This window comes from Anser cygnoides, chromosome 2, assembly GCF_040182565.1.
Source record: "Anser cygnoides isolate HZ-2024a breed goose chromosome 2, Taihu_goose_T2T_genome, whole genome shotgun sequence".
Classification (NCBI taxonomy): Eukaryota; Metazoa; Chordata; class Aves; order Anseriformes; family Anatidae; genus Anser; species Anser cygnoides.
The window spans coordinates 132,587,296-132,875,653 of NC_089874.1; the positions used below are offsets into that span (position 1 = coordinate 132,587,296).

The window sequence follows — 288,358 nt, forward strand, 5'->3', positions numbered from 1 at the left end:
GGCAGACTGAAAGTCAAGCTTTTGCCAAAGTCAAACTGTTACGAAACACCAGGCAGCTAAGAGAGCAGCTTAGATATTTATTCCGTATCCTGCATACCTATTATTTCAGAAATCCTACAAACGGCAATTGATCAAAACACGGGTCCATGAACCAGTCTAAATACTAGCTGTTGCTAACTAATATATTCACTGAGCTATCTTCAAACAGCGTGTGTAAAGGCAGACCAGATGGGCTTGCTGTTGCTTTTTTAGGCTGGCATTGCACTTCTTTTATCAAAGCTGGCGTTTCACTTAAAAACAAAAAAACTGTTTGAGTCAGAAAATTTTTCTTTTCTCTGTAGAGGATGAAGCAGGAAATACCGTTTTCCAGCATAACACGTACGTGCCACTCCTGAGAACTCGGTGGAAGACATAGGACCGCAGGAACAGGGGTGATTTCTTAACCGACTGTGCCACCATGAGGCCAAAGTACACAAATACACTAAAAATACATTATCTTTGATATCGAATGTTTTTAAAATAAAGAGCCTTCATAAGCACATATCTAACATTCTTGGTTTAGAAATTTCTAAAAAGTATGTATACAGAAAGCCAACAGCAGAGAAGCACTATTTTAATTCCAAAGTCATTACAAATACTTCAAAAAAAAAAGAATAATAATATATACCAACTTTGCATTTACCACAGTATATATGAGTTTTAAGAAATTACAAAGTAAGGGTTGAGAATAAAGACATAAGGATTATATGAGTTAAGGAGGGCTGCATTAATGTGAACTTATTGCAAATTAAACTAGGGTAGCTTCATCACCTATTACATTTATCAGTGCTGTTTGTAACCCAGAAACTAGATGTCACTATATGAGAATCCCAAAGAATCCAAACAAAAAGAAGTTCACAGATCACATTTATTTTATACTGATAGCATTAAGATGAGCACCAAGCATAGCTGCACCCATGGCTCCTTGGCACAGGGAACAGGAATGAATTCAGAGCTCTCAACTTTCATAACATAACCTCACAGTTAATGAATTCTCATGCAAATAAGAAGGGTCCCCAGCCCTTTTCAGCTATGAAGAGATCCAGACCCACTGTCCAGGAGCACACATGTCCCACCATGTAGAGGCACATCCCAGTGAGGTTGGGATATGGACTTGCAGAAAGGAATGAAAGAGGAATGGCAGAGAAGAAAGAAGGAGAATGTCTATTCAAACAAAATAAATAGCAAGTGGAGAGCAGAGAGCAGAACTCAGGTCTTCCCCCTCCAGTTGGCTGCTCTCATCACCATGATATGGAGCCATACCCTCCACATTCAACAGGAGAAGAGTGGCTCTTTCAGCACCAGCTAAAAGGATTCCCTGTTGTGCAGGGCAATCTCTTGGAGAACATCAATTTGAGCCCTTTCAACTCAAAAAAAAAAAAAAAAAAAGGACATAAAACTTGACAGTGAAGGCTGCCTCCCTAGGATGAAGCCAAAGACAGTACACAGACTCAGGGACTTGCAGCATGGCTTGTAGCGTTATCACCCCACTGCAGCCCTAGCTGTGCTGACCTGCCATCCTTAGAGACAGCCCAGGCACTGTGGCTGCTGTCAGCCCCATCTCCTAAGCCTCTAAAGAGGCCACAAGGAGTGAGGTGAGAAAATATATAGCAAGATTTACTGCACTCCTACTTCAAATCCCATACTCATTTTTGTTATCTTGGGGGGTGTATATATATGTATATATATAAGGAATATGTTTCAGACACCTCACAAGAAAAGGCATAGACACTTAATTTTAGGTAACTCAACATCATTGTCCATAAGCTAAGTATCTACTCTGAGGACAGTCACTTTGCAGGTTCCATCAATGACACGGACAAAAAGGCTCAATTCAGAGGCCTGAACACAGGCTTGCAGTTACTTTTGAGACATCACAAGGTTTCTGAAACACCTCCATGATTCTGACAAATGTAACACAAATCCACAGGGAACCTTCTGTAGAAAAAGGAAGTCTGTGTGGGATTTCTGGTAACGTCTACATTTGAGTAACAGAAGTTTGCCCTAAATCTTAACTAGCTATATTGAGAATTTAGATACTAAGGACTCATACAGACAAATAACTTCATACAATTATATTTCAGTCCAGAACTAAATCCCATATTTTAGTTTTGAGCTGAAATATGAGAAGACCTTACAACCTGGAAGATCATTTAGACGGCCATCCAGAGGCATTTAGTGCCTGTTGAGGTGCCCTCAGATACCTCACCTGGAACTTAGATACCTCTCCAGAAGAGCTGGAGCTTCCTGGAAATCCTGTGTCATCCTTGCCTGTCCATGCAGATATCTTGAATAAAGTACACTGCCTCACATGTCAGCAAATACCTTTGTATAGGCAATAAACAAAGCCTCCAATAAACTTAATTCCTCCCAGCTGAGATGAATGCCTGCTCATTGAAGCAGCAGCAGTAAACTTGCCAGACCAAATACTGGATTCAAATGCAGTCTTCATGTAAGACATAGACATAGATTAAACATCCTCATTTTTAAGCAAGGGCTTTAATTCCTATCAGTGGTTTTCAACCTGAACGGCCCGAAGCTTCTTAAAGAGTCCAAAAAAGATGGCTAGGAATAATAAGCTCATATATAGAAACAACATAGAACTCTATTTACAAGAGATTTATCTTAAGATGTAGGTCTCAAACCTCTAATGAAAATTATTTAGGTGTCCACAAACCAGGAGAAAGTGAACTCAATTTTGATGTCATAAAGAAAGTGAGAGCTGCAGCTGATATTCCCTCCTGAATAAGAAAGCTGGAGCAGAGTATAAAGCAAATGCCTGAATCCCAACCTAGCTGATACCAGGTATCAGCTTCTCTGCAAAATGCCTGCTGACTGGATTAGCTGACCCTTTGCTCAGGGCACTGGTAGGTATGAACCCAGCCACTGGTGTCTAATGCTTCCAATGCATTTTATGGGTAGCTGGGATCTAAGATGAAGAGCAAAAAGTTTGAGTGATGATTCTTAGTAGAAGCTTATTATTTGTCTGTTTACGTTTCCCAAACTGCCACAAGACTGGCACGTGAGAAAGCTTCAAAACTAAATAATTAACTTTAAGTTTTCTAAATTTTAATATTCTCTGTACATAAAGAAACAAAGAGGAGAATCTTTAATTTAACTGGGCTATAATGTACTCACTAACTGTAATAAGTTAAAGTACACATTAATTTGAGGGTTTATTTTTACAAACCTGAAAGTTTTTATTATGGCGAAGGGTAGTATTTTAAGAGGTGTTCAAATTTTATTCTTTTTTTTTTCCATAACTAACACTCAGCATACTCACACACATGCACACACACACAAAGCCTCAGTTTGAAAGCTCTGCTTTGAACAGAGTCACTGTCTTCCAAGTGCTCATCTCCTGCTGACAAGGACCACTAAGATGAGTTCCTCGCTTGCCATCCTCTTCTGCCTCATGTTTTTGCAGCCCATCTCAGGTTCCCTCTTCCTCTGCAAGACTTTTACACAGAAACTCCAAAGTTCAAACCCAAGTACCGAAAAGGCATAAGAAGCCAGGAGAGTGGCATGGCACAATGCACAATCCTGGCAACAACTGTGCAGTAGCTGTGGCACAGGAACACGTTCACTGGTGTTGCACGCCATTGATGTAGGGAGGATTGAGGAGGTTGCATGTTGCTGTCGGAGAAGGAATAAAAACTAAAGCAGCCCCAAGGTTTTTCTTTCCTGCAAAGATCCTTAAGCAAAGATCTTTATTCTTGTTATTATGTATAACTAAAGACAGTAGTCAAAACTAGGGTTTTTTTGTTTTTTTAGGTGAAAAAAAAAAGCTAAAAAAAAAGTCTAAATCTGATCCATTTAACTTTTAATTCTGAACCCTGTGGTTTAACAGCAATAGTAAACCTCAGAACACTATGAGAAGCAATAGCTAGGTATTGTAACAGAAGGAAAGTAAAGGTAAATCTTGTCCTCAGGACTACAGATAAAATCAAAATGATGTTTTAGAAAAAAAAAAAAAAGTTATAGGGAATTCAGGTGTATTCTTCCACTCCTGTGGAAGTCTATTGGAGCTCTTGCTATCTATTTTTTTTCATCTTTACTTGAATATTCATTCAGTTCTTCAGACTATTTCAGAAAAGTACTGTTATTTGAGATTACTGCATCATTTTAACATACATTATTTGCATTACTGAATAATGCACAGAACTATGTGTAGCTGTAGTTTACTTTGTAGTAAGATACTTTTTGTAATATATTAATCTTGCCAGCTTTTCTGAGTTTAAGAAAGTGAGTTTGTCCGAATATGGTCATCAAGACTCAGTAAAGGGTTCTCTTTTTTTCATGCAGCAGACAGAAATGGGTGCAGCAGACTGATGCTAGCATTGTGGTGTATATAGAGGTCCTTTCCCACTTGGGTACATTAGAAGCTTATTAACATGTTATAGTCTTTCTTTCCAAGGATATATCATAAAATAGGCTGTAATTAATTCAGCATGAACATTCAGAAATTAAGTTAAAAGTCCAAAGTCAGGAAATGCAGGTAAAAAAAAAGAAAGGCTAAAAAGCTTTTTTGTTTTCATTTTGATGCCAGTAGGAACATATATTGGGCTACAGATTGTTCAGTTTATTTTTGCACTTAGTTTCATTGAATGTAATTGAAATTCTCCTGAGAGAAAGGCAAATGGATTTGGCCCAGTGTGTTTCTGAACAGGCTTTTGTAAGAAAATGATACAGACACTTAAATGCATCTCCAACTTCTTTATAAAGATATTTTCCATATATATCAAATTTCACGCATACTGATTGTCTCTAGACAATTTAGAGAACGCCGTTTAGATTAGTACACTCTATTTTGACTTTCTGTTCCTTTTTAAGATTTGACTTAATACAAGAGAGGCTCTTTGGGAATTGTTACTTCTATGTCTGGATCATCCTAACTTTTACAGCCTGTGTGGTCAAGTCAAACCACAGCCTACGCTTTACCATTACAACATCATATTTTATATAATGATACACAGACAAATGTACAAGCACTTAAAAAAAATGAAGCAATAATTATCATTATGAAAAATTGCCTGCATCATTGGTATTGAATTGCCCCAGTACAAGCATGCAAACCAGTCAATTTCTGCCAAGGCTACTTCAATTATTCTAAGATTCTGAAGACTCCCCAAATAATTTTTTATTTTTTTTCCCTTCAACTCAAATTGGTGGAAAAAATGTTTGTTCTGCCTCATTCCCACACATGGAATTTCTGTCCCAAAACTATGCTCGTCATCATCTGGAATGGAGAGCAATTATCTCTGACTTTACAAGAAGTCATAAATCAGGCAATTTAGGCCTTGCTAGAGATAGAAATGAGGATTACAGGATTTTTTAATTATTTTATTTTTCAGTTTCCAGGCAGAAAACAAAGGTTTACAGTCCAAATCAACACACAGCTATTAATTATTAATGTTATTAATATTAATATTACTCATTACGAAGGGCTGCTTGACTGATTTTTAGATGTCTCCAAAAATAATTAATTTCACTTTTTGTCCTTCATGCCTCTTTATAACTAGCCCAGTAGCATCTTAGTAGAGTTATCTAGGAAGCAGAAGATAATATCTTCAGAAGTTAAAACTAACTGTAGATCAATTTGCCTGTACACAGTGGTGTAAAGTATCTTAAATCAATTTTCTATCCATTTACACTTCACATTTTCCAGCTCCTATCTAATTTTATGTGAACCTGGCATCATCTTTCAGGGACTGAAATTCCAAGTATTGCCTTTGATTCACTAACTTGGAAGATACTGGAGGCACCTTGCCTTATATCAGCTACTATTTGTTTTCTGACTTTGTGTAGTCCTCTCCCTTTATCAGTTTAATTTTCTAGGCTGCTAATCAGTTTTAAAAGCTCAGACTGCCTGTAGACATGGGTCTACATGGGTCAAGATATTACAGGCAAACAGGGGCACCCTTCACTTCCCCATGGGGTGTCCCCTTCTGTCACCTCAAGTGAAACAACTTCAGGTAGTTTAGGCCTCTAGGTAGGGTGAAGTGCTCTACACTTCAGAAGAAGTGGCTGTAGCTCTGGTGGAGAAAGTAAGACAGTCAAAGTAATTTCAGTAGCTGAACAGTATTTGCGTGCTTGGGTTATAGAGTTATAAGTGAAAACTCTAGTTTAGAAAATATTATTTGCACTTCTAGCTTGACATTTGAATAGGAGGAAGAGCAAAATATAAGTCATGTACCATATATCTAGTCAAAATATTGCTGAGATGTTCTCATTAGAAGAAGTTCTCTAACGGTACGGTTAAAGCAGATCTCACTTCGCCTATATGCTCCTAATATGACCTCAGTTCCAGAATTTCTTTAAATGAGGAATATTCAGTCCTCAGCCTAAGCAAGAAGTGATGATAGAAATCTTGCTGCTTTCCCTCCCAGCATCACTCCCCACCCCACACAGACAACACATTTGATTCCTAATGACAAAAAGAAAGGCAATTAAAAGTTAAGTTCCCCAACAATATGAATTATTTATATCTCCACTCACAAGATGCACTGCATCATTACCACAATTACCATACTCCACAGACCAATCATCACCAGTCTAAACTCCAGACTTCCAATATTTTTTGCCTTAATTTTCTATTCTCTTTGCTATTAACTCTGGATCATAGTTTAACTACAGATCACAGAAGCTCCAACATGATAGGATGGTAAAACTGCACAGGGATATGTTTAATAAGTTTCTCAGAGGCTTTTTGTTTGCATGCTTTTCAGTGGTTTGAATATACCTGAATGAAGTCTCTGGTTCTGAAAACAGGGCCTAAAGTGTAGCTACAGTGAGAAAATTTTTTCTTCCACAGCACAAAGCCTTTGCTATTGTAGGAGATCTGACAGAAATAAGAAAAAGATTTTAACTGTTGGCTACCTGCTCTGAATTTCCAGTGATACCAAACAGTACACAGAATCCAAAGCCACAAACTTACATCAGTCATAGATGAATTTTACAATTCTTAATCTTTTAATTAATCATAAATTTTAAAATGCCTTGATAAACTGTATAAAAGGAAACAAAATAGCACAGAAAAACTATAACAAGAAAACTAACGCTGCCTAATGAGAAACATCAACTTTTACAGGGAAACCACCCAATCAAAAATACATGCCTAGCCACGTATTTTCAAAAGGGATGCTTAGCTATCAGTCCCTGAGTAATATTGCAATTTAAATCCTTGAATCTTTTCTACTAACAATAATTTATTTTAAAACAGATACAGGCATTTAGATGCATAGAAATATCAGAAGTGGTATTACTCTCATTTTGCCACTTGAGGGCAGTCATTTAGTGTCCTCTACTAAAACGCTGCTCTTCAGGAGCAATTTCTCACGTTTGCAGTTAAGCTGTTCTGAGATGTGTCGTTAATACGCACACACAATTAATCAATCAATCAAACAAACAAGCAAAAAAAAGTTCTTTTCTGAACAGCCAATCTGATCTAAAATTCATTTCAGTCAACCTTTGGGAGAAAAAGCTAACAATCAATGTTGCCTATAAGAATAAAAATCAGTGATAAAAGTATAAGTTCTCAATCAAGAATTCAAAAAGAAAAGAACACTAAAAATAATAATAATAATAGATGGTTCCAGTCAGGCAGGCCTGGCAGATTTGCCATGACATATGTAAGGTACTTATAAATAGAAAATGGGTGATGTTCCTTAAAAAAAAAAAAAAAAAAAAAAAAAAAAGTGAAGGAGACAACTGAAAAATACGGGAGCTCTTGAAAGCAGGGCAGAGTTCATAGGAGAAGTCAAAACATTATGGATTAACCAGCTCACTGCAGAACTGTAAAATATTGAAATAATAAAGCAGTTTGTAGACTCTTGAAAGGCACAGAGCAAATGAGCAAGTGTCAAGCTGGGCTGCCAAGATAAAAACGTTGTCACACCAACTTAATTTTCATCTGTGATAGAACGTGTGGCCTTGTGCATGGTCTTGGAGGAGCAGTGAATGTCATATATCTTGTCTTCTGTTGCAGCTTGGCAGTATCTCCGATGGCTTTACTAAAAGCAAGTTATGAAATCATGGTTTAGCTAAAACCATAGTTTAGACAAAACATGTTTGAAAACGTGTACATAAATAATACTTATCATAGAACTTACAATTTGAACGCTAGAACTGAGGGAGCCCTTATGAAATCTGCAGATGGTAGGAGGCTTAGGGTGAGGTGAAGGGTTTGTGTATCAGTCAGAAGTTCATTCAAAACACATTATAGATCTTTTCTTCTTTAATTAACTTATGTGGAATTTCCCATTGATTCTGCCACTCCATTCAACCAACACTCCTGCTCTGCTCTCATTCGAAAGTCCCCTCCAGCCACTGCCTTACATAGTTAATTCAATCACATGGTCTCCTGGAATTGCTTTGCAAGGCCCACACTCCACTTCTAACTTCTTTTTCAAAACCCATTTCTGCTGTGCTGTGTTTTTCAGTACATAGTTAGCCTGGCCATAGTTTAGTCTATACCCTTTAGATTCTGTGGGTTTCATCCACAGTAATGTTGCAGCTAACTACTGTTGCAAGAAAATTGTTTTTGAAGGTGATTATATAGTACTGAGAATAATACAGTCTATATTGCATTATAAATAAGCACTCACTAACAGATTCTTTAAGACTGTTACCCTTTTCAAAAGTTAAACACATATCATCCCAAAATACATTTCTCCTGCATTATAACGTACAAATCTGATTCTCCAGTACTTGCTCAAATAAAAATAGTAGTGAAATCTTTTCTGAGCAGAACTATGGTTTACTGTAACAGGCTGAAACATTCTTTCAAGATTTATTTCCTCTATTGAGTGACTAAACTTAATTCTACTTAGCTTGTGAAATATGAAATTAGAAACTTCCCAAAGCATTATATCTCTTTATTGTTATACTTGAAAAAAAATCAAAGGAAGAGTTGGAAAAGGTGTTCAAAATTTGGGAGCTAATGAGGTTTTCACAACCCTAATAACAAGTTATTTTGTCACCTGCAAAATTTTTAGTTGAGATTTAATTTTTAGGTACTTTTGATACAAAGTATGACGCCTTTTGACTTTTTAAAGTAATGTCATCAAATACTTAATCACAAGTTATTTCTGTATTCCAGGTTATTGATAGCATGTAAATTTTTGTTTACCTGTTCAGGAGAAATAGAGTAACTATGCCATGTGATAGAAATAGATCACTGTTTTTAGCAAAACTGATACATTAGCATTCATAGTTTTAAAGCATTCTTCCCTCTCCAGGATATTTCAAGAAATATTGTGTGAATGTTTTAGACTGTTAGCTAATGTAAGCCTACACTATCTTAAGATGGAATTCAATAATTCTGAATTGGAGGCATGCATTGTCTAACATTAAGCAAACCTGGGCAAATTATGCATTGCTTAAAGAGAAGCAGTTTACACTATCTAAAGAAGACCACATGCTTCTTTTGGAAAGTCAATGAAAACAGAAATTTCAGAAAGAAAAATAATATTTGCATTACTAATAAGTCTAATAATTCAATAATTAAGAACTTCATACAAAATATGAACAAAAGAAGAAATAAATGATTGCATTCATTATGCTGAAGTGGGAGGAAAATTATAGGCCATTATATATTGCAAGAGACATCAATTCTTAGGATTAAAATGCACTTCAGTGAAGAGCTCATGTTTTTTGGATAAAAGCAGAACTCTGAACAAATGCAAAAACCATTAGTCTCAAAGTTAAAAACACATTCTCTTTTACTTTCGAATATACCAATACTCATTATATTTAAAAAGCTGTTTGCCCTGCACAGTGGAATTTACACTATTCAGAACACATCACCTTGCTGTGGTATGTCATCCATTTATTTAATCCAGATTAAGGGAAGCAGTGACAGAGGCGGTCGGGGGAACCGCTGTACTATGGCAAGTGTAATCAGCAGTGACGGAAAACAGAGTTTTGAAAGAGTGATCAAGAGCTGGATTTTCTATATGTAAAAGTTAAACTTGCAAGTCTACCAGTACCTCAGGCTTCATATTACTTATTTTTGTTTTACCTTAACTAACAGAAAACTTTGAACAAAATCCATATAAATTACTTTGGCCCTTGTGAATAATGAGGCTGGATATAGCCAGATGTTATAGCCTTCAATTTTGCCTCCAAAGAAGGACACCTCTTGTGAACTTGCCCCAACTCTAAATACAAAAGGATGGTCTTAGTTATGAAAACTACCTTGTTCTCTCTATATACCCAAGACCTTCACTGGTGCTAAATAACAATCACCAGATATTGCTATACAATGAACACTGCAACATCTTTGAGCTCTGAGTCCTGCTGCCAACTGCTCACAAGATGAGCTCTGAGCAGGAACATTTCTTTGATACTTCAGATGCACAGTGGTACAATGAGTTCCACAGCACTTTCTTCAGTCAGTCTTTGCCTGCCCTGATGATTCAGACTGGTAAAGTCTCTGGGCAAGAAAGTAGCTCATTCAATAGCGAGTTGGCTATTGAACACTCATCATGACCAAGCCATAGCTTTGGTGCTGTTCTGCAACTGCATACAATGCCTGGCAGCTAGCAGGCATGCTGAAATGAATTTGGCTGGGAAAAAAAAGCTAGTCTTTTCCCAGACAGTGCCCACACTTTGTTCAGGGACAGTACAAGTTCAGCTGGCAGAGTGGCTGGCACTACCCTGCTTGAGCAAGAAGTGGAGGAAGAATTCAGCCATACAGAGCAGTGTGCAGTGAACAAGCCCCAACTCGATTCTGTTTCTACTGCAGGTATAACCAACCAGATTATTTCAGTGTTGCTGTATTTCTTTCTCTCACTTTTTCCAACTCGTTAGGAAAGAAAAATGATGAAAATTATAAACCAACCTGCAGCTGGTACATAACAGCTTTTATGTGTCTCAGTACAAAAGACTTTGATTGAAAATCTTATCATCTTAATTTTATTTATTCCACAAACATATATACAGTGCTGTTCACATGCTAATGATATTTGCCTTATTTCAGTGTTATATTACTACAGAACAGATTTAGTGCAATTTTGACTTAGCCATATCTTACCAATTGATGCTTGTGCAAGGTGTTCTATTGGTATGAGAAAAATACAAATGAACCGAATTCCAAAGCTTTATTTTTTGTTGATAAAAGTGAGAAGTCCATGAAGCTAACATTTGCCTAACATATTTCTGTGCTGTTCACCCATCAGCAAACAAGCAAAACCCACAAAATAGTTTATGCCAATTTCAAATACAAGTGTATTTAATGATGAATAATGATGATTGACTGATAAGAGGAATATGAAGCAAAAAGAAATATAAAAAAATAGTTTATTAAATGGACTTCACTCTGTTGAAGCATTACTTTCTGATTCTATTTAGATGCTCTTATTTTGCTAGATCCTGCAACATCATTATTTATTCCCATGTTTCTACCTAATTTGTGCTGCTCAGCAGTCATTATAAGCCAGAGCCTGAGAGCTGTTTCACTTATCCACATCCTAAATGATGAGCTTTACTTAACATAAGCTTTAACAAAGCAGAACACCTACTTTTAATTGGCTTATGACACAGATACTTAAATTACGGTTCCACCCCGTTTTCCTTACCTGCTTATTTAAATTCATGTAACTAATAAAAATAAATAATAAATGTTTACATATTTATTACTAGTTGAACTAAAGTGCTCTGTACTACAACATGGCCTAGAAAGTGCCACAACCTGTTGTTCATTATTTGAAATACTCATCTGTATTTCAAGAGATCACCCATATCTCCTTTGTCGGTAGCATGAGGAGAAGACTGAAACAATTACAGTTTTGTAGGGTAGCAGATGCTGTATAGATAGTATATAGTGTGTGTATATATATATATACACACACATATACACATACATATATATACATACATATATATATATACATATAGTGTATAGATACTATAATAGAGTAAATCAGCGTAAAGAAACCTAGTCCCTTAATAAAAATCAACCACACAGCTTTAATAATGTCCTCTTTTTTGCTGTCTTAAATCTGTACCTAAAAAAAAAAATCCTTGATGTGGCTTCCTGTTTTGAGACTCTGCATGTTAGAACTTGATTTTGCTCTAAGGATCTGTTTTTATGTTGTAACTGTGAGAAACTGTCATATAAAAAGAAAATCTGGAAAGATTAATTAATCATTGTATAGACAGACAATACAAGCAATCGTACATTTTACTACAAATGTTTAGTGAGTATCACATACAGGTTAAAGCTTTAAAAAGCCTGTAGGCTTAAAAGATGATGAGAGCCTCCTGGAACAGCCTCCACTGTCTTGTACTAAACTACTGAAAAATCAAAGGACTTCAAAACCAGGCACTGGAACTACATAAGAGATGGTCTCGCTTTGGGCTCACAACAAAGAGTAGGTGTGTGTGCCAAGAGATTTTCTGAAGACAGTCTGAGGGGGAAGACTACTTCCCTCCCACTCTCCACTGTCACAACTGGGCAAGACCTGGAAAATCCAGTTAGTGAAGCAAAGAACTGGGGATGAATGATGCTGAGGCAGAGGTTTCTCTGAGATACTCCATCTAGGCTACCTTAGCCAGTGACTACTTCGTTATCTAGACAAATATGTTGCTTAATATCAAGTGCAATCTGCTTGATATTGAGTAATATTGCATGTGCATACACCTCTAAAAGACAGGGAACCTTACATTTCTTTAGGAACTTTCTACCAAAATAATTAAAACAATCATTGGAAAAGGTTACTTTGCAAATATGTTTCCAGAATTGCTACACAGCTGTAGCTGGGATAGCCCAATACATTCAGCCAGTTTGTGAGTAAATATCTCATTTTTTTATGTTTATTGTAGGCTAAATACAATCTATTATAGACTATAGTGCCTTGGGACTTACACATAATATCCATCAACTATAGAAACTGGCATGGACATAATAATTTAAGGTAGAGCCAGGTATTATTTATTTTAATCTAGTTAAACTACATCCTCCCATGGATCATGACTATGATGTTGGTAAAATGTAATTTAGTCATGTACTAAATAGAAGCTATACCTTAAAGACAATGTTTTCCTCTTTTGTTAATGACAGACATTTTGTGTGGTACATACAGTCGACTTTTTACAAAAATTATGTAGCAGTTTCTCTATTGCTCACAGGGAACTGTCTGACGTATGCAGGCAATGCAAATCCTTCAAATAGTTCTAGAATAGCATCTAGGAACAAAGCTGTTGGTTTTCTGTTTTGTTGGTTATTGCAAACAAATGTGAAAATGCAGAAGCTCACAGGGTAGCTGCTGCAAAAGCAACTAAGTATACCATTATATCATTTAGAGTTATTCATATGAATCATTTGATTGTGATTTCTAAGAGCACTGATGTCTAAAATGTTACCTCTTAGTAAAATAGGGCTTTGCTTATTGCCAGTTTTTTTTTGTTGTTTTTTTTTTTTACTAAGTAAATCATTAAAAACAGTTAGGAAAAAATATTTTCTTCCATGGCTATTGATATAATTTCTGACAGTTCTGCTTTAGTAAAGCTTAAAGAAAACAAAAAAATCCACTGTCAGATGGATTACTTTTTTTTAAAAAAAAAAAAAAAAAAAAAAAAAAAAACACCTGTAGCTGGAATTTTGGAAAAATAAAAAGCACACTACATTCAGCTGGTCTGCACTTTGACAGAGAATTATCATCTCTGGATTACAGTGTTAATGTGAATTCTTTGAGATATCATTCTGTCTGCAAATTAATGGATAATGAAAATGAATATTCACTTCCATCTAATTATTAGAATCATTAGAATTAGAATTATTAGAATAGTTCAGTTGGAAGAGACCTACAAAGATCATTGAGTCCAATTACCCAACCACTTCAGGGCTAACCAAAAGGCAAAGCATATTAATGAGGGCATTACCAAAATTCTTCTTGAACACGGAGAGGAATGGGGCATCAACCACTTCTCTAGGAAGCCTGTTGTGTTGTTTGTTCACCCTCACAGTGAAGAATTTTTTCCTAATGTCCAGTCTGAACCTCTCTGGCACAGCTTTGTGCCATTTCTGCACATCCTGTCCTGTTACCAGAGGACAGAGGCCGGCACCTCTCTCTGCTTCCCCTCCTCGGGAAGCTGCAGAGAGCAGTTGCAGAGGTCGCCTCTCGGCCTCCTTTCCTCCAGACCAGACAACCCAAGTGTCCTCAGCCTCCCCTCACAGGACATGCCTTCCAGACCTTTTACCAGCTTTGCTGTCCTCCCTTGGACACCTTCAAGGACCTTAACGTCCCTTCTATACTGTGGAGCCCAGAACTGCATGTGATGTTCAAGGTGAGGCCACACCAATGCTAAATATACCAGGAGAATCACCTCTTGTGACCTTTGGCTGGCCATGCTGTGCTTAATACACCCCAAAATGCCATTTGCCCTCTTGGCTGCCAGGGCATACTGCTGGCTCAGTGTTGAGCCTGCTGCAAACCAGCACCCCCAAGCCCCTTTCTGCTGAGCTGCTCTCCAGCCACCCATCTCCCAGTGCGTACCTGTGTCCAGCACTGCTCCGTCCCAGGTGCAGAACCCGGCATTTTCCTTTGCTAAACTTCTTGCCATTGATGATTGCCCAGTGCTCCAATCTACCTACATCCCTCTGCAAGGCCTCTTGTCCCTCAAGAGAGTCCACTTCCTGCAAAGCAAGATAGACTCTGACTTATAAATTCATCCTGTCAAAGATGTAAAAATACATTTCAAAATTTCAAGATAATGGGAGCTGCATCATTTTGTTACTCTTGGATACCTAGAAATGTTGTGCAGGCCTCTTTATAGCTGAAAGGAAATTTAAATGCTTTGATTTTATTTAAGTATTTAAATGTATTAAAACTGGGAACAATTTTAAATAGCATTTTGTATATATAGGACTTTTATATATAGGAAGGAGAAAAAAAATAGATGATGGTTTTCCCATAATGACCTTTTAAATAAAATCTGTTCTTCGGTTTTTCTTATAGCTCCTTGTTTTTTTCCATCTGCCTGGAAGACTCTGAGACCTCTGCAAGATCCTCGTGGCTCAGACAGCAATTTCTAACCATGCAGAAATTGATTTTCAGTGTTCTGTGAATTAATTAAGTATCAGTCGATGCCACTTTATTACTGCTGTATTGTAACTTTGCAAAGTTAATTATAGATCAGGAATCTGATTTTAAAATGCCTTTTTTTTTTTTCCTTGTTAATACCAGCGTCCACTAGCTCAATAGATCATAGAGACAGAAATGAGGAAAAAATATTTTATCATCAAGGACAAGTTCATTGGTGCTTTCAGCACGTATAAACCAAACAATGAGTCCAACTTTTCCTAAGCTGCCATCAGTATCATCTCTTGACTTTGCCACAGATTTTGGCATGTGCATAGGCCTTTAAGAGCTGCTTCAGTACCACTTTTCATTTGGTATCACAACAAAAAGACTGCATGTTATACTTCAATCTTCAAGAAAATTACACAAATATATCATCATATGTTTTCCTGTAACTGTGTTGGGAACTCCGGACTTCCACTTTTCAACAAAGTTGCCAATTATATAAAGAGCTTAAAATGTCGCTATAGGCACAGGAGCACACTGAGTGCTGAGTTTATGCAGAGAGCTTTGTTTTGTTGCTGACATTACCTAGGGAGTGTACTCATTTTTTACTCTTTCTCTGAATACCAAAGGAGTCAGACTATCACATCTATCCATTAATTTCTGCATTACAAATAGGAAACCTTCTTGAGAGCATGAGTTCTGGAATGGATGTTTTTTGCCAGCTATACTCTGTACGAACAGCATCTTCACAGTCAGCCAACTATATTGTGGTTTTTTTCTGTTTGTTTTTTCAAAAAATATAATCAAATAATAACTACAATTTGAGATTCTAGCTAAATGTTTGTTACTTCCTGTTACAGACATGCAAGTATACGGATTATGAATGTAGTAGTGAAGTTAGTATGTAAGAATGTATTTTACAATAATATAATTCATACTTTTCTTGTTAATGAATAAAAACAATTTATATTGGCAACAAACACTAAGAATATTTCAGCATCAGTTGTCAAATCAATGAACTCTTGCTTTATTTTCTGAATTTTTTACAAGGTATATGATTGAAAATACCACACATTGAAAAAGAAGTGATAAAGTTTATCAACAGATTTAGGATTATTAAACATGGTGCAAGATACATAATTAGTGACTTTAGTTTACAAATGCCTCTATGAATCATTTAAGAATAAATCAGTATTTTAAGGGCTTAGTCAGACAAGAAGGTGCTTGTAAACGAGGCACTTCAGGATATGCCTAACTCACCACAGAGACATCTTATGATAGAAAAACTGCTAAAGCTTTTACTTGTAAGAAAGTTTAATCTAGTACGATAACAAAGTAGGCAGTATTTTACTTTTCTTTTTTAAAATGTGCTAGCATTTACTACTTTCTATAATAACTCAGTAAATTTTCTAAGGTGGTAAGTGTCATTAAGCAGCAGCTAGCCTGTCCCTATGCTATCTTTATTTAGCCTTCTAAACAGTGTGTCTTTTTAATGAGACCAGAATTCTAAAAGTTGCGATTCTCTACTTCTCCCCCCCCACAAATCTTTTTCATCACAATTTTTCCTTCCATTTTGGATATTACATTTATCTACATATTTCATTTATATATTCCAATAATTGGTGTAACTTCATCACATTAAGCTAAAATGGTGTCTGCTTTTATCACCTTTTACTACACACTTTCTGAGGTAAATGGGCTTTTCCTAGCAACGTGGACCCATTAATTAATCATTATTTAAGTTAGTTTTCTAAATTTCTTTTGCTGCACTGGTGCTATTCCTCCCAAGATCTCTTCTGAGCTGGAAGATGCTTTTTTGTCTATGGTATATACATTCTGCTGACTCTTGCAGAGTCTCTGACTCCTTTTTAGTTATGCTGTCAATTGACAGACATAAACATTTTCTGATATTATGCTAATTGGTGTGGTTTGGACAACGTGATTTTCGTAGGTTCCAGATTTGATCCTTGTTACCCCTTTTGTTTTGAATTCTCTTTTCTATTTTTTTTTATATTCTCTCATGTTCGTGCTAGCCAAGAACTTAACCTTCCTCAGTAAGTTTTCATGTGGGTTGACAAATTTTCTTTGCTTGGCAAATTTTAATTACTTCAACAGAAGCCATTTCTTTGTATTTGGAATCTGGGACAAGTCACAATATTTTATAAACCTCATATTTTATAAATCCCCCAGCATTCTTGCATCATTAGGTCAGTTCTATCCTCTTTTTCTATCTTGCTTTTTTACAGACTTAAAAAAGCTTCACTTTTATGTATAGTGTTCTAGTTTTTCAATTTACTTTAAAAAAAAATAAAAATAAATAAGGTTCATACAAACTCTTTTGCCATATTCATATATGGCATTCTTACAGGAGTCAACAACTCAAAGTAGAGCACCTTCAAGGTGGAAAAATGTCCAAATATGACTACTATACCTCCTAAATTTTCTCTGTTACTCTCTTTTATACTGTATGCTAGACATAATGTTAGTGCAAACTGCTAATTTAGCTTTTCTTACTCTACTAGATCTCCCAAGGAAAAAAAAAATCTTTAGCCAAAATACAGATTGATAGCATGTTGCTACCAGACAACAGGATGTGTTTTTCATGACTATTTTGCTCCTTTTCATTCAATTTATATATAAAGGCTAGCAATAAAACAGAGATTCTGATGCAAGTAAAACCTTCAGAATGGTAAAGCACTGGACCTACAGCATTCAAGACAAAGACAATGCACGCACTGTAAAAATATTCATGCAAAGTGCTCAGACAATACATATATTGTAAATCAAACAAGGGAGGAAAGAAATAGAGCTGCCCAGTCCATTTTAAGAGGAAAAAAAAACGCTATTGTTTTTCCATGGCATTGTTAGAGACAAAGAATGCTGAATAAGTGATAAACTTAGCTTTTGTGTGATTAAGTGCACCAGCTGTATTTCCAAATTTTAACAGTCAGCTGGATGATTTTCAGCAGCCTTTCTGATTAAATGTCTGCGTTAATTCTTCCATGATGGTCTTTCACATAATGTAGATTTGAATAGCCACATACAGCAGCTACCTATCCTAGAACAAGTGAGAGGTTTTTAATATCTTGCTGCTTCAAATCAACATCATTTGAGATACTAGGAGTCATTGAAGTCACTTATGTGACATGGCACACCATAAATTAATGCAAAACAGACTAAAATACCAGTGTTCTGAGTCTTTTTGTTATTTGCTACATGTATCATTAAAATAGGCTAGGACTTTCCTATGAAGTCAGGTGAAACAGCCCTTCCCAAAGGGTTATTTCTCTGAATGGTAAATAAAGAGAGAAATGGAAGAAGACAGACCTGGATATACATGATAAATAGCACGGTCAGGGAGTGATCCCTCCACAAATGTAGATTACAATTTATTCACAAAAACAGGTACACAAATATTGCATAATACAAATTCTATCAGGACTTTTTTTTTTTTTACTTCCTCAGTTTTAGTTTTCTAAGTTGAAGGTATTCTCTGTCAGAGGAGAGAGCTTGCAGGTTTCCCTTTTGGATAAATATGTCTTCTTCGAGGGGAAGAATGGTCATATTTAATTACTTTAAGGCATTTTGGTTCCAAGGCCCTTTTTTCATACACAGGATCAATAGAGAAATTCTTCCACCGTAACCCTCTTATATAAATGTTTCCTTCCCCAAGGCTGTATTGAATTTAGAACTGGAATAGTGAAGAGTCAATAAAGACATGACAGAGACAAGCAGACATGGATAAACTTTTGGCCTAATGTTATTTTTGGTGGACCTTTGAGGAAACTTCAGCAAAGCTTTAAATTCACACCTAATCATCATATCTTCGTATCTACCTAGGTCGGCAGGCTGAAGAAAACTGGAGAAAAAACTAAAAAAGAAAAACAAAAAAACAACAACACACAAAAACAAAACAAAACAAACAAGAAACAGAAACAATGTGAATGCCAATTACCTTTTACAAAAATCAGGATTGATTCTGGCTTGACTCCACTTTCTGTGACAGCCTAAATATCTATGCTAATGTTGAAGTGGTGCATTTGTTGGTGAAAAATCTTTGAATTATGGAAGAAGCTTCATGAGGAAAAACAACCATATGGAGGGGCAAAGTGAAGACCTTCCTTCTGATTTGCTGTGCCTTGAAACAACACAATCATACCATGTTTTATTACAAGTTCATTACACTGAATAAAATCAAACAGTTATATAGTTCTTGCTATTTGCTAACTAAAATTAAAACTCTTCATACATAATGGGATAACATAAGTAAAATGAAAGAACATATTATATAGTCAGGTTTGGTTGCATTTTCCTTAAAATGGAGTTGAAATAAATCTATACTGCTACTTAGTCATATACTACTTAATCATATACTACAACTTGTTCAAAGCAAGAGTCTCACCAATTGAGATACATGATGTGTGTTGAAAGAAGTGATTATAGGAGCCAGAAATTTAGGTTTTCAGTAGAAGATAATACTGTTTATAATTCTACCTTCTTTTTGTAAATTCTGTTAGAAATTTCAGATGAGTGGTGCAATACATTATAAACTTACTCTATAAAAACCACCTCCCAAAGCTATCACCTCTCTCTCAGAATGCTGTTTGAACAGCTTTACATGTCATAAGGAACAAGCATTCAATAATATTTTTTTTAATAAATGCTCTCCATCTGGAAATTAAGACCAGCTCCACAATATTGACTTTCATTGCTGCAAAAACAACAGCTGTTAAAAAACTCAAATTTAAACAGTAATGCAAATAAAATTTAGGGTGAAAGAAAAAAACGTAATCTTCTGATAAGAATTTGAGTGTTAAAAAAAAAAAACACACTTCATGGAAAGTAGAATGGTTAAGGCACTCAAGATTGTCAGTTCAATTCCCAGCTTTGTCACAGATTTCTTGTTTGAGCTTGCTTATTTGCTTTCAGTGTGCTCCCAGTCTCCATTTGTAATGCAGAAATGAAAGATTTCTTCTTCCTTTCTTCTGTCCTTTGCACTGAAGATTCAGACTATAAGATATCAGATAGATAAACAACTATATATACAGCAGATACACACTCATCACTTTGTATAGCTGCATGAGGTGACTATCATGACATGTTTGTTAACTACACCAGTGCTGTCAGCATCAGTTAGCTGTTCTCCAAGCTGTAGGACAGAGTTACTCAAGAACTTCAGCAATCAGAAAAACTCTAGACTGAATAGGGCTCAGGCAAAAGCCAAGCATCTCTGTTCCCAGTGATCACTGTTTCTGAGTATTCCCAGAGCCTAATTTTAAGCGTACAAGGAATTCTAAGGATAGTCAAGGAGGATAAATTGGCTCTGGAAATTTATCCATGTCAGACTTGAGGAAAATTTTAGAGACTGATGGTCATAGTAAGGCAAAATCTAGGTGACTCAGATCTTGGCTTTAATGCCACGGGTATGTATATCACTAGGGGAGGTTTAGGTTGGATATTAGGAAGAACTTCTTTACTGAAAGGGTTGTTACGCATTGCAATGGGCTGCCCAGGGAAGTGGTTGAGTCACCATTCCTGGAGGTCTTTTAAAGTCGTTTAGATTTAGTGATATGGTTTAGTTATATGGACTTGTTAGTGTTAGGTCAGAGGGTGGACTCGGTGATCTTGGAGGTCTCTTCCAACCTAGATGATTCTGTAATTCTGTGATATCAAGGCCATTGTGGGGTCCAGACTGCTTTTGAGAACTCCTCAATCCACAAGAAATTAATCACTGTCACTATCAAAGATTACCAGTATGGTGCATATTTTACCTTACGTCATATGTGTGTTTTGTATTGCACACCAGTATATGAACATATAGTTTTGGTTCTATAGATTCATTAAATACATTGTTTATTCCAAGTTTTTAGATAATATCTAAAAGTCGTCCCAACAGAGTTTTCTCTCAGCAAAAACTAAAACAATAATCACAACTCACAACTCTCTCTCGGTGTGTCAGATTTTATTTTATTTTTTAAGAATTAAAAGCAGAACTAACCAGCTACCATAATAAAGATTGTTGCAGCTGCAAAATTAGTGAAAGGACGTGATTTGTAAAAAACATTTACAGGTAACCAGCACTCAACACTTAAGAAGGTATAGAAATATTGCTGTTGCTGTTTGTAAAGGATTGTCTTTAATCTCTCTTTTTTTTTTTTTGATAAATTTCATTATTTGATCACAAAATATTGTAAAAAGCCCGTATTGCAAAGATACATTCCATTTTGGGTGTACTTTCAATTCAGAAAATGTTTTATACAACAATTAAATCGTGGTTTGTAACCTAAAGTCTCTTAGAGACATTTGAAGTAAGCGTAAAAATTGAGAGTCTGTTCCCCCAAAAGGACAACTTTCAGCTGAAAAGCCATGCTATATGGCTATATGGCAATATATATATATATATGGGTGATATTGGTGGTTGGGGGATGGTTGGACCATATGATCTTGGAGGTCTTTTCCAACCTTAATGATACTTTGATTCTATAATATCTGCTAAGCCCTCAAATCTGAGAATCTAAGGCTAGCTAAAAATTGAAAGATAATATTGCTGTTCATAGTAACTGCTTTAAGAAGACACAGGAAGAACATTTTTAGGAGAAAAAAAAATGGAAAGACTAAGTTTCTATTCTGTCCTCCCACCATTCTACCAAAATCTCAGAACCAGTACTTCCTACTCCTCACTGACTTTTAACCTACTGACTGTGCAATCTTGTCCTTTCTTCATTTTTTGAAGCAGTGTTCTTGGTCTCGTTCCACTTCCTTTATCGTGATCTATAAAGTATCTTTCCTAACTGCTGTCTTCAGGTTCCTAGAGTCTGTCCTTACTCTCCTTCTGTTGTCCTTCTGTATCTTATTTCAAGTGGGTCTCCATGTTCTCTCTTCACAACACTTCAAAAATGTTTGTTGTTTGTTTGTTTGTTTCTATTTAGCCATGCAATTGAAAATTTCATTTAAATTCTTATGGATTACTATGGATTACTACAATGTCCTTATTGGTTTTTGCCCTGCTTGTACAAGGTCTGACCACTGTTACTATAATGAACTTTCTATCTTGTCACGCTGTCACACTGATTGCAGAATTAATTTCTGTGCACTCATAGAACTCTTTCTTTCTTTACATCAAGCTGCTTTACCCACTTCTAGAATGATCTTCATCAAATACTGTTTCTTAGTCAACACAATGACTCCTGCTTGGTCCATTTTGCAGGCCATTTTTTACAGTTTCAGTGCAAACATATTTGTGTTTTCACATGCAAAGCTTCTAGGCCTGAGATCTGAGATGGGACATATCATGTCCCACAGGGATATCTCATAGCCAACTCCTACTCCCTTTATGTGTTTTTTTGTTTGTTTGTTTGTTTTGTTTTTAACCGAGTGTTCAGGCTGCTCCTGTTTTATGATTCCTGTCTGTTGAAGAAGATCAGGAATGATTTACCCAGCTGTATTCTGCTATCCAGCATCTTGATCATTTGAACATAAACTACACTTGGAAATGTCTCGTTTTGTGCCTGTTTTTGTATTGTGCCTAATCTAATCAGATCTTCATCTAGGATCAAAGCTTTCTTATGCTATGGTAACTCAAATGACACTGGTAAAATTCCAGTCTCAAAAAAGAGGTAGTTTAGATTAATTTTGGATTATATTCTGTTCAGACTGGTGAAAAGTATAGCTGCTTACGAGGCTAAAATGAATGAAACTGTAGTGCTTGGAATCAGCTGCAGAGGTCTGAGTTATAAAAGTAGAGGTCAGACACATTTGTCCTACAAATTGCAAGTTACAAGTCTGTGCTATACAGCTACTTATCCACTTAAGTAATCTTTTATTGCCTTGAGATAGTTAGCATACGCTGTCCAAAGGCTCTTTGGAAATGGTGCATGCTATACAGCTCCAGCATCATGTAATCTAATACTACTCTGGAAGACATTGCCTGTGTGGATATTCAGGACTCATTTTATAAAATTTTATTTGTCTAAGTGTTCCTATCTATACAAGTACAATGAAACTCCACACATTATAAAATGTTAGTGTACAACCTATTCTACAGTTTTATTCCCCCATTTGTAACATCTGAGCTCATACAAACAGCAACTAAATGCCTTACAAATTCTTCTCTGTTAATCCTCCTTTTTTTGACTGCAAAAAGTGTTTGCAGGAGGCTTTTGTGAAATTGTACCTTCCACTTCGCTCTTGCTGGAATTTGAACTATTTTTCCAGTCTCCTCTTTCTTCCCATCCTACGCAACAAATGGCCTTTTACCCTATTGTCGAGAGTTATCTGAAAAGGTTATTGTTTCTTCTGTTTCAAGACTGACACAGTTTGCTCTAGGATCATAAATAGACTCAAAGAAATCCTCAACCACAACAGAAGATCGACTTGAAAATGGAATTACTATAGATGCCTTGAGTTTCTGAATGGATAGACACAAGGAACAGCTGCATTTTTTTCCAATATACACTCAGAAATGAAAGAGTAAAATTAAAACAAAACAATTACAAGCTAATTACTTTTTATAAAATTAAGTGTTTTGGAGGAAAAGATTCACCGCTATTGATACAGAATCACTGAGGTACCTTATCTGAGAAGCAACTATTTTAAAGCAGAAAGCCCCAACACCCCCAACGTCATTAAACAAAACCACTGACCAGCTTTGGGCACAACACTTACCAGTAATGAAAGTGCATCTTTTTTCTATTGAAAAAAACATATCATGAAATATACATATCTGTACAAAATTAAAAGGTCCCTCAGGAAACAGGCAAATGTCTTAACCAATGAAAAAAAAAAAAAAATCCTAAGGATGACCACCAACCAACCCAAATGCAGGGACCAAGAATAAGTTTTGATAGCTGGTACCCAAAGGAAAAACGAAGAATTGCATGTGCCTTGGAAATCAGAACTGTGTATGTTTAACTGCCACCTACTCACCAACAATTAAAAAATGACAATAAACCCACAGGCTTCTGTTATTTAGAAAATTAAGATTAGACACTATCCAAAACAGAACAGAATGCTGAACTGAAAAGAATACTGACATGAAGGAATACAGAAAGGGAAACAGAAAGCAAAGCTAACGGACAATGAAAATGGGCCTTCTTCAGTTTTAGAAATAGCTTTAGACAAAGTTTTAGAAGTGCAGGCATGTTGTTGAGAAGTCTGTCTAATACCTTGGCCATGGGATGTGCTGGATTTGGAGTTAGGAAAAGTTATATTTTCTTTGGTCAGGCTGATAGGGTTTTCTTGTTTCCTGGCTGTTTTCAACTATTTTGGAAGTGAATAATCTAAAATACATAGGACAACTCTGGCACATTTCTGCTGACAAATTCTCTGTATCTGCAAAGGCATCAGGTTTTGGCCACTCCAACGGTTTTTGTTTCTCTCCTCCTTGTTATGCACTGCAGACGTAGTAATTTATTTATTTATTTATTTAATTAATTAATTAATTTAAATTGATTATATACATTGCAGGATGATCTCTGCTGCATTGCAAACTGAAAAGCTGAGATGACAATCTTTTGGATAAATCTCTTTTTAAAGGACTGTACAGTGATAAACTTCTGGACTCACTGACTCCAGTCTTAATAGGGTTCCTCAGATCACTAAAACAGGTATAAAAAAAAGAATCTGGAAGAAAATCAAGATTAAGATTTTACATAATTTTAAATCTGTACCAGTCAATGAAATACAGGCTGTATATTACATGCTAAATATCACTGCAGGCTGAACTCCAGGGAGTATTAGTAAGACAGAAAGACACCAAACTAAAAATGAAATGGTGGCCACTGCACACAGGTATATACTGAGAAGAACCTGCTTGTTACAAGAGTTACACACTGCTTTAGACTAGACTCTTTTTGCTGTAAATTTATTGATTTTAATCATTTGATCTACAAATTTCAGTATTGTGCCAGCTTCGAAATGTACTTTAATGTCAGTAAGAAAAATAGTTTTATCCAAAAACTGTAAGGGTAAATCCAACTTGGGTAAAAAGAAATTTGAGGAGTGCTCATTTGTCCATGTGCTTTGGATGAGGAACTTAGCCACCAAAACTCAAACATATTCAAATCCTTAAAAGTCTGAAAACTACACATGCTCTGAGAGAACTGGGGAGTTTAGCGAAAACCACTCCTAAGATGCCTTTCTCACAAAGCACACCCCACAGCAGAGTCAGTAGGGCTTTTCATTAACTCCTTACCTGGGTACCACTTCTGGAAATTTAAAGCTTTCACTTTTTGTGTTCTCTGTTTGTTACTCCATCTGGCTTCAGATGCATGGAAAAGGAAGTTGCGGAGTTCAAAATGCAGAGGGGACATGAGCTAGGAGAGGGTTCTGGTAAGAAGAGGAGTATACTGGCTCAGGCTTTTCAGAAAGGGATGGAGGGGTATGGTGATGAGCCAAAATGACATTTGGCAGTTGGGAAGAGATGAAGTGAAACTTAACTACAGAGCCTCTAATATATTTGCTCCACTATGAATTCTTAGGAAGTGGAAAATCCCACAGCCTGGAGAGGAGCTCTGTTGAATACCAGCAGAAGGAATGAAGAACAAGTTACGTTATGAAAGAGACAAAGGGGAAGGAAAGCAAAATGGAATTCAAGAAAAAAATAAATAGAAGCAGCAGGATGTAGAAGAGAAAGAGAAACCTGAACAAAAAGTAAAATGGGACATAATATAACAGAGGGTCTGGCAATGGGTGGAAAAATCTGAGAGAAGACAATAAATACTAGGTTAGCAGATTAAGATGAAGATTCTTAGTGACTAACATCTCTGGGGACTGGTATGAAAAACCTGAAGGTGGGACTTAGTTTGAATGTTGAGGAGGATGCAAAGATGGCGTTAGAAGAGGGCATTAACAATGTATGTCAAGATCCTCCAATTTTTGCACTTCCACTGTTGACAAAGAGTTGTGGAATACAGAGACAAAGCACTACATCTCACTTTAATATCCATTCACATAAGTAAGCATACCAAAAACCTATGTTGGTATCCAAGTTGTCACTGACAGACTTTTTTTTTTCCTTAAAATAATAGTTTCCATGTACTATATCTGAAAATGTGAAAAAGCTACAGTTGACAAGTCAAGCGCTGAGAAAAAAATTATGGCTAATGCCAGAATTGAGAATGACAGTTCAATCTTAATTTCTCTTTTTTATAGCATATACACTGTAACAGCATTATATTATTATGAGCTGTTCTTCCCATTTGGAAGGATGCTTTATATTAAAATGTTAGTAATGCATTTTTAAGCACAGAAAATGCTACAATGAGCCTATTATTCCTATAAAGTTTAGAAAATGTATAATCAAGCAATGAAGTTGATGGTGGAAAATGAGAAAAAACAAGCATCATTGCTATTAAAGCGTTAAGAAAATCAGACTCCTTTGTACTAAGACAATGCTTGAAGCCCCAAGGGGGAAAAAAGGAGAACACATCTGTTCCCACTGACGTCAGGAGGCTAAGGGCCAGGCTCTACCCCTGTACATGCACAACTTCCATTACCTTCAGCTGAAACAACTTGTAACTTAGGGCAGAACTGGTCTTATGCATAAAAGTCAAACCATCATATTAAAGAGACAAGTGACATAAATTACTGTAAGTGCATTCTGGAAGAGACTAACACTGTACAAAATGAAACACTGACATTGCTGCCTTGAAAATCTGACTATCCTAGTCTAAGAAAATATGCAGCCAGCATTAAAAGAAGGATACCTAGAGACATTGGCACAGGCTGTCTGCAACCAGAGTTTGGTTGTTCTAATCTGTTCAGAGGCAGATCATTTTACTTTAAAATTCCTCTTGCTGAAGATTAGAAACTAATGTACTGGCTCCAGCATGACTTGTTTTCATTTTAATTCATATGATTTTGATAGAGTTATCAAGCAATCGGGCAGAATTTACTTAACACCCCCCAAGTCATTCCCCCCCCCCCAAATGGTTTGGAAATAATTGCAGATATACATCACTATTTTAAATATATTTTATTGACGATGGTTTTATTTATAAGAAAGTCTATTTGGGTATTGCTGACACTGCAGTTTGTCTTGCAATGTTCTTTTTCATTGTCACATTACATCTGTGTCCCTTTTAAAAAATTCTGTAATACACATTACATCCCATAAACACAAACAATTGTACAAAATATGTTCTTTTACCTAAAGGCATAACTATACATAATAAGCAATAATGGTAATGAAAGAATAAAGAAAGAGTGAACGAAAGAATTAAAAAGAATTGAAATTGTGAACTTGGAGAGAGAGCTTAGTCCATTTGCTTTTAAAAAATATCTGCTGAAACAGAATAAAATAATCATAGAACCACAGAATCATTAAGATTGGAAAAGATCTCTAAGATCATCTGGTCCAACCATCCCCCTACCACCAATGTCACCCACTAAACCATGTCCCCAAGCACCACATCCAACCTTTCCTTAAACACCCCCAGGGGCGGTGACTCCACCACCTCCCTGGGCAACCCGTCCCAATGCCTGACTGCTCTTTCTGAGAAGAAATGTCTCCTCATTTCCAACCTGAACCTCCCCTGGCACAACTTGAGGCCATTCCCTCTAGTCCTATCACTAGTTACCTGTGAGAAGAGGCCGACCCCCAGCTCCCCACACCTTCTTTTCAGGGAGCTGTAGAGAGCAATGAGGTCCCCCCTGAGCCCCCTCTTCCCCAGACTAAACAACCCCAGTGCCCTCAGCCGCTCCTCACAGGACTTGTGCTCCAGGCCCTTCACCAGCTTCGTAGCCCTTCTCTGGACACATTTCAGAGCCTCGATGTCCTTCTTGTAAGCACAAAAGAAAAATTGCATTTTCTTAGCACTAAGGTCACAGCAATTTTTCTTTTGTGCATAATTTTATTTCAGGGACCTGAAATCATTTCATCTAGTAGGTGCCAGAGGGGTCAGAAGGACAGTAACTTACTGGGCACAGTTAAGGAGTTCATACAATGCATTTTTACATCATTCTTCAACAACATCAGTAAGACTGGCTTGCTACACAATATGGACGGCACTTAACAATGTTCTCCAGAGGAATTGTAAAAACTTGTTCGATATCTTATATTACATTGCTGGTGACAATTGGCAATTGTTTTTTCTGGCATTTTCTGAACGTTACGTAACATTTGTGCCCAGAGCTGTTATAAAAACTGGTGAAATTTCCTAAGAACTGTTTATTCATTGTCTTGCTATCTTTTAAACATACTCTGAAGAAATCCAGGAAAAAAAAGAAAGTAACTGTTATTAAAGTGTACAGTATTTAGTTTAGTATGAAATATAGTTTAGTTTAATAAATATAGTACAAGTTTAATAATAACAACAAAGCTTATGGCAAAGTATGATAAACTGGTTATAACAGAATAATGTATTTTCCTGAGAGAAATAGTGTACTGGCTTGCACTGCAGAGACTCCAAAATCTTTAGAGTTTTGGCCCACACAAACCAAACCTACCCTGGGTAACTGCCACATAAGCAGGCTGGTAGGAGGTAGGCTATTTAGATCGAAAAAGTAGACAGTGGATCAAGACAGGTGATCGGAGTTCTTGTTTATACTCAGTAAAATCAGTTTTCCTAATCTGAGGAATATAAGCTTTGAAGACGCTTATGTGCAGTGGTACTTGTATCTTCATATGTTCTCCATATAATATAAACCTTCGTTAGCAAGATACCTTGTAAAGCAGATCCACTTTTACCAACCCTTGTGGTCTGAACTACTTTTACCACTGGTATCAAGCAAAAGCTAAGTCCAGGAGACTTCATTAATAACTTCCTGAACATCCTAATGCTTGTGAAAAGTCTTACATGCATAGGTGGGCATATACTTAAATAAAAAGTATATGTGAGCAAAAGCATAATGAAGTATTTCCTTACAGAGGAGCTTAAATAGCTCCCATAAACTATTAAATGCTGCTATACAATCTAGTGCATAGATTTTTGATGCATTACATGCCTAGGTAACACTGAAATGAAAGGTCTGTGGGAGCTAATCTACTCTGAAGATGGACCAAGAGCTCAGGAAACACAACCCAGTCGGCAAACTTCCTTATCTATACTAGCCTCAGTTGGTATCTGGTAAAAATACATTTTATTTTCTCAAATCTTACAACACCCCTAGCTCAGAGTCATCCAGTGAACATCTAGTACTTCTGATTTTTTCTTTCTTTTCCCTTGTAATTTTCAGCCAATGATTCTCTAGTGCATAGTTAAAATGTTTTGTGTTTTTGCTATTAAAACTTCATCACAGTTCTGTGATTTCACTACTCATACAACTAGTAGGTTATTCCAAACCCACTCTGTACTGATAAGGCTTCTTTTAATTCATTTGTACTTACTTGCCAAGACCACTACTGAAAATACTAAATAAAAATCAAGATCACTCTTTTTGAAATGCTACCACTAGCTTTTCTCCAGAATGTCATCTTGTCCTAACAAGACAACTTTTTGCCAGCCTTCACATTCCTGGTCTATTACACATATACTTTACCTACCTTTAACCACTCCTTATTTTCTGCAGTTTATCAAAATGGCTTCCATAGTCACAGCATTCCCAGATTTCAGTGTTGCATGCTGCCAACAACTAGCTAAGGTAACTGAAGTTCCCTAGGTCTTTTTTCTTCTCATATCTTAAGTACTGGTACTGTCTGACAGTCTCCAAGGAGTAGGGGAGCACCCTGACTTATAAACATTTTTTGTGATTTTGTACCCTAGTTTTTCATTACATTTAGACAGCGATTTACTCCTCTGATTTGAAGACACTCTTTTGATTTTAATTTCACTGTGAAAACAGTAACATTAATTTCTAAACATCCATTCCATTTGCTCCACCCTTTGTTCCAGCCAGCAATTACCAGAAAAGGAAACTACTCAGTTTGAGGGACAAAGCGTAGATTTTTCACCCCATCCTCAATGAAAGAGAGCTCAACTTCTTCATTTGAGGTTTTCTTTATATTTTTACACAATACACATTTTACTATTTATTTCAGTATTTATTTTAACAATCTAATTCGAGCGTTGGCAAACCTCACATCACCCTGGCTATTTCTAACCTTTAAGCCACAAATATCTTTTCACTTGTGAGTTGACAGCTTAATTCTAATACCTTGTTTGAAGTCATTCTCTTTTCAGTTGTCTGGAGTTATTCCTTACGCATTGTTCTTTTCACATCTAAGAAAAATTCCCAAGGTTTCCCCACACTGAGTTTTTCAACTGATTTCACTAACTAGTTTCTTCTTTTATTTCCCTGCAGACTACCCTTTTAAAGCTAAAATGTTTAGTTTTCAATCAATTGTATTTATATTTCCATTTATTTGAAACTAAGTCCATGATTAGTAAATCCAATATTATATTCCCTTAGTATGGGATCTCTGAATGTTGCTAGATGATGCACACCTCTATGTTTTTCCACTAAAATAAAATTCTGTAGGTGTTTGCCCTGCGCCCTTCCTCTTTTCTTGTAATGATGTGGAACAGTAGTAATTAATATTCTTGGGCCAGGAGCATTTACTTCTCTTGACTCTGCAATTTAGTGCTACTAGAGAAATAGTAATAATCCTTACTTTTGCACAGATCAAGTATTTTATAGGACACTAATCATTTAGTGAATTAGTTGCCGAACCAGATAGCAAGCAAGGCTGCCATGGCTGCATGTTCCAAGGTCCAACCTCTCCTCCAGCAAGTCTGAGCATGCATTCCTGATAGGCAAAAACACACTATATATGTATACAGTAAAGATATGAATATGCACTTGGCCAGTCACACAGTTCAACACAGACACAAACACCAATGCAAACAGAGATGGCGTGAGAAGTGTAACGCTGTCCTCTCTGGCATGGGTCCCTGTGACCTGAGGTCTGACTCCCATTGCTGGCACTTACACACCATACACACACACAGACCAGGAAGCCCTCTCAGTTAGCAAAATAGAGTTTAATGAACAGACAGGACAGACTGCAGTGATCAGGTGCAGGGCACAGGCAGACAAGCATACCAACCAGCCGTCTGTTTACACAGGACTAACCCTGCTGATCCCCTCATCCCACCATTTTCCAACACTTGCTCATCTCCAAATCACCTTGGTATCTATCTCCCTTTCACTCTTCTCCTAAACACCCCATAATAATCCTTTGTACACTCCCCAAACGCTCTACCTATTATACACCCCATAACCTGTCCCGCCTCAGCAGTCAGTGGGGTGACCCGGAGATCCTTTCAGTTGCCTGCTGGTGCTGGGTCCCTATAGCCCCATGGGGCTGAGGCTGCCTGGGCCAGCCCCACCTGCCTCTGCGCTCCTCTGTGTGTGCGGAGATGAGCCCTTAATCACATAACAAACTGTAAACAGAGATTAAGCATCAGTGTTGAAATGCTGCCAGTTCTGCACATTCAGATCCGCAATGCCAATCAATATAATAGTCTCAAGGCAGGGAGTAAACAGGAGCTGCCCCAAATTAGTGCAACTGTGGAACTGCGCAGGCACTGGGAATCAAACCAAAGATCCCAGCGCAGTTAAAAGCCTTTTTATAACCACTAGAAAAATAAATACAAGGAATTTCCAAACAGGAACACGGGCTCTTAGTTCTTCCATTTCATCTGAGAGACCGAGATTAAGATCCTTACCTTAATGAGACTCTTCTCCCCTCATCTGCTTTCCTCTGCCACTACAGACAACCTTCCTAGCTATTCCTGGGGCTGTTGAAGCAACTCCTCTTGAGAGCTTTGCTCCTGTCTCAGGCTTTACCACCATGGCTAACGGCAGTGTTTCCAACTCGTGCCTACTCCAGAACTTCACTGGGACACTGGCTACCCGGTCAATAGGACCAAGCGCCTTGGGAACACCTGCGCTCAGAGCATCTGTGTTTCCCTAAGAGCTCTTCCATCACGATTTCTCCTGGTTTGCTTGGCTTGGGCAATGCCAAGAGCTCTCGGGCCAAGTGGCTTGGCCACACGCCTGTCTGTCTATCTGCACCGGACCGCCTGGTGCTGTTTGTGCGGCGACACGGCCGTGCTGGTCCTGCACCCAGGGCTGGTTCGTGGGGTTGTAAACTGTGGCTGCAATCCAGCCTTCTTTCTGTACGAGCCTGCCAGCTCCCCAGCGCACGCACGGCGCTCTATAAATAACAAAAATAGATGTGCTGCCTACTGGTGGATCTTAAAAATATCAGGACACCCTCGTAAAAGGGAGAAGCGTGTCCTGGTGACCTTGAACCAGGACGGTGGACGGCTAGGCCCTTCCTCTGCCCTCCACCCCCCGGCACGGATCAGGACCCCCCGGGCCAAGCAGCTCCCCTCGTCCCCCCAGGGAAAGGCGTTTTTGGGGGGCAAGGCGTTTTTTTGGGGGCGCAGGCTGCGAAGCGCTTGCGCGCCCTGAGGCCGGCGGGAGGAGGAGGAGGGGGGAGCCGGGCGCCCACACGAGGGATTACAGCGGATTTTCCTTGGAAAACAAGACACACGCACACCCCGGGGGGAAGGCTTCCCCCGCGGCTCCGGCCTCGCAGCGCCGCGGGACCCTGCCCTGCCCTGGTACGGTGCCGCGGGGCCGGGCGCTGAGGGAGAAGGAGCGGGAGCTGGGGGGGGGGGGGTGCGGCGGGGCGGCCTCAACCCCCCCCGTCCTCGGCGGGAGCGGAGTGCGGCGGCCCGGGGAGGGGGCGGAGAGGATGACTTCATGCCGCCGGAGCGCCGTGAATTTAGGAGCAGCTGCCGCCGGCACCGCCGGCACCGGGATGTGGGGGTGAAGAGGCAGCGGGAGCCGAGGGAGGGGCAGCGCGGGCCGCCCCGATCCGCCGCCGCCGCCACCACATCCAGCAGCGGGAGGCGGGGAGGGGGGGAAGATGCGCTGAGCCGGTCGCTGCAAAGGTGAGCGGGGGGCTGCGGGGGGCTGAGGGCCGCGGCCGCCTCCTCCGTCTCCCTCGTGCTGTGTTTTCTGCCCCGCTCCCTGCTCGGCGGCGGGGATCGGTGTGTGGGGGTCGGCAGGGCTGCGGCAGGTGCGGGGCCGAGCTCCGGGCCGCCGCCTGCTGCTGCTCCCGCCGGCGGCAGGGAGACATCTTAGGGACGGGGGGCTGAGGGGAGCGGAGCCGCCTCGTACACCGCCCCCGGCCGGAGCTCGCTGCGCAGGGAACTAAAGGGAGAGTGGAAGAAGTTGGAGAACCGGCCCTCGTACCGAAATGGGTGCTGCGGGCTCCTCACGGGCTTCTGCCCGTGCTCCTTTCGTTTTTCCATTGGTGCCGGCCGGAGGGAGGTTTGGGATGAAAAATGCCGGCGAAATCCCAGTGCCCTCGTTGGCTAAATGGAAGAATTAATGAGTTGTGTCGCCATCATATCAACATCTAAGTGGGAAAACAGGAGTACAAGCAGCAGTGTAGCTTGGCCATTTGACATTGCGCCTTCCTTGTGGTATGTACGCGGGTCCTGGTGGTACACGAGTTGTTGCTCGGAGTTGAGCGGAAAGGGGAAAAATCTGCCTGGCCTGTGCCCCTTTCTGGTATGTTTGGTGGGTTTTGGTTTTGTTTTTCCTTTGTTCTGCTCTCAGGAAGGATGCTGAAGAGATGGCATGTCAGTACAGGAGGCCAGGGTTGGCATGCATAGGCAGATAATTAGCATGAGCTCTGTTTGCATGTGGTAATGGTTAATGGCTTTATATGGTTTGGTTGGGAAGCGAGAAGAATGATTGTGCCTCCGGTGAGAGGAAGGATAAGGTATTAATGAGAAAAGGAAGTGGGATACTGGAACCTGAAAGTTATTTAGTTCAATGTCTATTTACTTACATGTTCATCGTAAAGGATCCTGTTATGCTGTGTGCTCATTGAGCAGCTCACGTAGTTGTGGGTTCCTCAGTTGTGGCCAAAGCCCCAGGCCATGGTGCTGGAATGATAAAAATAATACCTATGGAGGTAACAGGCAGATAGATGCTTGGTCTCTTGTCATTATTTCTGGGAAGATGTTTAAATACATGTATTTGCCTCAGTATTGTTGCTGGGTAAGCAGAAGGCGGATGATGACTACGGAGGCAGGAAATGCATATAAAAGACAATTGAGGCTTCACAAGGCTGAAACAAAGAGTGACTGGTGAATTGCACTGTCAGTTCAACAGACAGATCTGTACTGTGAAGAGCAGTCATTAAGTATGACCCCGTATAAGCTATTATAGTCATTAACTATGGCCCCATATAAACCCCGTTAAGCACTCCATGGCACATCCATTGTATGCATTTCAAGCCAGAAAAAGTAATAACCCATTCCATCAAATCTGTAGTTTTCATCTACCAAACATATACCTTGTTCCTGTAAAACACCTGGGAGCCTGAATTATGATCTCTCTACTTTTTGTGTGTGTTTTGGTTTTCTTTTTGATCAGAAAAGAACATGGTTGTCTGTCTCAGCAGTTGCAATGTTGCAGTCATCTGTTGATTTCTGCTGTAATGGCCTCTGGCTGGAAAAAGAAACCATGCAGCTGAGTTCACATACTTTTCATATTAGTCCACCCATTCTATATTGAGTCCATTGCTTTGCTGAAGAGAGCATCAAGTAAGGGTTTCACATTCTGTTGTTGTAAATGTGGGGTAGTATGAGTACTTGCTAATGTTGACAAAACATTACCACAGTAAATATAGCTGTTTATGCTTCCTGGCAAATGTAAAGAGGGTTTCAAAAGGATGTCAGTAATTTTTAAAACAATGTGGTGCCAGGGAAGAAGGACTAGTTGGCCAAGAGTCATTGTTATACATGTGAATGTACATCTGCTTGGTTTGACACAGAAAACTTGCTGTTGTTTTTATTTTATGTGTACTCCAAAGACAGACAGTGAAAAAGTGTATATGTAACTACCAGTGTGGATTTAGTTAAATGGTGTAACCAATGTAAATCAACTTGTTTCTTAACTCCTCTTCCTCCTTTTGTTACAGTACCTACCAGGCAAAGAAAAGGATCTTTGCTGTGGTTGATCTGGGGCAAGAGCCCCGCTGCCTGGAAGAACGGCACAGTTGCCCAGCTGGTTGATGCCAGACAGACTGGGTGGCAGCTGAGACTTAGCTGTCTTTTCCTCAGAGGGTCTGCTATTTTGGATTTCTTCATCTGGGTTAGTTCTGCAAATTTGTAAGACCTTAATTATCTCTGAGATTTCTAGGCCACAGCCAGCCTTTGAACCAGCAGGTTCATTTAACCAAATTTATGAGCAGGGGCCATATGGGTATGTTTGCATAAAGCTTGTTTCTTTAGGAGAACAAACTGGAAAACCCAGTAACCTTGAATGCTCTTGAAGCTACAGAGGCTTGATTTACTTGTGCTCCTTTCCAAGGCTGAAATGAAACAGTTCAGTTAATGCGTTTTTCTTACTATGAGAATGTTCAAAGATGATATTTCTAAGTGCTGTTTGAACCAACTGAAGTAAGCACCTTGCAGATCAAGCAGGTAACAGTCCAGTTATGTTCTTACTAGACTTTGAGTCGGATTATTTTCTCCATCTACAAATTCCTTAGAGTCCAAGAAATAAAGGAAGATGAGCGGAGTGTGAGTGAGCAGACATTAAATTGTATGTAATACACGTAAGTGCATGCTCTAAATGAGCAAGAGAGTATTTTAACAGTAGTGATACTATCTTTTCTTCGTAAGAACAAATGTATTAACGCTTGAAATGCATGCCCTGTATGTGCAGTAACTAGCATTTCTAGATGAGAAAAAACTTCTGTCAGAATTAAATGCCAGGTATTGACTTAAATTTCATCAGTTTTATCTAAATTTCATCCAAACCCACTTGCATAGTAAAATCTTTTACTGGAATCTTTAATTATTGTCAGTAGAAAATTGGCATGCAATTGGTCAGTCAAATACAAAGGTAACAATTGTTAAGGAGAACTAAGAGTTTTATTCATTGATATCAAGCAGTGGGAACAAGACAGGCATTAAGTACCTTTGTACAGAGACCTAATTGAATACATCAGAACTTCACAACCCAGGTACTGAGACCATGAATTTAATATCTGAAGTGTAGAAGAACATTGTTCATATATGCTTCTTGCAGGAGCAATCAGATTTGCAGTCCTCTTTAAGAGAGAGGTTTATGTGAACGCAACACAAGCATGAATCCATTTATTTGCATTAATTTCATGATGCATTGATAGACTAGTTTCTTGAAAGTCGTCGGGTTTATACTCTTAAAAAGTGACTCTAAAATAATAAAATAAATGATCTTATAGTGTAATAACTGTATGATTCCAGTATGTATCCATGTCTTTAAACATAAACACATCGGGAGAAAGTAACATAAAATGGAATCTCTTATAGGAGTGTTGATGCAAATGTCCTAGCCAAATGCCAGATTAAGCAATCTCATTTTTCATCCCTTAAAGCTTGCAGTAGAACCAATGAGTTACGCTGGTGTTCTTTGTGCTCCCTAGCGTACTGCCAATATACTGCATTTCTGAGCTGCCTGACTTTCTGTGGCAGTAAAATGATTCCAGGGTACCTCTGTCTTTCTACCCTGGGTGAACCAAGTATAAAGTTGTTGTTTTTTTTTCCCCAAACCTTTTGGAGAACTTCAGCAGACAAATTCTGATGTCATCCCTGGTGTAGTTGTCTCCAGTAGAATGTATTTTGTTTTCTAACCAGTATTAAAATCGGTTTTAAAATAGGCGGTATTGCTGTTCTTTGGCTTTATGGGATTCATGGGCAGTTTAACCTGTCCCATTTCAGAAGTACTTCAAAGCAATGGGCTGGTCTCTGCACACTTATGCATCCCTTTCTGCACTAATGTCCCAGTGATTTATCAGAAGTGATAGGCAAATAGGTCTAACTCCAACATACGGTCTTTGTTTCTCTGACTGCTTTTTTGTCACATCTTTTTTCTAGAAACTATTCCGAAAGACTCAAAGATACATCGAAGTTATCCTGGCAGCTGTTAGCTAGCCTGTAAAATGTGCTGCAGCTTTAATGATATCATATATATCTTAATATATCTATATAATTATATATATATTATATAATATATAATATATGTATTTGCTAACTATTCACTCATTTGCCTTCTACCTCCTACAGAATTTCCATTTACACATATGGTGAGCACATAACTCTGGTGAAACGATCTCACCACCTGTTGTTTTAAAATAGCACAGATGCTTATTAATGGTCCTTCCATGATACTGTTTATAGTACATGTTAAACCTCCCTTAAAATACTGTGGATCATATTGGTAAAGGATATTATTACTTCAGTAGCAGCCTTAAATTGGCTCCTGTTCAGCATCTCTACTTAACCTGTTGATTGCTCACAGGTAGGACAGAGACAAACTTCGTGGGAGAGTCAAAGCTGTGATCCCCAGTGAGAAACATGTCAGTGAGTCCCATACAAGGTGTTATGTGAAAATGACTGCTGCTATTTGGATTCCAGAGTAACACAAAGAACTGCAAAAAGTATGAGTACACCACTCTTCAGGCCAAAGCTCAAGTACAGAGTCTTCATACTTCAAAGCAAGGGAAAGTGAATAAACTGAAATGTTGACACTTGATCAAGAGCATCTCCTGATTGTATTTTATATATATATCCTTTTCCTTTCATGGAAAAGTCATTTCTAACCTGACTAGACTAAATTATGTATCTAAATGTTCCATCAATTCTGTGTTTTCTTACAAGTGACTTGGAATCTGGAAACTCTTTGGAAGCAAAGTTTGGAGTTCTGCCTAATTCTTCTGCTCTGTAACAGTCCAGACTTGTGGTTGAATGCTGCTGCTTGCTGCTGCTTTTCTTTTTTTTTTTGTCCAACCTGATCAAAGTAGAAATTAAAAATGCATTAGATGCATTTCTACTTCAAAATCAATCATCTATCCACAAGGGGGCCAAGAAAAACTATTGATGTTAAGTGGTATTTTATTATCATTCTCACTTCACTGAGATGTAAATTTAAAAGGGTGATTGGAATAAGCAGACTGTGCTGCTTTCAAACTTCCTGAAGTGCTTGCTTAAGGTGCAGTAAGTTCTTCATGTTTGTATGTTGTTTATGAATTCCAAGAGAACACTGTTACATACTGCAAAAAAATACATAGCAAGAAACAGAATGAAGGACGCATCTTATTTAATTTGAGCAAAACCTCTTACTATTAGTGAGTGTCTTTTTTATTTTATGAATATTTTAAATGAAATATGCATGGAGACTTTTTTCCCATGGTGCTTGACAGATGGCACTGACTGGTTGGGTTTAGAATGGCTAGTAAATAAACAAAAATAGTTGTTCACACCAGAATATTGACTGTCAGATGTCTGCTCAAACTGTCTAGGATGGACATAAACCTCTTATCATTCAGAAAAGTTGTGCATCGTATCAGTGTATACCTAACCTGTAATAATAGAAACGTTTTATTGGAATAAAACTGCTGGCAAACTTTCACTAAAGGATGCTTGGAGAAGTAATACATAATGGAGAAATAATACATAAATTCAGTAACGATCTTCTGATGGAGTCTTCCAGCACTTGGTGCTCAGCATTGATTAAGAGGTTTGTGAGCTTAAAGTAATACTTGCACTACTGTATTTAATTGCAGGAGTTATAGTGCCATCACTGGATGAGTTCAGTTGCTCTGATTTATGTTCTCAGCCTCCATAGTGTGGCAGGCATATGATGCAGTGCTTGTGTAAGTCTCCATTTTGCCTTAAATTTGTTGACTGATAGTTTAATTGGTGCCCTGTAAATTGTCATGCTGTGAGAAATGTTAAGCAATCATTTCCTTTTCAGTTTCTCACCTGTCATGATTCATTTTATCTATCACATTGTCTTTTTCCTCAAAAACAGTCTTCTTGGTTTATTTACTCTTCCTGCATCTGTAGACTCTGTTTCATATCTGATTCTTCATCACTTTATTTATATGCTTCATACAACTTTATTTCTGTTAGGCACTGATAACAACGTAGGAACTCTGCTTAGCGGTGTGGTGACTTCTATTTCTGTTCTATTCCTTTTTTCTTTTTTTTTTTCCCACCGTTATTAATTCTGCATTTCATTTGAACTGATCTCTGGCATTCGCGTGAAGTTCACTGTAGGATCACTGCAATGATATGTCTGCAGTGAGTCTGGAAGAATTAATTGGGTGCCATTAGCAGGAGGCATGGATGTTGGTAGCTGGATCTCAAAATGTGCCTCTTACAAGTGCATAAAAATATCCAGAAAGTGTGTCTTAAAAATGTAAGAAAGAAAAAATGTAGTGTGTAGCCTTACAGAGCAAGAGAAATTCAGCCCTTTCTTTGTTTCATATTTCGTATGTTTCAAAACAGTGGCAGGTTGCGGAGTTGCGCTGATGTTTGTGAATTTAGACATGGCGAGCTGGAAATGAGTGAATAGGATCCATTAACGCATATGAGAATTGGAGCATGTGGAAAAAAAAACGTACTCTGAAAGGCAGACATAACGTGAAACACTTTATTAATGAAAAATAAATAAATAAACCTAAGAATAGACTGCTGCATTTTAAGTAACTGTTATTTGTAAGGTCTCAGGGAGTCAAAGCGTGATAAGAAATGTGAATGGAGTACGCATGAATATAGAAGCTGCGTGACTTGAGAAAGACATGGCTTATCAATTTTGATTACAGCATGCCTTAAAAGCCTAAGGATACCAGAGCTTTTTGTCAGTGAGGTAAAAGTATTTTATCATATATTTGCTTCTATACAGGCTACTAATGTTTACATTTATTTCTTAGGCAAACACCAGAACATTTTCCAAGCAGAATATTGTGAATATGAAGTGCCCTGAGTTATCTGAATAGCTAGAGGACTTCTTGAATGTTTCTTTGGTGTGTAAATTTGCCTGTGAGGAGTACAGGTGTTGATCTGTTGAACGGCAGCTGCAATATTATAAGGCAGAAAATAGAATTCTATAGTGCCAGTGTCATTCACTCTGAGTGACAACATACAAAAAGAGCATTGCCAACCCTGCATGTCCTTTCTAGAGTGTAATTGTTGTAGCTATACCATGTGTGGTACTACAGGGGCCTGTCTGGGGCAATGGCAATGTTCTACTGAATTTTTACAGAGGCAGAAACACTGATAAATGGTGAATGAGGTGCACAGCCTCCAGAGAAAGTATTATACCCACCCCCATGACACACACAGCACGAGGGTATTTATAGAAGACAAACATGATACCCATGCATCCAGAGGAACACAGATACTGTGTGTAAAAAAAAAATAAAAAATTATAAGCATGTGACATCACTTCCTCACTAATACTTTTGCATTCGTTGCATATGGATATAGCAATAAGCTTTTAATATATCAAAAACTGATAATGCTGATTAGTGCATAAGGAAGGAGTTGCACAAAGATATTTTGCATGGTATGATACACAAGCTAATTGTCACTCCAGAAGTGGATACTTCTCAATTTTACATTCTTTGCATGTTTAAACAATTACTGTACAAACCAAAGAGCAAGAAGAAGAATTCGTGTTATTTTCCTTTTCTTGGATATTGGGGAAATGTATTATATACTTTTAATCATGGAAGACCTCAAAACACTTCACAGTACTTCCATTTTCATTGACAAGCAGGGAATGAAAGGTGTAGTTTAAACACTGTTTTCCCCCAGTCGTATAGCTGATAGAACTGCAGGGAGTTATTTATGCTAATCTCCAGAAAAAGGTACTGATTTCTGATGACTGCTGCAGCACACTGAACCGTACTATTTCCTCCCAAGCAGAAAATTCTTTCCTGTCACTTTTATGCCTCATATAAGCAATTTTGAAGGCTGTTCATCCGTTACTGACTGCAGCTCTGCTTCTTAAGCAGTGTTTCCAGTGGGACAACACACTATGCAAATGTATTTTGTGTAGGTTTATTTGATTCTCCAAGTCCACCCTTCGTTATAATTTCTGTTCTTCCTCCTCATCCCCTCTTCTTGGTCTGGGTAAGCCAGGCACTGGTACTCATTTTCCAAGTCTATTCTTTACTGAGTTTGTCAATACGACTTTTGAGTTTATAGTTGGGACTGTCTTGGCAGCACACTATTTTATAAATATTTGTTCTTAACTACTATCTCATAAATTTTTTGGAGACTAGCAGGTGGCATACTTCAAACATCTGATTGCTTAAGCAAACTGCAAGGCACAATATTAAGAGGAAGAACTTTTTTGAAGCACTGCTCTGGGATCGGCACCCAAATGACCGCACATCTTCCTGTGGTGGTATGTTGTGTTCATTTCCCACTGGAGTGAGAGGAAAAAGAGAAGGTGCCACGAATCCGAACAGTTTGTCCCCGCTTACCGGGCTTGTGTGATCTGAGCTGATCACTGAATGCTGTGCCTTCTTTGAGCATTAGGCACTGAGCAAATTTCAAGAGAACTTATGCTTTAGCACCTTGATTTTATCAGTTCCCACTATGTGTTAGTAGTTTACAAAAGTTACTGCCATTTCTGGTAACAGTGGCCAAAATACTAGGCTTTCATGTTCACCAAGGGTTGTTTCTCTTAAGAGATTCTAATATGAGTCAGGGTATGCATGTGGACAGGTTGGAAAAGACAAAATAAATAGAGGAGTTAACTGTCACCAGAAGAATGCAAGAGTGGATCTACTCAGAGTCTTTCTGGATAAGTCAAATACTGGACTAAAAAAGTATAAACGTTAGTGTTTATGTTGATTATTGTCCAATGGGTGAGGTTTCTTCCTCCTACCCTCCTATAGGCAGTGCCTTCTCTGTGGAACTGATGAGTGCGAGACAGTGTGAGGAGAGAGGTGTTGCTGGGTCACTCTATTAAATTTTGAGTAATCCAAAGTAAGCATGGCTGTGATCTCTGCTCTATACGTGTCCTTCCCTTTTTCATTTCTGCTTTTGTATGTATTTGGGTCAGGTATGTGAGTCAGGTGCTTCTGTCTTAGAGTTTTGGCTTAAAGCTTTCTTATAGACTTTTTTTCTTTTAGGTTCCTACTGCTTTCTACAACTAGCCAGCTCATTTAAAGTTTAAATTTTACACTTGGTGGGGAGGCTGTTTATAGTCAACCCACCTGATGTATCACTAAATGAAAAAGTATTCAAGGAAGCTTGGAAAGATGAAGTGGGATTAAATAACAAAGTATAAGGGTTTATTCCATGCAGGAGAAGCATTTGAAAGCTAGAAGCAAGCAAAAGAAAGAAGCATTAATTGAGGGAAGTTAAAATATAAAACAGAAATCGTAAGAGAAGGTTCTTCAAATTCTTCCATCTATTAAAAGCATTAAATTGGAGGTCTTTAGTTTACAAGTTTACATGTGATCAAATATAAAGAGAAATAGTGAAGATGCCTATTAAAGATAGGAAAAAGAAAAAATGTTGAATGAAGCAACTGTTATGCATCTCCCCAGGGTCAGCTGTCTATGAAAAGGGTATCTTCCCTCCTACCCTGTGTGTGGTTTTAGACATTTGATCAGAATTGTTGGTTATTTAAGGTGGCATGGATGACATCTGAGTGCGAGACATAGATGAAGTCAGTTATCTGTATGCTTCTATAAATAAAATTGCATGTAAGGCCTTGCTGACTGCTAGCTTGTCCATTAACTGGAAGGACTAACTATCCACAAGTTCTATCCAGGTCTTCTTCCTTCATGCATTGCTTATTGTTCAAAACCTAACCAAAGCTGAACATAGGCTGTTTTCTTTGTCTCTCCTTCCCTATTTACTGAGTGTCTCAAGATCCCCACATAGAACTTGATGAAAACACCCCGGCTTTTGTAGTCACTTGTTTGGTTTCACCTAGGAAAGGTGAGCACAGCAATATTGCAGACAGCAATGCTATAATGAATTGCTCCTAAAGGATCCTTTGTTACCCTCTGAAAATCCTTGTATCTCTGAAAACAAGAGGAATATGAGACTGAAAAAAGGTCTAAAATGCCCATCTCAGTGCCTCACTGTCTGCACTTGGATCATCCACAACACACCTACTTCAAGTGGATGTCTGTTTTTCCATGGAAACTGGGATGGTGATGGAGAGAATGGGAGTGTCTCGGTTTCATCCTGACATTTAATTATGACAAATCTGCAAAGTAGTTGTGGAGCATGCAACTGTAACATAACTGAGATCTCTTTTTTTTTTAGTCTCACTGACCGGCATGTTTTCCTACTTTCTCTGCAGGCAAGTTTTTTTTTGTTTTTGTCTTTTATGAGTTTCTTCTCATCTCAGAATGACAGAAGTCACTCTACTACTTCACTGAGCAATACTCTAGCCCCTTTGTTTGCTGGATCAGCTGCAGCAGGACCTTTCAGATGGTGTGGCTGTGGCTTACTCCTAGCCTTCTGATGGAAAATATCCGATTTGGCAAGTAATTTTTATTTCTGCAATTGTTTGGAGGAGGATATGCTTTCTCATCTACTCTGAGCCAAAGGAAAAGTGCACACTTACACATGTGAGGCTTATCTCAACATCCAAACATTCTGCCAGGTGCTGTGAGGGAGCTAAAATGGCTTTGCCAAGTTGTCATTTATAGTCTTGACTATTTGAAGTGCCTTTATGACAAGATACTTCATATCATCCACTGAAATAATTCTGATTCCTTTCCAAAATTTCTGGGCAGAAAAATCAGGCAAGAAAGAAATTTTTATCTCCAAGGGCGTATTTCTTACAAGCTCTTGAAGTCCATTCATTTCTGTGGAATTCCTACCGCATCCTTCTCATCTTCTAATGGAAGGGCCATCTGTGACCCATTAGCTAGTCTGTTTCTGTAGCTATGTTTATACAAGCTACCAAAAAGAGTGGAATTTGTTTGTCACATATTGTTGGGTACAGCTTGCTCAAAAAAAAGCAGTGTCACCCAAATTTAAATGGAACTGCCCACCATTCCTTCCTTCATGCTCTTCTACTCTTCCCTCAGATATTTTGGAACAGTAGAAATAACAGTTACAAAGAAAAAGAAAGCTAATGTTACATCTTTATTCAAAATGGATAAATATAATGACTTAAAATTGCCAAGGTCTATCAGTCTGATATTACTACCAGGCAAAATAGTAGGAACAGTAAGATTCCTTTTACTTAAATCTTTGAAGGATAGTACTATAGGTAATGCCAATCACTGATGATTAATGGAAAAAAATAAAGAACCTTGTGAAAGAGTGGTGTCCGTCAGGGGATCTGTCCTGGGACCGGTACTATTTAATATCTTTATCAATGACATGGACGGTGGGATCGAGTGCACTCTCAGCAAGTTTGCAGATGACACTAAGCTGAGTGTCAACAGAAGGAAGGGATGGCATCCAAAAGGGACCTGGACAAGCTGGAGAAGTGGGCCCATGTGAATCTAATGAGGTTCAACAAGTCCACGTGCAAGGTGCTGCACCTGGGTCAGGGCAGTCCCAGGCATGAGTACAGACCGGGTGAAGAACTCACTGAGAGCAGCCCTGCAGAGAAGGACTTGGGGGTTCTAGTGAGTGAAAAGCTCGACATGAGCCAGCAGCTCACACTTGCAGCCCAGAAGGCCAACTGCATCCTGGGCTGCATCAACAGAGGTGTGACCAGCGGGTGGAGGGAGGGGATTGTCCCCCTCTGCTCTGCCTTTGTGACGCCCCACTTGGAGTGCTGCACCCAGGTCTGGGGCCCCCAGCACAAGAAGGATGTGGATCAGTTGGAGTGGGTCCAGAGGAGAGCTGTGAAGTTGGTCAGAGGGCTGGAGCACCTCTCCTATGAAGAAAGGGTGAGAGAGCTGGGGATGTTCAGCCTACAGAAGAGAAGGCTCCGGGGTGACCTTATTGCAGCTTTTCAATACTTAAAGGGGACCTGTGAAAAAGATGGAGAAAAACTTTTTGCTCGGGCAGACTATGACAGGAACTGGGGAATGGCTTAAACTAAAAGAAGGGAGATTTAGATGAGACGTTAAGAGGAAATTCTTCACTCAGAGGGTGGTGAGGCACTGGTACAGGTTGCCCAGAGAGGCTGTGGATGCCCCATCCCTGGAGGTGTTCAAGGCCAGGTTGAACAAGGCCCTGGGCAACCTGATCTAGTGGGAGGTGTCCCTGCCCATGGCAGGGGGTTGGAACTAGAGGATATTTAACGACCCTTCCAACCCAATCCGTTCTAGGATTGAAAGAGATTGTGACATGCTGGCTTTATGTGGTTTTGGAGGTTGCAAGTTTGGCTAAAGGAAATAGACTTTGTAGTGTATTTCATTCAGTGAAATCTGCAGTTAATACCACTTTGTGTCTGCCAACTCAAACACCTCTAGTATGTTATCTGCCAGGTTTGCTAGTTTGCTCCAGATGCCAGGCAGATAGTTAGAGCAAAAGATATGATGTGTTACATTCACACCTATGTCTTACCCACTGTAACTTCTTTGTGCCTGTCTTAGAGGTGTGATGCATGTCTTCCCAGCAAGTCCGTGGCTGCATTTAGATCAGCACTAACCCAGATGAAGCAGCTGTTTCTAGGTTCACTGTAAAAAGATTTCTAAAAAATGATGTAGTTACAAGATTCTTTACCTGCGTAGAAAATACCAAAGCATACCTACCTGATGAATATCTACTGAGTAATAAATGGTATTCCCTTTCTTGCTCAGTCTCTGCAATGGTCTGCAATATTGTTGGGTGTTTCCTTACTTACCTTTCTTCTCCCTGACTTCCCCCTTCATGCTGAGAAAGAAAAGCAGAGGGAGGTTTTTCCTGCAGTAGAAGGTAGAAATAGAATTCAGTTGTACTCTGAGTTGAGCTCTGAATATTTGGAGAGCTGCATGATTTTGTACAGCTTCTGTATTTATTTCACAATGGAAAAATTGTTTTCTTATTGATAATTTACCTTGGCACACAGACATTCCATTTTTCTCTTAAAATAAAACTATGAAGCCAAAGAAATGTGAATTAGTTGTTCAAAAGCTTTGATATTCAGGATGTTGTTTAAATATAGCAAATATATCAACAGTATCCTAACAGATGTCTTTATAGGGCTCACTAAGTATGTTTAATTGTTAGATGAATTCAAGGACAGCACAAACAGAATTAAGCATTCTCCAAGGCCATCTTAATGGCTTCTATGACGTTGCTTTTTTTTTTTTTTTTTTTTTTTTGTCTTTTTATGTTTAATGTAGACCAAGAAAAGACCACTTTTTCCAAGTGTGTTTGATGGCTACATTGCAAAGCTGGTAAAAAATCTGTTCCTCCTCCTACCAGTAATTTTACAGGAGCCTTAGTTCAATAAAAAGCTAGGAAGGAGGACTGTGATTTAGTGGCCTGAAAGCTTCTGAAAAATCCATTTTAAGCCTTTTTTTTTTTCCATAATGTTCAAGACTGATTTTTTTTTAGCTGTTGTTGTTCTAACCAACAGAATAAGCAGAATTCTAAGGTTGCTTGTAAAAATGTTGAAATTTGGCCTTTATGAATCTGTTTACAACCATCTGGCTTCATGTTCATCATAAATTCATGTAATAAGTCCACCAAAATGATCCTCTCTGGCTAGAAACCTTTGAAACTGTGGAAACGCTGAAACCGGGTACTTATGTTTCTTTCCATATGAGACATTACTTTGCTTGCCCCTTTTAAATGTTTTATACCTAATTAATCCCTTGTAATTACGTTGCGTGTCTTGGTTCTTTCTACTCTGTATTGGAAAATAGGAACTTTGTTTCAATTATCTTTTTGCATTTTGAACTTTGGTACAGACTGTTCCCCATTGAAGCTACTTGTTCCATCTACAACAGAGTGAGATTCTTCCAGACATCATCAGTATGTTGCCTGAAGATGAAGAGGGGAGTTTAGTGTCACATTATCTTCCCTACTTCTCTTGCAGTAGATGAAATGAAAACCTGACTGCTGTGAAAACAGAAGACTGCCAGCTGTGGCATACCTAGTAGCATGAAGAGAACCTCTTGTATAAGTTGCAGTTAGAGGATTCTGGCTGGGTCTTTAAAATTAATTATTGAAAATGGCATGAGAAACACAAGATGAAGAAATGAGGAAAAAAGTCAGCAATTAAAATGAGTAGGATCTTTCAAAGAGTGTCTGGGAAGCAGCTTTTAAAAGCATAAAACAGCAACAAACAAATTTATAAACTATTTGTTTTTTACTGCTGTGGCCAGAGCTCTGTATGAGAGGTGCTTTTGTGGAATCCTTTGTCTTCAGCCTCTAGCTGTCCCCTCCCCTTTCTTTTTGTTTTCTCACAAAGGACAGAGATGAAGGTCAGCTCTGTTCTCTGGACCATATGTCTGAGTGATTGCTTCATACTATATATCTTCTGCTTTGTCCGTTCGTTTTTAAAAAAATACAAAACTCAAAGGTTTAAAAGTTCATAATAGCAATATACTAATGAGAGAACCCCACTGCAAAGAAGCATTTTTTATGTACCTTCTTCCAGATGCTAACAGATGGATTTTCTTATTGCTTTTTTATTTTACTACTTCAAGAATTGATTTTAAAACAGAATCTTATTTCAATGCCTGCTTGCTCTGTGTGTTCCTAAAACCATTCTCATGTTCCAGTTCATAATGGAGATCATCATTCTTCCTCCTGTAGTATGTTACCCAGTTTGTAGATAAAATGCATATGTAAGACTTTATTCTATAGACTATATATGTGTTAGTAGTAAAATACATAGCAGTATGTCTCTTCCACTTACCACCAAGCTCAAGGCCAAAGTTTGTGTGTTCTTGCAAATTTAGGAGTTAAATATGCAAATCTTCATCTTCTCTTGAGAAATTAAATATTTTTGACTGCGTGGGTAGAATCTGATGAGAATTCAACCAGCAAAACTTCTCCAGTAAAGTTAATTAAAGCTGGTATCCTGAGAACACTTTGCATTAATTTTGTATCAGATTATACTTTTACTTTCTGCAGCCTTAATTAATCAAAACTTAATGGTTACTCAATCTGTAGCAATGTTTTGGGCTTAAAAATATCAAGGGGCATGTTCCTAATTGAATATTGGTATCTGGGGAGGGGAGCAGTAGACACTGGTCCCGTTTTCCAAAAGAGAAATAGACTTTGAGGTATGAGCAGGGGGAAAAGAAAGAGGTAAATGTCGGCTTGTCCTTGAGGACAAGAAACAGCAGCAGAATGAAGACAGCAAAGTAATTAACAGGTCTTTCTACAAGAGAGAAGGTGGCCTCTACTATGCCTGGTTACACATACTGTAATTAAAAACAAATTGTCTTGATCTCACAGCTGGATCTTCCAGTGACTGATTCCTGCAGGCAGTCTGAATATGTAAGATGTAGGCCCGTGAGCAGAGACTGAGGTAGTCATTGCCCAAGGGCACAAGCTGAGAGGACAGACTGCTTTGTGATGAGCTAGAACTCTCACCCGTGGTGGCTTGGGGCTGTAGATTAATCCTTTGTAGATCAACGGTTTTGGCCCATAATGTTAACATTTTGAATTGCACCAGGATGCAAAGGAGAGTCAACTGCAGTCTGAACTTGGCTGTTACCCTCCAGCAACAGAGCTAAAAGCTGGTTTTGTAAACCTCTGCAGAGGTGATTAAAAAGTAAATACCTGGTTACTTGAAGTATGCATCAGGATCAAGCAACTCTAGAGCAGGCCAAACTAATGCCAGGGAATCATCGTGCCAAGACTCAGATCCGTGTGTAAGTAGAGGGCTATATTCATCTATGTCATGATGCTGATGATAGTGACAACTTTTTAAATGTAATAAGCGTGGATTAAATAATGTTTCTGTCAACTAATATCCTTTGCTTTTCTGCATTGCTTTTAATGAAACTGGGCTCTCAAACCAGGAAAAAAGCTGGACTTCATCAGTAAAAAGACTGAAGCTAGCAGATCAAGAGAAGTGACACTATATGTATGTATAGATTTTTTTATTTTAAACACATGGATACAGATGCCACCCTTTTGAGGTGGCATCTAAAGTAATGTCACCCGTTTTGGACCCCTGAGGATCGAAACAGGGTGTTGACATGCCAAGTCAAGTGTACTGGAGGCTACCAAGACCAATTAGGAGTCTGGAGCACATGATGTACAAGAAGGGGCTGAGGGTGCTGGTTTTCTATGGTCTGGGGAAGACGGTACAAGGAGAGGAAATTGTCATATGTAAGGAGCAGTTATGGAGAAGACTTAGACTTTTCTTGGAGGTGCTCAACAAAAGAGTAAGTGGCAATAGTCACAAGTTGCAATGAGAGAAATTCTAACTGCATGAAATGGAGCTGGGGCTTGTTGGACTAGATGACCACCAGATGTCACTTCCAGTCAAAATTTTGCTATGATTCAAAGAGATTTTGTTGATCTACTACGTGTGCCTGTAGAGACCTAGCAGTCCTAACTCAAGGTCTAGACTTAAGTTTAAGGTAATACCTTCTCCATGGGGAAAGGGAATAAGAGAATGGCATTGCTTGTCTTCAATACAATGGCCCCATGTAAAGGAAGCAGGAGACCTGTACTCCAGCCTGTCCTCAAGCTCAAGGGACCTGAACCTCTGTCCCAGCAGAGGACAGAACCATCAGCATGCTGGTTCTTCGTCAGCAGTTGAAACTGGTTTACTGTGTACAGGCACAATTGTTTTCCTGCTGGTTCTGTGCCTTTTTGCAGATTAGAGGATGCCTGACTGTCATATGATTGCTGCAAAACAGGAAGCCTCCACTTTAGGATTTTGCTCCCAGATTATTTTTGTTGTTTTTAATTGCCTCTAGAGTAAAATAGATGAACAGCTCTGGAAGTCCTGCTAGCTTTAGGTGCCATGTGCAAAACAAGCTGTTCTGTCACTCAGTGCATGTTTTACAGGAATATCTAGATCATGCAAGATACAGAGGTTCAGTTAGACCCGCCCCACAGAAAGCCTCTAATCCAGTGTAACGATATGCAAGTGCCAGGGCAATGTGGTTCGCATGCTTCTACAGCAAGCTGGTGTTCTGGACCTGTAATACATCGTTGTGAAGAGATTGCTTTTGCTTTACTTAGGCTGCCATGTCAAGTGAAATTGATACTAAGACAATGGGAAGCAAACCAAGTAAGCAATTTGAAATCTGTATTAATGAGCTTGTCATTGTTTAATGTACTTTACGCTGGTGCAGAAAAATACAGATAATGTGACAACAGGCATTGCAAACTAAACTTATTCTTCTGTCAAGTCCACCCACACAGATACTCAAGAAAAGCTCCATCACATGCTGAAATCTGAAAATCTAAAGCAATCTTCAGAAGTAAATTAAATTAATTAGAGTACACTTAATACCTGTGTATCATTCAGTTTTCAGACAATACTGGTGTAGGACAAGAAACAACATAACAACATTACAACATTTTCTTTTTTTTTTTTTGTGAATGTTGCCAGCATTGTTCTAGAAGACCTTGTAGCTTCCTCTCCTGAAGGGTATTCACCTTCAACGAATACTGAAGGTGAACAACTTTCTACACAGGCTTGTTAAGGAAAGCTACTGAAAAATACTTGTTCTGGATAAAGAACCAGAAAAGAAGGTATATTTGCTGGTATGGTCCATAGTGTCATAACATGAAATAATTGATTTATATAGAGCACTGATTTGTAGTCTAGTCGTAAGGAACTCTTTAGTTTATACATTGTCTTTGTTTATAATTCTTGATTCCTTGGAATAAAATTAGTATAGGATTGTAACTACTAGATTTTATGCTGATCTAATTGATTTTAACTGTAATCAAGACAGTATTTTTGAGGATTTGTCACAGCAAATAGAAATACCCTTGCGTGTTTTTTTTTCTGTGTGTGTGTGTCTTGAAAAAGATATTCACTCTTATATTAGTGTAAGGAGAGTAGTTTTCTTAAAGAAAGACATCAGCTGACTGAAAGCTACTTATTCTTATAGATGTATCTTGTCAGCCCCTAGTTTCTAAGAACCTTCTCAATCTAGCATCATGTGTGTTTCTGTCTACAGAGATCCTGTCCTATTATTGTTATTTCAGAGTACCCAGGATTAACAGGAAGAAATGCATAAGAAATAAATCTAAAGCTGAGCAGCGCAAAAAATTGTCTCGAATTGGTAAGGTTTAGTTCTGCGATACTTGATTACTTCTGTAGTTACATCTAAAAGGTATAATGCTATGCAGCTTCACAGAAAGTTTATGCATTAATAGAGATCACTGGAGTATTTGGTTACATGCTTAATAATCAGGCTAAAACAGTTTGTCTTTGTTAGCAACCTGATCACCATCTGTATTTCATCAAATCAGAGGTGGAGGGTTGTTTGGTTTAGTTTATATAGTTTATATGCTTTTTGTATGGTATTTTTTCATTGTTTGTTTTTGTTGTTTTTATTCAAGTTATCAGTTAACTGGAAAGTCAACTGAAGATGTCTCAAATAGGCTTCATGGGGTAAGAAGTATTTGTGTTTGGGGTTATGCTCCTGATAAGCAGGAGCATTGTGGTTTCATTGTGGCTTTTTTTTTTTTCCCTACTTGTTTGTTTTCCTTGGAAGTGTGGTTTAGGGTTTTTTTGGTGGTGGTGGATTTTTTTGATTGTTGTTTGGGTTTGGGGTTCATTTTGTTTGTTTTTTGTTTTTAACATAAACCTCCATCTTTCTGCTTATATTCCTAAGGTGTGTAAGGATGGCTGTCTTTGTCTACGCTATTCAGGAATGGCATAGCTCTTTGCTTTAATTTTTTTGTCTTCTAGTAATGTCTTCAATTGTCAGACTCAGAGACTCCGAGCATTTTTACGCTTACTCTCTGCAAACTATTTGTATACTTTTAAAGAAGAAAGAATTCTTCTGTGTTTACTATTTGGTGGGGAAGATAAAGTTTGCTTTCACTTTCAGTTGAACCCATTGGCTTTGGTAGTCCGTTAACCAGTATACTGAGGTATACCAAGCAGGAGGTGAATAATAATTCACCTAGTAGTAGCTTTAACATGCCTAAGAAATCATCATATCACATAACATGAAGTTTCAAGTAAACAGCCAGATTCCCTTTGACTTTACAGCTAAGTTTGCTTCATTTGGTATGTGTCTCAAATGACTAAACGATTTGTTGTGATTCCCAAAAAGTTTCTTGGCACATGTAGATCACAGCTGTCTAGATACAAGATCATTATTCCAGTAATGACATCATGTTAAATAGCTCTGTGGAAAGGAGACACATGTTGAAACATGGATTCAGCAGTGTTTCACATAAAAGGGAAGTGTTCAGTGTATGTGTCTCCATCCAAAGGTCAGTTAAGGGGAAAGAAAGGTTTCTGTTTCACTTAGCCTATGGATTCTTCAATATTTTTTTGCTTTCTGTGTTTCAGGTGTTTGGACTTTTTTAAAAATATAATGGTAGTTATAACTGAGTAGAATTAGAAGGTTTTAAATTTTCATTGTTTTTAATATTTTAGTAGTATTTCAATAATCCCTGTAGGATACTGAGCAAGAAGAGAGGCAAAATATAAAAGGGGGAAAATATTGCCTGATTCTGAAAGTCAAACTTAAAGATATTCCTGACAAAGCATGAATGAACAAATTGCTTAGGGGGAAGAGGAGCATTTTGGAAAGAAAGATTTAAAGCAGAAGGACACTGAGGCTGAGCAGTCTATATCCAAGAACTGTCATCTGAAGGTTATTTCAATAACACTGTACTGAAAAAATTTCTAAAATGAAGATACTTCATGTTTTTTCCATATTTAGTTCAGCTCCGATTTCATTGCAGTCTATGATGAAAGCATAAATATGGATTATTTGTTTTACAAACATCAGAATTATTTGTATGAAAATACTGGTGCTGTTTCTCTTGGATCATGAGAAGGCCATAGGTAGCAGGGCTGAGCTATGAGGCAATGGAAAGATTTGTTCAAGGTAAGGGCAGAAAAGATAATTTTTGGTGTTAGTTTAGGATGGCAAATTTCAAAGACATTGAGTTTAAAATCTACTTACCTAAAGGTTGCTGATGAAGCATATATTCACCAAAGTTTTTAATCCAATATAGTCATGTTACAAAAAGTAGGCATTAAATGCCTACTAGTAGTAGGGAGAAAAATGTCTTTGTCTCCCCTCCGTCCTTGTTCCCTTAATGTTTTTACAGTAAGGGTAATTCTAACTCAACTGAAATTGTACTGTGTTTTCATCAGTGTGAACAGGTCTTGGAGTTAGCACTGTATCTTCACATTTAATGGGTGATGTTCTACACACTGTTCATTCACCTGAACTTGTGAATGATTAGAGTTAACCTACAAGCAAGCATGTCACCTCATGTAACATGCTTGAATACTTGGTACTTCATGCTCTTCTGACAGGCATTAATTCAACTGAATAAGGTGCTGTGATGTAAAAAAATATTAATTTTGTTACTATAGTGAATGCTTTCTTGTAAGCAACATATAGGTTTGAAAAGCTAGTATATACTTCTCTTCCACCTTTTTTCTTCTGGTACAGAAACCTAAAAATGTCAAGGCTAATATCATGTTTAAGTTATTTTAAATAACAGAGAAAAGATTCCTCATCCTCTCCCATGTAAAACAACAGCTTCAGTCTTGGGAAAAACAAGTTGCTTTTGTTGTTTATAGAAATCATGGCTATAAGATAAGCATCATGGTGATTGAGAATTCCTTGGTATATGGTGATAAAGTCTGGTGTGTAGATAATTCCTTAGTTGTTGCTCATGGCTTTAACATACCTAATGCACAGCCTTCTCTTGGAATGAGATTGTCGCACATCAGCTGTGTGGTGTTAGGGATGTGTAACAAATGAGTTTACCATGTGCCTGTGATTTCCCAGTCTGAAGAGGAAAGAAAGTGACTGAAGAGCAGTCTCAGCAAGTTAGGGAAGTTTAAGGAAGACACTGGAAAGCCTACTAAGTGCTTGTCATGGCCATTTATATCTGCAAAGAGTCTTGTGATAAATACAAATTCTGTCTGTGGGTATACTGGGTGTAGGTGTCAGGGTATTGGCAATGGGGTGGCTGCATGGGTGACCTCTGTGATGAAGAGGCTGGGGCCTGCCCTGTGCTGGACGTAGATGGTTACAGCCAGCTCCACAACAGCCCTGCTGCTGGGTACAGATGGGCCCATCCACCGAGCTGATGCTGCCAGCAGGAAACCTGGGCATCTCTGGTGCCTGGAGAACTTCCTCCTCTTCCTTCTTCTCTGACCTTAGGGTTCCTTCTGCTGTTTCTCACTCTTCTTATTCCTTCCTCCTCTGCCTTCTTTTTTAAGAAGGGACAAAAAATGTCACACAGGCAATTATTGCCAATTAATAACGGACTAGAGCAGTGAGAACTAAAAGTAGACTAAAAGCAGCTTCTCCCCATCCACTCTCTTCCACCTGCACCCTGGCACAGGGAAACGGGGAATGGGGGCTGTGGTCAGTCCCTGACACTTTATCTCCGCCTCTCCTTCTCGGTCCCTCCCTGCCCCTGCTCCCCGTGGGGTCCCTCCCACGGGATGCCGTCCTTCCCGAACTGAGCCTGCGGGGGCTGCCCACAGGCAGCAGCTCTTCAAGAACTGCTCCCACACGGCTCCGTACCATGGGTACCTTCTGTCAGGAGCAAACTGCTCCAGCACGGGTCCCCCACGGGCGGCAGCTCCCCCCAGACCCCCTGCTCCTGCGTGGGCTCCTCTCCACGGGCTGCAGCTCCGGCCCGGGGCCTGCTCCTGCGGGGGCTCTCCATGGGCCGCAGCCTCCTCCAGGCCACATCCACCTGCTCCACCGGGGGCTCCTCCACGGGCTGCAGCGTGGAGATCTGCTCCGTGTGGGACCCATGGGCTGCAGGGGGACAGCCTGCTCCACCAGGGGCCTCTCCACAGGCCGCAGGGGAACTGCTGCTGCGTGCCTGGAGCACCTCCTGCCCTCCTGCTGCACTGACCTTGGGGGCTGCAGGGCTGGTTCTCTCACATTTTCTCACTCCTCTCTCCCAGCTGCTGTTGTCCAGCAGGTTTTTCCCCCCTTTCTTAAATCTGCTCTCTCAGAGTTCCAACCAGCATCGCTCATGGCTCAACCCTGCCCAGCAGTGGGTTCCTTTTGGAGCCGGCTGGAGCTGGCTCTGAGCTGACATGGGGCAGCTGCTGGGCTCTGCCAGGCAGAAAGCTGAATGCAGGCTGTTAACATATGGATCAAGGAGAATAGACCAGTATGTGACAAAATACAGTTCTTTGTCTCTTAACAGAAGGTGAAAGGCTCCCTGTAATCACAATTCCCTTCAGTTTTTCATTCTTTTGCTGTAGTGCTGCATGGTAGTAGGGAGAGCTAGGTGGAGTTAAGGCGACTTTCTCTGTTCCACTTATATGAGTGGAAACGTTCACTTGGGGTTGTCAGCATTACAGTTCCTACAGTTTGCCTGCAGTCTAGTCGACTCTTTTGAAGGGCTGTCATGACTTTTGGCTGTGTTACCAGCAAAAAGGGAAACATACCTGATGTGAAATAAAGTTTTAATAGTTAAAGTACAAGACACAGTTAATTTACAAAACTATTAATACTTGTCTGTATTGATAGAGAAAAGCCTTGATAGTACAGTTCAAATTTTTGTCTACGAATATTTACTGGTGTATACTGCTTTCCTCTGGTGATATGATCCTTCCCGTGTTCATCTAGCTCTAAAGATGGACAGTTTTAGTTAGGATGAGGGAGAGGCTTACAGCTGGCTGTCAGCATCCCAAGGTCTTTGCAAGGAGGAACAATAGTTATAAAAGGTGGTTCTTTCTCTTTGCCAGGAGGCACTTGATCTTGATTGTTTCTTCCTGCTCAGTCTTAAAGTCCACCTAGGTTTATTTTTATATACTTGCCACTGTCTGCTTGTTTGTCCTTTTTCTTCACTGGTTATCAGTTACTCCTTTTTTTTTGTTATTGTTGTTTGTTTTTTGTTGGTTTTTTTTTGTTCTCTTTATTCCTAAAGCTTACTTTTTACTTAACAATGCGAGACTGTGCTTCTGTGACTTTAACAACTGTGTATTTTCCTATTGCTTTAGATTTGGAGTAACATAAACCCATTTATACAGTTACCCTCTGTCTCTGAGGTTATACAGGCAACTGGACTTCTATGGAAAAAAAATGGTATCCAAGAACTCACCTCTGTGGGTGATTCTTATTCTTGAGAGGTTTTCTTCCCTTTGACAAGATTTCAGAATTGGAAGTCTTAGGAAATATTCTGCCCACGTATATATTGTTATTGTGAGCAGACAGCTGGTACTTCTTTCAATATCCACAGTACACCAACAGGTAGATGAAAGGAAGGAGGACTTCTGTGTTTGCATGGTCTCAGGTCAAGTATGAATATATTCATGTGCTCTGACAACATGAATTCCTTCCTTGGGAACTTAGTGCAGCAGTAAGTTCTTCAGTCTCTGCTTATACCTATTTATTTATGCCCTGGCTCATATCCAGAAAACATGCCTCACACTCCATTATATTTATTGTTTTTATGCACATGGGTAAGAATTGCATGTTCAGATTCTTCTTAGGCTATTTTAGCATTTCTAAGTACTAAGCAACTGCTGTGAAATTGTTGTGAGCTAGAATTTGGAGCTTGGGCTGCAGAAAATTTATTAGTTTAGTTGGATAACTTTTATTGGCATGAGTATAAAACATCTACTGTGTGACACTGCTTTTTTAATAGCCCATATATTAATGTGCTTGAGCACTTTGTTATGGTTGGCTGAAATCACTGAGCTCTGCAAGAGTCGAGGAAGTTCTACTTTGTTTATATGCTTCCACCATCCCCTCTTGTACGCCCCTCTTCCTCCATTTGGGCCTTTCTTCTCTTAGATGAAGGACTGGGTCACCAGAGAAACAAGACTCAAGTATTTGAGCTTTAGTTTGACTTGAAACTGGGGACAAAAGCAATATTGGCCACTCATATTCAAAGCTGTAACTAGCACAGTTTTTATGTAGCTGTGGTTTGCAGGGCCTCTGTTTTCTCCAGTTGCTGTGGGGTATCACATTAGTCTGGGTACCTGGGTTGGCATATACAAATGCATCTTAAATCTGAGTGCCATGGACAGATTCTGTAATGCAGCACATTTGCTAATGAAATATTAGTATAGGCAAGCTTTTTTTTTTTAGTTTCCATCTGGTACCAGTACACAGAAACTTGTCATCATTGTTAAGAGGATCTTGCTCTATAAAATGCAGATTTTTTTCAGTCACAACTGTTCAAAATGTTCCTGGATCTGAAGGGTTCTTCAGGAAGAGGGGATGTTGTTTGTTTTGCTTTTTCTCTGTCTTTGCTTAATTAGATTCTTTTTTTTTGCACTGGGACTTGTAAAAGTTATCTTTAAGGTTCCTGTCTTCAAACTTACCACGGCAAACATGAGGACTTTCCATTGTCTTTTTATGTTAGAAATTCTTTATAACCTGTCTTGTAACAGAAATGCCTATAAATACTACAAAATATAAAATGCAAATTGAATATGCTAAAGGACTTCCGTGCTAATGCCCTTCTTTCCTCCAGCTGCTCATGCATCATTTTCAGGTTTCAGACTGCTTATGATAAAGGACATCCTTCTAAATGTTGTTCTTCAGGTCTCACCATCTTGGCTTTCAAAATAGTATCGATCCTGATTTGAGTCTCAGATGTGCTTTTTAATATCAGTTGTTTTAAAGAGTAAACACTTGAAATACATCACTCGGGGGAGTCATGCTTGCTAAATCTTGCACAATCGTGTTCTTGAATAGCTTGGCTTCGCTGCGTGTCTGTGGCTACGCATACGCATATGGAAAATTACTGCTGTATACCACTTCATGTGTTTGTTGTTGAGAAGTCCATTCCTGTGCCTACCATGGAACTTTTTTAAAAGAAAAAGTCATCTTTATGACTTGAAGGCATTGTAAACAGCAGGAAATTGCTGCTCTCTTTCCCACTTTCCCTTTCAAAGACTGCAGGCAGGCTTGCTTCTGCAGGGACCTTAATTCATACCTTGCATCAGTTTTCTCTCGGGCTGGGAAACATCTTTCCTCTTTCTACCTCAGTGCTGGGCTGACACGTAGCTCTCTATAGACATAACTGCTGCTGAGCATGCTAAAATGGACAAGGGGGAAAAAAGAGTATGACGTAATTACGAATTTCCTTTCATTAAAAACGCTTTTGTACTTTTAGACCTTCCTTTGTCTGCTTAGTCTGGTGCATAATAAGACATTTGGCCCTCTTGGGTTGACTGACTGATGCTTTAACAAGAGCCCTGTGTTTATATTGCTCTACATATTGTTACAGAAATAAATTAACTTAAGCTTCCCAAATGAGCCAGCAATGAGAAAACAAAACACGTTGGTTTACCCTTGCAGCAGCAACATAATGAGAAAAATGCCGTCCGAGGCTGGAAAAACTGAGTATTTCACAGGACAGTTTCTCAAGGGCAGCACAATGTTACCTCAAACAGCAAATGCAGCCCCACTGCATGGCATCCATCACGTGATATTAAAAACGTGGAGTCTTGCCCTAGGGATTTCTGAAATCAGCTTATGTTGTAATGAATGACAACTTGGAGTATTCGCATACAGGTTTTTCCTCTTGATCTGATTAAATTTATAATGGACTTCATATACAAGTACTGTGGTTTTTTTTTGTGTGTGTGTGTGTGTGTGTGTTTTTCCTGTCTGGTGACTTATTCTACAGTAGGTAGAGATTATTATTTTTTTTCCTTTGAATGAAACAGAGTAGGAAAAAGAAAGCAATTAAGATTTCTCCCCAGTAAAGAAATATATGGCTCTCATACACCTGGAGAACATCTGGCAAGAATATAGCAATACTTGAGATTTACACCTTCGTGTGCCAATGCAGGAGGTACGTCATCAATTTTGTAAGCAATATCGTTCTTTCTGTCCTCTAAGGTAGCTAGCAAAACTTTCCAGGTGACCGTTGTCTAATCTTATGGCAATAGTATCAGTGGTCCATTATAATGAAAGAGTAAAGTATTCCTGTTGGAAACAAGTCTAAAAAAAGCGCATGTGAGACGATTATTTCAGGAAGCCTTAAGTAGGCTATGCTGTTGCATAGCAACAGAAGCAGGCAGTCCTTAGACTCCAAAGCAGTCAGCAGACACATGGGAGCAGAATGCAGAAATGATGGAAACCTTGAAAAATGTAAGGCTGAGAGTAAGGGAAACTGAAGTGAAGTGATGTGCAATATAGAATGCGAATGTATCGTGGGAGAAATAATAAATTGAACTGCTTTTAAGTCAAACTGAAATGCTGTCAGCTAAACTGGGCTTTTTTTCTTTTTTTTTTTTTTGTAGCTTCTAGATAGTCATTAAAAAAACGGCAGAATGTCTGCTGGCTGGGAAAGCTAATTCAAATGTAAAGTAGATGTTAAATGCCTACCACAAGAAAAAAAAATGCATGGAGATGTTGGATTTTTTTATTGACAAGCCAAAAGTTGATGAAATACACTTTGAATGAAATATTGATTAAGGTATTGTGGCACAAATTGGTTATTATTAAAAAGCTATTTGTCTCACGTTCACAGGTCTCCAAGTTGGCCTATGGTATTTATCTAAGCAGATACTGAGAAATAGTGTCATTGGGTGTATTCTTGGCAAACTCCAAGCCTGCATGTGAAATGTGAGATCTCAGCAGAAGCACATTGTAGTTTAGCAACTTTGCAAGAGGTAATTTGTTTTTTATTAAAAACAAATAAAGGAGCCAGTATTTAATATTTGGTAGCACACAGTTGTGGATGATCATGCCAACAGAAAGACAAATTTCCTTCCTTTCAGTGCTGTTTTTATCACTGCCCTAGAAGATACAGTAATAAGCTGAAGCTCTTCTGTTCTGGATGCTGCAACACATACTTTGATGGTGAGTCATGACTGCATGATTTTAAAAGGTAGTCACATGCAGTTGAGCTATTGCACCAGAACCTGCTGAAAAGATTATTGATATAACAAATCTCTCCAGTAGATTAATGTATTAAAGATTTGAGGAAAGTGTCTTGGAAGGGGACTGTTTTTTAAAATGCTAAGAAAGAGTTTAAGGATTTATGAACTGGAGCATTTATGTATCTTGAATACTGTTAACTAGACTATACATTGCACTGAAACATTAAAGAATCAGAGTAAATAGGTCTGGAAGAAACCTCTTAAAAGTGTCGATGCATCCTCCATTCCACACAGGATCAATATATAATCCTTTATAGATGTTGTCATGATACTGGTATTTAGACACTTTCTTTTTGTTGTTCTAACTGAATGCTTTCTTCTTCTTCTTATGTTATCTACAAGCTGATACTGTAAGATGCTGTAAACATATCAATCAAATTGTCAGAATGCAGAACATCACAAAATGCAAACTTTGATTCACTTGGGAACAGGAGCAATGTAACAAGAAGGATGACTATTAAGTGAAATCTCTTGCAGTGAGATTAAAAGGCAGAAGGCTTTCTAAAATTATATTGAACGAGATTGTCTTAGAGGAAAACGGCATTGGAATGATAGAGTATTGCCTGGAAATACAGTATATGCTGTAAGTATGTTAGATTGTTGTCCAGTGCTGAGAAGTGGAATTAGTCTATTCCAGGGAAGGATAATAAAAGTATTTTTAAGACAGAGTCATACAGGAGCAGGAAAGCAGTATCTGTTTTCATAACAAATAGGCTTCATGATATTAAAAACAGTCTTTTTCTTGAGTAGCAATAGAAGGGTGCCATAAAAAGAATTATTTTTAAATATTGTAGGCACCGGACCACATTATCCTCCTATTGTAAGATGTCTGAAGTCTCTTCCTCTGCTTCCCTTCTCCTAAAATACATACAGTCTCTTCATTCAACTCAGCAGCCCTGTGTGAAGTCCTTGACTCAGATTAGCCCAAGGTTCCTCTTGGTAGAGTAGCTGGAGGGATCTACCACGGTGGAAGCTATCTTCCTGATTGTTCAGGTTTGACTAGTTTCTTTAACCAAACTCACAGTTCTCAAAGGCAATTGCTGCTTCCCCTCACCTGTTTTTTGTTTTCCTGGTATTGTCCCCGAGACAGAGTACTCTTTTGGATGATACCTCCACACCTGAAGTCTAATTCTTCACACCCATATCGTGGGTTTTGTAATTCCACTGTATTTCTCCAACCCAGAAGATACATAGATAACTGTTGGCAGTGCTGGCTAATATATTTTTGCTAATCATTACCTTTACTGACATTTTAAAACAATGAAGAGCAAGGTTCACATTAGTTCTTACCCTTGCATAGCAAAGCTAGGTATTTGGTCAGTTTGAGTATATGTTAGTATGGCAGAGGCAATCTGTTATTTGGCTTGTAGCTAGCTAAAGGTCATAAATCTTTGTGCTAGTTTCATTGTTCACTTTTAGGATTTGCAGCAACTATAGTGGATGGGTATTATTTTGGAATCTTCAGCCATTCAGATCTATAATTCAGCTGCATGTTTCAGCCATCAGAAGTGAATTTAAGTTTTCTTGCACCATGGAACTATTTCTTAAAAAACACAGCCAGGTTCCATTTAACTGGAAAAGTACACAGCCGTGTGCTGCATGTTGTCTGTGTGCCACTTCTTGTTTGATTTTATATTTTACCATGAGAATCAAGTAGTCTTTTTTTTTTTTTTAATCTCTCTCACTTGAACCTCAAAAGCATACTAATAAAGTAATAACTAGCAAGGTATATATCTGCAGAGGAAAATCATATCAAGGGGGATAGGTCATTTGTGGATAAGCATTTAAATGTGCAGAATTTAAAAACTTAGACCAGAAGAATTCTTTTAGATCATCTAGAGTAGGTTGAATGTAATTTAACCTGTATATATAGTAAAGATCTCAGCTTACCCGTTGGACTTTTTTTCTACTCAGTAGGAAGAGATAAGCACATTGAAGATGCTAAGTTGCATTCATTCTAAAACAAATGCTTAATACAGATTGAATGAATCACCTCATATAAGTACCTACCTACATATGTATGCACAGGCATTTAAAATTAGTCAGTAAGTCTCATTTTGTCCCTTCCAAAGTACTACGCTTCTGTCAAAAATTGGAAGTTTGACTTTGATAGCAAATCATTTCTCTGAGTGTCTTCCACATTATCACCAGTAAACTGGTTGTTTAAAAAGTTCATAATAGTCTGCAGGTAATTCACAGTGCTATTTTGCTATTACACTTTCAGTTAAAAATCGGCTAAATCTTAAAAAAAAAAAAAAGTTGAGAGTTGCCTATAAGGATTACAGTGGTTCACAGCAGTCTAGTCCAAAAAATCTGCAGACTACCAATCAAGACAGTTCAGGTTTTTTGTTCTTTTTTCCCCCCATAAAGCCATATAGATACTGTTGTATGTAGCAGTGAATAGAGAAGATGTGGCTGTTTCAGAAACGCTCATTACAGTGCTTATAACAAGTTCTTGAAAAGAATAGGTATCAGAGACTCAGCTACGTTTTCTAATGAGAATTGTGTTGGTCAATACCTTTAATGTACTGTCCGTGCAGGTTAGCACTTGTGTGTTCAAGAGAAAGAACTTGCTTGCAGCATTAAAGGCAAGGTTAGGAAGATACAGAGATGCTTCATGAGCAAAGCCCACGTGACTTCCTTCCCTTCAGTAAAAGTCCTGCTGCATCTACTCTTGTTTCTGCAGAAAGGAAGATCGAACTGAAATTAAGTGGTAGATGAGAGACCAAATCCTTATGGTCATGGGAATCGTGGATTTTGCTCAAGCGTAGACAGAGTATTAAAATATCTGGCCTGTAGTTCTGTAGATCTCTTTAGGCAGGCTATACTAAAACATCACTTTCCCAGAAGGGAAACATTGATTGTCTTTTTGAATGATCTCTTCACGTTTGTTATGGGCTTAAGGATATCCAACTTCATAATGCTTTTTTAATGCAGATTTAAAGCAGTTTCTGAATTTGTTCTGGTTGAAAAAGTCTAGGATAGTAATGTTTGCTCTGTTTTTATTGTCTTACCGGTTGAGTTTCCTTGTAATTTCCATTAAGGTATTTCCAGGACTAGGAGTACTATATATATTGTGTTCACAGTAAAAATATGTAACTGTCAAAAAGGTAAGTGACCTATTGTACATCTCTCTTATAGAGGCAGTCACTTCAGAAGCATCAGACAAAATACATAGTCAATTTTCAAGCTGAAGATTAAAATGCTGTGCAGCTCATAAGGTGGCATGGAAATTCATATTCCCTTTAAGTGATAGCCCTCTCACTAAAAGCTTGTTTGGCTTTCAGGAGTTAACACTGATTGCTCAACTGTGTGTCTGTGCAAAAACAGTGCTCTTCTATAGCAAGATAAATCATCTCTCATGAAAAAAGTGTACTTCTATTTAGTTGTTGCTCTGTTTCATTTGTTTTCAACAAAACAGACCATGAATTAGATGGAAATCTTAAAAGTGTGCAGGGTGCTGTGGAATAGAGCTATCTCCTCACTGGAAAGAGCCCTGTCTCTAAGCTAAGGCTAGATTTGGAACCAAAATTTATTTTAAAAGCATAATTATACACCTTCTCTAAAACAGACATGCTATTAAATGACAAGTTCTCTTGGCTTTTTTTGTTCTCTTATGAAAGCTGAATATAGATAATTATATTTAAATAATGTGCTGATCGTGATACAACATTTAGCAGCCAAAGCCTGAGAGAGTTTTATTTGAAAATCCCTTATTCAACCCCATCATTAAGCATGTATGGAGAAAGAGGAGGAGTAAACGTTGAAGGATTGTACCTCCTAGTCTTACACTGCAGCTTCACCAAGAAAATGGCAGCTCCCCGGTGCTAGCGGGCAACATATGACAAGTCCTCTAGACAAGCCACGTGTCAAGTGCTCATTCTTACTGTCATCTTTTTTAAAATAAAACATCCTTGCTAATTGATATATTTTTTTAATTAAATGCTTTTGTAGTTCTTCTAGGTAGATAGTCCCTTAAAAATATTAAATTCAGCAACTCTAGGTACTTATAGCCCCAAAACTACAGAGGCTCAATTTATGTTGGTATCTCACATAATTTCTGTTCTTTCACTTCCAAACTCTTGATAACAATGTCACCATGTAAAACCTTGTTTCATTGAGTTATTATGGGATCTAGTCAAACTGGGATTTCATTTATGAAAGCCATCACTAAGTTTTAGATTTTTTTAATTGTTCTTTCAACAGAGCTGAAGTACATAGAAGAAGGAAAACAGCTGCAGAAATTTGACAGTTACCTTAAGAAACTTGGTGGATGTGTTATATATAGCATGGAAATGGAAAACTTAACAGAGGAGTTGGATTGTGGAGTGTTCAGGGAGCCTTCTGAAAACATAAATACCGATTCATTCTGTGTGTATTAAATTACACTGTTCTTGTCATCCTTCTTTACTCCTCCTGAGTTCTCCGGTTAGTAATTCTACTCTTCATGATGCTTACCAGTAAAAACTATACATTCATAGGATATAGAAGTAGGTCCTTTGCAGGTTTACTTGTTATTTTAAAAATAACAAAGATGTGTTATTACACGGGCTAAAATCCAAGACAGCAAGTCTCCTGTGATCATGCTATGCCTGTTTATTTTCTTCCTCTTCCTCATGCTCTATAATTGTTTAAGAGCCTACAAGAAATTTTCAACACAACTTCCTTTGGGAGTAAGGAGTTGGGAGGTGAAAGAGGCAGAAGTCAAGATACCCATATTTCTAAAGTTTTATGAAACTAGGAAGCTGAGGAAAAGAAGGATGCTATATGAAAATCTCCAGTGCTGCAGTTCAAATTCTAAACTTGTCATGCAGAACGCTGTGGGAAAGGGAAAGCGCAGCTGTGGCAGACTTCAGATGGTATCTTACCACTCACCACGTTTTCCAGCCCTGTGGCAGCAGGTTTCATTACGTTCTTACGCTCACACAACTGCATTCTTGTTCTTGTTTCTGCTTTCTTTAGCTTGCTGGTTCAGTTGGCAGAAGCGGTAAGGTTTGCAGCCTTCTTGTTTCAGTTCAATACCATGCAGTAAAATACTGTTTTTACAACTTCAAATAAATAAACACTAGAAATAACGGGACCGGGACCACAATCTTTTATGCAGGAGTATCTGTCAATGCAATTAGGAAATTCAAATTACATTTCACAGAATTATTAGCAAACTCTATTCCTTCCACAGAGAATAAACAAAAAAGGTTTTTTGGAGTGAATGGTAATTCCTTAATGACTGGTTCAGTGAATGTATTAGAGACTGCTGGGCATTGCGCCATTCACTGGAAGGGGAGCTCTCGGCTGATGTCAGTGGAGTTCCATATTTATGCAGTAATGTCTCAAGATAATGCCAATACACAACAGAATGGTGTTTGACATTTAAGAGAAGATGCAGACAGGAAAACTTGGAAGTGTTAATAAATGTATGTTTGGTAACATTATTTTTTTGATCTGAATGTTGTTAGTAATGCCATATTGAGCCTATAGAAAACAAGCCTTTAAAATAAAGGTTCTTCGCAAGCAGATTTTTGTATGGCTTTATAGCTTGTTTCATAGCTAAAATTAAATTAGCAAGCCTGAGAATTCCCCAGGTGCTCACCTTGTTTTATGGAGTGTTTCATGAAGAATATAATCTCTCCGAAGAGTATTCTGTGCAGTGCAAACTTTGTACAGTCTGGGGAATTGCTCACGGAGTACAGCATTCCTTGTCTTGCTGCCCTTAGAGCTGTATAGCCTGTTTCATCTCAGCCATAGACTTCTCTGCTCATTCTGTGCCTGATGCACTGATACGCAGCTGCCAAAGTTATGAAAGAATATTCTTCTGTGGTGTTTTTTTTGGTTAGTTTGGTTTGGTTTTTGTTTTATTTCTTTCTTTCTATTTTTTTGTTTTGTTTTTCACCCTCACTAAATGAAATCAGTAACTTGGCAGGAGTGGTAGCAGTGATGACTTTGGACACATGCTGTACTACGGACAAAATCCAAGCTGCACGCTGCTGACTTACAGGTCTTGTACCTCCTTTTCTGCAAGCCCACTGCAATAACAGGAATGAATAAACATAACTCCAGTAAGTTTCACTTCAGACCTTTTGCATTCTGATCTAGCTGCATGATATTTTTCAGGGAACAGGTCCTCACTGTTTCTCTTCACTTTTGGATGTTACGTGCTTCATTACCCCATCATTGATATATTTGGTGCCTGCTGCGCCTCGGGGGAAGAACAAATGGTAGATGTCTCATTTCCTTCAGTATTCTTGCAGTGTTTCAAAAAGGGAGCAAGGAAGAAATGTGCATACTCTCATGCTCATGAAGGCATTTGTTAATTGAGAGGCGCCACACCATTTTATGTTTGTCAGGCAGGCTTTCAGTCAGTGCTGACCTCTTTCACTTCCATGGATGCTTGTTGTTAGGTTTTAGCTTTTTATTTTTTTTAAAGTAGTTTCCTGTTTCATAGTGATTGTTCATAGGAGAAAAATTATCCTGTCGGCCATCGAGTGTTTGACATGGGACACCAAAGCTTGATAGCCCTGAACTTCTTTTTAAATACGTCACTCTTGCAATGATACTTGATATAGTTATATTTAGTCTAAATAAAATACGGTTTAGAACCCTTTTTTGACTTCTCAGACAACTCCTATGTACACCCTCAGACAGCTGACTGAAGTTTGGGAGGTAAGGAATAGCATGAGGATGAAGAATGGTCAGAATTTGTGAAGATTGTTCAGAACTAAGTGTGGGAATGAGTTGGCTGTTGTGTATCTATTTAAACGAGAGTTTATACAAAAAAAAATGTTTTATTTTTATTTAAAGAGAGAAAGTCAAATCTTTTGCTGCTGCTAGTGTTTGATGACTTTAGGGGCTTCTTCAGTGGCCAGCGAGTGCATATAGTAGGATCTGGATAAAAACATTTGTACACTCTATGCAAATGTGAATATTAAGCTTCTCTGGAAATAACAGCTAAGCCTTCTCACTGCATGCAGTTGCGTGCAGTGTTTCCTTTATGGCCATTTTCTCTCTCTGCAGTATACAAAACCAGAGAAGTACTGCTTAGAAATGAAGGCTGTGGGGGTGCTGCTTCTGTTCCATGGTTCCCTAGTGCTGCTTTTCTTCAGAATGCTGCTCTGCCAGAAAGCTTCCCTGATCTCCCTCCTACATCCAAACATAAAATGTGAGGGATGTTGCATTTGAAGCATGGTAATCTAGTTTTTTGCAGAAAGCCTTAGACGAATGCAAATGGAACTACAGTAAAAGTGGGATCAGCAAAAGAAAGTGTTCTCCCTGCAAGGTTTATAGTTACATTTCTATAATTTGGGGAAAATAAAAATAAAAATCAATCCAGTAGGTTTGAGCTATAGCAGATATTCCAGCAGGGGTGCATATCTTTCTCTTCCTGAGTGTGAAATACAAGCTTCCTTGTATCTTCGGCAGATCTCACATCAAGGTGTATCATCACATTATTCCATAATGACATGAGAAATATTTATTTTCCAATGGAAAAACAGTTCTGAGCTATATCTAGGTTACAGAGCCTAGCTTTTTAATCCTGCATTAGTTTAGCTCTTCTTGTAGTTGGTTAGCCTGTCTGCACTCATCTCAGTGACTCTATGGTAACACATTGACCTTGGTGCAGCTACCACACAAAATTAAATTCATTGAGTCTGAAGAGGTGTATATACAATGCTGAAATTAACTGTACTACAGGAAAGGAAAATGCAGTAAACATCTCTGTGCCTGTGCACAAGCATGCAGGTCTACGTGCAAAGTGATTTGTGGTTTCTTAATCCTTATGCTCTGCTTTTGTGTAGAGAAGAACTTTGTTCCACCCCCTACCTACCTCCTAGTTCCTAGCTAATATCAAAAGCAGAGATGGCTCTATAGAGAAGTTATGTTGCTGAGGTCATTGCTTTTATAAAGTACTCACTAGTGTTTTATGAAGTATATTATAAATGAAGTTGTTTAAAATACTGCTGAATACAGATTGCATAAAATCCACGCACATTTTTTTCTTTCCATTCCGTTTCAGCTCTAGTTTCTCCAAATGTTTAGATTGAGGCATCTCCTTTTGTTGATTACTGCATATACCCAGTCTACTCCACAATGAGAGCCCTCTAGTTCTTCTATTCTCCTTTCATAACATCATCTGTTTTTCTGGTGTTCTGAGTGTTGGTATTTTCTTTTCTCTCATCCAGGTACTGCTATGTGGATATTTGTTAGCAATGACTGATGTGGAATCTACATATGCAGACTTTATTGCTTCAGGAAGAACAGGTAGAAGAAATGCACTACATGACATACTTGTGTCCTCTCCGGGTGGGAACTCTAGTGAACTAGCCTTAAAGTTATCAGAGCTTGATATAAACAAAGCAGGTGAGTACATTTTGCTTTTCTAGTGTATTTATTTAAGACTTAAGATGAAAAACATAGTACACAAAAAATGGCTTATGTGCATACGTTATTCCCTTGTCCCTCAACAACAATTTTTTTTTCTGAAACTAATATGAGCAGGGGTTGCCTGCAATAAGAAGCCCAGTTTTCATAAAAGAGACGGGTTCTTATTTGCAAACACAACATACTACTAAAACAAGAAAATGCTTTCTGCAGTGAGTGGCTAGCGCATGTCCACGTTAGGATAAATTTTATAAAAAAATAAGTATAACAAAGAAAATAAGGAAGTCTTAATTAATACCCAACTTTTCATAGTATCCTTTAAAGGAAGCTCCTTGGTTCGAAGCCTGTAGGAGAGGCCGTGTGTCTGCTTAAATGTTTGCAGAGGTTAGTTTTGTTTTCCTCTGCCAGAGGGACAGATCAATAGCAATTCATTGATGTTTCTTTCATTTGTATCTTTGTTTCCAGATTATGTTGATGCTTTGTCCTTCTTTTAAGGCAATTAAATCTTATACAGTCCTAAATCTTACTCCACCTCTAATGTTAACAAAATTTTTAGCTGGTTATGCACCTTCAGCTGAGAGAAAGGAGGGACAGTGTATGGTGAAAGGCTTTAGATTAAATAAAAACAGTAATATGGCTGTGTATTTATTTTAATGTTATTTGGGTAGACGTTAATGAATGGATCTCTCAAATACTTGAAAGGCCTTTTCAGATCTTGGGAAAGGAGTCTTAAGCTTATTTTAATAACAGTAGAAGAATATAGACACAGCAAAAAAACTGTTGATAAGCAGTCGTCCTCTTTTGTGCACATATTTTTCTGAGAGAAAAAGGCAAGAGTTCTGAGAGGCAGTCTCATCACTGGACAATCAGATGTGGCAGTAAGATGTTCAGATGGTTGTGGTGCTCTTTGGGGGGTGGTTCCTTTTTGGCTTTACCAGACTAACATATATCCTAGGTCATTCCTTCTGCTGTTGCCCTTGGGCCTATATTCTAGATGCACGTGCTTCTAGTTCTGCAGGGCATTTATTTTTCTTTCTGTTTAAAACGAAAAGTGTTATTAATACATGAGCATGCATGTAGGTGTGACTATTTGTTCTAATGTGTGGATATGTCTAAAATGTTGGACAAATACACAAAGTAGGTGGTATTTGACTTGCATAGTGCCAACCTTCCTCCCTGCTTTATTTCTTCAGTCTCAAATTTACACTTATCAAAATTATTTTCTAAACGGACAAGATGAAACATACACACAATTCCTACTTTTCAGTTAGCTGTTAGGATTGATTATTAGCCAGAACTGTGTTCTTTTGTGAGCTATAAAAAGAATGTGAGTTTGTACTTGTAATATATGTCAGTATGCATTTTGCACATGCAGTTAGCTCTGTAGCATTGAGAATGGTTTAAATAACTGTTATCCTAAACGTTAATACATTATTCAGGAGTCTTTTTTTTTTTTCTTGCAGACCTTTTTTGCAGCTTGGGTAACTGTTAATCATTGCAGAAAAGTATACAGAGTTGCTCATAAAATTACATTAGGTGGTAGATACACAAAAATGCCAGCATACTTCTTTGGGAGTGCAGTTTTAATTAGACACAATGAAAATATACTTAACGTTTGTATTGTTAGTACACCTTGGTGCCAGACAAAAGCCTCCAAACCACAAATATTGGAAAATGCATTGCATTATCATTCCTATGAGTATTACTGTATTATCCTGTCATGTCCTTCCAAACTGAAGAGAGGATGAAAAATATTTTGCATCCCCAATTCCAGTTCAGATTACATTAGGGCTTGCGGGATGTAGATTTGCATCACACCTGATGGGGTTAAGAGAAAAACAAATGTTTAGGGGTTACATCTTATTTCTTTCAAGGTATATGTCAATGAAACACCTTATGCTAAGTGGTACCTAATTATACAAATACGTACACCAAGTTTTGATTCTTTTTTTCTTTTTATCTTATTTTTATTACAGCTATATACATATTCTTGCAAAAATGCAAGCACAATTGCACAGTTTTCAACTGCACAGACTAATGACAGAGTAGGATAATGGAGATGAAGAAAAACAAAGGTATTATAAAATATATGTAAATTAAGCTACCCAAGCATATTTAGTATATCCACTTTGAAAAGCATGCAGATACATTTCCTGTTAAGACCAGAAACAGCTTTGAACAACAATAGGCAGTGAGGCCTTGTTCGAAGGCAATGAATTTTCTGTCACGCACTATTTGATACCTGAAGTGAGTGGTGGTTGTCCCCTCAGTGATAAGCCAACTACAGCTAAACCAAAGTTGGCTGCATATAATGGCTGTATAATATTCTCTCTTCAGTACAATTACAGTATTCTTTGTCCATAATAAGTTAACGACCTTCTAATATTCATATTCATGGAGTAAACATATCTACCAAAGAGTGTACTTCGAAATACAGGTTTCAGATTCTCTTTGGCAATGCATTTTATATGAACTTAGTAGAAGCCCAGTGTACATCTGATGAGTAGAAAAATGCAATAAAAATCATGGGACATCTTTATCCTTAGTCTTGACTGAAGGGAAGAGAAAGATTTTGGTAGGGAAGTCATCAGGTACTCCAGATACCTGCTTAACTTTCTCTCTGAGTATACACTGCAACTCCAAGAAACTTTATGTTCAGACGATCTTAGAGGTGATCATAGCTAAATAATGTAGTAAGGTGAAAATATAATGAAGAATGAAGACCAATCTCTGCAAGTTTAATCTCTAAAACAAGCTGCTAGTTTTCCAGGGGTCTGGAGATATGCCAGAGAATTCAGTGCAGAACTGGGAAGGAGGCTTCCTTGTAAGAGCTGTGGTGGTCCAGCCATCTACAAAAAATGGGGATAGTGGAGGTGTTACAGTACCGCACTGGAATGAAGGACAGATTGTAGAAGTTTGTCATTAAAAGTGATTTTAGATCACAGTAGAAATGTTTAAGGTGTAACCTGGAGAGAAAAAAAAAAAAAAAGGCTGGACATTAACAGAACTAATAACTGTTGCTAGCTAACCAACTCTCACAACTGTACTATGGCTTAAAGTATTTTATTATTTGGCAAGGTTTTGTTTTGTTTTAATACTAACTGTTGGAATCAAAATGCTGCATAAAAATCACAATTCTTTCTTCTAAGAGATTATAGCAATCATGTTTTGAAGGAAGAATAGTTCCAGAATGTGTTTAGTGAATTTTTGGATTCTCCAAGCCTATTTTAAGTTTTTTAGTAAGGGAACTCTGTCAGCAGAAGACAACTTTGTAGTACCAAGAAAGTGTATTGTAGATTAAATAGATGTAGACTTGTGAGTTTTTCAGTGAGTTTATGAGAGCTTACTTGTGAGGGTTGACTTTGAAGAACTGGCAGATTAAAATTCTAGCGCTCTTTCTTTAAATTCTTGTGCACTACATTTAATGTTTAGGTAGTGAAATATCTAGACTTTGTGTCAAGGATGATTCTTCTTTTAAACACAAATACATGCAAGTATTTTTCTCTTTGAGTTGTTGTTTGTATTTTTGTTTTGCTTTTAAATAAAAATCCTTTCAGGAAAGCTTGAGTTGCTTGGATAGTATGAGGGGTATTAAAAACTCCTTAGTTGTCAGTATCAATAGAGGATGGAGCAGGTAAAAAGGAATCAAAAATGAAATTCCACTCATCTGTTCTTTTATCGTATCAGAACAAATGTAGGAGGCTTTGTAGAAAGTGCTTGGACAACTTGGGCAAAAGGGATTTCTGTCCAATAGGAAATCATAGTGTGTAGATCAATCACTGGAAACCTTTGAGATGTGGGAGACAAGAAGGAGAAATAAGGAGAGTTTTCTTAGAAAGTGGATTGCAAAGCAAATTGTTATTTATAACTTAACCCTCAGTAAACAGAACAAACATCACTGTTTTAGTGGGTTAATCAACCTTCCATACAACTTCTCATCAGACTGAATTTGGTAATTACCAATAACTTCAGAGGCAGTTTGCAGCATAAGTATTTAGTCCATTCACAAAACAGAGTTATCAAGTCCGAATGTTTTGCAATGTTCTTTTTTCCATTACCAATATGCTATTTCTTCTGTGTAGAAAAGAGAAGGTATTTACAGAGTTTGTTTCTATACGCAGAAATAAGGCTGTTGAGGCACAGTTTACTTTAAAATGAGGAAATGATAAATATCTGTGCTGAGAATCCTACCCTTATGCTAAAGACCTGGGTTCAAATAGTACAGTAACCTATGAAAAAAGGTATAGACTTAAAAATTAAGATTAACTACTGCCTCCTTTGACCTCTTGCAACTTTGTCCTTGGAATTGTCTTCCCTTAACTTTTGTGTTAAGCCAGATCAATGCAAATGATTCAGAATTCCTCCAAGATACAGGGTACATCTAAATCTTTAAATTATTTCTTTACTGTTACGTACCGATACCTAATTATTGTAGCGTTCAGAGATCTGTGGCATATTAGCACATAGCTTTCAGCCATCTGGACCTGCTAGGTCTTTAATCATTAGGCAGAAGGTAGGGTACAATACAGTACTTTGCATATAGGTACTTATAGACCATTGTCAAGGCACCGATTAGCTTTCTGTAGACAGGCTTTGAGTTGTCTGCTCACTATGTCATTGTGAGATGTTTTCTATTTCTCAGATCGTTCTGTGGTTTGCAGTGAGACAGCTGGGCTGAAAGCCTTGGGGCATGGCACTGAAAATGAAGGCAAAGGATGAACAGAGCTTTAACAAACTACTGCACATATTGAAGCTCCACCTCTTTTTAGTAAATTCTGTTCTAACTTGGTGTGATGAGGCTTTTCTCTTCTGTTGTCATAGTACTACAGTAAATAAATTGTCAAAAATATACAGATATTTTAACTTCTTTCATTTATAACCACTTTAGGTGTGTTCTTGAAATGATAGTGGCTGATGGAGCTAGGGATTTGTTTTTGAAGTCACAGTATGAGCATTGTAGCAGTAAAAGGTTTTATATTCAATGAAAGATTTGTTTTGTTTCAGTTGATTTACTTTGTTTTGAGACTGGTGGAAGAACAGTTGGGGTTCTGGAAGCAAGATTTCTCTGTTCTAGGGTGGATCACTCATCCTTTTGTTGTATCTTATAGAAGGAGAAGGAGATGCACAACGAAATCCAAGTGAGCAAACGGGGGAGGCCCAAGGGGAGGCAGCAAAGCAAGAAAGCTGACATCCGACTTTGACCGACTGGAGCAACTGCTGGATGTTTTCAGGCTACAAGAGCATGCTGGAACAAATTTGTTTCCATGAGCAAGCTGGTGGAAAAGCAAGTGCATGTGTCTTCACTGCTGGAACCCAGTCAACACAATGCTAAAAATGGGGGTACAAGCTGTGGCAGAAGACAGAATTTTCTCTACCTCTGTCATTAGCAATGGTTGAACATGTATTGATTTTTGGGATAGTGTCATCAGATGGATCCCTTCATAATGACTACTTGATGGGAACACTTTTAGAAAGTAGAACAAACAGGTAAATCTTGTAGCAAATGGCCTTTGAAACATCAGAGGATCTAATAGTGTATCTTAAGCAAAGGCTTGTGTGATCCTCAGAGTTTAAAATTCTCTGGCCAAAGTGTTCACCCATTAAAAGAACTGTAAAGAAAGCACTGTTTTTAGAACTTTGCGTCTGTTTTACAGCTCTGTTATTTACAATGGTTTTTGTATTGTACGACTTAGATGCTCCACACTGCCCCTTCTCAACTGCTTATGAAGAATATTTCTGTTACTGTGAATTTTTCTACCACGCGTTTTGAAAGGGCTGGTTTTTTTGCATAATGTGGTGATGTGCACATGATAGATTTAAAACGTCAACCGCTAAATTGATTATGCCTAAACCTAAATGACTCAGCAACACTCTAATTTGTTATTAGATGAGCCTTCAAAACGATTCATTAATGTGAATACTTCGGTGTGTTTTGTGTCCTTGGTACATTTTTGCCACTTGCCTGTAGTTAGTTGCATATCAGAGACTCAAATCGAATCTTTGATGTTATTCTTCCCCATTTTCTAATTTTACTCCCAATTTCTTAATCTTTCTCCAAGCTATTTTTTTAAAATGTTAGTCCTAGTATTTTATTGTAATGGTAGTTTTAAGAATACATTTATAACCTTATATGGGTTAAAATTCAAACAAATTCCATGGTGCTAGAGATTTTTCTGGTTCACATTGTTAAAGATGGTCCTTGTATACAGATGGGAAAATAAGTGGCATAGGTTATGGCCAATTATCTATTCTGGAATGAGTTTTAGATTGCAGGATAGTCCAAGTAGTGGATCATCAACCAGATCCAGCCAGGGGAACTACCTTTTTCTACTCCTTGGCTTTGCCTCAGTTGAGCAGGCTGTTGAGTTTGCACATCCAGTAGCCTGTTTACTGATGTACCAGGAACAGCCAAGTGCTAGAAGCTGCCCCAGCAGCCTTTTGGTCAGGTTGTGGAAAAGGACGTTGAAAGAGTTAGAAGCTAGCACCCAAAATACTAGATTTTTCCTATTTCAGCAATTCCAAAATGGCAGTCTGAACTGGACGTTTACTAAAATACCAGGTTAGCTTGTCCATCCACGGGACTACTTAAAATACCTATAAATTAATAACCTATTCTGCCATAGCTATGCTGATTGATTTCCTTCCCACCCCTGCCCCAGCAGACAAGGCCATACATGAGGCTGAACTCTGCAAAATGGGGCAGTTATACTTGTGTGTGACTGAGGTGAGAAAAGAGAGTGACTGACTAGTAAACCATGGCAATCACATAAGTACCAATCGCAAAGTCAGAAGATTTTTTTTTCTTTTTATTAACGGGAGGTGATGTCACTTTCTTTATATATAATTATATATATATTATATATATTTTTGTGTTGTTGTTGGTTTCAAATGTTATGCACTTTTTAATGTTTGTAAACTTTTACTAATGAATAGTGTGATTGCTTCCTGAATATATTAATCATCAGTTAACAAAACATATTTGTGGCCACAGTTATTTGTTTCTACCATATGTATCATAGTATTTGTCACATGAAATTCTTTTGTGAGATGTGTGGAGAAAAAAAAAACACTTCTGATCAGTATTATGAGCTCATTTATTAATGTTAATAAAAAAACAAGCCAGCAGTATGCTTGTGGTTCATTAGTGTAATATTAATTTTCACCTCTTATTGTTTGGAAGCTGAATGCCTCGCTGTCTTATTAGCTGTCAATTGCCCTATATTCTTGGTAACAGAAGTTGTCCCTTTGCTTTGAAAATATTATTACCTGTGAACTATTTATTCGTTTCTCCTGGTGTTCCTTTCAAAGTTAACACATTATTATTGATTCCCCCCACCTCTACCTTGATCTTGTATCAGGTCTTCAATAAAGAAAACAACTGGTTGTCCTTCTGTCCTGGATGACTAGTTAGCATCAATCTAACAGTAACATCAGAAGGAAATAAGATGATGGGGCTTTGTATACATGAAACACCATCAATAAATTTTCATGGAAAAAGTTAATAATGGAATAAGTAATACAGTACATTAAACTGTTGCTTTTTTCCTTATTTTCCTAACATGCTTTTCTTTCAGTACATTTTTTCTTCTTCTTAAGTCTTTTCTGTTGTGAAATAAAATACATTTCCAGTTTTCCTCTCTGCTTTCTACCTGTTTATTCCTTCTGTTTCTCTTCTTCTTTTCCTTTGTGTTTAAAGCAAATATGGAGGCCTTCACTATTTTTTGATGGATCTCTTTATGATGGAAAATAGCATTGTTAATTTTGGTAGAGTAAAAGGCTGCTTATGTTCCTCATTCCCTGAGAAGTATATGAGTGCTTCCTTTATCAGTTGAATTCTGTTCATTCTTTTTGTTTTTCTGCAGCATCTAAAAGTACGCTAACTTCATGTGAACCAGTTCAAATGTAGAGCTCTATAAAGGTTTTCAGGAATGTTCTTAGCCACTGGAATTTGATTGTTTATGCCCCTAGCTCTCTAGCATGTATTTGACCCATGCCAGCTAAAATTTAAGGGCTTGCAACCGTTCATAGACTGTAGAAGATTCTCAATATGCAGTTAGCATGCGACCTTTCTGCTTTGGAGGTCCCCTTTGTTAATGTAGGTAAAGATCATTCTTTGGTGTCTATTCTCAGTGCTGGAAAACAAATCCTAGGAACGTTTATTTTACCAGTACGGTAATATCCATCACAGCCCCCTGAATGTTTATATATGGGGTTTGTCCATTCTAAATCATGCTACTGGATCTTCAGTACTGTTACTACTCAAGCAATTACAAAAGCACTGGTTCGAGTATAGTCACACCTCTATTGCAGTGTAATTGCACCATATAACAGGGATGTTGATGGTAGAATCACACTTTGATTGTGTTATTTTCCCTTTGTTAGTTATTTTTTCAGTAAACCTTCCAATCTGACTTCTGTTTTTGTATCTTCTGCATATTTTCCTGCTCTCATGATAGGTAAAATGTTCAAATGCTTGTTTAATCCGGAATTATGTTAGAAAAATCTCTCCAAAAGCTAAATAAACTCAGCAAAGTTAGGTCTGGACTATCAGCTTAACAGAATATATCTTACAGCTTTTTGTTGTTAGTTTGGTTTGTTTGTGGTTGGTTATTTTATTTTATTTTATTTTATTTTATTTTTTATTTCTTTCACTGTCTCTGTAGGTGTATATTTCCCCCTGTAGGTGTGTTTCCTTCCCCCTGACAGAATCATTGCCCCCCAAAATTGTCCTCATGTTTCTGTTGCTCATGGTAAAGTTTATGACTATGCTTGCCACCATACTTGGAGGTTTTACCTTCTCCATCTACTTTAAACACAGTGAACGTAAAACTAGAATTGAGCAAAGATACTGTCCTTTTTTTTTTTTCCTATTTACTGCCTTTAATGCTGTTCATACGCTTTAAACTTTTATTAAAAGATACCAGGATTACGTCAAACTATCATTTTAAGCCAAAAGTTCATCATAATCTTCTATACAACAATTATTGAATAAGTATCAGACAGTATATCTGCTACTTGTCCCTGGTATTTCCCTTGCCACTTTTTTTTTTTTCATAGTTTTAAAGTTTCAAGTGGAAAAAATGTACCCTGGTATGAGTGGCAGTTTCTGAGACGTTAGATTTCATGCAAATGGGTGATGAAATTATCAGAAGGAGGGAATGAGTACCAAAGTGGTACTGAGACTCCATGGCATATATGTCTTCCTCCTAAACACAGTGAAGAATTCCAGGTGTGCTTAATGTTTATAGCTAATGTTTCAGAAACATCAATGATTTTTTTTTCTCAGAAGAAAGACTGAGAATTGCTGTTGAATCTAAGCACAGGAATGTAAGCTGAACTTCGACAGTTTGCTTTTACCTCAGCAGCAGTCTCCTGTTAAAACTGCTGTATTTTTGCCCTGACTTGTTTCTTTGTTTTGCTCTGCTTCTCATTGTGCCCTGTTTATTTTCTGTTCTTTGCTTCCCTTAAGTAAAATAATACCTGAGAAATAGATGGATATGGAGTACTGTATTGGATTTTCTTTATATTTAACTTACTAAAGTCTTGTAGTGGAAAGGGTGTTCCTCTTCATTCTTTTGATCAACGCACAAAGTTCTTAACACAAGAGAAGCAAAAGAGCCAGGAAGGAAGCATGAAGTCAGGAAGACAGGCCAGCAATATTAGGAGGATATCTTCTCGTCATAGTAAGGCAGGTGGAGACCAATGCAGAAAAGAGCTTCCTTTATCACATGGTGGAAAGTCGCGATGTGCTGGTCTCTAGCTCAAACAGGGAAAGCGCTCAACTTAAGGTGGTATTTTGACATCAGAACCAACTCCAGATTTTCAGCCGTACACTAGAACAGAAGCTGACATAATTCTGTGGATCTTAACATTGAGACAAATGAGTACCATCAGGTTCTAATGAAAGAGAATGAGAGATCTCTGGATAATTTAGAATGCAGGGTAGTCTGAAAAGGCAGAAACTTTTAACAACTAGGAAGATGATAGAAATTAAGATAGTAGTGGGAACCTTCTCACTGTTCTCTGCAGGCTCACAGGCTGACTTTCCTTCTTTTCTGCCTTTTTTTATCATGATAAAGGATACTATGCTGAATGCGAAGGACAGAGATGGCCAATATGGATGTTTAGTACCTATCATTATGTTATGTACTGCCAACATCTTGATGAGAGTAGATAATGGTCAAACACAATGGTCTGGTCAAAGAGGATAGCAGGGTACTGAATCACTTCCTTCTTAAGTATGTGACTAATTCTAATTCTGAGTTAACAAAATGTGAACGAATCTTAAAAGCAGAGAGTAAAGCTTCATGACTGCACAGGTCAAGAAGCATCCTGGTCTTCTGAAAGTAGCAGAACTTCATGCTCTGCCCTGTTACATCGATGTTTGCATTATGGATTGGAGTTGCTGAGTTTTTAGGATGGAGGCAGGAAAGGCTTGTCGACTCATTATGTGTGCATGTACAAATGATCTCTTGGTATTTTCAGGCATTATGCTTCAGTATCATATAAAAGGACCGATGCTGGTGATGTCTAGTTTAGAGGTTCTTAAGTAAGTTTTTTTTTTTGCAAATTAGCATCAGTATATGTATTAAATCCTATTTGCCATTAAGAAATTCTCTAGTATTAGTCCATGAGTATAGTGTAACAGCTATAACAGCTGATATCCCAATACAGACATGACCAAGGCAGATCATCTTGAGTGCTTCCAGAATGTCTGAGACAAAAATGTTTGCAAAAATCCTTCTCTCACTAGCAGGCAGATAGTAAGTGTTTTGTATCTGTTAAATAATAAATCTACTGTATAGGTCGTTAACCAGTTAATACTTAAATCTCCTTTCATTTATATATATATATATATATGTATATATATATCCTGACAAATCAATCACTATTTTTAAGACAAAAAAAAGGGGGGGGATGAGAGGGGAAATAAAAGTCAATTAATTTATAGTATATAGTGACATTATCATCTGAGAGATGGAAGTGAGATATTTGTAGGGACATTTGATTTTTAGCAGCTCTGCAAACCAGTATCAGGGGAGTAAAGGTAGGTGTCATTCAGTCAGTACTAGTGTGGCCTGAATATTGTGTTTGCACGTGAGTTGATCTATTCTACATCTGTGGTGTTGCAGTAGAATGTAAATTAACTCTCACTGTGTTCGTTAAACATGGATGTTGCAAACATATACAGAACTAATTTTTAAGTATGAACAGATAGTGGCTTCCAAGGCAGCAAAGGAGAAAGCAATCATCATGTAGCATGCTGACAGGTCTGTTTCATTACTAGTATGCTACCATTAGTGTCACTTTTTTTTTAAAGAGAACACAATTGGGTGAAGAAATTCAGTATCACACTGTGTGCATCAGCAGAACCATACATTTGTCATAACAGTGTTCCGCTATCACTTGGGACCACAAATGGTATCTCACCAATGTATTGACCATATCTTGTGTTGGGAAGTCTGCTTTATCATTCATTTCCATTAGTTTCACCACATTTTCTACTAGTTCAGTCAACTCATTTGCCTGTAAAATGATTTCTGCTGTCTGCATTCTTCTCAGTTCAGCTATTTAGCTGGCTATTGATGTAGGAACACACATTGTGAAAGCTAACAACTCGTACAATAATATCCATCTGCTGCTTTAATATTTCTCTTTATCGAACAGAGCATCTATGACTCGTTGGGGTCAGGACCTACTCAGAAACTTTCTGGGTCTGCCTTTTCTGGTGGGCATCCAATAACCACTTCTGTATGCGCCATGAAAGGTTTTTGGTGGAAGGGTGTTAGAGTTAAAGACAAATAGAAAGGACCAAGAATACAGATAAATTCAGGAAGGGAGGGTTTTATGGGGTGGAGAAGTTGCAGGTTTATTCAGGTACCCTGAAAGCCATATCTTCAGTGAAATGTTAACTTTTTCACTAAATTAAATTTGACAAATAATTTGATAAATCAAGATGTTTGGCCACGGCCTGTACAACAAATTATTGTATTTGGAAACCGTTCTTAGACTACTGATTTCTCAGCAAAGATGGCATGCACTTTATCAAAACAAGTTGATTGCAAGATGCATTAGAAAGCAGAAATAGTCAATCTGACTCCATTTAAAAAGTGTCAGTCCTGCATGCCCCCGTCACGCACAACAGCTGCAGGTAGTGCTTGCAACTGTAGTAACACACTGAAAGTTAACTTCTGGCTCGAACAGGGACACTATCAACTACATCTGAACCTATGGCAACATTATATGGAGGGCTGATCATATTTTATCAACCAACTATTTTTTCCTATCTGATGTTCAAATGAAATCAGATTTACTCCAAGGTATGCTTGTAAATGTTCATGTGGTAATAAATATTGGCACTATTTTAGGTAGGTGTAATTATTATTGTCCTATATGTTACTCTACATCTCTCTACATATTTTATGCCCATTTTTACACCAAAAATACATTAGATATTTTCCAGTTAAATATCACAGAACAAACGGGGATATGCAACATAACAATGCTGTGATATTTAGCTTTATATTGTACACATTTATCTCTTTTTACTAACCTTGGAAGTTACACACAAATGCAGATATGACACATGTTTCCTTGAGAGATCTTCATTTCCACAGCATCATCTTTGATCCTGCAATGCAGTCAAAATGTAGACTGTGTAACATCTCATTATAGTCATCATTTCCCTAGCAACAGAATGATATCCTCAATACATTATACAGTATATTTCAGAGAACAGTGCATGCTGTAAGGAAGAAAAAGGAAAAAAAAAAAAAAAAAAAGGATGACTTAATAGGTATTTTTCATCTATATTTTTTCTCTGCTAGGGGAAGAACTAAGCACTCTCTCCAAACACAAATATGATGTCCTTATTTGTTTGGAAGTACAAACACCAATGCTATATAATAATAAAGATTCTACAGAAGCTTCCACCACTGTGGTGTTGTTATGGAGCCCCCTTCAACAAAGAAACTTAAAAAATGCAAGCACCCTGGAAAGTAACCGATAAATAGCACACGGACACCTCCTGGTGGCACTGGATAGTATTTTAAATAGAAGGATTAGAAATTAAACCGACGTATAGAATCAGAGATCTGAACAGCCGTGGTGGAGCTGGGAAGACGAAGGCATCGAGGTGAGAGGGAAAAAAAAAAAAAAAGAAAGAAATGGGGGCTTGACTTTTGTCCTTAGCCTCTTAAAACACATATTATTCTTCAGAGCTTTCCCAGGAAACCATCCATACCCCTCAAAACTAATCTCCATAACTGCTGGAAATAAACCTCAGGTTGTAATGCAGGCCTTGCAGCTGATTCCAGCTGATGAACGGAAATCAGAAGTGCAGTATCCTCTTGTCTTCATGCAGCCTCGAATTGCTAGAAGGACAGCCCACAGAATCCCAGCCTGGGCTCACCAATCTGACAGCACAGTCAAAATTGTACGTTCCTGGTGACCTGTACTATCAAAAAATTATGAATCTGAGTATATCAAATAGGTTTTAAATTAAGTGAAGTCATTACAGCAGAGAATGCTCTTCTGACATTTGTGGGAAGTTTGTGCCTACTGGAATTCCTGAAAAACAAATTAATAATAATATAGAAACATCATCAAGTCAAATTCAGAACAAAAAGGGAGATTCCAAAGCACGACGGGGTACTTTTGATAGACCTTTCTTTCCTTGTACTAATCCCATGAGCAGGGCCAAGAAACTAGATGTTAAAGAGGCCAATAATGAAGGGATTTGGTAGCTATTACCATAAGTAGCCCAGGATGCTTCAAGGAGAAAAGGAACACAAGAGCTTTTTATTGGAGAAAAATAGAAAAAATCATATGCAAAGATGGATAAGAAGCCACTTCATTTTAGTAATCTTTAAACAAGCCTGCCATTTCCTCACAAAGAGGCTTAGTGTTGGAAGATAGGAAAGGACACAATGTGCTAGTAAATTATATCACTAATTCCAGGCATGACACCAGAAAAGACTGCTAATACACACTTGCTTGTTACTCTGATACACATGTACAGAAGTCTCAGAAAGCCTGAAAGCTTATTTTCTCCAGATTAACAATATAATGCAGCAATTAAGAGTCCTACCACCTTTTCTACCTCACCTGCCAAATTGTGTCCTGCTGTTGACACAGTCTCACATCTGAATTTTATTTTTCTCTTTCTTCAAAGGGGGAATAGAACTTTTCAAAATGCTTTTACAAAGGACTTGAACTGTCCCAAGATGGCCTGTCAAACTCAAATGCCTAAAATGAAGCAAACAGTTAAAAAATTTCAGAGAAGCTTCTTCACCCCACCAACACTGCTGCACAGTTATACACACACAGCTAAGAAGAAAGCTTCCTACTGCCTCCAGTCCAAAGTAACTCTCTAGCAGATCACCCTTAGACCATGGTATTCTCTTACTGCTTCTAGCTTCATTTCAGTGTTAATGCTACCACATTTCAAGGTTTGTCAGGTGTTAGAAGCTCTGGAGAAGCCTAAAATCTAAAATACTTCCTAAAGGCAATACTTGCCAAACTAAAAATTGTCAGTGACAGGATTGTCCATTCATCTCAACCACAAAACATTTGCTTCTGATAACATTCCATCAGTATTGCCACAACTCTGGTGAGTAAACCTAGCTGCTACCTTTTCTCCTGATGTCTGAAAAATGACCTGGTGCTACAGCGGACCCCATGTTAGGCAACATTTTAACTGGAAATTCCATTTTGTATTAACAAATTTCTCATTACCCTGATTATAACACGTTCCCTCTTCAAAATCAAGTTTTTAGGCCAATAATTTTTAGGATTATGAAACAGTTCTGAATGAGACAAAAGCACACAGAAAAATTACATTCTCTCCAAAATAGCCTATGTATTCTTTCACTAATTCAGGATGCTCAGAACATCATAATATTATGATTTATGCCAGTAATTGTATTTTCTTACACAACAGTACTCACAAACATAGCAAAATGTTATATTTCTATCACCTGAAGAATAGAAATTGCTGTTTAACTGTTCCAAACACAGTTCTGCCACATGCACAGCCTTCTACAATGGAGTTACTGGCATACCTAAATGTATGTAACCACCTGTTACCTTATCAATTGTGGATCCTGATTCTTTTGTTTGGGAGCACATGCTTCTCTAAAACTTTCTTTCTTTCTTTCTTCTTTTTTTTTTCAAAGTTGAAAATCATAAATCTCCCAGCTGAAAGCTATGTACAATCCTGATGTATATATAAAAATATCAAGGAGTGGAAAAAATAGACACATATCTTTTTTCAATGTGTTTTGTACTGGTTACTGGCCTATAAAGGTCAAAGCAAAGCAAGTTCCCATTTTTAATATTACAGCAGAATCCACACCCTTTACTAAACAGTATTCTTTTACCAAATTTTGGGTATAAAATATCTGATGTAATTGCCAGTTGCTTTTATTACCTGTAAATGTATTTCTCTGAAGACCTTGTCATTGCTGAATTTATTCTTTAATAGTGGTCTAAGTATCATTTATGTTGATGCAAAGCTTGGACACAGATGCAACCCAACATAATATTTCTCTAAGCGTTTGACTGGCAGGAGACCTGCTTTCATGTCAGCTACCCACGAGGCCAGTTAACGTCTTCCTAAGAGCTCACAGGCTCTTGTTTGTCCTTCCCTGCTGTCTTCCACGAAATATTCAGGCTCTGTTCTCTGAAGCATTATTCTGTTTCTTTGAAATACTTCAGTGATTTTTACTCATGTGTTGTGAAGACATTTAAAACATGACTTCTATGTCCCATATTAAAACTGGATGTTGTTTTTTCTCCATTTCTTTTATTTCTTTAGGGCAACTGAGACTATCCAGTAGATATTCCAGTTTGCTAAACATTTTCACAGGAATGCTGAATGTGAGTGAATGAGAAGAACTGAGCAGCTAAATTCAAGCTAGAAAAGAAGCAAATAACTACTTTGAGATTTACACCACACCACAAATACAAAAATAATAGGTAGATTGTGCTCAGTACATTCTGCAAAAATAACACCTTTTTTTTTTAAAAGGGGGGATCTGGTTTGTACAGATTATAAAGCAATCTTTAAAAACAAACAAACTCCTTCCAGCAAAGCCAATAGACTTACACCACTATAAAGCTCATGTGGAGGAATTCTGACTACCAGCAGCAAATTCAGCCGGTCCATCTTTGGTGAGGGTTTCAATCACAAGGAAAATTAATGAAGTATATTTTGACCTGAGCTTTCACTAAATAAACTGCCCCAATTTAAAACCAATTAATACCTACCTCCCATATAACCAGAATGGGTACATAGTCAACAGAGAAACAGAGGTTTCTCCAGGGCATAATTAAAAAAACAAAACCTAGATTAGTTTCTCTGAATTGTCTTCCGCAAAAAGACTCTGCGTAGACTACCTGGCTTAGTTACCCAACCAGTTACCTTCAGTTTCTGGCATGAATATCTCCTTACACTTACGTGGTGGAGAATCAGAACTCACAAACTTGTCTTTTCATCTTAATTTTTTATTAATTTTATCCTTTTGCATGAAGCAAGATAGCAAGGGCTCATACCAAATGTGGATCAGCTACTTCAAAAATACACACCAGTTTCACTATAGCCACATGGTGAATATAGCACTTGAACTTGCAAAATATTTAAAGGGGAGCTACTGCATTTTCTCCCTGGGTGAATGAGGCTTTGCAGAGATAGAAAGAAGATGATTTACAATGCAGTTGCAGTTGATAAGCACACAGAAACTACTACTCAACACATAGGAATCTACTGAGCTGAAAAAAAAATAAAAAACCTTGGAAGATGTAATCGGAGCAGTACCCCAAAAAGATGCTCATCTGAGCAGGCATGCAAGGTGTCAAAAAAAGCATATTAATATCTCTGGTAAGAGGCATCTGGAGTCTGCTCACTTTAGCATCCATATTGCACGTAGAAGTATGCAACTGAGCTGCCAGTTAAGTGCTTTCAGTGGCAGCAGACAAGCCTCTACTTTTAAACTTTCAATGATATTGGACATGAACTTGAAAATTGTTCTTATATGAAAACTGGAAAATCATTTTCATGTATGATAAAACTGTTGACTGGGTTGTGCCACTTATTTGATTTATAGGGTCATGATGAGAATATTGTATTTCATATTACATTTCTCTGCACTTCCATGGTAGAAGGAGAAGGGAGATGTATGTCATACTGAAACATATTTCCTTTCCATTTACCATCATGTTCCTTACTATTTTAAGAACTGAATAGTGCTGCAAAGTGAATATAACATAACAACTATCATAACTAAATAGATCACTGGCAATGTCTGGAATTGAATACGGTATTTAGCATGGGGGTTCAATATAATTGCATATAATCTATTACTTTTTTACCAATCCATTTTTTTATAGATGAGTAAAGTGATCTTTTTCTCTGGCTATTTACCAGATATGGACATTTCTCTCTGCTGTTTCCAAGACCTTCATATAGACGCTTTCCTCTCTTCTTGGTATGGTTTACAGAACCCTGTAACAACACGAGACATCAGAATGGTTTGTTGTGCTGTAAATTGACTTGTATTGTCAATAACTTATTTTGTCATTGCTTCTATTTTTGTTATTGTGCCACCTATATATCTGTCCCTGATATGATCCCCACAAAAATGACTAAATATTTTTTTCCTCAACAGCATTAATTTTCTGTGCTTTGTTCTGCTCTTCTTTTCTCTACCAAATCATGCATTAGCGAATTGAACACCAACAGCCCCACTTCAGACAGCAATTGCTTTATTTTTAACATATTGTGTTCAATACTCACCATGTGAGTTTGCAGTTGTTCTAGTGGATAACTTGGCCACAACCATTTCTATGGGCAGAGAAAACTGAAAGAGGACTTCTAACAAGAATGATTTTACCACAAGCTAGGATTCAGTCTTTAGTTTGTTCTATTCTGCATTCTTAGTTTCAAGACTCCTTGAAATTTCTGCTTATATGGTATACTTTGTCTGGTAGATTGTGATGTTCCTGTTGATATTCCCAGAGCAATCTGGCATGTTGTAATAAAGTATTTTGCTTTTTTTTTTTAAACAGTGCACCTCTCTTTGGACATTTCATATATGAACACACTTTATCTTTACCGGAAAACTGCAGATCTTTTGCCAGCATCTTCTTTGATGAAGTATTACAAAAGAAACTCTGATTTCTTTATAAATCCATTAATTTTTCCTTAAATCCTAGAAGTCGATGAACTATTGAAAGACTTCTATTTTCTATTCTCTCATCTTTTATTACAATTGATATTGCGTTGGAATTCATCCATATGTTTCATTTTAACATATACTAAAAAATACAAAAATATATATTTCATTTAAAAGATTTCTGCTAGTCTCAAAGATCTACTGTACTGCTCACTTGAGACTCTAAATGAGAGGAGCACAATCTGTAGTTTCCTTTCTTGAATACATTGTAGGGAAATTTCAGCCTTTTTACTTTGTTTTCCACTTTCTGAAGACTTTGAATACATTGACTTTGAGTCTGAGACATCTACTTTTAATACTGTAAAGATTAACCCATTAGAGCCTCTTTTAGTTAAAAAAAAAAAAAAGGAAAAAAAAAGGCTTTTTTGAACTTTATCTTCACACAAGGAACACACTCTTTCAGAGAAGTGTCTGCACCGTATCTAACAGCTTCGAGGTGAAAATTCAGATTTTGTTATTCTTCTGTTTTGTCTACAGCACAGAGAACACATAGGAAGGGTTTCAGAAAGATCTCAGTGAGTTTTTTTATGTTATATGGAGGCTTTCCAACTAAGAACATCAATCTATTCTACTACTCAGCCCGGAGGAATAGGTTTTGCCAACTTAGGTGCTGAATGAGTTCAGAAGACTGAAAGGCTCCCTCTATTACTTGTTTCTTGAACCTTGTGGTCCATCAATAAAACATCTGTAGCTATCTATATCTAATCTATTATCAATATGATTATAGATATTAGATGCAAGAAAGATTATTAGATATAGCTAGAGATACACTAACTACATTTATATACATCTTTGTCATAAATATATATAACCGTATATAGAGAGAGATTATGGATATACATTACGTATTGCATATCTCTATCATCTTTAATGAGTAGAACAGCAAAACTTCTCCAACTGGAAAAATCACTTGACTCACCAGCTAAAATCACATGGCAATTCAGTCATTATTTTTTCAATTTCAGCAAAAGGAAAAGCAGAACACATTTTTTCATGAACATTACAATACTTAACTAGTCCAGGCAGGCTGAGATTTCTTTTGTCTTTGTTTAAAAAGATAAACTATTTAATTCAAAGGTGTATGTTTGATCACATGTGTATTATGGAGATGTAATGTCATGTTAGCATGTATATTGCAGTAAAGATAGTACGCCTTTTTCAGATACATCACAGGAAAGTAAGCAATTTTGTCTTAAAAGCTTTCATGCTGTAGTTTGACAGCTTAGACTTTGAAATCTGTGATTTCTATGAACTAGTCTGTCAGGCTGTACCATTAGGAAGTACAAAAGTGCTATACATGAACTGAAGGTGTAGTATATACCCTTGAAGCTTCACACATTAAAAAAAAAAAAGTTAACCCTTTCTTTCGGTTGTTATCTTTTAGCCATAAGCTGACATAATCACTTTTCCTTACCAGAAAGCTGAAATAGATGTTGGGGGGTGGGAAGGGAGGGAAGAGTTCTCCCCAGAGATTGCTTTTGACTAAGCTCTAAATGCGTGTTCTGAGTATGAGCCTACTGAGATAAGAACTGCCTCTTAAAATCTTCGTTCTTCCAGAAAGTTGGGTTCTTCTCCTTTAGACAACTATTCATAATAAAATCATTTTTCCCAGCTGACCTTTTAAGGCCAAAACTCAAAACCTTAAATAAGGCATCTGAATAAAGCTGCAGGTCTGGATACTGTGCTTCTTTGTGGTTGAAGGTGAGAACCCTTCCCCTTTCCTGCCAAAAGCCACAGAAGCCTTGCAGCATTTTACTTTTTGAAGAAAGTATGTCAAGCATACTTGAAACAAAATAAGGACCAGATGATCATGAAAGTACACCATGTGTTACTCTAACATTCAGTAATACTGGTCTTCCTAGGAAACCATTTTATCAAAGGTTATAACAATAATGCCTCCTTCCCCAGTCCTTTTTCCCAACAGTTTGAAGATTAAAGTTTTGACCCCCATGACATCAAAGGTTCAGAACAAATCCTATCCTTTGCCTGAGGCTTTGAATCTCCACCATCTACCTTCTAGGCAAGAGACTAATCTAGTGCAGAGACTTCCGAGCCCTCACTTTAAAGGTTTCCCCATTACATAAAAAGAAATGAAAGGCTTCACCTTCTCCCAGGTGAGTACCCTAATCACTAGACTACCTGACAATTGCTCCAAAACTACACCGGTTGTTTTCTTAAAGGAAAAAAGAGTAAAAAGAGCAGGATCGATAAGCTGATCTTCAAAGGAAAGTTCTGAAAGAGATTTACATGCTTAATATGAGCAGTCAAGCCAAAGAAGAGAAAGGCACCCCGAAGCCCAGAGGGAGAGATTTACAACCCTGACAAGCAGGTCTGAAGCACCCCCGTGTATTTTCTTCACAAGCTCATGTAGCTCAGTTGTCAGCACATGACTTCTGCAGACCCCGCTGTAATGGGTTCATGTGGCAAGGTTTTGGTAGCGGGGGGGCCATAGGGGTGGCTTCTGCGAGAAGAATCTAGAAGCTGCCCCATGTTAGGTAAGGGGCCCACTGCTGGCCAGACCCAAGCCAATAAGCAATGTTATTTGCACCTCTGTGAGAGCAGATTTAAGAAAAGGAAAACAAAAACAAACAAAAAAAACCTGCTGGGGAACAGCAGCTGGGAGAGTGAGGAGTGAGAACCAGCCCTGCAGACCCCAAGGTCAGTGCAGCAGGAGGGCAGGAGGTGCTCCAGGCACGCAGCAGCAGTTCCCCTGCGGCCTGTGAAGAGGCCCCTGGTGGAGCAGGCTGTCCCCCTGCAGCCCATGGGTCCCACACGGAGCAGATCTCCACGCTGCAGCCCGTGGAGGAGCCCCCGGTGGAGCAGGTGGATGTGGCCTGGAGGAGGCTGCGGCCCGTGGAGAGCCCCCGCAGGAGCAGGCCCCGGGCCGGAGCTGCAGCCCGTGGAGAGGAGCCCACGCAGGAGCAGGGGGTCTGGGGGGAGCTGCCGCCCGTGGGGGACCCGTGCTGGAGCAGTTTGCTCCAATGACAGATGGACCCCATTGTATGGACCCATTTGGGAGCAGTTCTGGAAGAGCTGCTGCCTGTGGGCAGCCCCCGCAGGATCAGCTCAGGAAGGACAGCATCCCGTGGGAGGCACCCCACATGGAGCAGGGGCAGGGAGTGACCGTGAAGAATCACAGAATCACAGAATCATCTAGGTTGGAAGAGACCTCCAAGATCACCGAGTCCATCCTCTGACCTAGTCAGGGACTGACTGCAGCCCCCATTCCCCGTTCTCCCCTGCCACTCAGGGGGAGAAGGCAGAAGAGAGTGGATGAGGGGAAAGGAAAGTGTTCTTAATTTGATTTTAGTTTCTCACTGCTCTAGTCTGCTAGTGATACGCAATAAATGACATTAATCTCCCTACGCTGAGACTGTTTTGCCTGTGACGGTAGGTGGTGAGTGATCTCCCTGCCTTTATCTCAAACCTTGAGCCCTTTCCATTTTATTTTCTCTCCCTCTTCCTTTTTAGGAGGGGGAATGAGAGAGTGGCTATAGTGGAGTTCAGCTGTCCAGCAGGGTAAAACCACCACATATGCAAAATGTCTTTATCCTAAAAAATTATCCTCAGCGGAACCCTGCAAAGATATTTCAGAGCTCAGTTCTTTCCCTGAGCATATGAATACAGTATCATTATTGCTTATAGTGTCACAGACAGATAGCAGCATCTGAGAATAGCATATTGTTCTTAGAGTTCAGAAGACCAAGCAATAAATTGGAAACAAAAACAAGCTGACAAAAAATCTCCAGACAAAACTTTGATTATTTTATTCCCTTCATATTTATTTGCCATTAATCTTTGAGACGCTATTTGAGGAGTCACGAGGAGGGATTATAATTATTATTATGGCATTGTTATACCTCAGTGTATTAGATGATAATTATTAATGATTGTTAATGCTAACAATAATTAACATTTAATATACTGAGGTAATACAGTATAATAATGAGGTATAATAATACAATACTGAGTTCCTTTTTTCATCATATCTTGAGTCTGCTAGACTTCCTCACAAAATATTTACCTAAATAGAAACATTGTGTCATCTCCATAAGAGAAAAAATAAAATCACTGTATGCATGTGTTTATTACGTGGCATGTAATTAGTTTTATATAATGGTATTTATCAGTAACAGACATCTTCTACATGCCTCCAAGTTTTACCCTTAGGACATATTCACGTGGTGACTGACAAACCCATGAAACTGGGTGATGCTACCTCTCTCCTTCACCCTCATCTTTTCTTTACTGCGGAACACCTGATATTCTTATCACCCAGAACAGAGGCCTTTTAGGCCAAAAAATGCAGTTTCCTTCTAATGGAAGACATCTGCAAAGTGCAGCAAGGTGAGAGGGAACACTGGGCTGGTAAAGACAAAATTTTTGCCTCTATGTGGGGCTGAGGGGCACAAGGACATAAGTCTGGGTCCTCCAACTTAGCCATTCAGTGCTGTATTCTAGGTGAGTTCATCGCATGCTTGCTAGACCCTTAAAGATCAGATCCTTTCTTAGATATAATATCTGGTACACTGTGGGACATTTTCTTCTTAACTCAGTATGTAAAGTGGAAGGTAACTTTGTCAACACTTCCCAATTGAACACAGTCATAGTATTTAGTTGAGATCTCTTGGAGAACACTTTATGATTTGAATGCTTTCAGGGAGATGACAGAGGATGCTTGGAAATTTACAAGGTCAGAGAACACAGTTAGAAAGCGTGCGCAGAGATTTGGAAAACCTGACACACAACATGTTTCTGGTTTGACTTCTGCCTTACAGTATTATTAAAAATAGTTTAAATTAAAATTAAAAACAGTAGAACAATTAGATTTATTATTATTTTTTTTTAGCATTTATGTGAATACCTTACCTCAGACTTCCCAGCCTGGTTCTTTTTGAAGTGTCTCTTGTTAGCAATTCCAGCTCTAGAAGTGCTGAATTTTATCTCTGACCCTGCTGGGTGCAGAATATGTCACCTCTCCACTTCAGCTGCGACTGGACCTCACCAGCAGCACACAGGCCTTTGGCTTTCTGTTGCAGCACTTTGGTAGGTGTGGAGCAGACAGACATCCCTGACTGAAGCACCTGCCAAGAATTGTACAGTTAAGCTGGAATTTTGTTTTCCTGAATAACCATAAATGAGTTTTCCACCATGTACATTGCACCTTGTCCCATCTCATGTTTTACGTCCAGCAAGACTGAGTTACAGAGCAAGGTACTGTAAGAGTTTTAAAAAGCCATTTGTAGTCACCTTTTATGTAGTCACATAGCAGATAGTAGCATGCTATGTAGCTATATGCATAGCAATGTTGCATAGTGTGCTTTATTGTTACTTAGCAGATGGATAACTAATAAGGCAATCACGGCTCATGGCACTGACTCTTCTTTTTCTTCTAATATAAACACTTGTTTTCAAGGCATCTAGATCTAGATCTGATCCTTGAAGTTATTGAAGCGCACCTGGGGGACAATGCAGTCATTGGTCCCAGCCAACATGGGTTCATGAGGGGTAGGTCCTGCCTAACAAATTTGATTTCCTTTTATGATAAGATCACCCATCTAGTCGATCAAGGGAAACCAGCTGATGTGATTTTTTTGGACTTCAGCAAAGCTTTTGACACGGTTTCCCATAGGATCCTACTGGACAAAATGTCCAGCATACAACTTAACAAAAACATCATACGATGGGTGAGCAATTGGCTGATGGGCAGGGCTCAAAGGGTTGTGGTAAATGGGGCCACATCTGGCTGGTGGATGGTCACTAGTGGGGTCCCTCAAGGCTCCATTTTAGGGCCAGTCCTCTTCAGTGTTTTTATAAATGATTTGGATGTAGGACTAGAAGGTGTTTTGAGAAAATTTGCCGACGACACCAAACTTGGAGGAGTTGTGGACTCGGATGAGGGTGGAAAGGCCTTGCAGAGAGATCTGGACAGATTGGAGAGCTGGGCGAACACCAACCACATGAAGTTTAACAAAAGCAAGTGCTGGGTCCTGCACCTGGGACAGGGCAACCCTGGCTATACGTACAGACTGAGTGACAAGACGCTGGAGAGCAGCCCTGCAGAGAGGGATCTGGGGGTTGTGGTTGACAGCAGGCTGAATATGAGCCAGCAGTGTGCCCTGGCAGCCAGGAGGGCCAGCCGTATCCTGGGATGCATCAAGCATGGCATTGCTAGCTTGTCGAGGGAAGTGATTGTCCCACTCTGCGCAGTGTGGCCTCACCTCGAGTACTGTGTGCAGTTCTGGGCACCACAGTACAAAAAGGACATTAAACTGTTGGAGAGTGTCCAGAGGAGGGCGACAAAGATGGTGAAGGGCCTAGAGGGGAAGACATATGAGGAGCGGCTGAGGGCACTGGGCCTGTTCAGCCTGGAGAAGAGGAGGCTGAGGGGAGACCTCATCGCAGTCTACAACTTCCTCGCGAGGGGGCGTGGAGAGGCAGGTGACCTATTCACTGTAAACACCAGTGACAGGACCTGTGGGAACAGTGTGAAGCTGAGGCAGGGGAAGTTTAGGCTGGACATCAGGAAGAGGTTCTTCACCAAGAGGGTGGTCGCACACTGGAACAGGCTCCCCAGGGACGTAGTCACTGCACCAAGCCTGTCTGAATTTAAGAAGCAATTGGACTGTGCACTTAGTCACATGGTCTAAGCTTTTGGGCAGACCTGTGCGGTGCCAGGAGTTGGACTAGATGATCCTTATGGGTCCCTTCCAACTCGGGATATTCTATGATTCTATGATTCTAATACATAGCATTTTGCTTGACTGTATTGCATCAAGGAGAGAATACTTACAAAGCTGCTCCAGTATGCCAGTGCTCTCTACCTTCTTTGAAAATGCCCAAAACAACAGCAACTTCAGCTTCTAGGGACCAGAGTAGAAAGGAGAGGTAGCACTGCCAGACAGGAAGGATGTTCTTGCAAGGTGTAGGCTTGCAGACACCAGACTTCACAGCCCCTCTGGTGGCACAGGCTTTACCATTGACACTTTTGTAAGTAGTAACTTGTAAAAAGCTGCTCTATGTATTACCTTCACATTTCCAACTTACAGGCTAATGAATTTGGAAGGACTGACTAATTTATATATATATATATATATATAACAATTGTAATAATTGTACTTGGTGATATATGCTTCTCAGGATTTTTTAGTGAGATTTTCAAACAGAATAATTAACTTCACTAAGTAATTATGTCTTACTGGTTAAATAAACAGTGTAGAAACAGGACAGGACTATGTAGCAATCCCTTCCTGCACTTCTAAAAAGCTCTGGGAGAGAATGTCTTTGTTGTTTAAAATAATATTATAATAGCTTGCATAATAGGTAAAAGGAATAGTGTATCAAGACCAGCTGAGAATTTTGGAAGGGTTGTTAGGTAAACAGCAGTACTGCTTTTGAACTGGCATTTTCCACATCATTATGTTACACTCTCAACTCCTACTTACGAGTTTCCTAACTGAACCGAACCTTCAATTTAGCCTTTAGGAATTCATCTTTGATTAAAGGATATGGGCATTTATGCCCAATTCCTTCAGGCAATATCTTTGAAATGAAGGTGGGGTTTGCATTCCAGCTGGAAGAAGAAAGAATAGTGTAAGAAACTGTAAGAATGTGAGGTCAGATCTTTGAGGGTTTTGGAAGCATGTCCTGAACACAGAAAAGGATAAAAGAGATTGTTAGCATCTACCAATAACAAAGGGTCACATTTTTCTATACCAATTACATGGGTGTAACCTTCCTTAGCCAGAAAGTCAAGCACTGAGGTCAACACCTTTTAAACACAACATTTGTTCAATTATTAAGCAAGAGAAAAAACAAAACAAAACAAAAAAAGCCTTCTTACAGAATTAAAGGCAGAGCCAAATAATAGATTAATATTCTAGCATTTTAGGAAAAAAATTCTTCAGTGAAAGGGTTGTGAAGTATTGGAACAAGCTGCCCAGGGAAGTGGTTGGGTCACCAGCCCTGAAGTTCTCAAAAAACGTGTAGATGTAGAGCTCCGTGACAGGTTTTAATGGTGGACTTGGCAGTGCTAAGGTAAAGGTTGGACTAGATGATCTCAGAGGTATTTCCCAACCTAAGTGATTCTGTGATTCTACGATTTTTTCTCTTATTCACTCTTCAGGAAGTAAAATAAAATAAAATTCTAACAAATATATTAACCAAATGCCATAGCATTTCTGTATTTTTTGACTGTATGTATATATATATTTATATATGTATGTATTCAATTGTTTTACACAGAGGTAACATACTGTTGTTTAAAAAAAAAAAAAAGAGAGAGAACTTTATGGGGAAAAAAAAGAAAAAAAAAAAGGCAAACCAAATCTCTCAGTCTCTGTTGTTCTGCCTTGTGGCAAATAAATGAATAGCCAGAAACAGGGAGATCAAGACTTATAAAACCGGTACTTCTCACCTACTCTGAAGCATGGACTAACATCTTAGTATTAATATTACTGGAATTAGGGAGCTGCTGTGAGAAAATAGAAGACTAAACTTGTTTTATTGTGCTGGTAACAGTGCATGCCCATATTGAGTCACCTGGTGTTGCTTCATGGTTGGACAGTACTTTACAGGCTTTATTATTTAGCATCCAGCTCGACCACAAAGTTAATTATACCTTAAAACTTGTGCTTCCATTCACAAAAAGACTCTTCTGTTTCTGCTGTTTGTTTAAAAGAAAAGGAAGTACCTGTCTTTCTGAAAATGAAGCCAAAATAATTTCCTTGCCAAATCCTACAATCAGATCGTGGTTTCCAACACCTGTAGAAAGCCTTGTTTCTGTCAGTTTCACTCCCCAAAGAACTACTGATACCAGGATTAGGACATTAGTCATCTGTACCACATCAGCATACAAATTCAGCCCCTCTGCTGTTTTCATAGTGCTTTAATGATTCGTAGGAGTAATGTGTATGTTTCATAACTAAACAGCATTTTCTATTAACATGGTGTTTTCTCAGACTGGGAGTAGCTGGAGTTCAAAAACTGCAAACACAAGGCTTGTGATGGGACCTGGAAAGACATATATTCTTTTAAGCAAACAAAAAAGGAGAGTTTGCATTGAAGGGTGTGCATATGCCATTTCAATAGTTACATGCAGGTGCCCAAATTCACAGTGCAAGTAAGAAAAACGCAGAGCTCCTGCAAATTAATATATCAAGTAATATAGCAATTTGTATTACTGTAACGATATGGTGTACATGCCAATCCATGTCCAGTATCCATATCCCCATAGATGCCCGTATCCATATAGGATCCATATAGATATGTGACAGGGAATTCAACCCTTCTACTAGGGCTGAGAATTTTGTTATATACAAAAATATCTACATAGTAATTGTACATCAAATGGTGACAACAACAACAACAACAACCAATTACCTCAAAGAGTGTTAGTGGCAGCACTTGGTCCTAATTTTTGTTTCTATTTACAGCAAAAAAATAATCATTTTGTTAGCAATTACCAGATGTTTATGCAGCAGGCATATTAACTGAACTGGCATACACCCAACTATAGAATACACCAAAAAAAATGACTGATTAAGATAATGGATGATTAAACACAGCTGATGGAAATGTCATTTGAGGTTTTTATAGAAACACATAATTGGGAAGAGCTAAAAGTGGTTGTTCAAATCCAAGGTCCAAGTTATCCGAAGGTGTTTGTCTGGACTATAACTACAATACATTTGGGGTCTGAATGTAGAGAAACTGGATGACCTAAGAGAAATCTATCCACCCAAAATTCACTGTAGCTCTAGCATGGAAATGCTAATGTAAGGGGATGTCCAGACTCTACCAGACTCTTTATTGGACTTGTTTGTTTGGAATGAGGCATGAAGCCTTGATGTGCCTTGATATTGTAGGACTGGTCAGTAGGTAGGATGTATCTACATTTAAGTATAGGCTAAAGGCTAAATTCAGCAAGTGTGCAGACTGCTGACTTGTAAGAACACCAATGGAACTTGCTTGACAGTGACTCAGCCAAAGCAAAACTCAACATATATCTGCATTTACTGCATGCATTTTAAAACCTATTTAGTCACATATTTATCTGAAGTGCAAATAGCCCTAGCTCCCAAAGCCTAGTTGAAGAGACTCCATGTATCACAACTGCACATGGTGCTTTTATATTTGACACTGGACTGATGTGAGAAGTTGGGGTACTTTGAGGTGCCCCAGAATCTCCTTTCACAAGGTCAAGTAACATTTGTATGCAGTTTTAGCTTCAGTTAGTTAGCAGGAAATAAAGTTGATACAAGTAGTCAAGTCTTTGCTGACTCTGCTCTCCCAAAATTTCCCAAATCTCTCACAATGTGTGCTTGCAGCCCAGAAACCCCACTGTATCCTGAACTGCATCAATAAAAGCATGGCCAGCAGGTCAAGGGAGGTGATTCTCCCTCTCTGCTCTGCTCAGGTGAGACCCCACCCGGAGTGCTGTGTTCAGCTCTGGGGCCCCCAGTGCCACAAGGACATGGATCTATTAGAACGAGTCCAGAGGAGGGCCGCAAGGATCATCACGGGGCTGGAGCACCTCTCCTGTGAAGACAGGCTGAGGGAGTTGGGGTTGTTCAGCCTGGAGAAGAGAAGGCTCCAGGGAGATCTTACAGCGGCCTTCCAGTGCCTAGAGGGGGCCTGCAGGAAAGCTGGGGAGGAACTCTTTGTCAGGGACTGCAATGATAGGGCAAGGGGGAATGGCTTTAAACTGAAAGAGGGTGAAATCAGTGCGGGGAGTAATAAACAGAGGGAAGTGATAACTAGGAAGAGAAAGCAATATGGTAGTAGAAAGTCTTCATATGTGCAAAGCTTTGTGAGGAAAAGCTGGAAAAATTGGACAGAGGACACAGGAAACAGCACAATCTGAAAGATTTGGAGAAAGTCAAATCAGGAAAGAAACACGAGGAATATTTTCAAGCTTTTCAAAAGAGTAATAGAATTCAGTGGGGTTTCTACCTGAACTGTTGGTTGAGAAGCATTGTTAAACAATGTGTTTCTGTTCTATCAGTAATGAGTTTAGGTAATGAATTAAGATAATGAATAAAGCAAGAATTTCAGCCCAGCAGAAAACAGATGAATTGGTCCCAAGAACAAAAGGAAGGCAGCTGGAGCTGCAGGAAAGAGAATACTGTATTGTGATTTTTTCAAGAGCTCTAACAAGTCAGTATCCTAGAGCTGTAAATGATCTGTGCTGTCTTAGCAGCAGTTACACGCACACAAAAATCATATCAAAAAATGCAAATTTGGGATTTGTAATTATTAAAAGCATTACATCAATGCGTAGGGTTGTCTTCTCAAAATCTCCTTTGGTACTTAGTATTAAATGAATGCCAAACTCACATAGTTCACTTTTTATTTTACAACAAAGATTCAGCTTTCTTTATGCAAAAAGCAAGATGATTGTGATGCCAGGACACAGAGTGGGAGTCAGGGAATATAATTTTGACTCTTAGCACTGCATATGTTTTTTTTGTGTGTGTGTGATTTCACTTTCCTTTTCCAGGTCTTACACTGCCAGCTTCAGTAGTATTTTGAGATCAAAAAATCTCCTTAACTGCTGGCCATTATTTTTGTAAGTAATAGCTTCTATATCCAAATACTTATTTTTTAGACTAAGTGTTTTAGACCAAAGATCGGTTCAATTCAGGCTCTGAGTTCAAAGCATGTCTTACAGTACAGAATAAAAATTGAAATCCTCAGTTGATTTCAGTTTCAAGACCAATATATGTAAATCTTTTAAATCAATATGAAATTTCACAGTTAACTGGACAGACTGAGACATTAAGCTACATCTAATCAAATACTCTCCAGTGAATCAAATAATCAAAGATTTTTGTACTTCTAAATCCTAAAATTTGATCAAATGACACAAAATATCTATGAATACATTCTGAAAATTATTTTGCACTAACATGAGTCCGTTCTGTTACTGATTTCTATGATGAAAAATGAATGCAAATTGTTGAATTAGTCCAGTATGATGCCATCTGTATGGTGGACCCATTTCCCAAAATGAAAGCATTGACTAATATTTCTGTGTTTCTTCTTGTAGCCCATGTATATTTGGTGACTTCTTATAAAGATGTGGAAAACAAAACTCCACGCCATATGGTAAATCTAAATTTAAAAATAAAGTGCAACATTGTATGTGTTCTTTATATTAGAATGTGTAGTAATTACTAAAGTCACTCATGAGCAACTATTCATCTTCATGAATAGTGTTTTAAAATCTAGTCTGTGCCAAATGGGTCAAGACTTTTCAGTAAATATTCATATAAATCTGGAAGTATCAGTAGTATTGTATCGTATAGTGAAATGATTTATTTTTTCTTATCCAAGTGTCTTACTACATGGCAAAGCTGACTTGTACAGAGAATGCAGTCTCAACCTAGCTCAGACCAAAAGTCACCACATTTACATTCAGTTTCTTGATAGCTTTCAGTTTATTCATCTACACCTAAAAGGCAGTTTATCGCAATGCCTTGAATTGCTGTTAGGAAGGCTGAAGAACCAGTTTTCACCCTGCACCATAAGTAGATGTATTCACTGGTACTTCTTAGTACTGAAAAACATGGTGAATGCGGATATCTGGAATTTGGATAAACAAAACAAACCACAAATCATGATAAAACGGAAGGAATTTTCATCATGGCCATGTATCAAATGTTTATTAAAAGAGGAGACAGAAGGACAGAGCACAGAAAGACACATACGTAGTGAGGTTGTGGCCTTGAAAGGAAAAATACTATGAGAGACAATTACCAGGAGGTCAGCTACACCTAGAGAGGGCCTGGAGAATCCATGGGTTTGGCTCTTTCTGTTTAATATAAGGAAAGCACATCCAATGTAATGACAAAACTATATGTGCTATTAGACTATTGCTTTATTTTTTCCCTTCTTTGCCAAACCACTATGTAAAAATGCTTTGTTTTAAGAGGGAATTTTACCACCAAATCCGTGACTACATTCCTAAAGAGAAGAACTGTGAACGTGTAAATTTAGTCACATAGCACAAGGTGATGAGGGATGATATGCACAGTACAATTTCTCTATTTTTTTGTCTAAGAATAGAAGAATCATGAGATCAAATTCTGGGACAGAAAATTGCAAGAAGCTAAGTATCTTAAGTGGTAAATAAAAAAAAAAAGGAAAAAATATAACAAAATATGTATTTTGAAAGAAATCCAAGTCCAGTTCTGAATGATTTTATCATTGGTTACTGTGATTTAACACAACATTTTCCTTTGAATATAGAAAAAAAGAACGCTATAAAAATCACATGATTAAAAACAAAGATAAAAATGCCCAGTTTAACTTATCAACTAACAAATATCTCATAAAAGGGTGAAACTACCTCATTCTATCCACAGGGCCACAATACATATATATAATTTTAATTTTAATTGCCTTGTATGACATTTGGAGAATTCCAGAAGACTAGAATATTTCACCATCTGTGTGGGCAATTGCTTTGTAAAACACATAAATGCAACCAATTTTTACATGCCTTCCCAGAAAAGTCAGTTTTCTAAGCAAGCACTTAAGGAACAGAAACACATAAACTGCTTTGCACAGAAACTCATATAAAATGGCTTTGTTAAATCAGCTTTACAGCATTGCTTTGCTTCTCAGTAATCTCAGTTCTGGCTTGTGCCATGCCTTAGAAAACAAGATCATATCCTAAGGCAACAAGCTCAATAGTGGAAGTGTGTTGGAAATAAAACACAAATGGTGCAGGGGATTTACCAAAAGTCAATCTGTTTGGCTTACATATTCTGCACTCTGATTTTCCCACTCATTTTTTTAAGAACTACCCTGCTAGTAGAACTGTGAAAACTAACAAACACCCCAACATTTGAAGACTGTTATATAGATTGCAAATGCTGATATATAGAAATAAGAAAATGGCAGAGCTACTATAGCCTGTGAAAATTTAACCATGTCTCTAATCAGAATTTAAAAGCAGAGATTATACTGAAAAGTGTGTATATTGTGTTATTTGAAAGTTGAACACAAAAATGCAGAGTTGTAAAAAAAAAAAAAAAAAAATTACATATATATGTGGTTACTGCCTAAATCTGGAATTACTGAATTTTTGAGACCTGGCCCTTGCAAAGTAAATAAGGCTCTTTCAGATAGAAAGGTACATCTGGGGGAGTGAGGGGGCAATCCTGTTTTAGAAGAGAAAATATAAGAAAATATGTCAAATATGAGCAATCTGCAAGGAAAGAACTTAAGAATCCTCCTGTTTCTTCAATTCTGAAACGTCGGCTTTACAGTACCAGCTTTATAGACACCGCAAGCACATCTTAGGTAGGAGAAGAAAACTATTATCCTAGCTAGGGAATAACGAAACCATACCCTGAACTGCAACTCTGAACACCACGGATTTGGTCTTCCAGAGCTTTTGTTTTCTAGAGCTCTGGTTTCTCCACTCTTCTCTGGGTGGTGGTACTCTGAGGAGTGGAGAAAGGCTGATGAGAGAACACATCTGGCAGAAACACAGTCTGAGAAAACTAATTCTCTAAAACTTGCTACTGCTCTGTTTAGGATTTTCCACTGCTGCTGTTTTGGTCCAGCCTCTAAATGTTCATCTATCGGGTAACACTCAACAGTTCATATTTTAGCCACACTAAGAAACAAGAAACAGAAATGCCTGCTTGTCATTTTGTCCCTTCAATTATTAAAATAGCTGCTACAAAACCATGAAAGGATTAGAACTCATTGGAAAACAACAACAACAACAAAAAACAGCAAAAAAAAACCAGTCCTATGAGATTGATTGTATAATGGACCCATTAGAGTTTCATATAGCACTTTAGATACAGCACAGCCCTACACTACACACAGGGCTGTATTTCAATTACTTTGTTTTTTGTGCTTCTGGATCAGAAAGAAATGAGACGTTTTAATGGGGAAAGGACATTCTTTTGAAAAACAAAAAGAGATCAGGAAGGTTATGCAACATCTGAGGTAGGAGATGAGAAACTTGCAGGCCTACTGCCTGAGAAAAACTCCTGTTATCTTCTCTTTAAACCATCAGAAACTACCAACGGAAGTGTCAGTGTCTTCCCCTAAGTCTCTGGCTACCCATTCTGATTTGATGCAGGCACCCTTCCCTGTGCTGGCACAGCAGGTCACTTAGCCATGCAGGGAACCAGAGAAATGCGCAGAACAGATGATGGTTGAGCGTCACTTACCCAGTCCTAACTGGATAAATCCCCAAACCACCTGAGTACATCAACACTTTGGCCAGCACAAGGGTCAGAATGAAGAACTGAGAAATGATGGTCATCAGAGGACAACTGGTTTTGGTGGCAGTGGTGTTTTACTGATCATGAACATATGGCATTTCTCCAGCAGTAGACAGCCTGATGGAAAAAAATAGCTTTTCTTTTGTTGTTTGGTATCCAACTGAAGAATTACATCCCCAGATAAAGTCACAGTCCTTGGCCTCCTCTTATTACTGGCTACTTGGTTCAACAAAATATATCGAACAGCATGGCATTCCAGAATTTAAACTGTTATTTTATTGGTGTTTGGGGCATTATTACATCTCATTTGCTCTAATACTTCCAATTTAGATGCAGCTTCATACATTGAGCAATTCATGAGCAAAATCTGTTCACTCCAGCAATGCTCACCAATTTTCATTGTGGCCTCTGGTCTTGTTCTGCCTAATGTGGGAGTCCCAGAGCAAACAAAACTATAAAGAGTACTGAAAAAAAGGCTGGGCTGCTATAAAGATTGATAGCAAAATCACAATACTCCAGTTCTGAATATAAATCAGGACTATAATCCACACAAGAAGAACAAAAGGCACTCTTGTACTAATTCAATTGAGGAATTATTTTAGTAGGAGAGTAATCATTCTTGTCTGCAGTCCTCAATTAGCGTTAATTGTAAGAAAAAGCTTATTAGGAATATTTAAATTTTAAAGTCCCCCTGTGCAAGCATATCTGAATTCCCAGAAGCTAGTTTTAGTGCAAAGTGTATTAATTAAAATGCCACTTTGGGAAATCCTTCTTTATCCAATGTTCATTATTAACATGAAAGATAGTGAACAGGTTTTGATTTTCTATGAAGATCTTAGTCATCGTGACAAGGATTCGAATGGTGAAGAAAAGCATTTGAAATGTTAATGAAATTCTGATCATTTTACAGGACTTAGTCCTTTTATAACACTTTTGACCAAAATGAAGGATTTGCAAAGCTTTGCAAAGATCTAGGACAATGTATTGCCAAACTCTGGATCCCAGGATTTGCACTTTCTGAAGTGACTGATGATTTTTGAGTGCTTCAGTTTAGGTGATCATCTATATTAGAATATACAGGAAACCATATTTATTCTACAGCTCCTACTGACCTGCCCAAACTATTTATAAGACTCAGTCCATTTCCTGCAGCCTTCTTTACCTGGGGTGACTGTTGCCCATATAAATTGTTCTAAGGCCCAGAATCTTATTCCCATTGCATTCTACTAAATATATTCTGTGATCAATATGTGCCTTTCAGATGAACATAATCTGGTTATCTCTATCACATGAGGAGCTGCGTGACAAATAGGGCTTGCACAAAAGAAAGGACTAGAGTTCCTTGTGTGACCAGTCACAAGTATCACACACAAGCGAAGAGACATCCTTGCGTACCAGTAACACACCTGGGACCTGTGCATACATTCCTCCGGTTCTTCCTCAAGAGGCCTTGACAGATTCTGATAGAAAGATCTGGTATCACAGCTTCCCTGGATTTTGAAATTCAGGACCCTTTCAAACCTCAGACTGAAATTCCCAGCCTCTTGTCACTTTTGAAAATGTTGCCTTATGCAACCAAAGATACAGAGTAAGCTGTGATTTGCATTTATGCCCACAGTTGGTAGGGAAATTGGGCCTTCATAATTTGTCACCAACTTGGGACTTCGCCCTGTTAGCAACCCCCTCTTTTATACCAACTAAAACTGAGAAACTCTCATGACTGGCCTTCTGAAAGAGACCTGAGTCTTTTTGGAAACTGAATCTGAAGCTAAGGTGGTACCTCTACACTCCTGTCTGAGCTTACCACAGTGTAACTCTCATCTCTCTTCTTTGGAGTTCCTCCTGGCATTTGTCTATGCCTAGTTGTGTCTTTGCTAGTGTTTATATTTCCACTCTTTTGATAAAGTATGAGTGAGAAAGATGTGGCTGCTGCACTTAGGGCCATGTTTACTTGGTCCTTTTCAGAGATACCAAAGATTCTGAACAGCCACTGTTCAGACTATATGACTGTCTAGAGGCAAAAATTCCTACCCTTGCTGCCCCTGCAAAACAACTGATACGGAAAAGGAACTAAATATAGATGTGGTGCCTACAAGCTTACAATAACATAGCAAATGTAACGTGAGATGCATTAGTAGAAATATTCCCAAAGAGGTAAAGAACTCTAAGTGATACAGTAAGATCACCTCTAAGGGATGGTTTAATGTGTTGATCGCACATGAATTACAAACTAATGAGAAATAGGTGAAAAAAAAAGGGTACCATGATGACTATGGAAATGGGAAGCATGGTTTATGAGGACAGCTTAGAAGAGCTCTACTTTGTTTCAGCTAAGAAGGCAAATACTGAAACAGAATGTATGCTAATTGCCTATAAATACATCAAAGAGATAAACAATGAGGAAAATATCTAAGCCAGAAACCGATGTTGGCACAAGAATGCATACTGCAAACTAACAATTAATAAATTTAGCATGGAATTTAGATAAGAAAACCTGAATATTATAGGAATGTCATTGTAGAACAGACTTGCACTTGGAGTAGTACATTTACAGTGAAATAGCAAAGGCTTGTGTTTTTTCAATACGGAACTAAGGTAAGTTTATGAAGGCATTCATGTGGCACAGTGGCAATGATAACAGAGAACCAGTTCCCATATGATCACAACCAGTTCCCATATGTTCACAACAGCTGAAAGACCCATCATCAGGAGTCTTTTAAGGTATGCTATCAATTACACAATGGATGTTCATACACCAGCCAAAGAAGCCAGGAGAATCTTTTAGCTTTGCAGTAGCATGGTCACAAGCCCACTAACTTTATAAGCCAGATCTTATTTCCTTCACTTCTCAGATGAGTGAATAATGAGTGATTATGAGATGACACAGTGGATCGATGGCACTGTGGCAGAGCAAAACTAAACAGTATGTCTGTTTCTGGTACAGGATTCAGTCTGAAGACATCTAGGCTAGGATTTGACTACTCTAATATGGGTGTTTACTATTTACTTGCCTGCATCTGAGCTAGTCACGTGACACTAATAATTGTTCACTTTGTAGTTGGTGCTGAATTAGTCAGTAAGGCTAATTTTCCTCTTGGCTGGAGCTTAGGCTGTGATTCATCTCCTCCAGAAACAGGTGTTATGTTTGGCTAGACAGATCTCGCCCTCTATCCCATAGACTGCATGAACTACAGAGACAAATCTTTATTGGCTATAATGAGAAATCTAACAATTAACTTAGCTCACCACGTTGAAGACACTTAACAATGGGTGAGCTGAAGTTACCCCCTGCCCTAACTTCTAATAAAAATAACCACAAATTTCAAAGAGAAACAAGGAATGAAACTACACCAAACACTTCTCTCATACAAAACCCTTCACTAAATCGCAAACACAAGATAAAAGTTATGCGTATGGTTTCATTATAAAGGATTTGCCTGCTGAAAGATGAAATTATCCCAGGCCTCTGCTTTTGAACTTCCAGTCCAAATATGAAAATATCATGAAAGGAAGAGACCTTCTGCAGCGCTACCATCATGGTTAGGTAACAGGCAGCTATGGCAAACTTTGGCTCATTTATGTTTATGTCGAAGCTTTAGTAGATAATTTGCAAAAGTTAGGAGTCTGCAACATGGTGGCAAACTAGTTCCTTCTAGCAGGGCCTGTAATTTTACAAGCATGATAGATCAAAGGAAAATTTGAAATGTATTTTCAGCATGATTCTAAACTACCAAGAAAAATTGTAGCATTACTGTACTTCAAGTTTTTTGTCTCAAAGGGTGATTTAAACTCTTTGTTTATCATGGCTTACATGCTGGCTGTTTGGCATGCAGCACATGGATGTGCATCCTGTGCTAAGGCAACGCAGAGAAGACAGCGTGGCCAAAATCTAAGGTTGTATTTAAGTTTTTATGTATTTATTTTGCTTTGAGTTGCATTCCCAGGTGTGATTGTGACAGTGGCCATGGTTTTATGGACAAGGAAATCTGTAGGGACTGACTTGTCTGGAACAACCAGAGAAATGATTGGCAAGTGTCTAAAGACAGTGGTAATTTCAGTAAGGTTTACTGTTGATTGTGCAGAAAAACTTTATTAGTTGCTCATAGCAGATTGCTACCACCAACTCAAATGAAAGATGTTAAAAATTAATTCCGAAATAAGGCTTTACAGAAAAAAAAAAATCTTGAAATGCTTTGCTGCTACATATTTGGAGATTTTCAAAATCGGGAGGAGCTAGGGGAAAACCAGCTGAGGCGTTCGGGTGCGCAATGGAGCCCTGCTGGTGTCTGTCAGCCCCGAGGGGCGGTGAGGGCCGGGCCCGCCCGCGCCGCCCGCCCAATGGCAGCGGCGGATGTTGGCGGGCCGGGCGGTGGCGGCGTTGCCACGGCAGCGGCGGCGGGGCTGGGCCGGGCCGGGCCGAGCCGGGCGTTGGTGGCCGCGGTCGGGGCTGCGCCATGGAGGGGCTGGAAGGTGAGGGGCTGGAAGGTGAAGGGCCGCGCCGGGCGGCGGTTTTGGGGTGGCGAGCGGAGAACGGGGCGGCGGCCCCGCGCGGAGCCCGGCGGGCAGGGCCGCGCTTTGTCTCCGGCCCTGCCTCGCCGCCGCAGCCCGGCCGCGGGTGGTGTGGGAGCCCCGCTGCCCCCGGGCCGCTGCCGGGGTGCTGGGGCCCGGGAGGGCTGCGTGGAGCCCGTGCCTGCTGCCTTTTGTTTCTGCAGGCAGAGGACTGAGCTGGGTGTCAGGGTACGCTCATAATGCTGGGGAAGTGGTCAGTGCGCTAGGTGTGTGTTTGCTGGCACTGTTGGCAACTTCATGCTGTGCCGGATGAATTAAGGTGTCGTTGTTCTTCAGAGTATCCATCGGTATCGGCTTGGGATTCTAGAAGTTGCGGCTCGCCTTCAGAACATGTCAGTAGGTCTGTCGTTACTGTGCTTTACGAGCTGCTTTAGCCATATTAAAAAAAAAAAAAAAAAAGAAAAATACAGGCCTGTTCTGAGTAGCTGTCGCAAAATAGTTATCAAGGCTTCCAGGCTGTGCTTCACTAAAGGTAATTGAGTGTTTAAATAGGAGGGAGCACCAGCTAGCCTTTGTTCTGTGTCCCTTCTAGCACAGTTGGAGAACAGAGGTAATTCTCAATGAATACCTGTCTTCTTTCCTTAATAGATTTCACAGTCAGACTGTTCTTGTGGCTAGTGACTTCGTCAAGGCAATAAATCTGGGCAACATGATTTGGCATTCAAATCCAAAAAGATTCTCTCTTATTTAATTTACTCTTATGCCTTGCTTACTATTAACGTCTATTAATTAAATTTGAAAGTCTGTCCAGTGCTTTATCGAATAATCCTTTTTTTTTGTCTCTGACTGATGACAATCCCATGCTGCCTGTCCAGAAAGGGAAAGCCTGCTTTAATTTTGAGTCAGCAATGTGTTTGACTGCAGCTGGGACTGCATATCATCTGCAGCTCATCAATCAATTGGTTTGGCTGTGAGCTAGCTTAGCAAGGCCAGCTATGCCAGCTGTGTTCTATAAGCTCTGGTACCTTCATAACAGACGGTGGGAAGAAAAATGATCTACAGGTTACAGTGGAAGCCTGAAAAATTTTGTTCTTGGGGTAGAATTTCTCACTGTTCTGACTTCTGGAGCTGGTTTACATTTTCTTTGTATTTCAGTAGGCACAGGGAGTGGTAGGAGGAAGAATGTTAAATTGTAGAGCTAACTCTCATGTTTACTCTCTGATGCTTTTCTTCAAAGTACTTTCAGAAGCTAGGCTTATCAAAGTAATGTTGTTTTCCGTGATGTGGAATGTTCCTTCTGAACACTCAAGATTAATTTAAGAATAGCTCAGGTAATAATACGTTTCTAAAACTCGAGGTGACCTTTGGTTCTGAAGACTCACATCCCACCCTGTTATTCAGTGTCCTTGAGTATTAAAGTTCTTGAAACTGAGCAGTATAATTCTCTGCATCTTTGTGGGTCAGTTTGTACTTTTTTTCTTTAAACATTGACAAAACACAAAATACTTTTTTTTCTTCAAAACATGATTTGTCAATGTTGCTTGAGCTGCAGTGTACATAAGTAAACAGGGCTTTTGCACAGTTTTTCACTTTAAGCCATCTCTGATGCACATAGATTGGGCTCGAGTGCAGTTTGTGTAGGGAGGCAGCCTCAAGAGAGGGAAATGAAGGCAAAGCCAATAGCAATAATGAATTATTTCACTTGGGTATCATGCTTTTGTTGTTATTGCTTTACTGGCAGTCAGCAGAACGTTGCTGGTTGCCATTTTAGATTAAGCCTGTACTTAGGAGCACACTTCCACAGTCATATTTATTACATGTGGAAGCATGGGCTGCTCCTGAAATCTGTCTGCCTGCTCCCTGTCTTGGGTTGGGGCTTAGCAAAATGAATTCCCAGAGCTGATCTGTACAGCTGGTGCTGGCAGTTCTGAGTGTGAGGGATGTAATTACGGTGGGGGCAGGACTTGGGCTTTTGGCTGCAGCCTGCTGGCGTGTTTTTATGGCTGTGGAAGGCCCCCTCAGGCTGGAGGTGCTTGGCCTGGGCTTTCAGCCTTCCGAAGCTGGTGCGCTAATTTTCAGAAGCTCAGCAATATAGATGTGGGATCTATTTCTGATTGTGCAAGCATGCTTTTAATAAGAAATAACTTTACACAGTTAATAACGATTCTTTCCATGATGTGGAGAGTTGAATGCGTATTACTTGGATTGTGGATATGCATTGGTGACATTTAAAAGCTGATGTTGTGATTTCTGGTGTTGTGATTGCATTTTTCTTGCTGTGTGCAAGTTTAAATGTTCAGTGAAATAGCAAAATAGGTTTCTGTGTGACTTAAATGTATCTTCCCAAATTCACTTTTTTTTTTTTTGGAGTGTGCTTTATTATTTTATCTGTACACCAGCATTGCTGTATTACTACACTGATGCTGAAAGTGAAATTTAGGATTGTGAGCTTTGTAAAAAGGAATTAGTGCACACACGTCACTACAAGTGACAAGTCTGATGTACACTTCAAAACTTAAATCTCAAGTTCCTAGTGTGACATTTGTTACTCTGTTGCCGCCTTGGTGTTTGGCTGTTTCTCGATTTTCGTTTAATTTTCACCACTAAATGCTTAGAGCAGTAGGCTCTCTGTGCCTGCAAAATACAGTAAGGTGAGCTGAAAAGCCCTGTCCGGGACAGTCCAGCACGTGCTGAATGGCAGGACCGTTTTTGACGGGCCAACATGTGCTTGTGGCTGTCACTGCTGGCTGGCAGGGAAGAAGCTGTCACTGTCACACTGGCACGTTTGACTGCTCTCCAGTCTGTTGCTTTTTTTCTGGGAGGATGCTGGCAACAGCTGCTTGAGCTGACGAAATGCCTCTTCTCACACTTGTTCACAGCCTGACCCAGCGGGTCAGCACTGCTGCTGCCTAAGGAATAAAGGGCACGGGGCAGCTGTGTCCGAGGGAGAAAGTTCAGCTCCCTGTGGTAGGTAATGGCTGTGCTTGCCCAGCCCCACTGGCCTCCTCCAGCCCTCGCTGCAGCAGCTGGGGCAGGCTGGTTGTGGCTGGAAAGGGACGGGTGGCTGCTTGCTCAGGAAATAGCCTGCAGTCTCCAGCCCAGAGCTTTCCCTTGCGGGTGCCAAGCAGGGACTGCTGTGATTAAGCATTTAGTCTCTGAGCAATCTGGGTGTGCCCTGGAGGTCTGTTAAGAATAAGGCTTGCTGTACAGCACCTTCTCCCAGGAGCTGGGATCTGTGCTGAAATAGCGTTTGTCGCTGGACCCTTCGCTTATCGTGGCTGACATGCCCCACCCCAAATGGTTCAGGCGTTCTGCTGTGGGGTTTTATCTGAGTAAAAACATTGGATGCAAGCACACATGCTTGCTTTCACAGAATTTCTGAAAGAGCCAATGCCCACTCTCCTTTCCTTTTTTCTTTTCTTGTCATACTGTAGGAAATTATTTCTGTTTGAAAACAAAATAATATTAAAGTGAGTTTCCTTTTCCTTTAGCGTACATCTTTGTCTTGCCTCTCTGGATGTGTACAGCAGCCTCCTTACTTTGGCAGCCATTTTCTTAAGCTGCATTTAAGAGAGCCTTCTGCCTTTTTGTTACATTTTGGCTTTTTTTTTTTCCTCAAAGTGTGTAATCTGTCCAAAGGCAGAATTAAAATTAATTTTATGGTACGGTTCTAAAAAAAAGGCAAGTTGGAAACTACCAAAGACATTTTGAAATGTAAAACTATTATTAAGGTGTATATATATATATTTAAAAGGTATATGTATTTTGAAGAATCTGTTAGTCTGGTAGCTATTAAAGCACAATAATAAGTATGACTTTGCATCAAACTGCTCTTTAATGCATAATTGCGCCTCTGCTGAGTGATCTAATTTTTACATTTAATATGCTGAATAACTGTGGACATGTTTACTTTTTCCAAGGCAATTATATTTTTGGTTAATGTTTGTTTTGGAGAAGAAACTGAAACAAAGTGTTTTACTTGAAGAACAGTTCTGAAAACTAAACGTAGGCTTCTGTGATAGGGGAAGTGTGTTATCAGAATATATTTCACTTTTAAAGGAAGGGAAGGAAAATGCATATACAGGAGTTCAGCTGTTTCAGATTATTGTTTCTTCAGCATCTTAGAGCTAGTGGATCATATCCCTGTGCATTTTTAACTTAAATTGCAGAAACTGGCTTGATCTAGTCATTGAACTCAATGGGTTAAATAAAGTGGGAAGAAGAGTGTATTTTACCTGCACACTATGGGGTGGTTGTTATCAAAAGCTGTTGTTTCATTTCATTAAAATCTGGTTCCAGGACTATGTTCAACAGTTGATGGAGGAGAGCTTACTTTTTAAAGAAATTCCTTAAAAATAATATGTTGAGTACTATTATTATTATAAATGAAGCTTATTATCAACATTATTTTAACCACATTGTGTTAGTCCGTTAACCAGGTAATACTCTGACAAACAGGCAGACTTAGATTGGGACTGTTCTGTCCAAGTGCTTTTGAGTAGTGGTAGTGTGTGTGGTTACTAGGAGCTGCTTGGAGCTGCCTTGGCGTAAGGTCAGAGCCAGAAGGCCAGTCTTTGCTGCATGCCTGCCTGCTGTCATGATGCTTGCAGCCAAACGCAGGAGGACGGCAAGCTCATGATGCCAAAATAGAACTCTTTAACCATACATTGATTTTTTTACGGGTCACGTGCTTTCTCGTGGCTAGTGGTTGATGTTAAAGCTCATTAACAGAAGACCAAATAATGTATTCAGAAGTCAAATCGATCAAATAGCGCTACTTAGTTGCCCTGAGCTTTGCTGTGTCTCCGTATGCATTACAGGGGAAGCTCTCAGAGATTTTTCTGGTTAGGTGACATGACTGAGTGCCTCTCCCAAGTGCCTGTATGTGAGCACTCAGCGTGGGGAGCGGTATGGGAGGGAGGATGATGGAAGATGGGAGGAATCGGAGGTCTGCACGCAGTTACAGGGCTACGGTCTTGCTGGGATCACACGCAGGTGGTTGTGACTGCAGCGCTGCGGTGGCTGGAGACGGGCTCTTCAGGAAGAACCAGCTGGATGGCAAGTGGGGAGGCTGCCTTTTATGTGGGAGAGCAGCGGGAGTACGTGGCGCTTTACTGTGGGACAGATGAGGAGCCAGCTGGGAGCTTATGGATCAGGGTTAGCAGGCAGACCAATGTGGGACATGTTGTGTGTGTCTGCTACAAGCCACCTGGTCAGATTCAGATTCACAGGCCTTGGTCCTCATGGGGGACTTTACCCATGCTGTTACCTGCTGGAGGGATGGCACAGCAGGGCACAAATGATCCAGAATGCTTCTCATGTGTGTTGATGGCAACTTCCTGACCCAGCTGGTCAAGGAGGTGACAAGAGGAGGCACTCCTGTGGCACTTCAGAGCCACAACAAAGGAAGTGTTTGCTCAAGATGTGAGAGCTGGGGCAGTCTTACCTGCAGGGACCATGAGGTGGTTGAATGAAGGATCCTGAGAAAAGTGAGCGGGGCAAAAAGCAGGATCACAAACCTGGACTTGAGGAGATTCTGGCCTGTTTAGGGATCAGCTTTGAAGAATCCCATGAGGTACAGTCCTAGAAAGAAGAGGATCCAGGAGAGCTAGTTGTTTTTAAGGATACTTAGTGTGACATCAGCATGTTTTCACATCAGAAGTTACACTTCATACAATGAAGGGAAGAAGGCAGGGTAGACAGAGAAGAGAGAAACATACCATGTGAGTTGTGCATGTGCTGCTATTACAACCATTCATAACTGCATGCAATTCATTTCTCAGTCACAAAAATAACTTCTTCATAGAATCCTCCTCCAGGTTGTCACTTTGAGGCAGTGGGGCTCCCCTTGATATTATTTTCAAGGAAGTAATACAGAACTTACCATCATCAGACTCGTGTTCAGTGCAAGAACAGCAGTTTTGACAAATATAGTGCACTTGCATTGTCAGGCTGGAAAGCTGACATAAAAACATATGAGGTACTATGAAAGCCTTACTGAAGCTTTTCAGCTTGAAGAAATTGAAGTTTTGCTGCTTTTTGTTATCTTTTGGAAGCAGAAGTGACAGGTTTACACAAGATTAGACTCCATTGTCAATACAGAATTAGATGAAGAGTTCGTCAGTCTTTCCTGTAAAATTAAGTGCAGATAGAAGTAGACAGAAGAAGAATGGTTTGCTGTTCATTGTGGACAACCCGACTGCATAAAAACTTCGAAGTATACAAAAAGTTTGAATAGGAAGAGAGCTTACTATGATTTCCTCTTGCTTTCTCTAACTCTTCCCACAAACTAGTGAATGGCATAGACTACGAAGGATTGGCTTGGTGGGATAAATCATTCCCATCAAACGGTCTTCAGCAAGATATTGCAAGTACTGCCCATTGTTAAGCAGTTTGATGTCCTTTTCTTTCACTTTTACCTCAGAATTAACTTTATCAAAATACCAAAAATTTGCAGAACTAACATCCTGTTTTTTCATTTTTTTCTACTTTTGTACATTAATCTTTTAATTATTCAATGCTCATTAAAATTTGTGTACTAAGCTAAGCTGTTCAGACAAGTGTTTCACTATCTGTATCACGGCATCAGTATTTTTTTTGGGGTGAGTCTTGTCTATGCTATTTATCATCGGTCTTCTCCATGATGAATGCTGTTAGTTACTGTGTTGATTAAAAAATATAACCCAGTCAGTGCTGATTAGTGGACATAGGTTGGAGAATGACAGCGTAGATGCTGTGGCTTGAAGATGCAGTTCCTCAGTTACTGAGGGGAGTATGTGCACTGAAACTTTTTTTGTACCTGAAGTATACAGAACTAAGTGGAAAAAATGACTTGCTTTTGGAGATGGGATGGGACTTGTGCTAAAAGTAATAAATGAAATTTTGAAGAAAAATTTGGCAAGCACTCTTTGACTACTAACTTTCAGTGGTTGTAGACCACTTGGGTTTGAGTAGGTGATCTCAAAGCTGGAAATTGTGCTGGAGTGTTTCTGCAAGTTTGAACGCAGTGAGGCTTGGTGTTCTGATCATCACAGTTGTCTGACCAAAGACGTTTAGTACTGCCATTGCTGCAGATAAATTAAAGGTTTTGAAGGATAGTCAAACAGTTTTCACATGACAAAATGCTGTTATTAAGGCTAAGTGCTGCTTTAATCTTTGCAGCCTTGTTTCTTTGGAGCATTCTGCGTTTCGTATCTAAGTGCAGACATGACATGGGAACAAAGAGCTTTCCAAAAGAGAAAGCTGTAACGAAACTTCCTTCAATCGCAGTTCAGCAGTACTGAAGGCTTCTGTTCCTTCTAGGTGTGGAGTCTGTTTACACAACTGCTTAAATCTAAAATGTGACAGTCGGAGCTAGCATTATGCTAGCTTTGACTGTGTCAGTATATTTCCCCACAGCCCTATATGTGTGACTGGACAGTGACCATATTCAAAAGGAAAGTGTGCAGTAACTTCTCCACGAGCAGGTAGGAAAAAAGTTTACTCAGCGTTGTACTCAGCGATTAGCTGATGGAGGCAAAGCTCTGACAAGGACAGTTTAGAAATACAGGTAATAAGAGTCTGAGAATTAAGCAAAGAGTGTTGGTAATAAAACTCCCAGTCAGTTTGTTTAATTTGGACAGCCAGCATCTTAGTAAGTTGAACTCTCTTTTTAAGAGCTGGTTTCAGGCAGACAGTAGGAGAGTAGGGTATAAAGCTGTATATCATAGTGCTGGCATCACTTCAACAAAAATACTTCTTCCGTTGGTATAGACATAACCATTCTGAACCTAATTCTCTTCTCCCGAAGTGTGTTTATCTAAACAGTAATAATTATGTCCTTCTCTAAGTTAACTGAATTTATTCATGTTTAACACCAGCATGTAAACTGCTGGTGATAAGTGATATTACAAATAGGGAAAAGGAAAGGGAAATGTAGCTGCTGAGTCTTGGGTCTTCTGTGGTTGTGTAATCAAAATAAGAGCAATCCCTGCATTGTTGCTGGAAAGTAGCCATGGCAGGAGAGATTTCCAGTGCACAGCCATGAAGCTGGCTAGTGAATTCCTGGTTCATCTTCAGGGTTGTCTTGCTGGTACAACCAGGAGGAAGCATGAAGTACTAGAAGAGTAGGCTAGTGCTCCTTAACAGATTTGTCGCATGTGTGATTTATCCTCATTTGGGAGGCTTATATGCACTGAGGAGTGGCATATCAGGAAAATAGTTCCTTAAAGACTGCTAAATTCAGCCATCCACTGCTAAATTTTCAGTTGCTGCTTTAGAAAATACGTTACTGATGTTATTTGTGATGTCAATGCAACCTGTTTCTTTTAACTTTTCATTAGGGAGATTAAAAAAAAAGAGATCTGATCTTCTCCTAGAAATCCCAAAGTTTTCAGCTATAAATTTTTTGTTTTTGTTTACTTCTTTTTCATTTTATCAGGCTAATCACTCAGAACAAGACTTTTTTTTTTCTTACTGTTTTTTTTTGTTGTAGTTGTGCTGGAAAACTATGGCCAAAATAATTAATTTCAATGAAAAAGATCATAGAACCATAGAATCATTAAGGTTGGAAGAGACCTTCAAGATCATCTGGTCCAACCATCACCCTACTACCAGTGTCACCCACTAAACCATGTCCCTAAGTGTCAGGTCCAACCTTTCCTTGAACACCCCCAGGGACAGTGACTCCACCACCTCCCTGGGCAACCCGTCCCAATGCCTGACTGCTCTTTCTGAGAAGAAATGTCTCCTAATTTCTAACCTGAACCTTCCCTGGCACAACCTGAGGCCATTCCCTCTAGTCCTATCACTAGTTACCTGTGAGAAGAGGCCGACCCCCAGCTCCCCACACCTTCCTTTCAGGTAGCTGTAGAGAGCAATAAGGTCCCCCCTGAGCCTCCTCTTCCCCAGACTAAACAACCCCAGTTCTCTCAGCCGCTCCTCACAGGACTTGTGTTCCAGGCCCTTCACCAGCTTCATAGCCCTTCTCTGGACACCTTCCAGAGCCTCGATGTCCTTCTTGTAGTGAGGGGCCCGAAACTGAACCCAGCACTCGAGGTGCGGCCTCACCAGAGCTGAGTACAGGGGAATGATCACCTCCCTGGTCCTGCTGGCCAGACTATTCCTGATACAAGCCAGGATGCCGTTGGCCTTCTTGGCCACCTGGGCACACTGCTGGTTCATGTTCATGTGAGCATTGACCAACACCCCCAGATCCTTTTTCTCTGCCCACTTTCCAACCACTCTCCCCCAAGCCTGTAGCACTGCATGGGGTTGTTGTGGCCAAAGTGCAGGACGGGGCATTTAGCCCTGTTGAACATCATCCCATTGGCATCTGCACATCCATCCAATCTGTCCAGATCCCTCTGCAGGGACTTCTTACCCTCTGACACTTGACACTTCCCCCCCCCCCCCTTGACACTTCCCTCCATCTTGGTGTTGTCTGCAAACTTATTGAGGGTGCACTCAATTCCCTCATGGAAGTCATCAATAGAGGGTGGGCCCCAACACTGACCTCTGGGGATCGCCACTGGTGATTGGTCACCAGATGGGTTTCACTCTATTCACTTTGGGCCCAGCCATCCAGGCAGTTTTTAACCCAGCAGAGTGTACCTGTCCAAGCCATGGGCTGCCAGCTTCTCCAGGAGAATACTATGGGAGACTGTGACAAGGGCTTTGCTGAAGTCTAGGCAGACTACACCAACAGGCCGTCCCTCATCCACCAGGCGGGTCACCCGGTCTTAGAAGGAGATGAGGTTGGTGAGGCAGGACTTGCCCTTCATGAATGCATGCTGACTGGGCCTGATCTCGCAGTGGTCCCACATACATTACATGATTGCGTTCAAGGTGACCTGTTCCATCACCTTTCCTGGCACCAAGGTCAGGCTGATCGACCTGTAGTTCCCTGGCTCCTCCTTCCTCTAGATGGGCGTCACATTAGTACGTCTCCAGTCATCTGGGTCCTCTCCGGATGACCATGACGGCTGATAGACAATGGAAAGTGGCCCAGCAATCACATCTGCCAGCTCCCTCAGCACCTTTGGGTGGATCCCATCTGGCTTCATGGACTTGTGATGGTCCAGATGGAGCAGCAAGTCTCTAACTGTTTCCACCTGAACTGTAGGGGGGTTCTTTTGTTCCTTGTCCCAGACTTCCAGGTCGGGAGGCTGAGTACCCCGAGGATAAGTGGTCTGGCTAGTAAAGACATGCAAAGAAGGCATTAAGAACCTCAACCTGTTCCTTATCCTCAGTAGTCATGTTCCCTGTCTGCATCCAGTAAAGAATGAAGATTCTCCTTGGCCCTCCTCTTTCCATTAATATATTTATAAAAACATTTTTTGTTATCCTTGACCATAGGGGCCAGGTTGAGCTTGTGCTGGGCTTTGGCCGTCCTGATTTTTTTTCTCTTTCTGCAACTGCATCTCTGTCCACCCACACCGAGGAGGGCTGCCACTTACCTTCCTGCTTCTGGTCTTCTTCCTGCCACACGAGCTGGCTGTCAGAGGGCCTAGAAGCTAGGTGGTGGGCCAGCTGTAGGGGTCCAGTTTTATAGGGCCCGGAGCAAAAGCTGGGCAGTGGTGGCCACTGTGACCTCAGCAAGCCTCTGTGATGCGTGGCCTATGGCAGCTGCGTTGGGAGCGGCCTGGAAGATGCACTTGTGGAAGAAGGAGGAGGGTTAGGGCGGGCTGAGGGCCCCTTTTCTGGGGCTGGCTCCCCTGGGCCATTTGGCTTGCCAGAGAGAAAGGCTGCCCCTCAGCCACAGGGACTGACCTCCACCTCCCATCCTGTGCCCTGGGTTTATTTTTAAGACTGGCTTTGAGGTAATTTCATTCTATTCTTTATGTAAAAGAACAGAAGCAAGATGCATCTTCAGACCTAATTCCCGTGTGCTTTCTGGTGTAAGCAGGTAGGTGCACACGGAAGTTACCATGTACCAAAATGGCTGTTTTGCAATAAAAATAATAATAATAAAGAGTAGGATGGTACCTACCACACAGTGCTACTTGTAATAACAGAAAATTATTCAGATACAGAAACTCGGTCCTAATACAAGAAATTGGCCATCCGTAGTTGCTTACACGCTGTTTTGAATCATCACAGAACCATAGAATCATTAAGGTTAGAAGAGACCTTCAAGATCATCTTGTCCAACCATCACCCTACTACCGATATCACCCACTAAACCATGTCCCTAAATGCCAGATTATCCTCTTTATTTAGTTATTGGGAATACTAACTTTTAACATTACTGAAAAAATGTTAAGCATTTTTCTCTCCTTTATTTTGTTCATTTATGTCACTTGTTACTTACATAGCTTCTGCACAACAAGTATACAGACTGACTGCATTAGGTATCTTACATGAATGTCTTCAAGGAAAAAAAAAGTTCCCCACTAACTCTTTTCCTACTTTAACAATTTCAATCCCATGTTTTGTTTTAAAATTACCAGGTTTCTTGTTGGTGTAGCTCACCTCTCTGTAAGGGAAGACTTGGAGCCCAGGAGAGAGAAATGTTAAGATTTTATGGGTTTTCTTTCCTTTTTTTTTTTTTTTTTTTTTTTTTTTTTTTTTACTTTAAAGAAGAGGAAATTGAGAAAGGAATGAAGGTGTGCAGATCTAAAGGACTGTGGGCTTCCCATTTTCAGTACAGCTTCAACTTTCTTTTAAAGTAACTTCCTTTTGGTTTTGGGTCAGTGATCTGTATTATGGGGAGGAAAGGTGTGGCAGTAGCAACAGCTCCTGGCAAATATGATCTTGCCTGGCAGCAGCGACAGAGGGTTAGGAATGCCTCAGGGAAGTACAGCTCTGTAACTGTAGCTGCAGGGAGCGCTAACTTGCTTTTGTTACTACCTCTTGGTATGTCGTGTGTAAATACTGCTAGAGCACTGAGCATCTATCAAGTCACAGAATGGCCGAAGTCAGAAGGGACCTTTGAAGATCATCTTGTCCAACCCCCCTGCCAAGCAGGATCACCTAGAGCACTACTTTCTTTCTTTTTTTTCTTTTTCTTTTTTCCTATGGGGAATTTAAATGCAAACCTGAATTCCAGAGTTCAGTGAATAGAAGAATGGGGTGGAAAAGCCATTCTTCATTTACTAAGGCAGATATTTGAAAGAATTCTTTCAAATTCTTAATCTTGAACTATGCACCTGATTTTAAGATCACTACTTGTGATTTATTTCAGCTAATTTATTAAAGTCACAAATGGCATCACTTTATATTTCCCTGAAATACATCTCTTACTGGTAATTTCTTCAAAGCTGAGAATTAAATTAGAATAATGTGATAAAAGAAAGTTCTGTTTTTTCTTTTTAACAAGACTTTGCAGTGATGTCTGCTAGCATTATTAAGAGTGCTGAGAACTGTGAAGAATAAAGCAGTGAAAAAAACATAATCTGTGCATACCTTGTATTTTTTGATTGGGAAAATTGAAGAAAGCCCACGACATCACAACTTCACCCTTGAAAAAAAAAAAAGATGAGGGCAGGTTCCAGCCATCTGAACTATGTACGAGCAGCTTGCATGTTGTTACTTGTGACTAATGTTGTGCTCAGGCTTGAGATTTTTACAGAAAGAGGCTTATGGAAAAAAAATCAGACATGATTATTTAAAATAGAGAGGGAAAAAAATTAAAAAGTTCCCATTAAGTGTTGCTAACATGCAAATGTAAGTCAGATGCAAGAACAGAAGAAAATCAAGATTTATCTGCAATATCTTCTCTTTCCTACTTTCCCCTTACTTGTGTGCATGCAAATACACTTGCATTTAGATGACAGAAAAGGAAGTTTAATTATGACTTCAGCTTTAGGACTCAAAATTGCTGTCAGTGCAGCCCTGCTATGGTGTGATAAGAGTCTATTCATGTCTACATGGAGAAGGTGTATAAATAATGAAAACATGGTATGAACAGAAATGTGTAAAATTGCAGAATGCATTTTGTATCGCTTGTAGTTCTTAAAACTTGTAGTATATTGATACATCATGCATGTTTACATACTGATAATGTATTTCATTTGAGTAATTGAAAAAGACAGGAATAGGTTTAACAGTTCTGTATTGGTACCAGAAATCTCATTCAATTTTAACCTTCAAATTTGGGGAAAAAATGTATTTTTGGGGAACCAAGGCTGCCTGAATGTGCATTTGCTTGCCTTGAACCATTTTGTTAGGTTTTCTGTTTTTTTTTAGGATTGGTCCTACAGTTAATTGGCAAGTATGTATGTTTAGTTGGAAAATGGTTTTCCACTGAGGAATTGGGAACAAAAAAATGATCAAACTTTTGAACTTTCCTATGTTCTTAACTTTTAGTTTCAAGCATTAGTTTGCCTGAAGTACAAGTCAATTGAAAGTGCTTCTATTTTAATTGAAAGTGCTTCTGTTTTCCCAGTATAAACAGAGGGAGCTGTATCATCTGCAGATGTCAATTTCTTCCTCTGTACTCAGTCTAACCAGTCTTAAACTTGATCCAAATTTACTGCCTCTTGATAGATGTATACACATGGTATAAAAATATTTCTACAGCTCTTTTACAGTACTAAATATAGTAGATACCTGTCATTTGGAAACTATGCAGTTTTTCATCTCTTACACAATTCCATTGCTTAATGTATACTATATGAACATACCTGCTTGCCCAGACTTGGATACTTTGGCTTGTTAGTCTTTTATCTGTTTCTATTAACCAGTTGTATGTCAAGTATAATGTTTACATTTTTGTACCAGTGCTTGAATTGCCACTTCTGAAATGCTTATGTAAACTGTCAGTAATAACCTGTATAAAGTGGATTGTAAAAAGAGCCTTCAGGAATTTTTCTTTCGAAGAGCAAGTGGAATAGTTTAACTTAATAGAGAGAAATAAGTGATGGGATGTGGCTTCCATTTGATGCTGTAACAGGTGCTTCTCTTTCAAAGAACCAGGAATACCCAGTATCATTGCTCTCCATGTCCGTTTGAGCTGTCAGTATGACATACAGTGAATCAGTCATATGCATGCTGATATGCAGGCATCTCTTTAAAAGTGCAGAGTGTCATGTTGTAAATCATCAGACTTCGTGCCGGCTTGTTACTGGGCCTGACTGCTTCGAAAAGTATGTAGGGACTTGCATATTGGCTTTTCATTTCTGATCTGCACAGCCTCTGTGTGGTTCAAAGAATGCATACTTTTACAGTGACAGCTGTTGTTACTGTGAAGCATATGAGGTTAGCAATCTAGGAAGAATTTTTTTTGCTGCAAATTTAAACAGTCTTACAGAAGTATGCTTTTTTTTTTTTTTAAGGTGAGGTTACAGTGCAGACTGGAGATCTGTTGCCATGCAGGATTTGTGGAAGGACTTTCTTTCCAGCAGCACTGGTAAGTAGTATGAATACCGTTGACTTCCAGGTCTGATAAGTTAACAAGAGTTAAGCGATGGTTAGTATAGCTAAATAAAGTAGACCTAGATGTTTGTTTTTTCAAATACTTAAGAATTCCAGCCGTCTCGGTTTTGAAGTTCCTTAAAAGAAGGTGAATTTTATTTCGGCATCCTGTCACGTTCTGAAAATTCGGGTCCTTCTAAAAGCGTCTGCTCTGGTGCCACAGAATTATTCCTTGTCTCTGCAAATGTAAGCCTGAGCATCATGCTATCTTATCTAGTAACTGAAGTGTTCTGCTAGCCATCTTCAGAATGCCCTCCTCTTCCGTCTCAATAGAAGTTAAATTGACCTTAATGTCAATGTGAATTTCAGACACTGATCTGTCTTGACCCTCAAATGCAAATGCTGCCTACCTACCATCAGTTTTTTATTTGCAAGGAACAAGTACAGGTGCCTCCCTTTTTTTTCTTCCTCAACTCCTGAGTTTTTGTGATCATGTATATGCATTTGTGAATTCCTGTAGTTCTGTTCAAAAAGTAATGGTTGGCATAAGTATTTGAGTGAAAGCAGTCTGATTGTACTCATCAGGAGAAAATTCTGCATTTTCCTGTATTTCTTCTGCTTGTAGAAAAAGCATGGACCAATTTGCCAAAAAACTTCTGCAAAGAAAAGGAAGACATTTGATTCCAGCCGACAGAGAGCAGAAGGAACTGACATTCCCACAGTAAAACCTCTTAAGCCACGGGTATGTTACTCTGCATATGTAAACTACTCTGGTGGTTTACTCTGCATATGAACATTTTAGGCAAAATATGTATGCTTCGTAGTAAGGTTTGTTTCTGCTGCCAATTTGTGATAAATTAGATCAACTAGGATCTGGAAGAAATGTAACCATAATATTGTGTATTAAAATAAGGGATGTACCTAGCATAAAGTAAGAGCTTCAAACATATAAAGCTCTTTCTTTTTTGGCTTCTTAGCCAGAACCTCCCAAAAAACCATCCAACTGGAGACGAAAGCATGAGGAGTTCATAGCAACTATACGAGCAGCCAAAGGACTTAATCTTAAAGATGGTGGAAAACTCCCTCCACCACCTCCGCCATCATATGACCCTGGTATGTAAAACAAATGAGTTTCTTAAAGACTTGTTTGTAATTTAAACAATTTGTAAAAATTTGAATTAAAAAGTAATTTTTTTGGAACACAATATTCATGAGTTCGTAAAGATTATTGTATGATTATCCCTAAGCAGATGCTGTCTTGTGACCGGCTAGCATCCTTTGTAGTTTTCAGTGCCTGTGACTTTGTTTTCAATGCAATGAAAGTTGTGTCCAACGTGCAGCTTGCCACTGTGTTATAAACCACTAGGCTGGACAAATTGTTTCAGCACCATATTTCTACCTCCTGTAGTGGATCTGCTTAGGAAGAGCAGACTATTTTTTTAATTGGCCACTGATTCTGGACACCTACAATCTTTATGTTTTGTAGGAACGCACATGTTGACAGCCTAGAGTGTAGTCTCTTCCATTTCTTGCTAGATTCAAATTTATTTTTGTGTATGCGCCTTGTGCAGTGAACTGCTCTAGAGTACATGACCCTTACTCATGTGTTGGGGGATACTTGCATTTAGGGTGTGTGAGATCTGGAGCTTGTATTAGCAAGTGAGTGACAGTTCTTGAGTAGCCTCAGAACTGAGGTTAGGTAAAACGTTGAAGCAGTCTGGTGTCATTGGGAAGGAAGTACACTTTTCAGTGAACTTCTGTGATGTGATAATACGGTGGAGAATATATTCCTTCTTGTCATAAGAGCTAAACAATTTGAACAGCTCAGTGGTTATTTTCAGAAAGATTGGGGAAAAACAGACACAATCATCTACTTGCTTCTGGCTGCTCATGGTCAAGTAAGGATTTAAGTATTCCCCACCTTGCTTCTCCGCTGGAAGTGAGTTAGTCCCGATATTAGGATTGTAATTGTGCATTCATAGTTAGAAGTGAAAAGTCATAATATTCAGTACGCTAAGAAACATGCCTAATCATGGAAAAAAATTGCATTAATAAACTAGTTGTATGGATTCTGAATTACAAGCAGAGAAACACAGAACTAAATCTACTCTGTAAAAGTCACTGAAATTGTGCTCCATTAGCTCCAGTCTGTAAGAGACTGCAAGCGAGTTTGAAGTGAAGAAAGTAGGAAGTGAAGTGAAGTGAAGTGAAGAAAGTAGGAAGTAGTTCAATCTGCTTGAAAGAATGCGAGGATGTAATGGGAAGAGAAAGATATTTCACCTCTGTTTCTCTCCTTCTGTTTTACTTTCCCAAGCTGAGTTTTATTGTCTGTAGCCTCCTGGTTTCATCCTGCTGCAGTGGGTAAGACTTAGGAAAAGGAAACCAGGAATGAAGAGAAGATGCATTAATTAATCAGTGGACTCCTTCCCACAAATAGAAGAAAAAGAGCAAGGGTAGCTACAGTTGCTGCTTCTTTTCCACTTTACATGCAGGAGGAAATGGGAATTACATGGGGTATCATGGAGTATATCCATCCTCTTCTACTCAGCTCTTTCTTTGGCATGTCTATTTCTTAGTAGCTGCTAGACTTTTTTCCTTTTGAAGGAGAAAGTTCTGTATTAATACTTAACTGTTTGCTTTGAGTTTGGAAAAAAAAAAAAAGCAGTGTTGCTTGTTCTTTGATCTCCTGTTCCACATTTTCATAGAATCATAGAATGGCTCGGGTTAGAAGGGACCTTAGAGATCATCTAGTTCCAACCCCTCTGCCATGGGCTGGGATGCCACCCACTAGACCAGGTTGCCCAGGGCCTTGTCCAACCTGGTCTTGTAAACTTCCATGGATGGTGAATCCATAGCTTCTCTGGGCAACCTGTTCCAGTGGCTCACCACCTTCTGAGTGAAGAATTTCCTCCTAGCATCTAATCTAAATCTCCCCTCTTTTAATTTAAAACCATTCCTCTTTGTCCTATCACTATCTGTATGTGTAAAAAGTCTCCATCTTTTTTATAAGCCCCCGTTAAGTACCGAAAGGCTGCAATGAGGTCTCCCCGGAATCTTTTCTTCAGGTTGAACATCCCCAGCTCTCAGCCTTTTTTACCAGAGAGGTGCTCCAGCCCTCTGATCATCTTCGTGACCCTTCTCTGGACCTGTTCTAACAGATCCACATCCTTCTTGTGCTGGGGGCCGCAAGCTTGGATGCCCCAAGTGGGGCTTCACAAAGGCATAGCAGTGGAGGATGATCACCTCCCTTGACCTGCTGGCTGCTCCTTGTTGATGCACTTCAGGAAGCAGTTGGACTTCTGGGCTGCAAGCGCATGCTGCTGACTCATCATGTTGAGCTTTTTGTCCGCCAGAACCTCCAAGTCCTTCTCTATACTCTGCAGTGCTGCTTTCAATGAGTTCTTCTCCCAGGCTCTACTTACATCTGGGATTGCCCCGACCCAGGTGCAGCACCTTGCACTTGGACTTGTTGAACCTCATGTGGTTCATGTGGGCCCACTTCTCAAGCTTGTCCAAGTTCCTTTGGATGGCATCCCTTCCTTCTGTTGTATCAAGTGCATCACTCAGCTTGGTCTCTCTTGCAAACTTGCTGAGGGTACATTCGATCCCACTGACATTGTCATTAATAAAGATACTGAACAACATCAGTCCCAAGATAGACCCCTGAGGGACACTAGTGGTCACTAGCCTCCACCTGGACATAGAGCCATTGTCTGCAACTCTGTGGATGAAGCCATCCAGCCAATTCCATATCTATCAGATGGTCCACCCTTCAAGTCCATCTCCCACCAAACTGGAGATCAGGATTTCATGTGGGACTGTGTCAAAGGCCTTACAGAAGTCCAGGTAGATGACATCAGTTGGTCTTCCTGTGTTGACTGATGCAGTTACTCCATCAGAGAAGGCCACCCAGTTGGATTTTCTTTAGAAATAGTGCAGAATAGCCTGAAGATGTTGAGAAGGTTCTGAAGTCAGCGCTATTTACATTGAACTTGGCTGTGTATGTATACTGCTTGTTTTTAATCTGATTAGTTTGTATTGTATAAAGCTTATATTGAATCTTAACAGTTCTTTTGTACCAACTGTATTGTCTGGTCCTGGGCAAACTCCTCCAGGTGTCCATGCTTGAGCAGGGGGGTTGAACCAGATGATCTTCAGAGATAGCTTTCATTCTCAACCATTCTGCAACTGTGATAGCCAGGTGGCTGTCTGGTGCTAAGCATTTTACAAAGGATAAACATAAAATCCCTCATACTTAAGAGTACATGTTAATCCTTTATTGTCTGATCTATTTACTTTAGTGGGCTTTGGAGGTCTTCGATCGGAATTGAGCCATGCCCTAGTTAGAAATGGCCTTTTTCATGATTTAGGGGCTTCCGTAGTTGCTTGCTTCATGGATTTCTTATTCTTTTTTTTTTTTCTTCTCTGTCTGGGGCCTGTCATAGTTTGATCATGGTTATTAATTCTGTTGCTTCTGACTTTCCATCTGTTAAGGTGTAGTTTGTATTTGAGTATTCTGACAGTAGTGGAGTTTATGTAAAAATAAACAATTGCTGTTATCACATGAGATTCCCATGCCATCGCTTCTGTGAAGGATTTCTGTGTTCTTCCTGTGGCCTTTGCTCTCCCTTCTTGAGTCACTATTCATAGTTTGCCAACCATTAAACATTGGACCTATTTGAAATTTTGTTTATTGTAAGGGCTAACTATTTAAACTAGATCAGCTGTATTTGGAGTAGTAACATGTAATCTCAATCTTATTTTGGATGGTATAATATCTAATTCATTCTGGAGGCAATGACTGTTGAGTCTTTGTTTTCTTTAATACACTTGTAAAATCACCTGGGAACATACTAATTTAAACTGCTGTGCTCGTGTCTAGCTCTTCCAAAGTTGATGTTTATGGTTTAGAATACTGTATTCTGAGGAATTCAACATTCATATCTCTAGGCACTAAAACATCTGTCTGAAACTGCAGCCCAAACACTTTACTGTTGATGGGCAGTGTATTTTAAGGGGTATATTTCCAAGAAGTAGATGAGGGATCTTTTAGGATTTTAAATACTTAGCCTTTCTTTTTTTTTTTTCTTTTTTCCCAATGTTAGTATTTCCTGCAGGCATTACTGTTCATAGTGTGACTAAATTTATCTTGGAAAAAATAATGCAGACACTAATTATCCTATCTCCTAATTTTCGCTGTGTTTTCTTTGATTCATGTTATCTTGTTATCAGGTTATATTTCTGGTTCTATTCATTTATTTTTAAATGGTCATTTCCAGTATTTCAGTTGGTATTACTCAGTTCTTTCAAAATTGCCAGAGGAAAGGGAATTTGTTGTCTTTAGCTTATCTGTATGGGAAAGATTTCAATGTACTTTCATATCTTGAACAAACTGAACTGTATTTGTGATTCTTTATTAAACCTCTTCTCTACTTCCTGCCAGCTAAATTCCCAGCCATGTCGATCTACCTCTTTGGTCACCTTCCCTGCTGAGTAGCATCTCTCAAACTATTTCTGATTTCAGATAAGTTTTTTCTGATTCCCCACCACTCTTCTCCTTCTTATCTATCAACCTTGTGTGTTACATGTGGACAATAATCTTTTCCCTAGTAATCTGTGTTTCATTTTCAGATTTAAGAGACGCTGATTTTCTCTGGGCTGGGGCTGGTCTTTAAAAGACTTTAAAACACTTTGTTTTTTAAATAACACTTGTTAAAAATGCATTATTAATGTTAGACTTTTATGTTTTTAAGATTACATTCAGTGTCCATATTGTCAGAGGAGATTTAATGAAAATGCAGCTGACAGACACATCAATTTCTGTAAAGAACAAGCAGCACGTATTACTAATAAGGGGAAACTGGCAGCTGATACCAAAGGGAAGCTTCCTACTAGAACACAGGTGAACAGAAACATTTTTCTTAAATTGTAATTTGCATTGGATATAAAATCAAACTTGTTTAATATTTTGTTGCCCTTAAATTAACCATTTTATTCTGTAATGTTATTGTTTTAGACACTAAAATATTATTTTATTAGAACCTAAGCGTGGAAGAGGTTTTCGGTCTCTTATGAGAGTTGCAACTGGAGATTTGTAAATCAGATGGCAGCAGCTGAGAAGCCAAAAACAGTCATAGATGTAATTTGGAGATTTGTGAAAATGACAGATAAGGGTAGTAGCAGGAAGTGTAAATGTAGTTTTTGTTGACAGAGTTTAATTTCTGTTGTGCAAGTCTTCTGAATCCAGTTCAAGACTGTTCCTTAAGTGGACAAATAAAAATCGTAGAATCATTAAGGTTGGAAAAGGCCTTCAGGATCATCTGGTCCAACCGTCTACCTACCACCAATATCACGCACTAAACCGTGTCCCAAAGTACGACATCCAACCCTTTCCTTAAACACCCCCAGGGACGGTGACTCCACCACCTCCCTGGGCAACCCATCCCAATGCCTGACTGCTCTCTCTGAGAAGAAATGTCTCCTCATTTCCAACCTGAACCTCCCCTGGCACAACTTGAAGCCATTCCCTCTAGTCCTATCACTAGTTATCTGTGAGAAGAGGCCGACCCCCAGCTCCCCACACCTTCCTTTCAGGTAGTTGTAGAGAGCAATAAGGTCTCTCCTGAGTTTTCTCTTCTCCAGACTAAACAAATAAAGGTACAGCATTATTATATTTTTGTTTAAATAGAGGTTTAGAGAAGTCAAGCAAATCAGGGTAAGAACTGCAATAGTTAAGTTGTGATTAAAACAAATGAAGAATTAAAGCGTGTGTCTTCATTTGGTGGTGAAACTTTTTCTGAAATCTTTGAAGAGTAAACAGACACAAGCAGTTAGTCTGGTGATTCTTGCACTTTATTCTAAAGCACGTTGGACTGGCTGAGAGCACACATGAGAGTAGGATTTAAAAGGCAAAAATGATTTTGCCCTTGAATATTCTTTTTAAAATTACCAGGTTATGAGGTGGTAATGTTAAGCTTGTGAGATATGAATGGAAAAAAATAAAATCAGTAGAAAAGTGGAAAAAACACAAAACATGCAGTTAAACGAAAAAAAACAAAACCAGTAAGTTGGACAATCTTTCCTACTAGTATCATTTCTTTATAAGAAAGAAGACCAGCAGAAACTGCTTGTGTGACCCCTGTACCAGAAACAAGTTATTTACTAAGTAATCATAGTTTGTTTTCCCTTCCTGCCTGAGATAACTACCTATCATGTTACATAGATAGTTTGATTTAATTGCTTAAATTTCTAGGCTGTATTTTGTTACAGTACAAGCCTGCTGCAGTTAAGAAGACGCCTTCTGCAGGATCAACACCATCATCATCACGCTTACCACAGCCAAGTGGTGTTAGCAAAACAGGTGTAGGTAAGAAATTAATGTTAGCAATTTTGCATTTCTTTTCTAAATACTAGTTATCAAACTATGTAGTAAAAATAGTATAATAGCTGGAAGGATTTCTGCAGTGTTGCCCAGTGATTTAAATTGAAGGAGTAAAAAATTCACAGGAGGAGCTTAGTGTTTCATGAGAGGAGAAGATGGCTTCTGTTTTTCCAGATACAATTTTTAAATCAATGTTTTTTGTAACCTGATTTTTTTTTTAACTACTTATACGATGTCTATCACAGAATGCTTTGGGTTGGAATGGACCATAAAGACCATCTAGTTCCAACTCCCATGCCATGGGCAGGGACACTTCCCACTAGACCAGGTTGCCCAAAGCCCCATCCAAATTTATTGTTGAACTGCAAGCATTTGTTTGCAAAACAAACAAATGGAATGGCTGCAGATTGGCCCCTATCCAACAAGACTCTTAAGCATGTAGGGCTCTTGTTTTATATATCAGCTCAAATAAGGAATTTTCTGATTTGAACCTGCAAAATCATTCTGTGAAGTAATGCATGATTATATCTAATTCTGATCTTTTTACATCAGATTTTTCTATTGCTGTATTCTCTACTAATTTGTATGCTGAATATAATCATAAATTTATAAAAATATTTTGCAGACTTATTCTTTTTTCAGATAACAATAGGGTTCTGTATCTACATTTACTGATTCTAGACTTCTTTCCTTTTTCTTTCTGAAGAAACAGATCCAATTATTAGAATATTTTTTCTCAATTGCATATCTGCTATACACTTTTGGAAGCATACTTGTTTTGTGCTAGTATCTTGATATTTTTTAATACAAGAAGAATGTATTTATTATATGTATATAATGTATAATATTTCTAAAACTCTTCTTTTGAGTTTTACAATAAATATATTGTTAATTGTATCATTCCAATAACAGAATCTTATGCTTTCTTATATTTCCCTTATTACTTTCAACTGTAAGGTGCCTCTTCAGGTAAAGCATTGTCTTCGTCTGGGTCCAGTGGGAGCAAAATTCAGACATTATCACCAGCTCATAAAAACTCACTGGGAATGGTGAACCCACAAGCAGGGTAAGTTCCTATTTATAGCTTATTTTATACTTACATTGTGCTAGTTCTAGAAGTGTCTGTGGGTTATGTGTTCCTTCTGTTTTCTGCAAGCTTCAGAAGTGCATTGCTTTGAATTCATCCTTTATTTATAAATGCAGTTAATACTTAAGGAATGTTGGAGAAGGCAAAGTTGCATTTTGTAATGTTAAAATAACAGCAAAGGAGGTAAAGTGATAAAACTAGATATGAAAATTAGGAAGTTATAGAACAGACAAAAATGGTTGGAGTCCTGTATTTTTTTTTCTTTCTAAAAGTGGAAGGACTTAAAGAGAAAAGGAGAAAACTACCAGGCATACTGCCAAACTACCACTTCTCTCATTTCATGAAAATAAAATAAAAGAGGCCTCTGCCGTGGACCACAAGCCAATTGTGACAGGATCTTTCCTCTTAACACAAAAGGATGCACACCTTCACTCCTACCTGCCCCTTAAAATGCATAAGAGGCAACGAATGAATGAGCAGAAGTAAGGCAATAGAATCCTGTGCTCTACAACAGCAACAAGAAATGGTAGATGTACATTACTAGAGTTCCCTGAAATTGCAGGTTTAAGGCTGGTAATTGTGGGTAACGTGTTTAAGGCTGTTACTGATATTTGTTAGGGGGATATTCAGTGCACACTCTCACAGAAGAAATGTATGTAATGAGAAAAAAAAAAAGTAGTGCAACAGAATCACAGAATGGTTGAGGTTGGAAGGGACCTCTGGAGGCCATCTGGTCCAACTCCTATGCCCAAGCAGGGGCACCCAGAGCAGGCTGCCCAGGACCATGTCCAGGCAGCTGTTGAAGATCTCCCTCTCTGGGCAGCCTATGCCAGGGCTCCATCACCTGCACAGTAAAGACATGCTTCCTGATAGTGCGACGGAACCTTCTGTGTTGCAGGTTATGCCCATTGCCTCTTGTCCTGGCTCTAGGCACCACTGAAACGAGACTAGTTCTGTCTTCTTTGCACATTCCGTTCAGGTATTTATGGGCAGTGAGATCCTCCCTGAGCCTCCTCTGCAGGCTGAACAGTTCTCAGCCTCTTCTCAAAAGAGAAATGCTCAAGTCCCTTGATTATCTTGGTAGCCCTCTGCTGGACTCATTGTGTTACGTATAGGCCTCTCTTGTACTGGGGCAGGTACGGGATGGGACAGGACGGACAGTACTACAGGTACAGCCTCACCAATGCTGAGTAGAGTGGAAGGATCACCTCTCTTCACCTGCTGGTGATACCAAGGGTTTTCTGTAAAGTTTTGGCTTCAAGAAGTTTTGAAGAGCATTGAGGGGCTCCAAGAAGCAGTGAGAGAAAACATAAAAATAAAAGAAGAAACTGTTTGCAGTTATATCATCGGTGATTGAAGATGATTTCTTTTGATAAAGTATGAGTATCAATTTGGATGAACTCTGTATAAGACGGAGAAAAACAGCAGCTTAAGTTTGTGAGGAAGAAAAGACATTCTGAAACAACTCATGGGGATGAACAGCTTTATTTATTGCATAAAATTTGTGATTTTTCATTTATCACTCTCAAGTCTTACGAGTTATGCACAAGTACAAATTACAGCTCTTATCCTTCAATCCTAACACCATGTAGCATGAGGACACAGTTCTGTTCTTCCTTGCTCTGCCCACTCATACTGTGTTGTTGAGGCACAGACCTGAGGGAGTGAGTGTCTGAGTGTATTTTCTCCAGTATCCTAATAAGTTAAGTAAAGTGTCCTAACCATGACATATGGTTTTACTAAAAGGCAAACATTAAGTGAGGTAAAAAGCGAAGGCAGTGGCTGCCTCCTCCAGCTGCTCTGGCCCAGGACTGCTTCTCCTGTCACCTGCAGGGACCTGAGATCTCTGCCCTGGCTGTGTTGGAGTACAGCTGCAGCTTTCCACGTTTCAGGTTCAACCAGCAGTAAAGCTGAGCTCGTACCCCAGGCACACATAGAGACAGGACTCTGACAAGGCTGGTCAGGCAGGCTGCCCAGCCGAGGGCTGCCTTCAACAAGACTCATGTAAAACAGACATAGGCAGCCAAAATCCATTCCTCCTCTCTGGCTCATAGTGAAGGGAGGTTACTAGTACAGGCACACATGCAGCACTGTCAGGGTTCACAAACACACACATTTGTTGATTCTTTGAGTACCAGTTTGGCCCCTCTGTACACCCAACGTCCCTGCCCAGATCCCTGGCCTGCATTGCAGCACACACACAGGAAAGAGAGTGTGAATACAGAGTTAAGAAAAGATTTGATGATGAGAAAATAGGACAGACTGCTCTGTTCAGTTGCAGGGCTTGGCCAGACAAGTGTGACTGGCCCTGTTTTACATGCAGCCAGCCAGCCCTTTTATACTCTTTTCTATGTATTCCCCTTTTGTTCTTCCAGTTTGCCCTTCTCCCTATACATCCCTTAGGGGTTTGCAGAGCTCTACAGTTTCCTGCATCATCCCAATCTGGGGCCCTGTGTTTCACAGTCTCACCAGCTACAAGGTTCATCCTTCCTGAAAGTGGTACCTGTAGCTTGTTAGCCCACCAAATAGTTTGACTGAGAGGTTTGTTTCTTGTGATTGTCTACCAACTTAGAAGTCCTCAATCAGATAATTGCTGGAATAAACATTCCTGCATTCTCACCTGCTCTACTAAATTAATGTGACTCACCAGACTTGGTTCCCATCACTGCCTCCCTTTCTTATTATCCGTCGTTGTATTGGAAAAGCTCCTCGACTAGATACGATAAAGGAGCAAACGCTCTCCTTGTTCATACCCTTACAGCAAGCTTATGCAAGGTGGCCTTCCTATTCGTAGAAAGAGTTCTGAACAGCAGCCTTGGCAGAGGGGACAGGGCATGGTGAAGATTAAATTGACTTTTATTGAACATCAGAACTGTGGAAAATGAAGGGAAGACACTGAGAGGTCAGGATGAAAGCCTTTGAAATCAAAGAGGAATGTTATTCTCAGTGTTAAATGAAGAAACACATTGGAACTGGAAACGGGTTTTTATTTTGCCCTGTATTGTGAGACCTTTGGTTTTCTTTGCCGTGCATCAAACTTTTGCTTTTCTCTTCTTGCTGCTGTCTTTTCCTGTATCTTCCCTTCAGAATAGTAAAATTGAGTAAAAGTGATTCAGATCATTGTGAGGGAGTGGGGTGGTTTTACTCAGCTGGGTAGCTGAACTCCTCCACAACCACTCTCTCACTCCCCCTCCTCAAAGAGAAGGGGGAGAAAAGACAGGAAAACGGCTCGAGAGTTGAGATAAGGATGGGGAGATCACTCCACAAGTATCGTAACAGGCAAAACAGACTCAGCGTAGGGAGATTAAAGACATTTATTACCTATTACTAACAAGCTAGAGCAGTGAGAAACAAGACCAAACAAACAAAAAATAAAACCACCTTCCTCTCATCCACCTTCTTCTACCTCCTCCCTCCAAGCAGTGCAGGGGCATGGGGACTGAGGTCAGTCCCTGACGCTTTATCTCCACCGCTCCTTCACAGTCACTCTCTGCCCCTGCTCCACGTGGGGTCCCTCCCACGGGATGCCGTCCTTCTCAAACTGATCCTGTGTGGGCTGCCCACAGGCAGCAGCTCTTCCAGAACTGCTCCCACATGGCTCCATACCACGGGGTCCATCCCGCCAGGAGCAAACTGCTCCAGCACAGGTCCCCCATGGGTGGCAGCTCCCCCCAGACCCCCTGCTCCTGCGTGGGCTCCTCTCCACGGGCTGCAGCTCCGGCCCGGGGCCTGCTCCTGCGGGGGCTCTCCATGGGCCGCAGCCTCCTCCAGGCCACATCCACCTGCTCCACCGGGGGCTCCTCCACGGGCTGCAGCGTGGAGATCTGCTCCGTGTGGGACCCATGGGCTGCAGGGGGACAGCCTGCTCCCCCAGGGGCCTCTCCACAGGCCGCAGGGGAACTGCTGCTGCCTGCCTGGAGCTCCTCCTGCCCTCCTGCTGCACTGACCTTGGGGTCTGCAGGGCTGCTTCTCACTGCTCACTCTCCCAGCTGCTGTGTGCAGCAGATTTTTTTTTTTTCCCTTTCTTAAATCTGCTCTCACAGAGGTGCAAACAACATTGCTTATTGGCTCAGCTCTGGCTAGTGGTGGGTCCCTTTAGAGCCAGCTGAAACAGGCCCTTATCTAACATGGGGCAGCTTCACAGAGGCCACCCCTGCAGCTACCCCACTACCAAAACCTTGCTACATAAACCCAATACGTTCCACACCTCACCTCTGTGAAAAGCATATTTAAGAATAATCACAATATACTCTTAAATGACAATCATCACAGTCTTCACAAAGTTCATTTGCATAAAAAAGAAAAAATACCCCACACCATAAGAGACATAATATCATCACAAAGTTGACAATTTACACAAACTCCACCCCTTGTCCATTCACATTACTAAAACACATTCTTCACAATTATTACATTCATAAACAACATCCAGTCCATGTTTTGCCCATTAGTTCTGTGAAATATCCTCCTTATTTCAAATTCCTTGAGCCCCACGTTGGGTGCCAAAAAAGACTGTGGTGGTTTTACCTTTCTGGGCAGCTGAGCTCCGCCACAACTGCTCTCATCCCCCTTCCTCCTCAGAAGAGGGGGAGATAAAAGTATGCTGGAAAGAAAAAAAAAAAAGAAAAAAAAACCTTGTGCACTGAGATAAGGATAATTTAATTAAAGGGAAAAGGAAGAGGGAAAAAAAGACACAAGTGAAGGCTGCACAGAAGTACAGAGAGAGAAATTATTCTCTACTTCCCATCAATGAGCAGTGTTCGGCCATGTCCCAGGAAGCAGGGCCTCAATACACGTAGCGGTTGTCTGGGAGGACAGACATCTTCATAACGAGAGCCCCCTCTCTCCTTCCCTTTTCCTACCTTTTATTGCTAAGTGTGTGACACTGTATGGCATGGAATATCCCTTTGGTTGGTTTAGGTCAGCTGCCCTGGTGATGTCCCCTCCCCACCTCTTGCCCACCCCAGCCTGCTGGCTTTTGGGGTCTTGGAGGGAGTCCTGATGTGGTGCCAGTATTGTTCAGCAATAGACACAAGCTGGTGTGATACCAATGCTGTTCTAGCTACACATGCAGAGCACAGCACTGTATGGGCTGCTGCAGGGAAAGTTATCTCCACATCCCAGTCAGACCCAGTACAAGTATGTGATTACTGTGTTCTGCCTGCAGTCCTTCTCACTTCTCTGTTCTTTAAAAAAAAAAAAAAAAAAGTTCTCATCTTTGCTAAGCAGTCCATGTGATTTCTTGGTCATTATACTAACTGGCCTTCTCATCGATAGAAGGCAATTTAATGTGTCCCTTTCCTAAGCATTCTGAAACCTAATAATTCTTTCCCTTTCTTTTGGCTATGCTGTATTCACTTCTGATAACAAATTTGTCATGAGTTATGTTGAAGCAAGGAGATGTAGGAGTACCAACAACATGGAAAAGTTAGGCGTCTCAGTTTGGTCACTAGTGACAATTTTGACCTTAATCCTCTCAGCCTCAGTATTGGGGGAGAAAGGGGGGGTTGAAATGTTTAGGGTTCTACTGAAATACCTCCAGCATTTATACTTACCTGTGATAAAATTACATCAGAGTAGGGAGTGAGACACTAACAGTCAGTATCCTAAAGTCAGAATGAAAATAGCTCTTCCTTATGAGCTGCTAATGATCTGATTGACTGAGCATGGTGTTTCAAATATCCTGTTTTAAGTGCAGTTTTTCAAATGTTCAGAATGTTGAGAGACAATGCTTTTTTGTTTGTTTCGTTTTACTTTTTTTTTTTTTTTGGTAAATATTCAATATTCCTACATACTTGTTTTGACCTGGTTGAATTCTAGTCTTTGGTATAAGAAATGAGCTCCTGAAGTGTTATTCACTCCCTATTTTTGTGGGGTTTTATGTATAAAGTGAAATCTTCCATTTTTTGTGTAGATTGTTGTAATTCCAGATTTGACACAGAGGTAGTAAGGCTTGATAGAATTACAATTATAATGCGCGATGTCAAGGATGAATTAGATCGATATTAGTAAGGTGGGCGGCCTAATCAAACACTGCTTCTTTCTGTAGAATCATGGTACCAGTTCATTGTGATGAATATGTGAAGGGACAAGAAACAACTTTGTCGGCTAATGTAACAACCACAAGTAATTAAAATACACAGGCATGCAGTTTTCCTCTTGCTCTTTAGGTGGCACTCTTGAACTGCCGTCTGAAACTATTGTGACAGGCATCTGAAGCTATTGATACACTTCTGTTAAAGGTGAAGGCTAAAACAAACTGGGTCTTTCAAGTGTTTAGCTTTATAAAGGAAAAATTCTGTAGCTTGTTTTAATATGAAATTCAACTCCAATATTACACTATTAATTTTTATTTTATAGGAACAGAAATGCAACCAGATTATATAAACTTTTTTTTTCAAATACTATTTCTCTTCTTTTTCTCCCCAAGTAAAGGACTGCACTACAACATCATCAGCATAAGCTAGGTTAGCATTAGTGAGATTTAGCTGGTACATGTAGGTCAGGATGGGTCAGCTGAGCTCAGCTGTAAAGAGTTTTCTGCCTGAACAGGGTAACGTCCAGTTAATAAATATGGATGGGAGTGTGGCATAAGGGCATCATTTATGAGTCCTGGAGAAGCAAGTGAGAGCGCAAGAGTACTGGGTCTCTATTGCAGTCAGTAGGAAAACCTCCATTCACTTGAGTGAATACAGGATTTCATCTTTTTCATGTTGAAGAATAGGGAAAAGAAAAGTTAATTCTACATAAATTGCTGGGCTTATATTCTGACAGTGAGTGATGTTAAAATCCAAAGTGTGATGCTTATTTTATAAGAGCACAGAATTTAGCAGCGTGTATTGCATTTTTTAAGGGGTAGGGCAGTTCTTGTGAGCTGTTAGAAATAATCCGAACTTCAGGAGGATAGGAAGAACCTACCCAATTTTTCCTAAGGCTAAGCAAACAGCCAGACTCCACCCCCCCATGTTTTCCATAGCAAAAACAAACTCTTTGTGGCCAGCCAGAGATCTTTTGCACATACAGATTAATTTCTCATCTCTGCATATTTCATATGTGAACAGTAATATTTCTTTTATTGTGGCTTGGAAAATTGTTACGTTTTTCAGTATGGCAAATGTACCCTTAGAAATGACTTATTTTGTTTTATTTTTCTCAGATAAATTTTGCTATTTGATGTTAAGCCCACTCCCATGACTGGGAGTCATGTCTGTCAGTGGCACACCCAGTACAGCTGAAGTGCAGTGTGAACTGCTTACCTAACCAGTGTCAATACATTTTAAATTCCACTTATGTTTGCATACAGCATGTGCAGCCTTTAAAAACAACATATCTTTAGAGTACTTCACTTCCTTTCAATAAGACTGTAACTTCCACAGCTTTGTTCAGTGAAATAAAGGTAAATAAGTGTTGTAGTGGTATTCGCATTTCAGAAGATTCTTATGATTCTTATGATTGCACTTTTGGTCATTAGTACATGAAAGGGCTTCACTTTTTTTTTTTTTTTGTGTGTGTGTGTGTGTGTGTCTTTAAGTGTGGAAGGGATACTGCAGTTCTTCCTTTTGGCAGTTGTGAGTGCTGCTAGGTTACTGTCTACAGTATTCTACACTGCAGGTGCCCAGAGTTTGCAGATAATGTTGATCGTTTAAAGTTCAGAAAGAACTAAGACAATCATGACAGGTAGGAGTAAGTGTCATGCAGTGTCAAAAATCTTGGTCCTGCTTCTCGATCCCTGGGAGATATGTATTTGGCCAAACAGGAACTGATTAAGCATTTCCGGAGTTAATTGGTTTGAACAAGAACATCTGTTTGGGAGGAGCAGTGGGAAGAGGAACAGTAGGGGAACTTATCTGATGTCCCGCATTGTTTGGGGGCTAAATTGTCAGACCGAAATCTCGGTGTTCCATTCTGGCTTCATAATGAAGGAATATAATTTAGTATTGTTGAATTTTGTTCCTTATGAGGAGATTTCCTTTGATTCTTTACAGATGTAATACGGATTGCAAGGTTCCCAAGAGAAGATTTCCAAAACCCAAATTACCTGGCAAAATTTATAGGCTCAATGACTTTTAATATGTTGTTATTGCAGAAGCAGCATGAGAAGTTGTATGATATAAATGTTGGAGGTACACAAGCTCCTTTTTCTTTTGTTTTCTTTTTTTTTTTTTTTTGAGATATTAAAAGCTATATCAAAAATAGTGAGCTTCCTTGACAGTAATTAGCTGTTTAGTAATTTTCCTGGCATTACAGTTTATTAAGGTTATATAACAAGAGTCAGAGAACTCCACAGTAAGTTTAGAAAGTTATTTCTCTTGGTGTAAAAGTATAGCTTTTTCATTATTATTTTTGTTCATTTGTTTTCCTTATAAATTCCCTTGAGTGGTAGAAAACTTGTAGAAAAGCTAATCTTCAGCTGCCCAGACATTTCCATCAATTTTGGTTTGTTTGTTTATAGTTCTCTGATTTCAGAAAGATCAATAAAAATGCTCAGATTGTTTCATCATGTTTCACTAGGGGCTTATATACTATTTTTTGGCAATAAGAAGAAACATTTTATTACATTACCAAGATGGGAGTGAAGATATAATTTAATTTTTGCAAGTTTACTGTATTGACATAATAATGCAAAATTTCACATGAAGTCTTGATTTTCCTCATACAAGCTGTGATTTCTCAAGAGATACAGTTTTTCTTATGATCACAGGTGGGAGGGGGGGATAATGTCTTTTTTTTTTTGGTTTGTTGTTTGTTTGTTAGTCTTTGATACTCTACCAAGGCTTTCCATTGTGGAATTGTTATACATAGTAGTATTAAAAACAAAAAAAGTATTGCCAGAATATTGCCTGTGTATATGGTGCTGTCTATTGTGAGTGGGTGTTCTGATAATCAAAACAATTGTTTTTCTTTCAGGCTTTGTCTGGTCTTTTTTTTTATCTCTATAAAAGAAAATGGAAGGCATATTACTGTCTTTTGGCACAACATTAAGCCTTTACAAAAAAAAAAAAAAGATTTTTTTTTTCCTTCTTGTTAACCCTAAAGTCCACAAGACTTGTACTTATATCTTTTACTTTCTACCATTGTAATAAAGTTGGTATATCTTGTAAATATGAGCCTCCTTGTCTAGGTGTGATGAATTTGACATTATAAAAAGTATTCTTAAAACAAAAAAGCCTAAATGTGAGAGCGTTGGGCAGACTGTAAGGAAAACTAGCAACAGTTTTTTTTATTTGTTTTTTAATATGTATATTGGAGACCTAATACAATTACAAGTCTATGAAATATTCTTCTTTTTAATGTAAGAACACACACACACCCCGTTTGCTTGCTCGATTATTAAAGTCTGATTTGTGCCAGGTAAATGCCTTTTTTAGTAAATAGGAATTCTCTGGAAGTACAAATATTTGTACTTTTTTTTTTGGTGATAAGGAGATTCACAGACTGCTATTTAAGTTATGAGTACCCCTTCATTTATTTTAATAGTAAGATGGACAAGTTAGGCCAACCACTGCAAACTGGAAGACATGTGCAAAGGTTTTATGACACTGATAAAAAAACAAAGAGTACCATCAAAAGACCGAATGAGTTGTTGCCTATAAAGAAGTATTACTAATCTGCTTGGTTTATCTGTTTTACAGAAACGTTCCTCAAAACCATTTGAATAGTAAAAGTGTGACCTTGAAAGATACCTGCTGCCCAGTATGTCTTCAGTATAAATGTTGTGGGAATATAATTAGTATAAGTATCTGTTAGGTAAACTGCTTCATTGTAGGAATGGAAAGGTGATGAAAACCGCTTTTTCAGATTTGATTTCTTCTGTCACTGATTCTAGACTAAGAGTAATATACTCTGTAAACCCGAGGTGAAAATGAAGTTATATGATGCAGAGCTGAAGTAAACATTTAAGCCTGTAGAACAACTGATAACTGTACAAATATCTGCCTCACAGGCAAATGTTTTATGACAAAGGAAATTTATTGTGTTTTTAAAGTCAAATATTTACTTTCCCTCCTTCTGTAAGATAGCTATGATAGTCCAAGAATGTAAGCAAGGCAGGCTTTATGATGAAAGATTAAAATCAAAGCTGCTTTGAAAGAAAAGGTGTTCCAATCTTTTAAAAAGGAAATAGTTGCATTGTAGTTAATGCTTCCATGTAATTTGGAAGGTGCCAAATTCAAATGGGCTGATTCTTCATAAATAATACCTCAAAATATACTACAGAAGAGTAATTAGGAGTAATTACTAGAATAAATTGTATAAATTCCAATTATATAGCCCATATTTGGAATACAATGGTTTAAGAGATAGAAACATGTCTAAATCTTGTAATGCTGTGGTAGTGTTGTAACCGAAGCCGAGGTATTTTTTAGACAAGGCGAGAATGTTTGAACTTGAATTCTTATTTTAAGAAGCAAAAGGAATAAAGGAGAATGAGTAGCTTTTTAGAGAGATGTTTTTTTTTTTGGCGTGTGTTCTTTTTCATAGTTGGTTAGTCATGAATCCTGTCTGTGTACCTTCAAAAATAGGTCAATTTTTCATTTTATAATACGTTACTAAGATGTTGAAAATTCTGCTTGGTGAGTTCCTAAATGTGCTTACAAGTATCCCTTCTCTGTAGAGCAGGGACTTGACTTTTCTTCTTGACAGAATTTCTTTAGGAGTATATGCATTTATTCTGCTATTCACATCCTCACTGTTTATGTTGTACTTATTCAAAGGACCACTGGAATTGTGGATTGAATGTGTCTTCCTTGCAGGAGGTTGTTGAGTATGTTACTTGCCGACAGCACTGGACAAATGCGAATAGCTACTAGCCATTGTTAAATTCAGCACAGCAAGGCAGATGATGACAGTTTATAGTAGAGGTTCCTGGACTTTGGTATGCATGCCGTTAGTCATTGGAGGCATACGATTTTGCACTGAAGTATTAGCAGTTGTGAGTGATGGTGATAGCTATCAAGAATATCTGAAAATACCCTGTCTAGGAAGCAAACTTGATATTTCAATATTCCATTGCAAAATACAACCAAATTGCAAGTGTATGAATGGAAAAGGTATGCTTCTCATACAAATTTGTTTAGGCTTTGGATTTTGCACGCAGTGGCAATTCAACTAGAGGCATAATATAGGTTGCTTAGGAAGAGAGGTCACCTTCAGTCTTAATTCTTCTGAAATTGCACAGGATAATAAATGCCTGTAAAGGTATGTCAGAACTTTAAGGATTAAAGATAGCACTGTGACAGCTTCACCTGCTGTCAGGCTCCATCAGTATTTCTCATTATACATCTTAGAACAGGTATATATGTATGTTGTATACATATACATATATATATATATAATTATACACACATATATATATATTACATTACTTAATATGTAGAATATATAATTATGTATGTAGTTATGTATTTATACCTACTGGACAAATGGATAGAAATAGCAGAAGTTGGACAGACTGGGAGACCAAGCTGTAGTGACAGAAACGGAGATAATCAAGAATGTCTGGCAGTGTTGGAAGACATCTGTCTCCATAGATCAGATTGCAAATTATGGATCCAGTTTCAAGATTTGTAATCAAATATACACTAAACCTGGTGCTAATTCTAGTGTCCAGATCTGGGGTGCGTGAAGTTTTAGACAGTAGCAGCTTTCTGCTATTGATTTACTTGTTGAAATAGCAGAAATCATTGCAGTTAACTATAATACTAATATTAAGCTTCTATTTCAGTCTGAAAATAGCTGTTTTTTTTTTTCCTGCATTTTTAGAAAGAAAAATATATCTGCATATAAACAAATCTATTTTTGAGTATTTTGGAGTTATGGAGCCCTGTTAAACCTTAATAAAGTTCTAACTTTTCATGTGACCACCTTGCTCAACAGACAGGATAGACAGTGCACTTTCAATGTGTTTTTGTTTGTTTGTTTTGTTTGTTTTTTATTTTTTCCTGGTTTCATTGGTAACCGATGTGCCATATTGTACATTCAAATCATGTTCTTAAGTCACTGATTTTGGGGAATCTTCTCTAATATACATATATTATTAAAGTATCAATTGACTTTTTTTAGAGACCCTAGAAAGGTAAGGGTATATTATTATACGTATTTTAAAGAAGTGAACAGCTGAAATACAGGAAAGAGAAGTGCACTATTTTTCACGTTAATTTCTTTCAAATATCTAGGACTTTTTTTTTTTAAGTATTCCTTGCGTTATGTAGGAAATTATTGATTCAAAGTGTATCCTGAACAGATTTCAATTTAAGAAATTAATGCTCTCAGTTTTGAAAAAGTAGTGTGTTGGTCCCAAATTTAGAAATCTGAAGAAAACTGTGATTCATTAATAGGTTAGAACAGTTTGGTTTAAATTATTTGGAATTCTCTAAACAGGAAGTGGGACACAATTATGGTCCTTGTTGTTTGATCATCCCTGATTCATGAGATCTACCATTTCTGTGTCTGCAGTTGAGTTATTTTTATACATTTTTCTAGCTTCCATAACAAATAAAATAAAAGTCCAGTATATTTTTCTGCACTATTGAGCTTTAATGAATTTTACTTGTATTTAAGGCATGGTCTGTCTCCAATCTAAAATGAGATGGAGGAAATAACGCATGATAGTTTTTAGCATCTGTACTGTTATGTGTACTTGTAACATCATAATGTAAGTTACACTTAGAACTTTTATCCTGGAATTCTGTAGCTTCTGAAAAACTGACATAACTTTTAATGTTATTTCAGAATTAAAACCTATGTAGTGCTTTTCAGTCTACACAATGTTTTAAATAAAATCATCTTTAGAATCTCTTTTGCCAGGTAAGAGGGCGCAAAAGAGAACTGAAGGAGAAAGCTGGTGTTCTGCCCAGTGAGACAGAATTTTTGATAGTTCCAATTTACCTGTTGAATGTAAAAGCTATTCTTGTTAAACTTGAATAAGTTTTCTAAATATAATTTTCACTTGATTTACTCTTAAATTTAGTTCCTGGTTTCCATTTTTATTCTTAATCATTTGATCATTCTTCCACTGAAGTATTTGAGTAACTGGTTCTTAGTGGAAGGAACTGAAAAACCATCCTTAGCTTATATTCACAACATGAAGGAAAACGGGCTTTATGCAATGAATCGTCTAAAATTCAGGAGTTATGACACTGATCATCAGTTGTGTCATTGCTGTATTTGAAGTTATTGGAACTGAATGCTTTTCTTTATATTTTGAAAAGCAAGCCAAGAGTAAGCTGTTTATAGTTTTGAAAGGAGCAGTTAGGTTCATCTGGAAAAAATCACTATTGGGGTTTTTTTTTGCTGATTGGGCTCTTGGTGACTAACTTTTTGTGAGATCTTGTTTTAATATTTCGTAATGTCCATGAGATTGTCCCAACTTAAATTTAGTTTATGCATCAGTGCTCAAGAATGTGAACAGAAAAACTTGGTGGTCAGGCACAAGATGTCATAGTCACTCTGAAGCCTTGCCAAACAAGAAGAAATCCTGGTGAATGGTAATTCTCTTGAGCAATGAAGAAAAATTCTGTCCTTGATCACTGACGATAAAAGAATGTCCCTTCCTATCTTTTTTCCTTGTACTTCTGAGATTTTACAGGGGATTCTGATGTTCTTACCACTGACCAGAGCAAGCACTAAAATGTTCTGCATGTTTAAGACGTGCTGTTAATTGTGTAATGACTCATAAAACCCATGAGTCTTGAGGAAGGTAGCTTTCACAGCTCTGTGGATGTACTATTGAAGCCAACTTTGAAACACTGTGGCAAGCTAGAAAAAAACTAGGCCCTAATGTCCAGCTGGACAGACCTTCCTTCCCCTCTTCATCCCCCCCATACATATGCTTTGGAGAAAGAAGGTCTGCCAAGCTTTATCTGAGAATTATGCGTCCTATGTCAAGTCTGTGGCTATTAAGAAAATATTACTTGTTTCATATTTGTCACAAAATATTGCAAATATGGTATCTTCTGTAAATTCTTTTTTGCATTGCATTCAGCTACCCTGTATTTTTCTGAAAGCCCTGACAACACTATAAAGTGACTTGTAGTCTGTCAAAGAAGACCTTCGAATATACTAAATGATCAATAGTGCGGGTTCTACCCATATTTTGGTGTGATAACAAGTGAAACAGGAAGGGACTGGCTGTGCAATTTAGCTTGGCAGTGTAAGATTCGAATCATATTTAGTCCAATGCAGGTAAGTTCATGGCAAAGCTTTTCTGTCTTTATTTTAGGAAATAAGTTGTATTATTCATACAGTGAATTGATTGTTGTGGATTGTTGAATTAATTTTTGTATATAATTTATAAATGCCTTTCCTTGTGTAAATTTGTGTTTATATAACTAATTGGATATTTGTTCTGTTTTAGAGGTGTATCAAAAGCACGGACATCAACCCCTCCTAGTGTGGCAAGAACCATGAGCACGGGTGCTCTACCAAACAAAAGAAAAACAAGTAATTCAGACAGTTACTCAAGGTAGCTTTTGTTTTTGTTATTTTTCCCAGCAGTAGAACCTTCATTTAAGGGGAGTACTCACTGCAGAATAAGTAGAGGCAAATGCTGTTCTCTGCATCTAACGGAGAATTCATGGTCAATTTTAGATGCCCGTTTTAGATGCTCAGAATGTATTTTCCTTATTTGCCATCTAATACAATATCACTGTCAGATAAGATGTGCACAGAAGACTTTTAGAAATGTCAAAAACCTCTTAGTCATTGAATAATTGGGTGAATGATCATTCAAATGGCCAGTGGTTCACTTGAAGTTAAGTGAAATTTACATCCACAGCACAAAAAGAAATTGTCCGGCACATACCGTTTTAAAGGGCAGGAGGGAAATTATATTTATTTTTTAGGCTATTTGCCTTTCCTGTTTTGACAAGCTAATTTTTATGTTTCCAGATTATCTGGTTAACCTAACTAGTGACTCAAACACTTCATTGTGCTCCTAAAAATTGGGGAATCTGGGTAAACTTACAAGGTGGTGGTAAATGGCAAATAAATGCAACGTGTAAGCATGAAAATGACAATAACAATAGCAGTAATTCCCTGAAAGGATTTAAATAGTTTTGCATCAAGTTATACTGAACTGAGTTATAGTGAATGTTTTTTATCTGTTTTTTTGGTGTTTTTTTTTTTTTCAGGCCTGATGGTAAAATAGGGTATGACAGTGGAGACTACTCAGTCAATGGTGGAAGTTCAAAAAGCAGTGAAGGAAATTCACCTGTACAGTTATCTAAATTCTGCCATGAATGTGGAACAAGGTATCCAGTGGAATGGGCAAAGTTTTGCTGTGAGTGTGGAATTCGAAGAATGGTTGTGTGAACACATTCTTAACAGCAAAGAGAAAAAGAGAAATTGGAAGCATCTGCAATGTACTGCTGCATGGAAAGCTAGAGCACTCCTTCCAGTTAGACTTCATGCTGCAAATGTATTGAAACATCATATTGTAATTTTCTGAGTGCAATCTTCCGGTTACGTAGTAATTTATATATAAATATATATACTGTATATAAAAATAGCAGGTACCTTAAACTGTGCCATTCATGGAAATATTCTTTAATCTCTGCTGGAAATATTTTAAAGTATAAAAACATGTTAAGTAACTTAGGTAGCGGAAGTGGTTCAGTGTTATTTTTCTTATATAATCCTACTAGATAAGGCATTATTGAAATCACTTATGTAGGTTAACTCACCCATAGGGAACTAACGATGAAAAACTTCTGTGTCAAAAGTTTCTTTGTGGAGGCATTTCCTTCATATGTAATATTAAGTAGATGTTATCTATGTTCTAAGTGAAAACAACATAAGCAACTCCCTAGAAATCTCTGGTTAAAAGTGCAAAAAGACTGGAACCCTTCAAACTATTTAAACAATTACTTCACAGTAATATCCTAACTGGACTTTACAGTTACTTCCAAGGATTTTTTTAATTATTCAAAGAGGAAAAAGTCTGAAAATTCCATTCACATATAAGAAAAACAAAATTTGTGTAACTTTCCCCATTCTGTTTTTGAATAAGAACTTGTTAATATTTTTATGTACTTATAAGAAGAAATATGATATCCTCATTTTAATCAGTTCCTTTTGTTCCAAAATAGTTGTCTTCGTCTTCTTGTGTTCTCCACCATGACTAGCATGTGTAAAAGCTCTTTGCTTTTGTCTTTAAAGGTTTCCAAAAGTCCTACTCTTTTTTTCTTCCCTTGTCTCCTGAAGGAGAGTCTGTAGTTACTGTACCTAAATGTTGAACTTGTTTTAAAAACAACCTTCTTGATGTATCCAATACAAAAAGAGATCCATAAAATGTATGCTATTAGAAGAGTAGAAATTGATATAAGTAGCAACTGCTTTTATACCTCTCCCTGTGCAAACAGCAGGTCCATATTTCTTGAGTTAACACATGATATTTTTTTTCTCTTCAATTCTGTATGTTCATGGGCTCTCAAAGCAGCCCCTTAAAGTTAGTAACAGACTTCACATCAGTTCATTGGTTAGAAGGGTCAGGCCCTGGAAGTTGTTTTTTTCATTCTTTTAAAATAAATGACACAATCTATCAGAGCTATTCACAAGCTGAATCACTTAACTTGTATCTGAATGTAGTAATTTGTAGTAATTTGTTTTGTGAAATTTTATTTTGAAATACTGTCACCATCTTAGCTATGCGTGGAAGAACAATCTGAAAGACCTTAATTGTGCCTTTCCCACAATACACTCTTTTTGTCAGAAATGGTTACTTTGAGCTCACCGTTAGAATTGTTTTTTATACTTTCTTTGTAGCTTTTGCAAAATCTGCTGCAGTGTTGCATTATAGCAACTTCAATGCATTTTCAAAATTTGTGATTATTGTCAATGGGGCCAATTATGGAGAAACAGTGATTTAAGACATGCATCTCCAAAACAGGTTCCAGTCTTGGAGGATAAGAGATTTAAGAGGCTTGATGTAGTCATCGTGCAGGCTATAAACTTTTGATATTTCAGAATTATTTCCATGGAAATAATATAATTCATACAATATGAATTATATGAAATTGTCTTACACTTTTTATACAAAATTATTTCTAGAAATTATCTTTTCATTCAATGTAGTCTTGTATTATTGTAATTTACATAAGCTGGCGGCTGAGCATGATAGGATGGATGACTGTTAATGAGCGACCTGACAAATCTTAGCCAGTTTATATTTTACATAATTTAGGTTCTAGGATCCTTTTTGGCACATTCATATTTGTACTTGGAAAAATTGCAATCCTGCATCTTTAGCATAGATAAGTTTGCTTTATAAAATTTGTCCTGGACTTGGGCCATGGAAGTCTGCAGACTGAATTACTGGAAGTTGTGAGTGTCCATCAGAAAAGATAGAAATCCAGCATAGGTTTGATTGGTTAGCGAATTTATCAAAGAATCATTTCCTTTATCTGACTTGATGAATTTCCAGTTTGTTTCTGCTGGAAAAAAAAAAAAAAAAGGCTTTTCACCCCTTACTGAAAATACATTCTACAAGGGAATTTTTTTAAGGAAATATATATATTACAGGTTTTCAAGAATTGATGGAACTGTTGAAAAATATATTGACCATTTAGGTTTCCTAATTTTAAACCAATTCACATACAACAATGATAATTTCTGCCTTCTGAGCTTTGTGTAACTCTTTGCTTCCAATGTAGCATTTAGGAAATTACTTGAGTGACACATTTATATTTTTTTATGCTTCTGTGATTTATGGCAAGAACTAGATAGGGGATTAACCTCAACTGAAGGAAAAACTTTAAAAAAGATTTCCTGAACTTTAATTTAGCTTTACAGGAAAGTCTATTGAAGTGATAATGACTGTCGATAGTCACATTTGGTAATGTGTATGCGATAGAATCTACAATAAAGATAAGAAAAGAATGAAAATATAATTGACTATGCAGTTTATTACTGTATAGTGAGACTATCAGAAGGCTGGTGTGTTTCTGCTTTCACCTGGTTTTGTCACTGAATGGCAGGTTTTGTTACCAACAGTAGGCTGTATTACACACATTATCAGAACAGATCACAGTAATTCCATCTAAATATTTATTTGCAAATAGATTTGTTTTCATAATGCCCTGCAGAACTGAATATGGAAAATAAATTGATTATAGCACTTAAGGAAAATATAAACTGGTAAGGGAGACAAGTAAAGCCTCCGAATTTTGAATCTTTAGGTATATTACATTTGTGAAGAAATTCCTGAATTCAATTTATTAACAAGACCTAGGTCCAAAACATCTTGCCCTACTCCTCCCAATGCCCTTATGCCTTGCTTTTTCATGGGAGGAAAAATCATGAATACAGATGCTGAAAGGGTAGTGTTCCAGAATGCCTCAAGAATCAAAATTTTAATAATTGTTAAGATAAAACACCTAGGTGAACTATGCAGCCCTGATGCACTTCACTGAGGAGTCTAAACTTAGCTAGTGTCATCTGCTGGATGCCTTGTTGAAAGATATTTAACTTAAAAGCCTAAATTCCTTAGATTTAATGTGTAAATCTATGATGATGTGATTACTCCATTTACCATCTGTCTTTCCAGTTGTGTGTTTGTGTGTGTGCATGTGTATTTTGTGAGAACTCTTGTTATACAAACAAAAAGTTGTTTCACTAAAGCAGAGTTAATACAAAACTGTACTGAATATTACTGGGGGATTGTGAAGCCCCAAACAGCTGACTGATGTACTTGCTGTATACTGAAAGTGAAATTTATTGACGTGATTTTAATGTTACCTACTAACAGTGTCTGACCATATGTCAGACTTTCTTTTACTGTCTGCCACTATATCTTCCTAAATTGCTTGCTAAGAGTCTTTCAATCAACAGAGAAGAAAACAATAGGAAGGGGAGGTGGATCGGGGGAAAAAAAAGGAAAAGAAAGGTCAGTGATCCCACGTAAAAAAGCAAGAAGGCTGTTGCTGAGGTCCTGGCTGACAGTGTTTGCATTCCTATTTTGCTTTTGCGAATATGTGATTTACTAGGACAGTCTACATAACAGAAAGGAGTGTAGGAGCAGTGGGCCTGTAGTGATGCAAGTGGAATGAAATTCTGAAATATACTAGTTCCAAAGGTGAAAGCAGCATAGTAAAAGGCCTAGGCTTTATATAATTTACCTTTCACAAGTTTATGTATAATACTGTTTCCAGGTCTGAAACAATCTAGGGTATTTCTAACCACACAGCAACATAAATGTATGGTTATGCAGATAGTTAGACTCTTAGTCTCCCACACCACTACAGGAAAGTGGGCAGCAGGAGGAGGAGCAAACTTTAGCATCATTTCAACTTACACCTATGAAGTGAACGTCTAAGCAGAATTTTTCAAATTTGCCAAAGAGACTTGAAGAGCCATTAACCTCCCACAGGCGGATTTGAAAAGCTTGACCTGAGGGATTGCTTGGCCTGGGAGGCGGCCTGGAAGCCTGGGGAGCTCTCCATGGTGCTCTTAACACTGACCCTCAGGTAGCAAGGTACGCAAAGTAGGAACTCCAAAAAAATGTATTTTAAGAGCTAATCTTGACCCGTCATGGAAGTTCTGTCATCTGGGTAAGACTAGCTCTTGATTCACCATTGCAACTAAGAGTTAGTGTCTGAAATGCAGTGTGTGAAAAGAACAGTTCCATGATGCACGCTTATCAAAGTCAGCGAGAGGAGGTATGGTGCAGTAGTTTGAACTCTAAGGATCAAGGCATGTAGCAGTGCACCTTGATGTAGGCTATGTAAGTAGTTTGAATATAAAATGAAATGGCATTGTCAACATATTATAAAGTTCTCAAGAACTGCTGGTTTCCATCACATGACTTTTGCATCTGTGCAATGAACAAATCTTTTTTATATCTTGACAGAAAACGGTGTTTTGTAAGAGTACTTGTTACAACTTTATTTTTTTTCAGTATGACTAAGCTATAAGTAATCATATGGATTGTATGAGACAGTGGAATTTCCATCTTTGAAATTGTTTTTGGTGACTTTGGTGAAAATATTTTTATTGCCTTGGAATAAGTACAGCTCATTCCAACTTGTGATTTTTTTTTTTAAGTTGCTGGTTTGAATTACCTAGTTGTGTTGTTGGAAGAAATGTTAAGTAAAAGATTCTTAGCTGTATTCAGCAGTTATTTGGTCGTTGCTTTCTTTCCACTATTCACAAGATAAGGGATTAATCTTGCATATTAATGGGAATTTTAGTTTTCTTTTTGTATATGTATTGTTCCAGAATACCCATTTTCTGGAGGATCCTATTTAGCCCCATTTCATGTTTCCAGAAAACAACCTATTCATATATTCTTTTAAATAACTAGTACTTTTTCACAAAACTAATCAATAGGGAAATCAGTTTTCTCCAATATGAACAGTAGCTTTTGAGACAGTAAATCAAATATTCAGGTTGATATTGTTGAATAGTGAACTTAAGGTCTAAATGCAAGTGCATGGTTTTTCATTGTTCTATATTTGTGTTTGGATTTCTGGCAGAAGTGCAGATGGATTTGGGTCTGATCTTGTAAAGTGTTAAGTATTCCATGACTGTTACAATACCTACTTTATATAATTGCTGTAACTCTCTAGGTGTTCATCCTTCATACAATACCTAGTATATATCTTCATAAGTTTATTTATTGATATTCTATGTTTTTAAATGAAGTGATCATTCATGTATTTGAGGTGATTAATTTTGTCAGCATTACATTTATTATTTTTTGTTTGCCTTGTCCTTCAGTACACTGAATATTTGTGTTTGTGACCATCCAGTGTTTTTTTTTTTTTTTTGTTCAGAACACCTGGGTTTCCATCTTATTTGATATATTATTTTAAACCACCAGTTCTGTTTTAATAAATGTAAATCACTACCTGATGCTAATTTGCCACTTGTTAACAATAAAGGAAATATGCCAATAAAACTTCTGGAAATCCATGCATTTTTGTAGCCAAATGTGAAATTGTCTTTAAAAATAGGATAGGGATAGGTAAAATCATTTCAACCTTATAAATATTGTCATGTGTTTGGTCTCAGGGAAACCATACCTAATGGGAGAACCCATCCAAAGTCTTCTCCTAGTGGTTTGTAGAGAACCACTTAGTTATCCATTTCAAAGGATAGGATTTTTTTGATTGACTTGCAAGATGAGATCTGTATTGCTTAGTCACCTTGAAAAATACTCTGTACCACATATTTAAGTTAGTAAGAGCTGCGCATGTAAAGTTAATTCTGTTATCCCTTTCCCAACTACATGGAGTGCTTAGTTAATATAGTGCCTATCACTGTGATAACCTGTAGTAAATCATTATTATTATTAATTTATTTATTTTTAATAAGGCTGTAAGGTATAACCTATAACTAAACCTGATCTAGGTTTGTTCTGCTTTGTGAGGACCAATCACTGCTTTGTTCATGAAATGATTAAGAAGGAAGAAAAAGAAGAAGTTATATTTTTCCTGTAAAGTTCACTTATGTGACCAGAAATTGTAATAAGGACTTGGGTTCCCGATTTTGTTGGCTGAATAGGGCTGAGTAGAGACCGGTTCCTCTTTTCTTTCTTCTTTTTAGGGGTAAGTTCCTCCTGATGTCTCTTTTGTTTACTTTACCACACCCTCTTCAGAGGAAAACAGATCTATTTTCCATTAATTCTGGATAAAACTCATGTGCCAAAAGGCTGCAAAATCTTGTCACTGCTGAGATTCCATGATAGCCAGCCACCAAGCTTGCTTCCTCTTTGTTTTAGTTTATCATGAACTATCCCAGTCAGATAGCAGGAGGCGAAAAAAAAAAAAAAGAAAGAAGAACCAGAAGAATCAAGCAGATGCTTCATGAATCCTATCATAAAGCCACCATCTCTGTTGCTCAGCACAAAGCTGAAGAGGTGAAACTGGAAGGGAAATTAAAATCAGCCAGGAGTGACCCTTAGCTGAGGAACTTCAGCAGTTTAATGGTGTAAAGTAAGATGTCAAAACAGTGACCTTCCTTGATCTGATTTCCTAAACACCAGAAATTCTTCTCAGCAGAGCACCTAACTTGCTGTTAGAAATCATTCAAATACGCAACATTATCTTGCTCACATGGGTTAATCTGCTCAATTCACAGTCCCTTGTAACGACAGTGGTAAAATTATTTTCACTAATTTTAATACCTGTCTTCCCTTGCTTCCTTTGCTACCTTCCCATAAATTCCATGCATTTCTAAATTACATGTTTGACCTACTCATATTCCTTTTTTACAGTGTCATAATGTTAAAACAAACTAACAAAAAGATGGTAAAAAATGAAAGGGAGGTAGGAGTGGTGGTGATACCTTGCAAGGTCCCTTAGCCCATTTCCTGCAAAGCAGTTTGGTTTTGCCAGATTCCTGATTTCAGTGGAAGCTGGAGAAGGTTCTCAATTAGAAGGAACAAATCAAAGAGCACAAATCACTGGGTTTAGCAGTTAGTCTTTACATAAAAGTGATGACTCAAGAAACTTGGCAGGAAGAATCAGGCAGGCAGGATATTTATTAAGAGAAGCAATCAGGAAAACCACAATTTCATAACCACTGAATTCAAATTTCTGTTCTGGATCTATGTTCAGTCTTTCCTCAGGATAGGCCAGAAACTGTTTGATTGGCCTCAAGATCTGAGTTGTGAGCTGCTGCTTAAGTCATTTAAGCCAACTGAACTTTGTGATTTCAATTTTGTAGTAACTAATATTGCACCTGTGTATTTTTCTTTTAACTCACACTGCCCTTTCCTTGCCAAGTGATAGCAGTTATTAGGAAATCAATCTTGGCTCTCAATCGTTCCTGAGTTTCCAAAACATAGTTGGTATTCTTCAGTCACTCTCAGAGAAAAATTTAGTCCTCAGCCAACTGGGACTTCTTTCAGTAGAAGTGATTTCCTCAGAAGTCCCTACAATAGTTGTGTTCTCTGAGCTGCAGTGCAACATTGGGAAATCTGTTTCCTTTTCCTATTACATAAAAGGGTTGTGGGTTGGGCTGATTTTTTTATCGCTTTTTTTTTTCCCCAGTTTGAAGTTAAAGTTACAATCCCTTAAATCAAGAGCTAAAGAGAATATGTGAAAATCTCAGTCACATATTTACAAAGATCCAATTCAAAGATACTACAAACTCAAGAAGTTTCCGTGCCATAATTAGATATGGGTCCCTCACCATTAGCAATAGGGCACACTGGGTTTAATGGATTCAGTCAGCAGATTTTACTCCAGTCAGAGGAGGTCCATACAGTTGTTTAAATCACATTCCACCATTTTTTCAATCTTGTGTTTTGAATACCAAAGATTTCTCTGAGTAGTTCCACAGAAAATTTTCACTCTGAATCAGGAAAGAACGTGCTTAGTTGAAGATTTCCCAAAATATTTAGTCCAAGTTGGACAGCTGGTCTGGAACTGTCTACCTAAATTATAGGGTTATAAGCAATTAAGAAACAGATATTTTATAATAGGAAATCTCATGCAGCTGGATCTTACAAAGGCACTGTGATTTTAATGACTAGCAGTGGAAAAAAAAAAAGCTAAGAAAGGAGTAATGACACTCAAAAAGCCAACAGCCCAATTCCATAGAAGACAAATATTTTATTATCAAAGGAGTTATATCAATGTAAGAAACTGCAAAAGAGTTATAAACATCTATAAAAATACCTCTATTTATCCAAAATTAAATATGAACACTTTATTAGTTAAATGCCAATATATTATTCTCTGAAAGTATTCACACATTTTGAGTCACGTTTTTCTAACACGTTAAACACGTTATATAAAATAATTGCATATAAGAAATCACAATCCAAAGGTAAGAAATTCTAGGTCCTCTGTCAGCTAACTCCAATAACCAAATGCATAATGCTATTGCTGTTTCCAGTCAGCTGAGCAAACTCACATTCAGGCATCCCATTTCTCGCCTTCCGTATGCCTCGCTGTCTTGCTCCTGCTTCAGCCAGCAGAACTGTGCTAAATCTCTCAAAAATCACTACCCTTCCAAGGTTTTTAAAAAAGTTTACCTTTTTCCCATTTTTCAAACCTAAATCAATTTGTGAACCCATTAGATGCTCACACTGAAAACATTATTGCATCAGCAGAACAAACTCAAGAGCTGCTGCTTGTTTGGTAAATTGTTCATTTTGGTCCTTGATGTGTTTTCTATAGGTAGAAAGAAATCAGCTGCTCTTCCATACTGATTTTTTTTTTTTGGTCTGCAGCTTCTAAGATTTTTTTATAAATTGCAGTAGACATCTAAGTGGATTGCTTTCATATGAAGGTATCACAAAGTCACTCAGAAGATCAGAAAATTCAAAGTACTTTCCAGAGCATGAAGGTGGGACACAACCTTCTCCGGAGTTTTTTGTTTCAAACACTGGTCTCTATTTCCCCTTCTCGGACTTTAGCAGCTTGGTTTAGCTGTTTCTATTTATTCCATCTCCAGGATCAAAATATGGTAGCTTTACATCCGAATTCCGGTATTCATGTAAGCAAACAGAGTTACTCATAGGATGCATATGAAATGCAAAGATACCAAGTAATGCCACTTTGAAAGAAAAGAGCAGGATTCATCTGGAATCACCTGGAAATTATTTTTTCAAATTTATTCCAGCAGGATCGAAGGCTAGATATATTCTCTTTCAGTTCACAAAATTCGTGGTTACATTTCTTTTTTGACTGTTCACCTGTTTCTCTATCTTCATTATTATGTGTGTTTACCTGCGTGCAAACCTGAAACACGATAGTTTATATTGTTAATTGAGAAGTGTTAATTCTTTTTATACAGACATATTTTAAAGCAAACTAATTTCATTACGTCTCAATAAATAACGCAGGTATCTTACATGATAACTTAGCCAGAATGCTGGGCTCCTCACAAAACGTGCCATAGCGGGGCCCACCCTGCATCAGTTCTCACCGTGAACACAGCCCTACTGCCGCCGCTTCCCGCTGATTTGGGAGAACACAGCCTTAATGCTCTGCAAGTAAAGGCATCTGAAACCAGTCTGTGCAATGCAATTGAGAATACCTACGTCCTCTGTCAGCAGTTCAAAATCTATCCTCAATTAATTTAAGGACCCAAAGAACAAAGCCAATTAGACTGTGAGCCAAGCTTCAAAAGCTATGCCTGTACGTGTGGTACGTTGAGGCTGACGGAGCCAAACAGTCCTGTTCCAGATGCTGGCCCTAAAGTTCAGGGTCTCACCAGACTGGGCTTCTTGTGCACATTCTATGATTGTGACTTCACAGAATCACACAGAAGGGTTAAGGTTGGAAGGGATCTCTAGAGGTCACCTGCTCCAACCCCCTGCCCAAGCAGGGACACCCAGAGCAGGCTGCCCAGGACCATGTCCAGGCTGCTGTTGAAGATCTCTAAGGAAGGAGACTCCTCAACCTCTCTGGGCAACCTGTGCCAGGGCTCTGTCACCCGCACGGTACAGAAGTGCTTCCTGAACCTCCTGTGTTCCAGTCTGTGCCCATTGCCTCTTGTCCTGGCTCTGGGCACCACTGAACAGAGCCTGGCTCCGTCTTCATTGCATCCTCCCTTCAGCTATTTATACACATTGATAAGATCCTCCCTGAGCCCCCTCTTCTCCAGGCTGAAATAATAGATATTATGGACTTTTATAAGATGTTATAGATTTTACAGACTGTCACAGAGTTTTACCAAATGACTTTAATGTAATTGGTCCTTAAATAAAACCAGGCATCGATGGGGTTAGGTGACACTTCTATTACTGAACTAGGAGACTTTTTACGGTTAGGCAAAAGTTAGATTCACCAGAGTTGTATAAGCAAAATATAGACACCACCGTTTACTTTGAAGATCTGGTTCTTAGGTTATATGTTTCTCCATATTAAGGAGAAAAAAAAAAAAAAGAGTTAAATGTAGCCTCCAATCCACCTGTGTAAGCCAACCACAAAGAATTATAACCTTTGGTGCCTACAAGTAGGCTTTTTGATGTTGGCCAATTAGGTAAAACTGCAGGCCACACTTAAAAGAACACTTTTCCTTCTCTCCGGTAGATCATTGCACTAGATTTGACTGACATATTAAAGAGTTGATATTGCCATTAACTAAAAATATAAATACTTTCATATCTAACTACTCTTGTTGAGTTTGAGATATTGTGGATAAAATTAAGATCAATAATCAAAGGGATTATGGAAAGGAGAGAAACTCCCACTAATTATTTGTTGAAATAAGCCACCTTAAACATTAATTTTAGGGTAGAAACCCAATGTGAAGTAGCAAGCGTGATTTGACATATATGGAAGTTAAAGGAAATCTCTGCATAAGTGTGATCTTTGTCTTTTACTGGAGAATTAATTGAGGTCTTTCACTACTAAACCAGAGTACATATCTTGACTACAGACATCCAGATCACTGACTTAAATAGTCTTTGCACCGGGTTTAATGTCTGTTACAAGACGTGCTATACAGAGCAAGATTTGTCATGCATGTAACATGTGCATGATAGATATACCTTTGAGAGGTAGATGTGATAATCTGTGCTGAAGAGCTCTGAGGAGTAAGCCACGTACTTCCAGTAAACTGTAGACCATCACTACCACTCACCTTTTCTTTTTTATGTCTTTCACATTTGCACTGTAGAACTTGTAACGTCCCACATGAGACTAATGCTGCTTTCCATCTAAATTCTTTGCTGATTTTTTGCTTATTAAAGAATTTGAGCATGTTGCATGCCATACTCTGTAGTGATTCTATTTCCTGTGAAGAGAGCAAGAAAAAAAAACTTGCTGAAAAGTCTGTGCACTGTTAATTCCGTATAGTGTTTGTCTTAAAACAAAAGCTCCATCAGTAACCATTAGTTTCTTTATCTGGCATAACAACAGTCTGTTCCAATAAAGCATGACTAATCTGACCCAATTGCCATCTCTTCAAAATATTTAAAACATCAATTTGTAATTAGTAATAATAATGCTAGCAATAATATTATTAGTAAGGATACTAGGGATAAATCCTAGCCTTAATGAAAGCAGCTGACGCAATCAGGAAAATGCTGACCAGTTTTTGAACTCAGTCCTTTTACCAAGTCATGATAAAATCCACAGCTACAACGGACAATTGTGCTTTCTGTTATTTAAGATCTGCCCAGACTATTAATTTTAAAGCTCTCAGATCTGAAGTGGAAACGTTAGCTAACATGATTTCTGTAGAAAAACAAAAACAGATGTTGGAAAAATTTTGTTTACTTCCATTGTCAAAATACAATCAGTGTTCTGTACTAATTTGTATTACAAATTTAAAGCAATTGTTGCAGTAGAAAAAAAATAAAAAAGATTTCTGATGTGGTATTGTTTAATATTTCAATTGAAAAAATATCTGTTTACTGGTCAGATTCTATGATTCCAAATTCCTAAAAGGAATATTCCTGAACACCACGATTTGACAATTAAAAAATGTTACATTATTCACTATCACAATGTGTTACTCAGGGAGTGGATTGTACAAAGAACCCTCTGGGGTTCGTATTCTCTAAAGTAATTTCTGAGAAGCTAAATTTTACCTGAGTATCATTGCAGAAGAACACCTTGCTATGTTCATGTTTTTTATTCTTGCAGCACCTGTCACGATACTCTGCTGACATATTTACCTGTAAAATATAATATATGTTTAATCATGGACGTATTTTTAATCAAATGAGCCAAGTTTCTCACTTAAAGCTGGTGACCTTAACACTAAATTGCTCGGTAGGATCTCCTCTGTTGTAGCAGGGTCAGTGTACAGTTCTGAGCTTTCCCTTGGCAAGCAAGCAAAGAAAACCCCAATCCAGCTACAGTTTGCAAAGGTACTCACAGAATCACACAGAATCACAGAAAGGTTGAGGCTGGAAGGGACCTCTGGAGGTCAGCTGGTCTAAGTCCCTTGGGCAGGTTGCCCAGGACCATGTAGAGGCAGCTTTTGAAGATCTCCAAGGAGGAGATCTCTACAGCCTTCCTGCCAGTGCTCTGTCACCAACACAGTAAAGAAGTGCTATATTCATTGCATGTTACATGCCTATGTTTAGGGGAAGCTCCTGTGTTTGTGCCCATTGCATCTTCTCCTGCCACTGGGCACTACTGAAAAGAGCCTGACTCTGTCTAGTTGCACCCTGCCTTCAGGTATTTATTGATGAGATCCCTCCCGAGCCTCCTCTTCTCCAGGCGGACCAGTCCCAGCTCTCTCAGCATCTCCTCACAGGAGAGGTGCTCCAGTCCCTTGCTCCTCACCCTTCACTAGACTCTCTCCAGTAGCTCTCTATCTCTTTTGTAACGCAGAGCCTCTAACTGGACACGTCTATTCATTTTAAACCTTCATACTCCATTGAATTACTTGGTCTTTTAGCATTTAAAAAAACTACAGTAATATTTAAATCTTACACAGACATCAAACACAATGTTTGTCAATGTTTGTCATAATAAATACAAGCCCTAGGCACCTAAACATATTCTACCATTAACTTAACATGTGGATTTACAGAACATGTATCTCAAGATAATCCGAAGCCAGTACACTTGCTCCCTTTGTGTGGCCATAATCTTTTATCAATGGTTTATACTCTCTGCTTTTTGCTCTGCTTTCATGGCTGTCACCCAGATGACAACTGAATCTAACTCAAAAAAAAAAACCCTTCTGTTTCTTCTTCAGCCTGTATCCATATAACTTAATGCAACCAAAAAAGCTTCAAAAAAGAAGACAGCTCCTGTCAATACTATATTAGCTCTCCTCATTTAGGTGTGCATATGAACACATTAGTCAACCTCATATTTAAGGCTTTTTTGCAGATTTTTGCATAATGCTTGTATTTCAGCAGGTCATCCAAGATGAACAGCACTTTCTACAGGAAGGGTTTTCAAACCCAGGAGTTTAGGGAGCCAAATATTCACTGACACAAAAAAGCATTAGGAATATAATGCTCATCTCTACTTGTACCACAGCAGACTGAAATTCCACTGCAATCATAGAGCACCGAGATCTAAAATAAATAAATAAATAAAATAAAATAAAATAAATCATCCTAAAACTCAGTTTTATCTGCAACTTCATTTTCTAACCACTAAGAAGTCACTGACTCCTCATCTATAGCATATTGTAGTAACCATTTCTGAAGGCAGTTTATTTGCTGTGGCTAAAGCAACCAGAGAGAAATCCTGGCCTCAAAAAAGGCATTAGTGAAAATCAAATTAATCTCTGAAGGTCTAGTATAGAACCCACTGGTCGTCTCCATGACTGTGTCCAAACATCAGGTCGAGGGACGGAAAGTTACTGACTTTGGCTATACAATTGCAGGAAAGTTCCTAGTGAACAGTTGCTATGACCCAAAGGGCAATGTCCCTAATATTTGCTGTTAAGCTATAGTGACAAGACTCTACACTGATTTTACATAAAAAATCAAGTTAATCTCTCTTAAATGGGAGAAAATATAGACTGGCAAATGAGGAAAGTTACACCGCAGTTGCTTGTGCATGTCTATTCTAGCAAGTAAGAACTTTGGAGTTCAATACATTCCCACTACCTTTCACAAACATTAATGCTTGAAGTTTTGTTTATTAATTTGTTTATTATTTAAACAGAAAACACCCTCCTGGCTTCTCTGGCCCCGCAGCTCTAGCAGAGCTGGGATGTGCCTCATGGTTCTGCACTGCAGGAAGACAGCAGGATCTGTTTCCCAGAGGCTCTTCTTCCTGACATGCTGGTACCTCTTATAGGTCACCAATCACTTTGTCACAAAAAAAGATGACAAACTAAAGGTGCTATCTGTACGAACATTGCCATGATTTTTTGGTGCCTTTGGTGCCGTCTTTGGTGCCTTGTTGAGGACAATGTGATTTCTCTATGCAGAAGACAGAAAAGCAGTAGCTTTCTCTTTTTGTAGTCTCAAGATTATCACACACATGATCAGAATGTTTTTGAAAATTAAATGATCTTTCCCTGAACCTAAAGGTATTTCGCTTCCAGGGAAGGGTTAATGCGTCTTGGTGAAGAAAGCTTGGAAACCACCAGCATAATGCTCTGAATGATGGTAGTGGATGCTAAGTGTGAAGAAATATAATAGCTCTCTATTTCACCTTTGGAAAAAACACCATCTATCACTCACACTTCATGCGAACAGATCTTGATTTAAGACTGCAACGGAATGGTGAGTTCTACTGTAGTGACAAACTGTCAGAAAAATCCCCTTTTCGTAGAAATGCCTCTGCTAATCCAAGAGTGGAAAGTGCTTTCTCCCATGAAAGCGTTCTTGGCAGACTAATTTGTTAATAAATTCTTGATGAAGATAAGTTTGGGGCATGGATCTGTAAACTCTAGCAATGTGCGTTTGTATAGCTGTAATAGTTGTAGGTGATAAAGCCGTGATGGAGGAGAGGTTGCCACTTGCAACTGAGAAAGTTAACTTTTTCTCTGCTGCTATCTTGAAAACTTGATTCTTTGTTGGTTATATAAAATGTATCGATAGGTAAAATAGAAAGAAACTTCTATTGTAATATGGGTGAGTTTTACATCACTTGCACTAACTACAAATGCATTAATTTAATACTTAACCTTTAGAAGGGTACCTTGGTAATTCTGAATGATTATGATGATAATGATATGAATATCTAGGACTATTAAAATGATAATATTCTCTGTTAATGAAGCAAAAATCTTAAACAGTTGAAAAATGAAAGATTTTAGTCACTCTCCATAAAAAATGTTTCAATACACAGAAATATCCAAACAAGTCCACTTATCTAAAGTTTTAATAGCAGGGTTTTACCTTTAAAATGGCCAATGAATGGGTTCACTGGCTGGAATATAACATAGAAATTGTTTTGAAAATCAGTGACTTGAATTTTGTGCCTCTGTTCATTTGTATTCAATGGACAACATAAAACTTTAGTCAAGAAGCCTATAGTTAGTAGAGCAAATTGCAGGCTGTGGAATGCTTTCTTCTCTTGACAAGAAAATAAAACACATGTAGTAATAAAACTACCTTTAAAAAGTGTTTTGTTTTTTTTTTGTTTGTTTGTTTTGTTTTTTTTAATATACTGCTTAGGTCCAAATGGTACTTGTGTCTAACTACTTGGTGTACAAACACAAACCATGTATTTGCCATGTATTTGTACAAGCAAATAGGCAGCACGCCCTCAAATAAAGCCACAATCCCAGTACAACATGCGATTTTACAATTGTCTTTTATCAAATGTTAACATTAGAGCTTTTTTGTTTGGTCATTGTTTGTTTGTTTTTTTTTATTATTTGCTATCATCTAAAAATTAGGAAGCCCAAAAGCTATTACCTACCAGCTCATCGATGTCGTGGCTTAGTATATTCTCATACTTCACACGGATCTCCGCTGTTTTATTTCCCATTGTACAACTAGATGAATTCACTGGTGACAGAACAAGGAGTAGTGGCAGAACCCGAAAGATAGATCTAAAAAAGGCTGGATTACAACAAGAGCAGTTAAGTACACATTGAATGCCATAGAGTATAACCTGTATTAACAAATATATTCTGTAATCTGTTAAAACAGTTTAAAGGGGATCTCTATACAACCAAATGACTTGTACCTTGAGGGAAAGATTCAGCTCCTGAGTAAAACACTAGCTGAGCATCTAACTTCCTCATACTGAAGGGTGATTTAGCCACTGTGGTTGAGAGCCTTCAGTTATTAAGCTGACCAGCCACTTCACGTCAACTTGGGCTGAATTCCTATCCAGTCTTTGTAGAAAGCGTTGATGAGGTCTCTCCATTGACCATAATGGGGCCATAACCATCTAGTAGTACATATGTAGACAAATAAGTGCCCAAGTGAAACAGATGTAGACATTCAAGTGTCTGCAGTTGAATTCCACCTTAACTAGTGATTTTTCCTACAATGAATTCTACAAGTGCTCATGGACACGTGTGTCTGGCTGATCAGAAGTAGAAACCCATATTAGTGGCTGCACATGAGACAAGGTAGCAATACAACTTTCTCTGCAAGTTTTTGAAATCCTTTGGAGCAAGCCTCACTGCTTCTCACCGTTTCTCCCCTCAGTGGACCATCCTGCTTTGCTCAGACCACTGGTCTTCTCTCCTTGCATGACATCCAGGAAAACACGAGCTTTGTGAGGATGGGCAAAGAGAGAAAGGACCAAAATAACTGGTCAGCCTGAAGGGACTGATGGTAACTAGAGGCTGCTGGTGACTAGCCTGATGCTGGGAGTGAGGAAGCTAATAGGAAACTAGTAACTGGACACTGGCCTACAGATGAATAGAGTAGGATGATGCTTAAACGGAAGGTTGTAGGGAAAGAAAAAAAAAAAAAGAAAAAAAAAAAAGAAAAAGCTAGAAGTTTGTGTTGGAGGATCATCAAAGACCACAGCAAATTCCTGCAGTATTATGAGCTGTTTCTACCCATCTCTGCTACTCAGTAAGACCAACAAACCTACACAGAGTAACTGGAGACACCAGAGTTGCCAGGAAAGGCAGAAGGGATGCCCTGACAGCTTCCTTCCTTCCTCTCTGGTGAGGATGGGAGCACTGAGCCCAGCCAGACACTCAGAGATGGGCATCTCTGGACTTGGCATCACTTGTGAATCCCAGCCTCAGAAAGAAATCTTGAATAACTGCAGAACACTAGAGATGAAAGTAAAATATGTATCCCTGAATACACTTTTAAAATACTTATTCTGGGTGCATAGCTTCAAGGAAGGAAGAAGTGAAACTTGACCATAGTCTTTACTGAGCCATGTAACCTCCGTGATGCAAGAACCAGGGTCATGCCATGACTGTCTGCTGTCCACAGAAAGTCCCTCACAGCCCAGCCCAGCCCTACCGCATGCTGCTGCTTCAGAGAAGGACGCGTATCACTTTTCTGTCTACCAAAGCCTTTTTTTCTGACAGTGTACTTGTGAACATGCTGTGATGTACACCTCTGTCCTAGAAACAGGACTGGAAGATTTTCACCTGTACAATTCCATTTTTGTTTTCTTGTGGCAAGCTGCCTGCCAATTTTGCATGGGAAATTCATTTGGCTGACAACCAAACAATCTAACCTTTTCAGATACTGATCATCAGACCTGTCTATAAGGATCTCAAGAAATCTAGCCTGAAGAGATTTGATCCTACAGGCAGTAAATACAAAAAATAGTGCCTATGCAAGGCAGATAGGACTTCCAGATGGACATCTGGCTTCCACAGAGCTTCACCTTTGTAAATCTCAATGCTAATTACCTCTACTCCAAGAGAATTATCAGTTTGTAGGACTGGGATTTGTACAACTGTGATATCAAAAAGATGTTGCAAAAGCATGCTAGAAGTCAATTACAGGACAACATTTTTTCCAGCATACCATTGCACCTCTTGATTCCAGTACAAATTAAAAAAGGAACTGTAATACACACTTCCAAAAAAGTGATACAAACAACTCGGCTATGTTGCTTCAAAAGGACATTTCAGAGACACAAATAACCACCTTCTAAATTAAAGTCACTGTAACAGATTCCATCACTTTTAAAACTTTTTTTCTGGTAAGAATGGAGTGACTGATAAAAACTGCAAAATCACTTCTCTTCCTCTCGTTTTACTTTCTCTGTATTGGTCAGGTGGCGAATCTTTTAAGTGAGGAAACGACAGAATCAGAGCGGGTATTTCTGAAAGGGATGCTGCACACTCACAAAGCCCCTTGACCCACAGCAGGATCCCAACGCAACCGGTTTAGACGTTCCTAAATGAGTCCTCTGTTAGATGAGCATCCTAAAGAGTCCCAGCAGCTTTGGGCTGAGCTAGTACCTTCCCAAGAAGCAGAGCTGATAGCGGCCACATGGCTAGCGCTTCTGAAGAAAGGAATCTTACATTGCTGGTAAACCCCATTCTTTCAGCAAACTCCTGCAAAGCTCCTAAGTTTTATGTGGAAAACCCCAGCAAATTCTCCGAGGAAAGCCGGGAAGACTCAGCATTCCAGTATTTCCAAATGGAAAAAAGCCCCTCTTTATGGTCCAAAAAATCCCCTATTCCTCCGCTTCGTGCAAGCGACCCTCCCTGGCCCCGGGGCTGCGGGCTCCCCCCCGCCAACCTCCCGCGTTATAGTGCTGCTGCCGTGCCCCTGCTCGCCCGCCCGACACCCGCAGCGACCCTCGACGGCAGCGGCCCGGCGGGGGCTTTCTGCCCGCCCGCCCCCAGCCCTCGCAAGGGGCGCGGGGCTCGGCTGCAGCCCCCGGCGCTGCGCGACACCTGCTCGGGGCGCGCCCCCGCGGGGCGGACCGCGGGTACCCGCGGAGCTCCGCGCAGCTCCCGCAGCACCACCACCCCCCTTTTTCAACCGCACACCCCCCCCCCCCCCCCCCCCCCCCTCCGGCCACTTTCCCGGTAGCGGCCGGGCTGGGAACGGGGCTCTTTTACTTTCATTCTAAGGACAAAATAGGAAAGAAAAAAAAAAAAGAAGAAAAGAAAAGCAAAACTGGGAATTTCCCCGTGGCCGTCACCGCGGGGATAAAAGGGCACCGGGCGGCACCGCGCAGCCACAGAGGAGGCGAGGAGGCGGCGGGCAGGCGGCGGAGCGGTGAGCGGTGCGCGGGTGCGGAGAGGAACCGGGGGGGCGCGGCGCCGCGCGGCGCTGCGCTCCTTACCATGGGACATGGTCCGCCGGGGGGGTGGCAGGGAGCAGCGGCGGCGGCTCGGCGGTCATGGTGGCGGCGCCGTCTCGCCCATGGTGCCAGGGGGCGAGCCAGGGGGCGAGCGGAGCCGCGATGGGGGGGAGCGGGAGAAGAGGGGGGGGCTCAGCACCCCGGGCGGTTGCCGTCGGGGGGCGCGGCGCTGTCAGACCCGGCTGCGGCTCGGCCGGGCTTTGCTTTTCCCATGGGGCTTCCGCCGGCCGCAGGTACTTTCGCTTTCTGCTCCCGCAGCTGCCGTCGGGCTCTCCGCGGGCGGCGCAGGGCTCCGCGGCCTCAGCGCGGAGAGGAGGGTGCGGGCGGCTGGCCGGCCGCCAGGGGAGGAGGCATCCCGGGGGAGGCCGGCGGCAGGTCCCGGGCCGGCGGGAGAAGGAACCCGAGGAGCGGGGAGAGGCCGTCGGGGCTCCCCGAGGGCGGCGGCTGCGGCGGGGCAGAGCCGGCGGGGGGTTACATAGGGCCCCGGTTACACGCCCAGTGCCGGGTGCGCGGCCAGGGACGGAAGGATGGACCTTGGCAGTGCGCGTGGAAAGAGCCGCTCATCCGCGGGGAGGAAATCCTAAAAAAAAAAAAAAAAATTAATTAAAAAAAAAAAAAAGGAGGGAAGGAAAAAAAAAAAAGGATTCTGGAGTGGCTCTGTGGGAGGACTTGGCTGCCCAGCGTTCTCCCGAGAGCTCGGTGCCTGGGTTGGTCGGGGAGGAGGGACTGCCAAGGGGCTCCCCATCAGGTGCCGGCTCACCCCAGGGTGCCCGGCATCAGCTCGGGAGAGCAAGGTGCGTGGTTTTCTTGGGGCTTTGTATTTTCCCCAGCATGGTGAGAAATCCGGAAGGATTGACTGAAACCGGTGAATGGCTCGGGAAGGTGTTGTAGTGTAGACTCAGCTCAAATTCTAACAGACACTGTGGTAGTTAGATTTTTCCCTAGGTAGATTAAAATCTAAATCCAAAATAGATTTTTGCAATCTATAAATGCAAAAATTGATGTTTTGCTGCAAGTGAAAAGGCTTGGAATAAAATAGGGTATGAAATGTCTTTGTAGCATCCCCTCCCCACTGCCTCCCACCAACATACTTTTTGTGTTTTGAGATCTCTGTCCCTTTTTCAGCTGCACCAGCACAAAAAGCTGGCTCCAAAACCCCTCTGTCTTCTTGTAAGGCTGCTTACCTAAGAGTGGGGCATGAGTATCAAGGAATAAATTCATGGACTTGGCAAAGGTGTAGACTTCTCAGGATGTTTTCCACTCATTCTTGCTCTCTGGAATTGTTCCACTTCATTCACGTACAAGTGCCTTGGCGGTACTTAGCAATTTTTACTTTCAGAGTGCTTGTCTCCAGACTGGACTCTGCTTTGGATTGGGTGCATATTTCTCATTAGGTTTTCTGTGGAAAATGTTTTAGTCCTTCGTTATAAGTATTATGACAAGATTCAAGAGTGAGGATGTTTTCCACCACTTCGGCTTTGAGCGAGTCGACTTTGGTAACAATTTCATGCCACTAGCATACTGTTTGGGCAACGGATGGTGGTGATGAGTACCAACATAGCTCCATACAGAGAGCACACACCTGGCTTTGCTTGTTCCTTTAATGCGTGGCAGGCTGTATTTGACAGATCGGTCAGATCTTGAATTTGGTCAAGGATTTTGCCCCACTAATAGATACGTTATCTCATTCTTAAACGTTTCCGAAGTTGTCACTCTTTTCATTATTATTTATTAAGTCTTCTTCCACCAAGTGTTGTCTGCAGACATGCCTCCATGCACATTTAAATTTGCTGCTGTGCAATGTAAATTTATGCCTAGCTATTTTCGTGGTCTGGTACTTACAAACTCAAAGGTTTTGAAAAACCTTCAGGATAAAGCTCCATACATACAAAAATATATCCACAAGATCAACTTTATTCCAGGCACATCCTCCTTCTAATTTCTTATGATTGTACATGTGTGCTCACATGTGACACGAGGTATTTTATGCAGGTATTAGTAAATTGTCAGGGTGTAAAACACACGGGAAGACTTCTTTAGCTGGTTTGGATATGCTAGTTTACTGGCTACCTGAAACATCAGAAGGACCGATAATTGTTTCAATTTAAATTCAAAACAATGCTCGTTGTGATTCATGGGAAAAGGCAGCATAGTAGCTTTACATATTAATAGGATCATGACTCTGAATGGTGATGCCGGAGTGTAATAGCAGTTCTGCTGTTTTCTTTGGTAGTGGCAGGGTCTTGTCTTGCCGTTTTGTAAGATGAAGAGTCTGTGTGCTGAATGGATGTGAGACTTTTCCTTTAGTCAAAATGAGGAATAAGTGGCGTGAGCTGTGCTTTGGCCCTTGCCCTGGACTGTGGTATACACTTAAGATGCAGATGTTATTTGATGTATTTGTGTGTGGTTGGTGCTTAAATGTTCAAGGTTTGACTGTTATTTTTATTTTATTTATTATTTTTTTGTGTGTGTGTGTTTGGAATCATTATATGGATTTTGTTTTCAAAGCACCTCTTTTAGTGATGCAGTAAGGATTTTTCAGAAAAGATTACCTACAAAAGGATCAAATACAAATCTTCAGAAGAGTATATTCAGCAAATATAATTGCCTATTTTTTTTTTAAGAATGAATGAACACCAACCAGCTGAAATATTAAAAGAAAGAATTTGACTGATTATCAGAGTATCATCTTAACAGCCAGTTTTAATCAAGAACTCATGAAAGGAGTCTTGAAGGTTTTTTTCACCTGAGACCGAGTCTAAATAAGTGATGGTGGTTTGCCCGTTTTACAAAATGCATTTGGTGCTGAGCTGTAGCTAGCGAGCTCTCCCTCTGGAGCAGGACGGAGCTGTGGCTTGGTGGGCAAAACCTTCGGAGGAAGAGTCAAACTGAAACACTCCTGTCGAGTTTCTCATACATTAAGTGTCCTATTTCTTTTTAATACCCTGGCAGTTGATAGAACCATCTGTTTTAATACGAGATGGGCTAGCTTCACTACGTAAATAATTTGACTGAGCAAAATTCAAAATAAGTGACTTCTGGGAGGATGCAGTATAACGCAGGGCATTAGTGCAAATGTGTGCAGTTTTCTCCTTCATCCACCTTTCAGGAATAACTTTTAAAACAGTAAAAGAAGATACTTCAAATTGCATTGCTAATGACTGAAAGGCACCAGTAATTTTATCTGTTCATGGATGAACATACTCCATGGTTCTGTTCCATACATTTTTTGAGGATGGTTTCTCTAAACTAGTTCGATTTTAAAGGAGATCTAATTGTCTCTTGACCTGGTAAAATCTGCTTCTTGGACTATCAGCTATTTTGGCGTTATATATTGATATCCACTGGAATACCAATATTCCTGGATAACTACATGATTGCAAAGCACATGATTTCTTGTTAAGACCCCATTCTCATAAGACTAAGTACTTCTGGGAATGTTGCTGGCTTTCTACAGCTGTTACTTGTCAGCTTGAGAAGATCTTTACTCATGCCTTTAGACTGGACTTCAGGCTGCTTGCAAAGTTTCAGTACCGTTAGTGAATGATTTTATTATTGGGAAAAAATAGTTAAAAAGTTAGAACATTTTTATTTTATTATGGAGTAAAACGTAGATGTGATAGTTGTCACGACCTGGTGCAACTCAGGAAAGTGTGGTCACTGCTGTGAATGAATTTATTTTTAAGAGTAAATGTGTCTGGTACTTATGTTATCCTCATCTAACTGCAGGGGAGGGGGAGAAGCAGAGACATGTTCCCTCCTCCTCCCACCCGCCAAAAAAACCCCAAACCACAAAAGGGTCCTGGATGAACTGCAGTTCGGAGTTTATTGTGCACCCAAAACTTCCCCTGGTATCCATGTGTGGGAAGTTCAAGTCTTCTGATATATTTAAGCAAGAGCAAGCAACCTAATTCTGTTGCACCAGAACTGCCATTTTGTTGAACTGCAGTTGCTACTTTTTCTGTACAAATCACTGTCATTGGAGCGTGTGCTTGAAAAACACGTAAAATGGCTGATCCACTCTGCTTCAGTGCAGAGCTGTGACTCGCATTCACTCAACTGTAAGGTGGCTATCTCTGTTTTTTGTGTGTGTGTGTGTGTGAGAATTCAAGGTAATTTTATCAACAGAAGCTAGGAAAGAAAAGAAAATATTCCTGGAAAACTATTAAGATAAGGATTGAGGAAACATGTGAAGCTCACAGGAAATTTTTGTTATCAAGCTATGGAAAACCTTATTTCTTCAACAGAAGGTGGCAATCATTTTATCTTCTTGTTTTGCAGGACAGGAAGATGCCTATAAAGATTTTAGCACCAAGGACGAGATGCCAAATAACGTGATTTTAGCAAACCAGCGGTGGGACGGGGGCGCTTCCTGAGGGCAGCAGTGCAGAGGTGGAGGAGATCTTGTAGGTCGGGGCAGTGCCGGTGGGGAAGCGGCTGCTGGGCAGGCGCAGGGTTTTCAACAGGCATGGGGATGCTGGTGCCCCGCCAGGGCATCCTCACCCTGGATATAAGACATGCCCTGAAACTGGGGGGGAAAAATTGGGATGGGAATTGGTAGCTTCAAACCTGTGCTTGGAAGGTTCTGGGCTCTGCTTGCCCCTCTGCTAAAGCTCTTTCCACTTGAGTTGCTGCAATCATTATTTGATGGCAGGTAGGAAGAAGGATGCTGGGTCAGTTCACCAAGGGAAAGGCTCCATTTCTTGTATTTATTTATTTTTAGAATACTTCTGTTAGAAGGGTTCTAACAATGATCGAGCCCAACTGCCTGACCGCTTCAGGACTAACCAAAAATTAAAGCACGTTATCGAGGGCATTATCGAAATGCTTCAGAAATACGCCCACAAACTTCTTCAAATGGGCAGCCTCAACTTTCCCAGTGCTTACACTCCCCGCTCACCCAGCTGGGCAACAGACTCCACGGCGGCTGGGTGCTGGGGCAGGATGCGGCCCTGCTCCTGGGCGCTGGGGCAGCATCCATGGGGCGCAGGAGCTATTTCTTTTTCATGGGTCTTGAGCAGCTCGAGCCCTGCGTTGCAGTGACGGGCTTTGGTGCAGTCATCTTGTTAAGCAAGTGGAAGTTTTCGAGCTGGTTGCTGGCTGTCTCTGCCTTGGAGGAGGCTGAGTGGGAGAGAAAAAAAAATATTCCAGCTGTGGCAAACTGCAAATCCGACTTCTGCTTCAGTGAGCCATAGAAAAAGAGAAGGGATTGGGGCAGGAGGGCTTTGCTAATACATTTTCTCTTGCTTTTCCTACTTTAAAAAGTACAGTTTCATATTTGTTTGTTTTTATTTTTTTTTCTTTTTCCTTTTGGTAGCAGCACTGGTCTTTGCAAATATTCACCTGTACTGAAATTATGAAAATGTCAATGGATATTGGGGTCTTGGGAGTTCATGAGGGTTTGTTTTTGTGCTTCTAAGAGTGTTTTCCTAAAAATATAATCATTTATATTTTACTATTGGTGCAAACTTACGTTTTCTAGTGATTGCTCTTTTTTACAATGCTACATGTATGAGTACAAAATGGCATTTATTTAACTTCTAATTTTCTGTTGTCTTCCTTTCCTTGCCTTTCCTTGCCTTTTGCCTTGCCTTTTGCCTTGCCTTGACTTGCCGTGACTTGCCTTGACTTGCCTTGACTTGCCTTGACTTGCTTTGCCGTCCATCCTTGAGATAATGTAGTTAATACCCAAGACAACCTGTCCCTCTTTCTTTCTTCTTTTTTTTTTCTTTTTTTTTCTTTTTCTTTTTCTTTTTCTTTTTCTTTTTCTTTTTCTTTTTCTTTTTCTTTTTCTTTTTCTTTTTCTTTTTCTTTTTCTTTTTCTTTTTCTTTTTCTTTTTCTTTTTCTTTTTCTTTTTCTTTTTCTTTTTCTTTTTCTTTTTCTTTTTCTTTTTCTTTTTCTTTTTCTTTTTCTTTTTCTTTTTCTTTTTCTTTTTCTTTTTCTTTTTCTTTTTCTTTTTCTTTTTCTTTTTCTTTTTCTTTTTCTTTTTCTTTTCTTTTCTTTTTCTTTTTCTTTTTCTTCTTTTTCTCCTTTCTCCTTTCTCCTTTCTCCTTTCTCCTTTCTCCTTTTTCTTTTCATTTTTTCTTTTTTTTCTTTTTCTTTTCCCTTTCCTTTTCCTTTTTATTTCTCTTTTCCTTTTTCTTTCTTTTTCCCTTTTTCCTTCTCTTTTCCTTTTTCTTTTTCTTTCTTTCTTCTTTTTTTTTTTTTTTTCTTTTCTGTAAGGGTACCAGGATTCTTTCTCCTGATGTTGAAAGGAGGCAGGGAGGAGACATGATAGGCACTTCAGTGGAAGGGGGATAAAATAAAATATCTGCAATTTTGTAGAACCAGAGTCTTCCCTAAGAATAAGTTTCAGGCCTTAAATCTTGGAAATAAATTGCAAGGCACTAATGGTTATTTTCTTCATGCTTTGGATGTATAATAATAAATATGTGTGTCCCATTACAAGCATTCTGATTTTTTTTTCCATCTGACGGTTGTTTTTTTCTGTTTGTTTTATTAGTAGTATTTTGTATAATCACTTCTCTGAATAATGTTTACTTTAGGAGAGGTTATTCTGTCTTTCACACATAACAAGAAACCTAAATTCTAACTTTTAATGAACTTCTCCAAGGGTAAAAATAAATTTTAATGCTATGGCTTCTGTGAACTCAAGTTTTGTTTTTCATTTGCTAACTGTACCTCCCGGTCCTGACAGCTTTTACTTGACTTGCTTTTTAGTGCCAACAGCATGCTTAAATCCATGCACTTAAAAATTCTTACTAAATGACCTCTTTACTACCAAGCAGCTGCATTTATTGCATGGTAGTAAATGATGAAGAGGAAATCTGTCTTCCTTCAGGTTGATATAAATCTTTCAGACTGATATAAAAAAAATCGATAGAAAAAAATAATAATAATAAAAAGCCAAAACAGATTACGTATTGTAAACTTGGACTTTGTGGGCCTAATCCTGCAAACATGTGCCTGTTTGGCCCTTATTTCAGCATGCCTGACTTGCATGCTTATTTTTAAGCAAAATATTAGTTTACAGGTTTGTAGCTCAGCTGAAAATAGAGATTCTCCACTTTGGAGCTTTTTTTGCTGCTGTCTGCAATTTTCCCTAAATGTTGCAAACACATATTTCTTTTTGAACATCCTGATAACAAATTTGCCTTTCTTCATTTGTAATGAGTGGGAGATAGATGTGTGCATAGAGTGGGAAGGGGAAGTTAAGAAAGAAGCAAAATTACCTTCAAAATATGGTGTGTTAATACAATTTATCCGATAAACGTCACTTGGCAAATCCAAGCTGGTAGCACATGCTGGGACTTAAACATCTTATTATTTATTTATTTATTAACAGAGAAAGTACATTTAAATATCACCTAAAGATGTAGCAAACACATTTCATAATAAGACCAGTGTGCAGATACTGCAATTTTTGTTTTATTTCAAGTATTTTAAAGGACTGACTTTGGACCGGTGAATGGATATGTGTGTGCTTGTTCTGTTGGAGACTTTTGGTGTCTTTGGTTTATGTTCTCTCCTTCAGTAGAGATGACATGGATTCTCACAGACGTCAAGTGACCTGAAATGAAAACATGTGAAGAACTGTAAATTGTTCTAATCTGCAGAAATGGATTAAATGGTGATGTAAACTCTAAAACTAAAAGGAATAAATGAGTGACCAACAGTAGCTTTTTATTCTTTTACATGGCATTCAAAAATTGTTATCAAGGTTTTCAGCAGTTGCATTTTTCAAAATGATGGTGGATGAGCAAGGCTAAATATGATTGCTCAAGCTCTTTTTCCCTCACACCACAATTACTACATTTTTAATAAGAAGTGATTTTGGAAATGCACTAGAATGTACCACTTCATTTTGAAGATCTGAGTCTCTTTTGAGGTAGGGTCCTATAAAACAGGTTTTCTGGATCAGCAGGTTTTAGACTCCTCTTTTCTAGAAATGCTGAAGAAATATTCCTCTTATTTCTCACCCCTGGTTTATTTGTTTAATTTCTGGGCCATACAGTTTTAGGAGGAAAAATACCATGCTAGTAATTCACAGGCCATTTCTCAGGCAGAATTCCATTTTGCCACATTTTATTTAATGTGTTTTTATATGTGTTGTGAGAAGCTGTGTCATTGTCAGTGTGTGTCACACCCAGTGTTGTCTGTTATCTCGTCTGAAGCAGATGATGCAATTTTGTGCCTTCTTCTGTGTATGGTTAAGATTAGGGCATGGCTGTGAGCAAGCCAGCTAAAGATGGGCTAAGTAAGACCACGTGGTCGTGACACTTAAGGGGATGGATGAATGGGCATTGTAGCAGGGTGAACATGGGCCTCTGGGAGTTTTTGTCCATCACTGGCAACCTGTGCCCCTAAATCAGGAGTGGGTTTTGAAAACTGTAGAACTGATGCATCTTCCATGGAGGCAGATCTCCATAGATATCACAGCATCGTATACATGTTCTTCAGTTGCTTCTCAGGAGCACACTAGAAAGTGAGCTCAGTGCCATAATGTTCTCATATTCCTAAGATCCTTTGAGGCATTCCTGGTATTTCTGTTGCACCCATACATGAGATACTTCTGAGCAAAACAGCAGTCTCAGGTCTATGTTGCAGCCTTCTTGCAATTACCCTGTTCTAGCCCAATATTCCTTGTTCCCCGCGCTACTTACGAATGGTCTTGTCTGGATGTAAACATTACCCAATGGTGCTTATAACACAGCATGTGAACCTGAGCAGAAAGGTTTCATCAGCTCTTACTGGCATATATACTGGCAGGTCAAAACCTCAAGCATTTGCTTTCATGGGTTTGGAGTGAGTGGAGCATTCAGGAGCTGCATGGACAGCTTCCTCTAGCTGCAGATCCTGGGGCACAAGCTAGAACTGCTCCCCCTTTGTTTCCCTGGCATGTAAACCTCTCCTTCTCTCTAGGAAGAGCCTCTAGGCTATAACCAGAGCTCACCATTATTCTTAATTTGGCAAGCAGAAGATATGGGAACTTCCTGGGTTTGTGTTTTCAGGAAAAGAAGTTCTAGGGAAGTGAGTTAAGAGACAAGATACAAAGAAAGCACCAAATGCTTTAATTATAGTAAAAGCAAAAGTGAAATCTCTATTGTATAAATCAAGACACCTTGGCTCTTAGCACTTGGAGGTGGTAAACAGATAATGTACCCATAAAAAGTAGCTCTGAAGATCTCAGTGTGGTACAGAGAACCCCATTGTCCCTGCAGCAGCCTGGGACCTGGAACCCCTTGTCTGCAGCATGCCTCTCCTGCTGCCTCACCACAGCTGAGTAAAATAGCAGAAACAAACCCTGTGCTACATGACCAGGTTACAAAAGTCTTAAAAAGCCACGTCTGTCTCAACTAACGCTGTGAAATAAGTTTGGACTGCAATATCAGGAAGTTTTCCCTTGAAGCTGGACTGCAAAAAGTACAACATGAAGGTATGGTGGCGCATGGGCACTACTGTCACCACCAGTGGTTGGACTCCGTCTCTCAAGGGCTGATCTCTCTTGGGCTAGGTCTCCGTGGACTTTGACATATGGGTGTAAGTTATGAGCAGTTGCCTAGTATGTGGGAAGTGCTAGCAATCACCAGCTTTTCCACTTCTGTGTGTTGAAAGATTATCAGCTTCTGCCTGTTTGTCCTTTGCATTCACACTCATTGCAGTCCACGTTCCCCTTGTAACAAGCATCCTCTGTTCATCTACAAGCCACCTGAGGAAGGATCCTGGAATGATCTGAAAGCAGTTGCTGGAATCAGGCTTACATTGCTGGAAACCTGCCTCTCATTCACTCTGTCATAAGGTACCTTATTAGCCATTGATCCAAGAAGATTCCTTTGGTTGTCAGTAACTCTTGGTAGGCAAACCACTTTGCAGTATGCCAACAAATCTGCATCTTCCAGTGAACTTTCAAGCTTGTCTAGATCCAGGATGGTCTGCTACCCAGGCAGTCAAGAAACGGAGGGTAAGAGGAGGACATCCTTCAGGTCCCTGCCCAGGTGGTGTTTCCAACATGAGCTTCAGACAGTGTTCAAGGCATTTTCCTTTCAAATGGGATGCCTGCTTCCAACCCTTGATTCTCAGGCTTCCGTGGCATACCTACCTTCCAGGTCCTTCTGGTGCTGATAAAATTTCTTCTTCTCCCTTTTCTAGAAGCACTTCAAAAAGCTTCGCTGCTGTCAAGTTTGGAGTCACTGCTACTAACTCATGGAGCAAAGGTTGGATGAATGCCTAAGGAAGAACCATGGGGAGCAGGCAAACACAGGGCAGGGCCAGAACAGCTGGTAAACAAACATTAATTAATTAGTCAGGGATTCATTCCATCCCTTTTCAGCACTGCACCCAGGGTGTGTGCCAGGGATGCATGCCCTCAGCCTGAGAGTGCTGAGAACAAAGCAGTTCCAGATGAATGCTAAGGTGGCCGGTGTTCATGGGGAACTGGGGTGTGACAACATGATCTCTGGGCACAAGGATATTGAAGGCTACAGCAATGAAGATCATAAAGGTGACAGACATATTTCCTTTAAAACAGTGTTAAAAACCCAACAACCAAACCAACCAACCAACCAGAAACACAGCAAAACAAAACTGACAAATAGCAAGAAGGTGAAGTGGGCCCAACTTTCTCTTTGCAATGCTAATTAGCAAGAGGTTGGGGATCCTCTTTGAATAGACTCAAGGACTGTCATGTTTCTTTTGCCCCAGCCGGCTTTCCTATCTCTCCCTAAGAAGCCTGCCAGAGCTAATCAGCCTGCTGATATCTGTGGAGGTAGTGTGAGACACAGGTGAGTTGGACAGAGGTGGGGTCAGTTCATGATTTGCCTGTGCTGACAACCCCGGGGGTAACAGCTGGGAGTACATGTGTCTATCAGGGACTGAGTCACTGCTCAGCACCTTGCCCTCATCCCGTGCGTTGGCATCGCTACACTCAGAGCAAACAAGTTGCTGCTTAAGAATAAAACATTAACGTGCATGTGCGTGCAGTGCTGGCTGGTTTTTGCTTGGTAAATTACATCTCCAAATTTGACTGGCACTGTTAGAACAAAGGCACCAGGCAAAGTGGAGGAGGAGAGGAGCGGGAAGGTGGCAGTCACCCTTATCTCTCAGCCCAGCAGCTCTGCGCGTGTTGCTCTGGAGGTGAGACAGGATTTGGTTGTGCTATGTGAGGTGAGTGCCAAGCTACCTATTGGTGTACCTGAAGAAGAGGCAGGCTGGGAAGGGGTTCCTAGCAAGTATAGCATGCAAAGGTGCTGTTTCTGCTGTGCTCTTCAGTGAATCACGTGGCTTTTTCTGGCACAAGGCTATAAGCTAGACAGTCTGGAAAAGCCAAAGGTGCAATCAGGAATGGAGGATACTTTGGCCCCAAGAGAATCAAATTATATGATACCTTGATCACTAGGAGAGACCTGGCTGCTGGTGCTCCCAGCAGTGGCCATGCTTTTCAAAGATAAATTATCCACTTAAAATTTGGAAGTACTCCTGTAAGTGAGTCACACAATATCTTCTCACACAGTAACTTCTATTATTCAAAGAAATCTCTGTAATAAGCACTGAATAGTTAGAGGATGTAAAACAAATTTACATAGTGCACACATTGGAAAAGTGAATAAAGCATGTTTCACAAAGACGGATGTATCTCGCCTTTTAATATTATCAGGATATCTTGCAAAACATTCTTTAGTAAAAAAAAATGTCTTTACCAAAAAAGAAGGTTAAAGGGCTTTGATTCCTGTCCAAGACTTTATTTGGCTGGGAGGAAGTGGACTAGAGCACATTAGGCTGGACACCAATAATGCTTAGTTTTAATTTTATGTAAAACTGATGATCCAACAGCTTCTTGGCTCCTGCTTTATTCTTGTGTCCCTTAATTTTTAAACTGAATAAAGGTGTGTCTGTTCCCAGGCTAACAATATTATTGATAGGGTATTTTAGGAAAAGTTAAGTAAAACAGGATGGTCAACTTCTGAAAGGAAGACAAGTGCTGAAGACAAATACTTGTTAAGACGTATGTAACTTGTTCACTCTGTCTGCCCACAAGCAGGATTAAAACTAGCATGGCCCCACACCAAGCATTTCTAGTGTTCCAGTTAAAACTTGATATGATCTGTCAGCTGTAGAAAATGTTTGTGCTGGCTTTTGCCGATATTTGTCAGTGTTTGCTGTTTCTGCCTGCATGTGCTTGCCATAGGATGGGAAGGGAAGATCTCTGCTCCTGATCAGCATGGAAAGCATATGGTCGAGGCTTGTCGAAAAGTACTTCATTGCTCTGCATAGGTAGGGGCAAAATAAAAGGTGTAGCATATGATGAAAACATTTGCATGCTGCTTCTTGTAATATGTATTTTGTCCTGTATCAAAAAGCAATCTCACTACCCGTTCTCCTTTTCAATAACTGATGAAGATTTTGTTTTCTTTCCTTGTTCTGTGCAATCAGGCATGCAACCAAATTTCTGTCTTTATAGGGACATGAGTAAAGATTGATTCAGAGGTACATACTTCTGAATAAGATATGCAAAAAAGGTAGTATTGGTAGGAGTGCCAAAGTTGGAAGATGGTTTATTTGATCTGCAGAATGATAAACTGATGAACTGGTAAGTGTGATACTGACTGAATCCAATGGCATGCACCACAGCAATTACACAGTTAACTACTTTGTCTAAGTGCCACTGTCACTCACTACTGTCATTAAAATCAATGTGGCTACCTGTGCAGAACTACCACAGTCATCCTTTGAGATGAAAAAAGGAGTACGTAGATACAGTTATTTTTTAGCTAACAGGTCATTTGCCTCCCACCCTGACAAAATGACCCAAAAAATAATGCTCTACAGATTTGCAAAGAAATGCTTCACTGAATGCTTCACTGTTTCACAAAGTAAAAAGTAATTACAGGATATGACCTATTAGAAACTAGAAGAATTATTTATGATACTTGTATATTATCTCTGCTGGAGGTTCAAGTCTAACAGGTCAGTAAGCCCCAAACTTCTGAACTCTGCCACCGAGGTACTGAGTAACACTGAGAGTCTTAAAGGATCTGGTATTTTTGAATTGAGGTGAATAACTGTACGAGGTGCCATGTCATTTCAGATGCTTTGGTAGAACAAAAACTGTCCGAGCTCAGAAGGAAAGATTTATGTAATAAATAGGCTTTTTGCTTTTGACCATCATCTCCTCTGCAGAATGCAGCTTTGATCTTACCTAAAATCACATTTGGGTTGTCTTAAATATATTGTTCAATGCTATGAAAGATCTGAGTAGGTCTTTAACAAATAAGCTGCCTAAATTCATCAACTTGCGTAAATGAGAATATATCCTCATCCTCATCTCAAAAACCATGAATGCCTGCCAATCCTTATCTTCAATCTCCTAATTTAGGTAGGAGGAGCCCAGTTCAGTGGTTGAGAGAGATGTGTTACATAATGCTTGTTTAGTGTAACAGATTTTGGTCAACACATCCCAGCTGAAACTTGGCAGTCTAGGAAGGCTGTGAACATAAATTCTGTGCAGACATGTTTACCTTTTGTTAGCTACAAAACATGTTCAGGGGATTACACCAAATACAGTGCTCTGATAAAAGCAGCTGTATTTTCTTTCTGATTTGGAAATTGAAGTGGCTGACGTTTCACACAGCAAATTTGTACACTAAACCAGGTATGAAACTTTCCCCATAGCAGATAACTGGCAGAGGCTATGTCTTTAATGGATACCCAGTTTAATACAGTCAGATAAGCTGTGTACGTGTACTAGTTTTGGTAACTATGGCTATGGCTGCTGTTTATTTATGATTATAGCACTGTGGCCTCTTGTTGCGTGGAGCTTCTTAACTTGTATTCTGAAACATTATGTGCTTCACGAATGGATTAGATGACATTTTATAGTAGCTTGACATATACTCATTCCTTCCAAATACACCAGACTTCCCTAATGTACCAAGAATTATTGAAACATGAATAGCTGACTTTCTTGTAGCACTAGTACATACGTTAATGTGGAAGTTATGGGATGTAGCTGGGTAAGTTTCTTTCAGAGTTAGACCGTAGACAATACCTACTGTCTGAATATGACAAAGCTGAACTTCAGTTCCTTTTAAAAAGCAGGTCTTTTTTTTTTCTTATTTGATAGTATTCTGTTATGCCTTTTATATATATATAATATATATATATTAAGTTATTCTACAGTTGATTTTAAACCAATAGCAACCAATACTGCCAGAATACTAGCAATATTTTTCATGTAGTCTCAGACTATAAAACATCTATGATATTTACTTTTTCCCTTAAAGCTTATTCCTTTTCAGTAAGAGGATTATATAAGAAATCAAACAACACCCATTATCTACCCTTTCCTCTGCCAAAAATAAATGAGATATTAGCCCTTGTGGTCAGGAGAAAAAAATTCAAAGGCTCAATAGGATAAATAAGATTAGTTAGAATCAAGTTTTCCAAACCTTAGAACTGTAATCAACTTAAACCAATTTTGGAAATGTTTAATAGTTGACAGTACTTTACTAAAGAGAGCTTATTTAGAGCCAGTTAGTACTTAGCTTGTAAGCAAATACATTGTGCAAGGAGTCCTTCCCTACACACTACACTGTCACTGCAACCTCCTCTTCTTAGCTTAACACTGTCTGTCCAGCAGTGCTCTCATTGGTTTTTCACCTTCATACCCCAATATGTCGGGTGGTTTAATTGCTTGATGTGAGTAGCAAGGCAGCAATCATGAAGATGCAATTCCTGCAAGTTTTGTGAAAATAGGTGGCTGGGTAGAAGAGACCCAATACCTTGACAGAAAGAGAGTCTTTAGTATGAAATTGTGTATTTGTTGTGCACCAGATAATTGACACAAGAGAGAGAATTATAAAATCTGGCAGTTTACAGCAAACCAGATACACAAAGAAAACCATGGTTTATGGTTTATTTCTGGTGCATCTGCTTCTGTTTTCTGTATGTGGTGCAGTACAACCATTATATGCAAGAGCAGGGCTTAGCAGTATGTCTGAACTGTTGTATCAGAACTGTATTGATTTTTATTTTATTTTATTTTTTTTGTGATGGAGCAGAAGTCATTTGCCTTTTTCTAAACAGGAAGGGTCAAAAGTGAGTGATGCTATAGTGCTCTCATGGTTTTGTGTCCAGGTCTGTATTGCCATGATGAATTATGATTGATTACATCTAAAAGCATGTATGCATACGTATGATTGTGCATGTATGGATAATGCATGTGTAAGTTTTGCAGAGCCTAAAAGATCTACTGCTGTTGAAATGGTCTTTTCTGGAGCACTTTTTCAGTCTTTACTTCTCTTTCAAGAGAGTTATTATGTGGGTTTGAAAAATGTACTAAGAAAGCATCTTTGTAGACACAAATGCTCTAAATATTTGTTCACTGAAGGGTTTTGGGATCGCTGGTCTGCAGAGCACTTGTAGGTGGCCTTAAGACAGCTGGCTGATCATGTTCTGCAGGCGCTGCTCCAGACACTAAGTGCTTACGGGATGGTATCTCAAGTGCTTCTGCAGGGCAGATATGGATCTTCTGTAAATGGAAGTAGTGAGCTATATTGAGATACAGCCCCTGTGATAAAAGCATTTGAGAACTTATATTCTAATATTAAATAAGGATAATCCCCTCCACCCCAGTAAAAGTATAGCCACCCAAGGCTTTTTCCTTAATAAGAAAGCAACAAAAGAAGCCTGAACAAACCATTGATTTTGTATTATTTTTATTTGCTCTTTCACATAGCCACTCTACTCTGTTTCTTTTTATTATTATTATTTATTATATTTATTTAATCTCCTTCAGGGTCACATGCCATCATTGTGGTCTAATGCATGAAATATTTTTTAATATGTTTTCCCTAGTATAATTAGTGAGGATTATTTTATATGAATAAAACTCCAAGATGCTGAGTTTTTGCCTCTATAGTCATGTCTGAGTAGTGTGGTATTTTTCAGCAATTCTTTAGGCTTGAAAGCTGGTGGCATAATGTAAGGCCAGAGTTCCTGTAGGTTAGCCTTTTTTTTCTGAACCTGTCACTGGAGAAGGAACAGCAAGAGGTAGAGCAGATGACTCCAGGGGACTTTCTCCTGACAGAAAGTCAAACAGTACTGTGACAAGTAGCTAGAAGTAGGGTAGCCCTGTACACATTCTGTGTGTGCACCCGCTTTGCAAATCAGAGTTCTTAGTAGGGAAGCTTGAGCTTGAATCATAGAATCACAGAATGGCTTAGGTTGGAAGGGACCTCAAAGATCATGTAGCTCCAACCCCCCCACACCACAGGCAGGGACGCCACCCACTAGATCAGGTTGCTCAGGGCCCCATCTAATCTGGTCTTGAACATCTCCAGGGATGGGGCATCCACAGCTTCTCTGGGCAACCTGTTCTAGTGCCTCACCACCCTCTGAGTGAGAATTTCCTCCTAATCTAAATCTTCCCTCTTTTAGTTTAAAACCATTACCCTTCATCCTGTCATTATCTGATTGAGCAAAGAGTTGCTCTCCATCTTTTTTATAAGTCCCCTTTAAGTACTGAAAGGTTGCAGTGAGGTCACTCCGGATCCTTCTCTTCTGTAGGCTAAACAGCCCCAGCTCTCTCAGCCTTTCGTCTTAGGAGAGGTGCTCCAGCCCCTTGATCATCTTTGTGGCCCTCCTCTGGACTCGCTTTAACAGGTCCACATCCTTCTTGTGCTGGGGGCTCCAGACCTGGATGCAGTACTCCAGGTGAGGCCTCACAAGGGCAGAGCAGAGGGGGACAATCACCTCCCTCGACCTGCTGGCCACTCTGGTGATGCAGCCCAGGATGCAGTTGGCCTTCTGGGTTGCAAGCATGCATGCTGGCTCATGTTGAACTTTTTGTTCACCAGAACCCCCAAGTCCTTCTCCGCAGGGCTGCTCTCAATGATTTCTTCTCCCAGTCTGTACTCGCATCTGGGATTGCCCTGGCCCAGGTGCATCACCTTGCACTTTGACTTGTTGAACCTCATTAGGTTCATGTGGGCCCACTACTCAAGCTTGCCCATATACCTTTCTGCAATCTGCAGATTGCTGAGGGTGCACTCGATCCCACTGTCCATGTCATTGATAAAGATATTAAATAGTACCAGTCCCAGGACAGTACCCCTGAGGTACACCACTCATCACCAACCTCCACTTGGACATAGAGCCACTGATTACCACTCTCTGGGTGCGACCTTTAAGCCAACTCCTTATTCAATGAATGGTCCGCCCTTTAAATCCATCTCTCCAATTTGGAGATCGGGATGTTGTACGGGACCATGTCAAAGGCCTTGCAGAAATCCAGGTAGATGGCATTGGTCTGTCTTCTTTTGTCAACTGATGCAGTCACTCCATTGTAGAAAGCCACCAGATTGGTCAGGCATGATTTGCCCTTGGTGAAGCCATGCTGACTGTCTCAGATCACCTCTTTGCCTTGCATGTGCCTTGGCATTGCTTCCAGGAGGATCTTTTCCGTGATCTTGCCAGGCACAGAGGTGAGCCTCACTGGTCTGTAGTTCCCCAGGTCCTCCTTTCTACCGTTTTTGAAAATGGGGGTGATGTTTCCCTTTTTCCAGTTGCTGGGGACTTTGCCTGCCTGCCAGGACTTTTCCAATATGATGGAGAGAGGCTTGGCAACTACATCAGCCAGTTCCCTCAGGACCCTGGGACGAATGTCATCAGGTCCCACAGACTTGTACCTGTTTAGTCTCAAACCTGCTCTTCACTTACAGTGGGTGGGACTTTAGTCCCCCAGCCTCCATCTACGGGTTCAGGGAAGTTAAAGACTTGGGAAGCCTGACTGTCAGTGAAGACTGAGGCAAAGAAGTTGTTGAGTACCTTGGTCTTCTCCATGTCTGTCATTACCAGTTCACCCTTCGCATCTACCAGAGGGGATACGCTCTTCTTGTCCTTTCTTTCCAGAGCTTGGGGAGGATGGGTTCTTGTCCTTGTGACCCTGAGCTCCAAGTTCTCATCAGACAGGAAAGGATTTCCCTCCTTCACTGACAAGATTCCTCTAAATAAAGGATTAAAGAACAGAGAATTGCACTGAGAAGAAAAAGGCGTAAACAAAAACGGATTTCAGTACTTCAGTGCAACTTCATTCACTAGAGTTGTTTATAGTTTTTAGCTTATTTAACAAAAACCAAAAGCAGATTCTTTCAGTCTTGGACATACCACAAGATAAGCATCTCTTGTGATAAATTACTGGGAGAAAGATGACAAGCTGTCAGCACTGGATAAAAATTGTGTTCCTATTCAAAAGTTACAGGAGTGAAGGGCACAACAATGAGTAGCAAAGACTTCCAGGAAAGAGAGAATCAAGACAAGAATCAGCAGGCATGAACAAAAAAATTAAATGTCAAAGACTAGACATCTGTCATGAGATACGTATTTCTCTCTCATCTTTTATTTCAGCCAAGACTTTCCTTTCTCAGACTACTCTGAGGTCTACATTTGGAATTGTAGTGATTAGAAGCACCTGACTATGCCAGTACTTTTATTCAGAAATGAGGAAAGAAAACAAAAATATGCCAAGAAATAAATTATATAATATCAATGTGTTTTTTATGACCTTCATTAGCCTAAACATGATATTGTAGTATATTAATCTTTTTCACTTTCTGTTCCCACTCTTCTTTCTAGCCATTTTTAAATTAGGGAATTTGATACACTCTTGCTTAAAACATAAACTTTTTTTTTCTGATTATTTTAACATATTCCTGTTAAATGTTTGCTGTATGTGAGATGCAAACTTCTAGATTTCATGTGAACAGTCTTAATTTCAACAGGGGGTTGTTTTTTTGATCTTATTCTGTTACTGACTCTGAACCATTTGGAAATAATCTTTGTAGGAGGGAAGACAGGAAAAGAAAAGAGGAAGAGAAGGTGAGGATGCATATCTCTACACTAGTCAAGTAAATCTGATTTCCAAATAAATGCTGGAATAAAAATTCCAAATACCTGTAAGCACTCGAAAGAGTAAAATGAGATGAACTGCAGTCTACAAGTCATGTCAAGCCAATATTATTTCCTTCTTTGATAGGATAATAGGTCTTTTGGACAGATGGGAAGAAGCAAATTTCATCTGCCTTGGCATTATTAGGGTTTTTGTTATGTTTCTTATGACGTTCATTTAGTAAATAGGCTAGAGAAATGGTAATGTACAGCTAGCTGGGTGCAAGACTTTGAATTCAGATTTCAAAAGACCTTGCCACGGAGCTTACTCTCAAAAAAAAAAAAAAAAAAAAAAAGGTATTGGGGAGCCCTGCAAGGGTCTTTTCTGGGTTTGATACTAATATGTATTTTTTTTCAATAGCCTAGATGCTAGAGAGTATTTGATGGAGTTCTCAGATGTGGAGGAATCATGGAGTTGTCAGAACTGGAAGGTGTATAGGTGTATAAAGCATGCTGGAGGACAGGATAAATACTGAAAATGATCTTGATGAGCTAAGGTAGTTTGGGGCACAGGAACAGAGGAATAAGCATTTCAATAGGAAGATGTGCAAGATCTGCTGCTAGTAGGAGTAAGACAATGCAAAAGCAAAATACAAATGTGTGGATGTGCTTCTAAAGCAGACAATGAATGAACATTACCTTTTTCTGTACCATCTCTTTCTGTGGTTTTGCCCTTGCAGTATGTATGTATATTTTTTTATTTCCTGTATATTCTTTGTCTATTGGATCTGCCTGTGTGCCTTGCCCAGCCTCATTCTGTACTTCGTGCTTCAAAATTTTTTTTGCTTCTCATTCATTTCCTGCTGTATGCTTTGTGAGTTCAGATTATTGAGGACCCATGACTTTGTCAAGCTAAACTGTTTTTAAGTTTTCTTATTCTTCCTTTTGGATGGTGCAATTGCTTTATTTTTTTTTTCTTTAAAGTGTGCTACTTTTTTTTTGCCAATAAAATAGCTTCCTTTCCTTGAATCTGGTATCTTCTGTCTTCATTTCAACTGTTTTTGTTCTTCCCCCCCCCGCTTTTTTTTCCCCTAGAAATATTAAACTATCAAGTAATAATTCTGCTACTTGACTTGCCTTTGCATGCACAGCTGGGTCTCCTAGAAGCATTATAGAACATTGGTGGTCTCCCTCTCTAGCTGATTTCTTCATCTTTCCTTTCAAAGCTGGCCTTCCCAAATCATTAGTAGAATTTGCTTTCCTTTCCCAACTGTAGGAGAGAGATTTTCAGACAACTATATGGGTCACTTTTCTGACAGGGTGCTGTCTATTCTCACCTTTACCTGAGCATTTCCAGCTGAGCACCTTCTACTATCCCTGTGGAGCCAAGATGCAGAGCCTGTGGTCCTCTGGCACAGAGCAGCAGCTCTGTCTCCTCCTCCACCCCAGCTGTCTTCTCAACAGGCTTACTCTGTGCACATCCAACCTGTGTGAATTATCCCATCCATTCTCAGTTATGCTAACTGGCATAGATAATCACACTTAATATTTAACATGTTCAGGCTCTTCTATTCAGTTTCCCACATTTCTTTCACTGGTACAGATGTCTAAAGTGTTCTGTAAATGGACTGTCTGTTTTTGTTTTCTTACTATCCTGTATGACTTATTTTAAGGAATAATCATTGTCAAATTTCTCACTTCTCCCTATGTCTCCCTTTGCTCCATTTCTGCCCAGGCTCACATAGTTATAATATGTTTGGGTTCATGTCATGGGTACTAGGTAATCTTACTCTTTCTCACTGAGAATAGCCTTTGTTGTATAGTCTGGGGGGGGGGGGGGGGGGGGAAGGCAGATATAATTGGCAGGTCAATCAGGAAAGGTATTTCCCATGAAGAGAGGAAATATTAGTTGTAAGGCACTGATGAAGCACAGATGTGGAAGAAGGGTACAGGAAAATTAAAAGCTAACAAGAATCAATGCAGATACTTGGTATTAAAGGGGACAGTGATCCTGTGGTGCAAAAGGAAGCTAAGAGGCTGATCTCTTTTGCCTAACAAAATACAGACGAAAGGGATTGTTATTCGTAGGTAAATCTAGCGGCTGAACACAATGGTAAAGAGCTAAATAAGCTAAAGGATGATGGATGCTGGAGCAAATGCATGTAAATAGGTTACAGGCTAGACGCTGGAAGATGGCTGCTGACCAAGGGAGAAAACAAGTTGCTGGAGCAGCTTCCACTAGAAGAAGGGTTTAGGCAATGTTGTGGCTGAGATGAAAAAAAAAGATACAGAAAAAATGTAACAATATGAAAATACTCTGGCTAGGAGGTTGCAGAAAACATGGTAAAATGGCCCAACAGTACACTACCTCTCAGTCCTGTGCTTTAGAAAAGATTTAACACATTAAATTCTGTCTCACAGGCTCACTTTATTTTTCTTTTTTGACATAAACATTCTTATATCCCCTATGTAATTAACAGCAGGGACTGATTTAACAAAACTGCACAAATGTACCTGGCATGGTTCTTTGATGCTGTGAGATAAAAAGAGTAGTTTTCAGAAGAGAGAAAGGAGTGGCTCTTGGTTTTAAGGATTACCTAAACGGCTAAGTGGTAACTACTTATTATGTTTGGTTTATTCTTTGTCTCCAAGGATTGATTACTCATTTTTAAAAAAAATCAATGGTTGCCTAGCAACAGGCAATTATACTATAATTTGATTTCTTGTGTACAGATAAAATATTGTCTTGGCACATAGTGATTTCAGTGAGTCTAAAGTTATGATTGTATCAGAGTTTTGAGATTTTTAAGCAAGACATGTACATTATTTTTGGCATTTCTATAAGCCTCTTGCATAGTTAATGTGTAGAAGAATTACATTCAAGGGTAGAATAAGGAGACACATTTTGTTTGGTTGATTTAGCTTGGTTTTTATCCTATAATACATTAAAAAATATTTATTTTTTTTCCAAGTAAAAATAAAATATATATATAAAAATAAAAATAAAATCTGTGCAGGTGTTCTCTGCTGTGAACCCCAGCTGTCTGAGCATCACTGACACTGGCAGAATCAGTTGTCTGCTACTTATTTATTTCAGTTCATTTGAACAGGAGAGTAAACTCCTGGTGGATGTGAATTTGCTGATTGTGAGTTCCCTCAAAATAATGAAATAAGACATTGGAAAGACAAGTCACAAGAACTGTAATGAAACTGTATTGTTCTTATTTACAAAGATTTGTTTGGGCTTCTGCAGATTCATGTCATTGTAAATTGGATCCTTTCCAAAGGATAATTGCTTTTCTGAAAATTAAAGTGAAAGTAAAATACATAACAAAGGAAGGAGAAGATATATTGCTTCTGTATCATCCTTAATTTATGAGGCGCATGAATTTGAAAAAGATGTTTATTATATGCTGTCAGATTTCTCTAGTACAGAAGTTTCAGACCAGAATTATTTTTGTACTGGATCTGGTCTGTGTGTGCATTTGTGATTCATGGGGGAGGTGTGTGAGGTCTCCACTGTTTCTCCAGGAACATCATTATTACTTATTTTGGTTGCAGTTTCTGAGGGAGCAGCTGTCATATTTGCTCCATTTGCAGGCGTGAAGGTGAAGTGCAGCACCTGGCTGTGCTGGAAGCATTTCTGCTTCACTGGAGGCCAGCGGAGGCTGGGAAAAGTGCAAGGAACTCTCTTCTGAGGGATGCTTATGTGTAAAATCATCCAGCTTGCTTATGGCAGTCTTGTGGGTGATTCTTTTTACTTTTCAGCTGGAATACCTATTACCACTATATAGACAAAACCCAAGCATTTACATGATATAAAAATTGCTTGTTTTAGTTTATTAATGAACAACAGGAGTAGTGAATGGCATTTTAAGTGCTACAGGACACTATTGTTATGCAATCACTTTCCATTGACTTCTCACGTATGGTCTGTAAGAATGTAGTGATGAATGTGACATCACATGGTAGAATTCTGAGCTTAAAAAAATACTGTTTATTTTGATATGCCATTTTAGTTAATACCTTATGTGAATACCATATCAAAGTCTTCATATGAAAATGAAGCAGCAAGATATTTTCTCACCAGTGAAACACAGCATGGGAGCACCTTGTAAGGTTTTAAGTCTAGATGGTGCTTATTTTTTTCCCCTCTTCCGTGTTTCACTTGGCTTTTTCTTCTGTTTAATGAAGAATCATGGGATCATGATGGACCATCAAATAATCATGAGGACTTAGCAAGGTGATGTCATCTTCATATTTTATGCATCTATGGAGAGCTGAATGGAAATCTGAAGGAAGCACAGGGAAAGGGGTATTATTTCTGTAGGTGGCATCACCTATTATCTTACAGGAGGTACTGTAAAAATATTTGAAACAGCTCAGAAAGGAACCATAAGAAAGAATTTCAAATATTGTCTTCAGAAGAGCTCAGTGGGTTTGGTTTCTCCTGGAGGAAGTTTTTGTTTGGCTGGTTGCCGAGAGCTGAGGCAGAGCAGTGGCAAGAAGGGCATCTTCCATCGGCAGGCATGGTGCCGCGGCCAGCAAGGTGGGCATCACACAGCCAGAGCTGGGGAAGGAGAGAGGGGAGTCCTCCCAAAACCTCGCTGAGATCATCATGGGAAAATGGGGAATTGTGCTGATGAGGGTTAGAAATTAGAGAGTGACGTCCTTTTAATGTGCTTTACATAAAAGTTTCTCTTAATGGCATCCACATTTTAGGTCCAGGTTATACATCAATGTGTGACTAGTGGAGCCTGTTAATAAGGAAAACGTTTCCTGTGGTTAATTATCCACGAGGGGGAGCTAGAACTGTCTTGAAATGTCAGCAAGAAAGCCTGCCAAACAATACAGCCTAAACTCATCCTTGAAACGCTTGTAGTATTTTTCCGTGCAAGCCAGCTGCTGCAGGGAAACACTTCGGAACAGCCGGGGAACTGCTCTAATCCGGTGAAACTGCAGTCAGAAAGCAAATTCTTTTTTTTTTTTTTTTTTTTCCTATATACCTGATAGGTGCTACAGCAAGGAAGTATTATTATTAGCAGTGCCAAGAAATTCTGCTATGGCATTGCAAAGACACAAGTGTCTCACTGTCTTGTTTGGATAACTAGCCAAAAAAAAAAAAAAAAAAGAAAAAAGCAGTTCCTTATCTGCATTTATTGTGGTGTATATCTGAAGCAACAGAGGCAGGAGGCAAACCAGGGTAGGGGGATGGGAATGACTGGAAATAAAATATGCAGCACCTCGCTGTGCAGTAAAAGGTAAGAATACTTTTTGAATCTGTAAAGCTAAGCTGACTACTGACTTAAACACAAACAAAAACAGCAAAGACATTAACTAGGACCTTCTTCTAGGAATATGTGTGCTCAGCAGAAAAAAAAAAAAAAAGAACAGATTTATAAAGCGTGTTAGTGGCTGATAGTGGATTTCTGAATGACTTGGGGTTTTGAAATCAACAGCAATAAAAAAGACTAAATTAACTGGTCTGAAAGAAAAACCAGGGATACAACAAAATGCTACTGCTAAAATGGGGCAACCTCTACTTCCTCTGGCAAGTCAGTGTCCCTAAAGAAGGTCAGCTAGTAGTGCTGGTTGAACAGATGAAGCTCAAGCTGAATACTATACCGGGAATGTGAACCTAGCTGAATAAAGTTACAGCTTCTCCAGGGAGATTTCTGAGCCAGAGAGGTGTCCGACATCAAATGCAGAGGTTTGCACACATGAAGACCTATAGGTACATAAGAAGAATGAGAAATTACTGAAAACTTTTAAATGGGCAAAGTATAGAAATACTCTTATTTTCAAATCAGCAACATTAAGCAACAGGCGTCTCATTTTTGCTCTGAAAACTGTTGGTTATTGTGTCATCAGAACATCAGAGAAATATTTTACAAACCAACAACCACTCTGCTTTGGGCATGAGGTGGAAGGGGATTTCAGGATTTGACGTGTATGCATGTGTGAAAGAGCAGTACCCCATTTACAGTTCACTCAGAAGGCACAACACCTAAATCAAATTACTGTGCTCAATGACTGGCCGCTGTCTGCTCAGCACAGTGTGCAAAGCAGGCTGCCTCGCCATGAGGCTCCGCGGCAGTTTTGCCTTGCGTGTGATGTTAGTCTTGGTCTGAGCTTGGTGCCTGATACACCCAATGGGCAGCATGAAGAAGGAGCAAAGGCTGGGTGAAAGGATGAATGGGAATAAAATCCTTAAGACGGGATATGTTCTTTACTGCAAATTCTTATTTTCTTATTTATTTGGAGGAGGGCTGGGTGTACGGGTATACAAACACTTGCTGTATCATGCCCTGTGGTAGAATTGTTGCAGGGCTTCCTTTGTGCTTAGAACAACACTGTGTTGGGGAGGAGGGTGCGACAAGCAGCATCTCATTTGTTTGACTCCTGAAAATTTCACTTGACACACATAAAACAGAGCTCTGCATAACTAAGGATTAAATTTGGTAACTTTGGTATTGCCAAGATTGAAGAGCTTTTGGTCAAAGGCTTCTCTTAATATGTGTTACTGCAGGTTGCTCCACCACTTTGCCCTTTGGTCTGCGAAAAGCAGCCAAATACTGAAACATGATACTCTTGAGGATTATGCAAACAAAGGGAATATTTGCATATAGAGAATAACATTGACATTTGTATGTAAACAGTGCCACTTTAAATCACACTGAACGAAGTTGTAATTCAGGCTGCTTTGTTAGGTTTACATGCTGTATAAATTATGACAGATTCTTATGAAGTGGATCGACAGCTCAGAAACAAAGCGAGGCATGGCTAAAACACAATCGAAGTCTAATATTAACAGGTAGTGCAGACAACTGGAACATTATATAGCACTCAAATGCATTTAAAATATCTATCCAATTATTAGCACCCAACAATTTGAAACTCTATTGAGATTTTTCTTCAGTCAGCTTGTTTTATCAAAAACATCCTCTAAGAGCCAGTATATTGCAATTATCCTCTTTTCTGATGCTAGCAATCATATGACAGAGTAGTTGTGTGGGTGGAAATATATTTGAGAAAGCATCTTAGCAACTGTCTTAATTGTTAAGTAAAAATAACTTTCTGTCTGGCAATGGAGAAATTTTTGCCAAATATCAAGATGTTTTTTTCCAGAGATTATTTGTGTATAAATATTGTGAAATCATAAAGCAAATTCATTTTCAATGATAAATATCTCTTCTTATTTGTTCTTTTATTAAAAATGCCAAAAAAATAAATGCAATATATTCAGCATGTGTCTTTAAAAAGAGAAGGGAAAAAAACATAGGAGCCCAAGAGGCAGACAATATAACAGTATAGTTATTGGCTACTTCTTTTTTGTTTTAAGTGGCAAAGGGAAACCAGAGGCTGTACTGATCTTTCTGAAAGAATAGATCCACAGAGAAAGAATGTATTCGTACGCCAGGCAGGGAGATATCAGCAGTTAAGAGTAGTGAAGGAGGGTGTTTAACTTATATTACCCCAGTGACTAAAATGCAGCCTCATTACTGGTGTCTCTGAGGCTAAAGGTGCGCTTTCCCAGAACATCTCATTTACAGATGCTATAAATTACTCTTCTGCAATTAGTTTATGCACTTGACCTATGTTAAAGTAGAAAGTCTTATCCAGTAAGTTTCAAAGTATTCTTTTAGTTTAAAAGATTTATTTTTCTTTCAGTATTTCTTTTTCTCACTATGCATATAATCCCCCCAAATATATTCTACTTATTATTGTATTGCATAGATCTCCATATCTGCTCTGTATTGCAAGGCTGCTGTTTGTCACTGTATTGCATTTCAAAAATTTTAGGTAGACTTTTTGTCTACTTATGTGGGAAGCTTTTCTGATTCCCAACACATATCTGGATATCAACAGTAGTTACTGATAATCAATATTTACATGATATATATAGGTGTAATCACAGTATGGACAATGGTACTATGGCAGCTCACTAAGTAAATGAAATGATTGTAATGTGTGACAGGTGATTAATCTATGAAATTTGGGAGTTCTAAATTCAGTGCAGTACATATTTATATCAAGAGAAAGAAAGTACACGTCATATAAAATAGGCATCCTGATGTTATATCATAAGAGAGAAAACTTCCAAAGTAGGACCTATCTGTTAGCAGCTTGTCTTGCTTCCTTGGTTTTCCTTACCAAGGATTGTGTGACTGCAGATTTTCTCTTTTGCTTGTTAAAACTTCTCTTATAGAGCCAGCCAAAACACTATGATTGTGAAAGTTATTATTAAGAATGAATTAATGAGCCTGTAGCCTGATTTGTGTTGTGTAGGACTCTCATTCAAAGGAATTCAAATGAAATTCATGTAACAGTGAAGGCGAAAGGAGAACTTTACTACATAAGAAGTTGTGAAATCACAATAAAATTGCTGAATTGATATAAAAATGAAATTGCAATGCCTAAATTTCCAGCACGGTGGATAGTAAGCACAACACCAAGCAGGAAGGTAATCTAGCTTTCCCACACTGAGTTTGAAATCCAGATAAACATTGCATTCCGATGTTAAAAAGCATAGAGTTAAAAATAACTCCAGTTAAGCAATTTAAGTTAAGAGTGCTGTGGTACGCATCCCGCTGATTTCTGTATAGCAGCCCACAAGTCCCATGCCTGGTAACCGGGAGGTCACTGCAGCCCATGTGCTGGGAGCTGGGGCTGGTGCAAGTGGGACACACTGCCCTTTGCCTGAGGCCAAGTCCCGGAGTGGGGGGGTGCTCCCCGCCTACCCCATGCTGTGATGGAGGAGGTGCTGCTGCCAGAGCCAGGGCACTGCCAGCCAGTGTCATAGCCAGGAAAAACGCTGGGCAGAAATCGAAGAGGAGTCAGAGGCTGAGAGTGGCATCTGAGTGCTGTGAAGTGCTAACGTCCTGATGGTTAGCTAAGGGCAATATAGCATCCCCAAACAATGGCAATCAGCAAGCAATTCCTTCAGAGACTTTGCCATGCATTGTGCTCTTTAAAGTCCTCACATGTAGCCAATATAAAGGTAGCATTTCAGATTTCAAAGGTTGGTCTATAGTGAAAGCATAGTTCCCAACTTGGTTATCACCAGTCATGTAGCAGAAATGAAATCGAGTTTGTAGAATGAAAAAATTCTAAGGATCATCTCCATGGTTTTGTAAGGCTAACAGGACACTTCAAATTTCCAAGGGATATTTTAAGTCTTTTTCTTCATGTGTGTAGGCTCCTCAGAATAAGTTATGAGTTGCTCTTAAATTTGCACATCTTCCAATACAAAGAGATATTGTGGAATCAAAGTTTATAATCACTACCAAATATCAAGTACAAAATGTCTGAGGTTCCCTCGTTGGTGCTGCATGTAAGTAGTGTTGGGCAAGCATTGATTCACTGCTTATCTGTATCATGGATCTACAGTTCATCGTGATTTGTACGGTACACCTGTGATCACAGCAGATCAAATGGGTGTGAAGGATGGAAATGTGATTGCCTGCCCCAGCTCTGCCAAGGCTCACTGACCAGGCTGGTGGTTGTTCAGAAGGTTCCAGAGCATCATCTAACCAGATGATCTAACCAGGTATCTGCTAAATTTACAGAACCAGACCTACTAAAGTTAGACAGTCTCTCTAATCATGGAATCACAAAATGGTTGAGGTTGGAATGGGCCTCAGGAGGCTATGTGGTCCAATCCCACTGCTCAAGATGAGACACCTGGAACTGCTTGCCCAGGACCATGTCCAGATGACACTAGACGTAATGGCCTTCAGTTAAGAAGCACAAATCTGATGGAGTGTCAGCTGTAGAAGTCTTAATCCAAATCAGGACAAGCACATACATGAAAAAATATTTATTCTTACGCTTGAATTGATACGATTTGACTGCCAATATAATTTCTACTATAATATATCGGCATCTAGTGGAAGATTTTTGTAACTGCAATGTAAATTTTGAGCAAATTCATGTTATTGTATAGAGCTTTACTGCATAGCCACCAATGGTAAAGTATCCTATTGCTAGGATGTGTTTCTGTATGTAATCCTATGGCAATAAAGTCTTGCAATGACCATACTCACTAGAAGCTCTGTATTTCCTTAAAAATAAAGTTGTGTTTGCAAATAGATTTCTTGGTGGTGCTTGGAGAAGGTGAATTCAATGCCTTTTAGCAATTAGAATTGTTGGAATGGTTAGTGCCATTAGAATGGTTTATTTCCAGTAGCCTGGAAAATAAGCAAATTACTTGACAGGGAAAATATTACTCCTGTATGAAAATAGATGAACTACTAAATATTTATCTCAGTTTAGCTTCCAGGGAGGGAAACCTGCTAACAAAAGTTGTATTACAGTACAGAGACATTCAATTATATGAAATAAGATAAGTTCAAAACATGAAGTAAAATATCTTCTTCTTTATTTAATAGTAATGAGCAAGCCATGTATATGCATACATACAAAAAATCAGATCCTAACTCACATAACCTCAGAAAGTAAGGCTGAAAGGGACTGTCTTATCTGTACTCTGAAACCAATGAACTATGTTAAAAAACTACTCTTGATCTACAACAAAAAACCCCTCTATTTCTTTCCGAATAGGAACAAAAGAGTCTGGCTTTCTTGCAAGAATTATCACAGGGATGCTATGATCTACTAACAATCATTGTGCTAACAAACTTCAACACCTGCTAGTGGTGTTGATATAATCAGAAACTTTCAAAAACTGGTTTGAAAACACGACATAAAAGATGTGAAAACTGAATACAGGTAATCTGAAAATTTGAAAGTAAATTTAAAATGAACAACAACAACAAAAAAGCACTGAATAGGAAAATGATAAGGAAAACAAGCTTTTTCTAAAAGGGGATAAGTGAATGCAAGCTGTTCTGGAATGTATAAACAGTGACTCAATAGATTGCTGTAGTGGATTCAGAAATAAAAGAGGATGAATAGGCAAAAATTTGAAAGGATAATAAAAACTGAAGCCAAATATTCTTTGTTACTCTTGAATTCATTGATGTACACATTAATGAGTGTTATTGAAAAGCATGGTTTTAAAGAAATAACTCAATTGCCATTGCCTATAAAACTCTAAAGTATGTGTTCAGTGAATAACATCTCAGGTAACATGAAATTTGTTAATTATTAATGAAAAAAATTGTAACCTAGCAAGCCATCTTTACTGATCCATATAGCAAAAGGAAGATTTCTGGTAAAGACATATAAAGCTGCTTCATTGTTTTGTTAGGAAATCTTTCTCTTTGCTTGGATGCCTACTGCAAATTAAGGAAAATATTTTAATAAAGTGAAAATAAATTATGGGCCAACTAAATCCCTGGCATAAGCTCTCTTGTGAGCTCTTGACTGTGGTGCTAATGCTTGCAGGCTGACATTACTTTTGAAGAATATTGAAGGTTAAGTGGATTCCTTCTTTTCATGCAAAGTTCAGCTTAGTTTTAATTATTGAGCTAAGACTAATGCCACCAAAATGTATATACATGCATTTATGCATTTGTACATCTTTTTTTTTTTTTAATGTAGTTTATACTATGTTTCAAAGGAACATTTGTTTAACTGCAGTAAGAGAGCATGTAGTAACATGTCAGTATGACACATGACAGTTTATCTGGCAGCATGAGATTGATTTCACTCTACACTATTTTGTATCTGATGAATCATAGAATGTTATAGTAGGCCATGGGATAATTGTCTGATATGGGTATCTTAATTTTTATGTTTTCTAAAAATAGCTTCTTTTTAATTAAATTAACATTTAATTTCAGTTCATTAAATAGCTTCGTTTTAATTAAATGTTAAACAGCAGATTATTTTTCTATTTTTTTGACCTCTTCTGAAAGATATTTGCATGTTATTTCAGAGTATTCATGACTCCTGAAGCAGTTTGTTTTTTTTTTTTTTAAATGAAGTAATAAATGTCAATTTATATAAAAAGATTGAAATGGAAAAGCTTAGTAGTACACACACAGCATTTGCAGTAATCATTTGTTCAAAACGTTCTGTGATGGTCTCAGAAAGGACTAGCCTACTTACTGAAAACTAATCGATTAAATCTGTGATCTTAATTGTATAATTTTGAGTAATGAAAATTAATAGACCGTTTAGAAGTTTAATAGCAACAAGTCTGCTTTTGCACAGTCTGCACAATTTGTTTTTCACAATTACTTTTTGTATTTCAGTCACATCAAGTGGATCAGGAATGATAGCTTCTTTCACTTTTCAGAGGAGCATATACACAACCGTGTGTTATTGATTTGGCATAACTTACAGCTCTTTTAAAACTTGGTAGAAAGCTACTGACTAGAAAAAAATGCAGAAGTATGTAATTACATCTGTCAGACCAAAATTATGCTTCAGTGCTCTCTCTTTTCTGGTGCTTTTGTTAAGAAAGACAAAAGAAACTGCAGTTACCGGCATCCCTAGATATTGACTGCTCCCTGCAGCATGGAGGATATGTACATGTGTATATACACACACGCACATATAGTTGTTTACCTTTCATCTCAGTTTCTGGCAGAAGCTAGGAAATGAAATGTAATCTCTTACAGCGTTGTGTTTGTCTTATCTGTTGTGAATTGGGGAAGATCCTGAGTCAATGTCCAAAGGTACTGTCACAGTCCTTGTTGTGCAGGCAGATAGGAAGCAATTGCACAGCGGGTTCCAGGCTGTTTACTCAAGAGCACATCAAGAACTTCACCTGAAGTTATGCCCTATGGGGCAAGCTTTTTCTCCTTGCTCACCTCCTGGAGGTGATGTCCTGCAGGCTGACCCCACCCGAGCATCTGGGAGCCTTCTAGCAGCAGTGGGAACTGATGCATGGATGCTGTGGGACCCTTCAGAGGGGTTGAGTGGGCAGAGGTGTCCATAGGGAGGAGGCGAGGCATTGGCCTCCCATGCAAGGCTGGAAAGCTCACCTCTGATACCACAATCCAGACAACAGGAATCAGCACTTTCGGGTGGTGAAGAAGGTTGTTTCCACTTTTCTCCAAATCTTTGCGCAATTCCATGTTCATCACCTTCTTTTTCTGTGTTTTTATTTTTTTTCTGATTATCCCAGCTGCTTCACTTTTTGAATCCATGATGTTTGTGAAGTCAAAATAACATGTGAAATAAAATGTTTGCTTATTCTAGAATACGTTCACAGTGATGAAAGGTTTGGTGTTTTTTGTTTGTTCGTTTGTTTGTTTTTTCTTGTTTGTTTGTTTTCCAGATGTTCATTATAGAAATGGGCTCTTGCACTAGATAACCACATAGTTGCATTGGTTTCAGTCTTTAGAACTAGAGAAAAACAGATTTTTTTTCTTCTCTGCAGGAGCACTGGAACTAAACTACGTCCTCCAAAATTGCAAATGGCAAAAGATGATAGTTGTCATAGGCGTAAACATTTACATGACACGTACTTAAAAGCTCTTTAGCCCTTGGGGGATATCAGGAAAGGAGTAATTTAGAAATTTTTGGAAGTGTTTTTGAGTATTTGATAAATATGAGCAGAATAATACCTCCTGTTTTATCAAAGCATCACAATGGGAATTGTCTAAAAAAGCAACCTACCTGTACTCCAAAAAAGTTAGAAGGGGAAAAATAAGGCCCTTTCCTATTATGATGGGGATTCTCCTGTGTCCTGAATAGGACAGAAAGCACATATGTTCCCCCTCTGAACCATTAAAACCACGTTAAAATTCCCAGCTTTGTCTAGATTACTGCTTTGTAAACCCCTATATTCCCTGGTTTTAATACGTCTGCCAGGAGCATGCCTCATTTAGCACACTTTTCTCTCAGTACAGTTAAAAATGAGCCTTGGGTCAGGAGAGTGTTAGCAGCACAGGTTGGTCGAACTGAAGAAGGCAAAACCTGAGGTATCGTGTCCATGGGTTGTTCCCATTCTTGTGTTTTGGCTGTGTAGAACCAACTCCCACTGTCAGTACTATTTAGCCAAAGAGCTATCTTTCTGAAGCAGTGCAAGATACCATCCCGTGTTCTACAACAGCTGTCTTGCTCAGCTGAGCTTCCACAACTCTTTCTGGATTACAAGGTAAGAGCTAGCACTGCTGCACACCACAGAGGAAGATAAGAACAGAGTTTTTGCATATTTATTTCAACAATGTTGATTGCATATGGCTTTAATAGGCACCAGGTAGTCTTAATATTCTCATACTAATTCTGGCTCTTGTGAAAGAGAAGGTGCTTTAAAAACTGAATATATGGAGGTTATAAAGTCATGCTGGCAGCAGAGCCATTTCAGGAATTATGACTACTGTTTGTGAATATGTTGCTTTTTATACCTTCCTGCAGCAAATGTACTGATTGTTCCTGGAGCCCTCATGGGAAAAGAAGTGCTGAGTGACTTGTGATTTACCTCAAGTCTGCAGAAAAGCTTTTTTTTCTTTTTTTTTTTTTGGTGCCATAAAAGTAAACTTTAACCAGAGATGTTTCAGAAGTTTTTTCCTATCCAGTACTTCCCTGACCTTGCTGCAGGTACTGTTTTTCCTTGGGTGTCTGCCAGAAACCACGAGCAATAATTTTGCAGAACATGCCCTACTAAAACCCTGCAGCTATCTGAGGAATGTACAAGTTCACTGTGTTACTTGACCACATAATCACGCCTCACCTGCGTTACCAGGTTGCTGGTGCCCTGGCTTGGCAAAGGGTGGTGGTTTTTTATTTTGTTGTTGTTGGGTTTTGTTTTGCTTTGTTTTGTTTTGTTTTTCCCAGAGCTACCTCCTTGCTGGGTTGCTGCCCCTGGGATCTGGCTGTGTTTGAGCAATAACAGCCCCGTAGAGTGACTGGGGGTTGCGGAGGCGAGAGGGCTGGCAAACTGTAATTTCCTAAGTGGAGATGGGTTTGCTATCATGTGATAAATCTTTTTCTCATATCTGCTGCCCAAAGAGTTGGTGATTTTGAGAAATGATTAATTTCTATCAATCCCTTAAGCCCTACTGGAAAAAACAGACGAGCAGGATAGAAAACATAACCTGACACGTTTTCTGGCATATGTGGGTCCATGATTCAGCATTTCATAAACAGATAATGATTTAAGTCTGTTTTTCTTTTTTTTTTGTTTTTTCTTTTTTCTTTGTGTTTTGTATTGTTTTCCTTTGAAAACAAAGCCAGTGTTTGACTAACAAAGTGTTAACCTGTCTTTTTTTCTGCTGACATTTGGTTCAGGCCAAGAAATTTGCATAAGCATTATTATTATTGACACCCCTAGAGACTTTTATGATATTGTCAAGAAGAAAAGACAACCAAGAAACACACAGGCAAATATGATAAAAAGATGTCTGCATATGATGTCTAATAAATTTGTCAGCAATTAATTTCTTACTAAAAGACACAATAAATAGAGGAATACCCTTAAGATACGCTACTGGAATTCCTGTGGGTATTTGAATCTCTTGAACGCTGTTCTGGGAATAGAATTTACATTAAAATGCATGTATCTTTGTGCTAGTAATTCAATCTGAAAAGGAACCCGTTGGTATTTTTTTCCTCTGTTTGCACATGCCCTTGAAGCATTTTTGGTGGCAGTACCGGTAAGACGGTCACCCCACCAGTACCTGATTCTTGTTGGGGAGATTATGATGGGGGAGTGGGGTTTGTGGTGCTTTAGTGACAGTTTTGGAGCCAGATACTCTAGCATCTCCCAGCTTAGGGAGCAATTCCTGCCACTCACATGGTCCCTGTGATTAAGTGCCTCTTGCTCCTTTTAGGAAACCATTTGCTGTCCTGCAGTGTTCTCAGACTCACACACACTTCTGTGTGTCTCCATTTAATTTGTCTCTTTCCCTGCTCAGCCTGTTGTGTACCATAATACAGAAGAGCAGACTGAACCGCGCAGTGATTTATGAGTACTTTATGGACAGAGGCCAAGATTGCTACAGACTCTGGTAACTTTAGTAACAAAATACTAAGGAAACATTACCTAATTTTCCAGCTTCCAGACTGATCTCAATTAGAAAGTAACATGTTTTAACTAGTGTAGTCCTTGGTCTCTTTTAGCACAAATTTAAATATTTTAAATAGTGAAATGAAAGGACATAATTTTCATTTTCTATCATGGAAGTACAACTAGTAAATGTGATGACTGTATATCTCTATAGGTGAAAAATGACCAGCCCGTGATGAGCAAATGCTGGCAGAAAACATAGGAGCAGACACATAATTCACAGGCCAGACAGCAAGAGATAAGGCGCTGCATGCGAATAGGAATATGTGGGTGTGAGAGCGAGTGCTGAAGGAGAGGATTTAACTGCTTCACTGAAAGTACAATTACACAAACAACTCTTCTGGCTGTATCTCATCTATAGATACTGCCCAATGGCATAAAACTGGTCAAAAGAAACAAAACCAAAACAAAAGCCACACCACCACAAACTATATGAAAATAGCAGGTTGGCTTCCAGGTGAAATAAATAACAATCATCACTTAAAAGTACCAGTATATGGCATCTGTCTTCTAAGTAGTCAGCTTTGTTTCTGTTTCTTCCTCAGAATGTGTATTTTTGCCTCAGATACACAGAGTTTTTGTTCTGCTTTCAACAGACTTATCAGCATGTTCTTCTTTGAAAACACGTGTTCTGGTTAACTATTTCCTAGAAATGTTAGCTGCCTCAATGCACTTTAAATTGGGTTAAAATAGTCCTTCTTCCTTCAGTTTTCTTCAATTAATATCCATATTAAAATCCACTGAAAAAGAGAGTACCAATATTTATTGATTTCCATGAATATGCTATAATGTAATAAAATGTAAGCCTCTGGGTAGCAATCTGGTAAAAGATCTTTATGGGCTGTCATTTCTGATATGACCTGAAATGAGAAGGAGAGTGTTCCAGTTTCTGAAGCCCCTTTTTGGTGGCTGTAGAGACAGCAAGCAAGACTTTTCACCAGAGTTGCGAGAGATGGAGAATGAGGCCAGAAATGAAATTGGGTGGATTTTGTTCCACCAAGAAACAGATTCAAAATTTAAAGTTGATGCAAACGTTTTTGTAGGAGAGAGCAAACTTTTGTACTAATCTCTAATTCCAGCCTTTTGCATTGATCTCTCTGGCTTTGTGGGTGATTCCCAGGATCAGGCTGTAAAGGCTTTTGGGTAGCACTTCTCTCCTAAGAAGAAAGCTTTGCATGCAGCATTTGAAGCCTTAGAGAGCTCCTGAATATCTGAGGACAGACTCAGGGAGGAGCCCCTTCCTCTACCATGGAGCACTCTGGAAACAGCTCTGGTTGTTCCCAGCTGTGGCATGTTGTAGCTGCAGATGACTATAATATAGGGCTGGCACAACTGGATTTTCCGAAGTGACAGTCATGACCCCCTTCAAAGAATTTTAGGGCAAGACAAAAGAGATTTCAGTTTTCACCTCACTCAGTCATTGCATTTGCCATTGTTTCTAGTGTTGCCTGTCCATTCTACCCTGTTTATTTCAATAGCAGCCCCTATTGCCTTGTTTATTTTGATAGCTTTTTTTTTTTTTAAAAAAAAAAAAAAACAGATTAGAATGTATGTATTTATTATGGAATAAGAATTATTGTTCTCCCAAAGTCACAAACCTACAAGAAAAAAACATTTTATTTCCATGGCCCAGGCATTCTGTGAAGGACAATTTATGAGGAAGATTCATAAACGTTATTCATCCTTCAGCTTGCCAAGCTTTGGTCCACTTATTCGAGCTTTGTGGAAGTAGCTGATTACACTTTAGATTTGTAAAGCTAGTCTGGATTTCCTGCTTACCTGTTTACTTTAACTGACTTTGATGATCCAGCACATATGTCCTGATGCAGTAATACTGGATTACAAGCCATCTAGTTTTTATGCTGGAGAAAAATTCAATTACTGTGACTCTTTCACCCAGCTGTTAAAAAACTTGGCGGGAGTTATCCATGCTGTCTTTCAAAAGAAATTGAACTCCTTCAGTGAAGGATTCTCTGTGCTTTTGCACATTTGAGGACTAACCTATATTTCACAGGTTTCATTGAGCATTTAAGTAGCAGTATAGGCCCGTGCATAGTCAAATATACTTTTCCGGCATTCTTTTTTTTTTTTTAAATATTATAGTAATACTTTCCATCTGGTGATACTTAAATTGTCTGGTTCTGATTTAGCCAAATGACAAACAAACACATTCTTAAGTGACTAGCTCTTCATTCAGAAGTCTCATAGCCTAGTTTTCCAAACTACATATCTGAACTATTCAATTTTTAGTAGTGTGACTAACATTAGATTTAGCTAATTATTTATAAAACAGATATAATTGACTGAATACAATACAATTTTAGTATATAAATGTAGCAGTCTCAGTCAGGATCTGCTATTCTAGCATTAAACTGCAATGCAAATAGGGACTTTAATTTGCAGAGTGGCTGTTTCACAGGAAAATATACAGGCAAAGGCTGATCGAGATCCACTCTGTTCTGTCATGCCCCTACACTTCACAGATGGGAAGGAATGCATGAACAGCACAATAAATTCCAAGGCAATGTGTGTTCATTAACCTGAAAGAGATGATTTCAACACATTTTTTCAGTGTACATATATAGTTTTGTATCTTCCTGTCACAACACTTCTTTTCTTTGTACTGTTGAGATACATGTCTTTCAGATTTAGCCAAAATAGCATAGTCCCTCCATAGTTCTATATATGCTCTTGACTATGAATTCTGCTTGTGGAAGAGTTCATGACTCTTCCTGGAGTAGACAGAGCTGGGAAATCATTCTGTAAACTAACATCTTGCCTAGAGGTAGGAAACCAGAGCATCGCCCTTGCTTACCAGTTTCCCCACTTCCTGCTAGAGCCCTACAAATCGGCAGGACATTCTTGCAAGAATCATGGAATCATAGAATCATTAATGTTGGAAAAGGCCTCCAAGATCATCTGGTCCAACCATACCCCTACCACCAACATTACCCACTAAACCATGTCCCTAAGCACCATGTCCAACCTTTCCTTAAGCACCCCCAGGGACGGTGACACCACCACCTCCCTGGGCAACCCGTCCCAGTGCCTGACTGCTCTTTCTGAGAAGAAATGTCTCCTCATTTCCAACCTAAACCTCCCCTGGCACAACTTGAGGCCATTCCCTCTAGTCCTATCACTAGTTATCTGTGAGAAGAGGCTGACCCCCAGCTCCTCACACCTTCCTTTCAGGTAGTTGTAGAGAGCAATAAGGTCTCCCCTGAGCCTCCTCTTCTTCATACTAAACAACCCCAGTTTCCTCAGCTGCTCCTCATAGGACTCGTGTTCCAAACCCTTCACCAGCCTCATAGCCTTTCTCTGGACACATTCCAGGGCCTCGATGTCCTTCCTGCAGTGAGGGTCCCAAAGCTGAGCACTTGAGGTGCGGCCTCACCAGAGCAGAGTACAGGGGGACGATAACCTCCCTGGTCCTGCTGGCTTCACTATTCCTGATACAAGTCAGGATGCCGTTGGCCTTCTTGGCCACCTGGGCACACTGCTGGCTCAGGTTCAGACAAGCGTTGACCAACACCCCCAGATCCTTTTCTTCTGCCCAGCTTTCCAGCCACTCTGCCCCAAGCCTGTAATGTTGCATGGGGTTTTTGTGACCAAAGTGTAGGACCCGGCAGCACTTATCCATGTTGAACCTCATCCCTTTGGTCTCTGCCCATCAATCCAACCTGTCCAGGTCTCTCTGCAGGGCCTTCCCACCCTCCAGCAGATCGACAATTCCCTCCATCTTGGTGTCGTCTGCAAACTTACTGAGGGTGCACTCAATTTCCTTGTCCAAATCATCAATAAAAAGGTTTCAGACTTTCAGATTTTGTTACTGTTCAGTGCACAACTTAAATGCATTTCTGACCCTGCATTTTAAACCAAGTCTAACTACAATCTAGGGACCTATATAATTGCACTTAAATTTAAATTCCATTAAGTGACTGAATGGTTTATCAGTGTATACAGACAGCAAAGGCTAATTGATGGTAACCTTACTTCTTTGTATGTCAGAAGCATTTTAGCATTTTCTGATGTTCTGATTGTCTTCTGAAATGTCTTAAATTTTCTTCTACAAATCTGTCTTAAGATATATAGAATCAGTTTCATTTAATTTTGCATCTCTCACTTTTAGGGAGACAGCTCTGTCAGCTGTTTACGTGCTTTACAACATTTTATGTGTATGGTTATCACTGCTTCATAGAAGAACGACTCAAAGCAGAGGAAAATGAAGTAACTTGACTGATATTGTATGGGAAGTCAGTAATAAAACTAATATTGAATGTCTTTGGAGACTCATGCCTTTCTCCAGTGGCTAGTGCCGCAACCTCTAATGGGTAGTTATAAATGTGCAGTTTTGTTAAATTACTTATAAAAGTGCTTTCTGTACTTTCTGTAATGCCCATCTCAATATAGTTACAATGCTTGGATCTTACTGAGACTTTGAGCAAACCTATAGGATAACATTTATGAACTATTACGCTTTCAGCAGTTTTGCTTTTTTGGCTGCTTTTAGCCACTTTGTGCAGTCACAGCAAACAAGGAATAGCTGCTAAAGTGTAAGTAAGTGGTGGTTACCTTTTGTTCTCTTTGTAATGTTTCTTTCTTATAAAGTTGAGTGTTTGCTAATAGTTTTGGATGAGAACTTCAAAAGTTGTATTTAATGCCTTGAGCTAAGTAAGGAGATTATATACCAAGAGCAATAGCAACTAACTGTGTAGGTTTTCCCTGCTTTTCAATATCTCAAACACCCATTCACTAGTCCTTACGGTTGATTTGTGCTGTAGGAAATGCTCACATTTTGCTAGTGGGTTGAAAGAGCCCAGACTGGGCACAGCAACATGTTCTAAAACTTTCACGATATGCAAAAAGACAAAGACAATTTTCAACAAAACTCCTCACTCAAGAATGCTTTTCAGTAGAGAAGAACTCTATTTAACTCTGAAGTTAACCAGACCCAAGCTGAGGGGCCCCAAAGGGCAGACTTACGCAATTGCAACCTCTCCTTAAAAAGTAATTTCTGCATCTGATCACATGAAAGTGTTTAACTTTGATTTTCTTTCCCGTTCCAGTTGTTTGTCAGCTTCTGATAATGAACACTTGTTTAATAACTTCAGGGATCTCTGCACAGATCCTGCCTCTTCTTACTGTCCCAGCTGTACAATTATTTCAGTCCCTGTAATTCATTATACCTTACAACTGCTGTTGGGGGTAATCATATATAACATGTAAACTGTAAGAATTGTCTAGCGGATATTCATATTGTACTTACATGAATGTCAGCGTGCCCACCAAATGTCTTAAATGAAACTGCAGATAAAGGAGATAAAAAAATATTAAAGTGTAAAATCCGTGTATAAGTACTTATTCTACGTTGGCTAAATTCTTTGCCAGGTTCCACAGTCTAATTTCAGAGATTTTTAAGGTTTAGATGTGGTAATTGATCTACTGAAAGGTGTCTTTCAGCAGAGGTAACAGTACAAATAGTTGTTATGAAGGCTCTAACAATAGTTGCTAATCTAAGCACTATGTGTTAAATGAAGTGGTGATATAGTATTGAGTCATGACAGATATCAGTTAACAATTAGTATTGCTTAAATGAAAGCAGTAGGCTAGTTTGTATTTTAAGAGAAATAATGAGGGAAATAAGATGATTTACACATGGGGGAAATAAGGTGATTTACACATTGGCTATATGTTCGTCCAGCAAAATGTCTTTGAAAGATATTTTAAAGAATAGAATAAAACCACACTGGTCTGAATGGCCTATAGTAAGAGACAGTGAGAGATGCGGAAGTCAAAATAAATTTAGACTGTCTGCATTCAGAAACCTTGGCTATTGTAAGAGCTGATTTACGTTAGAGATTATCAACCAAGATCTTGTAGCACTGCATGGAAGTGCTATTCAATTTACCTAACTCGGGTTATCTGAAACTTTGGCATCTGACCTAGATCAGTTGTCTAAATCAGTCGTCTGATCACTGGGAAGAGACAGCCACCCTCAGAGGGTGATTCATCTCAGCCCAAAAGAACTTTGTGAAACAGACAGGGATAAACCATGTCTTTGGAGGTGTTTGGCTTCTGTTTCAGGTCTAGATAACTAGCTTTAACTGCAGGGCTCACTTCTGTAGTTAGTAGTACTAGTGGTAGTTAAATCATAGTTAAAACAGAGGTAGTTAAAATTAGTCAAGAAAAATCCCCTCACTCTATTCTCACTGTAAGTATTCAAGGATATCTGTCCAAAAGTATGCACAATATAAGAAAAACCTGCAAATTTTTGATTTTAAAGGCATGCAGGTTCCTAAAGACAAAGTGTGGTACAAAGCAGGATGTCAACAGGCTGGATGGTTTACAGCCTCTGACTTTAAGGTTGTTGGAATTTGTGCTTGCTGAGAACAAGTTTTAAGTGAGCTCGTGTGGTCATGTTGAATTTGCACAGGAGGTGTTAAGACATATTTTAGCAAAATAATGGAGTTCCTTTGAAAGTAATTGTCTTTTCATTCCCAGGAATTTGTGTTCTTTGAGCATGAATTCTACTTTCATATATAAAAACTTGCAAGTTTTCTTCAGAAAAGATTGTTCTCCTTTATGTGCTAAGTGATCAGGCTTTGTTTTTGCAATGAGTCTGCTTGAAAATAATTTTTTAACCAGTTTAATCCAGGATAAGGGTAAATTTGCAAAACCAAGATTTTTGTATATACTTTCTGTTATAAAAATGAAATTAATAAGATCCAGTATGAACCTATAAGTTATTTAGAAAAAAAAGTGAGTCTGTAGGGTGAAAGAATAGCTTTTATTGAAAGAGCTCATAGAGCAGGAAGGGAAGAAATGAATGAACATTCCAGTGCACAAGTCTCTTTCAGATCTATTTTTTTCAATGTTAATTTTTTTTCCTTCTAATATATATGACTGAGATAACTCAGCAGTCATCCTAGCTAGAGCCCTAACCGGGTATGAATGTTTCACTTATGGTAGGATAAACCGTGTTTCTTTTCACCAGACTGAAACTATTATAAAAATACTTCATCTTTGGGATTGCCCTTGCTTATAAAACATCTTAGCTGCTGGAGGTGCTGGATAAGTTTTTAAAAAGCATTAGGGGCTCCTATACATAGCATATTATGTAACATTCATAAATAATCATTAAACAATAATAATCGGGCTCCTATCCTAATTTGTTCACCTCTACTGGATTAATTTTAATATGCTACAGGGTGAGGTATTTGTCAGTATGTACACTCACTTTTTTTTTTTTTTTGGTAATCTATCCAATTTCACTTATGTTTTAAAGATGGGTTTCATGAGATACTCTTAATATTTTGTATTTGCACAATGTTTGAATGAAAAATATGTAGTCTCTTAAAGGAACCCACTTGTACTTCATATTGAAATGGAAAAAAAGTTGCAGGAAATAGATCAGAACTGCATATTTTGTGTCTGAATAACTGTTGAAAGAGCCATTTATAGCTGCATTTTCCTATTCTTGTACAGTCAACACAAAAAAGTAATTGTCCTGGTTCCAGTTAGGACAGAGTTAAGTAGCTCATAGTAGCTGGTAGGGTGCTATGTTTTGGATTAGGATGAGAAGAGCGCTGATAACGTGCTGATGTTTTAATTGTTGCAGAGCAGTGTTTACACCAGGCCAAGGACTTTTCGGCTTCTCGCTCTGTCCTGCCAGCGAGCAGGCTGGGGGTGCAGCAGGAGCTGGGAGGGGACAGACCCAGGACAGCTGACCCAAACTGGCCAAAGGGGTATTCCATACCATCTGGGGTCATGCTAAACAATATATAGGGGTGGCTGGCCGGGGTGGGGGGCCGGCTGCTCAGGGATAGGCTGGGCATCGGTCAGCGGGTGGTGAGCAATTGCATTGTGCATCACTTGTTTTCTTACACATTATTATTGTTAATACTATTACCATTATCACTATTATTATTATTATTGTTATTATTATTTTCCTGTCTTAATAAACTGTCTTTATCTCAACTCACAGGCTTCACTTTCCTGTTTCTCTCCCCCATCCCAGAGAGGGAGGGGGGAGGGTGAGCGAACGGCTGTGTGGTGTTTAGCTGCCAGCCGGGTTAAACCACAACAGTAAGGAATTAAAAAAATAAATAAATCAGAACTGTGATTGCAGATAAGTAACTGCAGATGCAAACTCCAAATGTACTTGTGTGTGGAATGGGTTATACATTTCCATTACTTTTTCTGCATATGGAATATCCAGGCTGTATGTGGGCATCTGCATGTATGAGAATCCAGGTCAGAATATGTAACTGACACCGTGCTGACACCAAAATATCAAGTAAGTAACACTGTATTCTCTACCCAGCCCAAATAATTAAACACTTCCTTGGAAAAGAATATCAGCATTGTAATTGTAATTCTATCATGCAATTATGGTCCTTGGATTAGGAAACCTAATCATTCTCTAATAAAAGGCAACAAAAAAAAGAACTTTTGTTGATTTAAAATTAAGAGGAAACTTGATATGATGGAATAAACAAAGGCTATCAAACTAATTACAAACTGGAATATATTTTTGACAGTATGAAAATTAGAAGAAATCAGTTCCATATGTTAGAAATACAATTAATGATTGGAATAGTAACAATCAAATTTTACTTGCTATGCCAAGTTTTATTTCCTATCTTGTAAATCACAAACAAATGTTATAAACAAGCCAACTGCTAGAGATGTGATTAATCAGTTTTTATAAACATGCTGATACTGGGTGACCAATTTTAAGCAATGAATGTAGAAAATATGGAGAATCAGAAAAGACAAAGCTCCATCTTAATGTGAATTAAGAGTTGGATTTTTTTTTTTTTTCCAAGTCAGGTAAAAGAGCCTTGTAGAGGTCCCTGCACAGGAGCTGCATTGTAGTCAGCTCCAGCAACATTGGCTGTAGCCAGTGTCAGGATCTCTCCATCTGCAAAGCCCTTGATGTTGCTGCTTCAGCTGTGCAGTATCCTAGCAGGGGGCCCCAACCTGCCTGTGCAGCCCAGCAGTAGCACTTCTGCATCACAGTGCAAGGAGCGATACTTCTGCCACCCGCCGTCATCCTTCTACTCTGACCTCACAAAGAAAAATTGTTCCATATGAAATGAATACATAGTGAAAAAACAGTGAGTTTACCTGAACCAAATGGTTTCAACTGTGGACTCTGGTCACAGTGAAGTTTCAGAAAGGGAACATTTAGAAAGATTGCCTTTGAATAACCATTATGAGATATGACAATATTGCATGGGCAATGGAAACATCACAAACATACCACTTCAATAAATTCACACTCTCCCTTTCAGAGGCCTCCATGTAAAAAAGCCCAAATAAATTGAGGGGGTGGAGGAAAATGGCAGCTATTATGGTAAAGGGAGCAGATTTGACCTGCTTTCTGGTGTCTAGGGGTCTGACAAGGCTCTTGTATAACTGATTTTACAGAATGCTGGGCTAAATATAGGACCTGCCAACTTCAAATGAACTTTAAAGTGTAATCAAAAATACAATTCTGAGTTTATGATTTTGTGCCTGAACATACAAAGAGTTTTTATTTCCTTCTTTGAAGTCCTTTGGAGACTTCTGCATTCTTCACCTTCATAAAATCTCTGTTTGTATACAACAGGTTTCTTATATAGTATTTGCCCCTGAAACTGTGTTCTAATCTAACATAGAAACCACAAGAGTTTGAGTAATGACCCTGTGTTTATTCTTTGCTTTGATTGTCTTCTGTACAATAGCTTCTCTGGGGAAAAGACAACAATATTCTGAAGACACTAACGTAGGTTAATTTAACTTAATGTCTCACTTCAGCCCATAGTACTTTCTGAAAGAAATATTAATATGGGAGTTTTTCAATTCTCAATGTAGTCTTTGTCAGGAGTATGAGATGTCTGAAAGAAGATAATTAAAGAATCCTTAAAAATATTTCAGCATTACGATCTTTCATATTTTATAGTTTGTCTGAAATATTTCAGCATATCCTTCTGAAAAGGAACTGAGAAGCCAGTCACATTAAATAGCATTTCTTTTATTCTAAACTAGCCTCCTGGTCATATATGATACCATACTCTGTTGAGTTTTGTAGCTCTGGCTCTGAAACAGTGCTCAGCACTTCACTACACTAGCATAGCAGAGACTGCTTTATAGACCTGTTTTACAGAATAGATTTCTGCAAAGAAAAGTCCACCATATATGGATTAAAAAAAGAAAAAAAAAACACTATGAGATTATTTCATGATGAACCTCTTAAAAATGCAGGTTCATATCTACCATATAATAATTTCATGCTCCATAATTTATTGCATAAAAATCCAGAGCTTTACAACTCTGAGAAATCTCTGCAGTAGAGTGACACTTTTCCTCCCACTCTTTAGGACATTTTCCTGATTTAAAAATGCCTCATCAGTAGCTCTGTATGTTGGTATGCTGCCATACTGTTCTTTCTTCCATCTCTGTGCTTCATGAGGAGCAACAAGTCTTTTTACAAAACTTTCCTCATTAGTAACTATATTTAGCTGTTACCTGTATGTTTCCCAAGGACAGTGAAAATATGGACTCTTCTTTACTGACTTTTTTTTTTTTCACAAGAGCAGCATAAATATAATTCACAAAAATAACATATAACATATAATACTGTCATGATACCATGACCTCATCTTTTGAAACAACTCACACGTCTTCCATTTGTATTATACACAGAAATATTTGTTTATGCCAAACTGTGTTTTCTTTACATAATTAGCTACCGCTGCTTTCATAGAGTAATTCATCCAGCTTTATCTGGTTATCCTCATATGTTCACAAACATATGCTTGTCCCTAATGCTTTCTTTAGGTGCCTTGTGTCTGGGTTAACACGTATTGGCAACAAAGAAAAGTTTGACTGCTTCTGGAGATGTAGATGAGGTTTTGCAATAATTATTTTGCAGTAATTGCTATGATTTTCCCTTTGTAGGCATATGGAAACACAGCGAATGTGGGTCTGCAAATGCTATTTTTAATCAAATGGGTTGGTGGCTGCAGATAATGCCATTCATCCATTTGCAATTGTTGACAGTTGTAAGTATGCAGCTACTCATGGCAGTATAACAACAATGAAAAGAATGATAAAGATGGCATCTTTTGAAAATCTCAGCACTGTAATTTCTGTTAGAAGTATTCTCCTGTACAAATAAAAAGCTAGTCTTAAAAGTTTAATTTTAAGAGTTTAAAAAACAAACAAAAAGTTTCTTCCTTTATCGGTCTCATGTATAGTCTCTGTCATGTACTCACAAATACTGATGAACAGCAATTAAAGAGTAAGTGTTTTGGACAAAGAGCACACACTGAACTCAGTTTCCCAGAAAGGACATAGGCAAAAGCCTTTCTTATTTGCACAAATAGATTTCATGTCTGTGTGCACAAATCGTACCATAAAGAGGCCACAGAATTAAGGTTCCTGTTAGCAACCATGAATGCTAAGGGCCTGGCACTCATACCATGTGCATTTCAGGGGAAGTTTGCTTTACAGTTTTACAGTCTATGGGCTGAATATTTTAGGGGTTGGAAGAGCATTCTCTGGGAGCACATCTTCAGGTTTGGTTTCATCTGAAAGAAAGCTGTCTGGATATGGTTTCCTGTTAAAGGAGGCCATCTGGACATGGTCCTGGGCAAGCAGCTCTACGTGTCCTTTCTTGAGCAGGGGGTTTGGACCAGATAACTTCCAGAGGTCCCAGCCAACCTCAGCCATTCTGTGGTTCTATGAATTCAGGCTGAGCACTGAAAGTCTGCTCCCTGTGTGAATCAAGCTGGTAAGTGGTGATGATCAGGAGACTCCTCTCAGCAGTACACTCCTGAACGAAAATAAAACATTAATTTGGGACACACAGAGTTAGTCAAGCATTCAACTGCCCTCTTTAGCATACTTGTACTGAATTCAGGATTGTAATTATTCACAAAAGGAATATTCCCTTTTCATTGCCATATATAAGGTTATTTCTTAAAAAGTTTTTTTTTTTTTTTTTTCCTCCTTGAACAAAAGGGAAGCATCCTAAGGGACATACAGTACCCCTGTGAGATCAGGCCACTCTCTCAGCCAAGTTTCTGGGTGAGTGCTTTGAAAAATAACACTCCTTTTCCTAAAACAATGGATATAATCCTGAGGAAAATTGTGCAATCCATCAATCCTGCAGAGATTTATGGTTTGAGAAAAAGGTTAGAGAGAGGGAACAAACAGAAGAGGAGGACTCTAAATTGGCAATAAATGCTATTAAATCCCTTTAGTTCTTGCAGTTTGAAATCTGCTAAGTGTATTATATGTCATTTAGCCACATATGCATTGTCAGAGTGTGCTCAGGGAGCAATAGCCATACCATGAAAATTATAGTAGTTATTCTGCTCTGAAATACTAAAAAAAAAGGCAGCTTTCCTGTTCCCTATATAAGGCTGAACCAGGTGGGTAACTCCAGCCATTGCCAAATCATCACCAGCCCCAAAGGATTTGTTATGGCAGGTTTTAAAGACCTCCTAAATGAAACATTGTATTTGGAAGCAAAAAGGAGGGGAAAGAAAGGGAGAGCAATACACTTGTAGATGGTTTTCTTCAAATATTTTAGAATAGATGAATATGGTGTTAATTAAGCTTACATTTTCACTTACAGTTTATATGAACTAGGAAAATCCTAGCCTTTTCATGCATTTAGGCTTAAAGAGATAATATTGTAACCCATAGAGGTCAGGCTTGTTTTTCCTCAATTCAACTAAAGGAATAGAAAATGATTTTCATAGCACAGTTCTTGAATTTGAAGGAAAAAAAAAAAAAGCAGGTTACACTTATAGTCAAATTTAATGAAGTGCCAATCAGCAAAGCATTCAAGCTTTCTCCTACTGAGTATATGCATCGATCTTACCCTGAATCAAGGTCAAAAAATTGTGGTGTTCAGAAATGCTGAGTATCACTGCATATGCTGTTTAATGATAATAATAGACCTTTCCAATGACAAAGTATATTATGCGGGCAGTTCTTAACATTACAATTTAATGTTAATATTAACAAAACAGAATATTTTAAATTCCTTAGTTTTTGTTTGTTTGTTTGTTGTTGTTGTTGTTGTTGTTTTCTTTTAAACCTGGACACCTGTCTGTTACATTCAAAGTTATTGTTTATTCTTATCTTCAGGATTTTGTAGAAGTACAAGAAAATCCAGCTGAAAAATGCCCTAAAAAATTTGGAAGTCTTGCTGAAGACAATGAGTTGGGGCTTGTTCATGAACTAGCTTTTTGAGCACTCACCTTTACAAAGAGCAAGCAACATCCAAGGGAATTGTTGCGTTTTGAAGCTTTTCTGTGGTTGGTCCCATTGGCAGAAATGGAAGTTGTTTGAAATGTCCTAATTTTTTTTTTGTTGTTGTTTTTTCTCATTGTGAATATCAGAGTGTAAAATAGGAGATTAGTTTTGTAGAGATATATATTTCAGCCTGTGTATTCTGAATGCTTGGCAGAGAATACATGAATATCAAAGGCTAGAGTGATTTGGCAACTAGAAAAGGAAGGAACATATTTTTGCTAAAAGGAAATGTAATAAAATATGTAATCCTCACTGCCTTTGTAATCACCTCCCATGATACATCCTATTGATTGGGAATTATTAGGCTAAGAAATAAAATGCATGTTCTACTTTTCCTGTGACCTCTTTTCTCTGAAGGGCTACTTGTCTACAAGTTCTGTCATTTGTGTTATGTATCTGTTTTGCTAGCATTTAGTGCAATTATAATACCTCTAGTGAGTCCTCTAAACATTAATTGATAAAATTGTCCCTAAGGCTAGGGACTAAGCCTAAGATTTAAAGAGGATGTGAGGCACTGAGATTTTACCTAAAGTTCCTTTCAGGGCGGTGCATCCCTTGCTCGTCTTCTACTATACAGTTTGACTTTAAAGTACTATTAGATCTTGATCCAGCTCTGCCACGCCTTAAACATAGACTCAGTGTCTCTTTCGACAGTAAATTGTACACTAAATGAACATACATAAAACTGAGCCAACTACTTCCTCATCTCATCACAGTGGCAGATGATATAAGTTGGATTTTTCATGATATTTTGCATGAAGAAAATTGAGTTTAGAAACCTGTTATCAAAGATGTTGCAGATTTTTGTCATTCGTTGATATTAAGAATATAACACAGGATTCAGATTTCTTTGATTATATTCTGCAATTCTCTCTTTAGATGCTAATTTTAGTCCTACTATTCTCTATTTTCATTAACATTTCTAGAAATTTTCTCAAATGAAATTTAGAAATTGTTGTCTTGATATTTTATCTTATTGCAATGTATGGACATGCATGTTCAGTAAGTTCAGCAGACGGACCTTTTTTTTTTTTTTTCTTTTCTGAAGCAAGTGAAACCTTGTTGTAAATAACACAAAGAGGAAAACAATAGATCTATAAATATATACTGTGCCCTAGTGTATATACACTGCTTTAGTGTCTTTCTTTCTGAAGAGAAATGTGGTGTAGGTGAGAAACTGTTTACTGAGTGTGGTTTCTGTTTTGGGCTACACTCATGCTCAGGACAAAAAAAAAAAAGGGAAATCTCAGTGCCGAGATTGAATTTAGTTCTACGTCTCTACCATCACACATAGCTCATGCTTGGACTTAAACACTACCCATAGTCACTTATTCTCTTTAATTCCTAGCATTCTCCAAGCAACAGTTTAAGTCCATGGTTATGCTGAAAATCTCTGCTTGGGCATGGACAGGAATAGCATGGGCTAGTGGAAGGAAAAAACATTGCATCCATTTGGATGTAAACTGTGGTGTTGCTTGCACTTCATTGTATTTACTGTTGTCGTTATAGCTCCAGACTTTACTTCAGCCCTCTTTGTATTTTTTCCTACTGAGGAGCAGCCAGATATGATGAGAGATTAACAGAAATGATTGCTTTGAATGTAAGATTTGATTAGGAAAGAGGTACAAGAAACAAGTTCAGCAAGTTCATAAATAGCAATATTTAAAATCCAATAATTGCTGCCAATTACCCTAATGAACTTTATAGGGAATCCCTCCTCAGGAATGGAAATGCCTTCACTTTTGAATAGGATGCCAGAGGGCCCTAGCTACAGAAGACAGGTCTTTTTTCATAACTGCACTACACTTCTCGTAAGCAACTAGGCAAGCACCACCAGGATAGAGTTTGCTTTTTTCTTTAGACAAATTTATTTGCCCACATTTTTCAATGAGACTGTGAATACGTAATTTCTTCTGTGGAAAATAGGTAAAGAACAATTATTTCTTGTGTACTTGATCTTTTTAGTATATGCTGTAGTCACCAACACACAAGTCACTAACATACAAGATCTAACAAGATGCTTTGGGATCTCCTCTTTTTTATTATTATTAGCAAGCTGTATATACTTCTTTTATCAATAACCAGAAAATATGTGACATTTTGCTTTGCTAAATGTCCTAACAGAAATAATATGAATTAAACAAACACATTCAAGGAATATTTATGTTGCACACAGGTTTTATTGAAGCATTTCTTAACAGAATTGTCTTTTATTTCCATTTCTGATCATGATAAAGAGCATGGTGTTCCTTTTCAAATTTCAAAACCCTAAAAGGTGTTAAAATATTTTCAATTGAGATCAAACAGTGTTGTTTTTTTTTTTTTTTCTCCCATCCTCAGAAATTGTTGGAATATTGGGGACAGAATTTGGTTGGACAGAAACATTAGAGGAAAATAGGTACCATTCACGTGATAGGTGGAACAGAAAACTTTCATATAAAACTTAACATTTGGAAAAATTCTAAGTCTTATCACACAAAGAAGAGTGCTGGTTAAGTTCAATGCCATGAACAGCTATGGACATATATGGCCTTTTCACTTTTGACAAATATTTCATGAAAAACATCTGATTTCTGTGAACATATTTAAATCACTGAATGCCTGCTGAATAGTTTGATAATTCCCACCTGCAGGTTGTTCAGGAACTGCCTAGTTGTATTTGCTTCCTTGGGTTGTGTGATTAATTTTATAGCGAATTACTCACAATAAAAACAGTCAAGCCCCATGCCAGGATGTTGGTGCTGTAGGTATGGCCGAGTACATGTACACTTTGCCCATAGCAACTTGCATTCTAACACAGAGTTTGTCCCAGGAAGCCCTGGGAACAATTATAGACTGTGGAGAGCACACAGCATATGCCATTGAGCATAACAGCTTTAGGACTATGCTTTCGTGCTGTCCAGACTCCGTCCCTTTGCCAGTAGTAAATTTCAGTGATGCAAGTCCTGGATAAGTATATGTAACCTGGAAGTACTAAATCATCTGAGATTGATTTACAGGCAAAAAACTCCAATGTGTGTGTTAACAGATAGGTACAAAAGTATATGAATATCTCAGTCTCTTCCTCACTCTCCCATTTGTCATTGTAATCACAACCTGGGTCTCATTTTGCCTCCCTGACCATGGCAGTTTTGGCAAGAGGCTGTGCAGCAGCCCTAGGTCTTCAGTTGCAAGTAGAGAAGGGCGAGGCTGAAAATATTTTGCTATCAGCAGTTGCTGGGGTTTGGACATAACTCAATAACAGAGAATTGTTTGTAATTGAGAATTAAGAGCATTTATACAGACTGTCTAAAGTTGCTGAGGATTCACAAACTGTCCTGTGAATAGCTGTTGTCACAATGACTGCAAATAAAAATCATCCCACAAATAGCAGCCAGGCCCTTGTTCATGAAATATTTCAATCTATGTATTCAGCTGCCCTAAAATTACTTGTGCAATAAGTAAGCTATTAACTTTTGTATGGAGAAATTAATCAGCTGGATGTGTTCCTTTAGTGATGTTGCAATCCGGTTGTTCAGTAATTAAGATTCTGCACGACAGTTATAACTATTAAGGGAAATCAGATTGCTGAGGTCTGGAGGCAAGAATAAAATTGTTCCTTTTGGCTTGTGACTGTGATGTTACACATTAACCTTGTCCTTTTGGAAGGCTTACTCTGCTTCTGACAATACCCATGCTGCTTGATCAAAGCTGGGCTTCAAATCCAGTGAAGAACATCTGCTGTGTTGGCTCATAATTTGCTATACTGGGCACGGTCATGCTCTGATAGGAAAGAAATAGAAGCAATAAAGATTTGAAAAATATTTGTAAAATTGTCCAGATGAGGTAAGTATGTTTACTTAAGTAATTCCTGCAGTGGAAGGCAGTAGTCATCCCTGCACCATCTTGTTTACTCTGACTCTTAGATACTTGTAATTGCAAACAATTAGCAAGGATTCCCATTGACTGACATAAGTCATTTCAATATCAGATCTTAAAATAGTGCACATCTGCAGTTCAGCACAGTGTTAAACAAAATGTTACTGCTCGAGATTCTTTGATAAACGAGATAAAACAAAGCCACTTCTGCTCATTAAGTGTTAAATTAAATGAGTTAACAATAGTTACCTTAATAATTAAATTATCATTATTATTGTTAAATTGTTAAATTAAATTATTATTATTATGTTCAATAAACCAGAAAGTCCCAGCCTACAGCTTCTGAAACTATGATATTTTGCTTTCTGCAGATGCATTTTCTTCCCCAAATTTATGAGAAAAACAAAGTAGTATTTAACGTTTTTGTTTTCATTGTCTGAGAATCAGCAAATTTTGAGTTAACCACCACAGGCACAGAATATGTTTTAGGGCCAGTTATCATAGTTATGGAGAATGTTTTAATGTAGCAGGTATCCTGAGCACTAGCGACAGCCAAATGCTACATCAGGCAATAAAACGTTTTTGCCTTATGCCTTATTTCTGTGAGATGCCTACCACATTCCCCAATTCCACCCCAAAATGCATTATTAACATGCCATTTAACCAGCTGCTATGTATTACAATATATTACCATATATATGTACAATTCAGAAGTTAATTCAGGTTTTTGAAGCATGAAATATTATATAAAATATTAATTTTATTTTAATGGATGGCCTTGGGTCTGACAGATCTGTTGAGACACTGTGCTTCATTCGATGGGATATAGGGAAGGTTAACTGAGACAAGGAGATGAGAGAGCAATGATGAGAACTGATGAGCAAGTAATGGTAGAATGGTGTTTAGCCAAAATGTGCAAGGGAGAGAGGAATGAATGGCAAGGGCAGAGGAAGATAAAAGGCTCTGCCTGTCAGCAAGAAAACCAAGTTCATACTCTAGCAATAACAGCGACTGAGTTCTAGAAACACTAAATGGCACCTGTGCAGTGATTCTGTAAAACATTTCTGAAAACAATGCTGAATCAGTGAATGCAGTTTCAGTTGTTCAAGTTTGGATGCAACCAAATTTTAAGAATACAGATTTGCATGTTATCTGCATGTGAAATCCTTCATGGCTGCAGGTGACTATGCTTGAGAAATCTTTGTGTCAACTTTAAGCCATCTTAAAGGGGAGTATGAAAGTCCCTGTTGACTTCCATAAGATTATGTAAGTTTGCAAAGCATTCTCCTCCTTTCTGACATTCCTCCACTCCTTTTCTGGAGTTGATGGAGGTCCCAAATAAGTAATCCTAACAAATTACTGGGGAGAGCTGCTGAGACAGAAATGGGATAGTAAATCACCACTGGTTATTTTGTTAAAAGAAGAATTTTGCTCAAAGAAACAAAACCTACAATGTAAGAAATTGATTCAGATGCATCAGCTTCTTACTGATGAGCTGCATCATAATGTGGGACTAAACTATTCTCATACAAATACCATATTTTGACTCTTGGACCTATTTATAAATAAGCCATAGGTAGAAGAAAGTAGAGCTCAGGGAGTTAGTACAATGTAAAACTCTGAGTATCTGCATTTGTATTCTGCTTTTGCAAGAACTAATATTGTCAAAAAGGTTTTAAAATTTGAAAGTGATTTTTCTCTAGCAAGACAAATGGTTTATAAGAACACCTGATTTTTATTGATTCATGAATAAATCAGTCTCTGCTTTGCTTTGGTCCTGGCTTGAAGATATAGATTACTATGGAAGTTAGCAAGAAAATAATCTATTAAAAATAATGTTTTGAATAACACTTTTAAAAGAGTAAACAGTGGTTTCCCATTCAACTTCTACATTTTTTATTAAGCAACCGCTGTAATAATTTGATGCAAATCATACACATCATACACCAGTTATTCTGCTGTCTTGTGTTAACAGAAGCACTTATCTCACATCTGGACAACCCTTCAGTCTGATACATGCTGTTGGTTGTGATCCCCCCAGGCACATGGTGAATGAACGTATCAATGCCTGGCTACTCTGTAAGGAACTGGCAATGCAGATCTTGTGTTTTGGCAGTGACGGCTTTGTTTTCTTTGTCAAATCTACTGAGGAAGAGTGCAGATTGTGTCCTGTACATGAAAGTATTTTTGTAACTCATGTTGCAAGGTATCATTCACCAGGCTAAGCATCCATAGCAGTGTTTGACTTTACTGAAAAAAAAAAAAAAGATGTCATGAACAGTTCGCACACCTTTCAGTATATACTGGTTCTTTTATAAAACAATAATCTGGGTTAAAGTCAGTAGCTACATATCAAAGACAGAGCAAACTAGACTTTCAAAGTTCAGGAAAATACTTTTACATGTGCTCTGTATGGAGTAAATGAAGGATATAAGTGGCTAGTTGCATAGTGGGTGAAAGACCCTCAGGAACAGGCAGGTAGAGGTTGCCTGCAGTGGGAGAGAAAATTAATACTTTGTCAGAGCTGGGCATATATTTCTTTCCCTTTCTCATGACCTTTTTTAGCTGTTACTTTGTTATTCATCACAGTTCCCAGTTATGATTCAGCCATCTTGCTGAAACACATCAAAGAATATTGCATCACAGACATGAGCCATATATTTTATTCATGTGATGTGTTTTAACCTATTCCACAACCTCTTCCATCAGAAAAGGGTTTTGCTCCTTTTGTCACAGAAATTGTTAATTTCTTTATTTCCCAGGCATGTAAAATGCTCTAAAACATATATCTATCTCTCTCCAACCCATGGTTTGTCTGGTTTGGTTTTATCAGTTTTCTGCTTGAGAACGAGGACACATTTTCTGTAGGGATTCCTTCTTGGCTCATTAGGGCCTGAAAATTGGCCAGCCTTGCATTTGTGATCTTCTTCTCAAACTGTGTGGTGGAAAAAGACACTCGTACCCAGTGCAGATGACTTGCTTCTTTTGGTTACTATGTGTTCATGACATATCTGTTAGTCAAAGGAGGCAAGCATGATTAGATGTTGCAATCGTCTACAAAGACACTCACAGAATCATAGAATATTCTGAGTTGGAAGGGACCCACAAGCATCATTGAGTCCAACTTCTGGCTCCACACAGGACCACCCAAAAACCAAACCATATGTCTGAGTGCGTTGTCCAGACAACTGTCTTGAACTCCGTCAGTCTTTCCAGTGTTCAACCGCCCTCTTGGTGAAGAACCTTTTCCCAACACCCAGCCTGACCCTCCCCTGTCCCAGCTCCATGCCGTTCCCTCGGGTCCTGTCGCTGTCCCCAGAGAGCAGAGCTCAGCGCCTGCCCCTCCGCTCCCCTCGTGAGGGAGCTGCAGGCCGCCATGAGGCCTCCCCTCAGCCTCCTTTGCTCTGGGCTGAGCAAACCAAGGGACCTCAGCTGCTCCTCATAAGTCTTCCCTTCTAGATTCCTCACCATCTTTGCAGCCCTTCTTTTGACACTCTCTATTAGTTTTATGTCCTTCTTATACTGTAGCACCCAAAACTGCACACAGTGTTTGAGGTGAGGCCGCACAGCACAGATCAGAGCGAGACAATCCCTTCCCTCGCCCGGCTGGCAGTGCTGGGCCTGAAGCACCCCAGGGTACAGCTGACCCTCCTGGCTGCCAAGGTACACTGCTGGCTCATGCTCAACTTGCCATCAGCCAGAACCCCCAGATCCCTTTCTGGGGGGCTGCTCTCCAGACTCTCTTCTCCCTGTCTGTATATATAGCCAGAGTTGCCCCTGGTTATACGAGTATGGAATAATTAAACTCATAGGACTGCCATGAGGACATGGTACTATTGGATCAAGTTTAGAAACTCCGAGTGATTTAGATGTAAATGTGTGTGATTGCCACTTGATTAAAACCATCAAGACAGGAAATAATGAAAGCACAGTCACAGCACTGTCAGGGCTGGACTTTATATCATCCTCAGTCTCCAGTTTCCAGTAGCTTTTTTTTTTTCCTATTATCAGAGGCAAGCAAAAATTCCAAGAAACAAATAAGGAAATAATCATTTTTTCATGCTTTTCTAGTGAACTTCTGTTATGAAAAAAAAAAGTGTCATTTTAACCATTTCTAAACTCTGCATTGATCTGTTTTACATCTAATCACAAATACTGAATATCAGCTATGTCAAAAACAGTTCCTCTTTCTCAGGTTAAGAAAGAAATCTCCTGCGGATAATAGTCTGGATGAAAAACAGAGGAATTATAGGTCTCTGTAGGGGAAAATTCCACTATATTACAATGAGAAAATGAAAATGAATTGCCAATATCTAGCTTGAAACAGAAAAATCTGACAGTCAAAGAACAAAGAACACAGAAACACTTGACTGAGGCAAAGCAAGTGATGAAGGACTCAGAAAAAAAATATTTTTACTTTGTCATATCTTTGTGAAACTCAGCAATATATTGAATTAGAGGACACTAAAATGAAGATCGATAAGAGGAGTATTATAAATCATATGTGGGTGTGGCTGTGCTTGGGTGTTTGTGTGCATGCAAAAGGAGAGAAAAAGACATAAAAACTGCATTATTTTCTACCACACAAAGAAATAAACCAACAGACTGTGGGTGGAATAACTGACCAGAAGATGTTTTGAATGTGTACTATCTTCTGATGTTTTTATCCCTTTTCTCTGACATTATTATCTGGTTTCTAGCCAGTGCATCAAATTACATGGTATTATAGCAGCCCCATAGTCCACAAAATACAGAAATGCAAGATATCTTCAGAGTCCCTCCTTAATAAACCCTAACGCTCATCATTAGTTTATAATGTAAATCAAGTCACATCAACACATCAGAGTGAAAGAAGGGAGGAGCAACTGACTTACTCTAATACACATTGCTAGTCTATCACATGACAGTTATAAATTATGTAACTGTTAATTTGACAAATAACAAAAATTAAAGAAATTTATTGACAGACAAATATTTTACCTTTGCTTAATTTTGCAAAGTGAAGATGAAAAGAAACTCTTGTATGTTTAGGAAACACTACTCATTGTTAAGCTATTAATTCGTTAAGAGTTTGGGCTCAGATTTTCAAAGAACTTATGCATCATTTTGGTTTTGTTTTACGTTGCAATATCTATCCCTTAAAAATTGGTTAGTTGCTTTCTACCTTTAAAGTGCTTTCTGCTTATGCCAATTATTTCAATATTGACACAAAGACACTTTGCTCTAGAAAAGATGTTTCAGTCACTGTTATGTAGCAGCTGTCTTAAAGATTTTTATTCTTTTTTAAACAGCAAAAGCATGGAATATTTTAAGCATTTTTACTGACTTCAGTAAAAAGCCTCTAATATATTATGTGCTTAATATGCTTGAGAGACATGATGCCAAATGACAGAAATTATTAAAAAATAAAAAGTCAAAATTAAGAGATCTATAATGAATCTTTTCTTCCCCGATACTTTTGGATGTTCATTTCACAGGAAAATCTGAAGATAATTTGTTTCATTCTGCATTGGAACAAGACCATATTTTGCAATGTTGGACAGTATGGGAAAAGAGTTTTAACTCATCCTACTCCAGGGAGATAATTGAGAGCAGACTGTGAGCTATGAGACAGCATGCACACTTCCCTCAGTTTGGCATTGCCAGCCACAGAAGGGCAGTTTTGAGAGTATCAAGAATGCACAAATGATGACAGTGGGTATCTTAGGTCTTTTGAAGCTCTTCCTTTTCCTAGGACTAGAACACAATTTGCAAGAAATCCCTACTTCTCTAACTAGATTATTTTCCTGTTTTCATTTTACTGTGTCTGTTGTTGTAGTTGTTGGTGTTTGTTTGCCTGTCTCACATTGGGTATTCATTACCTGGACTATGCCTGAGGATTGAAATGCTGGATGGAATAAGTAAATTTTCAGACCAGTTCATGATTCAGCTAAAAATCCTCTGTTGAAAACTAAGGCCAAATAACCTTGCTAACCTACTCAGTAATTTCAAATATGTTTCATAAAAATTTCTATTCAAAGAACAGTTACAGCCACACATGGCTTGTGGTCAGAAATAGTTTTCCTCTGACTCTGGATGGCTTGAGAGGTTCATTTCTTTTTTCCCTGTGTCATCTGGGTGTAACAAGAAAAAGTAGGTAATCCACTGCTATCTATCCTCTACTCAATGAATACGAGAGAGCAGCTAGCACTTCTCATTTTGATAGCAATGATGGAGAATAAGCAGTGGTAATCTGGACCACATCTGCATGTCCATCTTTTTATACTGGATAATAGATTGGGCTAGTGCCTGTTTATTTGCTAGTATAGCTCATTGCACTCACATTGACAGTTTTCTGATAACTGTAGCTGAGCACTTATGACCTTGTATTATTCAAAGGCAGTTGAGCTTGCAATGGCAATAAAATCCACTGCTCTGGCAGTTTGCAGGATTGGGCAATTCTAGAAAAATTTACATGGCCAAATTTCTGTCCATCATCAGGACAGTTGGATAATGCCATTCTCACTTCTCTCAAATATAAGTGCCTGAATGCATTAAACATCAGGGATCCACATTTTCTCCTTTGTTATCTCCAATTATCAGCTAAAGATTCTGTCATGGAGAAGAAGAGAGATGTTTGGCTTCAAGAACAGGCACAGGATTGCTCAAATCACAGCCTAGAGGTCTTGAGAGTATTAGCTTACTTCTTCCTATAGCCTTTTGCCAGTATCAAGTAGACATGCTACACAACTAACTACACCTATCTGTCTAATGTGGTGCAAGGATATCCTTCTGATTCAGGTAGACAATAGTTACTCTTTAATTTTCCAATATATATATTTCCAATATATGTTTATTCCATGGTCTGCAAACAGGTTGGAAATACTTTAACTGCAATAATCAGATACCTTTTATACACACAAAATTTTTGTAAACAGTACAACCATAAATCATGCAATGTTGCTTCTGTTCCTCAACTCAGTATGTATTACAGAAGTTTACTGATAGGTGAGTAGCTAGTTTGTATATTTTTTCATTAGAACCCAGAGACAGAAACTGTGAATAGTGAATAATATTTTGGAAACCATAACAAATTGAACTAGAAGTTTTCATTGCAATAATACATTTTTATATAGAAATGGGTTACAACTTGAACCACTTTAATTAGAAAGTTTATTTATTTATGTATTTGGAGTAGAATAAATATACAACGTCTAAGAAAGTAATGTTTTTAACTAAAAAATACACTTTCATGACTTAGCTACTGTAAGTCCATAGTAACTCACACCAGTGTGCTAATTCAAAATCTGAAGTCTTTTTCTGAAAAACAGTTCTCTTCAAATATAATTTATTTGTAAATGCAAAACTAACACTGTCTAAAAGAAATCACTATGACCACATATCAATCAATGTTATATGTGCAATAAAAATACAGTAAAGAAACATTATTTACAACCATTGAATCATAAAATCATAAAAAATGGTTGGGGTCGGAAGGGACCTCTAAAAATCATCCAGTCCAAACCCTCCGCTGTGGGCAGGGTCATCTCTTCCTACCAACCTCAGGTTGGATAGGGCTTTGGGCATCCTGATCTAGTAGAGATCTAGAAAAGAGAAGAGGAAACTCTTACACGCAGTTCCTAGAAAGATTTCTGACTTGTCTGCAGCATGTAATAGATCTGTAGAAGGGCTGGATATGATGTTGACAATGGAGTCCAGACAGTGTAGCACTGTGTAGACTTAAAAACTCACATCCCTGACAGTGTAGCTGAGTTTATGATTCTATATTATAATGTCTGTGAGCTGACTAGCCCTGCCATTTATGATATGTCTGTGGACATTTCCATGTGGTGATCTTGGGTGTGTCTGCACTACTTCCAGTCCTGGATTTATCTCAGGAGGAATTAGTTCAATCCTGGCTGTAGCTTGTTTTTAAAATGACTGTTGCTACCACTTTTTTTTTTTTTTTCCTTTCTTTCTGAGGTTCTCACAGACATCCTCTTGTGTATCTCGTGATTCCCCTTTTCTACTTCTGGCAATTCATCTTGGGGATGGACTCATGTAATATTTCTGACCTTAATGAATAAAGTTTAGATCTGATTGATTGTGTGTATTATAAATGATCCATTTCATTGTAACACGAATGAGTAATTTGGTGAACAGACCAGGGCAGAATGTATGAACCTGTCTTCATAAATTCATCAAATATTTTCAAACATGAAGTGCAGAAACACAAAATTTCCTTCTGCATTTTTTTTCCTCTTCACAGAGGTGAATGTTCATGTGAATCTTTTATATATTATTTTCTCCAGGACACAGTAAAGATATTTGGGGCTGTGAATATGTTTTTATATATCCAGATTGTCCATGAGATTTTCTTTGCTTATTTATATTCTGCAAAGGAGTTGGTTCTAATTATTGATGGATTAGTATGCGTTCCAGCTTGAGGTGAAATAGCTGGGTGGAGAGAACAGCTGTTGATACTTCCATAAAAATTTAGAAAACTAGTGGCTTGTAGCTGCAAAACAAATGAGCCAGATTGTACACCTTAACCATGTTGAGTCTGAATTTACATGGAGCAAGTTTTGTTCCATTACACAAAGAACATTACTGCATGAATGTTCTCATTGATCAATAAAAGTAATTACAGAGCACAGTACTGTCGATAGGAACCTGACAGAACTTTTTTTTCTCTCAAATTTCCACTTACCTCTATTGAACAAATTTTTCTCCCTAAAGGAAAGATACTCTGAACTACTGGAAGTGTGCTCTAGTTTAGTTCATAACAGTAGGTTTTTTTTTTTTTTTTTTTTTTTTTGGTAAGCGATGTATTATATGACAGAGATTACCATTGTTTGTTAATAGGTAGCTCTGTTAATTAATAACACTATCCTCAGTAACATAGTCATGCAAGACCAGTTATTTAAGGAATATTACATTAAATTTATGAGTTACTGTGTGCATCACTGTGAAGTATTGGAACAAACAGCTCAGGGAAGCAGTTGGGTAACCATCCCCCAGAATCTTCAAAAAATATGCAGATGTAGTGCTTAGTGACATGGTTTAGTGGTGGACTTGGCAGTGCTAGGTTAAAGGTTGGACTAGATGATCTCAGAAGTCTTTTCCAACCTAAATGAGTCTATGATTCTATTAATTGTAACATATCTGTGACTATTTATTTACTGCCATAAACTCCTTCATATCATACAAATATATTGACTAATAACACTAGAGCTAATCTATGATTTATTTGAAAATATCTGCATTGCCTTTTAATTATTATTTATTGTTATTTAGCAACTGTATGTTTTCTGTAGGAAATCAGTGGGAACATCTGCTGCTCATGGAGCCAGAGATGGCCTCTCCAGATAAAAAGGGGCTCCCACCTCCAGGGTTCCCACGGGATTTGTGGAGGAAGCTAGGATGGGCTGGCACCTTGGACAGGGGCAGGAACAGGGCACAGCTCTGTGCCTGCTCAGTGGTGACCAGGTTACACCACAGTGCTCCTGGGAACACGCCGGGATCCAAGAGCCTCTACACTGCCCAGAGAAGACAATTAGAGATAGCCTGCCATGGTGTGAGACCATAAATCCCAGCTCCCCACATGCACACTACCTCCTTCCCCCTACCCATTTTCAATACTAGATACAGAAGCAAGTTGTTAATGTCAGAAGACCAAGATTAACAGAGCACAAATGTCTTTTGCATATGTTGTGTTCACTTTTTTGCTCTGTTAAAGATGATCATACTGAAGCCAAACAAGGTGTTTTCTGGAACCCTGAAGTGCTACCCCCTCAACAGTGTTCTGCTTCCATTATGGAGCTTGTTTCTTAATTCATACCTGAAGGTCTCTTCTCCTACCTTACTTGTCACAGTGGTAGACCCATCTGTTTCATGGCAGAGCTTTTCCTGCATATCTGTATATTTTGTTTCCACTTTTGTCTCCTGATTCCAAATAAATTAAGAAATAACTCTGGCAATACATTGCCTTTTTTTTTATTATTATTAAATTTTTACTTGTCTGTTATTCTGCATATTTCTAAATATTTCTACTGTACACAGATTCACCTGTTTTGGTTGAAGAATGATACATATATATGCAATAGTGTACGTGGCTTCCTTTGATTCGTTCTCCAGCCTCTTCGATATTTTCTTGTTCCTTGACAGCAATTAAAATCCATCTATGCCAAATACTTCTGTCTGTACATTTGTTTTTTTGTTTGTTTTAATAAAAAGAAAATCCTGGTACGTTTTTCATTTGGTTCTGGTGCTGCATCTGCTTTATGTATGACTTCTAACTAGCTTTCCAGATCGGTAAATACAGGTAGTGTCAGGTGAGATCTGGTGCAAACTTTTGTCTCCCTTGAGCCAATTGTAATCTATTGCTTTTCTAAAAGTAACAATTGCCTTAAAAATTACATAAAGGTCTTCCATCAGTGCTCAACAAAAATAAAGAAAGAAGTATCAAGCAATGAATACCTATACATAGGACTTGCAAACATGATGTAGGACCCTAGAATTTTGAGACTAAGCTACTGTGAAAGTGACATTTTTCTTGATCTATCTAAATATTTTCTGTGCTGTGTGGAAATTTAAGTTATGTTTCAAAAACCTAAATGGTTGAGATTTTCTTCCTTTGGCAAATTTAATTGATAAAGAGCTTTAGGAAATAAGTTAAAAAAGAACATTTCTGCAAAACGTGAGATGCTCCTGTGGTTTGGTTTTAAACCTAATAATGCATATTCCTCATTTGTTTCCCTGTGAAGCTTTTGTTCTCTTGGTGATCAGAGGCAAGCATCCATGATTAAAATTATCCTACAGTATACTTCTTGAGAAAAGGGTTAGAAAAGGTGTAAAAACATACTCAAGTGAATGGAAACTAAGTTTTAGGAAGTGGAACTTTGTTTTAGAACTTCGCAGTGAAAATTTGATACTAGCTTGAGAGGAAAAGTTAAAACAAAACTTATGTGGACTCTCACCTGTGGTGTTTGATATTTTAGTTCCATGGCAGTTCATAAAGAATATTTGATACTTAGAACTTTAGAAACTGATTACTTGTGGATGCAAAGTCTTTGGTTTTTATTCCCCTCTTGTGTCTTAAACCTGTGGATTTTGTAGTTGCAATTATATTATATTACGTGAAAACAGGCGAAAGTGGCTTTAGTTCAGTATTTAGTTGGTAATTAGGGGGGAATAGTTACCAGAAAGTAACATTTCAACATTAACTGACGAGGAGGCTGCAACCATTTGTTCAGATTACTTCTGTTATTCATGTTTCTCTCACCTTGATTTTAAATTGCTGTGGGACCCAAAAGATACATGGACTGAGGAGCTTAACTCTATTCAGAAGCTAAAGTCAAGCAAAAACTGGTAGCTTGCAAATTATCATTAAAGCAGCTTTGAAAGTTATTTATCCACAATAGTTGTCAGAACTGGAGATTAATTTTTCATCCTAGTGCACCACATATTGACAGCACTGTTGTGATGTTCACTGCAGATTAACTTTATTTCTTTAGCAATTCGTGTGTTGGAGATGAATGCAAAACAAAGTGTGTTAACATGACCTGTTATCAAAAGCAAAGTTAAAACAAACAAAAAAACAAACGAACAAAACCAACAACAAAACAGATCGACAGAGAAGCGAGCACTTCCAGTCGAAGAAGGATATCATCTAGGCATGCTATGGTGAGGACATTATCTGTGACGTGATATGGGAATGAGCAGGAGAAATTCTCTGCAAGGGAACAATAGCATGGAACCATGTCTCCCACAGGATTGTATGATGACCTTTTCTCCAGGAGGATCTCAGGGAATCTTGCACATAGGCAGAAATGTTTGCTGATATTGAGAGATGGTAGGTCTTGGAGGAAGGTTACAAAAAATGTCCAAAACAAATGGCAACAAAGCAATTAACCCCTTTGCAAAATTTTGCATCTTATTTAAGTGGACAAAACACTTTTTTCCCCACTAAAAAGAGCATCGCTAATAATTCTGTGTGGCTGTAGATACAGACCTTTGTAACAGAAATGGTGACTAGAACACATTTCACAGGAAAACAAACAAACAACAACAAAAGAAAACCCAAACCTACAGAAGGAGACCTATCTTAGGGGAAAAAGGTATTATATACAAATTGCAGTCAATGCATCTAAACATGAACAAGAGTTCATCAGAAGGACGTTTACTTTGCATTCCATTTTCAAGGATAAGAAATCCTACTTCCACTGTCATTTCTTATAAATAGTTGCTGTTCTTTAGATTTTTGTTGCACTGGAGACTGAAGTGAATGAAAACCCAAACTGGTTCCTTTTAGCTTCCCAAATCTCCTTTTTAAAGATAATGATATTTAATATCGTTTGACATGGGTTCTGTGGAAATGTTTTATTTAATACTGAAAGGTTGTAAAGATCATTAAAACCAACAACATACCCTCAGTGAAAATGCAATAATAAAGCCTGTGCCTTTTTATTTTTTATTGTTTGGAAGCATTATTATATCCTGAGTGATAATACAACTGCATCTCAATTGTTGTTTACAATATAAATGACACTGGAATTCAGGCAATTAATACAAACACTTTACAGAGCTGGAAATGCAAACAGCAAGATGAAATTTTGATCAAGCTTAATAAAATCCATCAATGTTGCCAGAAGTTGTTTTGCTGCTTTTCTGAGCCAAGGTGATTCTCACTGTCCAATAGGTTGTGAAAATATTCCAATAAGATTTTTTTAAAAAGTGAAGCCTTCAGGACTGTAGCACTGAAAGGGGCCACCTGAATCTTCGTGTTCACTTCCCCACAGTCACAAGAACCTGTGTAGTAGATGTTGAGACGAGAAAACACAAGGGAAGCCACTGAATACTCCCCTGGATCTTCTAGGAAATGTCTGATCTTCAACATACAAGACTTCAAAATGGTGCACTGTGAGTCTAACTCTGAACTACAGATACAAGTAAAATTCCACTTAGTCCTCTAGGTACTAAGACCAATGTATTTCTTCTCTTATGTCAGATGAAAACTCTAGGGAAAAATAGTTCTTTTTCTCTAAGATTGTAATGATAAGCATTGTAGAAAGTAGTGGGAATTCTGTATTATGATGCTGTGGGAAGCTATGTCCTTCAGTTTTTATGTTCTCAGCAGTATCATGTGGCAAAAATATTGAGCCAAAAATATAGAAGGTCAAGAATTTTGTAGCCTGGTGGCTATCCAGTTGTATATATGACTCATGATCCATCCCTTGTTCCAGTGGAAATCTGTAGTAAATAAAGGGCTTTAACAAGAGCAACTGAGGGTGGTCCAGGACAGGACACCCTTCTACCCCAGAGCTTAGTGCCTTATTCTGACAAGTAGGAGATTTTGGTTTAGTTTGCTGCTACCTTAGCAAATGCAGGAGAAACCTGAATTTGGATTTTTCCACTTGTGAATGAATATTTGAGTTGCTGAACTGTTTTGTATAAAAGCAGGTATCTTTCTTTCTTTTGAGCTTTAAGCAAAAAGATGAAAGTGATTACCTCAGTGAGGAGGTCACAGAATCACAGAATGTCTGAGGTTGGAAGGGACCTCTAAAGATCTTCTAGCCCAACCCCCCAGCCAAACAGAATCACCTAGAGCACATTGTACAGGATGGCATCCAGGTGGATTTTGAATATCCCCAGAGAACGAGACTCCACAACCTCTCTGGGCAACCTGTGCCAGTGTTCTGTCACCCTCACAGTAAAGAAGTGCCCCCTCATATTCAGCTGAAACTTCCTGTGCTTCAATTTGTGCCTGTTGCCTCTTGTCCTCTCGCTGGGCACAACTGAAAAGAGACTGAATCCATCCTCCTGACAACAGATATTCAGATATTTATATACATTGATGAGGTCTCCCCTCAGTCTTCTCTTTTCCAGGCTAAACAGGCTCAGTTCTCTCAGCCTGTCCTTGTTTGACAGGTGCTCCAGTCCTCTGATCATCTTAGTAGCCCTCCTCTGGACTCTCTCCAGCAGTTCTATGTCCCTCTTGTACTGGGGAGCCCAGAACTGGACACAGCACTCCAGGTGTGACCTCCCCAAGGCTGAGTAGAGGGGGAGGATCATCTCCCTCGACTTGCTTGCAACACTCTTCCGCATGCACCCCAGGATACTGTTGGCCTTCTTGGCCACAACGGTACATTGCTGACACATGGTCAGACTTCTGTCCACCAGGACTCCCAGGTCTCTCTCTGCAGGGCTGCTCTCCAGCTGGGCAGCCCCCAGAGTGTACTGGTGTTATTCCTGCTGATGTGCAGAACCATTGGTCCATGCCTTCAAAGCCTGAGCAGGGGAAGGTGTCTCCTTCCCACACAGAGTTTTGCATTCAAAACCTGGAGTAAAGCAAGTCTCTCCAACTCCCCTATCTGCTACAAGGAGCATCTGTGTACAGTATGCTGACCTTTGTGGGTCACACATTCAGTGAGAGTTTGGAGCTCCAGTCTAATGTTAACATTTTCTGAGTGGTAATGCCAGTTTAAAAAAATACATTCATCTTTGCTTACTTCCAACATCTAATTCTTCTTCACTTCACTCGTTCATCTTACAGTCCTCTTTAGTTTTGCTTATGTCATGCTCCGCATGAAAGAGCAAATGGATAAAAGAATAGGTAACTCTTAGATGATTTTTTTTTTTAATGAGATATTTTTCTCTAATGAAATTATTATGAGAAACAAGACCCACAGGAATCCTATTCGTCCTGTGGCACTGAAAAAAACAATGAATTATGTAAGAATGCAGAGCTAGCATTGTGAAGCTGAGCCTACATCTGAATTATGATTTCTGCATTAAGAACAAGAATCATCAAGACCAATGTCTGTCCTGAAGAGGGCATTTCTACCTCTGTACTAAATTTGGCAACAGTAGCAGTCCAGTTTAGAGCATTTTCTAGTGGATACGTAAGGGAGCCTTGAATATTTTCTGTTGTACAAAAGGCAAAAGTATGCAATATGAAGAGCTCAATCCTGCACTCAGTTCCATGAAAACTGAAATCTCTAGTGCAACTACTTAGCTTCAAACGATTTGGATCATGTAAGGAATCTTGTGTGACTTCTAGTCTGAGTATAAAGATTACCATCTAAGATCTTGTACTATATAACATTATGTTGTTACAAAGGAGAAAAGATTGACGTTGTTCAAGCCAAATAACATTTTCTTTTTAATCTATATCGAGATGCATATAACCTAAAGGAAGTTACATCTCTTATGTAGTATCATGTTGATGTAGGGTCCATGCAATTGCAATGAATCTAGCTAGAGAGACAGGAAGCATGCTGTTGCTGATCTTATGACTCACTTTTTAAACAGCTATAATTTCTAGCCTCTTTTGGATCTTGACATCTAAACATTGGGATTTAGCAATCCCAATTATTTCCTCAACTCTTTTCAATTCTTACTAATTGGAGCAAGCAAAAAATAATTTTATCTTGTTTTTAATTTTATTTTCTTTACAAGTTACATGTTTTATAGACTAAACCCTTAAAAGTGTTAATTGCTTCATCGTTTCATATTACAAGTTTTAAATTCTGATATGTGAGATAATCATATTAGAACCTGACTATAGTAAAAAATATGTAGGGTGACACTCATACAAGAAATTACTTTTTTCTTTTTGTCTTTTAATTCTTAGTAAAGACAAGCTGCATTAAATGTCTGATGCTCCGAGTGCCAATCTGCAATAAGTCACATACATATCAAATTGTGTTGCAAGGATAAATTCTGAGGATTAGAGACACAAAAGGACATCTTTGCAGATTCCATTTCACAATCACTAATCCAAAACATCTGATCTCCTCTCCGAGTTTGTGCTCTTCTTTAAAATGATCAGGATATGTATTTGCATTACTTTTCTTGGGAAAATTACCTACAATATGTGAACAAGGTATTTATCCCTCGTGAGAGGGGTAACATTTCTACATGTATTATACAGGCATTAGTAAGTTTAGCAATGTTCTATACTTGTAAGGACTTGAATTAAGCCTTTCAAAACAGAACAAAATTCTACCCAAGCTGTATGTTTACTGATTCTCTCAGAGTAATTCACAGGTCATCATTTCCTTTTGTAATGACATCTTTACCCTTTCTTTAAGCTTTGTTTTGTATTTGTTTTCTTTGTATTTCCTCTCCAGTCATATTACTAGCATAAAGAGGAAAAGGGAGAGAGACAAAAAATAGTTGCTGGTCTGCCCTATTAAAAATGTGGAAGGTCGGCTACAGGACAGTAAAATATTGTGGGAAGAGATTAAACACTAACTGGTTAAACAGTAAGGTGAAAGACAAATTCTTCAATTGAAAAACCTCTTTTTTTTTTTTTCCTGATTTCTTAAATAAAGACAGAAAAATATTTCAAAAACAAACTTCCATACCACTATTTTCATGTCATGTCTTGATGTTTTACTTTGAAAAGATACAAAGGACCAGGATAACTTGCCAGAAAGACGCCAAATTCAATTCATGGCATGGAAACCAGGATGAGTCTATTTACGCATAGCAGGAACATGTGATACTGCAGTCATTCCTGCAGAAGATGTACATGTGCTTCACAGTGTCTGGACAGCAGGTTGTTGTGGAGAGTCCTTCCATGGGAAAAAGATAATCCTCTGTCCAGAAATTAGGATGCAGATCTAGGATGGACTGTGTCCTGATGATATCTACTTCCATGCTCAAAGAGGTCTGAGAGAACCTTTCAGTGATCAGCACCAGCCTGACTTACACTTAGAGCAGACATTTGAGTAACCAGATGGTAATACGCTCAATGACCACTGTTCTAATATGTTTTTTTTTTTGTTTTTTTTTTAAGTGACATTCGAACCAAATCTCCAGCAGTAAATACTGCCACCATTCAGGAAATGTTCAAGTAAAGAAAAAGTTGGATGGGGCTATAAAAATCTGACCCAACTCTGAGAAACAGACTTAAATAAAATATATAAAGGGAATGCATTCTTGAAGATTTATTAACTTTTTAAAATTTTGCATAGCCAAATCAAAACTTGAAAATAAAGCCAAAGCGAGAACAAAGTGGCTGCTGTGGGCTAGTTGGTCAAATCTACATTAGAATTGTAATTCTTGTCAGCCTTGTTATTTTATACTATTTTGCTCCCTGGGGTTTTCTTTTCTGAAAAATAGACAAATAAATAAATAAATAAAAAGCTCCAAAAATCTGAAAAAAAAAGTAAGATGCAACAGCGGAAGCCAGCCTTGTCCCTGTTGAGAATCTTTCCTTCACCCTCATCTGATGTTGAAAAAATTATTCTTCATTTGTGATTACAACCTTTGTGTTCTGCTGTTTGCAGTCACTCATTATCTCTTATAATAGAGACAGACAGGTAGCTGATATCTGTGCCCTTGATATTGTTCCACTAATATTTATGTATTTATGTGTTTTTGTTTGTTTGTTTTTAATTATTATGAGAAATTGCAAGGTGGAACATTGTCTCTACATCTAGCTTGTCTGGAGAAAGTTTAGGCTGCTCACTTTATCATAGACTCTAAATGGAGTCCTGGATTTGGATGGAAAAATGGCCATTATGGGTCCAGGCTGAAATTCAAATTACACAGAACTGGCAAGTGCCTTTTCTAATTCTTATTCATAAGCTGCTAGAAAAGCAAGTCCAGAAATGTACTAATCTCCTAAAAGAGCTTGACACCTTTCACTCACCCCAAACTTCTGTTGGTAGGGACCTAAGCACAATAAAAATATTTAAATTTTCATTGAGGAATCTGCATGCATGACAGAGGTAGAGCATTTGTGGGATGAAGAACAATGATAACTTTTGATATTTTTAAAGGTTAATAGAATTTCCATGTGAGAAAGAGAGATCAGAGGTTATATTTTAAAGCATGTAGATTGGGAATGCTTATTTGAAAAAAAAAAGCAACAAAAGACAAAAACAAAACAAAATCAAAACAAAAATGTTATTCACTGAACATTAACTATCGACAAAGACTTACATTTCCTAGGAAAACACTTCATCTCTATATAGGGCATATATTTCCAACTAAGCTTTTTTTTTTCAGACAACCAGGATTGTCAGCCAAAGCAACGTGTTAACATGGAGGTCTTAGAATGGATTTGAGAGCTAAGATGTAGCCACAAGAAAATCAGTATTAGCACTATTATAAAAGGCAGTTTTAGAGCAAAGGACAACTGCCGAAACCAAGAATATGTTGTTTTAAACAAGTTACTATTGGACTAAGTGACCTAACAGCATAGCAGATGTTCAGATGTCATATTTGTTTACAGAGAACACATTGGCTTTGTCATTCCCAATTTAGCATAGACAATAAAAGTAGTATTAAGAAAAGTTCTATTTGATTAGCAAAGAACAAAAATGTCTCTCCCAAAAGATTAAGGAGCAGTTTTCACAAAGGCTCGACTTTCTTAGGAACTGCATCAGGTTCTTTGAAAAGTATTCTCAGAATTATTTGTTTAAAATGGAAGAAATCCATCAGTACATGTTTTAAGGTCTGTGATAATGCTCTGTTCCCACCCTTTTGAGACATTGTACATTCTGAAAGCAAAATCTCTATATCAAAAATAATTCCATTCTAATAGAATTTAGACCACAGCAGACAACAAAGTGGATTGGACATACTCAAAAAAAAAAATCAAGAGGAAATCTTAGATATATTAGAATGTAATCTGTAGGAATAAAAAAAAAATCATTTTGCTGTTACTACCAACAAAACTTACAGTGCTTGTCTAAGTGGTATTGTTAAAATGCTGAGAGATCGAGACATTTAAAGTTGTCTTCAATGTTAGTATTGATGAAAATGGATCTTGATTATCATATTATTTTTCTCCATGAAATATATAGAAAAAGAAATAGTTAAATGGTGGCTAATGATGGCAACCTTAAGCTATTATTTACAGCAAATGCATTTTTGGTTTATCTAGTTTGTCCCTATGCAGGAAACATATCCTGCTTCATTTCTGTTTACTATTTTTAATGTTTAAAGAAAAAACACAAAAAACAGTCTTGGCTTCTAGCTCTAATTAAAAATTGAATTTATGAGAAATATAACCCTCGGTGACAGAATGTATTTAGGTATTCCAGGAACACATTCACAGTCAAATCTCAATTAGATGAGATAATGTGTGAAAGGCATAGACTGAATAAATGCGGACTGTTTTATATTAAGATACATATTCCACCAATGATGCTGCCATAGAAAAAAAAAAGAGAAAAAAAAAAAGAAAAAAGAGGGATCCAACATTAGATTCAATTGCTGCGAGTACTGACCTGCAAAGATGGTTGCATTCTTTCTGGTCCAAGCTGATTCATCTGAAGTCAATTAAAATGTTTGTTTATATGTCATGCAATTAACCCATGATTTGCCCATGGGTAACTGCCTTACCTTATGGGCAGGCTACTTTGGAATAATTTTAATGAACTAATGAATATTCTTCAGGAAGACAAGCATCTTTTCCAGCCAAAGTCAAAAAAAATTCAGTGAAGACATTGTCCGTGTATAAAATAGCTTCTACCTCCCATTCTACTTGGAGTGAACGAAGGCAGAGGCTTTCCTTGTCAAATACGGTCATTGCTGCCATCCAGCACCTTCTTATTAGACATGTCATCACCACAAGGGACAGCAGCTTTTGCTGTCAAATAGCTGCTTTGACAACAGCAGCAAAAGTGAACATCACCTTTAGACACTTCTTTTCCAGTCCTGTAGCTATACTTTACATGCTTGTTTAAACAGATATACTTGTGGGCAATAGTAATTGTGTAACAAGAAGGCAAAGAAAAGGCAATCCTTGCTGCAGAGGGAAAAAGTGATACATGATCTAGGTACTTGAGGGACTGTAGTATTGCTTGCTATCATGTCTGCTTGCATTTAACTATTCCTGAGTGATTAGGAATTTTTGAATTTATGCAATTCAAAAATAAATATGGCAACACTGTCTTTAGATTTCTTATTTATTATGTTTGCAAAATCTTAATAGAAAGAAAAGAAATTCCTAAAGAAATCAAAGGTTAAAATGGAATTAAAAAAGAGGGTTCCTACCTCTCTACAGTACAGAGTAAATGTTATTGCCAGCATGAAAACATTTAGAAGCATGGAAGTACATTGCTAAGAAACTTCTGCCCTGTAGGGATAGCACAAAAGAGAGGAATTTAGATTTAGCTTCAGGAGTCTGGGATTAAAACTTAAAATATCTTAACCTTCTCATCTTAATTGTGTGGTTCTTCACAGTATAATGATCTGGGCACTTCACCTACAGTTGTGAAAGTTGTGATGAAAGTGATTCATTGGAGAAAGCTTACTCATTTGGTACAGAATAATTCAATGAAAACACCTTATAGTAAGCATCCTCCTGCTGAAGTCCTGGGGGAGCTTTATGTCGCTTCGTTCCCTGGGACAGAGGTCCTGGTGCTCTCAAGGCTGACAGCTATGTTAAGGGGTGCCTCTGGATAACCTCATTGCAGTTGCAAATCTGAAAACAGCTCAGAATTTCCATTTTGTGGGGAAATTTAATTGATTTGGTTTCAATTATACAGAGCCAAAGGGCTCATATTTCTTCTTCCCTGTGTGAATGGGCAAAGGAGAGTCCATTTGGTAGAGCTCATCACAGTTGTCCTGGAAAGGAAAGAAATGCAAGCCTCCATGAAGCTGATGTGAAGTGGAAAGCTGTGAATTTCACTATGAATTTATGAATCAAAATGGATATTTCTTGGCCTATATCTGAAGTTGTAAAATCATGTTCTTCCCTTTTTCAAGGACCACCTGTAAAATACAGCAGATTCAAAAAGTAGATTGCAGTTTCTTTCTTGATGAAATATAGCTAAAAATTAAGTACATTACTCGGAAGTTCCTGTCAGGTAGAAAAAAATATAGGTTTAGTGAAAACTGGAGATATTCTGGGGAACACAGAGGGTTACAAACCCAAGCTAAGGTTTGTATAAACATTATTGGTGTTTGTGTAGCTCCAAACTTAATCATGCTGCTAGCAATTCATTTGCTTGTACACAGACAGAATGAATTGTTATGCTTGTACTGGACATGCCTGATTTTGAAAACAAAGACTTGCTGCATTGCAGAACTGCTTCTAGGTCTTGGACTGATTTTAGAAAAATTGACCTGAAGTGCAGTTCTCCACTCCCTCATCTTGCCTCCCCAAATCAGATTTTCAGTTTTCAATGTCTAGAAAGTAAAAGATGTGAAGTCTTCTCACTTCCATACTCTGATGCCATTTGAGAGTGAAATCCAATAAAAGAATTCTGTATCTTTTCAGTCAAAATTTATGACTGACTCAATTGCTGAGCCAAGTGATTGGCTTACCATCTTCCATACATACAAGGTGACAAAACAAAAAAAAAGGTACTAAAGTATGATGGTTGCACATTTGTTTAGAATGCTGTATACTACATCGCTGTCTTTTTTATCATTCAGGAAAGCATTCTTCCTATCAGATTCAACTGAAGAATTTAAAATACTGACTGGACTTGCTCAGGACCAAAGAATTCAATGTAGTAAAAGGCAGGTAGGATTTAAACTGCACTCTGGATTTGACAGAGGCATTTAAAATTTAACATGCTGCATCAGCTTTTAAGACTTAGTAAATCCTGGTTTAGAGTTTATTTATAAGACCATTCTTAACTTTTACTTCTCTCATTGGCTCTGACAATGGAAGGCCAGTGCTAACAGACCATTAAAATACTTTTTCAGGGATGCTAGAAATTTAATCTTAAACGATGCATAAGGGCAGGATGTTGAAATATATTTTTCGTGATTTATTATAAATTACATTGGATGAAATTCTTAAAATAAAACATAGAAATATTTGAGTGCTCACAAACTACCTTAGTTAGAAGATCACTGTTCCTAGGACAGGTTGAAATACAGCCATATTTTTTGCTTCGGAAACTTTGACTGCTTTCTTAGTAACCTTTCTGTTGTTGTGCCACTACAGCACATAATAAAAAAGAAATATAGCTTTATATAGCATGGTTCTGGCTCATCTTCTGAGACAATAAGAGAGGAGGTCATAGGTGATACAATTCTATTAGTGTTTTCTTGTTTAGGTCACAAATCTATTTTTTCTTATTGATTTCATGTAAAGCCACTGATTAAAAACATTAAACCCAAGTGATTTAGCTTACGTTAAAATGATTGTAATAAAACCCACAGTCTTCTGCTTTCTTTGGAATTAGTCATCTCTAACCTGAGCAAAAATTTTAAACACATGCTTATTATCAGATCTATTTATTTCAGCAAAACTTTAAAGTATCCTTTTGGTCTGTTCCTTTGGTCTTTATTGCACAGATGAAAATAAACATGGGTATATATTAAGGTACAAGGGCAAGCTGTTACACTGGAGAAGCTTTGGTACATTACGGCTACTACAGTACAAATGCCTTCTCTACGGTGGAAATGGTAACTAGTGTAGAAAATTAAATACTCTGGAGAGTAAACCACCAATTTATCTTTGAATTATACTTGGAAATTGCTATTTTTCATAAAAATTGAGACCTGTCTGTAGCAGTGTTTTCTGCCTATAAATAAAAATTTTATAAACTACAGTAAGAGATTCAATGAGAATCATGGCTAGATAAAGCAGTTCTCCTATGTCATCTTACATCCTGCAAAACCAGGACAAGCCAGATACTCTCAAACAATTCCTGGATGACTGCCAGCTCAGAGGAGATATACTGTTATCTGTGAAGCTGAGATATCATCCCATGAGTTATTACTTACCTTATCAGAACCTGTTCTGTCATCCTTGGATATAACATAAATAAAAGCTTTAGTAAGGCCAACTGAAAAATCAGAAACTGCTTTTGCTGAAGGTAGTTTAGTATTCTCCTGTAACATCTGCACAACCTCCCTTTCTTGTTGTGCTCTTCTGGTACAAGAGTGATACTCACAAGGAGATCAAGTGCCATGTTCACTGTCTTGAAAGCAAGGAGAAGACTTCTTTCCTAGCAGCCAAATAAAGACATCAAGTGACACAGATGGAAAGTCATCTTCTTTTAAAAAGAGAGATAATTTTGACACTTTTCACACTGGATGCTTGCTCTGCTGTTTCAAATAGTATGTATCTTTGCCAAAAATGCAACTTACACAGCAGAGCCAATAGAGAAGAAAAACAAGCCAGCTAAAAACCTACAGAAGTGATCTACAGCTTGGCCTAAACTGACAACAATGCCATCATGCCCATTTTTCACTGTGGATAAATGAGACCTCTTGACATGATAGAGAATACTGCGTGGGAGTACAGTAGCAGTTTCAGCATAACAGGATTCAAAAGGAAGGGATATGGGGAAACTTGACTCTTCCAACCAATGCTACCACAGGGAAGTACTTCTCATCACCACAAAGCACAGTTCACTACTATTTGCTTTCTTGCTTTGCATGCCCTTCTTACCTTGGCTCCTGAGCACTTTTTCCATTCAGTATGCAGTCACATTCTTGTACAATCCCTGATTAGAATCTTAGTTCACATTTTATGCCGAGAATAATTATTAAATCTAGAAAATGCTTTCAAAAAAGCATGCATATCAGTTCTTTCTTATCTTACAGGTGGCTGCTTGAACCCCATCGATTCAGTTTTATCTCTTTCTGAAGTATTTACTTCTTCCTGTAGTAGTGCTTTTTCCTTCTCTCAAATATCAGTCCCTAAACTTATCTTGAAATAGTGGTTCACAACAAAATTACATTTGATTAAAAAAGTAGGAAGCAAGACTGAAGTTCAGTGTTTTCTTTACAGCAAAAAAGACTTGTTTATATAACTATTTTTACCTCCCAATGTCACTTTAAGAATGAGTGATATGTTTCTTTCAACAGTGCAATAAATAAGCTAAGCTCTGATTACTCCTTTTAGTAGGCAGAACTTAAAAATACAAATTTTCAGGGATTTATGTATTGAGAAGGTTACTCTCTTTATGCTGGTTAATGAGATAGGTATCTTCTCACCTGCTAATAACAACCCCCTCTAATTAATAATGTATTCTTATTGCTGATTGTTAATATCTAACTACCCACTCCACCCCTTAGTCTCTGCAGATAGATTAGTACAATTGACTGCAGTAAAGAACAAACATTCATTAGTCATTGGGCCATTCTGAGAAAGACAAAAGTAAAATGCTCTTAGAGATAGCCACAACTATTTCAACTATGTCTTCAATTTAATGTGGAAACTTGTTAAAAATAGTCAAAAATAAAGAAGAAATCTACTCTTTTTCCCTGGAGATTACTACTGTTTAACATCATTTTTATGGTTATTTCTTGCAAATCCTTCATGATCCCTAGGGCCACCCTAGCCATGAACCAGAATGCACTAACAAATCTCTAGTAGCACTGCAGAGGTAACAGGCTTTTCTAAAAAAGGTGACAGTTTTCTATGAAATGTGACTTTTGACTTTGGACTAAAGAAGGAAGAAATTAGGAAAATTGCCTCAGGCAGCACTCTGAATTATACTGATGCTGTTTTGGCTCAAAATGCATGAAAAGAAAGAAGAAATAATGGGTCAGAGGGCTTGTGGCCAAACACTCGTTTAGTCCAAAGGAAAAGAGCAGCGGGTGTGTAGTGAAAAATGTTAGCACCTAATAAGATATCACTTTTCACTGGGGAGGCCCATAGGAAATGGTTATAAAATAAAACTAGCTGGAAAAAAATATCTTGGTTAGGATGTGAAACTGTGCCCCTAAGAAAATCAAGATTCTTGAATCTGTCTCATGTCTGCCTCGGATGGTCATGACCTGTTTTCTGGAAATGTTGGAAAGTCAGATTACTTTACAACTGGCTAAAAGCAGCACCCAAAGAGCATGGGAACAGCAGTGTCAACTGGTTTCTTCAAGCAAGTGATCTTCAAACAGGATTTGAAAGACTGTTAATGTTCATGGGTTTTGTACAATATTTTGCAAATCCAGTGTATTAATCTTGTGTTCCATGGTTTCCAGAGTTCTGTGCTTTTAGATCCCTCTGTTACATAATTTCATATTTGAAGTATGTTTTCATCTTCCTTTAAAGCACAGGAGAAGGTGAAAAAAAGTACAGCTTGACAGGTGAATTGAAATGCACTGGTGTTCCTGTTGGCACTATTTCTTCTGTACTGATTCTTGGATCTTGTTTACATATTTTGGTTTAAACTGTTCATTGACATGGATGGTGATCAAACAGAAATTTACCCCAGGACAAACTGGATGAAACTGTTGATAGGATATTTTTTAGCCTTCCCCTGTAATATGGGGTAAGACACAATTTTTGTAATCGCATGGGGAAGGGGATTTTCACCTGACAATTTACGTGTCATTGCTTGAATATAGAATGCTAAAGATGGACTTGTATGTCCATCTCCCTTATGTTTTCTAGGAAACATATTTTATTTGTGATCTTTTGATGTAAACTGTGCCACAGTGTGCTAGCAAGACCTTTGTGATTTGTTCTTTCCAAGAGATGCAACTTAGGTGTTCTGTGGGCTTTTGAGGTTTCAGTGCCTTTCAGGTTTTCTACATTGTGACTGGCTACCGTTCATGACACAGATAGGATGTTTCAGCTCAAGGTTCAAGCAGCTTTACAGAAGAATTTAGAAACAGATGAAACTTTCAAATATCAGCAGTTTAAATCACATCCACATTTAATTCTAGGCATAAATAAGTAAACATATTTTCACATTTGCACAGGAAAATAAGTCAATGAACAAGGAAAATTACATCAAATGAATATATTCTGCAATGGAATAGTGGTGTCTAGAATAGGCACAGGATACTGAAAAGGATCTACACACACCGGCAAAGCAAAACTGAACTCATTTAAATACCGAATAAAGACTCCTGATGAGCAATTATCTTGCTGTAACCTCACTGCAAGAAGCAGATGAATCAACGAAATGGTTTTTAAACTGATGATGGATGTTATGTCTCACAAAGTCAGAGAGAACTTAAAAATAATATCTGAAACACTTTTAATTTTTAGGGATTTTTTACTGACAGTGGATTTACAAATGTTGCACAAAAATTATTGGAATTCTGTTTAAATATAACACGTCTATTTTGCAGCTGTTAGAAGAATGCTCTACTACAGTTAAAATGTTCCCTTGTGACAAATAGAGCATACCTAAATTATTTAGCAATTTTTATCAAGAACCTAATTTGATCAAAGATCTTTTTGACTTTTATGAGAACTCTGACTGAGAAATGACTAAATAAAATCCAAGAAAGGATTGCAGAATTTGACATGTGCAGATAACTCACTCCCCTTGTAAACACTTATAACAAGTGAATCTCCACTTTTTAAAAAGAGAAATGTAAGCTTCAGTTACATTTGCTGGGTTCCATAGCATCTATTTTATCTATAAAATGTATTTGAGGGAAATCACTCAAGATTTCCTCAGTAAACTGATTATTTCCCTTGAAGAGAGACTACTGCTTGAGAAAACTATTTCCAGTTCACTAGAAGTCTATAAAAGGGAGCACCTTAATTCCTCAGGTCCACTCACAGATTTTATTTTATTTTTTACAGCTTGGAGTTCTGAGAATGCAGAGGGGTGGAAAAGGACACTATATTTTAAGCAGAATCTGCAGACCATAGGAGAGGTTAAGCCTTCTCATGGGCATCTTGTGTTGGACTGCACTGATAGATAAAGAGGGAAGGTAGGCAGAAATCTATCCTCCATATATTGGAGGTCTTAAGAAACTATTCTGATGCACTGAGGTGGAGTTGGTAAAGTGAAAAAGGGGGGATTATCCACTCAGGTCCACCAGGGCCATTTTTGGCCAACTTTTAAAAAAATCAATAAAACTTCCTGTGAAATTCTTATACTAAAATGTGTCTCAAACTTAGGAATTACATTTTTCAAATAGAAAATGCTGAAAATATGACACTTCAACTTTCCACCCCCAATTAAAATCAAGCCACTCCTTTTACATTTTTTATTTTTAGCAAATCAATACCTTCACCTGTAAGAAAGCTCAGGTTTACTTCCATCCACATTTAACAGAGAAGTCTTGGGGAGTGTTCTGTGTATGCTACATGCACATGCCAATACAAACACGCACATGTACAACCTATCTACCTGTCTATCTATTCATTTTATATGCGTGTTTGCAGCGGATGCACTCAACTCATTGACCAAACTAGTGGTAGTTTGCTTCAGGGACTCTGAAGAAAGTAAAGACCCAGACCCTGACCGGAACATAAATTTTTTAAATTCCAAGTTGTTTTTTGAAAATGCGTGCTAGAAAAGGTGATATTGTGTGCTTTGATGTTCAAGAGCTTGGACACCAGGATATTGATCATGGAATTACCACATGAATAGCAGGAGGGTCTTCCAAGAGTAATTAATCAAGGAAAAAAAGAACTTGTGGACACCAGCAGTCTTATGCTTACCTTTTTCATCTGTCATTGTCTGAGTAGGAACCAACCTTCATTCCATAAATTTGACCACCTGAGTGAGCTTTCTGAGGTCTTGCTCCTCAGGAGCTGGATGAATGGTGTTTATCTCCCCTTGAGTACATCAAAGATACTCCTCCAAGCTGCGAGCCCCCTTACCAGGTGCAGATCTTTAGTAAGTCACTGATACCACGTAAAACTTGTACCACAGGGAGTTAAGATCTTGTACTGGTAAATTTGAATTATTATAATATCCTCTGTGCAGTAAGCAGTAAGTTGAACCTTTCCATGGGACTTTGTTAAGAATCACTTTTACAGTATTTTACTTCAATAAACCATTTTTGCTGCTACATTTGTCTGTGATTTTTTAGACAGTTTAATTCTTGCCTGCAACAACATTGCAGCAGCGCTGCCCGGGTTGTTGCAGGTCTGTGAGAACCTTGTCAGCACTGCATAAAGAAGCCCAGAAATGCAGCTTGTTGGTGTCCCTGGGATGTACCTGTGATGCCTGTGAAATATGGATGTGCCACATTGCAGCAAAACACATTCTGCATCCTTGGAAAGTAAACTGAAACATCCCGAACAAAATCTGTTCATACATCTTTTGCAATAGGGAGTTTGAGCCTAATGGAAACCAGCTTCCTCCTCACCTTTGCTAAAGGCAACTAGGGATGCCACGTGGTGGTTATATTCACATTACAGTGAAATCCAGAGTGGGAGGTGGAGAAGCAGAGGCAGAGTTTTCCAAATGTTTTCAAAGTTAGGACCTGTCACATACAGGTGGCCCAGAAAATGGAAAAGAATTTCCAAGCTGGGAGCAGTGAAAACCCACACAGTCCTAGGTACAGGCCTTGTTTGCCACCTTCCTATTTTTGATATTGTGCTGACAGTTTTTTGGAATCCATTCTACACAGAATCAATAAAATTAAAATAAATTAAAATAAATAAAATAAAATAAAATAAAAAACGATGTGTAGCATAAACTACAGTCTCCTATTATAAGGAGAAACTCTCCTTATATAACACTACCTGTTGACAGTCAGCTAAGGAGATTGGATTTCTTTCCTTTGAAAAAGCTGTAAAATACATATAAAATGTAATGTACTCCACTCTCATTTGTATGTTCTAAAGTAATCTTCACTCACAATCTCCCAAATGTTTCAGAGTAAGAGATTCAGGTATAAACTATATATATATATATATTAAGGTCACATTTAAAGGAAGAAATGAATCTCAAGTTTTCTTCTAGCAGAGAATTCTGAAGAGCCAGAGCTTCCCTGTAAAGCAGTGCCTTGTTACTGCTACAAATTCTTGAATTGCTTAACAGCCTTGAGCAAACAATGAGAGATCCTCCTTTGCAGCACCCAGGACAACACTGAGACATCCCCTGGATGGGCCACCACTATAGAGTTCAGTTTCTGGAAATCTTTGCAATACAGTCATTTTCATGGTAGGGAATGGTCCATGGGAGGCTATTGTGAGCCCATCCTTACCAACATTATGCCTTTTGCAAGGGCTCTTGCTGCTGTGCATATAAAGTTAATGAATTTAGATATAAAGTTGAATTTGACATAACTTTGTGATTTTTTTTGAAGGTTTCTTCTACATTTTTTTTGCCTGGAATAAGTAACATATCTGTCCTTTCTACTTTCATCTTGAAACCAAAATCCATCCATTTGCTGTGCAGATTTCTGATGCCATTCAGTGATGTTTTGAATCACTAAGCCCTAACTCTGAAGTTTCATCCTCCTTGGCAAGGAAACCTTCAAAATATCTCCTGTGTGCCCCTCTCCCACCTCCGCAGCTCCTCAGATATCAGGATGGGCTTCAGCAAAAGATAGAGGTAGAGAATAAAAGGTGGAATGGGTTTTATCTGCAAGCTGCTGTAGCAACAGCAAGAAAAGATTGTGAATGTGTCTCAAAATGGATGTAAAAGCAACTCATTTATACTTAAAGCCTCTCTATATTGCCAGAGTGGGATAAAAAGGTCTTACATAAACAAGAATCAGACCTACCAGGGCAATCTAGCTTCTCCTACAAGAAAGCACGTATCCTTTGAAGTCATCCTGGTTGCATCCACTTGCATTGTGACTGTTTGTTCAGAAATCCTCTTTTACAGATGAATCAATTGTTTAGTAAATGTGCTCAGATTGTAAACATATTGTGTTGACAAAGATAACATAAATTTGCATCAAAGCAGCTCAGTCATGAGCTGTGTGTAAAACCAGATATTCTAAAAACCCCTTTCCAAATTTTTGTTTCTGGACAATGTCGTTTGCAAATTTTTACAGCTGCCTTTTTTTTTTTTTTTTTTTTAATTTTGAAGTTTATCACAGTACATGCTGTAAAACACCATAATCACATTTTTCTCAGAGTTTCCTCATGGGTTGCCTTCAGCATCTCATATAAGTGAAGAATGTTTTTCTGATTTTCTTCCTCAGAACAATCCTATTTAATACACGTGTTTATTGGTGCATTTCTGTCTTTGGAAGACAAATGGGATATAATAATAAATGTGCACCATCTGGGATGTGTACAGGCTGGGTAAACCAGCAATGGGTTTTTTTTGCTCACAGCTGCACAAACTAAGTGAAATTTAGGCTCCCTATTTGCAACCCATCATTCCTAAGCATTTGTCTGAGGCTGGAAATCCTCAGACATGACAAAAGATGGGCAAGGGAAGAAGCCTGTCCCCAGGGACATGGGCATGTCTGATGTCTGTTTTCTGAAACTTTCAGGGTGCTGTGCAGTCTCTGTGTGAAAAGTTAGAATATGGCAGAGGTCTGCTAACATGAAATTGTGCTGAATATTTCTCATAGCACATAATGTGTAGAAAGCTGTGGACCTCCAAAGTCTTATACTTTTGCATCAGGCCCCTAAACATGGAATCATGAGAAATTGAAATATTTTTGAGGCTTTAATGAAGCAGAGGAAGGTCATACCCAGGGGATGTGATCACTGGGAGAATCAGCTTCAGGTCTATGTCGTCACTTGCAGGAGACCTCGGAGGAGTGCAGGTGAGATGAAGAGACAGAAGAGATTATCCAGGAAGAAGAGGGGGTCATAGACTGCTCCACAAAGACTGACCAGGGGCTCCCCAAAGACTGAATTGAAGATGGGGTGCAGCACAGCAAGCAGGAGAGCAGGCTTGTAACTGCAGCCTCCACCATGCTTTATTTTGTTTTATGCATTACCCTTTTTCTTAATCTGCTTGTCTATGCCTGTCTGAACCTCTGCTGTATCACCAGTAAATGAACCTCTTCTTTGCTATATATCAAAAATTCTTTCTTTTGTAATAGGTCTGTGTTATGGAGCAGCAGATCCCTTGCCTCAGGAGACACAACACAGTGCCACTGGAAAAGCCAAGTACCATCTTCAAGAATTCCTGAAGTTGCCAAAGATAAGTTTTCATCACACAGTGAACAGGCAGTGCTTAATTCCTCTGCTGAAATATTCCTAGACACATTAGCATGCCTAATGCTCCGGTTTTGACCTGAAGATTTCCTAACTATACCTGGATTCTGTGGGAGTAAGATATTGTTACACCTGCATTTACAGTGATCCTGACTATATGACTAAGTAGACAGCCTGTTTATACTGCCCACATACAAATAGTTGGATAAACAGAATGGTGTTTTCAGTAGCAAACCAAAGCTCCACAAACATGGATATACAACCTAGAAAAAAAAAAAAAAAAGACAGTTCTTGTACCATCAGCTATCCCATCTGCCCTGGAAAAAGTTTCTGGGGCCTTGGGTATCCTAAAAAAATGGATGACATGATCTACTGTAAAGTCAGAAAGAGTTTATAAGCAGCCTCATAAGATGCAAAACATCTGGCTGGTCCCAGCCAGCATGGGTTTGTGAAGGGTAGGTCCTGCCTAACTAACCTGATTTCCTTTTATGATAAGATCACCCGTATGATGGACCAAGGGAAACCAGCTGATGTGATTTTTTTGGACTTCAGCAAGGCTTTTGACACGGTTTCCCATAGGATCCTATTGGACAAAATGTCCACCATACAGCTAAATAAAAACATCATACGATGGGTGAGCAATTGGCTAACGGGCAGGGCCCAAAGGGTTATGGTAAATGGGGCTGCGTCAGGCTGGCGGGCGGTCACCAGTGGGGTCCCTCAAGGCTCCATTTTAGGGCCGGTACTTTTCAATATTTTTATAAACGATCTGGATGTAGGAATAGAAGGTATTTTGAGCAAGTTTGCTGATGACACCAAACTTGGAGGAGTTGTGGACTCGAATGAGGGTGGAAAGGCCTTGCAGAGGGATCTGGATAGGTTGGAGAGCTGGGCGATCACCAACCGCATGAAGTTCAATAAGAGCAAGTGCCGGGTCCTGCACCTGGGACGGGGAAACCCTGGCTGCACGTACAGACTGGGCGATGAGACGCTGGAGAGCAGCCTAGAAGAGAGGGATCTGGGGGTCGTGGTAGACAGCAAGTTGAATATGAGCCAGCGGTGTGCCCTGGCGGCCAGGAGGGCCAACCGTGTCCTGGGGTGCATCAAGCATGGCATCGCTAGTAGGTCAAGGGAGGTGATTGTCCCGCTCTACTCTGCGCTGGTGCGGCCTCACCTCGAGTACTGTGTGCAGTTCTGGGCACCACAGTATAAAAAAGACATGAAACTGTTGGAGAGTGTACAGAGGAGGGCTACGAAGATGGTGAAAGGCCTGGAGGGGAAGACGTACGAGGAACGGTTGAGGTCACTGGGCCTGTTCAGCCTGGAGAAGAGGAGGCTGAGGGGAGACCTCACCGCAGTCTACAACTTCCTCGTAAGGGGGTGTCGAGAGGCAGGAGACCTTTTCTCCATTAACACCAGTGACAGGACCCGCGGGAACGGGGTTAAGCTGAGGCAGGGGAAATTTAGGCTTGACATCAGGAGGGGGTTCTTCACAGAGAGGGTGGTTGCACACTGGAACAGGCTCCCCAGGGAAGTGGTCACTGCACACTGGAACAGGCTCCCCAGGGAAGTGGTCACTGCACCGAGCCTGTCTGAATTTAAGAAGAGATTGGACTGTGCACTTAGTCACATGGTCTGAACTTTTGGGTAGACCTGTGCGGTATCAAGAGTTGGACTTGATGATCCTTAAGGGTCCCTTCCAACTCAGGATATTCTATGATTCTATGATTCTATGATCTCAGAGACAGCTCTTAGTAGGTACCAATCCCCATTGCAGACCCCATTTCTGGGATCAGGACATTGGTGCAGGAGGCAGAGTTGTAGCCTGTGAGTCTTCACCTTCATCTGCAGGCTATACAGAGCAGCCATGGACCTATAGTTCAGGAGAGTGCAAAGACTCTGTTTAATAATAAGACACCCTCAAGACGTCAAGGAAAGCAGAAAAGATTTAATTGATGAAAACAACTGGTTGCTTGTCACATGGTCAAAGAGGAGGTGGAAGGTGTTTATTCTACCTGTGAGATGAGCTAGCTCCTACAGAGCTTCTGACTCAGAGATGATAAAGTCAAACATGTATTTTGTTTTGATGCTTCTAAAGAGCTGTATATTTGTGAAAAAAATCAAAGTAGTTAAACCCTCCAAAAAAAAATGACAGTGCACAGTAATGCTTCATATGCTGCAACTCATATTAAATGGAGTGTTGCTGCCTTTCAGCTGGGAAGTGCTGGACCTCATTCAGTGAACTCAGACTGTAATCCTGCTGTTTTCATGTCTGGCTCTTTGTAAGAGCATCCTGTCTGAGTCAGTGATGTGACGCTACTGGGCCTTTCACAGTACTGCAAATAGCACGGTTGCCACAAACTAGCTAAGAAGCTTGTCTTGCTGTATGGGGCTAGAAAAATTTTGTAAGGCTGCTCATGAAGGTCTCTGTTGCTCTTTTTAAAACATCCCTAATGCCTCTCCCCATCAGTCAGATATCAGGACCTGTCATTGGGTGACTCCACTCAGCTCTGTGGGAGGCTGTGCTGTGAAGTGCTTCAGCAATGCACTGATAACACCTAGCCAAGCAGTGGTGCTCCCTTTTCTCTTTTCCACGTATTAAACCTTGCTTACACCACACTTAGAGCTGTTATGCCCTGCTTCAGCACTCTGATGAGGAGGAAGAGCAGAAGTACCACTGGCTGCAGAAAAGAGGAAGGGGCATGTAGCCTAATTCCAGATTTTCCAGCTCCTCACTGCTGGGATACGGCCAGGAGAGCAGCAAAGGCTATGAGACTGCAGCTGATCATTCTGGTGTCAGATGGTGCTGGGGACCTGGGTAAATATACTGATGATACCACTGTTGACGACAAGGTTCTGTTGGAGCAGAAATATGTTGCCCATAATTACTTAGTCTTGAGCAAGTGACTGATACCAGGAATAAAAGAAGGAACATGAGACTATGGACAACACTTAAATATTTGTCTGGACTGGGAACCAGTTTTCTTTAGTGAAAGACTGTGCTAACTCACATGCTTCTTGAAAAAGTCAAGAGGGAAGCCTAAACAGTGCAGTTTACTTCATCATTTTTTCTTTTTGAGAAGATTACAACACATTTGAATGATAATTTACTGGTCTGGGTTTGAGCTCACCTATAGCAGACCAGACCTAGCACACTAAATCCACAAAAGCAACAAAGCTAGATTTCTGTCTCCAGGGATATATTTCTATAGCGCCAATAGTGTCTACTGAAACAATCTGTTTATTTTGTTCTTTTTGATAGTTTTACAGCCATCAGAAATAGCATGAACTGACCTTAATACGAACCGTTCTGGCACCCTGCCCTCTCCTGCCTCAGGTCAAAATGAAGATGTCACGATGTTCAGTGCAAGCCTAAGCATACATTCATGTGAACATGCTCATAGCTTAAAAGCAGACAAGATTGCTTGAAATTATTTAAAAACATGTTTTACAATGCAAAAATATGTTCTTTTAAAGTGAAATTTATTAATACGACTCAAAAGAAAGGAGGAAGAAGAGGAGAAGAGAGAGGAGAGGAGAGGAGAGGAGAGGAGAGGAGAGGAGAGGAGAGGAGAGGAGAGGAGAGGAGAGGAGAGGAGAGGAGAGGAGAGGAGAGGAGAGGAGAGGAGAGGAGAGGAGAGGAGAGGAGAGGAGAGGAGAGGAGAGGAGAGGAGAGGAGAGGAGAGGAGAGGAGAGGAGAGGAGAGGAGAGGAGAGGAGAGGAGAGGAGAGGAGAGGAGAGGTAAAAGAGACATTTTGAAATTGCCATATATGGACATCCTTTAAAGGATGGTTCCTTCTCTGGAAGTACTTTTTCTTTGGAGACTCGTATTAAGTCTTATATTAAGACTACAATGAAACTATATCAAGTGACTGAAATTCAGTTAGACAGCAATGCTTTAATAGAACATTTTTTTTCCCTTTGGTTTTGTTGATTTATGGAATATTGTCATAGGATTTTCACCCTGTTTGGAAGTAAGACATTTTTCCAATACTTTGGATGTTTTCAAGCTAGAGAACTGAATCGCAGAGTCACAGCATAGTTGAGGTTGGAGGGAACTGAGTACAAATCCTCTTCTCAAAGCAGCGTCAGCTCAAGCAAGTTGTTTAAAACTTTTCCCTTACCTCTGCTAAGTAACTTTTCCCAGAACATGTCCTTTTTTTTATATGTAAAGGTAATCAGGAAGAGAGAAAAAACGTGGGTCTAGTGAGACATAACAGTGAAGCAAAAAGTCAGTCAATACCCAACTCATATATGTACATTCCTTCAAGCATGAAGTAAACAGAGCCTGCATTTTGTCTTGTAGAGCGTTGTTGCAGTTACAGAAAGATTTCACTGGAGTGAAGACTAAATACTCAGTAACACCAGCGTTCACTGTTCATCTCCCTTAAACATTTGGACTGCAATTTCTGTATTTTCTGTTGCGTTCGTGTTGCATAAAAGTGATACTAGGCTGTGCATTTCTCTAAGGAAAATTATGGTGTGCTGAAGGACTGACTCTAATCTACCAGTGAATAACACGTAGGGGACTAGAGTGCAGACTTTCACACTCTCTAGCCAAAGCAGTGTTCTACCTGCCACCTCAAACTCTGGCTTCACACAATCACTGTGACCTGAAGCAATGCAGGTTCTGCCAAAACAGCAGATAGAGAATTGATGATGGCTAATTTTGATTTTGTTTTATTTTCTGTAGTATAACCTAGGACCAGAAGTTTTGCAATATGAAAGTGCTGGATTTAAACAGATCTGCTGAAAGGTGTTATGCTTGTACTCCATTTCAACACATCTTGAAAACACTGGAATTCTGCCACTAACTTCACTAGAAACAGAAACTCTCAGTTTGTTGGAGCCTTATTATTTTTTCTAGTGTGGCAAGAATACTGTGAGAAGAGGCATTTCTATGAAATTCATTGAAAACTCAGTAAAGGGGTGAAAAGGGCTTGCTTGAATACTTATGAGGATTTTAATTTGTCCAATCTATAAAGTAGGGTGCAGCCAGAATGGCTTCTTGCAGTTCCTGGGATCTATGCTCAAAATCCCACCTACGGAAATCATACTTCTAATTCCATTTATTTATTAAGTAAACCATGTAATATAAAACCATATTAATTCCTTGCTATGCTATATCTTTTGGGATTTTTAAACTTACTGTGTATGTCAGACATGTTTTGAAAATACTGAAGTAAGACAAAATAAAAGGTTTCCTAATGTTAGATGAATTACTGCTTTCAAATGATTACTCTTGTTTTTTATTCTATTGTCATTGTTCTATCTAAGATAGTACACTTTATAATATAAAATTTTATAGGCAGCTAAAATTTTTAGAGTGTTTTCAATAGCATTTGTCTTTGGAAACCCAGAAATAACTAGAAAGAAGTCATAATTGTGAAGGTTTTACTTTCTTTTAGCCCATAACCTTTAGCATCTATATCATTGGTATTGTACACATTTTCCATAACACATTTCACTTCAGGAAGAAAAGGAATGCGTTTCAGACATAATCATGATACAGCAACAGAACCAGATCAGGGACACAGTAATGTAGCAATTTATTATTATTATTTTATTTTGTACATGTAAAATAAATAGTTTCTCTGTGCTCGGAACACGAGCAGTGAGGTTTAAGGGGAACTACGTCTGTAGAATTCAAAAGTTTTCTTTTGATAATTCCTTTAAATGAGCAGGTTTCGCAGTATGATAGTCCCTGAAGAAAAGGGACAAGGTGAACTTCTCACAAACGTCCTCAAATCTGCCTGCAGATCACATAAGGTAGGGGAAACCCGAACTGCATGATGTAGTGCCCTCAATCTCCCCTACAACTCTAAGTTTGAATCATTGTTTCTTGTAATATGTATCCACCTGTTGGCTAAAAAAAAAAAAAAAAAAAAAAAAGTCCATACCAAGGGTGATTGGGTCTGAAGTTTGAGAAGGGATAAAATGTATAACAGGAAAGTATGGAGAAAGGTGACATGAGAAAACCTTTGAGGTTCAGGCTACGGTTAAAAAGCCAAGAACGAACCATATATAGATTAAAAGAGGGAAAGAAAGCTGTTCTGTTTTAGTGAGATCAGTGAACAAGTTGCATACCATCTGCAATATAAGGATACAAATAGCTTACAGAAAATAGCCTGGTCTAAGGAACAAGCTTCTGAACAGATTCTACAAGAATAGTTATACCAGTTGTAAACAAGATTTTGCAAGATGTGAAAAAGCAAATTTTCATGTAATAGCAATGGGAATAAAGACAGTCAGGGAGGATGACAGTGCTCATCCTTCCTGATGTCTGGCTGGCTGCAGAAACGCTGTTAGACAATGTTAGGCATTGTCACATCTGTACCCTTCATCAGGAGGAAAACCACAGCTGAGTGGATTTTTGTAGTATTCATTTAGAAGCGGCAAAATGAAAACTTTCAGGATAGTTGTTAAATGATGATATCATCAGGATAGATGATAAATGTTACAGGAAAGTTGGTATTTACCACAATTCAAGATCAAATGAAAAGTCACACTGCCAAGGGAAGAAAATGTTCTGTTCAAGCAAATGTTAAAATACAGAAATATATTTCACCTGGCAACTTGTCGCATTTCATGAAAGTATCTGAGTGGGCAAGTGAGTTCATAACACAAGCTGGAAGGATGTCTTTTCTGACATCTGACTTGACAGAAATAGCAGAGGGTGGAAGGGGTTGCAGATCCTTGTAGAGAGACTGTGGGCATGCTTATTCCTTGTTTTTTCATCCTAGAAAGAAAATGGAGAATGAAAAAAAAAACAAGAAACTGAGGAAGGGTGACATAAATGAAATGGCAGATAAAGCCTTGAGGTAGCAGATAAACCTCTAAGAAAGCATTGAACAGCTGCACATACACTTTACAAAGAGCCAGATCTGGAGTGAATAAGAAAATGAAGGGAAATTACCCATATTCTTCAGTGGAAGTTTGCTGGACTGCAAATAACATTTGAGGATAATGCATAACAGATGGTAGCTTAATAGAAAGGGAAGTAGGAAGAAATTTACAGTGTATAAACCGTTCAATGGAATAACAGGGCAAAAGAAAGTATTGAAGAGAGTGGAATGGCTAGGAAATGTTGTAGAAAGCTAAGAAACTGTGGTCTGCTTTAGGTAACCAATCAGCTGTAGTGGTTGGATATGTTTATGTCATGGCAAGAGGTAAGAGACAAGCATATGCACAGACAATAATGTATATGAGGAAAGGGACAAAAAGTACAGCAGGATAGAGGGCATTAGCAGAGGTGCAAGGTCAATGCACAGACAACCAATAAAACCATAAGAAATAAATTATCTGTAGGATTGCATCAGAGTCCTGGATCTGGATCACCAGAAAAGGAGGGTTAAAAACAAATGAACTGTATGGCTTAGCACCTGTTAGTTAAAGAAAAGGAATAAAATCATATTTTGACTCCTTCCAAATTGCCAATGTAAAGAGGCCAGTAAGAAAAGGATAGTACTATAGTCACAGAGAAAGTAAATATGCAAAATGAAGGCAGTTACAATTTATCCCTCTGAAACACCTTTTGTCCCTCTTTAGCTGCCATTTAATACTGTGATGTTTTGGCTGTCTGGCACACACATAACCACCCGAAGCCTTGACACTGTTAAGGTACTTGTTTCTTTAGGCCACACTTTACTCTTGATCGGATGGTCAGACCAGGATCTACAATTTTCTTACCTTTAGATCCATTTTTCTGAGGGAAGAGGAAAAGGACCTTGAATAACAGCCTCCCATTTCATGTCAAGGCGTTCTTAGCACACAATGATAAAGTGTGCTTAGGTAGCAAGCTTCACTATTAGGGTTTCTCCATTTGTACAAATACTTGAATCCATATTTACTGGGCCAGAGAGGACAACGCTAACCCATCTGTCATGACACTAAATTAGGAGTATGCATTAACAAACAAATGTTTGAATATTAAACAAAAACCAAAATCTTCCTGAGGTAGCCTAAATCAAGGATTAAGCTCCAAAAGTGTATGTAAGATTTTTGAGCAGAAGTGAGCATCACTATAATGCCTGATGCCTGAAGTTGCCAGGCTGCCATTGACTGGGTGATTGCACTGAAAGAGTTGCAGTCAATGGCTCAGTGTCCAAATGGAGATCAGTAGCGAGTGGTGTTCCTCAGGGGTCAGTGTTGGGACCAGTGCTGTTTAACATCTTTGTCAGTAACATGGACAGTGAAATGGAGTACACCCTCAACAAGTGTGCCGATGACACCAAGCTGTGTGGTGCAGTTGGCACACTGGAGGGAAGGAATGCCATCCAGAGGGACCTGCACAGATTTGAGAGGTGGGCCTGTACAAACCTCATGAAATTCAGCAAGGCCAAGTGCAAGGTCTTGCATCTGGGCTGGGGCAGACCCAAGCACAAATACAGATTGGGTGGAGACTGAGCAGCAGCCCTGAGGAGAAGGACCTGGGGATGTTGGCTGACAAGAAGCTCAGCATGAACCAGCAATGTGCGCTTGCAGCCCAGAAAGCCAGCCATATCCTGGGCTGCATCAAAAGCAGTGTGGCCAGCAGGGTGAGGGAGGTGATTCTCCCCCTCTGCTCTACTCTTGTGAGACCCCATCTGGAGTGCAGCAGTTAGCTGTGGGACCCCCAGCACAAGAAGGACATGGACCTATTAAAGCAAGACCAGAGTAGGGCCATGAGGATCGTCAAAGGTCTGGAGCACCTGTCCTGTGAAGACAGGCTGAGGGAGTAAGGGTTGTTCAACCTGGAGAAGAGAAGGCTCTGGGGGGGGTCTTTGTCATAGAGCTCAGTGATAGGATAAGGGAGAATGGTTTAAAAATGGTTTAAAGAGGGCAGATTTAGATTAGTATTTGTAAGAAATGCTTTACACAGAGGGTGGTGAGGCACTGGCACAGGTTGACCAGAGAAGCTGTGGATGCTCCATCCCTGGAAATGTTCAAGGCCAAGTTGGATGGGATTTTGAGCAACCTGGTCTAGTGAGGTGGGCCTGCCCATGGCATAGAGGTTGGAATCAAATTATCTTTAAGGTCCCTTCCAACCCAAACCATTCTGTGATTCTAAGCTGACAAATGAAACAAGCATTTCTAAGCTTCAGTGACTGTGTCCAACCACAAGCACTTGTCTCCCTAAAATCCATAACAGAGAAGCATCTATACTCCATATGCAAAACAAGGGGATAATAATGTAACATCCACAGATATCAGCCTGTGGATCAATAGACAATGCATCTGATAGAAAATGCCAAGGGAAGTAGTGTTTTTTAAGTATCACGTATGGATGTGTATCATGCCTAGACTGGAACAGCGTTGCCTTGAATTCAGAGGTCACTGCTCTGATTCTTCCCTTGAAGCACTATTGTTTTTTGTTAGGCCACAGATGAAAGAGCTCCCTTCTTAATTCAGAATCCGGAGCTTAAGGTAGTTAATTAAGATATTAAAGCCTGCCTTGCCTTCCTTTCTGCAAGACAGCATTTCAACAGTCTGGAGAAAAATGGATATTATGAAAAAGGAAATTGGAAAATCTCAGAAATCTTGTGGAATAGATGCCAGTATTATTTAACTTTAAGAATAGAAATAATATTTGGGAGGCTGTTTATTTGGCAAAATAGAACATTATGAAATTAATCAGAATGAACTTCGAAGCAACAAGAATCAATGTGGTGTCAAGCTGAAAACATAAAAATGAAGAAAGAAGCTTTTGATAAAGTGAATTCCTTAAGTCTATAGCTAAGAATATTTCCTGCATCTGTTGTATTCATTTCAGCAAAGAGTTATTTAGCTGAATGTAGGAAACTAGCAATTCCCAGTGTATATTATTAATATGTAACCCATACACTTTGAAGGGTCTGTATTCGCTTCGCTGCATCTACAAAACTGCTAATAGCAAGTAATATTGTGCTAATATGTGCTAATGCAGACACATCAAAAAACATTTAGACCTCTGGTCAATGAAGCCTTGAAAACAACACAGTTAAAACACTACAGTCTAAGTTTAATGATATTAGACTTTTCCTATAGATTGTCCTAGAACCTAGAACTAACTTTTCCATATTAAAATGCCAAATGGGATTACTATAGGAGCTTAAGTTACAGTGAAAGCCAAAAAGTAATCAAAAAGTTGTTTTTATTAACACATCAGCTTCTCAGTAGTGAGGATTGCAACTACTCACCTAGTTTCTGAAAACTTTTTAATACTATTTTTGTTCCTTTTGGCTCTGCAAATCTTTAGCAGCTAAGCAGATTTGGTGGATCTTATTTTGCCATGAGCATCTTCAAAAGAACTATGAGCAATTAATGTGTGGTTGTCACTAAGGTCCTAATCTAGCCTGCTGACACTTTGTAAATGCTGGCTGGCAGTGAGCTGGGTCAAGATATGAAAATACAGTCTGTGGTTAAGTATCAGTATAAACAGTTAAAAAAAATAATAAATCTTTAAGCAACTTGCTTCTGTATGTCAACACTAGAACTATCTGAACTGTCAAAATGGATTGCCTCCACAGAAAGGCTAGACTTCATGGTGAGAAATGTATTTCAATTCACTAACAATATTAAGGCTTATTGTTAAACACCATCATAAACATGATCTCTTTTGTTACCTGAAGTAGGTTCTCCAGTCCAGTAATCTCCTCACTGTAGCATGGAAATTTAACAAGTCAGTGACTGTGGATCCATTGTGGAAAAAGTCTTGTGGCTTTATAGCAGAAAACAAGGCATAGTGAAGTTATTATCAAAGTGTATACAGTGTCCAAGATATATTAGAAAATGTGTGTAACAAAACCGTGGGTCCTTCAGAAAATGGATAATAGGACAAGCAGGATAATCACAGATTGGTTTATATCTGGTAGTCTTTAAAGTTAATGAGTTCTAATAACAAATGAAAACTTACGTCTTGTTTTCAAGCAAACATGGGCATATGATAGACATCCACAGAGGATGTAAGGGAACAGAAGTGTTGGTGGAGGCTGCCAAGGGGCAGCTGAAAATAGACAGTCCAGAATAACCAAGCTGCAGACAGGCTAGTTCTCCTGGAGTGGAGCCTTCATTTATTTTTCTCGTTGGGCCAGGCAACCTTTAGGACTCACTGAATGATGTTTACCCACATTACGTGTTCCTTCTCTAGGTAATGTTCCCACTTTTCTTCAATTGTTGTGTTTTATTTTGTTGTATTTTGTTTTATTCTGTGCCAGAAAATTGCTTTAGTTTTTTGATCAAAAACTACTTGCATAGAAAAAATGGATCTTTGTTGCATTATATGGTCTTAGTCAAATAATTAGTTGGACTATCTTAATATTCAGAACAGCACAATACCTAAGATAGTGACTTTTACCCAAATATTGTATAATGAAGTATTCATATCAATTATCTTTTATACTTTGTAAAGGTGAATAAATCAAGACCCTAGACCCTATGGTTCTGCATCATAATCCATGAATAAAACCAATAGGTACAGAATGCAGAAAAATTTGCTTCCCATCCATGCCAGAAGTGTTTTATGACAGTAATATGTTATTACTTTTCTGACTACCTTTAAGATTCAGATACTCTCAAAGATGGGTAAGGCAATAAATCCTATGATTAATTTTTATACTGTGCATTATATAACATGAGGACCTTGTCAGGCTTTCTGAAGTGCTGGTTGACTGGCAAAATGTAAAAATATCTGTAAAGATTAAATTAGTTTAGTCACCTTTCTCCCTGATCATATGAAATATTTAAAATTCCAAATTCTTAGTCATTTCCAATCACTTTCTCCATTCTGAATGCATATTCTTCTGAATTTCTTCTTTTTATTCAGATGGCCCTGTAGGCTGTTTTGACTGCACAAAACCTTCACACATCTGGTATTCCCTCTGCTGCTTTCCTTCCCTTCCACTGGGCTCCATCATAGCTGTTTTTAATTTGTTTGTTGCCTTGGGCTGCTGACAATTACAACATAAAAAATAGAGTCCTTGTGTACACATCTAAATGCAGAGCAGATTGTTAAAGCCCTGATGTGGGCTTATTGCTCTGAATTTCCTCCTGTCCAGGCTCACTCATTCACTGCATCCTACAGGCAGACTTGCTCCAAAGGGAAGGCATGGCTGTGTGAAGTGGAGGCCTAGGGCCTCAGCAATGGGCAAGAAAGTACAGGGGGAAGTGGGCTTTATCCCTGCACCTCTGCTTGTCCCTGTGCATTGCCTTATGCCCCTGGCTTCCCTGGTTCATCTGCATCCCACCAGCACCCTGCTCCTGGGGTGAGGAGAGGGCACTCTTCATGACCAGGTGGCCGCATGTAAATCAGAGGCAGGTAAAGGGGAATACTCCAGGAAATGTCTTCCTATCTCCAAAACATCACAGGTCAAGCCATATTCAGATGATACCTGAGACTTCAGGTATAAGCTATTAGTGTTGGTCCATCCTGTTCTTGCATTAAAAGGCTTTCAGAGAAATCAAATTTATGCAATCAGCTCTCTGCCAAGGACACCAGTCTTCCCCATCTTTCCTGGCTATATGTACCCCAAAGCATCTGGCAAAATCCATACGGAAGAGCCTGTCCTGCTTTACCACACACAGTACAAGCATGCTAGGGTCTGAGATGCTTCTGTTTTTACTTAAACATATTCAATACCAATCCATTCCTATAATCATAGTTATTATTTTAAGTTTAATATTGTGCTTTCTTTAATATGCATTAAGAAGTATTCTCTGAAAAGAAAATGCTCTCATTATTTCCATTTCAAAGGGAAATGTAGAAAAGCATAGAATTGCAGTTGTTTGCCTGAAAGCAGTAGCCTGGAAAAGATGTATTAAAGGTTTATGAAATCACGAACATGTGGAGAAGGTGGATTACTCACCTTGCTCATGGTTACTTACTGGCTCCTGTCATTCAGGAACAAGTGAGACAATCAGATGACAAATTCAAAATCTGTGAGGTTCTTCATACAGTCTCCAGTCAAACTCTGGGTAGTTTGGACGATATGAAATATACCCGACTGAACCATGTGTTAGTCTAAATTATGGAAGGAAAAGTTCATTAGTAGATCCTGGAGGACCCTGAACTTCAGGTTGCTGGAGGCTGTGCAGGAATATCAGAAAAATAATATTTGTCCTTTTGTTGTTGTAGTTGTTGCTGTCATTAGACATCTACTAATGACCACACAAACCTTTCCCCTGGCCCAGCAGGTGTTCCCTTGTGTTACTGCATATCCAGAAAATCTGTGCTAAAGGCGTGAATAAAACCTTAACTGTCCAGCTTTTGTCCAGTTCTTTTGCACCATCAATGATAACTGCTAGATTCTTTCTGCTACCTTCTGGTTTGTTTGTGTTTCCAAAGAATATGATAAGGTGAATACATATTCTTAACCTAAATGACAGAAGGTAGAATAAGAAGATAGAACTAGACTAAAAGAAGCCTATAAAACAAATAACGCTAACATGTTAAAGTGAATGCAGGTTAGTATACAGTGTTGCACACACAATTTGATTCCTGCTTTGCTTGGGACTTCTTGTACATCCTAGGCACATGGCTTATCAGAGTTTTGTGTTTCACTAACTGTGAAAGCCCCTTTCCTCTCATCATAAAGGATGTAAGACACACATTTGAAAAGTAAGTTTTTCAGAGTTCTCAGTAAAGAAGTGGGGCCTTCCAACACCAAGAACAGTGGTATTAAAATAAAAATATTCAAATGAAATGAGAAAATATGAATAGAAAAAAAAGAGACCAAAACTGGGCCTTTAGAAATTTGTCCTTAGCTTTAAGTCATAAAAAATTGCAATTTCAGAAGCACTGTCTGTCTAGGTATTACTTCACTGTGGCATATACCTGAGATTATTGTTGAAAAGTGTCGTTCAGTCTTCCAGTACATTAAGATAAAGTGCTACAGTTTACATTTCCTATTGGTATTTTTTCATTTTAAAAGCATCAGAGCATCAAGAAGATATTTTAAAATGACGTGCATTGACTTGTATATTGGTACTAAGATTTTTTTTTATACTGCCTGCAACCAAAAATCACAGAACTATGGTGTTTCCATAGCAACTGCATTTTAATAAGGTGAAATTTCCAGTTTGATAGAGCTGAACAACTAATAATGTCAGCTTCCAATGTTGCAGAAGCTCAGATGTCAGGAAGGGTCAGCATAAAACATGGGACTAAAATTAATTCTTTGTGACATTCATCTTTATTGCTAGTATAATTTGGGCTAAAGCCAATAAAATATATGATTAAAACAGTAATCTTATTTTCACAAGCATCTTATATCATAAAGCATCAACATTCAAAATATATTTAAAGCTTATTCTTACGTCTCCATAAGAAACATCATACACCTGTTGCAAGCTCACTTTTCACTTCTGAGTTTTCACTATATAATGTTTCATGGGAGAATTCTGGAAACAGTTTTCAGTTAGTAGGTGTCAGTAGACAGCCACTGAAATTCATGTATACTGATGTTTGTCAATGAGAACACCAAACCCAACAGAAATTTTTGCTGTAAAATCACAGTTCTTTTAAGGTCAAGAACTGAATCTGAATGAAATGAGATTTCTTTTAAAGAACCTGGAAGGAGTCACAAAGTTGTATCTGGCTTTTAAGATCAATAGGAGTTCTTCCAAAGGCCCATGTGTTAAGTGATCTTCAGATCCACCATAGTACTGACTTCCCCAACAAAGTGCTGTTTTGGGGGAATTTATTAATTAAGTATGAATCGGCTCTCTGCATCCCACCTCTCTCTCCCCCCTCTTCCCACCCAATAAAATAAAAATAAAAGTAAAAAAGAACTGTCAAGATGTTTTTCAAAAGGAAGACAAAATTTAAATGTCTCGCTTCCAGAAACTAAGGTTTTAAGTAAAACATCAAGCATCAAGTACTTACAATAAAATGAGAGCTGATAGCATAGGAACTTGTGATGAAATTTTTGTTTAAGACATCATTTTTTCCCTGTGGTTTATCATGAACCATATAGTTACATATATGTTAGTATGGAATCATACCGTTTCTTGGCTTGGAGGCCAACAGTCAAGGAAAAACCTACATGCATGCAGTAGGACCATCTAAAAAGCCTGTCCATGTCCAAATTCTCTGCTGGGAATCAATGGTTTTATTTCCTGAGCTGTATTTGGGACTGTTTGGAAACACTCGTTGGCTTGGGCCAAACCTACACCAAGGACCAACAAGCAGACAAAGGACGAAGGACTTCCTTTCTTGAAAATGTTCCCCAGCACTTTTTTTTTTGGTTCCTACCACTCTGTGTTAATGCATTGGTGAAAACAGTGGCCAAATCTCTAGATATATTGTTTTGTTAGTAATGTGTGCTACAACCTGAAGATTATGTACATCTCCTTATAAACTGTGAAATAATAAAACATATCCTATTATCCTTGCAGAGCATATTTAGGGCCTGAACTCAATTGCTGTGCAGTATTTTTGTGAATTATATATCTTATGTTACATATATTATCCTATATCTTATATTATATATCTTATCCTGCAGAATCCAAATCCTGTAAAATTGTATCTTATCTTATCCATCTTATACTGTAGTCACAACTTAACTTCAGTGATGTGGCTTTGAACCAGGCCTGAGTGTATTTGAAAATTTCACCTGCTGATGGTTGGTACAGTGCAAAATCTCTGTAAATTAGTTTTTATATATGTATATGTCTTTTCATGATAGATAATTTTAGTTGTCTGTATTCAACTATCTAATTTAAAAGCTTAATGTAAATTCAGAAAAGTTTTTTACATATATAATATGATAGTGTATGTAACTTAATCTGTCTCAAAATATTGCCCATATAGCTCTGCACAACATTTTTCTCTAATTTTTCATTAGTTCTTAATAAGAACATTTTCTCATCCACATAGTATTAGCTGTATTATAAGTAATTCATCAAAAAACCTTCATATTAAACCATAAATATGAAAAATGACGACAGCACAAACTTATAAAAACACATAAACTAAAGTATTAACATAATAAAGGCAGACTATCTTGAATAATTAATGTAGTAGCTTGTTGGATTTCTTTAAAATTAGAGTATTTTTCATACAGAGACTCAGATGCCATTAATTCAGGAGAACAGTACAAGGATTAAGTTATTAATTTGGTCCCAAAGATTCCGCTTGTTTGCTTTGAATTCCACATGAATGCTGATTTTGTACTGCTTATGCTTGTGGTGCATGTGTGTGTGCTGGGGTGGGGGGTAAGAGGGAATGCTGGAGACTGTGTCACGGTGGAGATGGAGCATCCAGAAGAAGCCATAGGACATATTTGACTAAGACATGTTGGGATCAACTTTCAACCAACTTCATGCTGCAACCTGCTTTCTAGCTGAGCTCTTTGTGAAAGAATCGGGGTAGTACATTTGGCTTTCCCTGGAGATGGTTATGAGAAATGCCAGAATGGCTCAGCTCGAGACACTGATCTTGCATCCTTGCATGGACAAGAAGCCAAAAACAGGCATAAATGGAGGCAGTCATCCTTCTGAGATGGCAGGGTAGCTTAGGACACTTTTTTTTTTTTTTCTTTTTTTTATGTGGTAATAGAACTCTAATGCGTTAGAAATGATCAGAGTCCCTGTTTTGGAGAGAAAAGTAATTTCTGTCTTCTTGATTAGATATATTATTCTTAAGTGACATCTGAGACTCCCTTCCACCAGCCTCCCTCTTCAGAATAGATCTGTGGGGACAAAAATTATCAGCCAGGGGTCCACACATGCCAGCCTTCAGAAAGCTGTGGAGCAGAAGCATTGCCAGTGCCATGCAGAGAGACAGTGCAGCCCCTGACAGCTGTGCCCAGGAGGTACAACTCTGCATTCTCCCAGCAGTAACCAGTCTGCCTTCCACCCTCACTGCCCCATAGTTCACACATGCAGGGGCTCCTTAATTTCTTGTCCTCACAGCTAAAAAACCTTTCTGGTTGTGAAACAGAAATATTTTTGCCCCTTTTGTACATAAAAATCAGGAGAGGTTTTTTTATTCAAACAGGAAATTGTAACATCGGAATACAACCACCCTCTTCTTAAATATGATTTAATCTAGATTGCTGTAGTCTGATTAATTGCATTACTTAACCAAGATGGAAAATTATAACATACAAGCAGTTAGAAGCAACATATAAATGATATTTAAGTGGTGAATGTGACTTATGAATATACAATATATCAGCCCCAACTGGTTTTAGAGAAAGCAAAATGAAAGAGGTGGTCTCTGCCTTATAAATCTAATAAGCTAAGTACAAGAAGACAAAACGCCTGATGTGATGGATGGAAAACCAAAGGGTAAAGGTGACATGATTGTGAGCAGTGGCAGCAGTCTTGGATCTGCAGGACATTGACCTTGCTAAAGAAAAAGGTTGAAAAAGTAATGCTAAGGAGGAGGGGGTGGGTTATATCTCCTAATTACAGCCTTACATGACATTTACAACTTGCTTGCACACATCCAGCACATGACACATTTATCATTTTTGTTTCCTTTGTAAACCATATGAAAACTGCTAAAGCAGCTAAACAGACTGTGCTATAGTTTGAAAAATGTTTTAATACTAAACAGAAAATTCAGTTTTAAATCACATGACAATATGGAAGTAATTAGAAGTGTTCATGTTCATTGGGCCTCCTCCTAATAGCAATATTTGCATAAAAATATTAGGCAAGCTGCTGGACAGAAAATTATATGCAATTGTGCTTTGCAGAATGTATTAACTTGCTACACTTCAACATACCCAGCAGCATAGACTCAGAAAAAAAATCTTCGTTCTGGATTTTAACTAATGTAAATAATTGAGTTCTTTCAATGCTAACTTCTGTGTTATCTGCAATGATTATTGTAAGAAATATGTTTATTACAAGCATTTAAAAATTATTGTTTATTTTGTTTCATCTTATGTCGAAAAATAATTTTCACTCAAAAAATCTGTAGCATAGCTAAAGAGTGTATGTTTGCTAGTAGCTGTAGTACAGCAAACCTTCACCAGCCTGAGCAGCAGAGGGACTGTGAAGTGCTCTAATTAGCTGGGTTCCATGGTACTTATTGCTCCATTAGTGCAGCATGGGAAACCAGGGCATGGCATTTAAATAGCTTACCTAATGATATACAATATGTGTGCAGTAAAATCAGATGAGCAGTGAGGACTTGTAAACTCTGGCTCTTAGCTTCATTCCCTAGACTGTACTTTCCAGACGTCATTGAATTTCAGTGACTCAGACAAACTGATAATGGCTTTTTGTCACAGAGTCACTTAGATAACTGGACAGGCAAACTGTGGGATTCATAAAAAAAATGGGAGCTTGGAACAGTCAGTATCTTGGTGGGGGTCTAATCAGTTTCACGGTTTAGACTGTATTCTCCCCTGCCACTTTGGAAAATCATGATCTACAGGGTTCATTACAAACATCACAATGCATGGGTTAGTTTCTATAATGGTATACTGATTCTTAAGGACCCATTCCTACAAATTTGAACTGTGTCATATTTTCCTCCGTAAAGCAGTAACATCACAACAAATTCTCACATTATATCATGTTCATGGAAATCTGTTGGTTAACATTTATCATTATAATAAATATTTCACGGAACAATAGGTAATTTATCAAGCATTGGGGAAAAGATTATTACAATGAGGGGCATGTGATCAATGTCATCCAATTAGGCACACTGACAATGACAGGTCTCAATGTGTTTATTTCACATCCCTTTTTTTAGACATATGGATGTAAGTTCCTATTCATCATGGCCTGAGCTGCTTGTGTCCATGGGGAACGGCGGGGACAGGGCTGGAGCTGGAGCCAGAACCCATCATGCATTTGCCTTTCCTCACATGGCAAGCTGGTTGGGTGACTGCAGGGCTAATATCTGAATGAAGATTATTTAGAGAGTTCATTTTCAAGGGTGAGCTCAAATCCAAGCTAAAATGACAGTATAAATTTATCAACCAGACATTTTCATTTGAGCCCAAGGTTTTTAAAAGCTTATTACCCTCATATTATTTTCAGAGAAAATGTCTGCTGGAGACATAAGATAGCACTCAAAACGTATAAGACTGACAGCAATGGTCTGGTGGAAGTTCCAGTTTTTCATATAACTGATCCATAAGTATCTGTATCAGATGTTAGGGAAGAAGAAGACACTTTCTGGTGTTTTTTGAAACAGAAGCAATTTATTACGTTTTCTTAAGTTAAGGTGCAGTTTAACTTACACACAGAGTTATATGTACATCAGACACAATATTTTAAACACAAATTCAGCAAAAATTTCAAGTGATGCATTTTAGTAATTATAGGCAGGATTGTGAACAGGCTTATAACCAATGGGACATAAAGTATCTAATAGGCAGTTCAATTTACGGTCCTGTTGTGAGCCAAGCTTATATTTAATTTTTATTGTGATAAATAGTGCTCAAGGGGATGAGACATCTGTGCATAGGTGAAGTTTAATTTGGGAGATTAACAGTGTTGAAGAATTATAATCAAAAGATTTTCTGTCTGTTGGAGAGTTTTATACATAGACTATTGATCAAGCAGGAAGAATGAATTAACAAACTGTTCTGGCTCTTGCTACTTTAAAAAGAAAATGAATAAAATGTCAACTGGGAAGTCTGCAAGTTGTTTTACTCCACTCAGTTTAGTATTTAATGACTATTAAATGTAACTTTTCTGACAACAAAATTTAAATTGAGTTGAAAGGAGAACAGTCTGTGAACAGAAAAGGCATCTTACTCACAGGGATAAGGGGTAAATCACTATCCAATTTTTTAGCACCATAATGAGAAGAAATGTCCTTGCTCTAGAGAAGAAGTGGTATCTAACTGTTGTGAAAAAACACGTGTTTCCACATAAGGTTGTAAGCTTTCTCCCAGTTTTGCTTGTGCAGTGAGCATTGTATCTCCAAGCAAACACTTCCAGAGATGTTTTCAGCACACGTCTGCACTGCATCCCTTGCATCTGCTGCTGGTGCAGTGATCAGTTAGCAAGCATACCTCCACCCTTCAGCCGTTACTCAACTTTGGCCTTTGCTACTCAGGTCCTCCCTGCTTCCCTGACAAAATTTACATACCTGGACTTATTTTAGAAGAACTTTTCCCAAGATTATTCTTGAGTTAGGACAGAGTTACACAGGATATCTGATGGCAAGAGACTGAAAATTGCTGCTAGTCAGATATCAAGGATTATAGACATCTTGTCACAGAGCCAAAGAATTCCTGGCAAATATCCTGTCTCAGTATCTGCAATCAGGATGGATAACTTGTCCTCTTTACCCCATCGATTTTCTGTATGTACCCAAACAGCCTGTGGAATCAGACTTGAATATTTTATTACTGTATCTGCCATTTACTTGTCATAAATATCTTCTCACGTTTGTTGCAAACTGACATTCATGTATGCGAGTATACATGGCACTATGCAAAGGCAGTAGCATTGGGCCCGGCAGGATGGTGATTAACCGTGCTCAACCTCATTCCCAGGGCTGTCCTGGAACTACATTTATGTACTTGTCAGTTCTCAGAAGTATCTGCTGAAGTGGTTTTGCATAAACCTTTACAACAGAGAGTAAAAGGCAAGAACACTATGATTTTAAAAGCACACTTTAAACTCACACTACACAAACAATCTCTTGTCCCAAACAGTAATAAAATGAAACACGAACAATAAAAATTGTGTGACTATTTCAGAACTCTTGTTTGGGGGGCTGTAGAAGAAGGACTCAAATTTTAAACCATACCAGTTTGCAATAATGTGAAGGAATCTTATCCTCTTATTCCTTCTTATTCTCTTATTCCAACTCTTATTCCTTCTGGTTCTGAGAAAGAATAATTTATGAAGTACACAGTAGACTGCCTAAACAAAACAAAACAAAACAAACAGAACAACAAAAAGCAAAAATGTTTCCCAGACCTCTAAAGCAGAATATTTAAATGATTTATCATGATTTATCAAAATATTCCCCAACCCCAGAAATGTATGCTGCAGTAAAAATTCGATACAAATAAAGATTGCACAATTCTCCCAAGCCAAGACAAACATATCTCAAGGCAAAAGTCAAAAGCTAAAACTAATGAGGTACAGCTTTTTGGGCACAGAGTAGACAGTTCTCAGAAAAGCTCTTAAAAAACAAGAGCATCTCCAGTTTCAACACAGTACCAGTTTACTATGCCATTTTCTTATACAAAATGAAAGAGTGTAAAGGACAGCATAGAGCAGAAGTAGTGATAATTTTCCTATCTATGCAGGAAAATAAATTCTAATTTTTTTATGAAGTATAAAAATTCTGATTTGATAAAAAAAATCTTAGCAACCCCAACACTTTACAGCACAGTTCAGGTTCTTTGAGGATCTATTTTATTTTATTTTACTTTATTTTACTTTATTTTATCTTATTTTATTTTATTTTATTTTATTTTACTTTATTTTATTTATTGTATTTGTTTTCAGAATGATCGTATGGATTGATGTAGACGCATAATATGTTACAGAAATTTTGTAGAGGTAAGGATGGATTAATTTTCTAGGTTACTTTAAGTTCTACATTTATAAAAATGTTCCTTCATTATTATGGATAATCTTAGTGAGGGTACATTTCATCCCATCATCCAGGTAGATAATGGAGATATTGAAAAAGGTTGGGCCTGAAGATCCTGACACCTGAGGACTGCCACTTCTAACTGGCTGCTATTGGCCACAGCTCTCTGGGCACAGCAGTCCAGCCATGTGTTTCACATACCTTGTAATCTATCAGTTTAGGGCATTTTGCCTCATTTTGGCTATCAGTAGTAGTGTTGTGCTGAAAACCCTGCCAGTTTTGAGGTACACACCATCCAGTCCTCTTCCCTCTTGCCCTGATCCAGCCATCACAGGAGTCAATCAGGCTGCTCAGGCATGAGTTGCCCTTGGTGAATTTGCTTATTCACCTTCTTGGCTTTTATCTGTGTCAGGACACACAGACATGCTCCATAGCCTTTCCAGGGAGAGGTGAGGCTGAGCAACCTGTAGTTCCTCAGATTTTCCTTGCCTTTTTTTTTTTTTTTTTTTTTTTTAAGATAGGAATGACATTTGCTTTTGCCAGTTTTTGGGAATCTCCCATGGTAATCACAAGTTTTCTAAGAGGTGTCCTTTTTCTCTAGGTCCTCCATCCCATATATGCCTGGATAAAGCATTCACATTCCTCCTTGGTCACTTGTGCCTGCACTCTGTTAGCACAAGCATTCATGGGTAATCTGTTCAGTCTAGTTGGTCTCTTGCTTTGCCTACCTTGTTTCTCGACCAGTAGGATAGGCTATTCTTGTGCCTCAAAGAGACTGCCTTTACCTTCCCTGCCTCCTCTGCCCTCTTGGGCAACCTCTCAATGGAGCCAATCTACCAAGGTCCCAAAGTAGCCAAAGTCTACCCTCCTGGAATCTAGTATGGTGTTCTACTGCTTGTCTTCTTCATTACCCTCTGGTGTTTAAATTCAACTCATGGACACTGCAGACTAAGCTCCCAATGACTGTCACTGGTTGGACAATGAGATTTTCTTTGTTCATGAGTAGCAAGTTCAGCAGAACATCTTTCCCTGTCAGCCTATCACACCTACACCACAAAATTATCACTTATATTCTGTCTTGTTACCCCCTGGAGACATTGGAGTGATTAAAGTCCCCCATGATAGTCCAAGCTTGCAGCTGGGAGGATCTTTCTAGTTATTAAAGGTGTGTCTACATTCTCTCCCTACTTGTACAACCTGTAGCAAATGCTAGCTACAGCATTCCCTTGTTGTCCTCTGCTCTGATCTTGACCTATAAGTTTTCAATACATCTCTGCATGTGAGCTACTCGTTTGTGTAGAATACAATCTCAGTGCTCATCTTCTCAGCCTGTCTTTCCTAAAGTACTTCTACTTAGCCAGTGCAGTTCTCCATTTGTAAACTACCTACCATGTCTTTGTAAACCCAATTATTACATACTGCTGGGATTGTACATGATCTTTTAAACCCAATGCCTGTTTCCCAGGCAGTGTTTCCTAGGAATTAATTTTTAGACACGAGATGGAACCCTCTTTTGCTCTGCTCTCTCAGGGGAGTATGGGAACCTCTCTTGTCACAATGTGCTAGATACATCTACCTCCTACTTCTCCCCTTAAAAAAGCAAGGAGAGAAATCCCTCATGGAAACCAGTATAAGGATAACAAGCTTGTTAGTAAGGATGCTTTTGCACCACTTTGTCAAGCGCTTCCCATCTCTACCTAGTAACCCTTTCTTGTTCCTTGAAGAGGTAGTAGAAATCTGCTCCCTGTGAGGAGCACCAACCCCATCAGCAGACAATGATTTATGGACTGCATCTACCACTGACCCAGATGTTCCCTCCATTGCCAAACCACCAGGCTACACTAGTGCAGCAGTACCAATGAATAACAAACCTATTGATCCAGAAGGAGAGAAGTCTGACGTGGGTGTGAGCACTATGGCAACTGCAGAACTAATTGCAATGCAGATTTGAGTTTCCTGCATTCCAAGCACTAGCAGAGACACTGGGATTCTCTGTATGGTACAGATAGCTTTGCATACTGGCCTGTGAAGCCAACAGAACAGGACAGTTCTTTATCCATGATATGTTGCAGCCCAGATAGATTGGCATTTACTGGTGAAAAGTAATTTCACATATTTACCAGGCATTTCAGTGCCTGGTAATATTATGGAGATTATTCTGGGACGTATTGAAAAACACCTAAAGGACAACGAAATCATTGGTCAGAGTCAACATGGGTTCACTAGGGGAAGGTCATGTCTAACAAACCTAATTTCCTTCTACAACAAGATCACCCAGATAGTTGACCAAAGGAAGCCAGTCGATGTAAAATTTCTGGATTTCAGTAAAGCTTTCAATACTGTCTCTCACAGTATCCTTCTGGACAAAATGACCAGAATACAGTTAGGAAAAAGCATAATAAGATGGATGAACAATTGGCTGACAGGTCAGGCCCAGAGGGTTCTTGTAAATGGGGTTACCTCAGGCTGGCGACCTGTGAATAGTGGGGTTCCCCAGGGCTCCATTTTAGGACCAGCACTCTTCAACGCTTTCAAAAATGATTTGAATGTATGACTAGAAGGTTTTTTGAGCTAGTTCATGGATGATACCAAGTTGGGTGGAACTGTTGACTCCGTCAAGGGTGGTGAAGCCTGACAGAGAGATCTGGACAAAATTAGAGAGCTGGGCAATCACCAATAATATGAAGTTTAGCAAGAGCAAGTGTGGGATTCTGCAGCTGGGAAGGAGCAACCGTGGCTATATGTACATACTGGGGAATGAGAGACTGGACAGAAGCCCCACAGAAAGGGATCTGGGGATTCTGATTGACAGCTAGCCAAACATGAGCCAGCAGCGTGCCTTGGCCGCCAGGAGGGCCAACTGTATCCCGGGGTGCATCAAGAATGCTGGCATAGCTAGCCAGTCGAAGGAAAGGATTGTCCTGATCTACTCTGTGCTGCTGCAGTCGCACCTGAAGTACAGCGTGCAGTTCTGGGCACCACAGTATAAATAAGAAAGATATAAAACTGTTAGAGAGTGTTCAGAGGAGGGCAACAAAGATGGTATATGGTCTAGAGGGGAAGATGTATGAGGAACAGCTGAAGTCACTTGGATTGTTTAGCCTAGAGAAGAGGAGACTGAGGGGAGAACTCATGGCAATCTACAACTTCCTCATGAGGTGGAGCAGAGAGGCAGGCACTGATCTCTGCTCTCTGACCAGTGATAGGACCTGAGGGAATGGCTTGAAGCTGTGACAGAGGCAATTCATGCTAGATATCAGGAAAAGGTTGTTTTCCTGACAGGAAAAAGAGAGGGTGGTCAGGCACTGGAACAGGCTCCCCAGGGAAGTGGTCAAAACACCGAGCTTGTTGGAGTTCAAGAAGCATTTAGACAATTCTCGCAAACACATGATCCGATTCACTCATTTATTTGTTTGTTTTTGAGTGGTCGTTTGCGGACCCAGGAGTTGGACTTGATGATCCTCGTGGGTCCCTTCCAACTCAGATATTCTATGATTCTATGAAATATAAATAAAAGACAACTTTCCTTACTATTTCTACCTAACGGGAGATTTATTTATTTATTTATTCTGAATTGTGTGGTTATTGAAGCCAAAGATGTAGCATCTACGGTCAGAGAACTTAACAAAAATGTGCAGAAATACTCAAAAAAAATGCCACTCTGTATCAACAGAAAATTCCAGCTTAACACTGAATACTGTTTTCAAAGTATCTGTTCCTAGAATTTATATTTTCTTACAAAAACAGAAAACCAAGGGAAAAAATAATGTTTTGGCCAATTACCAACCCATTGCAGGCCTGCTATCTCCCTCTGGCATGTCTCCAGTCTCCTCTCTGAACTAGAATGCCTCTCCTCTTCTTAAAATGAGAGGATTGTATTTCCTAGGATACATTATACAAAAGGACTTTGTACTCCAGAATATTTCCATATAAAATGACTTCCATTCCTTTTATTTTTTTTCCTGAAAATATCTATTTTTTTAGAGTGAAAGAAGGAAAACTAAAATTAATCTCAGAAATAATTTCCTTTTCATTTGTTGAAGGTCAAAATATCCTTTCAAATTACAAGAATAAATAATGTCTTAGTTATGTCTACATTAGCTATTAGTTCAGTACAATAGGAGCAGAACTGTAAAGTTAAAAAATTGGTTATCACATATATCCACTTAAAACACGTTTCAGGATGTTTAATTAAGAGGACTAATCTAGTCTCATGAACAGACACATTAACAGCTGGAGTGAAATGGGAACTTGTGGTACATCTTTTGAATGAATTTTCTCCCCATTGTAATTCTGATTTTGCCTTCAAAGACCACTCTGTGTGGTACACCAATTTACTAAAAAAAAATTAAAAAATGCACTGATTAGACCTGAAATGCTTATGTACATACATCCATAGAATGCCTTAAATTCTCAGTGTTATCCAGTGAACCAGACTGCATATCATTCTATGTTCAAGGCTACAGGCAAAAAAGTTTTTATAGTTTTATTGTTTTTGCATGATTGTCTTTTTCTTTTTTTAATTATTTCCTGTTAACCATGGCAAAAGTCCATAGTCAATCCTTTCAATTTTATTTAATATATTGCCAAAAGACAAGAACAGAAAGTCATTCATGAGGGTTTGTATTTCAGCTGAAACCAGGAAAGAAATTACACTGATACTGTGAATGATTCTGACTTACATCCAGTCAGATTTCTCAAGGTTAATTGTATATGGAATGAGAAAATACTATGCAGGAATTATTCTCCAAAGAAATCACCAGTGGAATATAGAAGCATTGAGAAGTTCCTTAATGAGAATAGTCCCATTGCTAGACTGGGAAGGGTACATATTAATTTATTTTATTCAGTCAGTTTCTGGTTGCTGAATTCAGACATGACAGATTTATTTCAAGTCTGCTTTTTAAAAAAGAATTCTAAAAACTCTAGAACATGTGAAATATAAAGATAAGCCCAACAAAAATGAAAAATTATCTCTTTGTACACCGCTTATTGCTGAATTCTTTTGGGAACCTGTGACACTGGAAGTTTCACCTTGGCAATTCAGGTAATTACTTTAAGGTCTTAATGAATACCCTGAAGTTTTCAGAGTCATGAGAAACCACTGGAAAGCTGTTCTGTTTCCCTTGATCACTGTAGGACCAGCTGTCCGCTTAACCCAGGAAGGCAGTTGTTGGATACAGTGCCGACAGTGCTGGCTACTTGAGAAGGTTTAGATTCATCGCCCTTCTAGTGAGGAACATCTATCTGCTACTTTCACACACACTAGAGCTGAGTTGTTGTACTTAACTCAAGCAAGGTTTGCTTTATTGCTTCTTAAATTTTTCTTTCTTTCTTTCTTTCTTTCTTTCTTTCTTTCTTTCTTTCTTTCTTTCTTTCTTTCTTTCTTTCTTTTTCTTTCTTTCTTTCTTTCTTTCTTTCTTTCTTTCTTTCTTTCTTTCTTTCTTTCTTTCTTTCTTTCTTTCGCTTTCTCGCTCTCGCATTTTTAATTTTTTTTTTCCCCTGATCTCACTTTTGCATTGAATCAGGTTGGAATCAATGCTTTTCTTTTTCTTTGATGAAGAATTACACTACCAGAGGCTTCATTGGTACAATGCAACCATATACATCTTACCCAAGCCTGCTGAAGTTTGTGTAATCTACAATTTATATATCGCATGACATGTTTATTTTTGGTTACATAACCCCAAACTGAAAATATTGCATAATAAAAATGCAGTCCAATGCTTGCCTAATTTGTGTGTCCTGAAATTTCAGACTGCACTGTGGAGCATGGATGCGTTTTTCCAGCCAAGTTCCAAATACATCATCATTGTACCCTAAATTTAATTCAACCCGATTATGACCCTTTCCTGCAAAGTGAACTTGGGTTCATTGTTTCGAAGGGAGTTTGGAGGTACTTTGGTCAGGTCCCTGAACCTGACCCTTGGGAATCCAGTAGGTAGTGCACACCATAAAGCTTATGTGCTCCACAGACACACTGACCAGTCAGGTCTGGGTTTTCATTAGTTAGTATATTGATCCATATTCCTGAGACATTAACTATTCTCAGAATAGAAGCTTTGTAGAAGACAGAATTTTTATTGTGCAAACACATCCTGAAGAATTTATAATCAAAGTACAGGGCAGTGTGGTAATGAGGTTTAAAAAAAAATTCGTCAAGTACCAAGTTGCAGCAGCATGCTGGCAATTTTATATAGTGGGTAAGTGAAGTTTGAAGTTATCACTTTCTCCAGATATTGCCTCCTCCTGTTGTCATTATTTGATTTTTTTTTTTTATATTCATTTGAAACCAGCTGATTACTGGCTATGCTTCAGTCACCCATAAGCACAGCTTTGACTGCATGATAGTGAGGGCTGAGTGGCTAATTGATGCCTAGAACTGCAAGACTACATTAGAAGAGACATGTCAGCACAGCAATTTGAACAAGCAAATATTTAAATCTGATGAGAGGATGCATTGAGACAAGTTTTGGTAAACTATGGCTAGAATGAAAAAGGGATTTATCTGAACAGATTTCTGAGTCATGAAAATAAATAATAAATAAATACATAAAACAAATTTTCCATTGTTTAATCTTGTGCTAAAAAAAAAATGGTTACAGGTACTTTGCACATAGATCACTATCTGTGGCTCACCAGCACTCTGGAAGTGAAGTTGTTGGGTGCACAGAGCTATTATATGCCCCAAATCATTAGTATGAAACACTATATTTTGTATTTCCAAGAAGTCATACTGGCTTTACTTGCTATTTAGTACAGCTATATGCTGGTATATATATCTGGTAACATGTTTCACATAGGTGGTAGGTCTCTGAAAACTTTGCCAGAATGATGGTGAAACCTGAAAAATTACCAAACTCAAGTTGCTGTTTATCAGGAGAAGTTTTGGCAAACCCATCTAGAAAGTAAAAGTGCGTTACTTGCTCCACATTTTATAAGGGCACTAAAACTCTCTGGCCCATTTGCTGTATTGCAATACACCTCTGAAGTATGTATTTCTTCATGCTAAGTTTTTTCTTAAAGGCAGAATTAAGTTTGATGGTCTCAGAGTATCAGAGGTCTGAAATGATCTCTTGAGTCGAATGAACACTTTGTTAAAGCAAATCCCATGTTACACTGTGGTGGGTGGCAATTCTGTGTGGATTTGCATATTTGAAACATTCCTTTAACATCCATGCATTTATTGAAGGTTAGATTATACCCACCTGCTTTTGTGTCTGCATTTTACAAAGATGGTCATGTTCTGTTCTGCATATTGATTTCTGACATGCACAGATTTAGTATTTGATGGCAGCTGGGAGATCTAAGAGTGCAGGAACCTTTAAATTGTTCTCCCATGTTGTAGGGGCACTTTTAAAAATTCCTCTTCAGATTTCTTCACTTTCATACGATGGAAATGAAGATTGAATAGAAAAAAAAATAAATTAACTTAAAACTGCAGCAGAACTACTTGAGCTACCCTTCAGGTAGTGAAAGGAAAGGAGAAAGGAGAATCCATTATTTGAACTGAAGACAAGTATGTAATGTGGTAGAAATTATGATAGGTTTAGAGAAATATTGAAACTGTATCTTTATGCTGCTATGTGATAAATTTCTAATCACTAAATTAAGCTACACTGATTGCAACTACTGATACTTCCTCATAAACAGAACTCCAGAATAATTCCTGGAGATTTGTGAAATGAAAATAATTTTGGGATAAAAACACAATCAAAAAATCTGCAAAATAAAGCTTAATTTACAATACAATCAAATACTGAAAATAAAAAGTTTTAACATTTTATTATAAAAAAGACTTTGCCCTCAGGTGGTAATGGTATTTTTACTGAAATGCAATAATGAATCAAATCTAGAAGGACACACATTCTTGCTACATCGATTAAATTTGCTGAGACTCTCTCAATCTCGACTGTGGTTGCATTAATAGACTTTTAACAAGGCGTGTTATACCAGATATGAGAAGTATAATATTTGGAAATAGTCTTGAATGTAGAATATTTATTATATGCCATGGACTTTGTGTCATGAGGAACTCCATTGTGGTTAATTAAGCAACCATAGCAGCATTCTCACAGAATCACAGAATCATCTAGGTTGGAAGAGACCTCCAAGATCACCTAGTCCAACCTCTGGTCTAACACTAACAAGTCCTCCACTAAACCATATCACTAAGCTCTAAATCTAAACGTCTTTTAAAGACCTCCAGGGGTGGTGACTCAACCACTTCCCTGGGCAGCCTATTCCAATGCCTAACAACCCTTTCAGTAAAGAAGTACTTCCTAACATCCAACCTAAACCTCCCCTGGTGCAACTTTAGCCAATTCCCCCTCGTCCTGTCACCAGGCACGTGGGAGAATAGACCAACCCCCACCTCGCTACAGCCTCCTTTAAAGTACCTGTGGAGTGCTGACCATCTTCATGTTTGAAACGCATTTTAAACTCCTCCTAGCAAGTTGACGTCCTTTCACTGTCACTCATTCACAACAGCAATTCAGATAATGTTCCTATCTTAGAGCTGTTCTCATTGATAGAAGGTTCTGAAATCAACTACCTGTTACAAATTGTGTTGTTAATATTCCTGGCTTGCTATTGCAATTAAATAACTATTGTCCAGCTTGTCCAACTGGTAATTTCAGCTTCTTGCAATACAGTAGTACATACACTTTAAACTCATTTATTTAAGCGCTCAATGTGGTACCTGTAGCAGCATTATAAAAAAATGCCATGTTTTATGACTGGATGGGCATTACTTTGGGTAGTCAAAGAATAAAACAGGAAGGCAATCAGCTGTGAAATAACAGCAACATTCATACTTCCTTCTTTAATCTCATTCACTGCCAAATTGGAAGTAGAAATTGCAGAGCATCACAACATTTTGGCCACCTCAAATACCAACAAGCAGAAGGACAGTCTTTACTCTGAAAATGGAAGGAAGGAGGGAAGGAGGGAGGGAAGGAGGGAGGGAGGGAGGGAGGGAGGGAAGGAAGGAAGGAAGGAAGGAAGGAAGGAAGGAAGGAAGGAAGGAAGGAAGGAAGGAAGGAAGGAAGGAAGGAAGGAAGGAAGGAAGGAAACCCACAAGATTTGCAGGACTAATGTGATATAGATGGCACAATATTCACGTTGAGTTAACACTGAAAAAACATATTCTCAAATTTAAAGGCTTGGATACCTTAGGATGACTGTTTAAGTTCATAACACAATTTTGCCCATTTTTACTGTATATTATGTTCACTTATAACATGTAAACACTGGAGAAATCTACAGGCAATGAAGAAAAAAAGACAATCTGTCTGGAGTTCAGTGGGAGATTTGTCTCTTCCTCTAAGAACGTGGCTGATGAGTTGAATACTTCCACATGCTCCAGTGAGCTGAGGAGGGGTCTAGCATGCTCCATTGAGGTGTCTCATATCATCTGCGACACTATACAGCTCTCCAGGACATTCATATGGCAGATGTGGCACAAGATTTAGGGATACTTGTTTCCTGAAGGCCAATTCAGTAGAAAACAAATGGGATATCTTTTTTTTTTTTTTTCAGAGATCTAAACGAAGGCATCTAACACCCCTTGATGTGCTTCAGGCTGTCTGAGACATCCGTATGGGGCTGTCAGATATGACACCTATAAGGCCACCTGTGTTCTGCACCAGCAGCTGGAGGCAGGATACCTTACAGTACCGCAAATGTCACTGAACACTTAGGTTGTTCATAAACCATATAGTAATAATTCACAGGGATCTAATAGTAGACATATAATTTATAATGAATAATTAACATGGACAGTTTAGGCATATGTTCTTGCAGAATATCTATGAGCAGATTAGGCTTTATTTGAATCTATCCATTATTTAAAATTATTAACATTTTTTCCTTGTTGCAATTTTTATGGATTGACTCTACAGATTGACTGCAATTAATTCTCTAAATATTATTAATAGCTGTTGTTCCAGTTCTACTATTTGTTGGGGATAAATGGTGCAGAGCAGAAATTTGTATATGTTATGTTAAAGTACAATCTTAGACTTTGATGTCCCAGGGCTTGTCCCTGCTTTTCCTGAGAATAGTGTCCTATTTAGGTGAAACAGCACTTCTAAATTCCATAATTGGGCTAGTGAAAAATAAAATAAAAAAATAAAATAAAATAAAATAAAATAAAATAAAATAAAATAAAATAAAATAAAATAAAATAAAATAAAATAAAATAAAATAAAATAAAATAAAATAAAATAAAATAAATGGTTATTCATTATTTTTAAGGATAAATTATTTTCCTTACTCTTGTATCTACCGGAGTCATCTGCAGCTTATCCGCTGCTGATGGCAGGTGAATGTTTAGCTAAACAATAAAGACATCAGCCACTTTTCCACATTATTGTTTCCGTCCAGCTGGAAGGTTACCGTGAGATGACCACCCTGTAGCACCCTCTGCAATCTGGTAGTGCCTTATGCCACAACAAGAGCTGCAGGAAATCAGCTCCATTTCAAGAAAACATTTGAGTCACACACAGAAAGGGAGCTGAAAATGAACAGCAATCTGTTTAATGTTCCAAGATGTAGAAAGATTGATGGTCCTGAAGTTGAAATTTCAGTAGGAGGAAATTAATCCACCTGCTAAGCACAGTAAACAGACTGAAACACGTCTGCCCCCAAGCCTCTTTGCTTTACCTAATGGCTTAATATAAAAAATAAACTTGACAAATAAGCAAAAACCTCCAACATGAACATTATCTTCTTACATTAGTGAGGTCATATGGGCATTTCAGACAATCTTGGAACCATTTGCTATTTGCTGACACCCCTGTGGGTCATGAGAAGCAGGTTAAGAATATGCCTGGTTAAGTTAAGTTTTCTGTCCAAATAAATCAGATAGACCTACAGGCTTTTTAGTGCTGGAATACTGGCACTGTTATGGAGAAATACAGCTTACTTCTGAGCTGCAGAAGGAATGACATTTTCTCCTAGAACTGAATTCTGAATGATATTTATGTTACTGATAAACCTGTTTCAGTTGGTAGGAAAGAAATTGGTTGGGCCTTGGCTAGAAGCACTATAAATTACTACGTGACTACCACTGCAGAAGCTTATTTGAGTCCTTATGAAGTTGAATGAAAAAAAAAAAAGGCAGACGACAAGCCTCACAATGGATTTGAGCATGAGGATAACCCAGCAAGATGTACATTGGGCTTTAATCCCAAATTAGTATGATTGGAAGGCAAATGTGCTGAATTGCAGCATTCACTGGCTTAACCAGCCTTCAAGTTTAATTGCTATGCAGTCAATATGCTGGTGAGCGGAGATGTAGAGTATCGGGGATGATGGTCAAGTGGGGTTTCAGTGCTTCGGTCTTCTTCCCATTTATGCTGACTGCAAAGTTAAATTGTGAGGTCATCAGATCCATAACAGTAGTTTACAATACAGAAAAATAACCGTGATGAAAGAAGAGCTTCCTGAGTCACATGGACTGTTACCTGCTACCTTGAAAGGATAGCATACCTGCCTTTAAAGAGTACTGCCTGAAATAATGTCAGTCACTGGATGTCTGCTTCCCTCAAGGTGTACTGCTGTGAAACAAATCCTCCTTAATCAGCAAAATGCAATTTATTATAAAAGCAGGATTGCAGCACTAAGAAAGACAAAAAATCATTACACACTCACCAAACATGGATATATATTTAAAGCTATTGCAGAAAATTGCTGCTCATGCAAAACAGCTTAACTGCTTTCAGTGTGAGACTGCCAAACAACAAGATTTAACAGCAGGAAAGCTGAAACACATGACAGTTTATAAGAAGAGAGACCAAAATGAGCATCATGGGGATAGCTGTAAAACACATGAATCTCAAAATTTGTACAACGAAGCACAAGTAATAAGCTACCATGGAGAAGAGAACTGCCCAGGGACAGAACTTTTCAGCTTCAGGATGGTTCTCTGAAAAGAGAGCATATAAAGGGTGACTAAAATGTCATTTTCATCTCCAGTACAAACTCTAAACAAATGATTTAGAGGATGTTTTATGCAATTTCTAATGATGGGAAACTTTATGGAATGAAATCAAAAAAGACTGTCAAGGGGAATCATCATAAATTTCAACAATGACAAATGAAATGACATTTTTAGACAAACAGTTTCAAAGAATTTTGGAAAACAGTATGTTGGGCAGACCACTGGTATTGGGAAGGCTGGAGAGAGTTTTGTTTTGTTTTGCCAGGGCTTGCCTTGCAAAAAAGCTGAAGGGAGTTTTGCCTTGCTTTGCCAGGGTTTGAGATTAAGCACCATGTATGGAAAATCACTTCCTTCATTATAAAAAAAAAAAAAAAAAAGGTGAAGAAGAGGTTTCTTGTAACTGGGACTTGTTCGCATATGCAAGACAGGTGAGGCTGCAAGATCTACAGGGTGGCTGGAGAGCAGAAAGGCGTTGAGAAAATAAGCCTTGAGAAAAACATAGCATGTAGCTTCTGCTGTTTTAATCCCCTCTTTGGGTTTCCAGCTACAGACTTGCCAAAAAAGACATATTAGTAGGGCTACAAGTAGAGGCTTGCTATTGATTGTGCTGTGGATGACTCTGATTTCAAGAGCTTATGATGTTATATCTTTTTTTTTTTTTCTCATTTGTTTTAAAGATGTCTGTTGCTATTCCACCAATGAGGGAATAGAAATACATTTTTAAAGTATATTTAATTTCTCCTGTGGCCTAGTAACTATAAGAACCAGGTCTTTTGTTACATACCTGTGAACCTGAAGGCATTATATATCCTGGGGATCCATTGTCTGACAGTGGTAGCACGGAAAAAGGAGGAAAAAAGTGTTATATCTTTTATTCCTTTCTCTCTCCAACCCACTCAGTCAGTTTAGAAGTGAAAGAATTTGTCCCAGCTTCAGTTCAACTTCCCAGTTTTCACGATAGGACGAGAGAATATTAAAAAAATGCTTTGCACTCTATTTAAAGCATTACACTTTCTGACATCAGCCCTGGCCTCTGAGTTGACAAGTCCAGCATCGTACTGCAATGGAGGTGATTAAAATTTGGATGGTAGTTTTTGTTCGAAAATGCTTTGCAGGCTAAAAGAGCATTACTCTGATAGTTCTTGCTTTGTAATAAAACTGTCACGTCTTCTCAGTGGTGGTGGTAAACTGGGAGCACAGATGTGAAAAATTGGATTATTGGATCTGAAAATTTTTCCCAGTTACATTTTTTATTATCTGTTAGACAAATCAGACTAAAACTAAAGTGGCAGCAAAGATTCAAGCTCTCATCAGATTCAATGAACTTTATCTGTTTGTTTTGGAGAAGACCACATGAGTTTTGTCTGCATATGTTTAACAACAAAATTTTTGCTAAATTGTATTTATTCCCCATAGAAACAAACATAGAGCAATGGATCTATGACTGGGCAAAAAATTGCAGAGTAAAACACAGTCCTTTCATTTACCAAGAAAAAAACAACTACTACAAAAAGGGTTGGTTTTTAGAAAATTTCAGGATGTCTCATATTAGTGAAATAAAATTCAGTTTTTTCATTTTGAAAATTCTCAGTAATAATAAGTTTAATACTGTGTGGTAGTAAAATCATTTCTCATTTTAAAGTGACAGCTCAGTCTAAAATGTTATGTGAATTTTCCTTTTAAAAAGGCAAAAATTATATTATTCAGTTACTCTACAGAATATTTCAGAAATCAGTATAATATAACCAAAATAGAAACAAAACACATTTGGTATTTTGTTTAGAAAAGCAAACAAACACTATTCAGCTTTGGTTTAAAGAAAAATTATTTTTCCTGGTGTCAGGAGGCAAATGCATATGTAATGAGTACATTTTATTTCCTGATAGCAGGAAATAAAATAATATTTAAGAATAGCAAAATGTATCTAATTTCTCTCTTTATGTTTTAAATTTGTTGTTGTTGTTCTAACGTTCTATATTGAGAATATGTTTTATGATTCTGTTTGCTGCATTTATTTTTTAACACAGGAGCCATCATACTGAGACATACCTGGGAGCACAAAGTCTGACACTCTGTCTGCTTAGCACCAGAGGTTGCAGAAGTGCTTCCCGATTGTGTTTATAGATGGTCAATAAAATGCCAGTAGATGGCACTCAAGAATGCACAGCCTTGATCCTACCTAAGAACCAGCAATCTTGTCATGCTCTGCAAATGGCTTCCTCAGCCTTCTTTTCACAAGAGGTCTTAGGAGAAGAGGCTTGAAAGGAAAATGAAAGAAACAAGGCACTTTGGATTTCGCTGTTTCACCTGGTTTTCTCCATGAAGCACACAGTCTCATTTTGTATGCCTAATAACAATAATTAGATTTAGCTGCTGAATGCAATAAAAATAGATGAAAAACCTGTAGGGCACATTTTTGGTTCCTTTTTATCTCAATATAATAGTGGACTTTATTTAGTTGGCTAATGCAAATTATTGCATTTTCTTCAAATATAATATGTTATGATTTTTTTTGATATTTTTACCAAGAGAGGATTCATTCTCTTAAAATAGGTCTTGTGACATTCTGGTTTAATCTGCTGCAAATGATTTGAGCAAACACAAGAAAAACTGTCAGGTGAAGGGTGTTTCTTGCCCCAATCACCATGTTAGAGCCTGGGAGGCTCAGGCCCCAGAGAAGACGGTGGGTTTGGAAATAACCACTCTGCCGAGTAGCCAATAGAAATGAAAGCAAAGCAGAAACTGTCCACAGCCAGTGGTCTGTGACCTGAGTGACTTCCAGCTCTAGGCCTGCTGCTTGTAACCAAGATTAAAGATCTGTTGGATCTGGGCAGTATTTGTAAAGACAGACAAGTGTTCAGACACTTTTACATATTCTGTTCTTCAGCTCTCAGGACAGCTACTGAGCAAACATTTTTATATCTTTTGTTTGTGGGCAGGTTGTGTAAAACTAATGACCAAATTTAACATAGACTCAGCTCAAAGCTGCATGACTTGAGCCAAAATAAGAGCTTGTCTGAAACATTCCTCCTATCCTTGTGCGAGGCTGCCTTTTTTAAGTTGTAGGTTGCCAGTTAAAAAATAATAATACGAGTAAGAAAAGACAGTCAACAAATCTGGCTGTGTTAAAGCTATCAGAAGGAATAAAATACAGCTGTGAAAAGCAAGAGTAGTGTCATGTCTAAACTTGTCTTCGTGTAAACAGGATAAATCTCTCTTCAAGCATGAGGGGCATGGATTGCCCTGCTGTGAGAAGGGGAAGAAGAGCAGAGGAAGCATGAGGGGAGTTCCTGCAGGGAGATGGGAGAGTTCCGTGAATGCTGGTGACCAGGGCACCACAAAAATACTGAGCAAAACTTGTGTCATTCTAATGGACTTCAGCACTGACAAACAGCATCCCAAAAGAGTGTAACATGAGACTTATGTGAAAGAAAGAGATGTTGAAAACCAGTCTATTTAATGCTTTGTTCTGGCTGGAATATGTTTTCCCTGGCTTCCAATGTTCCTACTTCCTTGTCTTAACCATCACATGTGCTTAGTCCCTCCAGCTCCTGCAAGCTGAACAGGCTTCAAGGCTCCTTTCAGTTCTTACAGTTGATGTTGCCTCCACCTTCAGCTCTTACTGTGTTGACAGGTTAGCAATTTAGTTACCTTACTTGCTCATTCTTCTCAGCATCTTTCTCCCTGGCTGCTTCAATTTTCCTTTTCCTACCTCATGTTTTCCTCTCTAGCCAGCCTTTCCACATCTGCATCACTCCCTTAGACAATAAACTGACCCAAGCACCCTTCTATGTTGGCAAGCAACCAGCTAATTATATGCTAGAGAATAAAAGAATACAGACAAGGAATTAAAGAAGGAAGAATATGAGTGACTATTACCAAGCAGGCTTTAAGATGCTAAATGACCCTGATCAGTAGCACAGAATTTGAAAGCCTAAGGAATGGAGACCTTACAGATGGCCTTAGAGATGCTTCTAATTGACCTCAAAGCAGTAGCAGTTTTGGTTGACAGGGAACATGTATTGAGGGATGATTTGACATTTTTGATATCAATGGAAGAAGTATGAATGAAAATTAAGTATTGAAGGTTTATCACATCAAAGTTTTAGCAACAGATATACTGCTTTGTATCAAGAAACAGTGTGCCAAGACACTTACTAGCACTAAACCAGAAACAGAATGTACTTATTCTATTTAAAGAAGAAAAAATATATATCCAAGAAGAAGTTTTTGTTGAAAAGGACCTCTGGAGTTCATCTGCTCGGCCCTCAAAAACCACTATCACTGTTAAGATCTTTTTCTGTCTCTCTAGTCCAAGTTTTCCATGCTACAGATTGTGTCAGGAGCCTGTTTTATGTTTGTGCACAAATTTGGCATGATCATTTCAACTTAACACCATTTTGGTTTGGAAACATCCATAGCAGCAAAGAACAGCACAGGTGGATAAGGGTTCTGAGGTGCTCTCATGTCTCCTCTGAAAGTAGTAATGTTCTGGATCCACTGTATTTAAACTGAGCTAAACTGAGTGTCTTTCCACTCATATTTTCTGGACAGTTTTCAGTGTTGGCAAGTGTTATGTCCTGGATTTTTTTCCTATCCCTACTTTCTACTGACTACCAAAATTCTCAGTTTTTTTCTGTGGGCTGTGGTCTGTTTGTGGCAAGAACATTTTTTTTCCTGCAAAAGACTGGTTAGCATATTGAAGTATACAACTTACTTGTGTAGTATTTCCTTCCAGACGTAACTTAAAAGAAAGGAAAAAGCAAGTCTCTTTCTGGCAAAACTGGTAGCAGCTCTTGGAGAACAGTTCTGCACTTCAGTTTCTTCCCAGAAATCCTTGCTGGGTGGAGCAGAGGAGCATGGTAAAGGTCTCCTAGCACTTAGATAAAAGCAGTCCAGTGTGCTCATATAAACTGAAAGAAAGATGCAAGATCCCATGAGAGGTTTTTATAGAACAGAGAAAGTTCATGCTGCCTTCTGTGCATCTTTGTGCCTTTTTATCTTTCTTGGGACGTGTTAAAAATACTGAATGAGGAAACTGTTTGCCATATTCCTCTCATTTCCTTTTTTTTTTTTTTTTTTTGATAGCCCTTCCTGCCTTTGGAGAATTCAAAGCAGAACGTTACAGCACATGAGAAGCCTCCATACTGACAGGAGCTTACCAGCCTGGCCGGGCTTTGCTAGCTCCACACAAAGCTAAGCAGTCTGACATAAAACATGGGTGTTGAATCAAAGCCTTATTCTTCTTGCCAACTGCACTCAGTTTTGGAAAGAGCACAGTCATTTGGAAGGTCAAATACTGTAACTCTAGCCATATCGCGTACATTATTTTAATGAGAAAAAGGTGAGGACCCGAAAACAAAGCATTGCACCATAATATGAACCAGCATCAGAGGATTATTTAATGCCATAAAATGGGGGAAAGTGTCAAAACGTAAACTTAACTTCCTGTGGAAGAAAACTATGAAAAAAACACTTTTTTTTTTTTTTGGTAGTACTTAAACAGGTCTAAAAACCTTGCATATAACAGCCCAATTTTGTTACTACAATGACACATAATTTTTACAGATGCTTGCTCTCGTGATTTATTTTATTTGTTAGAGAAAAGGGTTTTTATTGTACTACTGAATACTAGTTCAATGACAAACAAAGTAAAACACACATGGGCTAACATTAATAGCACACTGTTATTTAAATACATAGTGACTCTGAAGAAATGCAACTGGTGTGAAAACCGGTAGGAAATTTGATAGAATGTGTGCACACAAAAGGAATGAAAGACACCATGAAGATTCTTCTTACACCTATGAAATTTTAATTTTTTTTTTTTAAAAAAAGTTTTATTACTCGTAAAGAAGATGTAATGACAGCAAAGTGTCTATAATGTCTTAATGCATTCAACTTACATAATGTGTAACACTCAGCACCCTATTAGCACCCTATTCCTAATAGAACAAACACTATAAGTAAAATTTACAAAAGTGTCAAATCACTGAGAAACATACATTTTATTAGAAATCAAAGATTTTTTCTCTAAATTTATGGCTATCTTAGCCTGAAGATGAATTATGTTGTAGGGAAAGGAGTTTTCCCAAAGGAGAAAAAGTAAAATTAATGAAATTTAGTCCAGTTTAGAGTTAAATCTAGAAAAAGTAAGGGCAGAGAAAGATGCATATTTATGAAATTTCACAGGTTCCATCACCTACTAGCTCCTGATATTTGAAAACCCATACCCATACAGTTTTGCTGTGACATGTACCTGCTCTTACCCTGTAAACTGGCAGGTCGATAGCACGAACTTTTCTCCTCAGCTGGGAGAGGCATTGATTCCAGCTGTCGGCTACAGTTTTCTGTTGTGGTGGTTTAGCACTGGTTGGTAGCTAAACACCACCTTGCCGCTCTCTTACTCCCCACCCTTGGAAGAACATGGGGACAAAATGCAATGAAAAACCTTATGGGTTGAGATAAGGACAGGGAGATAACTCACCAATTGCCATCACAAGCAAAACAGACTCAGCATAAGGGAGAATCATGTAATTTATTACTTATTAGTAACAGAGTAGAGAAGCGAGAACTAAAAGCAAACTACAAACACGTTCCCTCCATCCACCCTCTTCTACCTCCTCCCCAAAAGCATTGCAGGAGAACAGGGAATGGGGGCTGCGGTCAGTCCCTGATGCTTCGTCTCCGCCACTGTTTCACGGTCCCTCTCTGCCCCTGCTCCCCGTGGGTTCCCTCCCACGGGATGCCGTCCTTCCCGAACTGAGCCTGCGGGGGCTGCCCACAGGCAGCAGCTCTTCAAGAACTGCTCCAACACAGGTCCCGCATGGGCAGCAGCTCCCCCTCAGATCATCTGCTCTTGCGTGGGCTTATCTTCATGAGCTACAGGTCCAGCCTACAGTCTGCTCCGCTGTGGGACCCACGGGCTGCAGGGGGACAGCCTGCTCCACCAGGGGCCTCTCCACAGGCCGCAGGGGAACTGCTGCTGCGTGCCTGGAGCACCTCCTGCCCTCCTGCTGCACTGACTTGGTGTCTGCAGGGCTGTTTCTCTCTACATTTTCTCAATCCTCTCTACATTTTCTCAATCCTCTCTCCCAGCTGCATTTCTTTCCTTTCTTCAATCTGCTCTCCCAGAGGCCCAACCAGCGTCACTCACTGGCTCGGCTCTGGCCAACAGCGCGTTCCTTTTGGAGCCGTCTGGAACTGGCTCTTGTCTGACAGGGGGCAGCTGCTGGGCTCTGGTCACAGAGGAAACTCCTGCAGTCCCCACCACTGTCAAAACCTTGCTGTGTAAGCCTAATGCATCTGTATAGTACAATCCTTTCATAACAAAAGAAAACCAAAATTGGATAGAATAAAAAGAACAAATAATTTAAACTGCTTGATATTGAGGTCAGATACAGTTCCATCGCAAGACTCACCAGGGAGCAGAACACAAAACTGCTGTACATAAACCTCCCCAAAGAGCAAGAACTACATATTAAAGATTTTTATTAGATGATGTTTTAAAGTATCCCAAGGGATAGTACAAGCTTGTGGTTTTTTATGTGTTTAAACAGCACAGTTGCAAGAGAATGTAGCCATAACATTACATGTGTCAGTAAGTCAAAAAAAAAGAAATCCCATAAAAATTAACCATCAGAAAATAACAAGTAGCTATATATCAAGAGCTGCATTATTAAAACAAGAAGGGACTCTGTTGCCTGCATATGGTGAATATTACAAAATAACAAGTCAAGAGTCATTATGCCATTTGGGCAGCTTAAACTTTTATGAGCCCCTCAGCCTCAAAGCATCAACGGAGGTATTGATTAGCCTCTGCGCATCGATGGAGGTAATGATGTTACCCCCAGAAGGTCTTGTTCCTTATTGCTTGTTTTTACCATATTTTACCATGTATTCTTAACTATTGCAAGATAGGAATAATTGGCATCAGCTCTGCTTCTTGTTGACATATAAGATCATATAACCCAAGAGTAGCCATGAGGAATATTCGTTGTGGTTGCTAATCCTTCCTACAAAAGTCATGATTGAAGATATTACAATAAGCACAGTAGAATCCCAAAGAAACAGAAAGACAATATCTTCTATGTTTGTTCTGTTGTTTTGTTTTGTTTTCTGCAACTCATTCTATACAGGTTGAATCTGATTCCAAAGTACATCAAATTCCGATTTGCCTCCATACATATGACCTCAAAGAAATATTCCAAATACAGAGCTATGTTATGGAGATACAACTTAATGCATTGTATTTTCTTACAATTCACTGCAGATACTTCCAAGCTGCTTAGGACTCTGTGACTAAAGCCACTTCTGCCCATGGTTTCAATCAGAGCGGTGAAGGTTCATGCAGCAAACATTCCTGTTTGTCTCTTTCTCAGAAGAAGGATTCCACAGCTGAAAGGTCAAACGTGATCAGTGAAGGTTGCCATGGTAACTATATATCGATTCATTAAATATCAGAGCTTGTTCTGATGCTTGTCCAAAGCGGGATATTATCCTACCATTATCATGTTTCTCAGCTCTTTGTTTTAATGTTTTGTGCTGTGGGTAGCCTATTCTGAATGTGAGAGAACTAAAACACAGTGATGTCGTAGTTATGCAAGAAAAAAAAAAAAAAGGAAAAAGGGAGGGGAAGAGGAGAGAAAGTGAGAAAGAACAAAACTAGCTAAATAAGGATGAGTGTTGCAAAATGCACACATCACAGAGAGGGAAAAAAAGGAAGCAAAGA

The 288,358-nt window shown here is 38.7% G+C and overlaps 3 protein-coding genes and 3 long non-coding RNA genes across 13 annotated transcripts; 3 read left to right on the plus strand and 3 right to left on the minus strand.

The window, feature by feature from the left end:
- Positions 1-7,725: 7,725 nt before the first annotated feature.
- Positions 7,726-32,319, minus strand: LOC125180923 (uncharacterized). Its single transcript, XR_010829730.1, has 3 exons — positions 31,676-32,319; positions 14,538-14,677; positions 7,726-8,051 (listed from the first exon to the last, which is right to left on the minus strand). It is a non-coding gene; the product is annotated as an uncharacterized lncRNA (long non-coding RNA).
- A 120-nt stretch (positions 32,320-32,439) lies between these two features.
- On the plus strand, positions 32,440-75,753 carry PKIA (cAMP-dependent protein kinase inhibitor alpha). 2 transcript variants are annotated; one of them, XM_013172433.3, is made up of 3 exons: positions 32,440-32,578; positions 67,916-68,093; positions 73,223-75,753. In XM_013172433.3, the coding sequence occupies exons 2-3, from the start codon at positions 67,943-67,945 to the stop codon at positions 73,300-73,302; spliced, it is 231 nt and encodes a 76-aa protein (XP_013027887.1). In that variant the 5' UTR covers positions 32,440-32,578; positions 67,916-67,942; the 3' UTR covers positions 73,303-75,753. The 2 variants fall into 2 exon arrangements, with proteins under 2 accessions (XP_013027887.1, XP_047924233.1); XM_048068276.2 differs by lacking the exon at positions 32,440-32,578 and adding an exon at positions 32,719-32,911.
- On the minus strand, positions 70,662-116,617 carry LOC106030577 (uncharacterized). Of its 2 annotated transcripts, XR_007165039.2 has the most exons (7): positions 116,544-116,617; positions 111,554-111,690; positions 91,217-91,431; positions 85,537-85,617; positions 81,358-81,570; positions 80,668-80,745; positions 70,662-70,963 (listed from the first exon to the last, which is right to left on the minus strand). It is a non-coding gene; the product is annotated as an uncharacterized lncRNA (long non-coding RNA). The 2 variants fall into 2 exon arrangements; XR_010829731.1 differs by having other exon boundaries at positions 80,668-81,570.
- ZC2HC1A (zinc finger C2HC-type containing 1A) lies at positions 105,852-149,802 on the plus strand. Of its 4 annotated transcripts, XM_066993111.1 has the most exons (11): positions 105,852-106,083; positions 120,363-120,436; positions 121,067-121,183; positions 121,419-121,554; positions 126,195-126,343; positions 127,711-127,807; positions 128,780-128,888; positions 129,090-129,092; positions 138,387-138,506; positions 143,263-143,370; positions 144,038-149,802. In XM_066993111.1, exons 1-11 carry the CDS (start codon positions 105,867-105,869, stop codon positions 144,216-144,218), a joined length of 1,311 nt encoding a protein of 436 aa, XP_066849212.1. In that variant the 5' UTR covers positions 105,852-105,866; the 3' UTR covers positions 144,219-149,802. The 4 variants fall into 4 exon arrangements, with proteins under 4 accessions (XP_066849212.1, XP_066849211.1, XP_047924229.2 ...); XM_066993110.1 differs by lacking the exons at positions 129,090-129,092; positions 138,387-138,506; XM_048068272.2 differs by lacking the exons at positions 129,090-129,092; positions 138,387-138,506 and having other exon boundaries at positions 105,852-106,068.
- Positions 149,803-152,441: 2,639 nt separating this feature from the next.
- IL7 (interleukin 7) lies at positions 152,442-163,908 on the minus strand. Of its 3 annotated transcripts, XM_048068279.2 has the most exons (5): positions 163,466-163,908; positions 160,154-160,296; positions 156,397-156,483; positions 155,445-155,597; positions 152,442-153,595 (listed from the first exon to the last, which is right to left on the minus strand). In XM_048068279.2, the coding sequence occupies exons 1-5, from the start codon at positions 163,473-163,475 to the stop codon at positions 153,443-153,445; spliced, it is 546 nt and encodes a 181-aa protein (XP_047924236.1). In that variant the 5' UTR covers positions 163,476-163,908; the 3' UTR covers positions 152,442-153,442. The 3 variants fall into 3 exon arrangements, 1 of the variants encoding a protein (XP_047924236.1); XR_007165036.2 differs by lacking the exons at positions 155,445-155,597; positions 156,397-156,483; positions 160,154-160,296; positions 163,466-163,908 and adding exons at positions 153,709-153,814; positions 153,898-155,420 and having other exon boundaries at positions 153,470-153,595; XR_007165037.2 differs by lacking the exons at positions 155,445-155,597; positions 156,397-156,483; positions 160,154-160,296; positions 163,466-163,908 and adding exons at positions 153,709-153,814; positions 153,894-155,420 and having other exon boundaries at positions 153,470-153,595.
- On the plus strand, positions 163,190-215,668 carry LOC125183290 (uncharacterized). Its single transcript, XR_007165077.2, has 4 exons — positions 163,190-163,398; positions 167,765-167,889; positions 210,301-210,366; positions 211,438-215,668. It is a non-coding gene; the product is annotated as an uncharacterized lncRNA (long non-coding RNA).
- Positions 215,669-288,358: the final 72,690 nt, after the last annotated feature.

Coding starts and splice junctions, on each gene's coding strand:
- ZC2HC1A (XM_066993111.1), top strand. CDS start 105,867: ATGGAGCCCTGCTGGTGTCTGTCAGCCCCGAGGGGCGGTGAGGGCCGG. Junction 138,507..143,262: donor GAGTTGTTGCCTATAAAGAA/GTATTACTAATC, acceptor GTTCTGTTTTAG/AGGTGTATCAAAAGCACGGA. Junction 143,371..144,037: donor AATTCAGACAGTTACTCAAG/GTAGCTTTTGTT, acceptor TTTTTTTTTCAG/GCCTGATGGTAAAATAGGGT.
- IL7 (XM_048068279.2), bottom strand. Junction 156,484..160,153: donor GCCACGACATCGATGAGCTG/GTAGGTAATAGC, acceptor TATATTTTACAG/GTAAATATGTCAGCAGAGTA. Junction 155,598..156,396: donor TCTTCTGCAATGATACTCAG/GTAAAATTTAGC, acceptor CTCTCTTCACAG/GAAATAGAATCACTACAGAG.
- PKIA (XM_013172433.3), top strand. CDS start 67,943: ATGACTGATGTGGAATCTACATATGCAGACTTTATTGCTTCAGGAAGA. Junction 68,094..73,222: donor GCTTGATATAAACAAAGCAG/GTGAGTACATTT, acceptor TGTATCTTATAG/AAGGAGAAGGAGATGCACAA.